Genomic DNA, 269,722 nt, shown 5'->3' with positions numbered 1-269,722 from the left:
TAATATGGCTGGGTGGAGAAAGGTATATAAGGCGAGGAGACAGGAACTATGGTCTCTTTTGACTGAAGCCCTTTTTGACTGGACCCCTTTTAGCTGAGGACTCAGAGACATTCAGTCAGAGGATTCGTGGAGTTGGTGAGGTAAGATGTGGCAGTGGCTTGTTCCTTTGTCTCTCTGATCTTCAGGCAAATTTTATATTGCCACACATATTCACACATGAACACACACACACACACACACACACACACACACACACACACACACACACAAAGAAAAACCAGGGCTGGAGAGTATGCCATGATGGCTCAAATCTATAATCCTAGCACTAGGAGAGTCTGAGGGTCCAGGCCAGGCTGGACTACAAAGTGAAATCTAACACACAAGAACAAAATGGACAGACAGACAGACAGACAGACAGACACACACACACACACACACACACCACAAGAAAATAAAAGAAAGTCAGGTCTGGATTTGCCCTGCCCAGTGTTGCTGTTGACAGGCATAGATGCTGGTCCCTCACCCTTGCTTGTCCCGTGGGGGTCTGAATCCCTTGCTACTCCAATCACTTGTATCTGTTCCCACAGGTGATAAGCACCTGGAGAACAGGGCAGTGAGAACACCTAACAGTGCATGTTTAATAGCAGATGCTGAATAAATAGTTATAGATTTTCATGTTTGAATAGATGAGAGTCAAATAGGATTTCATTTCTGTTGTTGGGATATTTTTTACTCTTTTTCTCTTGGGGGGGGCGCCACTCAGCTCCCAAATAAATCACACATGGAGGTTTATTCTTAATTATGAATGCTTGGCCTTAGCTTGGTTTATTTCTAGCCAGCTTTCCTTAACTTAAATGATCCCATCCACCTTTTGCCTCTGGGCTTTTTCCTTTTCTTACTTCTGTATCTCTTACTTTCACTCTTACTCCATGGATGGCTGTGTGACTGAGTGGCTGACCCCTAGCATCCTCTTCTCCTTGTTCTCTTGCTCCCTCTCTCCTAGATTTCTCTTCCCATTTATCCTCTGCCTGCAAGTCCCGCCTACCCTTTCTCCTTCCTTGCTATTGGCCATTCAGCTCTTTATTAGACTAATCAGGTGTTTTAGACAGGCACAGTAGCACAGCTTCACAGAGTTAAACAAATGCAACATAAAAGAATGCAACACATCTTTGCATCATTAAACAAATGTTCCACAGTATAAACAAATATAACACACCTTAAAATAATATTCCACAACATGTTTCAGGTTATAGAAAAATTACAGCACATACAGAGAGTTCCCATGTATTCCTCACCCAGTTTCCTTCATTGTCAGTATCTTACCTTATAGTGATACATTATCAAAATTAAGAAATTAGCATTGCAGCCGGGCGGTGGTGGCACACACCTTTAATCCCAGCACTTGGGAGGCAGAGGCAGGCAGATCTCTGTGAGTTCGAGGCCAGCCTGGTCTCCAAAGCGAGTTCCAGGAAAGGCGCAAAGCTACACAGAAAAACCCTGTCTCGAAAAACCAAAAAAAAAAAAAAAAAAAAAAAAAAAAAGGGCTGGAGAGATGGCTCAGTGGTTAAGAGCACTGACTGTTCTTCCAGAGGTCCTGAGTTCAACTGCCAGCAACCACATGGAGGCTCTCAACCATCTCTGGTGCTTATAATAAATAGCTAAATTAAAAAAAAAAAGAAATTAACATTACTACAGCTTTATAAATGATAATTTTTATAATCACTGTCCTCTTTTGTTCCAGGACCCAAGGCATCCCATCACATTGCCCCCCCCCCTTTTTTTTTTTTTGGTTTTTCAAGACAGGGTTTCTCTGTGTAGCTTTGCACCTTTCCTGGGACTCACTCTGTAGCCCAGGCTGGCCTCGAACTCACAGAGATCTGCCTGGCTCTGCCTCCCGAGTGCTGGGATTAAAGGCGTGCACCACTGCCGCTCGCGCCCCCCCCCTTTTCTTTTTAACTCAGTGTCTCACTAGCTAGCCTAAGCTGGTCCAGAATTCACAAATTCAAGGCAGGCTGGCCTTAGACTCATGGCAGTCCTCCTCCTGAAGCTCCTGAATGTGCCACCATGTTGCATTTCATCATTAAGCCTTCTCTCCAGTCTGCGAACTTTCTCAGTCTCCTTTGTCTTTTATGACCATGACACCCCTTGAGAAACACCAGCAAGGTATTCTGTGGCAGGACTCCCCGTCTGTGTTTGCCTTATGTCTTCCCATGACTGATGTGGGTTCACGAGTTTTCAGAAAGAATGACGCAGGGGAGAAAGTGTCCCTCTCACTAAATCCTGTCAGGCTTGATGAAAGACTGTGACGTCACCTATACTGCTAACCTTCATCACTTGGCTAAGGTGCTTGCCAGGTATCTGCATTTGCTCCTGTCCTTCTTTCCTCTCCCTCTGCTACCGATCCATTCGTAAAGAGCTACCGAGGCTAGCTCATATGCAAAGGAAAGAGCCTGAGAATTAAGCTTCACTTTATAGAGATGAGGACATCCACATAAGACTTTCCTGAAAGAAGAATAATCACCATTTTAACTATAGATTTGTAACTCAGTTTCTGTGTCTGAGGATCAACTTTAGAAGTAGAATGCTTGCTTAGCATGAATCAGGCCCTGGGTCCAAAATAAATAAAATTCCCATTAAGGGCTAATCGTCAGTCATTAACAAAAAACTTGCCTATATGTCTTCCAGAACTCAACATTAATTTGATAAGCTTTTCTGCCCACTCCCCACCACCCCTGTGGCACTCTAGCGGTGCAGTGCTGGCTTGGCTGCTGTCTCCAGCGGCCACCATGATCATCTACTGGGACCTTGTCAGCCACAACAAGCTATTCTCCAACATCCACAAGATCCGGGAGAGTGAGGATGGGCTGTGCCTGGAGGAGGGAGGGCAAGGTGGTTAATGGTACAGAGGGTAACATTGATGACTCGATCATTGATAGAAATCCTTCCACTAAAGGCAGAGGCTGAAAGTACCGGAAGCACAGTAGTCACTGGTGTGGATATTGTCATGAACCATCACTTAAAAGAAATCAGCTTCACAGAAGAGGCCTTCAGAAAGCGAATCAAAGATTGCATGAACTCTTTCAAAGGCAAACTTGAAGAAGAACACAGGAAGAGTAAAGTGTGTCATGACTGCACACATCCTTGCTAATTTCAAGGACTACCAGTTTTTTACTGGTGAAAACATGAATCCAGATGGCATGGTTGTTCTCCTGGACTACTGTGAAGATGGTGTGACTCCATTTATGTTTTCTTTAAAGAATGGCTTAGAGAGGGAAAAATGTTAACAAATTAGGTAATTACTTTGGCTCTACCAACTGTCACCATGACTGACTGCTGCTTGTCATCCATGTGACATCAGGACTTAGACAAATGGGACTGATGTCATCTTGAACTTTTATTTTGGCTGTGATGTATTTAGAGTGGAGGCATTGTTTTTAAAGAAAAAAAAAATGTCGTGTAGGTTGTTTTTAAATAAAGTACATTTAAGCTTAAAAAAAAGTAAAGTAAAATAAAATTAACTTTATGAACTGTTAGAATTACATTTAACAATTTACTAATTTAGAAAGAATGATGTCTAAGACTACAGGGTTTGTCTCTACTTGGCCAAATTTCCCTTTATATTTATTGGAATTGCAGTATGTTGATAAATTATTTCAAGGATCTGTATTGTAGCCAGATAACACAGTCCCTGAGTCTTGACAATGAGCAAAAGGGAGAGTAGGCTAAGATCTGGGCTGCCCCAGGGAGGACCTTATCAGAGATACAAAGCCTGAGGCTGTTACTGAATTTTGAAACATCAGAATAAAACAGCAAAAAGATTATGAAGCGCAGAAGGAGGTTTGGGAAAAATGCTGATAAAACCCAAACTCTCCTTGAGAGTAGAGAGGAGGCTTGAGTCAACTTTGTACTACCCACCACTGGCACGGGCTGGCATAGGCTGGCACAGGCTGGCACACACGAACACCAAATGAAAAAGCAGTAAATAGTGACCCAAATTCTTGTCCTAATTGACCACACCACAAGTTCTGGTGGGACACTCCTGTAATCCCAGAATTTGAGAGCTAGAGGCAGGAGGATTATAAATGCAAGGTCATTCTTGCCTATGTAGTAAGCCTGGGCTACAGGAGACCCTGTCTCAACAATCTTTGGCCACATTATAGCAAAGGTGTGTGACAGATCAGCTTCCGTGGGCGGGCGATTTCTTTTACTTGTTTATAATCTTTGAGGAACTTGTCATTAGTTTTTTTTTTTAATCAGTGTCAATCATATTTCACATTTAAGTTTAAATGACAACTGAATCATAAAAGTGACACCAGTGTGAGCACATGGAGAATATGCATAGTGGAGCTGGGAGATGGCTTAGTCTAGGTAGAAGGCGTACTGTACAAGTGTGAGGACTGACTTCAATCCCAGCATGTACACAAGAAGCCAGGGCTGTCTCTTTCCACCACGTGAGCTTTGGGGGTCAAGTTCAGCAAGTGCCTTGAGCTGCTGAGTCACCTCACCAGCCTTCAAGATTCATTTCTTGACCACTTAGAAGAAGCCACCATTCTGCCAAACAAGTGTTCAGCCACGTGGGCTTTCGTATCTTTTTCAGGTCCTTCAAGAACTTTAGTCTTTGCCACTAAGAGAGACTGTGACTCTCTTAGTCTGTAAAGCCTTAAATGACACAGCAGGCCTCGGGTGACTGTCACTTGTTTAGGGCGTTCTTTAATCCATTAGGTTTCCTAGGGCGATTGTTATGTGACCCCATGTGACAGACACTGAATTGGCTGTCCCCTTGAAGAAAGGACCCTGGAGAGCAGGTCAACTGACACCATCTGGCTGTTAACTCTTTCAGTTCCACCTCAGGTTCTCAGAGGAGGTTACGTTCTTCTCAGATGGCCTAGTCAATAACCAAGACTGTGACACAAAACCCCACCAATTTCTCCCAACGTGGCCCCTGTGATAGTCCATCCTTCCTCTAGAATACCCCACTGAACTGCCAAAGATGTCGACAAATCTGCATGGCAGTCTTCCAGGCTCTCCCCCCTCAATCCTGCCTCCACCCTCATCCTTCCTTGGTTGAGCACAAGGTGTTTAGCAAGAAATCTTTTATTTCCATAATTCCCTTCCCGGAAGACTCAGCAGCTATATTTGTTTTGTTAAAGCTAGAATATAGAGATTGAGGGGGAGAGTTATAAAACCAGGCTGTGGAAGATGTACCGTCTCTACAGGCCATGTTTGACTTTTAGGGCACTGGGATTTTCTTCTTTTTTTGGTTTTTGGTTTTTCCAGACAGGGTTTCTATGTGTAACAGATCTGGCTGTCCTGACTAGGTTGGCCTCAAACTCACAGAGATCCACCTGCCTCTGCCTCTGCCTCCTGAATGCTTGGATTAAAGGTGTGCACCACCACTGCGTCAGTAGATGTTTTTAAGTAGATTGCAAAGGGATAGAGAAAATAAAGAGAAATTTGGAAAGAGCACTCTGAATCTGGTGTGTGGGTAGGACTAGAGGTATGGAGAATTGAAGGCTGAAAGGCTATTAGGACACAGTCTAAGGAGATGATGCCTTGGACTAGAGGGAGACCAGAGCCAGTAAGTATTTGAGAGATATTTAAAAGGCACAATCTTGGGATGGGATGGAGAGATGTATCAGCGGTTAAGAGGGCTTTCTGTTTTTTTGCAGGGTTTCTCTGTGTAGCTTTGGTGCCTATCCTGGATCTCACTCTGTAGACCAGGCTGGCCTCAGACTCACAGAGATCCGTCTGCCTCTGCCTCCCGAGTGCTGGGATTAAAGGCGTGCGCCACCACTGGGGCTTTCTGTTCTTGCACAAGTGCAGAGTTAGTTATTCCCAGTCCTCCCATCAGGCAGCTCACAACCTGTAACTCCAGCTCCGGGGAATTGATGCCCCTTTTCCAGCCTCCAAGGTTGCCCACACATATACACACAAACACACACATACATATAAAAATAAATTGTGTAAATATTTTTTAAAATTTAGATTTTTTAAATCATTTTATGTGTATGAATGTTTTACCTGCATATATATATGTGTACCATATACTTAAAAAGAGAGATTTGGATCCTCTGGGCCTGGAGTTACAGAAGGTTGGGAATCAAACCTGAGTCCTCTGCAAGAAGACCAAAAGCTCTTAGCTGCTAAGCCGTCTCATCATCATAAATCTTTTCAGATGCTCACTTATTGTAAAAGGAAGAGTTGAGCTCACCTAGGAGAGGTAGCCTGTCAGTTCTGACAGGGGACAAGGGCAGCAAATGAGATGTAGGCCAGCAAAGATGGCATCACGGACCTGGAGAGTGTTCTCCATTCATCTGGTTGTTTCCAGTTTTTGAGACAAGTCTCACTATGTAGCCCAGGCAGACCATTATATAATAACATGTGGTTATTTATCTTCCTTAGGAGAGAGGTTGAAGGCATCCAAGGGAAATTCTGCTCTTCCCATTCTGGTGAGAGTGTCTACTCTCTGAATCCTTGGGAGAAGTGTAGTTCATCTCTCTCTTTGATGGGCCATAAGGGAATTTTATTCCAGGGTCACACTGAATCTTCAGTCAACAATTTACACCTTATTTCTATTTAAGCACATCTGATAACATGGCCCAAAGAGATTTTAGGGAAAGTAAACCCTTACCCTACAGCATACTGTCTGTTCCACAACAGCTAATTATACATCTGAAGTGTGGTTGGGCACAGTTGAGTCTTATTCTTCTTTCCATCACATTGAACTTTGGAACCTTTTCAAGTCTGTGACGTTTAGATGGGAACCATTGTGAAAAGCTAAAGTGAATGCTCTGTTTACTCATGGCTTTTATATAATTTATTCATGCTCTTTTATGCTAGCAAAATTATTCCCATGTTATTTTAGTATTTCTAATTAACCAAAGTGAACATCGTTGATGAGCAGCAGGGTTTCTCAGTTAAAGAATGCCTTTATGCTGAAGTCAGCACCACTCTGGCAGCAGAGGAAAGAGCCCCGACCTGATCTCCGGTGCTGATGGGCAACTTTACAGATGTTTACCTGCTCATAGCTCTGGCTTCCTCAAGAAAAGAGGTAGTCACCTTCCTAGGTCTGAATATGTCCTCAACCAACAAACTTTATATTTTAAATTTTGATTTTTGGGACTGGAAAGATGGCTCTGTGTTTAAGAGTGCTGACTGCTCTTGCAGAGGACCTGTGCTTGGTTCCCAGCAACTACATCAGATGGCTCACAACCACTTGCAAGTCCAGCTCCAGGGAACCTGACTCCTTCTTTGGGACTTTGTGGGCACCAGCACTGACATACACATGTAACCCCTGCACAGACACACATATATATCATGGTGATATTTCGTTTGTGCTCTAACAAATAAAGCTTGCCTGGAGATCAGAGTGTGGAGCTAGCCACTAGAGGCCAGGTCGTGGTGACGCACACCTTTAATCCCAGCACTTGGAATCTCATGCCTTTGATCCCAGTACTTGGGAGGCACATGCCTTTAATCCCAGCACTTGGGAGGAGGAAGTAGGAAGTGATATGGGTGGGCAGAGAGAGGAAGTGATAAGGAGGGGTGGAGACAGGAGGTCAGACCTTTCAGTCTGAGGATTCCGAGAGGTAAGAAGCCTTTCTAGTGACTGGGTGCTCTGCTTCTCTGATCTTTCAGCTTTCACCCTGATATCTGACTTAGGGTTTTTATTATTAAGACCAATTAGAAATCATGCTACATTAAAAAATAATTTAAAAAAGAATAAATATTAAAAAAGAAAAATGTTGTGTTGATTCTCATAGAACTGTCATTTAAAAAAAAAGCAGCTGTATTTGATGAAGCTGGCAGTGTATTCCAGTGATACAGTATAGACTTACCATGTATGAGGTCTGAGGCTCAAGCCCCCGCACCAATCCAATGATGACGACAACAGCCAGCTGCCCTTTGATACAGCTGTGAAGTAATTAGCTGGCTAGAGATTCTCCAGTAAGGAGTCCTGATGTCCTCACAGTCGTCACTCCTCTCCATTGGGTTGAAAGGACATCTATGTGGGTTACAGTGATCTGGCGCCCAACGTGGGGCGAGAGTTTCCACCTAAAAACTAAGGCCGGGCGTTGGTGGTGCACGCCTTTAATCCCAGCACTCGGGAGGCAGAGCCAGGCGGATCTCTGTGAGTTCGAGGCCAGCCTGGGCTACCAAGTGAGTCCCAGGAAAGGTGCAAAGCTACACAGAGAAACCCTGTCTCGAAAAAACCAAAAAAAAAAAAAAAAAAACTAAAAAAAAGATTCTAAAACGGAGCTAAAAACAGCTTCCTAATTGTCTCTCTCAAATGAGCGGCAGCTGCCGGCTTGAGCTACTGGTGGGTTCCTAGAGTGAGCGCTCGACCTGCAGTATGGCAGGAATGAGGCTTCTGCAAGTGGCACATTAAGCTGCGTGGTAGATTTAGCCTTTGCTAGTACAAAACAAAAAAAAAGCGGTTTCTGGGCTACACGCTGCTTGGATAAAAGCATAGACCCACGATAGCTCCCAGAGCTGGCGGTAAACATAGCCATGTTGGGAAGCTGAGGTGGGCGGAGCCAGCAGCCACAGCTGCTGCAGTTTAAGGCAATAGATTCACAATAAGACAGATTCAGATGTAATAGTTTACAATATGTGTAAAATATACGTAGGCTTGAAAGAGACAAAAAAGGTAATATATACAGTTATAAAAACAAATACATAGTTTTAAAAAATAAAGTCTTTAAAGAGACAGTAAAATTAATATAAAAAATAAGCCACGTAAAGATGAATATTACACAGAGAATCTGGATTGTGTTGTCTTTGGGATTTTTTTTTTTTTTTTTTGGTTTTTCGAGACAGGGTTTCTCTGTGTAGCTTTGCGCCTTTCCTGGGACTCACTTGGTAGCCCGGGCTGGCCTCGAACTCACAGAGATCCGCCTGGCTCTGCCTCCCGAGTGCTGGGATTAAAGGCGTGCGCCACCACCGCCTGGCGTCTTTGGGATTTTTAACTGCAGAAAAACATTTGATTATAAAAGCTGTTGAGTTAAACCAATATATATATTTTAAAGATATCTTGACTTCAAAATTTGGATATAAGGATATGTTGCTTTGGAAAGGAGACTCTGCTTTTGTTCCCACAGAAAGCCAGAGGCTATGGATTTGTTCCAGATTAAGGTACATCAGGTTTGACCAGCCAAGACCACCTGAAAGGTCTCTGATGACACCATGGCCCAGATGATCCAACATCCAGAATCCTTTCAAGGCAACTGGCTCAGACGATACAGCCTCACGGACTACTCCATGATCCTTAAATTTTCTTTGTGTCCCCATAAGATACAGCGCCCCACTCCAGCAGGAAGTAGTAAGAGAAGCTACGCCCAAATTCCCAAATTATATGTAATTTTACTTTGTTAAGGTTAAAACCTTCCTGTTTTGTTTTTTTTTTTATAAAAAAGGGGGAAGTGCTGTGGGATGTTCTGTATGGCAAATGTGTTGCTGATTGGTCAATAAATAAAACACTGATTGGCCATTGGCTAGGCAGGAAGTGTAGGCGGGACAAGGAGGAGAATAAAGCTGGGAAGTGGAAGGCTGAGTCAGAGAGACACTGCCAGCCGCCACGATGACAAACAGCATGTGAAGATGCCGGTAAGCTACGAGCCATGTGGCAAGGTATAGATTTATAGAAATGGATTAATTTAAGCTGTAAGAACAGTTAGCAAGGAGCCTGCCACGGCATACAGTTTGTAACCAATATAAGTCTCTGTGTTTCCTTGGTCGGGTCTGAGTGACTGTGGGACTGGCAGGTGAGAGAGATTTGTCCTGACTGTGGACCAGGCAGGAAAACTCTAGCTACAGTGTCCCTTAGTGTAGGATTAGCCAAAAAGAAGGTATGAGTACATTCAGTTCAGAATCTAGACACATTTTCCTTCCTTCCTTCCTTCCTTCCTTCCTTCCTTCCTTCCTTCCTTCTTTCCTTCCTTCCTTCCTTCTTTCCTTTTTCTCCTTTTTCCAAGACAGGGTCTCTCTGTGTAACAAGGCCTAGCTGTCCGGGAACTCTGCAGACAGGCTGACCTCAAACTCAGAGATCACCTGCTTCTGCCTCCCTAGTGCTGGTATAAAGGGTGTGTGCAACCACCACCTGGCTCTAGATGCACTTTTCATCTAAGTTAACATCCTTACACACACACGGCCTCATAGAGGCCAAGCTGACCTCAAACTCACCATGTGGCTAAGGATAACCTTGAACTCTTGTTTCTCCTGCCTCCCCATCCTGAGTGCTGGAATTACAGGCATGATCAACTTCACTTAGTTTCATGTGGTACTAGGCACTGAACGCAGGGCATCATACATATTTGGTGACTCATCTACTAACTGAGCTACATCCATAGCCCAACTTATATAACACTAATGAGTACTTTACAAATCTATTTTTCTTGATTCAGATTTATCATTTTAGCCCCCAAAGAACAAGTTTACTGTATATGCAAGAACATCCTAGAAGTGTTGCACAATTTATGTGATTTGATTAGATTTCCACTGTTTCTCCAGACTATTTGGATCCAAGGCACCCACTAATTATCACTAAGGGTAATTTCCAATAGTCTTCATCCTTAACTTAAAACCCACAACCCAAGATTTCACCTGTCATTAGTCCAAAATCAGAGTATTTTTCCTAAATGAGGTGTTTGAGACAAAGTATGATATGAGATTTTAGAATGGCATTCAAGTTAAAGCTTGTTTATTTTTAGAATTTTACTCTTAATATTTTTGGTATGTAAGCCGGGCACTGGTGGCACATGCCTTTAATCCCAGCACTCAGGAGGCAGAACAAGTGGATCTCTATGAGTTCGAGGCCAGCCTGGTCTACAGAGTGAGATCCAGGACAGTCAAGGCTACACAAGAGAAACCCTGTCTCAAAAAATAAGCAAAAAAAAAAAAAAAGAAAAAAGAAAGAAAGGAGGAGAGGGAGAATTGAAGAAAGAGAGAGAGAGAAATGAAGGAAGGGAAGAAAGGGAGAGAGAAAGAAAGAGGTTTGGAGGGGGTGTAGATGACTGTGGGTAACTGAAGCTGCAGAGACAAAATCATGGAAAAGAAGGGACAATGTGCAGCACCATCACCAGGTCTGACTAATACTCATTGTTAACAGAAACTGGGAACAGATGCCGGAGTAGATCCTAAGGCAGGCACAATATAACATGGAGGAATTCGTTGATTTGGATACATTTACTACACGTTCCAGTATTATGTGTTAACTTGTGTAGATTGAGATGGATCTGACCGCTTAATGGGCGGGTGCTGCACAGCTTTGGTCTGGAAACCTGACTCAGGCTAGGAGGGAAGGAAGGAAGAACACACATGCACAAATGTAGGTGCAGAAAAGCTGGGTCAGGTAGGCTGTGCACACTGATGGAGCCACACTAACTGCTATGACACTCCTGGAACCTCATCCGGTTTTTATGTAGAGCTCAGCAGCAGGGGTCGCTAGCCTCATACACAGCTGTTCTCCACCCCCAGGTTGTAGTTGGTCTTTCTGTTGGGCCACCAGCTCCCCAATAGTGACATGGAGACATATTATCAATTATGAAAGCTTGGCCTTTAGCTTGGGCTTGTTCCCAACTAACTCTTATAACTTAACCAGTTTCTATTAATCTATGTTCTACCTCGTGGCTTTTTTTTAAATATTTTTTTAAACTTTATTTTATGTGCATTGGTGTGAAGGTGTGAGATCTCCTAGAATTGGAATTACAGACAGTTGTGCGCTGCCATGTGGGTGCTGGGAATTGAACCCGGGTCCTCTGGAAGAGCAGCCAGTGCTCTTAACCGCTGGGCCATCTCTCCAGCCCACCTCGTGGCTTTTTACCTCTCTTTCATTTTGTATATCTGACTTCCTCTGTGTCTCACTGGCATCTCCTGCCTCACCTAATTCTTCTTCCCAGCATTCCTCTCTCTCTCCCTGGAAGTCTCACCTAGTCTCTCCTGCCTAGCTATTGGCCATTCAGCTCTTTATTAAACCAATCAGAAGCCTCCGCAGGCAGAGACACATCTTTACAGGGTACCAAAAGATTATCCCACAAGAGCAGGCCGTGACCCCTCGAATGACCCTTTCACAGGGGTCACCTAAGACCACTGGAAAACACAGATATTTACATTATGATTCCTAACAATAACAAGATTACAGTTATGAAGTAGCAAAATAATTTATGCTGGGAGGCGGTCACCATAACATGAGGACTGTATTGAAGACTTGCAGCATTAGGAAGGTTGAGGCACTGCTGTAGGAGATCTCTGTAGGTGAGCAGTCTCACTTACAGTCATCCTGAAGGAGGAAGCTGCAGCTGCTAATTTTTGTACACACTTGTGAATCATTTGTAACCACGCATACTTGGACCAGGGGAAGAAGGCTTTGCCAGCCCTGAGCTCACCGGGGGAAAGGTTTTGCCAATTTTCCATGGTTCTTTGACATGACCAGCTCATGCCAAACAATCCACGTTTACTCAGAAATTCAGTTGCTTAAGACCTCTTTTGCTCCCTACAGGCTGGTTGAAGATTTGATTTAGTACTGACATTTTTTCCCCTGTAGTATAGTTTTATTTTTTAATATATATATATATATATATATATATATATATATTTTTTTTTTTTTTTTTTTGGTTTTTTGAGACAGGGTTTCTCTGTGTAGCTTTGCGCCTTTCCTGGAACTCACTTGGTAGCCCAGGCTGGCCTCGAACTCACAGAGATCCGCCTGGCTCTGCCTCCCGAGTGCTGGGATTAAAGGCGTGCGACACCACCGCCCGGCCTTAATCTATATTTTTAAGCTAGCATACAAAGTAAATAATGTGCTTCACTACATATATGCAACTTTACTTCGTTCTTATCCATCCTTCTTCCCTATAGCCTTCCCATTTCCTACCAAGAAGTCCCTGCCTCTGCATTCATGTATTACATCACTGTTCTGGGTAGGGTGTTTTTTGTTTTTGTTTTTGTTTTTTGTTTTTTTTTTTTGTTGTTGTTGTTGTTTTGTCAAGTTTCTGAGAAGAGAAACTTCAATTGAGAAAATATCTCTGTCAGATTGCCTGTGGGCACGTCTGTGGGGCATTTTCTTGATTAATGATTGATGTGGGAGTGCCCAACCCACTGTGGGCAGTACCACCCCCACACTGGTGATCCTGGGTGCTGTGAGAAATCAGGCTGAGCAAGCCATGAGGAGTAAGCCAGTAAACATTGACCTTCACGGCCTCTGCTTCAACTGATGATTCCAGGTTCCTGCCTTGAATGCCTGCCATGACCTGCTTTAAAATGGATCATAACTGTAAGCTGAAATAAACTCTTTCTTCCCCAAATTGCTTTGGGTCATTGTGTTTTATCACAATAATTAGAAAGCAAACTAAGACAATCACTCTGCCTTTACTTCTGACATGTGTAAAGATGGGATGCCAACACTTGACAGGTTTGAAGTAAAAAGGGAACCTAATAAGTGAAGTTGGAGTGGGCTTGTTATATGCAAACTGTACCGTTTCTCCACTGTAACCCTGAGGCGGCCGGGGAGACATTACTGCCACTAAGGCACTGGGTACATTAGAGAGAGGTAAAATAGTAAGATATTGAAGAACGTGTTAGAGAGATCTGGGGTGGTTTTCCTCTGTGTGACAGGTGAGCAGGCAAATGCCACCTTTGAGCTGAATTCCCAGGTTTCACTAGAAACGATGTGACCCTGAGTAGTGATGTCAAGTGAACACACTTAACCATGGCAGACAAGGCAAGCAGACTTGTGATCAGTGGTAAGAGTGCTTTGGCCTTGCCTTGGTTCACTCGGACAGCTAGAAGAGGATCACTGTAGACAGAGTAACTGAAGCTGCAAGTGTTTTTCACATTTCTGGATGTTAGGGAGTCCAAAATCAAGATGCCAGCAGATTTGGTGTCCAGTCAGGTCCACTTTCTGGTTCATAGATGGCTGTCTTTTTTCTGTGTCCTAACGTGACAGAAAACCTGGAGAGCTTACCTCGGGTCTCCAGTGTAAGTGGACAAATCTCATTCGTGAGAATGTGATCCTTGGGACCTACTCTCCCAAAGGTCCTACCTCTTAATTTTTCTTACATTTATTTATTTGTGTCTGTGCACATGTTCACATGTGTGCGTCTGTCAGAGGACAACTTATAGGAGCCAGTTCTCTTCACCCATCATGTGAGCCCTGGGGATTGAACCCAGGTCATCAGACTTGGCAACAATGTCTTTATCCACTGAGCTATCTCAGTCTATACCTGCCCCCTAATACTATAACATTGTAGGTTAGGGCTTTAACATAAGAAATTTTCAGAGTATAAGAATAAGCATTCACATTTTAGCAAGTCTATAGGAAACTTTGGTTTTAGCTAATTGGCCATAATGTCCTTGGCATGAAGTCAATGAGCACTCTGTTCTTTTGGCCCCAAACCTGACTTGATTTACCATAATGGTGAGTTATGCACCCTCACTCAGTTTAGATTTAAGCCAGTTCATAAGCATGAGTCCCTTGGCTGAGTGGGAGGATTATTGTCGCTGAGGAGTGGTCCTACAGCTGTGCTGCAAGAATGTATCATTCATCTTCAACCAATAGTCTCTAAAAAGATCTTTAGCCACTCACTAGAGGCCTGTGTACTAGAAGAACGGCAACACCCACACCTGTAAGATATTTACAGACACTTCTCTGAATCAGTCCAGGGGTTCGAAAATGACACTGTGGTTCACAACCGGAGCTGTTGATGGTGTGTGAAAGGTGGACGTGAGACCAGTTGTTCCACAGATGCATTATATAGTCGTTTCCTTGGATCTTGAACTTGTAATCAGAACACCATGTTTGTGAGGATTATTGGGGCAGTAAGGTCTAATTGTATCAAAATATTAGCCCAGGAATAATACTGTATCCTTACAGACGTTTCAGGTGTTTATGCCACCATCAAAGACGTGAAACAAGCTGGGATGCTGGTATCTGTCCCTTCTATAATTTAACAGACCTGTTTGGTCCTTGAAGAAGTTGAGTGGTCTTGAAGAAGGACTGTAGATGGCGAGGTTAGAAGAAGAAACCTTCCTTTCCTTTTGTACCAGTTGTTGGAGGTTAACTTACAGTTCTTTCTTTAAAATCTTTGCAGTAGGAATTGAATTCATGTATTTGTTTAAGAGCAGGGTATCGAGAGGGATCCCGTTTGAATTTGAGGAGTAATTAGTAAAGCAAATGATGGCTATGATTACTATCTGGACTCTTCATCTCTTCATTTTATGGACAGGGTGAGAAGTTCATCTACATGTGGAAACACTCCCTTCATAGTCTGGAGGTTTGAACACGTGCATACAGAAGCCAAAGGGATGGACTCTACAGTTACTAACTTGAACTCCACACAGCCCGAGGTACCCTTCTGTGTTCTGGAGTTGGACACTGTCAGCATTTCTGTTTTGTCAGTTGGATTAATGTTTATTAGTCTTTTTAATAGAGCTCTAGAATGCTGAAAGGCAATACATCATTTCCTGGTTCCAGCGAGCTTTGAGTCCGGATACCCTCTGTAAGAGAACCTGAACTCGCTTTGCATTTGAGTTTTAGCATCTGAATCTACCTCTGTCAGCAGGACTGGTATGTCCCCAAGTAAACAGGGTTGTCGGGAGAGATCCAAGGGCTCTTGAGAGATGACTGTAAATGAAGAGTCTGAAACATGGGACTAGAAAATGAGACTTCCTGAGGACAGGTGACTGTTGAAGTTGCAGGCACGGGAGTGTTTCCTGACCACAGTTTGATCCAGCCTCCTCTAATCCCTCTGGAATGCCTGTGCATTCTAGAAAGGTTTGAATGGAAACGCACCATTCTAGGGGCCCCCGGCTGTGCTGAGCTGATCCTGGCAAGCAGAGTGGAGCTCCTATTGAGTGGGCAAAGGTGGGATGCTGGGTGTGAGGCACAGGCAGCGCTCTCTGGGAGTTTGGAGTCCAACAGGCTGTCGGCAGTTAGCTACCACAGGCTGAGAGGCAACAGCAGAGCTGGAGTGTTCTCTCCTAAGACTGGACACACCTTGCTGTGTTTTAGTTATGTGTGTTTGGGTGTCTCCCACCAGTTTTTTGTTTTTTTTTTTTTTTTACAGACAGGATCTCACTCTGTATAGCCCAGGTTACCACAAACTCACAAAATCCTTCCATCTCAGTCTCTCAAGCAGAAGGACTACAGGCACACACTACTGAACTCAGCTTCTCCCATTTAATCTTTAAGAAATGAAAACTACATTGTATGATGTACCACAATATTGAACTAAATCCCCCTACCCCCCGGAAAGCTGGGATCAAACCCAAGCCTTGCATGTGCCATGCACTCTCCTGGGCTCGCTTGTCCTTGTGTGTCCGCCTGGTTATCGATGACTAGTGGCTTCATTCTAGTTCTTTCCTGACCTCCCGACCCCCAGCTTCATAGGCTTGCTCTAGGTGATCCTGTCTTCTTCCACGAGACGCCCCCACCCCAATTCTTATCCCAGCCAAATTCTCCCAGTCCTAAACTGTTTTCTTAAGCTTCAGACCATTTGCACTTGGACATCTCACAAGGACTCTAAAAGCTGGTATGTCTGGAAAGGAACTGTCATTTCTACCTTTAAATCTTAGTTCTGGCAGGGCATGGTGCACACCTTTAATCCCGGCACCTGAGAGGCTGAGGCAGGTGGGTCTTTATGAGCTCAAGGTCATCCAGGACGATTCAGTGAGTCAAGCCAGCCAGAGCTACATAGTGAGAACCTGTCACACACAAACAAGATCTCCAACTTCCCAGGTTTCTGTTTGGGTTATTATTAAGTTCAACTTCTTCCACATAGTCCGAGTTAGAAATCCAGAAACTACTTTCTACTTCCTTTGTCTCTAGTTCACTTGACAGCTCCAGCGCTGCTCTCCACCTGGGAAACCTCTCTCCTCTTCCCCAGTGCTCAGCATCCGATCCAGGACCTCGTACACATGGGGCAAAGGCTCTACCCGTGAGCTACACCCAGGCCTAAATAGTTACTAAACCGGCTTCCGTGTTCTTCTGCAGAGATCCTCGGGACCATTCTCATTTCCACCACTCTCCTCCCCACCCCATTATTTATCCTGCTCCCACCTCTGCTTTAAAACACAGTCGTACCTGGTTAATCTCTGCGGGCTCCTCCGTGCTCACAGACTAGAATTTAAACTCACTGGAATGGCTTTCCAGGTCCTGACCTTTCATTCTCATCACTTCCAACTTCCGATGGTGCTTTCAAATCCACAGACTCCACCCACACTTCAGTTTTGGATTAAAAAGAAAAAAAAGATTTTAGTGGTGATTTCTTCCTCCATGCTTTTTCTGGAACTCCTATTATTCTGTTGATAGACTTTTCTGGGGGGAAGGGCAGTGAGGCAGGGTCTCACTATACAGCTATGAACTCGATATGTAGACCAGGATAGATCCCCATTCACAGAGCTCTGCCTGCTTCTGCTCTCAGAGTGCTGGGATTAAAGGCACGCATCACTATGCCCAGCTTTGATATGCTTTTCTGACTGACCATCTAACTTTCTCATCTTTTCTTTCCTATTTTCCCTTTTTCTAACTCACTTTGCACATCTTTAAGGAGATTCCCTTAGATTTAGAAATACTTTAATGTATTGATTTCTAATGTTCTTTCTTTTGTCCTTGGGATGCTCTTTCCTTGTTTTTTTTTTTTTTTTTTTTTTTTTTTTTTTTTTTTTTTGTTCTTGTTGTTTTTGTTTTCTTTTTTTTTGTTGTTGTTGGTTTTTCAAGACAGGATTTCTCTGTGTAGTTTTGGTGCCTGTCCTGGATCTCACTCTGTAGACCAGGCTGGCCTCGAACTCACAGAGATTCGCCTGGCTCTGCCTCCTGAGTGCTGGGATTAAAGGCGTGCGCCGCCGCCGCCGCCGCCGCCGCCGCCGCCGCCGCCGCCACCACCCAACTCTTCCCTTGTTTTTTTAAAAAACTAAATTGAATTAATTATTATTGCATATGCTGTGTGAGGGTGAGTGTCACGCATGGGCCACTGCACGTGTGTGGATGTTGCCATGCGTGGGCTGCTGCATGCGTGTAGAGGTTAGAGGTAACTTTTAGGAGTGGTTCATACCTTCACTGTGAAGTCTGGGGATCAAAGGCAGGTTGCCAGATTTGTGTAGTAAGTGCCAATACAAGAGCAGAGAGTCCCTTTGATGGTCTACAAAAATGCTGCATCTCATGTAGTAATAGGTAGAAGAACATGAAGATGGATCATAGGATTTGACAGTGGCTGACTATTGGTGAAATTATTAAGGCCACTCCACGTAGCTAAAAGGGAGGTTTATTTTGTGGGGTAACTTACAAGTGAAGGGATAGGTAACAGGATCTGGGAAAGGTGTAGCGCAGTCTGGCAGTGTTCTCTGGAGAACTCTGCTGGGTCTACCTCCAGTGTCCAGGGTCCAGAAACCAAGAGAGCCCACGCATCTGGATCTCGGCCCCGCCTTGTAGGCGTGACAGTTACCGAAGCCTCATGGGGGGTTGGAACTTCCAGATCAAAGCTGGAATGGCTACCCACTACAGCTGACTGAAGAGTCAAACAACACAGATCTCCACTTCCAAGTCCAGATCCTGTTTGAGCAATCCTGTGACCCTACACATATGGGGGAGACAGGGATATCTAGATATCCTTAAAGGTTTGTTTCCCTAATTTTCCATGAATATCTGAGCCCACGGAAGTGGCCCATGCCCCTCCCCCCTTAAGAGCTAAGATTCTCCTCATGTGAGAAAATGATACAGTGGTCATAAACTAAGCCCCTGCCACAGGAGCTGGCCTCACTTGTTCTCTTTGTTATTTGACCTATAACCTGGATTAAATTACATAGCTAGGGATACTTCTGTAGGATAAGAAAGGGTATAAGCTATTATAAATCCATTTGATTTGCTTGTGTGGCTCTTGCAGAATCTAGAGGAAATCTAAAAGAGGCCTGTAGATCACCACAAGCTCAGCCAAGGGGTAGCTCCAATTGTATTAGATGTGATATTGCTGCTAGATTAGATGCACGGTATGCAGCCATTGAGTTAACAAATGCAGTTCTCCTAGCCTGATCAAAAAGAGGAGCAAAAAAAAATTATGGGGGTGGGGGCTGGAGAGATGGCCTCACAGTTAAGCACTGGCTGCTCTTCCAGAGGACCCGGGTTTATCACCAAGCACTTACATGGCAGCTCACAACTGTCTGTAACTGCAGTTCTAGGGGATCCAATGCCCTTCACGGGCACCAGGCATGCAAATGGTGCAGACATAAATGCAACCAAACACCCATTCACAGAATATAAAACACGATTAAAATTAAAAATTAATTCCACATAGAACACAGCTATTGTGTTGGAGTTCTCCTGAGAAGACTCACAGTGTTAGCTGGCAATCTAGAGACCCAGGAAAACTAACTCCTGCTAGAGGCCCCGCAGTCTGGAGACCCAGGAAAAACTAATTTTCAGTTTTAATCTCAAACAAATTAAGTTCAAAGACAGCAAGCAGGAAAATCTTCCTTTTTGAGGGGAGGCTAGCCATTTTTGTTCTATTTAGGCTTTCAAGTGATTGAATAAGACATGCATGGGGCAGGGTGTGCAAGCCTTCTTAACTCATGGATGATAATCTCATCCCCAAATACCTTCAGAGAAACACCTGGAATAACGTTTGACAAGATATATGGGTACTCCATGACCTATTAAGATGACACATAAAATTAACTGGTTATTTACAATTTTACCTTAGAATTATGTTCAATTTCCTGCCTTCTCTCGTTACGCAGTATGACTTTGAGCATCTCAAAGACACTGACCATAGCTAGGCGGTGGTGGCACACGCCTTTAATCTAGCACTTGGGAAGCAGAGGCAGGTAGATCTCTGTGAATTTGAGGCTAGCCTGGTCTACAGAGTGAGTTCCAGGACAGGCTCCAAATCTACACAGAGAAACCCTGTCTCAAAAAAAAAAAAAAAATACTGACCATATCAAGCTGGTTGAACAAAAGAACAAAATGTTATTAAATACCAAGATGTTGGTAGCCTATCTAGGTAAGACATAAGCTTCACAAGATGGGAGATGATCTCCAAGCAAATTGAACACCTATCATGTTGGTAAAATGCATATGGACCCAGTTTTAGGGTGGGCCAGGATATCCTATCCAAAGTGGTAGATAAAATTGCTACTTCTCGGATCCCCTAACACCAAAAAGAAGTATGGACTTAATAGGCCTCTTCAAGGTATGAAGGCAGCAGGGCATCCCTCCACACCTGAGAATACTGTTCCATCCATATACTTAGGTGACAGAATGTTGCTGGCAAGTTCAATTGTCGGGTAAGCTGTGGATAAGCCACAGAAACAGTGCATCTCTTATCCACTTTGTAAAGGAGGAGTTCATAGAGAGAGATGAAAGTCTGTACAGATTCTTGTGCAGTGGTCCAGGCTCAGGGCATTTGATCAGGGACCTATGTTTTTATATTATACATTAATGACCACTAGAAAGCACCAATCACAGCTAGGCATGGTGGTGCACACTTTCAATCCCAGCACTTAGGAGGCAGAAACAGGTGAATTTCTGTGAGTTCAAGGCCAGCCTGGTCTACAGAGTGAGTTCCAGGAAAGCCAGGGCTGTTACACAGAGAAACTCTGTCTCAAAGAACCAAAAACCAAACCAAACCAAACCAAACCAAAACAACAACAACAAAAGCACCTATCATGGAACAGACACTGAGCAAACAGACAAAATGACTTGATGAGGCTGTGCTAATTAGCCTTTGTCTTTGGCTACCACGGAACTGGCACAACAGGTACATGAAATAACAACCATGCTAGTGTGTAAATGGAGTCTGGATAGAGACCCAACATAGAAACTTCCACTTACAGAGGCTGATCTTTATTTTTTAAATTACATTTAATTATTTATTTATATATTTAGTGTGTGTGTGTGTGTGTGTGTGTGTGTGTCTGTCTGTCTGTCTGTCTGTGTTGGGGGTATGGGCATGGACATAGAGGTTAGGGGACAACTTGTGGGAGTTGGTTGTCAGGCTTGGTGGCAAGTCCATTACTAACTGAGACATCTTGCCAGTCCTAGACATTTTTTTTTTCCGATTTGTGTGTGTTCATGCATGCCTGTACAACATGTGTGGAGGTCAGAGGACAGTTGCTGGTGTTGGTCCTCAGGGTCCTCAGGGCCAATACCTTTTGTTTGAGACAGAGTCTGTCTTAGATAGGTTTCTATTACTGTAAATAAAGATGAGGACCAAAAGCAACTTGGAGAGGAAAGAGTTTATTTGACTTACACTTTCACATCACAGCCCATCACTGAAGAAAATCAGGACAGGAACTCAAGGCAGGAATCTGGAGGCAGGAATTGAAGCAGAAGCCATGCAGGAATGCTGCTTATTGTCTTGCTCCCCATGACTTTCTCAACTCGCTTTCTTATACCACCCAGGACCGCTGGCCCAGGAGTGTACTGCCCACAGTGGGGTGGGCTTTTCTCTATCAATTAGAAATCAAGAAAACGCCCCACTGACTTGCTTATAGAGATAGTCTAAGGGAGGCATTTTTCTCAATTGAAGTTCCTCTTCCCAGATAACTCTAGCTTGTATCAAGTTGACAAAAAAACCAGCCAGGACAGGGTCTCTTATTGGCTCACAACTTTGCTAAGTAGCTCAGGCTAGCTGGCCTGTGAACTTCCAGGAATCTATCTGTCTCTGCCTCTCATTTCTGGAATTACATACATATCACATTGCACCTGGCTTTTTATGGAGCTGTGGGGACCTGAACCAATGTCCTCAGGATTGTAAAGCAAGCAGTTTCTCCCCAGCCACACGGAGGTTAATTGTGAATATTCAACTCTTGACAACCAAGGCAAACGACTAAGCTCTTAGTTACAGTGCTGATCTCTGACAGAGGATTGAGTAACCAAATAATTTCATTTAGAAGGGTCAGGGGCTTGTTTTCAAAAAAATTGATCTGCATCTGAAGCTTGCACTTCCTAGCTGCATGTATCAAATGTCACTGACACCTAGGATTGGTGCTTGGTCCACATGGAATAGCTGCCAACCAGGGAACCCATTTCAAAGCCAAAGGTGTGTTTATCTTCTAGGCCATCAGTAAAACCCAGAAGCTGTGAGCATCACAAAACACTGGAACTGCCTTCTCTAGGCACATTTGGAAGGCTTAGCTCAGACATAACATTCTGAAGAGATAGATGTTCTCTTGGAGATGATGAGTAAGAATTAAATCAGGGACATCTATGTAGTGCTGGGCCTCCAATAAAGGAAAATTAAGTCCAGAAGCCAGTGAGTAGAAGCAGGAGTGGTCTCATTTGTCATTCCCAGTGACCTTCTGGGAGACCGTGCTTGCTGTCCCAACTCTAGGCTTTGCAGGATTAAAGGTCTGGGATCATTAGACCGTAGGTTATAAGTGCTGGCAGGGAACCAGAGACTCTTTGTGCACAGGGACTAGAAGATGGTGTGAGTCACTGATCCTGAAGCAGAAGGACGTTCTCCTTGTGTGCAGTGGGGGCAGAGATGACTCCCTGAAGAACCCAAGAGTCCTGCCAGTGCCTTTTTCTCCTACTGTAGCTGTGAACAGACCGTGAGACATCATGACCTGAGAGGTGCGGCGGTTTAGGACTGGGAACTTTAAGGACATAGGGTTTGAGTCACACCGATAAGTTCTAAAACTTGGTGAAATGGGAGGTGACGGGGATGGGCTCTCAGCGTGGGTGGTGGAGGAAGAAGAAGATGAGGGCTAGCTGTGACCCCCGAGATCAATTGTAGTGACTGATGTCTAATTCATCTCCTTCTTCTGAGTCTTTTCCTCGGGAAAGAACCCCAGAAGAGCTGCTCCCTGATCCTGCGTGGGGAAGTAAATCTCTGCGCGTCTAGCAGTGGGCTGTGGCGGCCATGGATAGTCTCTCTCACGTCTCTGACGGTGGGAAGCGTGTTTCACTGACTGCTTTGCTGCTGTGCTCTGACTTTACGTGTGGGCTGCTCCCGTGTAATGGCTGAGGGAATAAAGGGTTCTGGGACAGACCCACTCTCGGGATTTTCCGGACTTCTCTTATGAGCAGATTCAGTGTCACCAAACTTTCTTACACCTGCATTGCCATCGAAGACCCATGCACACGCTCCTCCTTTCCTTTTTCTGTCATCTGTATTGAAATCTCAGGGCCTTCCCAGATTTCCCTGGTTCCTTACTTTCTTCCTTTATTTTCTATAAAATATAATCTCTAATAAATTTCTTACATATTTAAACCCATCTTGACTAATATATACCTTAAATGTTCACCAAAGGGAGTATATATAAGGGGTTACCACATAAGATAAAAACAGAACAGACTGTCATGAGTTATATAGATAACTCTCATGAATATGTGCTTAGTGAAAACAGAAAATATTCATACTACCTGATTACATATAAATGAGTAATGGGTACCTTTTGAGGTGTGGGTATTGACTGGAAAAGGACACAAGGGACCTTTCTGGAATGGCAGAACATTTTGCATTTTGATCCGTGTGGTAGTTTTATGGATGTACATATCCCAAAAAATCATCAAGCTTTGCACTTCAGATTTGTGCATTTTGATGGATGTGAATTCCACTTTAATAAAGTAAAGAAAAATAATAAAGAAGACTCATTGGTTCTGTGTAATTGGTTGCTAATAGGCATAGAGGACACCAGGTAGACCTGGGTCAGCTGTTCGACAGTGCTGTTAGAAATTAATTATTTCCCATAAGCTTTTTGGTGTGTCAGTCAACTCAAGCCTGGCTTATTTCACCACATGTCAATATGCTAAAAGAATTGTTTTCTCAAGTTCTCTCTCTCTCTCTCATTTTTTTATTTTTTGAGACAGGGTTTCTCTGTGTAGCCTTGGCTGTCCTGGAACTCACTCTGTAGACCAGGCTAGCCTCGAACTCACAGAGATCTGCCTGTCTCTGCTTCCTCAAGTGCTGGGATCAAAAGTGTGCACCACCATCGCCTGGCGCTCTCTCTCTCTCTCTCTCTCTCTCTCTCTCTCTCTCTCTCTCTCTCTCTCTCTCTCTCTCTCTCTCTCGATAGGGTCTCTTTGTGTAGCCCTGGCTGTTCCAGAACTCACTCTGTAGACTAGGCTGGCTTTGAACTCACAGAAATCAAATCCACCTGCCTCTGCCTTCTGAATGCTGGGATTAAAGGTATATGCCACCACCATCTGGACATCTGTTTAATTTTATAGCTACTTCATAACTGGAGTGGGGTGTGATGACTTTAAGGAAGGCAACTATTAAGTTTACTGTAAACATATGTAATTAAGGGCACGGGAGGCACTGAGCCCCGTGGCCCCAGGGCGGAGAAGGCACAGGAGAAGGCACAGGAGATGGCAAAGATGGCCAAGATGCTGGTGCAGCTGGTGCGGCGGATAGAGAAAAGTCATCATGAGCGCGGTTTCCAGCCAATGGATTCTGGTCGAGTGATGATGATTGGCTGACATGACACCCTGGAGAAGCTGAAACCAGAGCCTTTTGTGTGTCCCCCCCTCCCCCCGGTCGTGTCGTGTGTCCCCCGTGTCGTCCCCCACCCCCCACCCCCACCCCCACCCCTGGTCTTCACTCTGTTCTCACTACGTTTCTGGTACGGTCTGCGGCGACCTCGATAAGAGTTTTTGATTACTCAGTGGTTCTTTTTTCTGTTTGTTTGGGGGAAATAACTCTGATTTGGAAAATGCGCTCACATATGGGAATTAGGGTCTAGATTGTAAACCCTGTGGTAGTCGAATGACGTTCGCTCCTGGGCTTTGGTGGTTGTTCATGCATTTTGAGGTGCTTTGCTCTTTCTTTTTTTTTTTTTTTTGGTTTTTCGAGACAGGATTTCTCTGAGTAGCTTTGCGCCTTTCCTGGAACTCACTTGGTAGCCCAGGCTGGCCTCGAACTCACAGAGATCCGCCTGTCTCTGCCTCCCGAGTGCTGGGATTAAAGGCGTGCGCCACCACCGCCCGGCTGCTTTGCTCTTTCTTGGGTGGCCTGATAGCTCTCTGGAACTTTGGGTCCCTGTGACACTTTGAGACTCGGGTTGGAGCTCACTGGCTCTGGAAGTTCTGAAGGAGCTGCATTAATTCTAGAAGACCACTCCATGCAGCAATGGCAGAAGAAGGGACCAGACTTCATCTGGGTATGGGTCTTCCATGGCTAGGACGGATGACCTGGGAGAAGGGTCGGAGGATAGTATTGTTTCGATGGGGAGCTTTAATTTCTGTGTGAGACCAAAGGAGGAGAGATGTATTTTGTGCAAACTTAAATTTTATGTGCTCCACTATCTATTGTAACCTGTCTGGTGAGTTTGCACAGCCTAACTCATTTCTAGATGAAATGGAACCCAGAATGGGAGAGGAGGTCTTGTTAGTCTGTACAAGTTGGCATTTTAACCCCATATATTTGAGGAGATCCTGGGAATAAAATCCCTGCAAAGCCCTTTGTGGGCTGGGAAGGAAAACTTGGAACTGTCTGCAGTGGACCCTAAACTTGGAGAAGAGGCGCCTTCAAGGTTCATATGTAGTCAAGCTATAAGTGTATTGAGAAGCAGACCTGAGAAGCATTTGAGGTCAAAACCCCTACCATGTTTGAAAAACAAAATTTTACATGTTAATAAAAGTATTCATTTGCTTAATTAAAAAATATGTAATTAATACATCAATTCAATATCATTTTTAATCATGGTCTCCCTTTCCATTCCCTAAATATCTCTCCTCATCTCCACTTTATACAATGTTTAATATATAACCAAAGTTAGTATATATATGTGTGTGTGTGTGTGTGTGTGTGCACATATACACATACCAGAGTTAGTGTTATCAAAAGCGTAAGTGGGGGCTAAGGATATAACTCAGTTGGTAAAGGGCTTGCCACAATTACGAGGACCTGAGTTTGATATCCAACACTCATGTAAAAACTGGGCATGATAGCATGTACTTTGTAATCTCAGTGCTGGGAAGGGAGACCAGTGAATGTCTGGGACTTGCTGGTCAGCTAGCCAAGCCTAATCAGTGCAGCTCAAGTCCTTGTGAGAGACCGTGTCTCAAAAAACAAGATGGCAGGCAAACATTCTACTAACTGTGCTACATCCTCAGATTGTTGTTTGGCTAATTGACATAACATCAAATTATCCTCTAAATATTTTTTGTTTTGTTCTTTTCGAGACAGCATTTCTCTCTGTAGCCCTGGAACTCACTCTGGCCTTCAACTCAGAGATCTGCCTGCCTCTGCCTCCTGAGTGTTGGGATTAAAGGTGTGCGCCACCACCTGCTACCGCCCACGTGCCCTCTAGATATTTATGTTTATACCCATAGACAAATTCTATTCTTTTTAAATATTTATTTTTATTTGTAAGCATGTGTGTGTGTCCATGTGTGAGTCTGTGTATATTAGTGCAGATGCCGCTGGAGGCCAGAAGAGGTCATTGGATTCTCTGGTATTACAGTTGTGAGTCACCCAGCATGGGTGCTGGTAGCCAAACATGGGTGCTCTGCAAGAAAAGCCAATGCTCCTAACTGTTGAGCCAGCTCTCCAGCCTGACACTAAGTCTTTTTTTTTTTTTAAATTAATTTATTTATTTATTATGTATACAGTATGCCTGCAGACCAGAAGAGGGCACCAGATCTCATTACAGATGGTTGTGAGCCACCATGTGGGTGCCAGGAATTGAACTCAGAACCTTTGGAAGAGCAGCCAGTGCTCTTAACCTCTGAGCCATCTCTCCAGCCCCTGACACTAAGTCTTAATCAGAGAAGCTTCTTTCTTTAGTGAAGGGTTATGAATGCAGACTCATGGCCTCACAAGATGTTGAAGATGAATGACAGATGGTTGATTCACCCTAAACAAGACAAGCAGCCCATCTCCCCTACGGCTCAGGGAACTTGCAGAAGAAGGGCCAGGGAGAATGTAAAAGCAGAAAGATAAGGAGAAATGCTGAGAAATGCCATCTTCTGGACGGGCTACAGCCACTGTAGTCACAGACTCACAGCAGCCTTGAATGCCTGCATTGGGTTTGCACAAGAATGGGCCCATCAACAGTCCTGGTTGCTGGACTATTTGCTACTGATAGATTCAGGGAAAGGGGGAATCATTGCCGTTAGTCGTGTACTCACTGATGACCCCACAAGGTTCCAATGGATACTTTCAATGCAGTCTGATCCAGATGGTGCTGGCTAAACTAAATGGGCTACAAAACAAAATCAACAGTCATGAATCCTGGAAAAGGACTAGAAGGGAGAAGCAGGTGTTGATAGGGATGGGAGGGAGACAAAAGAGGGCAGGCAAGAGAGTAATCAGAATGATTGTATACAGGCTGGAGAGATGGCTCAATGGATAAAGAGTATGGACTGCCCTTCCAGAGGACTTGAGTTCGAGTCCCAGCACCCATGTCAGATGGCTCACAACTACCTGTAACTCCAAGTCCAGGGGTTTTGGACAACTCTGACCTCTGAAGGCACTGGCAGTCATGTGCACATATGCACACACAGGTAAGTAAATATAAAATAACTTTAAAAAGAATGATTATATATATATGAAAATTTCAAAGATCAAAATTAATTAAGAAAAAAATGGATAAAACCCAAGGTGGATGGTTCTTGAGGAAAGACACCTGAAACTGATTTCTGGCCTACACACACACACACACACACACACACACACACACACACACACAGGGGAAATCACAGTTGCCTGTCTTCTGCATTTTGAAATGGGAGCCAGAGTCTGTTATTAAATTAGTAATGAAGGAGTTGCATACAGCTTGTTTGCCTAAATCCTAATCTCTAAGCCCTACTCCATCCCTCACCCTCATCTTATCACTAATTTCCATACCAACCTGAGAGACTAATACTTTTTTATTTTAAAGTTTCATTTCTAAAGTTGGCTCATAATTTCCCAGACATTAAAGGAGCTATGTTAAGATTCCTGGTCATTTCTGTTTTCACTCTGGACATTGCAATGTTGTTAGAGAAGTATCTTTAGATCTCACGTTCTCTTTGAATGAGTTGATTTCTCATCAGAGGAGAGGGATCAAACAGATAAACACAGGCCCAAAGCCAGTGTTAGCCCAGATGGTCCTGGGTGAGAATTGTCAAAGGCACTGTTTATTCTGTGTCTACATGTCTTTGTGCTTCTCCAGGTTTATGCTCCGGGTGTAGCCTATAGCTCATTCTCTGCCTCCAAACTCTATTCTCTCGACTCTTCCTTTGTATTAACCAGTAGATATTTCTGACCGACAAACCTTCCCCAAACTCTGCCTTTTGATAGTTGTTCTCCTGTCCACAGTGTCTTTACCAGCTTATCTCTGCCAACCCAAAAGTGTTCAGACTCTTTAATTAGGCGTTTTAAGCTTTTTCACAATGTCTTCTACCTCCTTTGCAGTTTTTCTCATTAATTCTCACCTCAAACTTTGAGTTCTCGTCAATCTGGAATACTTGCTATTCCCAACATCATCTTGTGTATTCCCAACTGTCTCACATGACATGTTATTACCATCTGTATTTACGTGTTTGTTCAATGTCTGTTTCTGGAAGTAGACTGTGAGCTCCTTGCTGTCTGTGTGTTGGATTTTGTATTTTGATCACTAAAAAATGTCAATACCAACAAACTGGTATCATTTTCATTTTGGCCGTAGGATTGTCTTGAAAGGAGCTGGCAGAGGTTGACAGTGACCTCACATGGCTCCCAATAACACCACCCACCTGATACTCACCCCACACACCATGTACTGTACTGACAAGGCTTTACTGTGGGTTTCACTTTACCCCACTTGTATTTCTAATGTCTCTGTCACGTGTCAGCACTGTGTCTCCTTCTCCTTCTGTCTTCTTCTTCCTTTTGTTTTTGCCCCCCCCACCCCCACCCCGCTTCTCTTCAGTTTTTCCCACTTGAAGTAGACAATGGAATGATTCTCATACTTCACTGGAAATTCTCATCGCCATTCCTGCCTTTCCTTGTCAAATATAAATCTGTGCTCAGGAGAGATAATCTACTTGCCCACGGTACCAACAGGAAATTTCCCTGGATTCAGAATTTAACACCATGGATTTGAGTTCTGGTTCTGTTACTCATTTGCTTGTGGCCTTAAGACACAGCTTTTCTCAGTCATCCCTGATACAGTAAATGGGGATGAAAGTACCAACCAGACAGGGAGACACAACGGAGTCACAAAGCAGCATTTAGAAGCCAGTTGAATTAAAATGGTAGTACTTTTGACTGACACAATTCAGGGAATTCTCTTCAGCAGTGATACTTTTTTTCCCAAGCTAAAAGCCGCAAAAATACTGCACTGATTTATAGCCTCATCGTTACTGGATTTCCCCGCCTCTGTATCTTTCTGTAGCTTGTTCTGCATCTATTCCTAGTTCTAGAACAGCCTCAGTTAAGGTGCTTTCACTCCTAATACCTAGAAAAACAGCACTCATACACAGTGCTGGTGAGAGTAGGTTGTGGCAGGCAACATCCAATATGTCCCCTTTAATGTCCCTCTTCTGGTGCCGTCTTCTCTGACCTTGAAGTTGGGCTGGACTGATAGGCTAGATACAGTAGTGATTGCATGTGACCTCCGAGGCTAGGTCATAAAGGTAATTCGGCATCTACCTTGCTTCCAATTCTGTTTATGGGAAACCAGTCTATTGGAGAGAACTCCTGGATGTAAACCTCAATTTTCCAGTCACATGACTGCCCAGGTAAGTCTTCAAATGATTGTATCTTCAGCCAATATCTGATACCAGTTTCATGAGCTACTCCCAAATGTCTTCACTCACAAAAACTGTGAGAGGTATTAAATTACTGTTATTTGACACCTCTAAATTTGAGTAATTTGTTATTCATCAGTAGCTACAAATTGTCAGCATTCACTACAAGGGAAAGTATTTATACTCTATAATTAAATTCTACTCTAGTTACATTCTCAGGAAAGACTCTAGAATATATGATGTAAGAAAACCCAGAGAAGAATGTTCATTGAAATACTATTTGGAAAAAAGGAAGAATTAATGTCTACCAATAGTTAAATAAGTACACAAATAATAGCTAACATTTATTAAGTAAGCATGTAGTAGGTATTATTCTATACAATCCAGATATACTAATTATAAAATAACCTTATTAGATAAGTGCTCTTAACTTCACTTTACAAATTAGAAAGCTGATGCATTTATAGGGTTTAGGTCACTTCTTTCGGTATTTATAGCTAACAAGTAGGGGCATTATGCTTTAAAAATTGTGAGATACACATTTTTTTTTTTGAGATAAGATCTCCCTTGCACAGTTCAGGCTGGCCTTTTTATTTGCATTGGTGTTTTGCCTGCATATATGTCTGTGTTAAGAGTGTCAGATCTCGGAGTTACAGACAGTTGTTAGCTGCCATGTGGGTGCTGGGAATTGAACCCCGGGATCTCTGGAAGAGCAGTCAGTGTTCTGTTAACCACTGAGTCACCTCTCCAGCCCCGCAGCTTCCATTTTTAAGCATTAGAAACGGTTTCTGTCCTTACAAATCTAATAGTGGAGTCAAGATAGACATTAAAGGAATACACACACACACACACAATTCTGAAAAGAATGGGTGTTATGAAAGCCTATGACTGTGGTACGAGATTCAAGGAGAGGCATTTAAGTAGAGATTAATACTTCACAGTAATCCAAGTATACTTGCAGAAATAATGTCAACTCCTCACTTATGGAAGAAGCAATTGACCTCATTTTTAATTCTTACGAGTTATATGCAGACATTGCCACCAGTCTCTTTTACAAATCAATTGCATTGTTATTAGCACCACACAGCTGGCAAGAGCGATTCACGTCTAAGTCACAGCCTGTGTGTGTTATCGGCTTCTGTTCGAGGCCTTCCTCGCTTATTCTTTCTTTATACTTCACTCTCCAGCTGAACTCGGCTACGGATGTCTTCTAATACAGTTCTTGGAACTTTTTAAAAGTTGTAGTGATTAGTTTGTCAGCAAATTCTACAATTTGAGTAAAAGACAGTCACACCTCTATGTTGTTTCCGGAGAAGTTACAGTTGAAGTTGTCATTCTTGAGCACCCACTAATGTACCTGGGTGAGAAGACACCACAGTGAAGAAAATGAACATGACCTTCACTGTCATGGAGTCTACTCCTAGCTGGGCAGTTAGACATTAAATAACAAAAAAACGCATTAATTTTTAGGTAAGTAATTCAGGGGAACAGAAGGCAGACAAGAAAAACATGAAAATCCTAATTTAAATCAGGGGCAAGGATCAGAGAATTCTATCAAAAACTACACGAAAAGTCGTGTTCTTTCTTTCCATACTGCTAAACCCCTCAAAGAACCCCAGGAGGGTGCTGCTGCCTCAGCGGCGAGGTCCCGGCGCCCCATTGTTCCGACCGGCTGGTGGACTTAGCCCGTTTCTGAGTTGGCCGGGGGGCGCCGAAGCTATCCTAGATTGTGGCATGAGAAGAGTTTCCATCCCTCGAACTTTCTGATCCCACCCTCCCATCCCCCCAGGGTGTCCTCCTTCCTAGCATCTTTCTGCTCGGTTGGTGCTCCTTCTTCAGCCGCCTGTCAATTCTGGCTGCCGCAGGAGCCTGATCTGGAGTTGGTTCCTCTCCCCACTGCCCCGCAAAGCCTATTGCTTCCCGGCGACGGCTGGCGGCCGGGTCTTTCCACTTGGCCACGCGGCCCCTTCCTCTCTGGCCGGGCGGCAGGTGGGCTGGAGGCACCTGGTGCAGGGCGCTCCTCGTCCTTGGCGGCCCGCGGGCCCCGTGCGAGCGCTCGGCTTGTGTTCCGGGCTGGCTGCGCCCGGAGCGCGCGGGGCAGCTCCGTGCTCGCGCCCGCGTCTCCTCGCTCCCGCGGCGGCCCGGGCGGACGGCGGCGCGTCGCCTGGCGCTGGTCCTCAGGCCAACCAGCGGCGGCCCCGGCGGCGGCGCGAGCACGGGACCGGCCCCGGCTTCCCACTCGGGCCGGCGAGCTCGTGGGTTCGCTCGCCCCGCCCCCTCCCCACAGCGCCGCCGCTGGGCGCTTGCGCGGGGCGCGTGGCCGTGGCCGGGGTCTCCGCCGCAGCCCGAGCAGCAGCAGCAGCAGCAGCAGCAGCAGCAGCAGCAGCAGCCGCAGCAGCCGCCTCCGCCTCAGTCAGTCCCCAGCAATGGCGGAAGGAGGTGAGCGAGAGGAGCTGCTTTCGCCGCCGCCGATCTCTCCGGCCAAGCGCCTGTGCTCCTGGCCCAGCCCGCAAGCTCACCACCCCCGCGGGACTCCCGGGGCAGCGGGCGGAGGGGCGGGGGTCGGCGGCGGCGGCTGCCTGGCCCCCGGGGCCCGCCCCCACCTGCAGCCCGAGTCCTTGCTGGACTGCGCCGCCAAGACGGTGGCGGAAAAGTGGGCGTACGAGCGTGTGGAGGAGCGCTTCGAGCGGATCCCGGAGCCGGTGCAGCGCCGCATCGTCTACTGGTCCTTCCCGCGGAATGAGCGGGAGATCTGCATGTACTCCAGCTTCCAGTACCGGGGCGGCCCGGGCGCCGGCGCGGCTGCCGGCGCGGCGGGGTCTTCGCCGGTCGAGGAGGGGCCGCCGCCACCCCCGGGGGTCGCCACTCCGGCCGGCTCCGCCCCCGGGGCCGCCGGGCCAGGCGCGTCCCCCGGGCTGGGCACTGGGACCGGCGTGGCGAGCGCCGGCGGCGGCGGCGGCGGCGGCGAGGGGCTGCCGTTCCGCCGGGGCATCCGTCTGCTGGACAGCGGCTCCGTGGAGAACGTGCTGCAAGTCGGTAGGTGCTGCCCGGCCGGCCGGCCCCTCTCAGTCCCCTGCCTCTTCTGCAGGTGCCTCCCAAGCCCTGGATCGAAACCCCGGCTTTCTGCCCAACTCCTGTACCCCCGCCGAAGGATAAAAAAGTCAGATAAAAAACTTTTCCTAACGTTTCATTGAGGTCCACTTCTGTTCTTTCCCCTCACCGACTGCCCCATTTCTTTTTGTTTGAAGAGCGAATAGGGGTCTCTCAGTCGGTCTCTCTCTCTCTCTCTCTCTCTCTCTCTCTCTCTCTCTCTCTCTCCCCCCCCCCCCCATATCCTATTCCCCATACTAAAGGCATAAGGATGGGGAGATGGGTGCCCTTTTGGATGCAACAATTTTCGAAACGCGTTTTACTGATTTAAGTTTGGAGGAGAAGGGATTGTTAGCGAATCTGGAGCAATAGGTCTTAGAGGGAGTATTTGAGGGACAGGCTGTCACAGCCAATCTGTAGTTATAGCAGATTGAGTCCGGGTGTAATTAACTTTCACATCGGAAAAAGCAACAGAATACTGTGCATTTTAGACAATTTTAATTGTCCGTTTTAATATTTTTCCCCCTGAGCCAGTGATGCTTGGGAATCTAGGCTGCAGATTAACAATAACCGAAGATGGAAATGTGACAGCTTCTCTTCTCTACACCCCCATCCATGGGAAAGAAAAAAAAAAAAAAGCCACACAATCTGGAGTGGGGGCGGGGTCTGCCTTCCTTGTCAGACTGGGGTAAATCAAAAGCCAGTCACGTTGGATGTTTCAAATGCTTTTCATTTAACACGTCTTCGTATTCGCTTTTGTTTTATCTTTTTGTTTGTACAAAAATGGAAACTGGTTCTGTCTCATCTACTCTTTCTCTTGAGCCTCCAGTTAGTTTGTTAATCTTATTAAGTATTTAACTAAAGTGTGCCTGATTTGTGGAATGATCAGGGAGAAAGAAAAAAACGACATTGTTTAACATTGATTTGTTATACAGAATACTAAAACACTTTTTTGGGCCTATTTGGATTATTATAGCATTCTTGAAGTACATATCTTTGTGTATTTTATTGTACAGTATATGCTTATTTTTACTAAAGGCAATACTGATTTTTCTAAAGGAGTTGAAAGGAGGATGTTTCACAGGCTCAGGCACACATACATATACAAACCCAAACATCTAGTTCTTTTCTACCGAGGAAAACCAACTTATTTGGAATTATTTCCCTTTGAAAACTAGTACATCCCAGTGTTTTTATATAGGACAGTCTGCTTCCAGTTATTGAGAGTGAATAAATTCTGTTGAGAATGAATAAATTGAGAATGAATAAGTTTTTTATTCTTAATTCTTAAATAAGTAAAAAATGCATATGTATTATGTGCCAGAATATAGGGACACTGGATTGAGAAGTTGTGCTCATTTGAAAGATGTCAGTGCTTTGTGTATTTGTGTATATTTTAGAAAGAATGAGTTGGATAAATAGGTGATTATGGTATACAGCTTTAATATTGAAATGTTGAAAACATGAAAAAGAATATGGCTCATTTTATTAATCTCTAAATTTTAATCTTTCTGAGAGTTTAGAACAGTTAGCTTTTAAAGGTTCTTATTTAAAACATTTTAAAGTGATGAGTCAGTTTAAGTGGTTGTCTTAGGGATAGAAATGGATTTGAAAGAATTTCAAACTTGAAGGGAATAAATAAGGGAGAAGAGTTTTTTATCTCCCCCACCCCCACCTCCCCGTGCTGGGAATTGAACCCAGGGCCTCTGGCACTAGACAAACACTCTACCACTCAGCTGTAACTCTAGTCCCAAGAGGTACCTATTTTTACAGTGATTAGAATGTCAAGTTCCAAGTGAAATCAGATTTAGTGGATGATCCAGATCATATTTAAATCACATATTCTTCTTAAACCACATCTATGGTACTTATGGGGTAATGGACTTGTACATGATCATTTCAGGGACCCTGAGAAGGACACAAACATTGTCTGATTTATTTGGCTTTCCTAGATAATGAATTATACTGTATTGGAGAACCAGGTGCTTTGTGTTATTTATTTCTCTGACCTTAATTTGTACTAGAAAGTATGGAAGAAGATATCTCATTTCTTCATTATTTAAAGCATTTTGACATTAATCACCTTGTAATATATAAAACTAGAAACCCACCCCTCTTAATGTTTTGTGTGACTTAATCTAGTCGATCAGTTTTCTAAAAGCGTTGCAGAGATCAGTGAGTTATTTACATATAGTCTCATAGTAAATCATGTTCTTTAGTTTATAACCTCACTCCAAACTCAGTTTAATTCTTTTTTTTTAAAATGTATTTATTATGTATACAGAAGAGGGTGCCAGATCTCATTTCAGATGGTTGTGAGCCACTATGTGGGTGCTGGGAATTGAACTCAGGACCTCTGGAAGAACAGTCAGGCTCTTAACCTCTGAGCCATCTCTCCAGCCCCCCTCAGTTTAATTCTTACATCCCACTAAGAATTCTCTGTATTTCCTTAGTGTTTCCAAGTCATATTATGGTCTTGAAACTGGGGGTTAAAGGTAGAAAGGAAGAGAATTCTGGATAGTTCTATAATAACATCATTTTATTCTTTTAATTTTGTTTTAAAGACTTATTTTATTTATACATGTGAGCGCCTATATGTGTGCCTGATGCCCATGGATGCCAGAAGGGGGTGTTGGAATCCCTGGAACTGGAGTTACAGGCAGTTGTGAGCTGCCATGTGAGTGCTGGGAACCAAACCCAGACCCTCTGCTAGAGCAGCAAGTGCTCTTAACTGCTAAGCCATCTCTCCAGCCTTAAATTTTTGTTTTTTTTGAGTCAAGGTCTTACTCTGTAGACTAGGCTGGCCTCAAACTCAAGACAATCCCCCTGCCTCAGTACCCTTAGTGCTAAGATTACATATACGAGCCACCAAATTTTAATATCCTTTAAAAGATTCATAATAGAAAATTTAAAAAGATGTTTTTAATTTGTAATTACTTTAGTATGGGGGGGGGCGGGTGCGTGTGAGTGCCGGTACCTTCAGAGTATGGAGAGGGCAGGTCAGATCCTCTGGAGCTGGAGTTACAGTGGTTGTGAGCCACCCCATGTAGGTGCTGGGATCTGAACTCAGGACCTCTATAAGAGCAGTCATCAAGCATTCTTAACTGAGGAGCCATCTATCCAGCCCCTTATAATGTGTTTTTGTTTGTTTGAATTTTTCACAGCAGAGTATACTTGGGTAGAGATGAGAATCATGAGTTTGAGGCCAGTTTGGTTACATAGTAAGACCGTTTCACAAACAAATAAAAGCACAACACGCAAAAGTTTTTACAGAAAATAAAAGCAATCAAAACTTTTTTTTTTTTTTTTGTTTTTTTCGAGGCAGGGTTTCGCTGTGTAGCTTTGCGCCTTTCCTGGAACTCACTTGGTAGTCCAGGCTGGCCTCGAACTCACAGAGATCCGCCTGGCTCTGCCTCCCGAGTGCTGGGATTAAAGGCGTGCGCCACCACCGCCCGGCTGCAATCAAAACTTTTATAAAGACTATATAAGTTAAATTCCGTAACTTCAAAGTACTTTCCACATATAAGCGTAATTCTGTAACTTCTGATTACTTTCCACATTGAGTCATCAGTAGAGGTCAGTGTGCTTGGGTACTCTGTAGAAAACATCACATTTTGAATTAGAACTCAAACTTCCTACCTTGATGTCAACAAAAGGGAGAAATGTAGGTTTATTATGTTTAAAGATACATTTCTTTTACATAATAATACCGATTCAGAAATATTGTTCCTTTTTTAAAAAGGGAAAACAGCCAGGCAGTGGTGGCACACACCTTTAATCCCAGCACTCGGGAGGCAGAGCCAGGCGGATCTCTGTTAGTTCGAGGCCAGATCCATGACAGGCACCAAAACTACATAGAGAAATCCTGTCTCGAAACCCCCCCCAAAAAAGGGGGAGGGACTTAGTCTTTGCGTGTATTTCTCTTAAGTTTGAAGCCATGTTAATAAATTTGCAATCTGATCCCTTACTGTTATGAAGGTAATATAATTCAGATTTTAAAAATGTTTTATTTGGAGCCGGGCGGTGGTGGCGCATGCCTTTAATCCCAGCACTCGGGAGGCAGAGCCAGGCGGATCTCTGTGAGTTCGAGGCCAGCCTGGGCTACCAAGTGAGTCCCAGGAAAGGCGCAAAGCTACACAGAGAAACCCTGTCTCGAAAAACCAAAAAAAAAAAAAAATGTTTTATTTGTGTTTTATATGGATGCCAGTACTATCTTGTGTGGGATAGGTATAACTACAAAGCTAACAGTTGTAGTAGAAAAGGTCAATTTCAAGAAATTATCCACAATTTAAACATTAGGTAGTAAGTCTATAATTATGTATAGTTGTTTATCATCAATAAACATATCTATGAAATTTCCTGGAATTATAACAAGTATAATAATTGTTCTTTTTGTTGTTACTGTTTTTATTTGTTTTGTGATATCTAGAATGGAGCCCAGGCTAGGCAAACACTCTGCTACTGACTTATACCTGTAGCCCCAGTTAATGAATTTTTTTTTTTTTTTTTTTTTTTGGTTTTTCGAGACAGAGTTTCTCTGTGTAGCTTTGCGCCTCTCTGGAACTCATTTGGTAGCCCAGGCTGGCCTCGAACTCACAGAGATCCGCCTGGCTCTGCCTCTCCAGTGCTGGGATTAAAGGCGTGCGCCACCACCACCCGGCTCCCAGTTAATGAATGTTATATGAAATTAATTTCTATATACAATATCGGGGGACACAAAAGATACTTAAACCTACTAGAAAGCTTTATAGTATCCTCTGTAAATTCAAATAGAATGAGTAACAACAAAATTTCATAATGGAAATGGCTTAATTTATATGTAGGATATCACAAAAGGCAGCTGTATACCTTTAAGGGATATTTGGTAACATTAAATTTTCTTGTTGTTTAAGACAGAGTCTTATTATGTATGCCTGGCTATCCTGGAATTTGCTATTTTTGTAGACCAGGCTGGCTCTGAACTCACAGAGATCTGCCTGTCTCTGTTCTAGCAAGTACTGGGACCAAAGATGTACCCCACATACAGCTCATTAAAACAACAACAACAACAACAAAAACCTCAGTTACGTTTATTTGTTTGTGTGTGTGTATACATTTATGAAATGATGTGTGCAGAGATCAGAGGACAATTTGGGAATATGTTCTCTCACTTCACTTTGGTCCTGGGTATCAAAGTCAAGTCGTCACTGGCCATAGTGCTAACTGCCTTTATCTACTGAACCATCTCCACGGTCTGGGAACATTCTTTTTCTTTCTTTTTTTCTTTTTTTCTTTCTTTCTTTCTTTCTTTCTTTCTTTCTTTCTTTCTTTCTTTCTTTCTTTCTTTCTTTCTTTCTTCTTTTTTTTTTTTGGTTTTTCGAGACAGGGTTTCTCTGTGTAGCTTTGCGCCTTTCCTGGATCTTGCTCTGTATACCAGCTGGCCTTGAACTCACAGAGATCCGCCTGGCTCTGCCTCCCAGTGCTGGGATTAAAGGCGTGTGCCACTGCCGCCTGGCCTGGTAACATTTCTTTAGTGAAGAAATTTATCAAGTTTTAAATCTTTTTTTTTTTTTGTGTGTATGTATGTATGTATGCATTTCATAGTGAGTTCTCTCCTTCCTCCCTTATTATATACATGAAGTTTTAATTTTTTTTTAATTTGTGTGCTTCTGTTTGTGTGCAGGTATGTGTGCATGTTTATGTGGAAGCCAGAGGTCAGGATCGGGTATCATTCCAATACTTTCAAGAGCCTTTCACCTCTCCTCTCTTTAAAACAATATGTTTAATTATATGCATGTGTGTCTGTGCGCATGTCAATATGTGCATCTGAGTGTTGGTGCCCTTGGAGCCAGAGGTGCTGGATTCATTGAGTTACAGATGATTGTGAGCTACCTGATGTAGGTGCTGGGACTTGTGCAAGAGCAGTATGCACTCTTAACTTCTCTCTAGCCCCCACTTTGCTTTTTGAGACAAGCTCTTTTACTACAAACTGGGGCTCATGGCTTAGGCTAGGTTGACCTGACCAGCCAGCAAGACCCTGGAATTTGTTCATCACTGATTGCAAGTGCACCACCATGCCTGACTTTTTTTTTTTTTTAATTTTTTTTTTAAATTTATTTTGCAATACAATTCAGTTCTACATATCAGCCGCGGATTCCCTTGTTCTCCCCCCTCCCGTTCCCCTCACCTTCCCCCCGACCCCCCCCCCCACATTCCCATCTCCTCCAGGGCAAAGCCTTCCCCACAGACTGAGGTCAACCTGGTAGACTCAGTCCAGGTAGGTCTAGTCCCCTCCTCCCAGGCCGAGCCAAACAATCCTGCATAGGCCCCAGGTTTCAAACAGCCAACTCATGCAATGAGCACAAGATCTGGTCCCACTGCCTGGATGACTCCCAAACAGATCAAGCCAATCAACTGTCTCACCCATTCAGAGGGCCTGATCCAATTGGTGACCCCTCAGCCATTGGTTCATAGTTCATGTGTTTCCATTCATTTGGCTATTTGTCCCTGTGCTTTATCCAACCTTGGTCTCAACAATTCTCGCTCATATAAACCCTCCTCATTCTCGCTAATTGGACTCCCAGAGATCCACCCGGGGCCTAGTCATGGATCTCTGCATCCAGATCCCTCAGTAGTTGGATGAGGTTTCTAGCACAACAATTAGGGTGTTTGGCCATCCCATCACCAGAGTAGGTCAGTTCGGGCAGTCTCTCGACCATTGCCAGCAGTCTGTTGTGTGGGTATCTTTGTGGATTTCTGTGGGCCTCTCTAGCACTTTGCTTCTTCCTATTCTCATGTGGTCTTCATTTACCATGGTCTCCTATTCCTTGTTCTCCCTCTCTGTTGTTGATCCAGCTGGGATCTCCCGCTCCCCCAAGCTCTCTTTCCCTCAACCCTCGCCTTTCATTACCCCCACTCATGTCCAGGCTGTTCATGTAGATCTCATTCCATTTCTCTGTCATTGGGTGATCCCTGTGTCTTTCTTGGGGTCCTGTTTTCCAGGTAGCCTCCCTGGTGATGTGAGTAGCAGACAAGTCATCCTTGTTTCATGTCTAGTATCCTGCTATGAGTGAGTACATACCCTGTTTGTCTTTCTGAGTCTGGGTTACCTCACTCAGGATGATTTTTTCTAGATCCATCCATTTGTCTGCAAACCTCATAATGCCATTGTTTTTCTCTGCTGAGTAGTATTCCATTGTGTATATGTACCACATTTTGTTTATCCATTCTTCAGTTGAAGGGCATCTGGGTTGTTTCCATGTTCTGGCTATTACAAACAATGCTGATATGAACATAGCTGAACAAGTGCTCTTATGGTGTGGTTGAGCATTTCTTGGGTATATGCCCAAGAGTGGTATAACTGGATCTTGGGGGAGATTGATTCCCAATTTTCTAAGAAAGCGCCATATTGATTTCCAAAGTGGTTGTACAAGCTTGCATTCCCACCAGCAGTGGAGGAGAGTTCCCCTAGCTCCACATCCTCTCCAGCATAAGGTGTCTTCAGTGTTTTTGATCTTAGCCATTCTGACAGGCGTAAGGTGGTATCTCAGAGTTGTTTTGATTTGCATTTCCCTGATGATTAGGGATGTTGAGCAGTTCCTTAAATGTCTTTCAGCCATTTGAGTTTCCTCTGTTGAGAATTCTCTGTTTAGTTCTATAGCCCATTTCTTAATTGGACTGTTGGGCATTTTGATGTCTAATTTCTTGAATTCCTTATATATTCTGGATATCAGTCCTCTGTCAGATGTGGGGTTGGTGAAGATCTTTTCCCATTCTGTAGGCTGTCGCTTTGCCTTGTTGACCGTATCCTTTGCTCTACAAAAGCTTCTCAGTTTCAAGAGGTCCCATTGATTGATTGTTTCTCTCAGAGTCTGTGCTACTGGTGTTCTATTTAGGAAGTGATCTCCTATGCCAATGCGTTCAAGACTACTTCCTACTTTCTCTTCTAGCAGGTTCAGAGTAGCTGGATTTATGTTGAGGTCCTTGATCCACTTGGACTTAAGTTTTGTGCACGGTGATAGATATGGATCTATTTGCAGCCTTCTACATGTTGATATCCAGTTTTGCCAGCACCATTTGTTGAAGATGCTTTCTTTTTTCCATTGTGCACTTTTGGCTTCTTTGTCAAAAATTATATGTTCATAGGTGTGCGGATTAATGTCAGGGTCTTCAATTCGATTCCATTGGTCCATGCCTGACTTTTTTTTTTTTTTTTTTTTTTTTTTTTGGTTTTTCGAGACAGGGTTTCTCTGTGTAGCTTTGCGCCTTTCCTGGGACTCACTTGGTAGTCCAGGCTGGCCTCGAACTCACAGAGATCCGCCTGGCTCTGCCTCCCGAGTGCTGGGATTAAAGGCGTGCGCCACCACCGCCCGGCCATGCCTGACTTTTTATGTGGGTGCAGAAACTTGTGCTTGAAAGACAAGCACTTCATTGACTGAGCCGTCTTCCCGTCTTCCCAACTCCTGTACGCGCATGTTAGTGTTCAGCAAGTGTCGGTGGACTGAATGAAGGCTAAGAATGGACTGTTGCCAGTGCACCTGTAGGCCCAGCTACTCAGCGGGCTGAGCTAGGAGAAGAGCCTGAGTCCAGGAGTTTCTGAAAGCACAATGTAAAATTAACAAGACTTCTTTCTCAAAAGTACCAACTAATCAACCAGTCAGCCAACCAAGCAAGCAACCCATCAAATAAGCAAGCAAACAAAAAAATTACATGCGAACATCCAGAACAACAAAAATCTTGAAAGGAGAAGAGAGATAAGCTTGAATTTTTAGTGTGAGCATGTCATATAGAAAGTGATGGGAAAAACTCCAAACTTGCCAACGTAAGAAGTGGATGAGTATTACAGCATCATATGTGAAGTGGTGATTTTTCATTTTTTCTAAATATAAGAAATTATGTGAATTCTTATAAAGACGACCTTCTCAAGAGTAGAGTTTTAGATTTTAAAGATCATGGGAAAACTAAAGAGAGTAGATTTCATTTTAGAAGTTACCTCTAAGACTTTTTAGGGCAGGTACTGTGACTGAGTGCCTGAGTGCTTGCCTAGATTCGATCCCCAGTGCCACAGTTTTTAAATGTTTTTATTGTACATATGTATTTCACAATACAGTTTTACACAGAATGTTAGGAGCACTTTTCTTTGTATTTTACAGAAAGACTTGAAACATACAGACTTTCTTTAATTTATTAAAGTACATCCACAATTTAAAAAATAAATATTACTGAAATGTGAGTTTAAATTAGCCTAGTTTAAAGTTTATAGTGAAAAAGTCTGGAAATTGATTTATGATTTAATTGATTATATATGTGAACCAAGTAATTTGTCCTGCTTCAACAATGGTTATGAAGCTGGACATGGTGGCACATACCTGTAAGTGAGCACTCTAAAATAGTGATTCTTAATCTGTGGGTCATGACCCCTTTGGAGTTGTCCCATGACCTTTTCATGGGGGTTGCCTAAGACCACTGGAAAACACATATATCATGATTCATAACAGTAGCAAGATTACCGTTACGAAGTAGCAACAAAAATAATTTTATGGTTGGGGGTCACCCCACATGAAGGACTGTATTAAAGGGTTGCAGCATTAGGAAGGTTGAGAACCACTGTTCTAGAGTTTGAGGCAGGAGGATCAGGAGTTCAAAATCATCCTCAGCTACATGTTGAGTTTGAGGCTAGCCTGAGCTACATGAGAAATTATCTCAAAACAATAACCCCACCCCCACCCCAAAAAGTAAAAAAGAAAGAAAGAAAACCACATGGCTATGAAAAATCAATTAACTGATGGTATTCTGTTTTGGTTAGGGTTTTAAAATATGGGACTATATACTAAAAGGTCGGTGGTTCATACATAAAAGAGAAAATTTTCACCATTATGGGTTTGGCTTAGTGCTAGAAGGCTTGACAAACGTGTAAGGACTATGGTTCAAACCCAAGCATTTTTTAGGACATGATAATTCATTTTGGGTTTTTTTAAGATTTTTTTTTTAGTAATCTTATAGGCCAGGCTTAACTGAAAGTCCTTGAACTTGCTTGTGATCTTGCTAGCTCAGCCACCCAAGTGCTAGGTGTACACCAAGATACCTGGCTCTGGGTTACTTTTATATGAATTTTCTATTTTGTAATTTCTTTCTTTTTCTTTTTCTTTTTTCTTTTCTTTTTTTTTTTTAGCTGAGGATCGAACCCAGGGCCTTGCGCTTGCTAGGCAAGTGCTCTACCACTGAGCTAAATCCCCAACCCATACTTTGTAATTTATTTATGAACTCATTTCTTTCTTATAAAGGCAGTGTACTTCTTGTCCATTTTTTCTCCCCCTGAGACAAGGTTTCTTTGTGCAACAACCCTGACTGTCCTTGTATTCACTTTGTAGACCAGGCTGGCCTTTGAACTTACAGAGATCTGCCTGTCTTTGCCTCCCAAGTGCTGGGATTAAAGGCATGGACCACCACCACCCAGCCTACTTCTTGACCATTTTTAACCTGTCCTTGAGTTGGTATGGTAAAGAACTATAGTCATTTTGATATTAACATTTAGCATTTCTCCTGGCTAGATTTATTTTATTTTATTTTTTGTCAATTTGACACAAGCCAGCATCATCTGGGGAGAGGAACCCTCAACTGAGAAAATGCCTCCATCAGATTGGCCTGTAGGCAAGTCTGTGGGATATTTTGATTAATGATTGATTTGGGAGGGTCCAGCCCACTGTGGACACTGCCACCCCTGGACAGATGTTGCTGGGTTGTCTCAAAAAGCAGCCTGAGCAAGCCATGGCGAACAAGCCAGAAAGCAGCATCCCTTGGTCTCTGCTTCAGTTCCTGTCTTGAGTTCCTGTCCTAACTTCCTTTCATGATAGCCTACAACTGTAACAACCCTTGCTTCCCTGAGTTGCTTTGGTCATGGTCTTTATCACAGCAACAGAAACCAAACTAAGACAGTGTTTGTGATCATATGCAAAATTATTCTGATACTTTTCATGTGATATTATCCACTGGTTTTGATTTTCAGTATAACTTTCTCTCTCTTATTGAGATTAATGTAATTTACTCTAAATGGTGTTCAGGAAATATATAGTTGTGATTTTTCTTTGGGCCACAAACCAGCTTTCCAAATAAAGACACGGAGACTTTTTATTAATTATGAATGCTTGGCCTCAGTTTAGACTTGTTCCACTAGCTGTTTTAACTTAATTTAACCTGTTTCTATTCATTTACATTTTGCCTTGGGGCTTTTTACCTTTCTTTCACTCTGTATGTCCTATTTTCCTGCTTCCTCTGTGTCTGTCTGGCCCCTGGTGTTTCCCTGTTGTCTCCTTTTCTTTCTTCTTCGAGCCTGAATTCCTCCTCCTACTTACTCTCTCTGCCTGGAAGTTCCACCTACACCTCCTCCCTCACTATTGGTCGTTCAGCTTTTTATTAGACCAATCAGGTGCCTTAGGCAACACATCTTTACATAAACAAATGCAGCACATCTTTACATAGTTAAACAAATATTCCACAACATAGACAAATGTAACACATCTTTACATAGTTAAACAAATGTAACACATCTTTACATAAACAAATATTCTGCAACAGAAATATTTTTTAATTTATGTACTTATTTTTTTTTCTTTTTCTTTTTCTTTTTCTTTTTTTTTTTTTTTTTTTTGGTTTTTCGAGACAGGGTTTCTCTGTGTAGCTTTGTGCCTTTTTCCTGGAACTCACTCTGTAGACCAGGCTGGCCTCGAACTCACAGAGATCCGCCTGGCTCTGCCTCCCGAGTGCTGGGATTAAAGGCGTGCGCCACCACCGCCCGGCCCAATTTATGTACTTATTTTAAGGTGACTTCTCACTTTGTAGCCCAAGCTGGCTTAGACTTCATTGTAATTCTTCTGGTTCAACCTCTTGAGGTCTTAAGATTATAGGTGTGAGCCACTATACCTGGCTCACTATATATACTATAACAAATGTTTATTGAATGAAAGAACAGTCATGTGCCATTTTTTATATTTTGTAGTGTGGATATATCTCTTAATTAACTTATATGTGACTGAAGTCTGGAAGATATGCTGACATTTTATGACTTAATCTTTGGATATTTCTAATTTTTTTTTTTTTTTGGTTTTTCGAGACAGGGTTTCTCTGTGTAGCTTTGCGCCTTTCCTGGAACTCACTTGGTAGTCCAGGCTGGCCTCGAACTCACAGAGATCCGCCTGGCTCTGCCTCCCGAGTGCTGGGATTAAAGGCGTGCGCCACCACCGCCCGGCTGGATATTTCTAATTTTTAAAACATGTATTTTAAAAGTGGCAAAGCTGGTTATTAACAAGTTCTTGGTTATTTATTAAGTTAACACAGTTACTTATTTATGTAGAATCAATAAATAATTATTTACCAGCTTTTGATAGAATTGTTTCTAATAAACTTTGTATCTTCCTTTAGAGTCCAAACCAAGCTTGAAAATACCAAAACCTAAGGTCCTAAGGATTATATTGTTACCATTTTTATTTAGGCAAGTTATAAGTTGAATGGGTACTTGACTCTAAGAGTCTCTGAAACTTTTTTTTTTATTCTCTGTGTTTTTTGTTTGTTTGTTTTTTTTCTCCCTCCTTATAAGGGTTAGGTAAGTGTGGTCCTGGGGCTGTTTAAGCAGAGATAGAGTACCCTAGTGTTTTCTTGTTTCAAAGACAGTTATCTGGATACTTATTATCATTAGTTCTTAGAAAAATGGGAATTGAAATCCAAGGAAATACCTACTCTACACATATACTACTTTAGCTAAAAATAAAAAGACTGAAATACCAATGGGTATGGTGGTACAGACCTTTAGTATCAGCATTCAGGAGGCAGAAGCAGATGGATCTCTGTCTGGTCTACATAAGAAGTTCCAGGACAGCCAGGGCCACATAGTGAGACCCAGTTCCAAAAACAAAGAGACTAAAGGGACAGAAACACTGCTGTGCTGCTGGGGGACTACAAAATGATATAGTCACTTTGGGAAACAACTTCTTTCTTTTTTGTGGGAGGAAGTTCAAGACAGGGTTTCTCTGTATAGTTTGTTGCCTGTCCTGGATCTCGCTCTGTAGAACAGACTGGCCTCAAACTCACAGAGATCCGCCTTGCTCTGCCTCCCAAGTGCTGGGATTAAAGGCGTGTGCCACCACCTCCCATGAGACCTTGTCTCAAAAAAGAGGAAGCTCTGGTTGATAAATAGTTGAGAAACAGGAAGGAACAGTTATGTAGAGAACAATTAATGATGATATGTTGGGTTCCTGTTGAAGAGAAGATCTGACCATGCCTACCTTTTCATCCAGGTCAATATTCAGAAAGTGGATTTCTTGTTGAAATCCAGAATTTGTTGAGTGGAAAACATATCCACAACATTTGGATGGAACCAGGTTTTGATTGTTTGGTTGCTCAGACCCAGAAGGACTAGTTAATCCTTGAGGGAAACAACCTTGAACTTGTTTCTCATGCAGCTGCTTTTATTCTGCAAGCCACATGGTTAAAAGTGAAGGATGTCAGAGTTTGAGGTGTAGGTCAGTGGTGGAGGACTTGCCCTGGCATGTATGAGGCACCAGATTAATTAATAGTTACAACAAACAGTGTCAGAAGAATTCAGAGGGTATTTGTTTCCACAAAAAAGGGACAGATCTGCACAATGAGGAGTAAGTTCTAAGAGTTGTCTAGCTACAGAAACAAGATTCTGGATTAAAAGACTACTCTGTGATAGAGATTTAGTACAAGATCTTTATTGGATTAGGAAAAAAGAAAAAGAAGTTATGGGTTCTAATCTTGGTTTCATAGTAAAATCACATAAGTTTGGGGTTTTTTTTGTTTGTTTGTTTGGGTTTTTTTTGTTTGTTTGTTTTTGGTTTTTGGAGACAGGGTTTCTCTGTGTAGTTTTGGTGCTTTTCTTGGAATGAACTCTGTAGACCAGGCTGGCCTCGAACTCACAGAGATCTGCCTGGCTCTGCCTCCTAAGTGCTGGGATTAAAGTCATGCGCAGCCGCCGCCGCCGCCGCCGCCGCCGCCGCCGCCGCCGCCGCCGCCGCCGCCGCCGCCACCGCCACCACCACCTGGCTTGTAAAATAGTATTTAATGCAATGTTTTATTAAGGTAGATATAATTAAGGAGACTAAGTAGGAAGTAATTACCCTGCAAAATGAAAACAGTTGAATATATTTTATCTGTTTTAATATAATTCAACTATTTTAATATAATTCCAACTATAAGAAATTTTAAGGGACTGGAGAGATGGCTCAGCCATTAAGAGCACTGGCTGCTCTTCCAGAGGACCCAGGTTCAGTTCCCAGTACCCACATGGCAGCTCACAACTGTCTGTAACTCCAGTTCCAGACTTTCTGACACCCTCACACAGACATACATGCAGGCAAACACCAATGAACGTAAAATAAAAATTATAAAAAAAGAAAATTTAAAATTACAGCTAATGTTGCAATAAAGATTAAGAAATTTGTTTACTGTCACAAGCTTGATTAACCTTTTATGGAATTCCTTTTGTATGACATTCCATATGGCCTGCTAGTATCCTAGTTTATAGCTAGGTGATCCAAAGGGACAATATTGACAAGAAAGATGACAGAACTATTATCAGATATGAGTCATTTTTCTAAAAATAAGCATTGCAGATTTCTTTTTTATATAGTTTTATTATCATCGTGCAGTTTTTTAAAATTTTCTTTTAAAGATTATTACTGCTTTTAGGTACAAATACATGATAGATCAGGTAAGTAACATAGCCTTTTGTACATCCATTCACTATTTATACTCAGTAAGTAATGCTTTGTTTTATTTTGAAAACTTTGGCAATACATTTTCCTCATTTATTAATTGTTTTATTGAATAAAGCCTGTAGTATTAATCAATTTACTCATAGCCTGCCTGTTTTTATTTTGCTTAAATCTAATAACACCTGATAAACCAATCTGTCAAACATCACCAACATCATCGCTGTTATTCATATAAAAACCCTTTTCTATATTATGTCCCCCCCCAAAAAAAATGAAGAACTAATGTTCTGTTTTAAATAGAGCCTATTCAGCAAAGCTGGCCAGCCAGTAAGCTCCAGGGATTTGTCTGTATTCTCCTCAGCACTGGCTACAGGTTTGCAGGCCATATACTTGGCTTTTTTATGTGGGTTCTGGGAATTGAACTCAGATCTTGAAGATGGCATAGAAAACACTCTATTGACTAAGCCTTCACCCCAGTCCTCCAGATCTTTTGCTCAAATCACAAACTCTTTCCCATCCCATGTGTTTGTAAGATACTGTGATGTGTTTTTGTGTAATTCTGGCTCATTATTATGTTTGTTTCTCTACTGTAAATGGATAAAATAATACTATCTAGGGGTTGGAGAGTTGGTTCAGTATTTAAGAGCACTTGTTGGATGGAGTTCAGTTCCCAGCACCAATATCCAGTAGCTCAAAACCACCTGTAAATCCAGAGCCAGAGAATCAGACACCCTCTTTAGGCCTCTGTAGATACCTGCATACATGTGATATTCATTCATATGTTCACACACACACACACACACACACACACACACACACACGATAAAATGTTTTAAAACTGATGCTATTTCACAGATTGTTTTGATAATTGAATTCATTAATAGTAAAGCTGTTAGAATGAAGCCCAGCATAGAAACTGTGGAGTACTCATTATTACTATGGTAGCCCTTACATACATTGTTGCACATTCTTATTTGTTCCTTTCCCTTCACCCCATCTCGGAAGCTTTTATAGTATGCCAGGTGCTCTCATTCTCTAAATTAAAATTGATCTCTTAAAGGTTACCAGTGACCTCATGATGGCCAAATACAGCATCCTTTTCCAGCCCTCGTTTCTTTATGACTTCTGTAGAATTTTATATAGTCTGTTACTCCTTCCTTTTGAAATATTTGCTCAATAGGTATTTGTTGTGTAATAGTTCTTCAGAGATTGAAACATGCCATCCTGTAGGGAAGCTCTTTAAGAAGGAAGGTAAACAACTCAAAATCACTTCAGAAAGTCCCTGAAACTGACCAGATTCACTAGGCCCCACCTTGCCAGATTAAGGGAAAAAAAAAAAGCTGAGAGTCCTCAGATTAAGGAGACACTGAGCTGCAAAGAAAATTCGATCAAGCCAAGCTGCAGAAACTCTGAGACCAGACCAACTGTCTGGAAGGAGCAGAAACCAGCTGAGTTACCTGGAAGAGGTTTAGACCAACTGAGGCACTTGGAAAGGACGCTCTCCAACCTCCTGAGCCACCTGCAGGGTTTGCAGTGTGCTCCCAGTTCCCAGCTTTAGTGAGCTGTCACCCATGCTGGGGTGGGCTTTGGTGATGCAGCTGTCTTGTAAGTCATTTCTGCTCCTGTAAGCTCTCACTTATAGTCCTGTAAGTAACCCCAATAAAACTCATAGTTCACCAAGTTGGACTTTGGTGGTATCTGTACTTTGGTCTGTCATGGATTCACTATCTGGGGTGAGTGAGGGAGACCAGCTCCCACTTTTTCTCCCAGGGTACTCTTGAGGAGGGAGAAGTTAGAAATATTTAGATAGAAATATAGAGGAGAGAGAAACAGAAACACAGGATAGCCTCAGGAGGACCTGGATCAAAACCCACTGGACCCTTCTGTCTCTTATAAAGGGCTTTTAAAGGAATGCCAAGGGGTGGGGCAAAAGACCTTCCCCCAGCACAGCCAAGTGCAGACCATCCCAACCACCTGTTAACCACTCATGTGGTCAAGCCATGCCCTAATGCAGCCCTGCTGTGTAAGGCAAGCTCAGATCTCACTAGGAAACCTCTGTGGGCCCCCACAGGTGAGTAGATGCTTCCCCAGGAAAATTTTTGTCACACAACTGTATTCAAAACCAATACATCTAATGAGGGGTTAATGTCCAGAATATAAAGAATACTGGATCTCAACTCATATGGGAAAAAGGTTTGAAAAACATTTCCCTAAGAAAACATAAAAATAACTAATAAATATGAGAAAATTCACATCACTAATCATTAAGGAAATGGCAGTTAAGTTCATGATGAGATACCACCTCACACCCATCAGGGCAGATAAAATGATTCTCTCAGCTTTCTCTCTTCTGTGTGTGTTTGTCTAACTGACTGCCTCTTCCTTTTTTCTTTTTTTTCTTTTTGATGGTGCTGGAGATTGAATGCAGGACATTGTACATGCTAGCCAAGGTCTCTCTAGAGAAACTGAGCTGTTTCTCTAGCTCCTGGGGTTTTATTTATTATTAAACTCTACTCCCAAATACAAGCAAGGATATGGAGGAATCAGAAATCTTTGGAAGTTTAAAGTAGTATAGTTGCTCTGGAAAATAGTGGGATGTTTGCACCCAAAATACAACAGAGTTGTTCTATGACCCAGCAGTTCTAGTTCTGGGTATATAACCCAGAAAGCAGGGACTTGATCAGGTGATTTTGTAGCCATGTCTGTAACCCAGAAAGCAGAGACTTGGTCAGGTGATTATATAGCCATGTGTAGAGCAGTATTATTGATGATCGCTGTGCTGGCTCTTTTGCCATCTTATTATAAGCCAGAGTCATCTGGGAAGAAGGACCCTCATTTGAGAAATTATCTCCATCAGACTGACTTACAGGAAAGTCTGTGGAGGTATTTTCTTGATTAGTGATTGATGTGGGAGGGCCCAGCCCACTATAGGGTAGGTGGACTAGTAACGAATATCTAAATTGTTCCAGTATAATAAAAACGTGGGAGTCAGAAATTGAGATAAAGACCTGATAAATCCAAGAACATCGCTGAGTCGATTGACTGACCCACTCTCCACGTTTCCCCAACTACCAACCCTGAAAATCCCCTGGAAATCTTTTCTTCTCTCTAACTGTCCTCTCTAGCAAACCTCCTCAGTCCTCCAAGAACTCTATGGCTAATTCTGGTCAGCCAATTGTTGACTCCATCCTTTGAAGCAAGGTGGCTTTAGTGGCACAGAGGAATGGCTGTACAAACAAGTCTCCCACAACATGGACCTAGGTTGTGTAAGAAAGTAGATTAGTGATTTTCAGAGACTGGTTTAACAATGATTAGTAATGGATTACTAATGAATATAATGTTTATTTTTCTGTATCATAAAAGTGTTTCTTCTAGATCGTAAAATTAGATACTGGCAATAGCTGTACAAATCCACAAATTTATCAAATAGCACTGAACTACCTGCTTTAAATTGGTGAATCTTATGACATGAATTATACAGCTATAAAGCTGTTACCAGAAATGCAAGTATCCACCTCTCCTCAGAGAAAAACCTTCAAAGACATTCTGTTTCACTGGGAATGAGGTCTGAATTCCTAATCACTGTATCTAGAGACCTGTGTTTAGATCCTAATTCTATCACTTTTTAGCTGTGAAATTTTGGTCAAGTTCTTAGGCCAATTCAGTTTTCTTGTCTATAAATTAGGAACACAGTATCATGTTAAATGCGTTCACACATATAAGCAGCTCAGCATTTCTTACCTGTTGTAGGAGTACCATCAATGCAACTCTCTTTGCTCTCTCTCTCTCTCTCTCTCTCTCTCTCTCTCTCTCTCTCTCTCTCTCTCTCTCTCTCTCTCTCTCTCTCTCCCAGGCAGGGTTTCTCTGTGTTATCAGTCCTGGCTGTCCTAGAACTCACTCTGTAGACCAGGTTGGCCTCCGACTCAGAGATCTGCCTGCTTCTACCTCCCTAGTGCTGGGATTAATGGTGTTTGCCACCATTGCCTGGCTTTGCCTTGCTTCTTAAAAAAAAAAAAAAAAAGAATTTCAAATGTATATATCATATGCTTTGATCCATTCTCCCCACTTCTTCTCTCCCTCTGACTCCTCCCTCATCCCCACATTCCCTCCCAATTTCATGTGTTCTTTTTACAAGCCTAATGAGTTCATTTAGGGCTGCTGGTATGTGCATGGGTGTAGGGCTGTCTGCTGGAATATGGATAGCCTATCGGCCACATCCCTGAAGAAAGCTGACTCCTCTCAGCAACCATCACTTGCCAATAGCTTTTCAGCTAGGGGTGGAATTTCTTGACCACTCTCACACTCATTCTAGGATTTTGTCTGGCTTGATCTTGTGCATTTAGTAGTCACCCCCGTTGTGAGTTCATTTGTGCAACGACCTGTTGTGTCCAGAAAACACTACTTCACTGTAGTGAGCTGCCCTTTCTTCTGTGATCCCTGTGGTATCGATGTCTCCTTTAGGACTGAGCATTCCAGTCTCTCATCTCTGCACACTGACCAGTGTGGGTCTCTGTGTTAACCACCATCTACTGCAGAAAGAAGCTCGCCTCTCCTTCTCTTAAAATTCTTTCTGTTCTCAAAAAAAAAAAAAAATGTAAAAAAAAGAGCCGGGCGGTGGTGGCGCACGCCTTTAATCCCAGCACTCGGGAGGCAGAGCCAGGCGGATCTCTGTGAGTTCGAGGCCAGCCTGGGCTACAGAGCGAGATCCAGGAAAGGCGCAAAGCTACACGGAGAAACCCTGTCTCGAAAAACCAAAAAAAAAATAAAAATAAAAAATTCTTTCTGTTCTCAAAAATGCTATTTCCTTATTTATTTAGTTGAAATTAAAATTATTTTTAGCTTTTTGTGTTATTTAGCAATTATTTCTCAAATACAATGTGCTAAGTTTTAGTTTATCCCCTGGAGATACAGCAGTGAACAAAAAAGATGTTTTGTGCTTATCTCCCAGGGTGCACATTTCAGCAAGGTGATAAACAAACACTTTCTATCTTTAGCTGGTGTCATAATTGTTTGTTATAAATATTGTCCTTCCTTTTTGTCTGCAAACTCTCCCAGGACAAGGGTAACATCCTACAGTGTGTTCAGTAGTGTCCCTCATAGGCTTCATAATGTACTTTATTGTTTTCTTTTTGCATGCTAGGGCTTCTTGCTGGGGTCATCTGGGAAGAGGGAACCTCAATTGACAAAATACCTTCATCAGATTGGCCTATAGGCAGGCCTGTGGTGGCCTTTTCTTCATTAAAGATTGATGTGGAAGAGCCCAGCCCTCTAGAGCTTAGGTACCTCTGAGCAGATAGTCCTAGGGGATATAAGAAAGGCAGCTGAAGCCGGGTGGTGGTGGTGCACACCTTTAATCCCAGCAACTCAGGAGGCAGAGGCAGGTGGATCTCTGCATTCAAGGGCAGTTTGGTCTACAGAGCTAGTTCCAGGTCAGCCAGGGGTGTTACACAGAGAAATCCTGTCTTGAAAAACAAACAAACAAACAAACAAACAAAAAAAGCAGCTGACCATGAGCCTAGAGAGCAAGACATTAGGCAGCATTCCTCCATGGCCTCTGTTCTGCCTTGAGCTCCTGACCTGCCTTCCCTTTATGGATGGGCTGTAAGATGAAATAAACCTTTTGGTCATGGTGTTTATAACAGCAATAGAAAGCAAACTCTATATCTCCCCTCCCTAATAATGGAGTTTAAACAGGTTTTTGTTGAAATAAATTGGGAGCATTAATTCATTCATTTATATAACTTGCCTAATAGTGACTCCCAGACCTGGCAGCTTTCCAGAGCCACTTGAACTTTGTAAAGTTCCCATCCTGGAGCTCCACTCTCTTAAAGTCTTGGTAACTACGATTAGTGTGGTGCTTGTGCTTAAGTGCTTGGGAATCACTGCTCCACAGCACTTAGCATACTCACTTGGAAAGTGGTTAAGAAATCGGTAGGATAAATTTATACTCTAGATTGTTCCAAGCTAGATTTGGAATTTGTGGGTTAAGTTGGATTAAATGATCAGGCTGGGCTCTGGAAAGAGTGAAAAGGGACTGTTGGGATGGCTCAGCAGGTAAGGGTGCACTTGCCAACAAGTCTGACTGAGTTCCATCCAGGGATAAGTTTGCAGGTGGCTGAGCAAAGTGAGCCAGCAAAGGTCAGTAGAAGTGAGCCAGAGAGACTTGCCTGGCCGACTGATCTTTGGCCAGTGTGTGTGTCAGCTGGCTTGTTCCTCCTCTTCACAGCCCTCATTCTGCTGCCTTACCTTCCCAGGTGATAGCAGTTTCATATTGGTTCTGTCATCTCCTTTCAGAGAGCTCACCCTGGAATACGTTGGTACCCTCAGGTAGCTTATGGAGAAGGACACAGCTGTGAGCTCCCAGCAGACAACTAGCCTGGTAGTTAAAGGAATGGGCGTCTTGATCCTGAAAGAAGGATCTGGGTAATACATTCCCTGTGTCTCCTGAACTTCATTCATATGGGAAATTCACCCCATGTGGACATAGCTTCTCCGGGATTCTGCTTAGTCTGTTTTCTGGGGAAAGTTAAAAGAGTTAGATTAATGGGTAAGTTACTACAGCTGCTATCCTAAAACTGGTAGTGGACATTCTGAATTCTTGAACAGAATCTCTACAGGGCTGGGTAGTTTACCTGAGGGGTGAGAGTGGATGTCTTCACTAGGCATTTGAGCCTCCTTATCACATCCTTCCTCACAGGCCTCACTGCTCTTTTCTGTCAGGGGGTACTCGGAGATGTCTCAGTGACAACTGAGATGCTGAGTGTCACCTACTTCCTGATGGTGTTGTGTTGCTGAGTCTCATGAATTTTCTGTAAACATTAGCTTTTGTAAAGGTGACACATTCAATGCCTGTACAAGCAGATCTGTTCTATTGACATTAAAGATCAGATATAGTTCCCCTTACTCCACATCCTCTCCAACATAAGCTGTCTTCAGTGTTTTTGATCTTAGCCATTCTGAAGGGTGTAAGATGGTATCTCAGAGTCGTTTTGATTTGCATTTCCCTGATGATTAAGGATGTTGAGCAATTCCTTAAATGTCTTTCAGCCATTTGAGCTTATGAGAATTCTCTGTTTAGCTCTATAGCCCATTTTTCAATTGGACTGTTGGGTATTTTGATGTCTAATTTCTTGAGTTCTTTATATATTCTGGATATCAGCCCTCTGTCAGATGTGGGGTTGGTGAAGATCTTTTGCCATTCTGTAGGCTGTCGTTTTTTGGCCGAACACCCTGACTGTCATGATAGAACTCTCATCCAGTGTCTCATGGAAGCGGATGCAGAGATCCACGGCTGAGCCCCAGGTGGAGCTCCGGGAGTCCAATCGGTGAGAGAGAGGAGGGATTGTATGAGCGAGAGATGTTGAGACCATGGTTGGAGGAAGCACAGGGACAAGTAGCCAAACTAGTGGAAGTGCATGAACTGTGAACCAATGGCAGATGAACCCCCATGGAACTGGACCAGGCCCTCTGGATAAGTGAGACAGTTGATTAGCTTGAACTGTTTGGGAGGCCCCCAGGCAGTGGAGCCAGGACCTGTCCTTGGTGCATGGGCTGACTTTTTGGAGCCTGGGGCCTATGCTGAGACACTTTGCTCAGCCTTGGTGCAGGGAGGAGGGGACTGGACCTGTCTTGGCTAAGTCTGCCAGACTGGGCTGACTCCCCAGGGGGGACCTTGCCTTGGAGGAGGTGGGAATGGGGGCTGGATTGGGGGTGAGGGGTGAGGGGTGGGAGGAGGGAGGACGGGGGAATCTGTGGCTGATATGTGAAATTAAGTTAATTATAAAATAAAAATACTATAAAAAAGTAAGAAATGGGGATTATTGACAGCAGCTAGCAGTAAGTGTGGCACTGAAGTAAAATAAAGCTTGCAAGGGCAAAAAAAAAAAAGATCAGATATAGTATTGCTAGTCTTCTTTATACTTTTTATTTTGAGGCTCGGTGTTTGTAAGTTTCCAAGGCTGGCTTTAAATCTGTTGATCTTCCTGCCTCAGCCTCCAGAGTACCTGAGATTTCAGGCCTGTCCCATCAGGCTGGACCTGTTTTTTGTTTTTTTCTTTCATTTACTGTGAACAGTACTGCTGTGAAAATTTGTATATCAGCTTTGAATGGGCACATATTTTGTTTGTGCCATAGAATGCATTGAATTTAAGGGGCAGTTTGCTTGCATTGAATTGAAAATTGATTTTTAAAACTTTTATTATTGTGTGTGTGATGTATGTGTGGGAGTGAGTGTGTACCATGGCACATATGTGGAGGTCAGAGGACATCGGTTCTTGCATTCCACCTTTATATGGGTTCCAGGGATCAAACTCAGATTGTTGGGCTTGTGGGGCAAACGGTTTATCCACTGAGCCATATCACTGGCCTGGGAAATGATTTCTTAAAATCCAAAACAATTGTTATTGGGGCCTGGAGAGATAGATCAGCAGTTAAGAACACTTGCTAGTTTTCAGAGGACCCAAGTTTAGTTCCCAGCACTCATGTTGGATGGCTCACAAGGACCTGTAACCCCAGCTCTGGGGGATCCATCTAGCATCCAAGGGCACCCATACACACGTGCCATACATAATAGATACAATCACATAAATAAAAGTAAGATATTTCAAAAAATTGTAATTGGTTGTGTGTTTGTAGAGGAATATGAGTGTGATATGTGATGTGTATGTGTGCATGTGCAGAGGTTAAAGGACGTCTTTGTGGAATCAGTTCTCTCCTCCCACTTTTACACTAGTTCTGGTGTCAAACTCAGGTCTGCAGGCTTTCAGAGTCAGTGCCTTTACTGCTGAACCATCTCCTTCGCTCTTGGAAATTCTTTTTTTTTTTTTTCTCTTTTGGTTTTTCGAGACAGGGTTTCTTTGTGTAGCCGTAGCTGTCCTGGAACTTGCTCTGTAGACCAGACTGGCCTCAACTCACTGAGATCCACCAGTCTCTGCCTCCTGAGTGCTGTGATTAAAGGTATGTGTCACCACCGCCTGGAGGGAAGTTTATTTATTTATTTATTCATTGTTTGTTTGTTTGTTTATTTATTTATTTATTTATTTATTTATTTATTTATTTATTTATTTATTTATTTATTTATTTTCTGGAGCTGAGGACCAAACCCAGGGCCTTGTGCTTGCTAGGTAAGTGCTCTACCACTGAGCTAAAGCCCCAAACCCGGGAAATTATTTTTAATATGCTACTTTGCTATTCTAGAGAAGCAGGAGTTGAGAAGATGCAGTAAGGCGGGGAAGGAGGAAGAGACAGTGTGAGGGCCATGACAGCTGGTTAGCATTTGGTGTCAAGTAGTGACTGATTGCTCAATCTTCCTGAATTTTCTCATCGAAGGGTAGGGAGGTATCTTGTCTTTTGCCTGCCATTTAAGAAGAGTTCAGATGGAGAAGTATTTTGTTTTGCCAATAAGGCATCTTCCTCTCTAGTTTTAACCATTATTGATTTTACAGTTTGGGTTGTAAGGACCATAAGATTTGGAGGAATTGGTGCATTGCTGTTGCCCCTCCCCACTTCTGTGTGCACAGTGCAGTTGGTTTTCTAGTTCCCAGATGGAGAAAGGGGTGGTCATAGATCCTAATCTTGTCGTAACCTGTGGCAACTATTAATAGTTAGCAACACAAAGTAAGTTGTGTTGCTTATAAAACAAATGCTTAATACATTTATGAAAATGCTTTCCCTTGTCACTATCACATGATTTTTCCTTATTTTCTGTATCTTTATTTTTTATTTTCTGTTTAGTTTTGGGGAATATAAGGGATGCTTATTTAGTAGATTTCTCCCAAGAAAGTGACATTTAAGATGCCATGTGGCCTGGGTGTGGTGGCACATGCCTTTAATTCCAGCATCAGGGAAGTAGAAACAATTGGATCTCTGTGAGTTTGAGGCTAGCCTGGTCTACATAGTCAATTTCAGGAAAGGGCTACATAGAGAGACTCTGTTTCAAAAAAAAAAAAAAAGACATGTGAAGTATGTAAAACATAATAATCTCCATGGATGATTTTCAGTTTGACAGATGAGTTGTAATCATATCTTAGTTACTTTTCATAATTGGAATTATTGAAACCAAAAGTATTCACAGAAACTTAAAATTTGACTAAGTTATTTTATCAAAGTAATTCATAACTACTATTTATTATATGCTAAGAGAATTGTGTGTTAAGTAAAGATTTTTTTTTTTTTTTTTTGGTTTTTCGAGACAGGGTTTCTCTGTGTAGCTTTGCGCCTTATCCTGGAACTCGCTTTGGAGACCAGGCTGGCCTCGAACTCACAGAGATCCGCCTGGCTCTACCTCCCGAGTGCTGGGATTAAAGGCGTGCGTAAGTAAAGATTTTATGGTTATCTCACTTAATCTACATTAAATAATATCTGCATTTACAAATAAAAAATGAATTAGAGGCATTAACTAAATTAGCTAGTGTATTAGAGGGACATAATTTGTATCTAGAACCTGATACACACATACACACAGAGAAAAATATCGCAATAACCCATAAGAATAGAAATTAATAGGGTAGGGGCTGGAGAGATGGCTCAGTGGTTAAGAGCACTTGTTGCTCTTGCGAAGGCATCAGGTTCAGTCGGTTCTCAGCATTTATATATCCCATCTGTAACTCCTGTTCCAGGGAATCCAGTGCCCTCTTCTGACCTCCAAAGGCACCCAGCATGCATGTGGTACACGGACATACACTCAGACCATAAAATAAACCTAAAATTCTGCACTGTATTGCTCTTTTTGCAGTGGTTACTAAAACTTACTTTAACTTATTTTTAGTAAGTTATTAGTGTAACTTTTACCAACATGCTGAAGGTAATTTTATGTGAATCTTTTATACAAGAGGTAAATTTGACTAATTCTAGTATAGATGGGATTCAGTACAAATGTTTGTACAATAGCATGTCATTTAAATTTTCATATGCTATAGGACATGACTGTTAGCACAATATAATATAAATTCTATACCTTTTTTCCAGTTGTACCTCCAGATGAATTGCTTTTGATTTGACTATTTTTAGATTCAATCTTATTTTGCATGTTACTGTACTAGAATAAAAGAAAGACATGTTAATCTTTTCCCAGGAGCCTTGGGATTTTTTTATAGTCTCCTATTGCAATGATTTATAGCATTGTGAAAATTTAAATTTTTATAGAGTTTTACACTCTAAGAATTGCAGTTCAGCTATTTAAGGCAGCAACTGCCATATTATCATAGAACTAAAATTAAAAAGGAACATGACTAACACCTACTTGAGAACTTTTATGTACCAGATATGTCAAGCTCCATTGTCTTAAGTCATCATAACTCTATAATGATAAGCTTTATCTACTTTATGGATGAAAAAAAAACCTTCAAAAGTTAAATACCTTGTTCAAATTCTCACAGTTAGTTATAAGTAGAGCCAAGTATTAGCCAAAATCAAAAGCTATTTAATTTTGAAGGGAGGAGTTCAGTCAATAAATACTTGTCTCCTGAGAGGTATTTGTCATAAGTTTAGTTGACAAAAGATTGTTATCTAAGCTATATAGACAACTTAGTAATAAAAAAGACAACTCAATAAAATATGGGCAAAAAGGGAAATAGACCCATCACAAAATATTATATTCAAATGGCTAAAAAATATATAAAAAGCACTTGGCATAATTTGTCATTAGAGAGCCTCAGTGTAAATTAAATCTATCCTGATATTACTACATTTCAGTCAGAATAGCTGAAATTAAAAAATCAAAATTTTCAGATATATATTGTGATTAGGAATCAAAAATAGCACACAACCACGTTGGGAAATGGTCCAAACATACATTTATCTTACATTCTACTCCTGAAAATTCACCCAAATTAAGTGAAAGTGAATTTCATGAGAGCCAACAAAAATTTTCTTTCAAGTATGCTCATGGTAGCTTTAGTAATAATAGCTCCAAACTGGAGCAGCCTAGTTGTACTTGAGCAAGAGAATAGCTGAATGAACTGGTATGGTCAAACAGTGGAATACTACTTTTTGGAAATGGAAAGGAACTGTGGTTGATATATTGTGCACCCCAATAAACTTATCTGAGGGTAGGAGAACAGAATAGCCACTCTATTAAACATAGAGGTTAGGCAGTGGTAGGTAGTACATGCCTTTAATCTTAGTATTCCGGAGGCAGAGATCCATTAGGATCTCTGTGAGTTCAAGGCCACACTGGGAACAGCCAGGCATGGTGACACACACTTTTAATCCCAGCACTTGAGATCTCATGTCTTGCTTGGGAAAGACACATGCCTTTAATCCCAGGAAGTGATGGCAGGAAGCAGAAAGGTATATAAGGTGTGAGGACCAGGAACTAGAGTCTTTTAAGCTTTTAGGCTTTTAGCAGCAGTTCAGCTGAGATCCATTCGGATGAGGACTTAGAGGCTTCGAGTTTGAGGAAACAGGATTGGCTGAGAAATTGGTGAGGTGAGGTTAACTGTGGCTTGTTCTGCTTCTCTGATTTTTCAGAATTCACCCCAATATCTGGCTCCGGGTTTTTTATTAAGACTTTTTAAGATTCATGTTACAAGGAACAGATTACAGATACGTACAAAAATATGCATAGATCTAAAGTATGCTGACTGATGGGATAACAAAATGGCAGTAGATAAAGGTACCTGCTGCCAGACCTGATGACTGGAATTCAAGTTCTAAGACTATGGTAGTTTGAAGGTAATTGGCCCCCATAATCTCATAGGGAGTGGCACTGTTAGGAGGTGTGGCTTCATTGGAATGGTCTTGTTGGATGAAGTGTGTCACTAAGAGGGTGGGCTTTAAGGTTTCCTATGGTCAGGATACTGTCCAGTGAGTCAGTTGACTTTCTGTTGCCTGCAAGATGTAGGATTCGCAGCTGCTACTCCAGTATCATGTCTGCCTGCACTCAGCCATACCCCTCCATGATGATAATGGACTTAACCTCTGAAACTGTAAATCAGCCCCCTCAATTAAATGTTTTCCTTATAAGAGTTGCCGTAGTCACCGTGTCTCTTCACAGCAATAAAAACCCTAACTAAGACAGACTCAAATGATGGGAGGAGAGCTCTGACTTCCACAAGATGTTTTCTACCTCCATGCATGCATTGTGGTGTGTGTGCGCGCACACACACTAAAATGTAAAACAAAATTGAATGAAAAAACTTTACTCAAAATGCATATTTATAATTTCATTATTTGAGGTAGCAGAATAAGCAAATTTGTGGTTTTTTAAAAAAATTAGAATAATGATTGTCTCTGGAGGGGACTAATTAAGTAGAAAGGAATCTAGGGAACTTTCAGGTGGTGATGGTAAAGTTTTATATTTTGATTATTTATTTCACTTTTGTCGTTCATTGGGAATGTGTATAAGAACAACTGGTTTTATCTGGTGAAGTTTGTAACCTTGCTGAACATATTCATTATCTCTTAGTGAGTTTTGTGTGAATTCCTTAGGATTTTCTATATAAAAATAATTTGACCTATGAATAGTACCTGCATACCTGTTCTTTCTTTTATTAGCCTATTTATCTTTTCTTAATAATCTTTGTGTTCTGTTTCTACTCTAATCAGCCATGGTGTAATTAATTAACTTTCTTCTGGATTTGTTCACATACCTGTTGTTTCGAGCTCAATATCTCTAAGACTCAACTTACCTTTTTTTTTTAATCTAAAGTCTCTTCTATTGGATATGTCATCTCACTCAACTAATAGTTCAGATGGAAACAAGATTGTTTTTAAAAATCTATTAGTATAATTATTATTTGTATGGGTATTTTGCTTGTATGTATGTCTGTGTATCACATATATACCTGGTGCCCATGGAGGCCAGAAGAGGACATTGTATTCCTTGGAACTGGAGTTACCGACAGTTGTAAATTGCCATATGAGTGATGGGAATTGAACCCAGGTTTTCTGGAAGAGCAACCAGTGCTTTTAACTGTTGAACCATGTCTCCAGCCCCTAGGCTTTTTTTTTTTTGAGTTCTTTATTTTCCTTACTCATTATACCTAACCTGTCACTGAGTCCTGATGATACTGCTTCCTAATTATCTGAATTAGTCTGAAACCTTACCCCTCAACCCTTAGCCAAACTGTCATAATCTCCTGCCAGGATTACTGCATTTGTCTAAATAAAGGGGGTCTCTAGAAGCCATTCTTGACTTTCTCTTGTTTGTCTTATTTGGGTAGTGACATGTTCACATCTGTCTGAAAAGAGACAAATGTGAACATGTCACTACCCAAATACACTTTTCTAATAGTTTCCTCTTGAAGGTCAGCGTTACTCAAGCCTGATTGCTTTCAATCTCGCTTTGTATAAAAATTAAATCTAGTCTGCAAGGCACTGCAGGTTATAACCTCCATCTTCCCCAAACATGGTTACTCTGGGATGCTTTTGCTTCCTTGAATAAGCAAGGATCTTATACCAGTGTATACTCATAGTCTGATATCAGTAAATATTAGTTGAATAAATAAAAATTACATGGCAAGGTAGAGACAGATTTTTTTCATGATTTGATTTGGTGGTAGTTCCATGTGTGTATATCAAAACTGTCACATTTAACATAGAGAATGACGAGTTGTAACATCCTAGGGGCAATATATTGCCTGCCAGTTTTTTTCCCAATAAGGTTACTAAACCAGTGAACATGATACATTTCATTTCCTTAAAATCTTCCACCTTTCTTCCTTCACCTAATTCCTACTTATCCTTCAGTCTTTGCTTAATTGTATTTCCTCAGCGTCTAGCTTTGACTCTCCCTTTGTGTCTTGCTAGGTTAACTCTCCCTATTATATATCCTATACTTTCCTTGAAAGCATTTATCATTTATCATAATTATATATAACTGTAATTTTTGCTTGCTACGATCTCTTTCATTTTGCTAAGCCTTTCTTATTTATGGATATATTCTTTTAAGTATATTATAGGCATTTTAATATTTGCTGACAAGATAAACAAACTATGTATCATTTATTTATTCTGTAAATGTCTATTGGGCCATACCATGAGTCAGATACTGCTCTAGGTTTGGAGTTACAGCAGTGAATAGAACAGAATCACATGTCTGCCCTCATGGAATTTATATTTAAGAGTTGGGAAACAACTCGATCATGGGTGTTGATAAATGCTACAGAGAAAAATGAGAGGGGGGAGTAAGTAGTCTTGAGGCATGTGGAGCATTTGTCTCATTGCTCACAGACAAGTCTGGGTATTGTGGGGTAATCTGGGAATGCTGGGCTCCTTTAGAGGAACTGGGCATAAAAGACATTGAGGGACCTGAGCAGCTTGAGCAATTAGTGAAGCTGTGGGAGTTAGGATCTCACTGAATCCCTGGTTCCCTCTGATTATCCTACAGATGGTGATGTGGATGTTTGGACGATCTAATCCTAGGCTCATATAGAGCCCTGAATCTCTCCCTTAATTGTTGCTGATAGTGTTATTAAGTATTCATTATGGGCAAAATCCTATGGGACAAACAACAATCTCCCTGACTTCAGTAGTTGCCTGAGTTCTGTCTCAGGGAATGCACAGTCTTGTTGATTAAAATAAGCATTAAAAAAAATTGACATGAAAGAGGATATAATAGTAGGAATGTTAAAGTGCCAAGGGATGGAAGAAAGCAAGAATTGTAGAGGTGGAAAGGGTTATCTGAAAAGTGGTAGAAAAAAAGGGTAAGATTTCAGTCAGTCGAACAGTGGGACGTGCATTGTAACCAACAGTCATCACTCTGTGGATGCAGGTTCCTGCTCAAACTCAGTATGGCTGATGCCAGATTATCTCCACAAAGTCAGACATTTCTCCTAGTTTTCTTGGTTATAACCATTCTCCTTAATATTGTAGCCACTTTTACTTCTTTCTCCCTCTGAACTAGGAAGAGCCACTGCTGTCATTTCATAACTAATTGCTGTGAGCCAGATACTATACTGTATGTTTTACATATTTACCATGGTACTGGTGTGACATGCCTCACAACACTTGGAATGAAATGTAATCTCTTTCTTATTTCTTTAAATTAAAATCAACTCAAATCTCTATTCTGTGTTTAGTAGAGAGATCAAAATCATTTTTTCTCATGTACTATCTGAAACACAGGCATTTCCTCTCCCTGGTATTGTCTGAAAGCTATAGAGATTCAGTCATTCTGAACATTAGGTGTTATCTGATTCCCACTTCTCATCAAGGAAAGCCCTTAGTGAGGTAGTCGCTACTGTTTTACTTTGTTGCCAGGTGGTACAGACTGAAACATTTCAAGGATATGGTTGTTGGTTTCCACACAGCAGAATCTCAGTGTCCAACCTATTTATTTACTTACTTATTTTTTTTTTTTTTTTGGTTTTTTCGAGACAGGGTTTCTCTGTGTAGCTTTGCGCCTTTCCTGGAACTTGCTTTGGAGACCAGGCTGGCCTCGAACTCACAGAGATCCGCCTGCCTCTGCCTCCCGAGTGCTGGGATTAAAGGCGTGCGCCACCACCGCCCGACTTACTTATTTTTGAAATAGAGTCTTGCTGTGTAGCCCAGGATACCCTCAAATTATCAGTCCTCCTGTTTCCGCTTCCCAAGTGCTGGGATTACAGGCTTGTGCGACCATCCTCTGTTCTGTTCCTGGTCCAGGTTTCTATTTTGTTCAGTTTAGTTTGTTATTTTTGATTTTTTTGAGATAGGGTTTTGCTATGTAGTCCTGGCTGGCCCATTACTCACTAGGTAACCCAATCTAGCATTGAACCTTTTTTTTTTTTTTTTTGACAAGGACCAATAAGGCCATTTCATGTGAGTGACTCCATAGACTAGCCAGCTTCATCACTGCTTCAGTTGACCCATGACAGTTCCTTCAGGTACATAATACAGTTTACCCTTGAGAAAGGCTCTGCTTTTCTGGAGATGCTATGACTAGCTTAATGTGAGTTTCTGTTGTGGGATATTTGTACACTATGTGAAGATGTATTGCTGTGATTGATGTAATAAAAAGCTGAACAGCCAGTAGCTAGGCAGGAGGTATAGGCAGGACTTTGGGGCAGAGAGGGAACTCTGGGAAGAAAAAAGGGTGGAGTCGCCAGCCATGTAATAGTACTTCTATGTCAGGACCACCAGCCTGCAAATAATGACACAGAGACTTATTAATTAGGAAAGTTTGACCTTTAGCTTGGGCTTGTCTCAATTAGCTCTTATAACTTAAATTAACTCATTTATTTTAATCTACATTCTGCCATGTAGCATTACCTCTCTTCCATCTTGCACCTCCGTGTTTCCTCTCTGTGCTCTCTCTCTGTCCGGAAGTCCTGCCTATACCTCCTGCCTAACTATTGGCTGTTTAGCTTTTGATTACACCAATCACAGCAATACATCTTCACACAGTGTATAAATTTCCTATAACAGGTTTCTCTCTTTATCAAACCCAACCTCAGTGTCTTTCTATGAGAATCTCCCAAGAATTAACATTTTTCTCCTGCTGACCTTCTCTGATTTGCCTTGGTTTGCTGAAGCCAGTTAGTTCTTCTGATAATCCATAATGGCTGGATCTAGGGTGTACTATCGATTCTTGAATCCATAAGAATTTTGCTAAACCCTATTCACTAAACAGAACTAACCTCTTTCTTTATATTTATATAGATAGTAAAATGAAATGATCCCTTTCAGACAAAGGTCAGTTTCCCTCCATTCAAAAGAAGCTATCAGGCTGGGGAGATGGTTCAGCTGGTAGAGGCAGTGCCATACACGCTTGATCTGAGTTTTAGTCCCAGGAACTCATGGTGGAAGAAAACAAACTCCTTAAGACTGGCCTCTGACCTACATATGCACATGATGATGCACACATGCCCCTACTCACACAGTCATTTTTAATAAAATAAATTATTAGGAGCTGGAAAATAGAGGTTGGTCAATGAAGTGTTTCCTGCACATGAATGAAGGGACCGGGGAGGTGGCTCAGAGAGCAAAGCACATGCTGCACAAGTGAGGATGGGATTGGATGCCAAGAACCCACATAAAAGCCTGGAGCTTCTATGGCAGAATGGAGGCAGAGGAGAAGCTTCAGAAGCACGCAGGCCAGTTAACCTGGCACATGCAATGGGCAAAACAATAGACTGTGTTTCATCGAGGTGGCACCAATACCTGAGGTTGTCCTTTGGGCTCCACACATGCACCATGGCATGTGTGTGCCCAAACTTATACACACAAAGATTGAAAAGGAAACAAACTAGCAAGGGCAATTTGGGGTCGTTAGTGGGAATAGATGTAGTTTTTAAGAAACCACCAGAACTTTTTTCCAAGTTGTTTGTAACATTTCTAACAAGATAGTTTAGCTGTTCCACATCCTCTTGTCCTGTAATCTCTGTTTTTTTGTTTTGTTTTTTGAGACAGGGTTTCTCTGTGTAGTTTTGTTGCCTGTCCTTGATCTCGCTCTGTAGACCAGGCTGGCCTCAAACTGACAGAGATCCGCCTGCCTCTGCCTCCCGAGTGCTGGGACTAAAGGCGTGTACCACCACCGCCTGGCCTCTGTGTTATTCTTACAGCTTTGTCATGTGTTCAAAATTAGGTCTTTTATTATTTATTTATTTATTTATTTATTTATTTATTTATTTATTTATTTATTTTGAGACAGTGTTTCTCTGTGTAGCCTTGGCTGTCCTGGAACTTGCTCTGTAGACTAGGCTGGCCTCAGAGTTCAGAAATCCTCTTGCCTCTGCCTCCTGAGCACTGGGACTAAAGGTGTGCACCACCACTGCCCAGCTCAGTTTTCAAAACAAATTGAATTTATTTCAAAACAAATACAATGGTATTTATTTACATTTACTTTGTAGCAGTTCCATCCTAACAGATATGAATTTATCAAAGGCCACACAAATAATTGCCAGGATTATCCACTGAATGGTCTTTCCACTTCATCCAATGAGGTCTCACTGACTCCACCCTTCCATCCTACCAGAAGGCAATGCCATTAAGATGATTGTGTTCAGCCATGTGAATAAACAAGCCAAAAAACAGTCTCCAACATTTTTAAATTTCATGTTTCCAGTAGTCTTTCTCATATTTCATTTCAGCTACATGCTTTCTTGCCCACACCTTAAGTCTTAGAACACTCCCAACTGTCTAACTCTGAAATCATTAAGTCACAGGCCCTACTCTCTTTCCTTCTTGGATGTTCACTCACTTACCACATTATAGCTGGTTTCCACCTTGCTTAGTTCTTCAGTCCATTAGCCACTCCATTAACTCTCTGTTCTTTTTTTTTTTTTGGTTTTTCGAGACAGGGTTTCTCTGTGTAGCTTTGCGCCTTTTCCTGGAACTCACTTGGTAGCCCAGGCTGGCCTCGAACTCACAGAGATCCGCCTGGCTCTGCCTCCCGAGTGCTGGGATTAAAGGCATGCGCCACCACCACCCGGCGTTAACTCTCTGTTCTTATGATCACCTAGCCTATAGTAATCACTTAATGACAATTACCATCGTCATCTAGCTTAGATTCTATACTCTAGGATTTTGATTTGATTAGTCTTACCTAGAACCTATTATCCAACTATCTTTATTTGACACCACCTAGTTAAAAAGTTAAGTTAAAAAACTTAACCCTAGAATGATCCATAGTCTCTGTTTAACAGGCACCTTTAATCCTAGCACCTAGAGGGCAGAGGTAGGTGGATCTCCGTGAGTTCACGGCCAGTCTGTTCTACAAAGTGAGTTCCAGGCCATCCAGGGCTGCACATCTCAAAAAACAAAAGCAACAATCATAGGATTAGATCAACTGATGCACGTGAAAGTTTAGGTTCATCGATTTGATTTGGGCCCATAATGTTGGCAGTCTTTCGTTTTCTTCATCAGCCTCTCTTCATTCTACAACAGATCTTTCCTTCTGTTTTCAAACTCCTCTATCTACTTAGATAAGTAGAAATAGGCTTTTAAAATTGTTTCAGTAAGTGAGGACTGTTTTGCTGTAGCGGTTTTATTACTATAATTTATCACACCTACAATCACCCTTTTGATATTTAACCTTCTACTATGTCATGTATCACTTTTTTAGTGGTTTTGGTTTTGGTTTTTTGAGACAGGGTCTCATACAGCCTAAACTGGGCTTGAATACTCTGTATAGACTCTTGCTTGGTCCTTTTGCTTCTGCTTCTCAAGCACTAGGATTATAGGCATGTCAAACCACACCACTGTGATTAAGGATTGAACTAAGACATCATGCATGCTTGGCAAATACTCTGCCAACTGAACTACATCCCTAGACCTGGTTTGTCACTTCTCAATGATACCCTTTGACTCTCACCATTACCTTTGTATTATAATATTTTTATTATTTGGCTTCTACCATCACTCCTAGAACATGTAACATTTTCATCTTACCCTAAATCAAAAAGAAGAAGAAGCTTTTTCTTTGGTTTTTATTGGGGTGAAATTTCCATGACATAACTAACCTTTTTTTTTTTTTTTTGGTTTTTCGAGACAGGGTTTCTCTGTGTAGCTTTGCGCCTTTCCTGGAACTCACTTGGTAGCCCAGGCTGGCCTCGAACTCACAGAGATCCGCCTGGCTCTGCCTCCCGAGTGCTGGGATTAAAGGCGTGCACCACCACCGCCCGGCAACTAACCATTTTAAAATGTATGATGCAGTGACATTTAGTGCATTCATGGTATTATGGATACACTACCTCTCTCTAGTTTCAGAATTTTTTTGTATCACCCAGAATACTCTGCCCTTCTTAAGTAATTGTTCCCTGTTTCCCCTCACAACTTATATGATTTGTTTTTGTTTTGTTTTGTTTTTTCAAGACAGGGTTTCTCTGTATAGCCCTGGCTGTCCTAGAACTCACTTGGTAGACCAGGCTGGCCTCAAACTCAGAGATCTATCTGCCTGCCTCTGCCTCCCAGTGCTGGGATTAGTATACCCGGCCTTGATATCTTATATAAAAGAAAACCTACAATGTGGGACTTTTTATGTTGGCTACTTTCTCTTAATGCTTTCAAGGTTCATATGTCAGCACTCTCTCTTTTTGTGGCTGAATAATGTTCAAATTGTGGTTATACCAGATTTTTTTTCCTGGTGGTGTGAGGATCATTCCTAGGCCCTTGTGCACGCCATGCAAGCACTCTTCATAAACTCCGTCTCCAAACCTATTTGTGTTTATAACAACTTTCCTATGTAGTCTAAAAGTTGCTATGTCATTAGTTTTACTTTAACGCAATTTATAGGGGAAAATCAACACAGTGTTATTTGATAGTAAGACCAGCATGGGAGGCTAGCTGGACTTAAAAATGGTGAGAATATCTCAAAAAATAAACACACCAAAAATACTGTAGTCACAAAATAACTTATCCTAAAGTTGCATGCTATTTTTCAATATAAACAAATATTTAGCTCTATTTATTCTATGCCACCCTGTGGATTCCATAGATTGTGACTCTGTTACAAATAAATGAGTACAAATTTAATTCACATAAAACTGTTACATATTTTTCTTTCATTTTTAAATCCTTGGCTTAGCTTGGTTGCCATGATGCATTTTCCTAGGAGGGTTTTCCAAGCCTTGTCTCAGATTTTAAGTATAGATAGTGCTGTGTAACTTGTTTGCCAATATGTAAAATTACTGTTGCTTACAAATTATGAATTTAACAATGGTAATGTTTACATATGTCTTCTATGAACATGGTCATTCCATAACGATTTATGTTAACTATATTGCTGTAGTTGTCATTAAACCTGATAAAGCGGTATTTGTTTCTAGCTAGTACTTATAGATTATTTTACTGTATCTGTAACAAGTACATAGTTTGAAGAGGTGTTTTGTTGTTACTGGTATTTTGTTATTTTTTTCCTTTGTTTTGCTTTTTTTCTTTTCCCCTTAAGCAACTGTGATTTGTGCTGTGTTTGTATGAATTAAAGGAAGAAAGATACAGTATAAATATTGTGTGACAAGTACTATGAGAAAAAGTATTTAGTATTTGGTATATTATAAAAGGGTTCAGTGTCCATCCACCTTTAGGACATGAGAAGCCACTGAGTGTAGCTACTAAAGGGAGACTATGACTGTGTACCATTTTGCTCCTTTTAGAGAAACTTCATGATGCTCTAGAATATGCACTTACAAAGCTTTGGATCTCACAAAAGCCTGAATACATCTTTGATTGGTTATATATTAAGGGAAATAGCCCACAGCATGGTGCCAGACAAGTGTAGAGCCCAACCGATTTGATCCTTAAGCAGGGAGAAAAATTCTATTCATCATTAAGAGGTTAGATTGTAAAAATGTTGTAATTATTTCAGCCTAAATTGGTCACAGCTATTTTTTTTTTCAATAAAAGTTCTCTTGAAATTGTGAGGCAAGACGACAGTTTTCATTTTGATGACCTCTCTGCATTGTGTTTTTCTTCAAGTCCTCCACCCTACCCTGTAGCCTACTCTGTTTACTGTTCAAATCTGAATCATAATGTGCATCTGGCGGGATCCTGAGTCATGTGACTGCTGAAGAGTCTCTTGTCCTTTATTGCCACTCTTTGAATGTTTAATTTTGACATAGTATTTGGTTATATCCTGAGGAAACTTACTCCTCCTCTTGATGGCTTTGGGGTTTGTGCACATATAACATTATTCTCTCTCATTTTCTTCTATACACACGTTTTTTGTTTTGTTTTGTTTTAATTGCAAAATCAAACAAAGAATGCCAGCCACATTGGGCCTTGACAGAGATCCTTTTACTTGAAGGACCACTCATATAATGAATGATTTTTATTCAAGTGAATATTCATATATTTCTGACTCTAATCTGTATGAAATGACAGCCTGCACACCATTTTGTTTGATTACAATCCCTTCACCTTCATTATCTTTTGTCTGTTTAAGCTCCAGACTTGCCATATCCGTCGTGACCCTCCCCCACGTCTCCGTATTTTCCTTCATTGCAGTTTTTCTGGGGGCATTCACAGATTGGTTTGTTGTTGTTGTTTTCGTTGTTTTGTTTTTTGCTTTTTTTTTTTATTCATTAAAAAGGGAGTGTGTTGTCTGGGTAGAAAATGACATTTGCATGCTTGAGAGGGGACTACAGATTTTGTGAGGTTTGCCAACTGCCTGCTTTTGGAGGGTAAAGGGAGGATGAAAAAAGGGAAGCATGAGATTGGAGTTAAAGAAAAAAAGCAAGAAATACTGAGGTGATTTCCCCCATCCCATTTTTTTCTTTTTGTATTATATATGGCTAGTTTTTTCCTGGATTCATAAACCACTTGACTAACAATAGAACAAATTAGAGACCTTTCTTAGGACTGGTTTTGAATGCACAATTGAGTTCTGCAAAGCAGAAACCTTTCCTGTGAGGGTAAACAGTAATGTAAATTTACAAGCGAGAAGCTGGCAAGTTGCAGGGTCTGTCTGTCTGTCTGTCTCCTCTTCCCATAGTTAATTAGAAGAGGTTTTATAAGAAAATTGTTTCTTGAGTTAATATATTTCATCTAAGCTGCTCTCTTCATAAAAGTTTAGCCATGTTTTAAATTAGGATTTTTTTTTCACTTTAGTTTTAGATTTTAAATTTAAAAATTTAGATTTGGGGGCTACAGATGAGGTTCATTGGTAAGCATACTTTCCTACCATGTGTAAGGCCCTGAATTTGGTGTCCCCAACACTCTAAAATACTATGTTTGGGGACATTCTAGCTCTTTTTGAAGTTGATAATGTTCATCCTTCATTAAAGATGATACTTGTTATCTGGAAATTGTCATTTATGCCCACTGGAACCTGAAAGAACTGTAGAACATTTATAATAAAAGGCTGGATGAAGTGGCCCATGCCTCCTGGCACTTAAGAGGCTGAGGTAAGTGGAGGATCTCAAGTTCAAAGCCAGAGATGCTGTCTCAAAAAAACGAAAGAATATATTTTCCAGCAGTGAAAACATAGAATTCAACCAGGTTCATAGTAGACATGTAGGGAGAGGACTGAGGGTGATCATGCAGTGGGCTATGGAGTAGGCAGGGAAGTAGAAATTACTTTGGGATATAAAGGGTGTTTCCTAGGGAAGTTAATTTATCTCAGAGCTTGCCCACATTTTTGTTTGTTTGTTCGTGTGTGTGTGTGTGTGTGTGTGTGTGTGTGTGTGTGTGTGTGTGTCTGTAGTATGTGTATGCCTGTATGTGAGTATATGTGCATACATGTGAGTATAAGTTGTATGTGTGCATGCGTGTGTGTGTGTGTGTGTGTGTGTGTGTGTGTGTGTGTGTGTGTGTGTGTGTGTGTGTGTAGGTAGGTAGGCCAGTGGTCAACCTTGAGTATTTCAGATGTTCCTCAGAAGCCATCCACCTTGACAAAAACAAAAACAAAAACAAAACAAAAAAACAGGTTTCTCACTGTTGTGGAGGTTACTGAGTAGGCTGGGTAGACTGGGTAGCTGGCCATCGAGCTGCAGTTATCCCTCCTTTCTCTGAGTTCCTAGTGCTGGGATTACAAGGATGTGCCACAACATTCAACTTTTTTAAGTAGGTTCTAGAGATCAAATTTAAGTCCTTATGCTTGTGTGGAGCAGGTACTTTATCAATAGCCATTTCCCTGACCCTTGGCCAAAGGAGTTAAAAAGCCTTTTCTTGATCCAGCTTATTATATATTATAGCCATTAAGTAGACACTTTTCATTGAATTACTGTACATTCTTAGGTATTAGGATTATAAACATGAATTGGATAAAGCTTAATCAGTATGAGAATATGCAGTTTTGTGTGTTTGCATATATGTATGTGTGTATGATAGAAAGTTTGAGAATGAAGATACTTCTATTATTTATATGTACATTTATATATCTATATGTGTTATGCAATGTATGTGGTATATGTATATTGTGTACTGTATATTGAAAGGGACTTCCAAACAGCAGGGGCTTTCTTCCAGGCCCTGGATTAGACACAAACCACACCCAAACACCTGTTTTCACAGAGAGATCCTTTAATAAGCAGGGAAGAAAAATTAAAGTGGCTACTTTCTGACTCTGACAGAAAAACAGCAGAAAATGACCTTGCAGGTGTAATTTTAAGAGGAGAAGAAGGGGAGGTCTGTATTAGAACGGGCTAGGATGCAGTTGTAAAGGGGAAGGGAAAAGGAAAGGGGCAGGGATATTTGTTCCAGAGGGACAAAGGATTGCCTCTGGAGAGAGAGGAGACAGACTTGGCACAATGGCAAATGTTGGTTTACAAAGGTAAAGGGGGAAACCCATGTTGGGATGAGGTGTTTAATTTTAATTGGGCATGTTCATTAGGTGAGCCAAAGGGGGCTTCTGATTGCTTGGACTGGGTAGCCAGCCTCAGGAGGAAGAAGTGTTCCTTCATATATCCTCAATTATTTATTTATTTATTTATTCATTCATTCATTCATTCATTTTTTAAATTTACTTATTTATTTTGAGGCAGGGTCTCACTATGTAGCTCTGACTGTCCTGGAACTCACTATGTAGATCAAGCTAGCCATGAACTCACAAGAGATCTCCCTGCCTCTGCCTCCTGAGTGCTAGGATTAAAGGCTTGTGCCACCACACCCAGCTATGTATATTATCCCATATATGTTATCTATTGAAGATCAAAGAAATCCTTGATAACATGTATTTTTGCTATTTCTAGACTTTATGGTTACCCTCTTCCAGACATATATTAAACAAATAGTTATAGTATATGTTCAGAAGAATAGTTATATGCAGATCATTTGGGCTACATCATTACTTTTTCATTTTTACTAGATAATTCTATCAACATATAAACACAGCTTTATTTCTTGCCCTAAAAAACATCATCTCATGGATTTGGGTGTATTTCAGGTGAGAGTCTGGGTTCTTTCTTCTTGCATCAAACAAACAACAAAGAGTTCTCAACTCTGCTGTCATATTTCTTCTCTATCCTTTCCAGTAAAACTTAACAGTTGCCTATAGCTTGGCTCCAATTTTATCTCCTCCCATGTTCTCTTAAATATATTTCAAATTAAATTCTGTTAATATGTGTGCCCTCTTCCATTAGAGCCACCAGTGACCTATATTGCTCAATGCCATTTCTCAGTCCTTGCCTTCACTGTCAAGAGTGTTGGCTTAGCTGAGCGAACACTCTCAACCTTGAGTCATTGCCTCCATAAGGATCCTGGGATTCTTACACTTAGTTTTCTCCTACCTTTGCTCATTTTCTGCTTCTTTAACTTGTATTCTCCTTAACTTTAAGATATTTAATATCATCCAACAAACTTTACCTTTTTTCATGTATACTTCTGTGCATTTTAACAGAAGTATAAATTCTTGTAACCACTACTATTATCAGGATACAAAACTCTTCCATTACCCTGAATTTTTTCACTTTATCACTTTATGGTCATCTTTGTAATACTTGACAGCCAGTGATCTGTTCTCTATCACTGTAGTCTTGTCTTTAAGAATGGTATATGGTGATTTGGTGGTTCATACTGTACTCTGGCATTCAGGGGGCTGAGGTAGGTGGATTATGAATTCAAGGTCAGTCTGGGCTACATAGAGAGACCATATCTCAAAACAACAAAACCAAAAAGAACATTGAATATTTTGTAAGTGGGATTATAGAGTATGTAACCTTTCTAGATAGCTGCTTTTATTCAACATACAATGTTTTTGATATTATTATAATTTGTTGCATGTTTCTGTAGTTTTTTTTTCCTTCTTATTGCAGGGCGGTGGTGGCAGACTAAGAATAGCAGAAAATTTCCCCAGCACTTAGAAGGCAGAGACAGGCCTATCTCAGTGAGATTGAGGCCAGCCTGGTCTACAAAGTGAGTTCCAGGGCAGCCAGGGCTACACAGAGGAACCCTGTCTTGAAAACACACACACACACACACACACACACACAAAAATTGAAATATTTTGAAGACAAAGGTTATCAGTTTCTTCTATGGATCATGTTTTTGGTAACATGGCTTCAAACTCTGCCTAATCCCAAATCACGAAGATTTTTTTCTACTGTGTGATATCCTGAAGGTTTGTATTTTACCTGTAGATCTTGGTTCTTTTTATTTTTGTTTGTTTGTTGTTTTTTGCTCTGTTGGATCCCATTATGTAGCCCTGGCTCCCCTGGAACTCACTGCATACACCAGGCTGGCTTTACCTTCAAGCAGTCTCTTCCACTGGAGCCTCTCAGCTGCTGAGGTTGCAGTGTGTGCTGCCACACCAGGCGTAATTCGCTGTGAGTGAATTTTAGCATAAAATATGAATTTAGGATGAGGTTTGGTTTTTTTTGCTTATAACTGACTTATTACATGACTAGTGGCATATTTTGAATTATTTCTATATGTGAAAATTCAGTTGGACAGACCTGTGTCAAAGATGTCTAGACTATATTCTATTTTGCTGTTTATCCCTTCACTATTATACCATGTCTATTTAATTTAATTTAATTTGAGACAGTGTTTCACTGTGTAGCCCTGGCTTGCATGGAACTTTCTGTATAGACCAGGCTGTTATGGAATTCACAGAGATCTTGGCTATTTCTACCTCTGGAGTGCTGGGATTAAAGGTGTGTACCACCATGCCCAGCCACAGTGTCTTGATAACTATAGTTTTATTATCAGTGTGGGGCTGGGAGTGTAACTTAGTATTACAGTGTGTGCTTAGCATGTGCAAAGTCCTATTAGTAGTAATGTATTATTCATATATGTAGTAATAATAAATACCATGATTCCTATACCAGTTTTCTTCTCTGTCAGAAGTACCAGCTAAAACTTCTAGTATGATGCTGAACAGGAGTAGTAAGAATGTACATTCCTGAGGGCTGGAGAGAGGGCTCAGCAGTTAAGACCACTGGCTGCTCTGCTTTTCTAGAAGTCCTGAGTTAACTTACCAGCAACCACATGGTGGCTCACAATCATCTATAGTGGAATCCAGTGCTCTCTTCCAGTGTTCAGGTGAACATGCAAACAGAGCACTCATATACATGAAATACACAAACAAACCTTTAAAAGAATGTACATTCCCTCCTTGTTCCAGATCTTAGGTAGAAGATATCAGGTCTTTATTTAATATGAACTCCCTTTATAGGGTTGAGGAAATTTTCTGCTATTCTTAGTCTGCTAAATTCTTTTAAATCATAAATAGAGCTGTGTTATAGCACATACCTGTAATCTCAGCCCCTGGGAGGCTAAGGCAGGAGAATTGTGAGTTACAACAGCTGGGATTCAAAGTGAGATGATGATTCCAAGGATTAAAACAAAGAAATCATGAATGACTGTTGTATCTTGCCAAATGTAATTTCTGTGTCAATTAGTGTGATCACATTTTTTTCTTCTGTAGACCGTTAAAATATAAATTGATTTTCAGATATTGGCATAGGTTTTCTATCTATAGGAGAGAGTTCCTGTTCTGTAATATAATAAAATGATACATTGTTCTTTGTATTTATTTCTGAATTGAATATGCTAATATTTTGTTGAGATTTTTATGTTTGGGTACAGTTAAACAAACTCTAGTTTGTTTTTCCTCCCTATCATCCCTCTCCACTTTAGTGCCCTGGTAGTTATGTGGTCTCATAAAATGAGTTTAAAAGTATCCACTGCTGACATCCGGTTTGTCTGTTTACTTTGTAGTTAGTTTGTTGTTGTCTGTTTGTTTGAGTTTTGGAGGAATTGCTCATTTCCTCAGAGTTGTTGAACTTGTATATGGCATTATTCCTAATAATTCTTTATTATTCTTTTTAATGTCTGCATGGTATGTAGTGATAGTCCCACTTCTCTTCCTGAAATGGGCACTTTATGTTCTTCCCTTTTATTTCTTAGACTTGGTAGATGCTCTTCTCTTGTTGATCGTCCAGAGAACCAGCTTTGACTTGATTGTTTGCGCTGTTGTTTCTGTATTCGATTTTTAAAAGTAGTTTACTGAATTTCAAACAACGTGTTTTCATATAGAATTTCAAATATATTTTATTTTGGTGCACATGTCAAGAGTCTTGGAGGCTTGACTACCCTAGTCCACATACAAATGGACCTTGAGAGCCTGTTGGGCGGTTTTAGCAGGGAGCCAGCGCAGCTCCTCATCAGCTGCTGTAGGGAGGAAGAGGGAACCCACCAGCCAGCAGGTCTGCTGAATCAACCCTGGCGGCCGATGGTGCCGCCAGATCATCTCCAAATCATTAATTTTTTATTTCCTTTATTTTGCTTGATTTGTATTCACTTTGTGTTCCTTTTTCAAGTTACCTAGGATAGAAGCTTAGATCATTAAACTTGAGGTTCTTTAAAAATATACCGGCATTATATTTCTCTAAACACTGCATTAACATCATCTTACTCACTTTCATATTATTTTTCACCAAGTTGAAACATTTTCTAACTTTCCTTGACACTTTTAAAATCTTTTGATTGAGCCGGGTGTTGGTGGCGCACGCCTTTAATCCCAGCACTCGGGAGGCGGAGCCAGGCGGATCTCTGTGAGTTCGAGGCCAGCCTGGGCTACCAAGTGAGTTCCAGGACAGGCGCAAAGCTACACAGAGAAACCCTGTCTCGAAAAACCAAAAAAAAAAAAAAATCTTTTGATTGTTTAGAAATGTGTTGCTTAATCTCTAGGAGATTAGAGGTTTTCCTATATTTTCTGTTATTAATTTCTATTATAATCCAGTTATGACCTGAAAATGAGCAATTCAACCCAGGACATGCACTGTTTTTGTGACTGTTTCACAAAATAGTATATGTACTGTTTAGTGGTGTTCTGTAAATCCTGTTGGTTGATGGCATTGTTCTGTTGTGTATATCATTGAATATTCTCTATTGTATCTTTAGTGATAGAGGGGTGTTTAGTTCTCCAATTGTAATTGAAAGTATTTCTGGTTCTTTTTGTTTTCTTTACATAATTTGAAGCACTGTTGTTAGGTGAATACACACTTAGGATTTTTTTTTCTTGGTAAGTGGACCTTTTACCAGTGTATAATATTCTTTGTGTGTTTGTATGGGTGCTTAAACTAAATTCTACTTTGTTCCCATTACTGTACCCATGATGGCTTTATTTTTATTAATGTTTATATATTGTGTATATGTGCATGTGTTTCCATTCTTTTACTTTTAGCTTAATTTATGTCATTGGATTTAAAGTGGGGGTTTAAGCCGGGCATGGTGATGCATACCTTTAATCCTAACACTCATGTCTTTCTTCCTTCCTTTCTGGCTGGTGACTCCTCTGACTCCCCTCCTTCCCAGCATTCTCTCTGCCCCAAAACTCCTGCCTAGCCATTGGCCAGTCAGCTTTTTATTAACAGTGAGAGCAATACATACTTACAGTGTACAAAGATTGTTCCACAGCTGTAGAAGCTGGTTTTTTCCTGCTACCATGTGGGTCCTAGGGATCCAACTCAGGTCATTAGACTTAGCAACAGATACCTTTACCTGCTGAGCAGTCACCAGCCCAACAGAAGTAAGGGTTGTTTTGGTTTTTGTAGTCAGCTTGTTTTTCATAAATCTTATGGATCTTATTGATCGTTTTTGTTGTCACAGGTGGTAGGTAGTCTTACCTGGTTGACTTGAAACTCAGGTTGCAGCTAGGCTTCCACAGGTGTAGAGACCAATGCCAGTTCTCTTTTCTATGCCACCAGCAGTTAGTTCTTTACTATGCTGGGTCAGGGACTTGTTCCATGTGTTTAGCTTAAGCTGAACACAGTTCATGAACAGGTTTCTGGGGCTGTTTTCCTGAGTAGTCCTGTCTGTGGTTTCTCTAGTTCATTCTTGTTCTCTGGGGTTTCCTTTTCTAGTCTAGAGTACTAATTATTCCTTCCTGCTGTGTATCTTTGTATCTGAGTCCACATAATAGGAAAACAAAAAGACTGGGAAGCACATTACTCAACAGAGGAAGGTCTTTCAGATTTTGATTTCTGAGGACTCCTATTGTTGTAGATGTTGCTGCTGCTTTAAAAAAAAAAAAAACTTTCATTACTAAAGATTGCCTGCAAGTTGGGATGGGACAGAATAGGGGAAACAAAAGAACCAGAAGTGGAGTGGGGCATCTTTACAATCTCTCTGAGCATCCTGTTACTTTCCTGCAGCTCGAGAGGTTTCCAGGAGCTTGCCCAGTCCTCGCTGCTAGCTTTTGTTTTTATGTGTGCAATTCAGGCTGAAGATACTAGAGAGGAAAAAAGGGATAATAATTGACTGCTCCTTCAGTGTATTTGGAATTTTGGTCTCCTCCTTCTGTCTGCTTGATATTAATGACTTTTCAGAGTTCTCATACCCTTCTCCATGTACTCTCCAGATTTTAAAGTGTTTTCCCTAGGAGAGACACGGTGACGTATGCTTATTTTATCTTATGTAGCTTAGATCCTTCACCCTTTCATTTTTTTCTCATTGATTTTTGAAGTGACTTTTGTTGTTGTTGTTGGTTTTCAAGACAGGGTTTCTCTGAGTAGCCCTGGCTCTCCTGGAACTCACTCTATAGACCAGGCTGACTTCAAACTCAGAGATCCGCCTGCCTCTCCCTTCCAGGTGCTGGAATTAAAGGTGTGCGCCACCACTGCTCAGCTCTCTTACATATTTCTGTCTGTGAGAACTTTTGATTTTAGGCAATATAAAATAACTCTGAAAATATGGTACTTTTGTATATAGACATGGAATTCGCCAAGGAATTACTTTTAATGAGATAGGGGTTTTAGAAACTAAGATCTGGACTGGAGAGATGGCTCAGCTGCTAAAGGCTAGAATCCCAACCAAAAATATAAGAAACCAAGATCTACTACTTATAGCATGTGCTCGTTGCCATAATGTTGCCATTTAAAAAATTGCCGGGCGGTGGTGGCGCACGCCTTTAATCCCAGCACTCGGGAGGCAGAGCCAGGCGGATCGCTGTGAGTTCGAGGCCAGCCTGGGCTACCAAGTGAGTTCCAGGAAAGGCGCAAAGCTACACAGAGAAACCCTGTCTCGAAAAACCAAAAAAAAAAAATATATATATTTTTTTATTTTATGTGTGTGAGGTTTTTTTTACCTACATGTTTATATGTGCACTATGTATGTGCCCAATGCTTGAGGAGGTCAGAAGAAGGCTTCAAATCCCCTGGAAAGGGAATCACAGACAGTTATGATTCACCTTGTGGGTGCTGGAAACAGAACCCAGGTTCCATGCAAAAACAGCAAGTGCTCTTAACTGCTGAGCCCATGGTGCAGTTGTTTTTAAGCTTTCTCATTGAGGTAGGAAATATGTTTTCTTTCTTTTTTTGTTTTTTGTTTGTTTTTGTTTGTTTTTTCAAGAGGGTTTCTCTCTCTTTAAAAAAAGAAAAAAAAAAAAAGAAAAAGACTTTGTAGACCAGGCTGACTTTGAACTCACAAAGATTTCTGCCTCCTTAGTACTAGGGTTAAAGGTGTGCACCACCACACCAGGCTCAGGAAATATGACTTCAAAGTAATGAATTCCTATCAATATTTTCCAAGTTATATTTAATATTATAGATTTTTCCTATATTTTTCTAATTTTATACTTTACACATAGAATTTTGATTATTAATACTAGCATTTAATTAATTAGCAATATGCATAAATAATGTTTAATATAAGTAGTGCTTCCCACAGTAAAGCATGCTATGTGGTTCAAGGGTAGAGATCTTCATGTAGTTCTTCTTTTGTTTTAGTTATATTTTAATAAAGAAAAACAGAAGGAATTCATTTAATTTTTATGTTTATTTTATTTATCTCTGTGTGTCTGTGTGTGAACACACATGTGCTATGGCTCATGTGGAGGTCAGGAACACACAACAGTATGTGGGTTCTCTCTTTCCACTGTGTTATGTCCCAGGGGTCTAATTCAGGTTGTCAGGCTTAGTACAGTGCTCTTACCCAGTGAGCCATCTTGTCAGCCCAGCAGTTCTTTTTAACTTCCTTCTAGTAGTGAAAAGGGCTCATTACATCCCCACACCTGCACTGGCCATTTTCGGTTCTTGAGTTTGTTGTAGCGTTTTGCTGTTTTTGAGACAGGGTCTTCATCTGTTTCCCTGGTTAGCCTGGAAATCACTGTGTGAATCAGGCTGCCCTTGACCTTGCAGGGATCCTCTTGCCTTTACCTTGTGAATTCTGGGATTATAGACAGGAGCCACCACCCCTGGCCAATCTCTAGTCTTTGGATAATAGCTATTCTGTTGAAAATGAAGTGGTATCTCATTGAACTTTTTGTTTGTACTTTTCTTCTATATTTTATTTTTTCAGACAGGGTCTCATGTAACCCAGACTGTCCTCTCATACACTATGTAGTTGAGGCTATCCCTGAACTCTTAATCCTCTTGCCTGCATCTCCCAAGTGTTGAGATTACATGTATGTATGATCATGCCCATATTCATTTGTACTTCTCTGATGACGGTGATGAAGTACACCAAGAGTTTATCTTTCTTCCTTAATGTGTCATTACCTCACTGATTGTCTCAAAACATTGTTTGTATTTATAGTTCAAGACCCTTTACTAAAGAGATGTTAAACGTCTTCTCTTATGCTTGTTGATTATTTGTGTAGCTTTGGGAAATTGGCTATTTAAATTCTTTGGCGCACGCCTTTAATCCCAGCACTCGGGAGGCAGAGCCAGGTGGCATCACATGGTGATGTCAGGTAGGGATTCTTCCCACACACCTGCTTTTTTCCCATTTGAATCTCAGCATTTAGGAAAGGCAGGAAAATCACTGTTTCCAGAGAAGCCTGGGCTATAGAGTGATTCTGCTTCCATAATGTGAATAAATTGCTTTTACACTTAGGAAAGGGTCTTGAACTATAAATACAAATAATGTTTTGGGACAGTCAGTGTGTTAGTGCCACATTAAGGAAGAAAGATAAACTCTGGGTGTTGTTTATCCAGAAGAGTTTTGTCCTCTGCTGCTGTGGGATGTTCTGTATGGCAAATGTGTTGCTAATTAGTCAATAAATAAAACACTGATTGGCCATTGGCTAGGCAGGAAGTGTAGGTGGGACAAGGAGGAGAATAAAGCTGGGAAGTGGAAGGCTGAGTCAGAGAGACACTGCCAGCCGCCACAATGAGAAACAGCATGTGAAGATGCCAGTAAGCCACAAGCCATGTGGCAAGGTATAGATTAATGGAAATGAATTAATTTAAGCTATAAGAACAGTTAGCAAGAAGCCTGCCACGGCCATACAGTTTGTAACCAATGTAAGTCTCTGTGTTTACTTGGTCGGGTTTAAGTGACTGTGGGACTGGCAGGTGAGAGAGTTTGTCCTGACTGTGGGCCAGGCAGGAAAACTCCAGCTACAAATGGCGTCCAACGTGGTGGCAAGAGTTTCCACCTAAAACCTGAGAAAAAAGATTCTAAAACGGAGCTAAAAACAGTTCCTAATTGTCTCTCTCAAATGAGCGGCAGCTGCCAGTTTGAGCTACTTGTGGGTTCCTAGCGTGCATGCTTGACCTGCCGCTGTATGGCGGGAATGAGGCCTCTGCAAATGGCACATTAAGCTGCATGGTGGATTTAGCCTTTGCAGGTATAAAACAAAAAAAAGAGGTTTCTGGACTACACACTGCTTGGATAAAAGCATAGACCCATGATAGCTCCCAGAGCTGGTGGTAAACGTAACCATGTTGGGAAGCTGAGGTGGGCGGAGCCAGCAGCCACAGCTGCTGCAGTTTAAAGCCACAGATTCACAATAAGACAGATTCAGATGTAATAGTTTACAATGTGTGTAAAAGATACGTAGGCTTGAAAGAGAAAAAAAAGGTGATATATAAAGTTATATAAACAAATACATGGTTTTAAAAAAATGAAGTCTTTAAAGAGACAGTAAAGGTAGTATAAAAAATAAGCCACGTAAAAATGGATGTTACACAGAGAATCTGCATTGTGTTGTCTTTGGGATTTTTAACTGCAGAAAAACATTTGATTGTAAAAGCTGTTGAGTTATGCCAAAATGTATATTTTAAAGATACCATGACTTCAAAATTTAAATATAAGGATATGTTGTTTTGGAAAGGAGACTCTGCTTTTGTTCCCACAGAAAGCCAGAGGCTATGGATTTGTTCCAGATTAAGATACATCAGGTTTGACCAGCCAAGACCCCCTGAAAGGTCTCCGATGACACCATGGCCCAGATGATCCAACATCCAGAATGGTTTGAAGGCAACTGGCTCAGATGATACAGCCTCATGGACTACTCCATGATCCTAAAATTTTCTTTGTTTCCCCATAAGATACAGCGCCCCCCTCCAGCAGGAAGTAGTAAGAGAAGCTACGCCCAAATTCCCAAATTATATGTAATTTTATTTTGTTAAGGTTAAAACCTTCCTTTTTGAAAAAAAAAAATGGGGGAAGTGCTGTGGGATGTTCTGTATGGCAAATGTGTTGCTGATTAGTCAATAAATAAAACACTGATTGGCCATTGGCTAGGCAGGAAGTGTAGGTGGGACAAGGAGGAGAATAAAGCTGGGAAGTGGAAGGCTGAGTCAGAGAGACACTGCCAGCCGCCACAATGAGAAACAGCATGTGAAGATGCCAGTAAGCCACAAGCCATGTGGCAAGGTATAGATTAATGGAAATGAATTAATTTAAGCTATAAGAACAGTTAGCAAGAAGCCTGCCACGGCCATACAGTTTGTAACCAATGTAAGTCTCTGTGTTTACTTGGTCGGGTTTAAGTGGCTGTGGGACTGGCAGGTGAGAGAGTTTGTCCTGACTGTGGGCCAGGCAGGAAAACTCCAGCTACACTCTGCTGTTCTGATCTAAAAGAGTCTAGTCTAAACAGCCCTCAACAAAGACCGTCCTCTTGTGTATTGAGCAGGAGAGCAAATATTGTAAGGACAGAGAATAGTAAGACTGATTACAATGTTTTTCTTAGTGGTCACTTAATTCTGAATAGTTGAATATACTCTGTATAAGCAGAACGAGTACATAGTTATAAATGACCTCAAAACACATTATTGACTTGGTTACAGGCTGGTTTGTAAAGGGAAATTTTAAACAGCATTTCTTGGAAAAACCATTTCCACAGTCAGGATGTAATCTGGGGCTTTAGAATAAAACATAAAATTATGTTAAATAAAGCCTTTCAGCATCCCTGTATACTTCATCATAAGACTTCTGCTATTGTAATTTAGCTTTGGTTTTATGAGAAGTGGTTTTAGGGGGTTTTCTTTTGTTTGTTTGTTTTTTGGGCTTTTTTTTATTAAACATCCTGACTGAAGTTTCGCTCCCTCCTCTCTTCCCATCCCCGCCCCCACAATCCACTCCTTCTCTGTTTCTGTTCAGAAAGGATCATGCCTCTCATGAGTATCAACAAAGCATGGCATGTCAAGTTGAGGTAGGACTAAGCTCCTCCCCTTGTATTAAGGCTGGGCAAGGAAACACCATATGAGGAATAGGTTCCTGGAAGCTGTTTTTTAAAACAGGGTCTCAACTTTGTAACTCTGGGTGGCCTGTAACCCCCTATGTAGACCATGTTGACCTGGAACTCAGAGATCTTTCTACCTTTGTCTCCAGAGTGCTAGGATTAAAAGTGTTGGCCACTATGCCAGCTCCCCTGACCCCTATACAGTAATAAAAAGGGAGGCAGGATCTCTGTGAGTTCGAGGCCAGCCTGTTCTACAAAGTGAGTTCCAGGATAGCCGGGGATGTTACACAGAGAAACCCTGTCTTGAAAAACCAAAATAAATAAATAAATATAAAATAAAAATAAAAAAAGAGGTAAGAGAAAAAGTAAGTTCTGTTTGCTTGTTTGTTTGTTTGTTTTCAGTGCTGGAGAACACACCCAGGGCTAGGCAAGCATCTTGCTCAGTGACTCTTCTGTAGACTTCTCAAGAGGCTGTCTTTGTCTTGCTATCCCAGCTCAGGTTTGGCTTGCCTCTCAGCATCTTTCAGCATCTTGCTTTTTTCCCATTTGAACTCAATAGGAAAGGAAATGATTTTGCTTACATAATCATTCTTTTCCTAGGATTACCCTTTGCTGCTTTTTACAGCCTAGATAGAAATTTTGTCATGAATTCTTCTCAGCTACTTCCTGTTCTTTGAAGGCTGGCACTGTTATAAAAAAACTAATTGGCATTAGACACAAAAGATTATTCATTAACTTTTCTGTAAGGCCCACAGCTCCTTCCAAGTCTAATATTTTTAAAGGACTCGTCTCTTTCTTTCCTTCTGAACAGACATTTAGAATACATTTGAATAGAGGATCTGCATTTTTAGAACAATTGCTTTACATGCCATATTTAGTTTAGAAGTTATTTTTCCCAAAGAAATGATGTTATAAATGGTAGTTTTATTTCCCCAACTAACTCTAAAGTCGTTTAGACTTTCACCATAAGCAATTTAACTTTTTAACTTTTAACTTTTTAACTTTCACCATAAATAACTTAACTATAAGCAACATAACTATACTAACAGCATAGAATCAAACGTGTGAGGCAGAAGTAAATCCGGAGATAAAATTAAAACAGTGAAATGTGGGCTGGGGAGTGGCTCAGCAGGTGAAGGTGCCTGCTGCCGAGCCAGACAGCCTGAGTCTGATACTGAGTTCATGTGTCCAGCACTGAATAAACACTCATGGCAGAATATATTTGTAATCCTGTGCTAAGGACATAGAGGCAAGAGAATCAGAAGTTCAAGGTTGCCTTTGACTACATACTGAGTTGAAGGCCAGTCTGAAGTAATTGATCCTGTCTCAAAACAAACAAACAAAAAACAAGAAGAAGCCACAAACGAGGGATTGAGAAATAGCTCAGTTGATAAAGTGCTTGCCTGAGTTCAGTCTCCAGCACAGACATAAAAAGGCAGGTGTGGTGATGCAGGCTTATAATTCCAGTCCTGGGAGGGTGGAAAATCCTTGGAGTTCACTGGCGGGCCAGTCTAGCCTAATCTCCAGGAGCCGTAGGTCTCATTGAAAGACTCAGTCTCAAAAAACAAGATTGTGGCCTCTGAGGCGGCTCAGCAGATAAAGGTCCCCACCAAGCTTGTCAACCTGAGTTTGGTCCACATGGAGGAAGGAGAAGACTGCCTCTCAAGTCACCCTCTGCTTCATATTTGTTCATTTGTATTATATGAATATAGTGTGGCTCAATGTGATGGTTTGGTGTTCAGAATAAAATCATTACTGCAACTTTTACATACATTGGTCCTTCTACTTAGAATGTCAGAGTAATGCCTCAATATATATAAAAATTCAGTTCTCTGAAATTGTGTCAATCCCAGACTCCTTGGATACATCTGATTACTCTAATCTCTGTTTCCTTTATATGTCCCATGTAAGTTTCATATCACTTACTAGCTGTAATCTATACTACACTTGAATTTGTTCATCTATAAAATGATAATAGTATCTACTTGACAGGTTTTAGTTTGAGACAGGGTTTCTCTGTGTAGCTGTGGCTGTCTTGGAGCTCGCACTGTAGTCCAGGATGGCCTTGATTAAAGGTGTGTGCCACCACCGCCCTGCTACTTGACAGTTCTTTTTTTTTTTTTTGAGACAGGGTTTCTCTATATAGTTTTGGTGCCTGTCCTGGATCTCGCTCTGTAGATCAGGCTGGCCTAGAACTCACAGAGATCCGCCTGGCTCTGCCTCCCAAGTGCTGGGATTAAAGGCGTGTGCCACCACCGCCCAGACAACAGCTCTTAAGAAGAGAAATCGTAATAATTACTAGTTATTGTCATTAGGGAATTGTAGTTTTCATTTAAATTGTTCTCCCCCAGTGGACTGTGAGTTCATCAGATGACGAAGATTAGGAATGTTATACAATATTCATCTTTGTAAGCATTATATATGTTCCACTAAATTGTTGTTTTGAGATGGTAAATTCACTTACAGTTTTTAGAAGTAATTCAGGGACTGCGGTGGTGGCTCGGTTGGTAAAGTGCTTGTTTTGCAAGCATGAGGTCCCTACAGCCCATGTAAAAATGTAAAAGTGCAGAGTGTGTAATCCCGAAGCCGGGAGCAGATGAGACAGGCTGGTCTCTAGGGATGTCTGGCCAGTCAGTCTCCCCTAATTGTTGAACTCCAGGCCAAGGGGAGACACTGACTCAAATAAGGTGAGTGGCATTCCTGAGAATGATACCTGAGATTGTCCTCTGGCTTGCATACATACGTGCACCCACTCACACATGCACACACACACACATTTATGCATTAACAGAAGAAACTTTTAAAAGGATTAATATTATGAGATTTCTTTTTCTTCATTTCCTCAGTAGTAGCACACCTTAAAATTATAGGAGAATATCAGCCAGGATATTGATATTGATACAGTTAAAATGCAAGTAATTTCTATTACCAGAAGAACCTATCTCTTATAGCCATAGTCATGTTTTTCTCATATCTCTTTCTCCCACAATTCATATGAGACAAGACAAAGACAGATAAAGGGAACATGGGAAGAGAAAGGAGACCCTCACCCAGGAATCTGGTTGAAGCCTCTCAACCAGCTGAGAGGATAGAATTCTAGCACACTTACCATTTCTTCTAAAGGTTGCCTACATAGAGATAGTATTCTTTTTATATAAATGTTTCAAATAAGAATGTTAAAATAGTGATGAATCATACTTACGGCAGAGACATACATGACCTTTGAGCATGGGTTCTTCTCCTTTCCCGCCTGTCAACATGAGTTTTCTAGGAATCCCACAAGAACCTCTATGGACAGTAAAAGGTATGTCTTAACCCTTGTGCAACCCTGGTGACCCATGGTTTCCCCCATTCAGATAGCAACTATCTAAGGCACATCCAGAACTACCCTGCAATTTAAGTCCCTTAGTAATCATTTGAGATGTAACTTGAGAGCCAGCAAAAGCTTACATTTAGCTATTGCTAAGACACTTAAATGCAGCTTTCTCATGAGAAGCTCACACCCACATTAGGTGTGTCTTGTCCTTTTCCTGAGTGCTGCAAGCTTAAAACGATGTTAAAGCTTTCTTCTTGAGCCTTAAGATGTAGCTTGGTAATAAGATGCTTGAGTAGCAGACACAAGGCCCTGAGTTTGACACTCGCACACACCTGCAAACAGCAGCAAAAATCTCTTCTTAATTATAATTATTTTTCCTGTTGGATCATCCTAAAATTCTTTTCTGCTGCAAGTCAAGAATCCTGTCTACATCTGAGGAGAGGTCTCTGAAAAGACCTGGGCTGATATTGGGGACAGCACAAAACTGTATCCCTGACCCTCCTGTCCTATTACTGCTTACTCCTAATTCCTAGGAACCACTAATCTATTCTCTCCTATAATTTTGTGATTTCAGATGTTGTATAAATTGAATAATATATAACCTGTTTCCTGTAGTGCTATGATTGAAACCTCAGGCTTTGTGCAAATCAAATGTGCTTTTATGGTTTGAATATGAAGTATTTCACAAAAGGTTTATGTGTTGAATCTTGGTCCCCAGCTGGTAATGATGTTAATAGGTGATGGATCATGAGGGCACTAAGTTCCTCAGTGGGTTAATCTATTCATGAGTTCTTAATGAATGGACAATGTAAGAAGTTGATCACTGAGGGGTGTGGCTTTGAAGGATATATCTTATTGCTGCACCATGACCATCTTCTCTCTTATTCTCTGTAATCACAATAATGTGAGCAGCATTCTGAAACCATCCCTTTCCAGATTGTGTTCTGTCTCACTGCACACCCACCCAGAGCAACGGAGCCAGTGACCATCATGTCTGAAACCAGAAGCCTAAATAAATCCACCCTCCCTTATGTCTTTTCCTGGGGTATTTTATTATAGCAACACCTTTCTAACAGAAAACTGGCACTGAGAGAGGGAGTCATTGATGTCGCTCTTCCTTTCCACATGTCAGTGTAACTTAGTGACAAATTCTGATAGGAGCTCAGAAGACCAGAAAGTTGATAGAACACAGATATTAATGTCTAGGCTCTCAGTTTTCCAGATTGCAGTGGGTAATGACCATTGCATTGCATTCTGGCCAAGAATTTGTCTACATGCCTGAGAAGCTAAATTTAAAGGTAACAGATTAATACATCTGGTAGAAGAAATTTCAAGGTACCTGTGATGCCTGTTCTTGGTTGTCAGCTTGAGTATATCTGGAATGAACTATAATCCAGAAATGGAGGGCGTCCTTGTGATCTGGATCTTGAGGCTGGATGACACACACACCTTTAATCCAGATCTTGAGGTGGGAAGGCACACCTTTAATCTGGGCCACACTTTCTGCTGGAACCCTGTGTAAGGACAATGGAAGCAGGAAGGGGGTGTGTTCGTTCTTCACCTGCTTGCCTTGCCTTGTCAGCACATCTTTCATCCTTTCCTTCACTGGCACTGGAGCCTACTTAGGAATTCCAGCATATACAGAAGACCAGCTGGGACACCCAGCCCTGTGGGACTGAGCAACTGCTGGATTCATGTATCCATTCATAGCCAGCCATTGTTGGACTGCAGCCTGTAAGTCCTTCAGATAAATTCCCTTATACATGTGTGTGTGTGTGTGTGTGTGTGTGTGTGTGTGTGTGTGTGTGTGTGTGTGTGTGTGTAGAGTTTGAAAGAGACTGTGTTGTGGAATAGAATATTCGTTCAACTATGTAAAGATGTGTTGCATTTGTTTATGCTGTACTTATTTATGTTAAGGTGTGTTGCTTTTGTTTATGCTGCATTTATTTAACTATGTAAAGATATGTTGCTGTTTCACCTTGCCTGTGTAAGGCATCTGATTGGCCTAATAAAAAGCTGAATGGCCAATAGCTAGGCAGAGCAGGGATAGGTGGGACTGGTGGGCTGAGAGAAAAGGGAAGCCAACCAGCTAGCCAGGGGCCAGTCAGCCAGACATGGAGGAAGCAGGAAGGACAGTACATAGATGAGGTAAACAAGCCTCAGGGCAGCACACAGATGAATAGAAATGGGTTAATTTAAATTGTTTTAAAAATCTAGCTAAAAACAAGCCTAAGCATTCATAATTAATAAGTCTCCGTGTCATGATTTGGGGGCTGGCGGTCTAAGAAAGCCTGCTTCAAGACTGCTTTGAGAAGGGAACTCCAGAGAATTCTGCACATACAGGAATTCTTTGGAAAATATTTTTACAGGTTTGACTGTCCAAGCAGCTGTAGTCCAAGGTTCAACGTTCAGTTTTCTTGGACACTTTGTAATACTAGTTCTCTGGATATGGCCTTATACATTATTATTTAAGGATTTATTTTTTATTTTTTTAATTGTGTGTGTGCATGCATGCGTATGTGTGTGTTTTCAGGTACTCTCATAGTCTAAGGATTCCTAGGTGCTGGAATTACAGTTGTGAGCCATTAGGTTCTGGGAGCCACTCAGGTCCCCTGAAAGAGTAGTTTAAACTCGAAACTGCTGAATGATCTCTGTCCACCCTTGGTTGATATTTTCTAAAACTTCCAAGCAAAGTAAAATGTGGCAGAATGTAGTTCATTATATGGTATAAATAAATAGCTAAAATATTTAGTAAAGGGAGAAATGAGTATCATTTGAGATAACCAACTAAATGTAGAGCTAATCAAACTTTATCAGGAAGGATGAACTGAATTTGGATAGGAGGAAAGGATTGCCGTAGTATGACGAGGATGAGATGGAAATGAACTAGTCTGTGTTCATCTCCATTAGTCTCTTTGTTTTTTCTTTTGATTTTTCAAGACAGAGTTCCTTTGTGTAGCCCTGGCTGTCCTGGAACTCTCTCTGTAGACCAGGCAGCCTCGAATTCACAGAGATTCACTCGCTTCTGCCTCCCGAGTGCTGGGATTAAAAGTGTGCGACACTACTGCTCATCTCATCTCCATTATTCTTAACTGTTTAGGGACTTGTATGTGTGAGAGAGACACTGAGATCTGAATGTTCTTGAGCTTGGTAGGAAAGTGTTCTGTTTCATCCCCAGCCCCTTTCCTTGCCTCAATTGAAAAATGAAGTTGTCAAATGGATGGAACTGGAGAATATTGTGTTAAGCGAAATAAGTTAGACTCAAAAAGCAGATATCATGTATTCTTCTCATCTGCAGAATCTAGATTTAATTTTAAAAAATGCATAAGGGGCTGAGCAGTGGTGGCTCATGCCTTTAATCCCAGTATTTGGGAGGCAGAGGCAGGCAGAACTCTGTGAGTTCAAGGCCAGCCTGGTCTACAGAGTGAGTTCCAGGACAGCCAGGGCTGTTACACAGAGAAACCCTGTCTCAAAAAAAAATTTTTTTTTTCATGAGAGGCCAACAAGATTGTTCAGCTGGTAAAAGGTGCTTGCCACCAAGCTTGATGATCTGAGTTCAATCCCTGAGACATGGTGGAAAGAGACAGCTCAGTGGATAAAATTGCTTGTCACAATGGTTAGGGTTGTCAACTTCACAGAACTTAGAATCACCTGAGGTATGCCTCTGGGCATGCTGTGGGGAGGTATCTTGATTATATTGATTGAAGTGGGAAGATCTGCCCACTATGGGTAGCACCATTTCCTGGGCAGGTATCCTGGACTGTATAAAAGAAGGGAAACTGAGCAGGGGTATGCATGTGTTTACTGCTTTGTTCTTATAGCAGATATGACCAACTGCTTCAAGCTCCTGATGTCTTGACTTCCCTACCAAGACAGACTATGATCTGGAATTGTGAGCTACAATAAACACTTTCTCCCTTCAGCTGCTTTTGTTGGGGTATTTTATCATTTCACCTGGGGAAAAAACCAAGATACCTAATGACCAAAATTCAATCCCTGGATCCCACAGTGGAAGGAGAGCTAACTCTGAAAAGTCCCCTGACCTCCACATGAGCACCAGAGCATGCATGTCCTCAAATTCACATACACACCTCATACACATACATATAATAATAAATAAAATAAAGGGAACAGGCTCTGTCATCAAACCTGGGTTCAAATGTTGGCTGTCACTTAGTAACTGTCCCTTGGCCTTTGAGTGCTTTGGGTTCTTCATATGCAAATTACTGTGAGGATTGTATAAGCAAATAATGAACAAAACAGACTAGTGGGGGTGTAACGATTCTAGAGCTGTTGTTATTTTCTGAGATCCCGAGTCTCTACTTGATGTTACTTTTCGTTTTGTTTTCACTCTTCTTTTTCCTCTCTCTGTTTTTTTTTAGATTGGGGAATTTCTACTACTCTGTTGTAACAGCATCTTAAAGGGTCTTATTAATAAAAAGCACAGGAGCCAGATATTGGGGTGAATGATGAAAGATCAGAGAAACAGAACAAGCCACATCCAACCTCACTTTGCCAATTCCTCAGCTGATCCTGTTTCCTCAAACTCAAAGCCTCTGTGTCCTCATCCAAATGGATCTCAACTGAACTGCTGCGAAAAGCCTAAAAGCTTAACAAGACCTCTAGTTCCTGGTCCTCATGCCTTATATACCTTTCTGCTTCCTGCCATCACTTCTGAGCCATCTTTCCAGCCCCTGATTTCTTATCTCTGTCCCAGCTAGTATGGTGTTCAGTCTGTCCATTGAATTTTTTATTTCAGGGTTGTATTTTCAGTTCTCCAATTTCAACTTGGTTTTTTTACATCTTATATTTCTTTGTTGACAGTTTCTATTTTTTTTGTTTTGTTTTGTTTTGTTTTGTTTTTCGAGACAGGGTTTCTCTGTGTAGCTTTGCGCCTTTCCTGGAACTCTCTCTGTAGACCAGGTTGACCTCGAACTCACAGAGATCTGCCTGCCTCTGCCTCCCGAGTGCTGGGATTAAAGGCGTGCGCCACCACCACCACCACCACCACCACCACCCGGCGACAGTTTCTATTTTTTAAAAATGTGTTAAGTGCATTTGTAATTGCTTGTTGAAGTATTTTTAATATGGCTCCTTTTGTCAAGAGGTCAGCAAGATGGCTCAGCTGGTAAAGGCACCTGCTGCCACACCTGACAACCTGAACATCGTTCCCAGAACTCATATGGTGGGAAGAGAGACTTCCTCCCTAAGGTGTCCTCTGACCTGCGCCTGTGTGCAATAGCGTTCCTGAACCCTCCCATACACATATGCACACAAAATAAATAAAAGTGTAATCAAATTTTAAAAAGCTTTGTTAGGTCCTAATATCTGTCATTTTGGTGTTGATATCTACTGATTATATTTTGATTCAGGTTGAGATTTTCCTGGTTCTTGAAACAATTGATTTCCATTGACACCTGGACATTTGGAGCATTATAAAACCCTGGACTTCCCTTCATTATTTTTTAATGTGTGTTTGGATGTGTGTGGAGGGATGGCTGTGGCTGTGGTGTGGGAATCAAATGAACATACTAGATAATCACTCCTCCATTGAGCTGAGCGTCCAGGTTTTATATGGACCTCTGTTTTAATACAGCCTCTGACGCGGCATTGCAGAAGTAGCAGAGGAGCTCATTATTGCCAGTGGCTGTAGAAGTCCTGGTTCCCTGCTGCTGTCTCCATGTTGAATTAGAAGAGCCGAACTGCCTCATCAATGCTTGTTTCATGGCCTCTGCTGGTGCTGGACTTAGAATGGCAAAAGGCCTTATTACCATTGTGCAGTGAAAGTCCTGAGTCCCCAGGAAGCTTCATGTGACATGCACTCCGGTGTGGGGGATAAGGTTTCAGTGGTCTCAGTGCTGTTCATCTGGAGTAGAGTATATGGTTTTAAGTATCTTGTACTAATCTGTTCTTTCCCTCTTTCTTTCTTTTTTTTTTTTTTTGACTACAAAGAGCAAAATTTAAAAAAATTCAGTTTTTGTGGACATTTCTGGGTTGCCACTTTCTTTATCTCCAGTTCTGAGGTACGTGAAGGATAAAAAAGAAAACTCAGACATCTTACAATCCTGACCTTTCTTGGGTCTAGATCTAGTTAGCCTGACCTCTGGTTTCTACATTTCAGGGCCTTTTAATGTTTGTTTTATATGTGGTGTTCTAGGCTTTATATATATATACACACACTTCCTGAGAAGAGTAGGAAAAAGAATGTTTGCCCCATCTTCACAAAAGCAGAGGATATGAGTGCTGTTATATGAACTTTAACGACTGTCATTGATAACTTACTGTGTACTGGCCAGCAGGACGGCTCAGTGGGTAAAGACACTATGAGTTCAATGCCCTGAACTCAAATGGTGGAAGGAGAAAGCAACTTGCACAGATGGGCCTCTGACCTCTGCATATGTGCTGTGTTTTGCACAGCTTGCACTCATACACACAAAATAAATAAATAAATGTTTGAAAAATGAAACATAAGAGAAACATAAAGGGGGCAGAGGGAGAGAGAGAGATTTTGAAAAATTCAACTACAAAATTAAAAATACAGAGCTGGAGAGATGGCTCTTCAGTTAAGAGCATTGACTGCTCTTCCAGAAGGCTTAGGTTTGATTTCTAGCACCTATATGGCAGCTTATAACCATCTGGAACTCTGGTCTAAGGGGATCCAATGTTTCCTCTTCTGGCCTCCATTAGTACCAGGCACACACATGGCACTCAGATATATATACAGGCAAAACACTCATACACATAAAGTAATTTTTAATTAAAAATACATAAAAGCAGAAATGGATAATGTGGGAAAAGGAAGGGACGGGGCCTAAGAGGAGCAAAAAGGAGGAGCAAAAGAAGACAATGGGGGTGTGTGTGACTGTGATCAATGTATGAAAATGTCCAAATTACTAAAAATGGGTTTACTTTAAAAGGGAAAAAATGAAGTATTGTTATATGTTACAAAAAGGATGACCCTTGCTGGGCATAATGATGGTACATGCTTTTTTTGTTTTGTTTTGTTTTTCAAGACAGGGTTTCTCTGTGTAACAGCCCTGGCTGTCCTGGATCTCACGCTGTAGACCAGGCTGGGCTCAGACTCACAGAGATCCACCTGCCTCTGCTTCCCAAGTGCTGGGATTAAAGGTGTGCGCCACCACTGTCTGGCGATGGTGCACTCATTTAACCCCAGCACTCAAGAGGCCAAGGCAGAAGGCAGGTGGATCTCTGTGAGTTTGAGGCCAGCCTGGCTTACATAGCAACTTCCAGGCCAGCTAAGATTACATGGAGAGACCTTGTCTCAAAACATACAAAAGAACCAAAAGCCAAAAGGATGAATCTTGAAAGCATTATGCTAGATATACAAAAGGCCACATATTAAATGGTTCCATTTATATGAATTATTAAGAATAGACAAATCCATAGTAACAGAAAATAAATCTGAATAGTGAATTTCATATTATGTGAATTTATCTCAGTATCCTTTAAAAATGTAAATTATGAGACAGTTAATACATGTAACAAATCTTAGTCAGTTGACTCACTATATTTACAAGCTACAAAAGGAAACCCTGTGAAGTCGACTCAGAAAAGACTTTTGACAAAAATCTAACATTTATTCTTCATTTAAATCTTTTTCAATCTGAAAAAAAAAGCCAAAGCCCCAAATAACTAGAAATAGGACTTCTTCTCTTCCTATTAAAGAACATCTACAAAAAAAGCTATCGCTAAAATCATACATAATGATAAAACCCTGCATGTTTTCTGTAAGCATTACAGCCTAGATGGAAAGGCATCCTGGCAGCTAGGAGCCAAGGAATACCACAAAGTCACACCGCACAACAAACCTCACACAAGAGATTTATTGGGAGGGAAAAAACCAGGAGGGTGGCTGCCTCTGCTCCAGCAAGAATCAGCAGCAAACTGAACCGGATAGAGGGCTTATATAGAGCTTCTTGGGAAGGGGGTGGAACTTTTCAGGGTGAAGCTTTCCAGGATGGAAATGGTGGGATTTCATGTCCAAATATTGGGCTTTTTACTCTGTAGGATGGGGGCAGCGTTCAGCAGTTAGAGTATTCTGTGGGTAGAACCTGGCAGTTAGAGGTCCTTGCGGGAGGGGTCCGGCTACTGGTTTGTGGCTCAGGGGGCTTATATTTTCTCCTCAAAATCAAGAGTAAGGTGAGAGGGCTCAGAGAGTAAGCAAATGCCAAGCTTAACAACCAGAGTTTGACCCTGGGACCTACATGGCAGAAGGAGAGACCCAACTTTTGAAAGTTGTCCTCTGGGCACCAAATGCATAAACACAACATGTAACCCCCGCCACGCACATATCATATATATAACAAATATTTATGTAAAAATTAAGAATTTCCATTCTGTGTTTCTATTTAATATTATATGGATGTTCTAGCCAGTATTATAATAAGGCAAGTAGTGGGAAGGGGAGATGACTTTTAATTGGGAAAGAAAAAGTAAAACTATAATTTGTTAATGGCACAATCACCTATGTAAAATATCCAATGGGATCTAGAAAAGAGCTAATAGAACTAATAAATATGTTTACTAAGGTTGCAAGTTATTAAACCAATACATAAAATTCAATTATATTTGAATATACTAGCAAGGAATAATCAAATATTGGTATTTAGGGCCAGCAAGATGGCTTAGCAGGTAAAGGCACTTGTGGCTCAAGCCTGAATTCAATCCCACATAAAGGTGAAAGGAGAGAACCAACTCTACAAAGCTGTCTCTGACTTCCATATGCTCACCATGGCATGTTTACCTATGTGTGCATGTATGTATACCCATGTGTGCATGCAATAAAAATGTTTTAAATTCATTTTATAATCCAGTAACACTTACAAAAAACAAACAAGATTTATGAGCAAAAGAGCTCATAAATGTGAAAACTATAAGACAAGTTTAAATAAACAAAGACCTAAATATTAGAGATACACTATTTTCTTGAATCAAAGGACATTATTCAGTGGAATTTCAATTCTTCTGTGCTGTGGGATGGTCTGTATGTCAAATGTGTTGCTGATTGGTCAATGAATAAATCACTGATTGGCAGTGGCCAGGCAGGAAGTATAGGTGGGACTAACAGAGGAAAATTGAGAGAACAGGAAGCTGGAGAGAGAGACCCTGCCAGCCGCCATCAGGACAAGGAAGATGTAAAGTACCGGTAAGCCACAAGCCACGTGGCAAGGTATAGATTAATAGAAATGGATTAATTTAAGCTGTAAGAACAGTTAGCAAGAAGCCTGCCACGGTCATACAGTTTGAAACCAATATAAGTCTCTGTGTTTATTTGATCGGGTTTAAGCGGCTTGGGACTGGCGGGTGAAAGAGATTTGTCCTGACTGTGGGCCAGGCAGGAAAACTAGCAACAAATGGCGTCCAACGTGGTGGCAAGAGATTCCACCTAAAACCTGAAAAAAAAAAAGATTCTAAAACGGAGCTAAAAACAGCTTTCTAATTGTCTCTCTCAAATGAGCGGCAGCTGCTGGTTTGAGCTACTGGCGGGTTGCTGGCGTGCGCGCTCGACCTGCAGTATGGCGGGAATGAGGCCTCTGCAAGTGGCACATTAAGCTGCTTGATGGATTTAGCCTTTGCTAGTACAAAAAAAAAAAAAAGAGGTTTCTGGGCTACATGCTGCTTGGATAAAAGCATACACCCACGATAGCTCCCAGAGCTGGTGGTAAAGTACCACGCCATGTTGGGAAGCTGCAGTGGGCGGAGCCAGCAGCCACAGCTGCTGCAGCTTAAAGCAATAGATTCACAATAAGACAGATTCAGATGTAATAGTTTAAAATGTGTGTAAAATATACGTAGGCTTAAAAGAGAAAAAAAAAGGTGATATATACAGTATAGAAACAAATACATGGTTTTAAAAAATAAAGTCTTTAAAGAGACAGTAAAATTAATATAAAAAATAAGCCACGTAGAGATGACTATTACACAGAGAGTCTGGATTGTGTTGTCTTTGGGATTCTTAACTACAGAGAGATGTTTGATTGTAAAGGAAGCTGAGTTAAACCAGTACGTATATTTTAAAGATACTTTGACTTCAAAATTTGGATGTAAGGATATGTTGCTTTGGAAAAGAGTCTCTTTTGTTTCCACAGAAAGCAAGAGGCTATGGATTTGTGCCAGATTAAGACACATCAGGTTTGACCAGCCAAGACCACCTGAAAGGTCTCCGATGACACCATGGCCCAGATGATCCAACATCCAGAACCGTTTCAAGGCAACTGGCTCAGATGATACAGCCTCACGAACTACTCCATGATCCTAAAATTTTCTTTGTTTCCCCAGAAGATACAGCGCCCCCCTCCAGCAGGAAGTAGTAAGAGAAGCTACGCCCAAATTCCCAAATATACCAAGCTGACTTTGGAGATGTACAAAGGTTAAAACCTTCCTTTTTAAGAAAAGAAAAGGGGAGGTGCTGTGGGATGGTCTGTATGTCAAATGTGTTGCTGATTGGTCAATGAATAAATCACTGATTGGCAGTGGCCAGGCAGGAAGTATAGGTGGGACTAACAGAGGAAAATTGAGAGAACAGGAAGCTGGAGAGAGAGACCCTGCCAGCCGCCATCAGGACAAGGAAGATGTAAAGTACCGGTAAGCCACAAGCCACGTGGCAAGGTATAGATTAATAGAAATGGATTAATTTAAGCTGTAAGAACAGTTAGCAAGAAGCCTGCCACGGCCATACAGTTTGAAACCAATATAAGTCTCTGTGTTTATTTGATCGGGTTTAAGCGGCTTGGGACTGGCGGGTGAGAGAGATTTGTCCTGACTGTGGGCCAGGCAGGAAAACTCTAGCAACACTTCTGAGTTGATGTATAGATTCAGTATAACTCAGTCAGAAGCCAAGCAAGTTCCAGGATAAATTAATTTTAAATTCCTGTAGAGGGCTGGTGAGATGGCTCAGCCTGTAAAGGTGCTTGCCACCAAGCCCACCTTCTTGGTCATTCTTTGGAACCCACATGATGGAGGGAAAGAACTGACTCCCACCATGAGCCAAGGAAAAGGCCTTGGAAAATAGCCTCCAGAGGAATGTAACTTTGATGACACTGACTTGATGCCAGTGAGACCTGTTTCAGACTTCTGACTTCCAGACCTGTAAATTAATATTTGTATTGCTTTTAGTCACCAAGTTCTTAATAATTGCTACAGCAGTAATAGAAAACAAGCACAGTTACTATACTGCACTATATTTCTTGCTGCCAGGCTTTCTCACTGCTATTTCCTTTCTATATATAACTTTCCACTTCCTATCCTCATTTCCATAGTGCTTTACCTGGGCACTCTGTCTACTGTGTTTATCTCTCTCTATAACTTTTCTCATGTTGATGGCCAACATGTTTCCTACTCACCTTTCAAGAATGAACTGCTGGTAATGTAACTCAGTAGTAGAGCACTTGCCTAGCACACACAAGGCCCTAGGTATGATCTCCAGCACCACAAATTAACAGGTAAATATCACTACTGCCTGGAAGTCTTCCCAAAGCTCCCCTCACCCAAGCCTTGGTTGACAGCTCTGTTCTTGCCCTCCTAACACCTACCACTCCTCGTTTGTCATTAAGACTACTGTTCACTCTGAAAATAAGTGTATAAATACTCTATCCCTGGTGGACATCGACATATCTCAGTATCATTTTTCAAATGCTTACTAAATCTTAGGATTACTTCTGTTTTTAAAAACCTAGTTTGTTTTCTTTTCCCACTGTTTATGCATGAGGAAAAAGCTAATATTTTACCTGCATGATATTTTGGTGCAGAGACTGGTATCTGTTGTTGAGCTCCATGGACTCTGAACTTTTTACCTTTAGCTACCTCTCAGGTCAGAGTCTTTCCATTAACCTTAAGACTCTGCTTATCTTTGCCTCCAAAAACACCTGTTTTTTTTTTTTTTTTAAACTTACTACTACTGCTGCAGGGGTGCATGTACTACAGCCCGCGTGTGTAGGTGAGGAGAGGTTTCTGGAGTCAGTTCTCTCTTCCCACCTTTATGTAGGTTTCAGGGATTGGAATCAAGTTACTGGAGTTGTTTACCAAGTATCTTTATCCACTGAGCCATCTCACCAGCCCTCCTCAGTATTCTTAGTCTCAGGAACCTTCTTCCTGTTCTTGGAGATATTCTCAAGTCTAGACATAAATTAGATGGAGGAAACTTCAGCTAGACTTTTTACTTTTCCCACAGGTACTCCAATAAGTGAGTCTGAATCTACAACTCATTTCTATGAATTCTTTTTCCCCCAATGCCCATGTATTTTTGGAGCTCTAATCTGTCGTTCTGAAATCAGGTCAGAGCAAATTGCACTTTAGCTTAGTTCATGACTGTTTTAAACTTCCTTTAAAGAAAAGAAAAATTGAGCCAGCTAGATGGTTCAGTGGGTAAAGGTGCTTGCCACCAAGCTTGACAACTTGAGTTTTATCCCTGGGACCCATACAGTGGAAAGAGAAAGCAGAGGCCCACAAGTTGTTCTCTAGCCTCGACACGTGGCTGTAGCATGTACGTACATACATAACCTTCCCATGAGTAAGTGTTAGAAATGATTTAAAATAAAAGTGTCACTTGAACATGAGAACTATAAATGTGTGATTCACAGTGTAGGGGTGTAGCTTGAGTTTTCCTGCCTGGCCCACAGTCAGGACAAATCTCTCTCACCTGCCAGTCCCACAGCCGCTCAGACCCGACCAAGTAAACACAGAGACTTCTATTGGTTACAAACTGTATGGCCGTGGCAGGCTTCTTGTTAACTTTTCTTACAGCTTAAATTAATCCATTTCTAAAAATCTATACCTTGCCACATGGCTCGTGGCTTACAGGCATCTTCACATGCTGTTTGTGTCATGGCGGCTGGCAGTGTCTCTCTGACTCAGCCTTCCACTTCCCAGCTTTATTCTCCTCCTTGTCCCGCCTACACTTCCTGCCTAGCCAATGGCCAATCAGTGTTTTATTTATTGACCAATCAGCAACACATTTGCCATACAAAACATCCCACAGCATAGGGGCCAATGAGATGACTCAGTGGATAAAGGCACTTGTTTGATCTCTAGGACCCACATAGCAGAAGGAAAGAACTGACTCCCACAAGTAGTCTTCTGACCTTGACACACACTCCATGGCACCTGCTCATTACCCCCACCCACATTCACACAAAATAAATGTTTAAAAAGGTGTTTTAAAAAATTATATGAAAATGACCGGGCGGTGGTGGTGCACGCCTTTAATCCCAGCACTCGGGAGGCAGAGCCAGGCGGATCTCTGTGAGTTCAAGGCCAGCCTGGTCTACAGAGCGAGATTCAGGAAAGGCACAAAGCTACACAGAGAAACCCTGTCTCGAAAAAAAAAAAAAAATTATATGAAAATGAGAACCTATAAATGCATAATTCACTACCTAGATTTAGATTTCTAAAGATGTGTTACGGACTCTTTCTAAAGAAGCAGAGTGCACACACACAACCAAAAGGAGTGCACTGAGTAAGAGCCTCTGTGGCAGTGATCCTCAGCCTTCCTAGTGCTGCGACCTTCGGTACAGTGCCTCGTGTTGTGTGGTGTGGAATATTACTTTAACTAGGCCAAGATGTGTTACATTTGTTTATGCTGCATTTGTTTAATTATGGAAAGGTGTGTTGCTGTTTCACCTTGCCTGCCTAAGGCACCTGATTGGTCTAATAAAAATCCGAACAGGCAATAGCTAGGCAGAGGAGGGATAGGCGGGGCTGGCAGACATAGTGAGTATGAGGAGAGAGAACGAGAGAGAGAGAGAGAGAGAGAGAGAGAGAGAGATGCCCAGGGCCGGCCAGCCAGCCATGGAGTAGGACATACAGAATGAAAGAAAGGTAAAAAGCCCTGAGGCAAAGCATAGATGAAGAGAAACAGGTTAAGTTATAAGAGCCAGTGGGACAAGCATAAGATAAGGCCGAGCATTCATAACTAATAATAAGTCTCCATGTCATGATTTGTGAGCTGGTTGGTGGCCCCAAAGAAATCCCGATACAGTGGTGATCCTCAACCATAAAATTATTTTTGTTGCTACTTCATAACTGTAATTTTGCTACTGTTATGAATCATAATGTAAATATCTGATATGCAGGAGATCTCATATTTGACCCCTAGGTTGAGAACCACTGCTGTTGAGGTTAGAGCAGCAAGGCATTCCTGTAAGATAAATAAATAAATTAATTTTTTAAAAAGCCATGCGAGAGAAGGTAAGGAGTTGCTGGCCAGTTGATGGGATCGTGGAGTGCTATAATTTTGACTCAGAAGAATTGCTAACACTCGAGATTTTTCTTGTGAAGAACTGCTCATATCCAAATGATGTGAATGCATTTAGAACCCCTGTAAAAACTTAGAGAATGTCTTTTATCTGGGTGGTTTTTGTTTGGAATCAGGTTACTATACACAGTATAAAAAGTGATTTTGCTCCAGTTTCGAACAGAATGAAAAGGATTGTCCCAATTGAATTTGTGTTGACATTCTTGCTACCCCACAGGTCAATTTGTGAGATGGAACAAAAGAATAGAGAGCCAAAGGGTGCTATGAGGCTCTGACCAAAATGCTGTAAATGTTAGGAATGTTGTTCTTACCATGTATGAAATCCTTAAATAAAGAATGTTATGTGGGATTTGCATTCATCTCCATATTAAAAAGGCCATATTGGAAATGAAATGTCATGGAGTTTAGAAAAGATGAGGGTTAAGATCATCTGAAAATTATGCTTTTATTTCATAAGAACTTAATTAAAATTCATATGATGCTTATGCATAGGCATTTTTTAAAGATAATATGAGGCTAGAATCTGCATGAAACAAGGAGTCCTTGAAATGAGATGAAAATAAGGGGGGCAGCTATTGTCAGAACATTAAAATGATAACATTTTTAGTACACTGGTATGGCAGACACTGTCCTAAACACATACGCACATTATATATATTTCATTTAAATATAATTGTAGTATATTTTGGTGACTTAATTCAGTATACACAATCTCAAAGAAGTAACAAGAAATCTTTTCTAAAATCTTTTATTTATTTTTCAACAATTTCATAGATGTATACAATGTATCTTGATCATATCCACCCTGAAGCAACTCCTTTTCCCTACAGAAAATAGTTTCTGTGAGTTTTCTTTTGTTTGAGACAGAATTTCACAATAGAACCCAAACTGGTCTCTGACTCAGGATCCTCCTGCCATAGGCACAACATTGATTATAGGTGTGCACCAAACACTTAGCTTTTAAGTAAATATACTACTTTAAAAATAAATCTGAGGGCTGTAGAACTGGCCCAGTGGTTAAGGGCATGAACTGTTCTTGCAGAGGACTTGAGTTCAGTTCCCAGCACCTACATGATGGCTCACAGCCATCTATAACTCCAGTTCCAGGGGATCAGACACCCTCTCCTGAACACCATGGCACCAGCCACACACATACCTGAGACAAAACATTCCCAAATATGTAATAAATATGTATCAAAAAATAAATCTGGCCAGGAGGTGGTGGCACACACCTTTAATCCAAGCACTCAGGAGGCAGAGGCAGGCAGATATCTATGAGTTTAAGGCCATAGTGGTCTACAGAGTAAGTTCCAAGATAGCCAAGGCTACACAGAGAATTGCTGTCTCGAAAATAAATAAACAAATCTTAATACTATGTTGAAGACTCAAAAACAGACATTAGATCATTCAATATTGTGGTCAGTCAAAAATAGCTATGTATATTGTTTTCCTTTTGAAAAGCAGGTTTTTTTTTAATACCCTCTACCCTATTGATGCAGACTCCTGAATGGAGCATGATAGTTTATGAAATAAGATTACAATTATATGTTGCCTTTGTCTTTGTTTGAATTAAGAACCTAGGTAGGGACCTGAGCATGTAGTTCAGTTAGTAAAATGCTTACCTAGCATACACAAAACCCTGGATTCTATTTGAAGCACTGAATGGACAGAGCATGGTGGCACATACATGTAATCCCAGCACTTAGGAGGTAGAGGCAAGAGGATCAGAAGTTCAAGATCTTCCTCAGCTGCCTAGGGAGTTTGAGGCCAGCCTGGTGTGTGTACGTGTGTCTGTCTGCCTGTCTGTCTTGCATACACATACAAGTTCAAGATCTTCCTGAGTTATATAGGGAGTTTGAGGCCAGCCTGTCCTGGTATGTGTGTGTATGTATATGTGTGATATACATATATGCACACAGAACCCAAGTGGTAGTGTTGGACTATAATACCTATTTTGGCAAAGTATATACCTTGTACATGGGCGTGCTGGGTTTTTTCCTTTAATTGAAAATAGATTCTTTTTCTCACACAGTAGATCCTGATTATGGCTTCCCCTCCCTCTGCTCCTCTCAGTCCCCCACCTCCCCTCCTATCAGGATCCACTCCCTTTCTGTAGCTCATTAGAAAAGAACAGGCTTTTAAGAGGTAATAAGAAAATGCAAGAAAGTAAAATATAAGAAGATAAAATAACCCAGCACTCGGGAGGCAGAGCCAGGCGGATCCTATGTGTGTTCAAGGCCAGCCTAGTCTACAGAGTGAGATACAGGACAGGCACCAAAACTACACAGAGAAGCCCTGTCTCGAAAAAAACAAACAAACAAACAAAAAAAGGTAAAGTAAAAACTATCACATTGGAGTTGGACAAGGCAAACAGAAGGAAAAGGGCCCGAGAAAAGGCACAAGAATCAGAAACCCACTCATTCATACAGTCAGGAATCCCATGAGAAAAACTAAATTAGAAGACATTATATATATGCAGAGGATCTGGTGCAGATCCTGTGCACACTATTTTTTCAGAGAGCTATTTGAGGTGGCTGATAGTTTCTTTAAAATCTGTGCATCAAAGAGATTACTGATATATAGTTCCAAATTGCTTGGTTACCCACCAGTATACAAGATAACTTGCTCTTGCACCATAAAGTGGTTATCAGGAAAATAAAATTACTATATGATGTGTTTATGTTGTTTTTGTTTTGAGACAAGGTCTCATGAAGCCCAGGCTAGTTTCAAATGTACTATATAGCTGATGGTGACAATAACTTTGAACTTCTGATCCATTTGTCTCCATGTCCCAAGTACTGCAGGGATTACAGGTATGTGCCATCATGCCTGGTGAAATTACTGCTTTAAGGTGATTGTATTTTCTGTACGTTAGATATCTAAATGAATTTTCCAGAGAAATTTGTGTTTTCTTTTTAACATAAAATATTTCTAAATAATGTTTAAAAAAACTGAAACTTTAAAAACATAAACTTAATTCCCTTATAGGATTGCAAGTTAAAAAAAAAACAAAAAACAAAACAAAACTGGAAAACTGGGTGATGTAAGGTTATGTCTAGAAGTGAATGCCTGGACTTGGGAGGCTTTGTTCTTTAACTCTGGTTGCTAATACCGAGAGCAGAGCCTGCTGCCTTCTAAGGCTGATGCTGAGAAAGGGGCCATAGCTGTTCTTTAGAGGTTTATATAAGGAAACCTCTTGATTTGCCAGAGGAGTCTGGGAAGGGAGCAGATGGCAGCAAGAAGGGCCCTTCAGCTTACTCAGCTGCTCTGAGAAGCTTAGGGTGACCTCTCTAATACAAACAGACCAAGTAGCTTTCAGAGTAACGGGGCAGCATCATTTGTATTCCTGAATAACAATACTGCCCCTCATTTTATCTTCCACACCCTGATCCACTTTGTGGGCGCCATCTGCTTCCTGGGAATTTATATAGGCCCTGGCCCAGGCTAGATGAGATTGTTATTAAGAGGTGTTTTGGGGAAATGTGTTCTTTACAAAGCACTTTCACATGAATCTGATTAAGCATTATGTCTATTTGCATAATTAAGAAACTGAGGCAAAGAGGAATGGAGGGCTGTTGGAATCATAACTCAGGCATTGACTCCAGCTCTGTGTTTTACTGTTACTCTTTGGAGGTGCTCCAGTGCTCTTGTTTGGATGTTAGCGGCTAAGCTTGGGAGTGAAGTTTTCTAAGATGGAAACTAGTTATTTTGTAAATGTTATTCTTGGAGGGGGAAGGGGGTTTAAGAGTTCTCATGGCTACTGTGCTTCTAGGTCACAGATTAAAAAAGCAAGTAACTCTGCCTCCCCAGTACTGGGATTAAAGACATGTGCTACCATGCCCAGTTTAAGAATAGTTCTCAGAATGCAGAGGCAGGCAGATCTCTGAGTTCAAGGCCAGCCTGATCTACATATTGAGTTACACAACAGCCAAGGCTACATAGAGAAACCCTGCCTGGAAAAAACAAAACAAACAAACAAAAAAAGGAAAGAAAGAAAAGAAAAAGTGTTCTTGAGCCAGAAAGATGGCTCAGCCCGTAAAGGTGCCTGCCAAGTCTGAGAACCCGAGTCTGTATGCACCCACAGGCATATACACATATACACACATATATGCAATAAATAAATATAAGTAAGTAAACAAATAAAATGTTAAAAAAATATATAACCCTTTTAGTAAGTCCCAGCACTCCTTTTGCTGTTGGCTGAAACGGCATTAGTTTCCATGCGTTAGCACCTGCCTAGAGGCCTTGGGGAATCAAAAGAGCAGCGAGTAAAGTGGCTCTAATTGCCCAGGCTTTGCTGGGGCTTTTCTTACACTCAGAAACACAAAGGCCTTTGAATGGTGTCAGAGGGCTGTGCAGAGAAGTGTTCCTTTAGAACTCCACGCAGATGATTCGTGTGCCATGGTGAGACGCTGTCTTGTAGTTCATGAGCCCATCTTGCTCCTCCTGTGAGAGTGCTGCAGAGCACTTGATAGTTACGTTTGCATCGAGCAGTTGCCCAGGAAACCAGGCAGATGTCAGAGTTTACTGACTTGTCATTAACGGAGGACTCTTGTCTTTGTAGAATTATGCTTGCTAATTACTTTTATAAAGTTTTGGATGCATCCATCAGATCCAATAGTGTCATATTTACTTTATCATGGCTAACAGTACAGGTTGTGGAACTAGATTGCCTGTGCTCAAGAAGGTTGGATGATGTTGAATGGCTTCTTTATTTCTCTGCACTTCAGTTTTCTTACTGAAAGGAAAAAGAGCAGACATTACATTGTTCTGAGGACCTAACAAGTTAACATATAGAAAACAATTAAAATATACTGTCTAGCATGTAAGTACTAAGTGTTAGCTAATAAAATAGCTTGTTTTTACTAAAAAAAAAAAAAATTATTGAGCCAGGCATAGTATTGCACACCTTTAATGCCAGCACTTGAGAAGCAGAGACAGGCAGATCTCTTTGAATTTGAAGCCAACCTGGTCTACATAGTGAGTTCCAGGACAACCAGAGCTATATAATGAGACCCTGTCTTGATAGCTAGATGATTGATAGATAGATAGATAGATAGATAGATAGATAGATAGATAATTGTGGGAGGAGAGGGGAAGGAGAGAAGGAGAGAGAGAGAGAATATGTGGAAATGCACATGTCATAGCACCATGTGAGGGTCAGAATTATAGCCCTCAGGAGTTAGTTGGTTCTCTCTGTCCAGTATGGAATCTGGGGATTGAACTCTATCATCAGGCTTGCACAACAAGGGCTTTTTACCTGCTGAGCTATCTTGCCAGCCTTTGTGTTCTATATTTTTTTTTGTTTTTGTTTTTTCGAGACAGGGTTTCTCTGTGTAGCTTTGCGCCTTTCCTGGAACTCACTTGGTAGTCCAGGCTGGCCTCGAACTCACAGAGATCCGCCTGGCTCTGCCTCCTGAGTGCTGGGATTAAAGGCGTGCGCCACCACCGCCCGGCTGTGTTCTACATTTTTTAAAACAGTCAGATGTGGTGGTACATGCCTGAAATCTTAGCATTCAAGAGACTGAAACAGGAGGATTGGTCTGAATTCAAAGCCAGTCTCAAAAAATTAACTAATTAATTAAAGGTTATAAAAAACAGCAAAAGCTAACAGCTGTCCATTTAAGGTATGAATTATAGAAAAGAATATTGTTATATCAATATTATTAACTTCTATATAAATTGTTTTTAAAACGTTTTATTTGAGAATTATATAATTTCAAATATGTTCTAAAATATAGTCTCTAAATCATTACAGAAAAAAGCAAATTCAATAGGAATTTTAAATCACTAAATATGTTTTACTAATATATATATACAAAATACTAAGTAATAATTCTTAGCCTGGAATATACTCCATCTCTTTTTTTTTCTTTGCTAAAGGTTCAACCAGCACAGTGTATAGGCTGTGTACAATAGGCAAAGCTTTTATGTACATAAGAGTATGTTGGTAGCTGCCTCAATTTATAGCTATGGAAGTTTGTCCAGTGGGTTGTCAAATTTGAAGGGGCTTAAGGAAGATAGATTAGTCAGTAGGACTGTGGTTGTAACACCAGCAACACTGTCAATGTCTCCACTTTCTTTTTGGGGTTCTCTTTTTGGCTGCTGGCTGCAAAATCATGTAAATATCTGCTGAGACCACAGAAATGGGACTCCTCCTGTCCAGTTCCACAGTTTTGCAGGCCCTGTATATAGTTGCCATCTGGAAGTGAAATAAGCCCTCCATTCTAGTAAGATCCACTCTGCTTTCTAAAGATTTTAGTTTAAAACACTGACCAGTTTCTTTCATAGAAAGATGCTGTGGAACATAAGTCTTTAATGGCTTGAATTAAACCCCTCTTGTCCACAGGCAACATACAGACAAACAGAAGTTACAGTGGCATCAGCTCTTTCCCTCATAGATTTGCTTGAATAAAGTATTTGTTCCATCCACTGTAATTCAAGAAAGGTTGTAGCTTAAATTTTCCTGCCTGGCCCACAGTCAGGACAAATCTCTCTCACCTACCAGTCCCACAGCCACTCAGACCCGACCAAGTAAACACAGAGACTTATATTGCTTACAAACTGTATGGCCGTGGCAGGCTTCTTGCTAACTGTTCTTACAGCTTAAACTAATCCATTTCTATAAGTCTGTACCTTGCCACGTGACTCGTGGCTTACCGGCATCTTCATGCTGTTTCTCATCGTGGCGGCTGGCAGTGTCTCTCTGACTCAGCCTTCCACTTCCCAGCTTTATTCTCCTCCTTGTCCCGCCTACACTTCCTGCCTAGCCAATGGCCAATCAGTGTTTTATTTATTGACTAATTAGCAACACATTTGCCATACAGAACATCCCACAGCACTTCCCCTTTTTTTTTTTCAAAAAGGAAGGTTTTAACCTTAACAAAGTAAAATTACATATAATTTGGGAATTTGGGCGTAGCTTCTCTTACTACTTCCTGCTGGAGGGGGGCGCTGTATCTTATGGGGAAACAAAGAAAATTTTAGGATTATGGAATAGTCCATGAGGCTGTATCGTCTGAGCCAGTTGCCTTGAAACCATTCTAGATGTTGGATCATCTGGGCCATGGTGTCATCGGAGACTTTCAGGGGGTCTTGGCTGGTCAAACCTGATGTATCTTAATCTGGAACAAATCCATAGCCTCTGGCTTTCTGTGGGAACAAAAGCAGAGTCTCCTTTCCAAAGCAACGTATCCTTATATTCAAATTTTGAAGTCAAGGTACCTTTAAAATATACATTTTGGCATAACTCAACAGCTTTTACAATCAAATGTTTTTCTACAGTTAAAAGTCCCAAAGACAACACAATGCAGATTCTCTGTGTAATATCCATTTTTACGTGGCTTATTTTTATACTACCTTTACTGTCTCTTTAAAGACTTTATTTTTTAAAACTATGTATTTGTTTCTATAACTCTATATATCACCTTTTTTGTCTCTTTCAAGCCTACGTATCTTTTACACACATTGTAAACTATTACATCTGAATCTGTCTTATTGTGAATCTATTGCTTTAAGCTGCAGCAACTGTGGCTGCTGGCTCTGCCCACCTCAGCTTCCCAACATGGTACGCTTCCGGTGGTATGCTTTCCACCAGCTCTGGGAGCTATCGTGGGTCTATGCTTTTATCCAAGCAGCGTGTAATCCAGAAACCTCTTTTTTTGTTTTGTACCTGCAAAGGCTAAATCCACCATGCAGCTTAATGTGCCACTTGCAGAGGTCTCATTCCCGACAAACTGCAGGTCGAGCGCGCACACCAGAAACCCACAAGTAGCTCAAACCAGCAGCTGCCGCTCATTTGAGAGAGACAATTAGGAACTGTTTTTAGCTCCGTTTTAGAATCTTTTTTCTCAGGTTTTAGGTGGAAACTTTTGCCACCACGTTGGGCGCCATGTGTAGCTTAAATTTTTCTGCCTGGCCAACAGTCAGGACAAATCTCTCTCACCTGCCAGTCCCACAGCCACTCAGACCCGACCAAGTAAACACAGAGACTTATATTGCTTACAAACTGTATGGCCGTGGCAGGCTTCTTGCTAACTGTTCTTACAGCTTAAACTAATCCATTTCTATAAGTCTGTACCTTGCCATGTGACTCGTGGCTTACCGGCATCTTCATGCTGTTTCTCATCGTGTCTCTCTGACTCAGCCTTCCACTTCCCAGCTTTATTCTCCTCCTTGTCCCGCCTACACTTCCTGCCTAGCCAATGGCCAATCAGTGTTTTATTTATTGACTAATTAGCAACACATTTGCCATACAGAACATCCCACAGCAAAAGGTTGCTTCTGTCTGTCATGTGGTGATTTCCTTGAATGAGTTTGTCATTGCTTGTCTAGAGCTCCTTATTATTCTCTTATTCTGATGTTTAGAATTGCCAAACTCATCAAAACTTGCAGCTCCTGTACCCTTTCCAGTCATGACAGACAAACATCCATCACTCAGGATAGTCATGACAGACCATCACTCAGGAGAGTCTGAGAACCTCCAGCTGGAGATGAATCTTTTGTTGGCTTTTTCATTGCTGAAAATTCTCCGCTCACATCCTGCATTGATAACCTAGGCACCTACAACCAGGCCACATTCAAGACAGGATGTATCACTGGCTCTGAAAATTGCATCCTCATACTTCAGACACATGACTCTGGGGAGAGCATCCAAAAGGGCTGGTAGATGTCATCTCTGCAGCCAGTGCAGCTCCAGCAACAGCTGCCCTGAGTCAGGAAGGCTGTCAGTTAGCTTTGTATGTAAATTCTTGTTACTTTGTTCACCATCCCGGTAAAATTATTTAATTTACTGATATATTTTAATCACAAAATCAGGAATTTTATAAACATAACCCTCTATGAATTATAGATATGAATATGTAAAGATTAAATTTAGTGTTCACTTATTCATTCATCTATAAACACTTATTAAGCCTTTACAATATGCCAACTGGAAACATAAAGATGAAAACAAATTCTTGTTTACAAGGAGTTCACAATCTAAAGGGAGAACACAAACATGAAACTCTTAATTACACTGATAGTCATTTGCTCAAATAGATAAAACTAATGAAAATGAGAGCCCTGAAGAGCTATGTGTCCGAAGACATAGGAAAGACTCTTACAGTAAATATCATGTGAGTTGAGAATCCAGAATGAGGAGGGGGTGAGGTGAGAAGATCATGCTGGTGCAGGGAATCTCACATATAAAAGCATAAAGGCAAAGAAAATGGAGAAACCCTGCCACGGTAAAGAATCACTCAGGAAGTTTGTTGTGGTAGTGTGCTGAGCAAGTCTGAAGAGTCTGAAAGAGATCCCAGCACATGTTACACTGTCCTGTAATCAGTGGAGAGACATTAAAGGATATAAAACTGTCGTATTCAGTAAACATTATTTCTATAAATGTTCATTCTATGCTAGTTTCTATATTAGGTACCAGAAACACAAGATAGCGTGGAAGTTTCAATAAACGGGCAATAGGCTGGAAAGATGTCTCAGCAGGTATAGCACATGTCATGAAAGCTGAGGACCTGAGTTCAATGCCGAAAGCCCATAAGTGGAAGGAGAGAACTGACTCCAAAGAGCTCTACTCTGATCACCAGGACTATGATGTCTCCTCCAAACACACACACACACACACACACACACACACACACACACACACACACACACACAAAAAAAATTAAAAACAAAAGAAAATGCCCAGCATGTGTTCATGTTCAGAAAGTGTTACTGTTTAAAAATTCTTTATTGATCAATAAATGGTAGTGTGGTGGTATTGTGTTCCCCAAAATATTGTGCACCCTAATAAATTTTTCTGGGGTCAGAGAACAGACAGCCACTAGATACAGAGGCTAGAAAATGGTGGCACTCACACCTTTAATCCTAGCATTCCAGAGACAGAAATCCCTCTGGATCTCTGTGAGTTCAAGGTCACATTGGAAACAGCCAGGCATGGTGACACACGCCTTTAATCCCAAGAAGTGAGCCTTTAATCCCAGGAAGTGATGGCAGAAAGGCAAGATATATAAGGTGTGAAGACCAGGAACAAGAAGCATTTGGCTGGTTAAGCATTTTGACCTGGTTAAGCATTCAGGCTTTTGAGCAGCAATTCAGCTGAGACCCATTCTGGATGAGGACTGAGAAGCCTCCAGTCTGAGAAAACAAGACCAAGCTGAGGATCCAGCGAGGTGAGGTAGCTGTGGCTTGTTCTGTCTCTCTGATCTACCAGCATTGACCCCAATAACTGGCCTCAGGTTTGATTTTATTAATAAGAACTGTTAAGATTCCTGCTACATGGTAGGGTGCATTAAAGCTCTGGGTTCGGTCCCTAGCACTGGCAGTTAAAGAGGGGGTTACTAAACAATTGGCTGTATTTGGAAAGTACACTGATTTGAAAGGATCACTATAAATCTATTATTCCTCATTTTTAAAGCCCAAGATATTTCAGAAATTATGGTCATTTACGTTTTTGTTCTCATGGCTATAATCATGCAAATTATATAACTGTTATGGGCAATCAATGAAATGATTATTTCTTAGGTCTTTATTATTTGATTCTGGATAAAATCTTGTAAGCTAGAATATAAGCTCCACAGGCATAAATGCTAAAGCTTTTTCATTTAATGATTCAACAACTTGAGGTACCAAGAGGTTTAATGCAAAGTGATATTTGAGCTAAGCAGTATAGAATATAGGATTTTCCTTATTTGAAAAAAAGTAATTTCACATTTATACAATATAATCTATTATTATTATATTATGGTATATATTTATATGTCCAAATGGAAAAATTGTCTTTAGTACTTTCTATTTAATTCAAGGTTGAGTTCAGTCTATTTCGTGGACTCTCCAGCTTTTTTATTTTTTGAGGCAGGATTTCTTTGTGTAGCCTTAGCTGTCCTGGAATCAGGCTGGCCCCAAACTCAAGAGATGTACTTGCCTCAGCCTCCCAAGTGCTAGGATTAAAGGCATGCACCACTACCACCCAGCTTCTTCAGCTTTTTTAATGATGAGAACAATGTTGAGGGACTTTTTCAGACCATTTCTACTACTTCTTGTACTGTCATTATAATAGGCAGGAGAACCACACCTGTTGTAAGTCACAAGCCATGCATGGGTTTTTAACAAATCATGTTTGGTTCATATTTGAGCACAGCAAATTCTAGCAAGGACTTCTTCCAGACACTTGGTTGTTCATTCCCTGTGAGGGCATTTTGATGGTTTTTAGTTTTTGTTTTTTGAGACAAAGTCTTGCTATGTCTATGTAGCCCAAGTGAGCCCCAAACTCATGGTCTTCCTATTGTGACTGCAAGTGCTGCAGTCACAGGAATGTGCCACCACCGTGTGCAGTCACAGGAATGTGCCACCACCGTGTGCAGTCACAGGAATGTGCCACCACCGTGTGCAGTCACAGGAATGTGCCACCACCGTGTGCAGTCACAGGAATGTGCCGTCACCGTGTGCAGTCACAGGAATGTGCCGTCACTATGTGCAATTACAAGAATGCCCCACTACCATGTGCAGTCACAAGAATGTACCGTTACCGTGTGCAGTTACAGGAATGTGCCGTCACCGTGTGCAGTCACAGGAATGTGCCGTCACTATGTGCAATTACAAGAATGCCCCACTACCATGTGCAGTCACAAGAATGTACCGTTACCGTGTGCAGTCACAGGAATGTGCCACCACCGTGTGCAGTTACAGGAATGTGCTGTCACCATGGGTTTGTTGGTTTGCTGGTTCTTGTCCAAGTGATACTTGGTGTATGTTGAAGGTAAAGAAAGTGTAACATGCTTACAAGTTGGTATCCCTGCTCAGAGGCCATAGCATGAAGGTATCTTGAAAAGACCAATGATTTTCCTAGAAATTGAGATATCAGAGCCATCATGATACGTAATGTAGAAGGGACTATGGTATGATTTTATTCTTTTTTGTTGTTGTTTGTTTTTGTTTTTGTTTTTCAAGACAAGGTTTTTCTGTGTAGTTTTGGTGCCTGTCCTGGATCTCGCTCTGTAGAACAGGCTGGCCTCAAACTCACAGAGATCTGCCTGGCTCTGCCTTTCGAGTGCTGGGATTAAAGGCATGCGCGTGCGTGCGTGCGTGCGTGTGTGTGTGTGTGTGTGTGTGTGTGTGTGTGTGTGTGTGTGCGCGCGCGCGCGCGCGCGCGCGCCACTGCTACCCAGCTGATTTTATTTTTATATTTCTAAACAAGATAGAGCTGGCTAGAGAAGGAGTCTAAAATCACAGATTGAAATAGAAATTTGAAGTAAAACATTTCTTTTTTATAGCAAAACTTGCTTGTGATTTGGGGGAAAATATACTACTTATAAAACTAAACAGGAACTCCTTGAAAGTATTTGATGCTTTATTCAGGGTCCACTCAATACTAAAGTATTTGAGAGTTGTTTTTTTTTTCAATTGGTTGTGGGGGTTTGTTTTGTTTTGTTTGAGACAGGGTCTCTCCATGTAACCTGGCTGTCCTGAAACTCTCTATGTACACCAGGCTGACCTTGAACTCACAGAGATCTACCTATCTCTGCCTCCCTCCAAAAAATTGTTTTCGAACTTGTATATGGCGTGATAGAGATACAATAGGAGCAGCAGTCTATTTTTGTATTCTCTTAAAAACAAGTCTCTACATGCCCACCATTCCTGATTACTTTGCATTGAAAAGACAGGCCTGTTATAGGAAAGAATTAGGGATGTTGGCCTTTGTGGCCTCTGGAGCCCCTAGTGGGGTAAATGTTACATGTTGTTTTTAACTGCCTCTCCTCGATCTATCCATCATTCTTCAAGATCCATAACTGGTAAAAGACACTATTTTTAAAGCTTAGAGTTCTTGGGCATTGGAGTACTTAGTAAGTAGGGTGGTTTTATGATATACGTAGGGTTGTTTTGATTTAGTTTTGCCAGCATGTGCCATTGAGAATGTGAGTGAAGAATCGTCACAGGGATACCAGAAAACTTGGTGAAGTAGTTGGTTTCCCCAGGTTTTGGGGGCATTGTTTGCTGTTGTTTCTGTTACTTCTTTCATTAAGAGACTGCTGTGTTCCAACTGAAGAGACAGCTCGGTTGATAAAGGTCTTGGTGCACAAGCATGAGACTGAGAGTAGTGGGACATCCTGTGTCCCACCACCCAGGGAGGTGAAGGCAGCAGGGTCAGGATTCCAGGGGCGTCCTTGACTACATAGCAAGTTGGAGCTGTCCTAGGCTACACAACACCTTGTTTCAAAAAATAAATAAAGCATTCTTTCTGCATTAAACCGTTACTGGTGTTATGTGCCTTATAAATAGGGATGTAGTACCATATGGTATTCTTGCACCAAGTTCTCCTGTATCTTAGGTTTCTTGCTTTTTGGATGTTACCATATGGTACTATTTTGGAATTGTATGTTTTTAAGGATGAAATGTCCTTAATCATACTTATTCTTCCTTTTGTTCTTCCTCATGGAATTATTTTTCCATCTTATCTATAGCACTCACTTCCCTTTAGATTGTACTAGTGTTGTTTGTGGACTTGTCTTTATCATCACTTAGAGTTCAAAATCTACAAGAATTCTTTTAAGGGTTTCTTTATTAACCATTTGAGACTACAATGAAAACTATGAACTATCCTTTCAGAAAAAAAAAATGTACAAAAAGGATATTAAAAATTTTTTACATTAGTTCAAAAGATTCACTCCAACATAAAGGAATCTTGTTTTTCTGGATTGTGCATTCCTTCAGTGCAGTACTTGACTTCACTCACTGAGCTTGGGTTATCCAGGCAGATCTCACTCCCCGTATAAGAGATGCTCACTGAATTGTGAATTGACTAACCCCTTAAGTTTCCTGCTACTCCCTAAACAGGATGTTTTCCTTTGTTTTTTTAGGCTTCCATCTGAGCGGCACAGTAACTGAACCAGCCACTGCTTCTGAACCAGCAGTGACTTACAAAGTTGCAATCAGTTTTGATCGCTGCAAAATCACTTCCGTGACCTGTGGCTGTGGGAATAAGGACATATTCTACTGTGCTCATGTGGTAGCACTCTCACTCTACAGGATTCGTAAACCAGACCAAGTCAAATTGCGTCTTCCTATCTCAGAAACCCTTTTCCAGATGAATAGGGACCAGCTACAGAAGTTTATTCAATATTTAATCACAGCACACCACACCGAAGTTCTTCCTACTGCACAGAAGCTGGCAGACGAGATTCTATCTTCCAACTCAGAGATCAACCAAGTGAATGGTAATTATGTAACATTTTCTTGATTTAAAAAACATTACCTCCTTAGTGCATGAGCTGGCTGTTTGGAACCTGGGGCTTATTCAGGATCACTTCTCAGTGTGGGAGAAGGGGACTGGACCTGCCTGGACTGAATCTACCAGGTTGAGCTGAATCCCCAGGGGAGTCTGCCCTGGAGGAAATGGGAATGGGGGGGGGTGGGCTAGGGGGAAGGCAGGGGTGGGGCGGGAGGGGGGAGGACAGGGGAATCCATGGCTGATATGTAAAATTAAATTAAATTATAAAATAAAAAATTTTTAAAAATTACCTTTTTCACAACCACTGTTAAAAGCAACACTTTTCGTTGGGCATGGTGGTACACACCTTTAATCCCAGCACTTGGGAGGCAGAGGCAGGGGGGATCTCTGTGAGTTCAAGACCAGCCTGGTCTACGAAGTGAGTTCCAGGACAGCCAGGGCCACACAGAGAAATCCTGTCTGGGAAAAAACCAAAACCAACCAACCAAAGCAACCCTTTTTCCTCTACTTTGTTGGGTTTTGCCTTTTGTTTTTTCGAGACATGGTTTCTCTGTGGAGTTTTTTGGTGCCTGTCCTGGATCTCGCTCTGTAGACCAAGCTGGCCTTGAACTCAGAGATCCGCCTGGCTGTGCTTCCCAAGTGCTGGGATTAAAGGCATGTGCCACCACCACCTGGCCTAACTCTTAGTTTCTTAAAGCAATTCATTTCTACTCTATAGATGTTTGGCCTGAGGAGTTGGTAGCATTCTGCTTTTGACTTGGTTGGTAGTTACACAGTTTTAATCACTGTGTAATAATTCACCAATCTTTACTATAGATTGTATAATTTTCATAATTTACGTTGTATTAAATATTTAAGATCTGGGGATGTAGGTCAGTGTTAGAGTGCTGGCCTGGCATGTGCAAGGACCTGAGTCCAGTCCCTAAAGCTGGAATAAAAATAGAATTTAGTTAATTTTTAAAATAGAATTTATTTAATTAAAAAAAAACCTCGGGCTGGAGAGATGGCTCAGTGGTTAAGAGTATGGGCTGCTCTTCCAGAGGTCCTGAGTTCAATTAACTACAACCTCATGATGGCTCACAACCATCTACAGTGAGATCTGATGCCCTCTTCTTGTGTGCAGGCATACATGCAGATAGAGCACCCATATACATAAAAACAAACAAACACAAAAAGCAATATTGTATGTACACACACTTAAATATGTGCCTGTGTATACAGAACAAAAGACTGATAGTCATTGTAATATTAATAGTGATAGTCTATAACTGATAGAATTACAGGTGTTTATTTTTTATGCCTTGGTATAATTTCTATAGTAAGTATATACTACTTTTATAATTCAAAAAGATGTTTAAGAACAAAAGGACTTGGTACGGTGGCCTCACCTACAATCCCAGTGCTTGGGAAGTGGAAGCAAAAGGAGCAAGGAGTCAAGGTCATCCTCACTTCACAGCAAGTTCAAAGCTAACTTTAGCTACATGAGCCCCGACTCAAGGGACAGAGACAGAGACAGAGACAGACAGAAAGAAGGAAAGAAAGAAAATTGTTCCTCAGACCTAAAAGCTCCCTTAGGACATGTGTCCTTTAAAGCCTCATGAGAAAAAGCCAGTTCCCTAAATGCTTCAGAGTGGACTTGCCTAATGGTAATAGTAGACCATCAGAGGATCTTACATTAGAGATTGCGTGATATTTCTTATTTAACTAATTTTGCCCTTTAACTGTGGCTTGATTAGTAATTATTTATAAAAGATACCCCTTCTGTTTTATCTTCTCCTATCACCCCGAGGAAGAACCCAGACTATCTCACTAAAGTGTCATTTGCTTTGACATGTTACCAGTACCAGGTAAGTCACCTCATTCTCATTCTTTTTATGAGAAGGCTCAAATATCCAAACCAATAAACTAATATAAGGACATTTTAATTTAATGTAACTTAATTTTAAATCAGTCAGTTTGGACTGAGAGTTAGTGGACAGCTAATGACTCCAGGTCTTGCTTACCTAGTTGAAATGGTTCTGCTCACTTACTTTTAAATACTTGCCCTCCTCTATCTGACCTTTGAATGTGAGCATTTCTTACTTAATCTTTTTTTTCTCATTTTATGGGCTCTCTATAGACAATTTCAGCTACCCCCTCGGCTTCAGCTGTCATCTGTTTATCATGATTCACAGATTCATTTTTCCAGTCCAGCACTTGTGAGTTTTGTGTATGTCCACCTGACTTATATCACAGAGACATCCTAAGATCAGTGGATCCAAATGTGAATTTATAGTCTACATTCTCTTACCTTTTTAATTTTGGTTGATACCAGGGATTGGACTGAAGGCCTTCCATGTGTTAGGCAAGTGTTCTACCACTGAGCTGCATACTGGCTAGAGTTGACTTCCTCACACTTGCTCATTCTTCTGCTTAGTCACCATCTTAACGATTAGCACTATGCTCTAGACACTACAAACCTGTATTTATCTCTAACATCTTTTCTTTCTACATGTGTTCCACTGCAAAGTCTGTTCATCTTAAATATTTCATGATTTTAATTTCTATAGCACCATCACTCTAAATTAAACCATTATGATCTTTCACCTAGATAGCTACATTGTTCCCCTTTATCCTGTCCTCCGGAGGGCCAGCCCAAGTGATTTTTCTATAACTGCAGATATTGTCACACCATTTCTTTTTGTTTTGTTTTGTTTGTTTTTGAGATAGGATCTTACTATGTAGCTCTGGCTGTCCTCGAACTCACTATGTAGACCATGCTGCTGGTCTTGAACTCAGAGAGCTCTGCCTGCCTCTGCCTCCCAAATACTGGGTTTAAAGGCATATGCCACTACACCTGCCCACACCATTTCCTTCTTTTTTCGAGGGGGCGGGGGGTTGGGTTTTGGTTTTTCGAGACAGGGTTTCTCTGTGTAGCCCTAGCTGTCCTGGAACTCACTCTGTTGACCAGGCTGACCTCAAACGCACAGAGATCCTCCTGCCTCTGTCTCCCAAGTGCTGGGATTAAAGACCTGCATCACCACTGCCCGGCTCTATTTCTTATTTAAAATCCTTCATTTGTCTCTTACTGTTATTAGGAAAAAGTCCACATTTCTTTGGTCAACAAAACAGTGCATGAACTGGCTATTGCTTACATTTTTACATGAGATTCCCTTGAGAGAATGTCGTCTTCTCTTCTATTACAGTTGTATTCAGTTACAGTGTAGTTTATGACTTCATGCTTTCTTTGAACAAAAGTACACTCAGTATTTCCCTTACTCTGTGCCAGGCAGACTCCCATTCACTCCTCCAGGGTCTTTTTTTTTTTTAAGCCTTCGGTGGCCTATCTTTCCACATGAAACTGTGTGTGTGTAAAGAACTGGAGAAGTAGTTCTTGCTAGTATGTACAAGGCTCTGGGTTCAATCTCCAGCATAACAGGAAAAAAATGCATATGATTATTTGTTTATCCCCCTTCTCTCCAACTATTCCAAAGCCTCCAAGAGGACAGGAACTATATCAGTTTTGTTTATCACTAAATATTCAGTATTTGACACTAATTCTGCTACACATTAGGCTCTCGGTATATATTGCTTGCTCTGTTTTAGTTTGTTTTTCAACTAAGATCTCACTATATTGCTCACGCCAGCCAGAACTCTTCAACAAAGAGATCCTCCTTCCCTAGCCTCAAAAGTTGCTAGGATTAGAGGCACGTGTCACCGCACCTGGCTAAATGTTTAATAAATGAAACTGTTGTGGCTAAAGAGATGGCTCAGTGGTTAAGAGCACTTTCTGCACTTCCAAAGGACCCAGGTTCAATTTCCAGGACCCACATGGCAGCTCACAACCATCTATAATTGTAGTCCCATGGAATCTGATGCTTTCTTCTTATATGCAGACATACATATAGACAATACACCCATGTACATAAATAAATAAATAAATCTTTAAAAACAAATGAAACTGTCTTATTAAATATTTTGTGGTTCTGGGCATAATGCTAAACACCCAAGTAATTCCAGTACTTGGGAGGCCAAGGAAGGAGGATCCAGAGTTCAAAGCCAACCCTGTCAAAGAATTGAAGCCAGCCTTATCAACATAGGAGGACTACCTCTCTCTCTGTCTCTGTGTCTCTCTGTCTGTCTCTGTCTCTGTCTCTGTCTCTGTCTCTCTCTCTCTCTCTCTCTCTCTCTCTCTCTCTCTCTCTCACGTGGGGCCTCTTGGCTCTTTTTCAGATGACTGTATAGTCTTAACACTGATTTTCTATTGTATCTTACCTAAATGTTGCCTTACTCTTTTCCTTTCTTTCCTTTCCTTTTCTTTGTTATAACTACCCAGCAGCAAACTCGAAAACATTTTGGGTGAAATTTGACTTTTAAAAACTTTGAAGATTCTACAGTGACCTAATCCTATGCCAGCAGGATATTCTGTAGGACGCATACTAGGTATTTTTTAATGTGCCGGATTTCTTCCACAACTGCTATGACCGTGTGGATCCAGAGTGCTCTCTGCTTTTCTTCATACCTCCTCCAGTCCTGAGAGACGATATCGTTCCATACTTGCAGCCAGTTGATTAAGGCCAGCTTTCTTCCTAGGACAGGTTCCTAATTCTGCTTTTTCATCCCCTAATCAAATCACCTAGGATGATAATTGATCCAACTGCCTCTGCCTTCAGCTGCTAGACCACTGTTATTCTTTCCTCAGTCCTTAGGCCCAGAGTATCCAGAAACCCAGTCCTCGGTTTAACCTAATTTATCTCAGTTCCTTCTTCCTGAGCTACCGATTAGGTTCTAAAACATCCCAAAAGATGTCCAAAATAACTGTCTTAACAGTTACCAGCACTGTGCTCATAAAGGATTCATCTGAATTTGGCTAGGGATTGAAATGTGAGCAAGGAGCCAACAGACTTTCAGGAAAGAGGTCCATGTGAATAACTTCAGCTGTGTTTTAAGCAGTTTTGCTGAGGTAAGGCCAGATATGAAGGAAACATGAATATAAGTTTATAAAATCATGTCACCATGTCTACAGCTCTGCTATGCTTTAGGAAATAGTTTTATGGTGAAATACAATATAACACATATACATTTATTTGTTAAGATGTCTCATATAACCCAGGCTGTCCTTAAACTCACTATGTAATCAAAGATGGATTTGAATTCCTGATCCTCTGCTTCTACCTCCTGAGTGCTGAAGATTAGAGATTATGTACCACCCTGCCCAGCTAAAAAGAGTTTTATGTTCTAATAAAATATTTTTAGTTTTAAAAATAATATATGTATATTAATACAGATTTGAACTTCACAGAGGAGCAAAACAAAATAATAAATATCACTTTCCTGGGGGGGGGGAATGTTACGATTTTTATTCCTGTATTTTGAAGATACAGAGGAGAAATAAACTAAGTTTCCCCTACCATACAGCACAGAATGCCTCTGTGACCAACTGTGTGGGGATTTTTTTTCTCTGCACATCAGCCACCTAGTTCCACAACAGACACCAGCATGGCCTCTAATACAGTTCATTTCTGATACTGACTACCTGGAGGTGGTGAAAGGCCCACATGTTGAAGCACACGTGTGATGCACAGACATACATGCAAACAAAACATCCATACACATAAAATGAAAATCTTTTTTAAAAAAATAGTGGTATGCTATGAAATAAAGGACAGAGACCACATGTATATTTAACAAAAGCAGACGTGTGTCTCTCTTTCTCTCTCTCTCTCTCTCTTTTTTTTTTTTTTTTTGGCCTTTATTGCTTTTCTTTTTTCCTTTTTTGGTTTTTCAAGACAGGGTTTCACTGTGTAGTCCTAGCTGTCTTGGAACTTGCTCTATAGACCAGGCATCCAATCCACCTGTCTCTGCCTCCCAAGTTCTGGGACTAAAGGCATGTGCCACCACCACACCCCACCCCCTCACTCCCACAGCATTTGTGTATTTCATTCTAGGCTTTTCAGTAGTCATAGACCTTAGAAGGCTACAACTCTGACTTCTGTGAACCTGAAACTGGCACGTATCTTACATTTCTGAAGTCCCACAGTTGCCAAAGCACTATTACATCTATGCTCACAGTGTGCCTGCCACACGGCTGAGTGTGTGACATGGGAATCCAGAGCATTGATCACACCATTCCCGTTCCTCACAGGTGCCCCTGACCCCACAGCTGGGGCCAGCATTGATGATGAGAACTGTTGGCACTTGGATGAAGAGCAGGTGAAGGAACAAGTGAAGCTTTTCCTCTCCCAGGGCGGTTACTATGGCTCTGGAAAGCAGCTCAATTCAATGTTTTCCAAGGTAAGAAATTAAAAAAGGGGGTTCTTTCTTTTAAACGTTAAGTAAACCTGGCTCACCACACGTCTGCCTTCTGGTGTACCTAGCTGACCTCACCTGGCTGTACTGAGTGCTTAAAACCTAGTAGGAGAGGATAAGCAGAGTCTCATGATCAGGCTAGGTCATGGAGGCTACCGACCTCCCTCTGGTGGTCTGTTCTTTCTTCTGTACTCTAAATGAGCAAACACTGCTGGAGAACTTTAGCCAGGAACTGTCTTCTCTCTGCTGTGAACCCAGAACTGCCTGATGAAGCTTCAGAGACTAGAGTTTCAACACTGTTCGAGAAGAGACTATTTTGAAACTTGAGGCACTCATGCCAGGCAGGCTGGATTGGTTTTGGTTTTTTTTCTCTGTTTTCATTAGCACTTTTACTGGGATATAATATACATATATTATAGATATATATATATAATATATATATACACACACACACACTATATGGTTTACACATATAATCCTTGCAGTTGTGGCTGGAGATGCAGGTCAGTGGTAGAACACTTGCCCAGCATGTACAAGTTCAGTGGGTATTTATGGAGTGTTTTGTGTGTGTGTGGGGGGGGGGGTTGCTATATTCACAGATAGAATAGGGCCATCACTACAATTTATATTCTCATCACCCCGGGAAGAAACTTCATGCTTTTCACCTATTGGTTATAAGTGAGCTGCTTCAGAAACAAACCGAGATGTTTTTCCATGACATCAAACTTACGGAAAAATAATTCACAAGTGATGTCAGTTTTGTTGGTTTTGATTTACCAACTAGTCCTGATTTCACATTACAATTGCAGGGTTTAATTTAAAGTTTATTTTGAGGGATCTTATGATGTGAATGTAGTGCTCAAAGGATAACTATGTGGAATTAGTTCTGTTTCCCCCTTTCCTGGGCTCCAGAGATTGAACTCAGTCACCAGGCTTAAGGGCCAAGTATCTTTATGTGCTAAGCCATCTGGGTTGCCTCACAATTTATTTTATTCCAACCTTAATTACTAATATCAATCCTAAGATCATATACATCATCCCAGTTTTATACACATCACACACTATATCTATCATCGGTCTACTTATCTATCATCTACCTACCTATTATATCTGTATGTATGTGTGCTTGTGCTAGGAGAAGCAGATGCTTTTTTGGAGGGGGGCGGGCTACAAAAAGATTGCGCAACAGAGGTCAGTGAGGTCTCTGAAGTCAAGAGCAGACACATGCAGAGGGTCACTCAAGGGGTTAGATAAATATCAACCTAAGGGGATGGGAAGGTGGCTCATTGATAAGCTGCAGTCAAGCCCCTGCAATGCTGGTAAAATGGGAGGTGAGTCTTGTTGCTAGAGTTTTTTTTTTTTTTGCCTGGCCCACAGTCAGGACAAATCTCTCTCAACCGCCAGTCCCAAGCCGCTCAAACCCGATCAAGTAAACACAGAGACTTATATTGGTTACAAACTGTATGGCCGTGGCAGGCTTCTTGTTAACTGTTCTTACAGCTTAAATTAATCCATTTCTATTAATCTATACCTTGCCACGTGGCTTGTGGCTTACCGGTACTTTACATCTTCCTTGTCCTGATGGCGGCTGGCAGTGTCTCTGTGACTCAGCCTTTTACTTCCCAGCTCTATTTTCCTCCTTGTCCCGCCTACACTTCCTGCCTGGCCACGGGCCAATCAGTGATTTATTCATTGACCAATCAGCAACACATTTGACATACAGACCATCCCACAGCACTTCCTGTTTTCTTTTCTTAAAAAGGAAGGTTTTAACCTTTATACATCTCTAAAGTCAGTTTGGTATATTTGGGAATTTGGGCGTAGCTTCTCTTACTATTTTTTGTTGGAGGGGGGCGCTGTATCTTATGGGGACACAAAGAACATTTTAGGATTATGGAGTAGTCCATGAGGGTGTATTCATCTGAGCCAGTTGCCTTGAAACGGTTCTGGATGTTGGATCATCTGGGCCATGGTGTCATCAGAGACCTTTTAGGGGGTCTTGGTTGGTCAAACCTGATGTATCTTAATCTGGAATAAATCCATAGCCTCTGGCTTTCTGTGGGAACAAAAGCAGAATCTCCTTTCCAAAGCAACATATCCTTATATCCAAATTTTGAAGTCAAGGTACCTTTAAAATATACATTTTGGCATAACTCAACAGCTTTTACAATCAAATGTTTTTTTGTAGTTAAAAATCCCAAAGACAACACAATCCAGATTCTCTGTGTAATATTTATCTTTACGTGGCTTATTTTTTTATATTAATTTTACTGTCTCTTTAAAGACTTTATTTTTTAAAACTATGTATTTGTTTTTATACTGTATATATCACCTTTTTTTGTCTCTTTTAAGCCTACGTATATTTTACACACATTTTAAACTATTACATCTGAATCTGTCTTATTGTGAATCTGTTGCTTTAAGCTGCAGCAGCTGTGGCTGCTGGCTCTGCCCACCTCAGCTTTTCAACACGGTGGCGGTATGCTTACCGCCAGCTCTGGGAGCCATTGTGGGTCTACGCTTTTATCCAAGCAGCATGTAGCCCAGAAACCTCTTTTTTTGTTTTGTACTAGCAAAGGCTAAATCCCCAATGCAGCTTAATGTGCCACTTGTAGAGGCCTCATTCCCGCCATATGGTGGCAGGTCGAGCGCACACGCTAGGAACCCGCCAGTAGCTCAAACCGGCAGCTGCCGCTCATTTGAGAGAGACAATTAGGAGCTGTTTTTAGCTCCGTTTAAGAATCTTTTTTCTCAGGTTTTAGGTGGAAACTCTTGCCCCACGTTGGGCGCCATTTGTTGCTAGAGTTTTTTTTTTTTGCCTGGCCCACAGTCAGGACAAATCTCTCTCAACCGCCAGTCCCAAGCCGCTCAAACCCGATCAAGTAAACACAGAGACTTATATTGGTTACAAACTGTATGGCCGTGGCAGGCTTCTTGTTAACTGTTCTTACAGCTTAAATTAATCCATTTCTATTAATCTATACCTTGCCACGTGGCTTGTGGCTTGTGGCTTACCGGTACTTTACATCTTCCTTGTCCTGATGGCGGCTGGCAGTGTCTCTGTGACTCAGCCTTTTACTTCCCAGCTCTATTTTCCTCCTTGTCCCGCCTACACTTCCTGCCTGGCCACAGGCCAATCAGTGATTTATTCATTGACCAATCAGCAACACATTTGACATACAGACCATCCCACAGCAGAGTCTGGAGTTCATTGGCTAGTGGGCTTAGTCTACTTAGTCTCTCATTGGCCTGGAACTCTATCTCAAACGAAAGATGAAGTGCACCTGAGGAACAAAACCCAAGGTCATCCTCTAATTTACACACACACACACACACACACACACACACACACACACACACGTGGCATGTACACATACGTGAAGATAGTGACTTGAGGGTCCAGTCACAGAACTGTTCTGAGTTGCAGGGCAGGTTCCAAATACAGAGCTGCTTCAAGATGCGGAGCCAGATCGGAGAGCAGCAGTGTAGGCAGGCAGTGTCAAGCAGAGGGATCGTGCTGAGCTGAAGCCCTGGAGACAGTCAAGAGTTACTCACCTACTGATTGCTTAGTGTCAGTTGGTCTGCTGATGAGTTGATGGGTGTTCCATACCTCATTGTTAGGTGCCCCTTTTATTTACTTATTTTTTAATCATTTATTTCTTTTACATCCCAGCTGCAGCCTCCCCCCATCCTCCCTTCCCATCCCCAATCCCCTCCTCTTCCATCTCCATCCAGGAAAGGGCAGGTTTCCTATGACTATCAAAAAACATAGCACATCAAGTTTCAGTAAGACGAAGCACCTCCCCATGTTCTAAGGCTGGGCAAGGTGACCCAGTATGAGGAGTAGGCTCCCAAAAGCCAGTAGAAGAATTAGAGACAGCCCCTGTTCCCGCTGTTAGGAGTCCTGTAAGAGGACTAAGCTACACAACTGTATCATATATGCAAAGGGCCTAGGTCAGTCTCATGTAGACTCCCTGGTTGTTGGCTCAGTCTCTTCGAGCCCCTATGAGCCCAGGTTAGTTGATTGTGTGAGCCTTCCCATGTGACCCCTCTGGTTCCTACACTCCTTTCTCCTTCTCCTTCCCAGGATTCTCAAACTCTGCCTAATGTTTGGCTGTGAGTCCTGCCTCTGTCAGTTGCTGGATGATGCCTCTCTGATGACAGTTGGACCAGGCATCAATCTGGTCACAGTATGGCCAGTTCAGGCTACTTATCCACTATTGCTAAGAGTCTAAGCTGAGGTCCTCCCCATGGACTCCTTGGAGATTCCCCTGCACTAGGCTTCTGGCCAACCCCAAAATGCCCCATCCCCCTCAACAGTCCCCCTCCATGTCCTCCCCAGCCTGATCCCTCATGTTCCCATTCCCACCTGCCCTCAGTCCACTCATGAAATCTCTTCTCTTTCCCCTTCCCAGGAGATCTGTGTGTCCCACCTTTGAACTCTCCTTGTTACCTAGCCTCTCTGGGTCTGTGGATTGTAGCATAATTACCCTTTATTTTACAGCTAATAACCACATATGAGTGAGTACATACCATGTTTGTCTTTATCAGTCTGGGTTACCTTACTCAGGATGATTTTTTCTAGTTCGATCCATTTGCCTTCAAATTTTCCTGGTGTCCTTGTTTTTAACAGCTGAGTAATACTCCATTGTGTAAATGTGCCACATTTTCTTTATCCATCCCTTGGTAGAGGGGGTGTCCCCCCTTTTATATGACCCAGATAAGGAGATTGCATCATCTATTGGTCTGTGTTCAGTAAGTTCCAAGCCTGCTTTTCTTTTCTTTCTTTTTAATATGGTTTGTATGCAGTTCCTGTGTTCTTGATTTGGTTTGATAAGTTCATGGTCATAATACTTTTTTAGGAGTAAATTGTCTATCAGCGCATGCCCCTGGCTTGTACTGGGCAGATGATAGTTGTTTACCTGCATGAACAAGAAGTGGAGCTCCTCTGCATCAGCTTTAAACTCAGCAAAGACCAAACTGCTGTTTTACAAATGGAGTTAGTCAGGGCAAGGCACAGCCTAGAGGTAATGTTTGATTCAGTGCAGAGTAACTGGAGCAGCTCATCTCACACTAACACTCACTTACCCTCCACATCTACCTACCCACCCCCAGCTCTCAGTGACCTCGTCTACGTTCTGTGTGTATAATTTTCTCTATTCTGGACTTTCAAATAATAAAAATATACGTGGGGGTGACTTCTTTCACTTCTAAACCTGCTGTTTTAAAGGTTCATCTTTATGGTTAAGTAAGAGTCCATTTTATTTAGACACTTGAATTGCTTTCACCTTTTTGCTACTCTAAAAAAAAGGTTGCTGTTAGCATCCTTGTACAAGTCCTACATAAACAATTCTCCAAGGTTGCTGCCTCATTTTATAGTCCCACCAACAGTACATGGGTTCTGATTTCTTTACATCCAGGCCAATACTGTTATTGTCTTTTTATTCCAGCCATCCTAGTGTGTTTAAAGAGGCATCTCATTATATGTAACAGGCTTTCTTGATGCATGTAGGAATTTTGCTTACAGAGTTGAGAGGCTTTCTTTCTGTCTCTTAAGTACACAAGTACATCATCTTCTCAACCTGTTCTCCATCTTTCACCTCCTCCTTTTCTGTGCTCTGCAATTACCAATTACTTGCCCCTCCTTATATGGCAGGTTCGAGAGATGCTTCGGATGAGAGATTCCAACGGAGCCAGGATGCTGACACTTATAACGGAGCAATTTATGGCTGATCCCCGCCTCACACTCTGGAGGCAGCAAGGGACAAGCATGACCGACAGGTGCAGGCAGCTGTGGGATGAGCTGGGTAAGTCCTAGGCCTCGTCAGCCATAGGCCGGCGGCGTTGACAGCATTTGTCGCTGGTGTACGTGTGGGTCTTGCTTATTCTAGCTCTGAAGCATTTTAGGTTCAACAGAAGCGTCCTAATCTCGCTTTGTTGCTTCTACAGCACTGTGCTTGCCTGTTAAGACTCCAGTTCATGTTACCTCCACAGAAGCCAGAAGCCATTGCTGAAAGAAAACCTCTTCACTTGGCTTCAGTTGCACGGCAATGACCTAGCTCTCTAAATCCTTAGCTCAGGTTCTGGGGACATAGCTCAGCTAGCAGAATGCTTCCCTAGCACGTACCAAACCCAGAGTTCAGTCATCACTGCATCCAAGCAGGTGTGCCGGCACACACCTGTAATCTCAGCACTTGGAAGGTGGAGAAAGGAGAAACGGACGTTCAAGGTCATCCTGTTACTTAGTGAATTCCACTACCACCACAAAAACCCCTTAGCCTCACTTTTTTGTTGCTTGCCCCGAGGCTCCTCTCTGGTGTCACGCCTAGCCAGACCGCTCAGTGTGAGGAGATCTCCAGTGCTTAGGCTTCGGCCTCCTATGCTGCTCTTCTTTCTCTTTTTCTGTACTTGTTGAAGAGCTTCATGGCAAGCCAGGCATGGTGGCACCCCTTTAATCCCTGCACTCAAGAGGCAGAAGCAAGCTGGTCTCTGTAGTTTAAGGCCATCCTGGTCTACATAGAAAGTTCCAGGCTAGCCAGGACTGTATGGTCAGACCTTGTCTCAAAAAGTAAAAAATAAATAAGTATAAACATATAGAATTTAGATTTTTTTAAAATAAGAGTTGAACCAATGTAGACAAACTTTCATCTTCAGTTAGTATCTGAAACTGAGGCTAGGTAGTCTTTAAAACATATCTAGGGCTGGAGAGATGGCTCAGGGGTTAAGAGCACTCACTGGCTGTTCTTCCAGAGGTCCTGAATTCAACTCCCAGCAACCACATGGTGACTCACAACCTTCTGTAATGACATCTGGTGCCCTCTTCTGGCCTGCAGGGATACATGCACACAGAACACTGTATATGTGATAAATAAATCTAAAAAATTCTATTTGGAAAAAAACATCCTATTTTACTTTAAGAAGCTATGAAATCTGGGGCTGGAGACATATGGCTCAGTGGTTAAGAACATGTATTATTTTTGCAAGGACCCAAGTTCAATTTCCAGCACCCATGTTGGGCAACTCATAACTGCCTATAACTCCAGTTCCAAAGGGATCCCTCTTACCTCAGCCACAAGCACATATACATATACATGTATGCATAAATAATAATAAAAATATTTTTTTAGAAAAAGGCTGTGAAATTCCCATTCATGATTGAGTTAAGAAGCATTATATAACTGGATATGGTAGCTGTAATTCTAGCATTTTGGAAAGTAAGTCAGAGAAAGGAGGTGAGTTCAAGGCCAACTAACCTGAACAATTTAATTTAGCAAGACCCTATGGGGGGAAAACACTTCATTTCTGCTTCTTGCTAACTGGAGATTGAGAAAGTATCTGGCACAGCCACATACCCAATCCTGAAAAACCACCTGTTTTCCGTGGAAAGGAGAGTGACGTGTTCAAAGAAACAGTACCCATTTGTATGTGATGTTCTACCACAGTGACCAAAACACCTGAAAAAAGATCACAAATTTGATCAGCAGTTACAAAATCCAAGTCCAAAGTAAATCATTTTTCTTTGAGAAAAATAACTAAGATTTGTTCTGTAATAATAGATTAGACTAGGTCCTTCGCAAATTTTATTTCATGTAATTCTCCTACTATACTAATAAGATAGGTATTTTTAAGTTCTCTGTTTAATAATTGAGGGACTTAGAGGTCAAAAATCTAACTACCCAAAATATGAAACTTTTCTGAGCACCTCCCTTCCAACCTTGACCTTATCTTAAGTGTCTTTTGCTATTCACTATTATGCCATGAATATGCTCTGTGTGTGTGTGTGAGTGCACGTGTGTGCACATATGCACAAGTGTAGATGATATACATGCAGAGGTCAGAGAAAGACAACCTGCTGGTCCTTAAGCACCTTCCACTTATTAGAGGTAGGGTCTCTCATTGGTCTGGAACTTTGTCACACAGGCCAGTCTAGCTGAGCCTGCAGGCTTCCAGAGAGCCTCCTATCTCCACCTCGGATCTCACCATGGCAAAAGCCACCACATCCAGCTTTTATGTGGGCCCTGGAGATCTGAACTTGGATCCTTACACTTGGAAGGCAAGCACCTGAACCACTGATCTCCTCAGCCCTATGTCCTGAACATATCTAAATTTAACACATTGTATCACGTGGTATTATGCTCATTTATCCATCTCTCCTACCAGACAGCTCCTACAGACAGAAAAGAGGTCTTATTCACCTGTTGTTAAGTTACTTTCACATTGCTGTGGTCACACAATCATAAGGAAACTTAAGATTCGTTTGGCTTATGGTTTCTCAGGCTTTAGTCCCTCGGCCAATTCTGAAAATCTTAGCAATTATGCTCATATTTATATATAATGTCTCTCTATGTATGTATGTATGTATGTATGTATGTATGTATGTATGTATGTGTGTGTGTATGTGTGTATGTATGTATGTATGTATATTCCACATGTATGAAAGAGAAGGAAGCTGATGGGTTGTTTTTTGCTTTAGGGGCATTTGTTTTGTTTGGGTGCTGAGGCCTGAAGCACAGGCATACATGTTATTCCCAGATACTAAGACTGATACTGTGGACTGCTCTGTTTTTCAGGGGCTTTATGGGTGTGCATAATTTTAAATCCACACTGCAAACTGGAAGAAAAATCCTGTTGGCTACAGCAGCTGCAGAAGTGGAATGACCTGGATATCTGTCCTCTGGAAGATGGCAATTATGGGCATGAACTCCCCAACATTACCAATGCACTTTCCCAGAGTGCCAGCCACAGCCCAGGTGAGCCAAGTACCTTTCTGTTTAGAACTTCAGGAGGTGAGAGGACAAAACACCAGAACAATGGTAGGCAGGCAGCCTTCTTTTGTTTCTTTTTTTCCTGTCAAAATTACATCTTAAATAAGAAAAGCTTTTCTTTTAATTCACCTCAACATGCTAAATTTTAGGTAAGCATATGCGTTTGACATTGAGGATGCTGTCTTTTTCCACATCAAGGGAGTCTACAGTGCCCAGCATGAAGTCCTAGTGCTCTCTGCCCGATTCCTCTTAACCTTCAGATTCTCTGGGTTTGTGTAGCTAGAAAACCTGCTTTAAAGGAGAGACAGAAGCCTACCAAAACGTAAACAAAACCTAAGGCGAGGTGTTGTGTCTCAGTCCTGTATTCCCTGCATCCTGAAAGTAGAGGCAAGCAGACAGATCTTTTTGTATAGTATCCTTACCAAATCCTGGCTGCACTCACGAGGCAGAGGCAGGCTGATCTCTGAGTTTGAGGCCAGTCTGGTCTACAGAGTAAATCCAGGACAACCATTTGTTAGGGTCCTGAGAGGGACATGTGGACTCCTTGTAAGCACAGCCAAGGGGAGGTCCTAGAGCAGTTAGGTCATTTTAGATTTGATTCACTTAAGCAAGTGGCAATCATATTAGTATGTTCTAATTGACCAGGGCTAGTCAGGAGCTGATTAAGGCTACAGCTTTTTCATTTCTGGGCAGGCCTGGACAAGTCCCAGGCCTTGTCCTTATTTGGTTATTACCTTGCGCTTGCTGACTGTGGCTCAGACCTGGCCTGCATGTACTAGGCCTCCTAGTCCTTGCTGTTGGGGGTGTTGGAGACTGATTGTCCTTTGTGGCTCTTTCAGAAACTGCTTGTTCAGTCTCAGGAAACTGAAATTGAGGCCTAATCTCTTAGAGAAGACTCAGCAGCCTTTTATGGCATCTGCTCAGTCCTCTCACCAGGGATACTCAGAGAAACCCTGTCTCCAAAAAAACAAAACCAAAAAACCAAATATATCACTCCAAGTTATTGACAAGACTCCTACTCCACTGTAAGGCAAATCTAGTACAGTAATACCATACCCTTTGCCTTTTGAGCAGCTCACTGGTCTACAGATTCATCAACATTCATGTCATTCCTTCTAACTCAGGCCTTTTGATGTTGACCATTGTCCTTTAGTTCATCGAGTCTTTATTGGTAGGTCATTTTGTCAGACATTGATCATCCACGTGTTCTCTTTTTTTTTGAAGTAATAGCTATTGACATTTTCAGCCTCGAAGAAGAAATCACTTAAATAATTGTTTTTGTTTGGTCATCTTCTATTGTGCCATAATTAGTTGCCAGTATACTTAAGATAACTAAGTTAATGAGCCATGCAGAGACTATAATTTTGTCACTTCACTCAGCTATCCATTCTGGCACTCATCTGGCCTACACAACACAGGAAGTCATCACTTTAGTATAGACTTTAGATGGCATGGAGGATCAACTATGTATATAAACACACACCCCACTCTGGAATTTCTCATTTTGTATTGGTTCTTATTGTTACCTTATTCTTTTCCACACACAGCCCAATCTTTGTTGTTGCTGAATTGTTGCTATGTTTTGTTTGAGAAGTTCTCATTATAGGAGGCCTGGATAGACAACTCAGCACTGGCTCCTCTTCCCAGAGGTCCTAAGTTCAATTCCCAGCAACCACCTGGTGGCTCACAACTATCTATAATGGGATTTGATGCCCTCTGCAGATAGAGCACTCATATACATAAAATACAGAAATAAACTGGGCGGTGGTTTCGCACGCCTTTAATCCCAGCACTCGGGAGGCAGAGCCAGGCGGATCTCTGTGAGTTCGAGGCCAGCCTGGGCTACCAAGTGAGTTCCAGGAAAGGCGCAAAGCTACACAGAGAAACCCTGTCTCGAAAAACCAAAAAAAAAAAAAAAAAAAAAAAAAAAAAGAATTAAGAAAAGTAATTCAGAGCTGAGTATAGGGTACATGCTTATAATCTCAGCACTCAGGAGGTAGGAGCAGAGGATCATGAATTCGAGGCCAGGTTAGGCTACATAAGCTAAACCCTACCTCAAAATTATTTTTTTAAAGAGTTTTTTCTTTGTTTTTTTGAGACAAGGTTTCTCTATATAACAGTTCTGGCTGTCCTGGATCTCACCCTGTAGACCAGGCTGGCCTTGAAGTCACAGAGATCCGCCTGCTTCTACCTCCTGAGTGCTGGGACTAAAGGCATGCCACCACTGCCTGGCCAAAAAAAAAAAAAGTATTTTGTTGTTGTTGTTTGGCTTTTCGAGACAGGGTTTCTCTGTGTAGCTTTGGAGCCTGTCCTGGATCTCACTCTGTAAACCAGGCTGGCCTCGAACAAGTATTTTTTAAATTAAAAGAAAATTATTTGAAAGACTCATGTATTTACCATATATGCCAAAAATCATATATATTCACTTCTGCTCTCTGATTCTCCTTTGAGTACACCCTAGTCATGTTGTTTTTGGTATTTTACTCTTTTGGGGGACTGCCACCCAGCTCCCAAATAAATCACACACAGAGGCTTATTCTTAATTATAATGCCCAGCTTTAGCTTGGCTTGGTTTCTAGCCAGCTTTTTTTTTTAACTTAAATTGTCCCATCTACCTTTTGCCTCTGGACTTTTCCCGTTCGCGTACTTCTGTAAATCTCACTCTTACTCCATTGCTGGTTGTGTAGCTGGGTAGCTGGCCCCTGGAGCCCTCCTCCTTCTCTGGCTGCTAGATCCTTTTTCTTCTCCCTCTTTCCAGATTTCTCCCTCTGTATATACTCTCTGCCTGCCAACCCTACCTATCCTTTCTCCTGCCTTGCTATTGGCCAGTTCTTTGTTATTCCATCAGGTGTTTTACACAGGCACAGTAACACAGCTTCACAGAGTTAAACAAATGCAACATAATCAAAAGTAACAGACCTTAAAATAATTCCCCAACATAGTCAGGTCTTCAGCCCGACCTGTACTGAGACAGCTCTGTACTGGTCCCTAGTATCATCTACAGCCAGATTGGATGGTTGATTCTCAGTTGTAATCTTAATTGATGTTTGACCTTTTAGCAGTGTTCAACATTGATCATTTTCCGCTTGAAACATCCTTGTCTTCTGATTGCCAGTTACTCTCTGTGAGTTCTCATTACCACTTCCATTGCCCTCTTACTGTCTCTTCCCCGACTTTCCAACTTCAACATGCTTTAAGTGCCTACACTGTCGTTAGACCATCCTCCTCCTCTTCTGCCTTGGTGAGTGCACTATTTTAGTAAATATCTGTTCATTCCCAAGTGTGTGTCTCCTGCTCAGACTTTTCCTCTTAGCCCTAGTCTTGCATATTTATTTACTTTCGAGACTCCTGCTTGTATCTTACTCTCTTCTGCTTCCTTTCCTTTTTTCTTGTTGTTGTTGTTTTTGTTTTGTTTTGTTTTTGGTTTTTTAGATAGGCAGGTGCAGGCTGTCCTCAAGCTTGCTAATCCTGTCTCTGCCTCCCAAGTACTAGAATTACAGGTGTGTGCCGCCATTGCTCAGTTTGGACTCATTCTTGATTCTTCTTTCTCTCTCACCCGCATCTTACTTTTAGGTGTGGTGGTTTGAATAGATATGGCCCCCATCGATTCGTGTGATTGAATATTTGGCCCATAGAGAGTGGCACATTAGGAGGTGTGGCCTTGTTGGAGTGGGTGTGGCCTTGTTGGAGTGGGTGTGGCCTTGTTGGAGGAAGTGTGTCACTGTGGCTTTTAGGTCTCTTATGCTCAAACTATACCCAGGACATCTTCTCTCTCTGATGCCTGTGGATCAAGATGTAGAGCTCTTAGCTCTTTCTCCAACACCATGTCTGCCAGCACGCCACTATGTTCCTGTCGTGAGGCTAATGGACTAAACCTGTGAAACTGTAAGCCAAGTCCAGTTAAGTGTTTTCCTTTATAAGACTTGCCATGGAGCTGGGCAGTGGTGGCACACACCTTTAATCCTAGCACTCAGGAGGCAGAGGCGGGTGGATCTCTGTGAATTTGAGGCCAGCCTGGTCTACAGAGCGAGTTCCAGGACAGGCACCAAAATCACACAGAGAAACCCTGTCTCGGGGGTGGGGGTTGGGGGGTGGAAGACTTGCCAAGGTCATGGTGTCTCTTCACAGCAATAAAACCCTAACTAAGACAATGGGCAAGTCTTATTTGCCTTTATCTCAGAACATAACCAGTATCCAAGTACTTATCATCTCTACTGTGTATTACTGGACCTCCTACCATTACCTCTGATAAACTGTTACAAGTGGCTGCCTGACAGCTTGTTCATTCCATCCAACTAGTCTGGCCTCTTCGCTGTTTTCCAACGTTCCCCAAACACATTCCTACCTCAGGACTGAGTGCTTGCCAGTCTTCCCACCTGGAATGCTCTCTTAATTGTCACTCTGGCTTGCCTCTTAGTTCCTACAGATCCCCGCATTCAAATGCTCTCTCCTCCCCCCACCCCTCCCTCTCTGAGACAGAGTCTTACTGCATTCCTGGCTCAAGTGATCTCCTTCAGTGGCTGGGACTGTAGGCATATACCACCTCACAAAGCTGTTCAAAAATTATCTTTTGCGGGGCTTGTTTTAGTTTTGGGTTTTTATTTTCTTTTGTTTTCTGGGGGAGTTGTTTGTCTTTTTGAGACGAGGTCTTGCTGTATGCTTAGCTGGCCTGGAATTCACTATTGTAGTCCAGGCTGGTATGTGCTACCACACCAGCTTTTGTTTTGATTTTTAGGTGGGTTTGTATATCCCAGACTGACTTAGCATCTTTGTGCAGCCAAGAGTGGCCTTGAGTTTCTGACCCTCCTCTTCCACCTCCCAGTTGCTGAGGTTACAGGCATATACCACAATGCTAGTGTTTCATGTGGTGCTAGGCAAGCATTCCACCAACTGAGCTACGTCCCCAGCCTCTCAAATGTTGTTTTATTAGAGACCACTCTATATAAAACAGTAACCTTAACCTAATATCATCTTGCCTTTCTCCCTAACTCTGCTTTAGTTTTTTTCACAGTATTTATAAATGTATATGTCTGATATACTGTATATTTAACTCTCTCCCCATTTCAATGTAAAGGTTAATAGAAACAGATTTTACCAATCCTGCCTATAACAGTATCTGCTGTGTGTGAAGTATTAGATGATGTAATGAATTGCAAAGCAATGAGAGCTGTCCCCACTGTGTGCTGAGCAGACCAGAGCAAATACTCAGTCAGGGTGAAAGACTCTAGCCAATAGGAGACAGTGTACTCTTTCCTAATGCTTTCTCTTTTGTCCAGCACCTCAATTAGATGAGTCATGTGTGCTCTGAAACATTAGATTAAAGCAAACCTGTTAATTCAATAAATTTTATTATTAATAAATAATTTATTATTACAAATTAACTGCATTTGTATGTGTATGTGTGCATTTGTGCATGTGAGTGTAGTATCTGTGGAAGCAAGAGAGTATTAGGGCCCTGGAATTGGAGTTACAGACAGTTGTGAGCTGCCCAAGCTCTAAGTCCCCTAGACTGGATGTCTTAGCTGGTCTCCAGTCTTGGAGTCTGAAGAAGTAGGTTCTAATACCAATGAAGTTGTGCCTCGGCAGCAGGATAGATGAAGTTGCCATGGAGAGAAAGGACAAGTAGGCAGAATAGCAAGCTTTCTTCTCCTATGTCCTTTATGTGGGCTGCCACCAGAAAGTTTGGCCCAGAGTTAGAGTGGGTCTTCCCAACTCAGTAATCCAATCAAAAAACAATCCCTCACAGGTGTGTCCAACTGCTTGGGTTTTAGTTGATTTCAGAACTAGTCAAGTTGACAACCAAGGTGAGCCGTCACATCATTACACAAGCATCCAATTTAGGTTTCTCTGAAAGTGTCATGTAGTTCAATTCTTGACCCCAGATATTTTCAGCTGTCATTAATCAGGCAAAGTAGCAATTGAATTATAGCTTATGGGTTTTTTCTTAAAGCATATTGGATAATTTTATTATTTCATGTTTATTTGTGTTTTGATCTTTCATATTGTTCACTCATGTTCCATTTTTTTTTTTTAATTTAGTTTATGGGGCTGGAGAGATGGCTCAGCAAATAAGAGCACTTGCTGCTCTGACAGAGGACCTGGGTTCAGTTCCCAGCCCCCACACTAGGCGGCTCACAACTGCTTACGTCTCCAGTTTCAGGGAGTCTGATGTCCTTTGCTGATCTAAATGGGTGGTGCGCATACACTCAAGCACACACACACACACACACACACACACACACACTAAACAACAAAGAAACAAACGTCTTTATAAAATTGAGTTTGTAAAGTCAGGCATGCCTATAATCCCTGCACTTGGGAGGTAGAAGCAAGGGGCGATAGAGGCAGGAGGATCAAATTCATGGTCAACCTTGGCTACATAGCAAGTTTAAACCCTATCTCGGCCTTCCCACACATCCCCCAAAATAGTTGAGCTTGTGGAAGAGTTTACAGTCTATTTGAGAAGATACAACTAATCTTTGTGGGAGAATAGCAAAGACTGAAATGGCTGAGCAAAAATTCTAGGCAGTGAACATTTGAATTCCAGAATAAAGAGGCAGGCTGCCCCTCCCCCCCACACACACACACATACACACACACACACACACACACACACACACACACACACACACACACACGGGACTTTAACTCTTTGGGCCTCCGTTACTCATTTGCAGAGTGTGGGAACGACTGCACTATGAGCGTGGACAAGATGAAACAAGCAAAGTACAGAAGTTGTGTTGAGAACAGGTTAGCTTTGGGGCAGACTCAGTATTCTTAGAAGATAATATAAACTAGGAGAGATACAGACAGACAAACATATACAGCCACAGAGACTGTTAGATTTGAGCTTTCTTTGTAGTGTTGATTTCCCCGTATCCCTCTTCTGGAAGGGAGGTGGCATGGTCAGCTTTCAATCAGAAGGTTTTGTCAGCATCAGCTTTCCTTGTGGAGAACCAACCACACGCTGACAGCACAGTGACAAAGGTCCCCAAATGCAGACTGCTTTACATCTTTCTCAGTCTTTATCATTTTTATGTGTAAATTTTTATTTGTGTTTGATTTTTAGGGGACCTGAGGCAGGGGGTGTTGTTTGTTTGTTAAAAACAGAGTATTATATCACCCAAGCTAGCCTCGAACTTGTGAGCTTCCTGTGTTGAGCTCCTGAGTAGTTTTTTCAGCTTCTGATATGAATAGCACAGAAGCCCTTGGTATGATGAGGGCCATGCTACAAATGAAACAAGTTTGATTAGTTAGGGTATTCTCCAGGTGCCTCTTTCTTTCTGACTGCTGTGCAAAACAGGTTCTATCCTAACGGTAGAGTCGCAGAGCACATATGTCCCTTCAAGCTTCGTGTGGCTCTAGATCCCAGTAGAGGACTGTTCAAAGAGGAGGAAATCCATAGACCTCTGTATAAGGTTTTTTTGATAGAAGATGTAGATGTAAGGCTTATTTAAGGAGACAGCATGAGTACCCAGACAGAATGTCCAGACTGCTCTTCTGGCCAACCTCCCACCTAAAGAAGACCGGGTGTTAGAGCTTCAGATTATTCAGCCTTTCTTTTTCCTCCCCCAGACTCTTTATCCAGACCAAGACGAACAGTCTTCACTAGAGCTATTGAAGGCCGTGAGTTACACTGGCAGGACAGTCACCTACAGCGAATAATCAGCAGTGACATCTATGCAGCTCCTGCCTGCCAGCGGGAAAATGAGCGACTACTCTTCAATTCCAACGGCCAGCCACTGTGGCTTGGTAAGTCTAGCCCTCTTGTGCTCCAAGAGTTTCAGGGCCCAATCCTACCTGTACCAGGCCCACATGAGCCAGCATTATAGGTCCCAGCAACACTAGCTACAACTTAGAGTCTGTATAGCTCTTTTGGAGTGTTTGCTACCAACCTGGGTCATTTATTTGAAGCCAGCTTCATTTGTATGTGTGCTTAACTGAGGTATAGCAATCTCAGGTGGAAATTTGTATCCTTTCCCTAAGCTTTAGGAAGAAGATAAAGCAGTTGATACATATTGAAGAGTAATAACGAAGCCCCTAGACATCAGTTCACACACTTTCAGTCATCTGTTACTAAGCAACTTTATATTCTGCTCTGAACTCATATGTTTTGATTGAAAAGCACTACAGGAACTGAGGCGGTAGCTTGGTCAGTAAGCACCCGAGTTTGATCCCCAGGGCCCATGTAAAATAATCCAGGCATGATAGTGTGTTCTTACAATCCCAGGACTGGGGAGGCGGAGACAGCAGATCCTTGGAGCTTGCTAGCCAGCCTAGCCTAGTGTAAGTGGCTAGTTACAGGCCAGTGAGAGACCCTGTCTTTAAAAAAAAAAAAAAGAGCCAGCAAAACGGCTTTATGGGTAAAAATGTTTGCTGCACAAGCTGGATGACCTGAGTTTGACTGCTGGAACCTATAGTAGAAGGAGAGAACCCACTCCTAAAATTTGTCCTTTGATCTCCACATGCAGTCTGTGGCATACACATGCCTGCACTCACACTCATAGACACACAGTAATAATAAATAACATGTAAAAATTTTTAAGAGGTAGATAATATCTCAGGAGTAATGCCCAAGGTTGTCCTCTGGACTCCACACATATGAGCACACATGTGCATACACATGAGCACACACAAATAAAAATAACACTGTCTGAAACTAGCTACCCTGTGCTAGTAAGGAGGCTGCAGTCTGTGGTCATCACCAGGCTCTTGTCCTTTTCTCTGTCTCATCTTCCTAGCATCCTTCATAGCAAGATAGAAGTGCTTTGTCTAGTTTAAACTTCTGCAACAGTCTTCTGGCTTACAGTCAGTTTGTCCTTAACTTTATTAAAGAACACTCATTCTAAAATACAGCTTAGAAGCCTGGTGTGGTGATATATACCTTAACCTCAGAATCTGGGAGGCAGAGGCAGGTGGATCTCTGTGAGTTAAATACCAGTATGGTCTATGTAGCAAGTTCTAGACCAGCTACGGTCACACAGTGAGACTGTTTTCAAAAACTCAGGTAATTAACTAACTAAGTAAAGCAAGCAGGCTCAGGGGTTCATTATAGCACAGAAATAAATGAGGTACAGATGGGAATTGGGAACTACTTCAATGTCCAATTTGATTAACCAGTAGATGAACATAGTCAGTGTATGTATTTATCTTGAATGTTATACAAGCATATTTAATGTCATGGAAAAGTATTTACAATATACTATTAAGTTGCAAAACAATAATTATAACATCCCAAATTTGGTTTAAAAATTGAAAAATCTGGATAAATATACATGAAATTGTAAAGAGAAGTTATTTTTATTTTGTATTTTACTTATTTATATCTTTAAATCTTCTGCATTATTTTATATGTGTGTGTGTGTTTATGTTTATACATTCAGATGTGTGGATGTGCATGTAAATGACAGAAGTAGACAGCAGGTATCTTCCTTAACCTCTTTCTACCTTATATTTTGAGAGAGTCTGTCCCTAAACCTGCTCAGCTAGACTGTCTAGCCAACAAACCCAGTGATCTTCCTGCTTCCACTTCCCAGTCCCAGTTGTTTCTATAATTTTTAATTTTGCCTCTAGCAGAAATGGTAAAGTAAAATGAAAGGCTTGTTAAGATCATTCCCCTATTATAAGAAGTTAATAATGCTGGACATGATGGTGCATACGTTTAATCCCAGCACTTGGGAAGCAGAGGCGGGTAGATCTCTGAGTTTAAGGCCAGGATGGTCTACAGAGTGAGTTACAGTACAGCCAAGGCCACACAGAGAAACCTTGACTCAAGAAAGAAAAAGGAAAAGAAAAGAAAACAAAGAAGTTGATAGTTATTGGCATGGTGGCACACTCAGGAGGCAGAAGCCAGCAGATCTCTGTGTTCTACCTTTCTAGGCTATCTCTAGCCACGTATATAAATTTTATATTCTTGAAGATAAAGATACAGTCCCTGTTAAGCATTGTTAAGTTGAATCTGAGAAACTGGACTGAACACAGACTCCCTGTGTCTGTCAGACATGGACTTTTCCTGATTTGAACTCAAGCAAAATCTTTTCTTCCTGCCTGGTAGAGCATGTGCCTACAGCCTGTGCTTGAACTTTGAACTCAACCAAATCATTTTCTTCCTGCCTGGTAGAGCATGTGCCTACAGCCTGCGCTCGTGTTGATGCGCTGCGATCTCATGGGTATCCAAAAGAGGCTCTCAGACTCACGGTGGCCATCATTAATACTCTGAGGTTACAGCAGCAGCGGCAGCTAGAGATCTACAAACACCAGAAGAAAGGTATAGTGATTAGGAATCCTCTAACATCTTGGGGTCTGAGGTAATAAGGATCCTCAGGAGATAAGAAGACCCAGAACCTAATTTTCATTCAGGACCACAGGCTTGAGGAGTCTAAGTAATTCTACCTGCTGAGTGGGTATGCTATTCCTGTGAATCTCAGCTCTGTTGTTTGTAAAATAGGAACAATGATGTCTGCCTTTCACAGGGCAGGTGGAAGACCCGTTAAGACCCTGAGAAGATGCATTTGAAACTGTAAAGCTGTCTCCATATATGCACTGCCAGCACACAGTGTACATTAGAGCTGGCTGATGAGCTTGTGATCAGGCCAATCAAACAAAGACATGATAATAAGGGGAGCTTTTCTTTGACTTTCCCGTCAAGGCCTGAATGATACTGATTAGGAAACCAAATCAGAAGAAAAGTGCAATTCCCATCTCTATCTGTCTAAAACTTGGAACCTGCTTATTTCCAGAATTGTTGCAGAGAGGAACCACAACAATCACGAACCTGGAGGGCTGGGTGGGCCATCCCCTGGACCCCATTGGCTGCCTGTTTCTCACTTTGACCGAGGCCTGCCGCCTGAATGATGACAGCTACATGGAAATGTCAGGTACAGGAGTCAGCCTGAGACGGGCCAGGAGTGCCTACGGCAGCTTTCTCTCTGCTAAACTCTGTGGTCTGGCCATGCATGTCCTGATTTCCTGCTTTACCTTACTAGCTTCTTTGGGGAGTAAGAAGGGTTAGAGGAATTTCAGGAGTCAGAGGCTAAAAGTTCAGATCAGTCCTGAAATGGGATAGACCATCCAGCAAGAGTGTGTGTCTCAAGCTGTTCATGGCAGTACCCATCTATAGTCACAGCTACTCACGAGGCTAACACAGGAAGATCATTTGAGCCCAGAGTTTCAGAGGTAGCCTGGACCATCTCATTAAAAAAAAAAAAAAAAAAAAAAATCCCAGGTATAATGGATCAGACCACTGAAGCAAGAGGATTGCAACAGAAAAGGCCAGCCTGGACCACACAGTGTAAGACCCCACCTCAAAAAACAACCAAGTATCTATCTTTGAAATCATATAATACCGTTCGCAGGATCTTGTTCTAGTTTCCCCTTGGCGCCCCAATTCTTGTGATCTCTGTTGAGAGAATTAGATAGGACTGAGCGCAATGATGCATGCCTTTAATCCCAGCACTCAGGAAGCAAAGGCAGAAGGGTCTCTGAGTTTGAGGCTAAAGCTGTCTACACATAGCAAGTTCCAGGCCAGGCAAGGGTACCTAGTGAGACGTTGTCTCAAAAGCAAACAAATTAAAAAAAATTAGACAAGACACATAGAGCGTAGTGTGGAAGATCATTGGACTGTATCACAAGTAAAGAGGTACACTCTCAAAGGGAGGGTGGATAGTGGCTAACGGGGCCATTGTACAGCAGAACACCCTCAGAGAGTGACCAATGACTAAAGAGGCCTACAGTTTTAGGTAGGCTTTTTACCACTTCTAAAACTGCTGTAACAGACATCTTCTTGAGGGCACCTTCCTATCCCAGTGTTAAAGAAGGCAGTGATAACTCTTTAATCTTTGCCAGAAAGCCTACAGCTAAATAGTAATTTTTCTCCTGCAAAATAAAATGTCATTTCCCTACCCAGGGCCAGAGATAAGACTCAGATCACCCCCTCCTACCTCCGATTTCTTTATTTCTTTTTTAAAGAGGCATCAGATGCCTCTGAAGCTAGTGTACAAGCACTGGACAGGGTGCTAGGATCTGAAGCCACCTCCTCAGGAAGAGCAGTAAAAGCGCTTAACTGCTGGGCCATCTCTCCAGCCACAGATCCAGTTCTTTTGACTAGTGATCAAAATGCTGAAGCTTCACACCCTCATTTTATAGCTGCTGATTATGAAGGACTTGGTCCCCAGTGACCTTTAAGCTGCTAACATCTAACTAGCTACCTGGAAATACTCTCTGATTTTCTTTTAACACTCACCCTCATGGTAGCTTTGTACCAGTTTTCCAAATGTGGAGAAGAATAGCCTAACTCTATCACAATAGCTAGGCTAGATACGCAGTTGCTGCTTCTTTCCTTTGTGCTATCACTGTTTAATTTTTGCATTTACTTTAGTATTAGTCCACTGCATTACAGTGTCTACAAATATCTCTTACCACACTATCAGCTGCTTGCAAGGAGAAATTATGACTGATCTTCGTGTGACCCTAGCATTACCTGCTACTTACTTGTCTTCCAAAGCTACTTAATAGAAAAAGGGGGGAAAAGAAAATCAGGATCGTTTTTGTTTATTTGTTTTGTTTTTGAGATTATACTTATATCATTTCTCCCTTCTTGTTCTTCCCTCCAAACTCTCCCATATACTCCTTTTTATTCCCCCATGCTGGTTTTGAACTCATGCACTCAAGCCATCCTCTCACCACAGTATCCTGAGAAGCTAAAACTACAGGCATATGCCATCATACCCAACTAAGACGCTAGCTCTTAAACCAAGGCTTGCTTCCTGAAATCTGAGTGGAGCATATAAAATCATAATAAACAAGATTCAAGTGTTACCAAAGTAAAACAGACACAAAAATAATTACGAGATTATATAATGCACTGGCAAAAGATAAGACTTTATGGTTCTCTGACTGGCCTAGCCAATTTGTGTGCTGTGTAGGAATCTTTGTGATTCTTACAATCTTTTTCCAGTGTATTTTTCTTACTGCCTTGAGGTTCTGAATTAGCTTTGTGATAAATATTAAGCAACTGATATCCCAAAAGGGGACAGGTAGAGGCACAGAAGAACCATTAGACCTGTCCTAAGGACCTGGTATGCCTGTTGTCCTCAGATATGAATGAAAGCAGACTACCTGTGTACCAGCACGTACCTGTGGCTTCAGGCTGCCCAAACAGCAATGAGTCGTACCTGTCATTGGCCCTGGAAGTTGCTCTGATGGGCATGGGTCAACAGAGGGTAATGCCTGAAGGCCTCTATGCCCAGGACAAGGTGTGCCGTAATGAGGAGCAACTCCTAAGCCAACTCCAGGAACTGCAGCTGGATGATGAGCTAGTACAGACATTACGGAAACAGTGCATCTTGCTGCTGGAAGGTAAGAAGAAAGGGGCTACAGTAACAAAATCTTTGGCAGTGACCCTGGGCCCCCTTCTCTCACATAGCACAGTCATACAAATATTATGACATTAAAGAGTAATGAAGGTTCCTTTGTTTAGCAAACAAACTGATAGGTCCCTGAGCTCCTGAGTCTAAGCTGTACTAAGCATACAAAAATAAATAAATAAACTGGCTGCTATTGGCACACACCTTTAATCCCAGCACTCAGGAGGCAGAAGCAGGTGTATCTCTGAGTTTGAGGCCAGCCTGGTTTACAGAGCGAGTTCCAGGATAGCCAGGGCTACACAGAGAAACTCTGTCTTGAAAAACCAAAAATAAATAAACAAATAAATAATAGTTGGCTGGCTCATCTTCTTCCTTCAGGAGGCCCCTTCAGCGGTCTAGGAGAAGTTATCCACCGGGAGAGTGTTCCTATGCATACCTTTGCCAAGTATTTGTTCTCAGCTCTGCTGCCTCACGATCCAGACCTGTCCTATAAGTTAGCCTTACGAGCCATGAGGTGGGTAGCCCATGTCCAGTCTGTTTGTCTCCACCAAGGCAGACATCTTCAGTGCGCTCTCTCTTCGCTTATCCTACTCCTACTCCCCTTTCCTCTGTGTCTATTCCCCGACACCAAGCCTCCCTTACAGCAGCATAGCTATTTCCATAGGATTTAGGATCTGGGATTCTTTATTAATGGAATAGTTGCCCCCCCTCACCATGCTCATGATAGGTTGTCAGAACAGGCCCCTGAGGTATAATAGGTATGGTGCTTCCCCGTTTGGGAGCCACTTGGGCAACCTGAGAAGGGATTTATATCCTTCCATGACTATTCAGTCATGAGTCCAGGTACAGGTCTCCAGAGGAGTGTGAGAGAAGCAGAGATAAATATGTATATCCCAAGACCAGAAACAATGCTCTATGAGAATCTTGTTTTCAAGTTAGAATAGGGTCCTCGGTTTACGAGTATAGATCTCTGAAATGTAGCAGACCACACAGAGGAAGAACTTTAGTTAGGCCATAAGACTGAAAGAACTCCTTAGCTAAAAAGAAATTCTCTGGTATGTGTTTCTTTTTTTTTAATAGGTTTTTTATTTTAATTTTTATGTGCATTGAATCCCCTAGAATTAGAGTTACTTAGAGTTGTGAGCTGCCATATGGGTGCTGGGAATTGAACCTGGGTCCTTTGGAAGAGCAGCCAGTGTTCTTAACCACTACGCCATCTCTCCAGCCCCCTGGTATGTGTTACTTATGTTCTTCAAGATAATCCTATGCACTTTAAGTGCCAGTCAAATCTCTTACAGTGGGATCTATTCAGCTTGAGGTTTCCAAGTGCCCAGGCACCCATCTGATATATACTGTAGGTTTAAAACCCTTCAAAGCTCTCAGCCTGTCTTTCCCTGACTAATTCCTCCCCAGCAAAAAGCAAGCTTCCCTAAAGGGGCTCACAATGGCCAGAACCTAAATGAAGCTGATGGCGCTTCCTGGGTCTTCTAGGTTACCTGTTCTAGAAAACTCATCTTCTGCAGGCGACACTTCCCACTCTCATCACATGGTGTCTGTGGTGCCCAGCCGTTACCCTCGCTGGTTCACACTTGGACATTTGGAATCACAGCAGTGTGAACTGGCCTCTACCATGCTGACTGCTGCCAAAGGTAAGTACAGGGAGACATTAGACTCCAGCATCCCCATTGTGCCTACCCACTCAGTCTTCTGGAAAAGAGAAGCCATGTGTTCTGTGTCAACAAGAGCAATGAAGATCCTCGTGCTGACTACTTATTAGAAAGAACACCTGAGGGCTGGAAAGATGGCTCAGAGGTTAAGAGCGCTGACTGCTCTTCCAGAGGTCCTGAGTTCAATTCTCAGCAATCACACAGAGGCTCACAACCATCTGTAATGAGATCCAGTGCCCTCTTCTGGCCTGCATGGATACATGCAGGCAGAACACTCTATGTGTATATAAATAAATAAATCTTTAAAAAAAAAAAAAAAAAGAAAGAGCACCTCGGTTCAGACTAGAATTTTGCCCTCTCGAAACCCTGAATATATAGAATCAAATTATTTTTAAATTTTTAAAAAATTTTTTCATATTATGTGTCTGTGTACATGAGTGCCAGTGTCCAATGAGGTCAGAAGTTTCTGATCCCAGAGCTGGAGTTATAGGTGGTTGTAAGCCCCCTGACATAGGTATTTGGGAACCGAACCCGGGTCCCCTGCAAGAACAATATGCTATGCTCTCTTAACCAAAACCCATTTCTCCAGCACCATAATCAAATGATTTTTGTTTATTATTATTTTATTTGTTTCTTTTTTTCAAGACAGGGTTTCTCTGTGTAGCCCTGGCTGTCCTGGAACTCACTCTGTAGACCAGGCTGGTCTCAAACTCACAGATATCTACCTGTCTCTACTCCCCAAGTGCTAAGATTAAAGGTATGCACCACCATGCCTGGCTTCAGAATCAACTGATTTTTTAAAAAAATATTTATTTATTATTTATACAAAGTTCTGCCTGTATGTATGCCTACAGGCCAGAATAGGGCATCTGATCTCATTATAGATGGTTGTGAGCCACCATGTGGTTGTTCTGGAAGAACAGCCAGCATCCTTAATCTCTGAGCCATCTCTTCAGCTCCTCTGGGCTATCTCTCTAGCCCCTCAAATGGTTTTTAAGTTAATGTCTTTTTATTTTTTTCCGGTTTTTCAAGACAGGGTTTCTCTGTGTAATTTTAGTAGTTTTAGTGCCTGTCCTGGATCTCATGCTGTAGCCCAGGCTGGCCTTGAACTCACAGAGATCCTTCTGGCTCTGCCTCCGAGTGCTGGGATTAAAGGCATGTGTCACCACCACCCGGCCTTAAGTTAACTTCTAAATGTACTCTTCTATCTAATAAAGTCAGTTTATTTTTTCCAATGTCAGTTTCAAAATCTATAATATAAAATGGAGATCATTGTCGTGATCTCTCAGCTCCAGGACCATTGGAAGATGTAAGGAAGACTAAGATAGAACTATAAATCTCCACACAGAGTCAGATCCACTTGTTCTAAAGTTAGAGTCCAGAATGACTGATCCCCTGTGAGCTCATGTAGTCATGTTAGCTTTGCGGATTGGTCCCAAAGAGGAGTGAAGAGAGGCTCTAGACAAGGGGCTATGACAAAAAACCAGCTGCCATGGACCTGAAGGGTTTGTGCCAGGAAACTGGGCATTTATTTTAATATGAATTTTTTTAATATAAAATATCTTTGGTGGGAATGCCTTTGGAGGCCAGAATAGGCATCAGATCCCAGGAAGCTATCATTACAAGCTTTGCAAGGTGCCTAATGTGAGTGCTGGTGTGCAGACTTGGGTCCTCATGCTAGAGCAGCAAGTGCTCTTAACTGACAAGCTGTCTCTCCAGGCCCGTGAACTTCCCCTCTGTGGATGTTTTGGAAGAAAAACTCAGAGAAATGATCGACCTGCAGCATGGAAGTTTGTTTCTCCAGCCATCTAAAGTTGTGGCCAAATAAGATTTATTTTGTGACTATCAATTTAATATTGTGGTGGTAACTGCAGAACTCTGTCAGCAAGACAGGGAGAGCTGTCCCAGACTGGCACTGAAAGGGTTAATATCTGCAAGGTCAAAGTCCCTCAGATCAAGTACAGTCTTGATTGTATAATTATGTTTCCAACCCAGTGTGCATTTTTACATATATCACCTAGACACTAGGTGAATTACTCGAGTACTGTGTGATTGGAAGTGGGTATTACTTGGATTCTGCTCAATATCATTTTATTCTGGCTTTTTAAAAAACCTGATACTCATCTCAAGTACCTGCCATGGATGGATTTTGGGAGAACCTGGCAAACTCAAGTGTAGTTATGTGAAGTGAATATAGCAGGCTTTCTCTCCAGGAATTGAGTCCAAAATAGGTATAGATAATAAGAGAATCAGGAGGAAATGGATTCAGAGTGGTTGAAAATGCCCATGAGTTTACTAGCAACTGGGCTCTTGGATTAAAAATTACTGACCTCGTTGAATCTAGATGGGGAAAAATCTATCCAGAACTCCTCGGTGCCAGTAGTGGTAACGGGGATATATGGTACTGAAAATGAGTCTTTCTTCCGTGGTTGGAAGTTAACCAGCATTATCAACAACAACGACAGACTGAAGGATGATGGGGTTTCACTGCCTACGAAGAGTGCAGACCCTGTGTGAAGCAGCCACGGGAACCTTAAAAATATGACCGCTGTACTCTAGGCTGTGTAAAAATTTAAGACTGCAATGTGATTAACCCTGAGTCTTAATTTTCATCCATAGACATAGGTTACAGTTCTTTGTTTTTGTTTTTGTCTGAGCCCTGGCTCTCCTGGAACTTGCTCTGTAGACCAGGCTGGCCTGAAACTCACAGAGATCCTCTTGCCTCTACCTCCCAAGTGCTAGGATTAAGATGTGTACCACTACAACTGACATTCACAGTTCACTTCTTAATCTGTTACGTGAGCTCACAAAATCAAAGTATATATAGCCTTAGTTCGATGTTTTAAATAGCCCTTAAACAAGCAAAATTTACTGTAGAAATAGTAAATGAAAAACAAGCCATATACAGAGAAAGTACTAAAAAAAATACCTAATAAAGGACTTATATCTCATGCCCAGTGGTGGTACTTGCCTTTAATCCCAGCACTCTGGAGGTAGAGGCAGGTGGATCTCTGTGAGTTTAAGGCCAACCTGGTCTACAGAGTGAGTTCCAGAACAGCCAGGGCTACGCAGAGAAACTCTGTCTCAAAAAACCTAAAAGGAAAAAAAAAAAAGACTTATATCCCAAATATACAAAGAATTCTTTTTTGTTTGTTTATTTCTGTTTTTGTTTTTCAAGACAGAATTTCTCTGTGTAACAGCCATGGCTTTCCTGGAACTCACTCTATAGACCAGGCTGGCCTTGAACTCACAAAAATCCACCTGTCTCTGCCTCCCAAGTGTTGGGGGTTAAAGGTGTGCACCATCACCTTCTGGCACAGAGAATTCTTAAACTCATCAGGAAGCTGGTGATATAACCTAGTTGGTAGAGTACATGCCTAGCATGCTTGAAGCCCTGGGTTTGATCCCCAACACTGCATAAACCAGGTATAGCAGTGTACTTCTGTAATCATAGCACTCAAGAGGTGAAGGAAGGAGGATCAGGAGTTCAAGGTCAGACTCTGCTACATAAGTTCAAGACCAACCTAAAATATTCTGTCTCAAAAAAAAAATTGACAGTCCAATTTAAAAAACGGACTAAAACCAGGAGTAGTAGCACACACCTTTAATGCCAGCACTCAGGAAGCAGAGGCAGGTGGATCTCTTGAGTTTGAGCCAGCCTGGTCTACAGAGTGAGTTCTGCAACAGCCAGAACTACATAGTGAGACCCTGTCTCAAAAATAATATAAATAAAATAAATAAAAATTGACTAAAGATCTGAAAAGACATCTTGCCAAAGACAATCTATAGATAGCAAACTGGCATATGAAATGATATTCAAGGTCATGTATCATAGGAAAATGTAAATTTAGTCAATGAGATACCACTATACACTGTTAGAATGACTACAGACCAACATGTTGGCAACAGTGTGGAACAACAGAAACTCACTGCTTAGGGAATGTAAAATAGCACAGCCACTTTGGAAGAGATTTGGCAGGGTTTTGGTTTTTGGTTTTTTTGTTTTTTGTTTTTTTTAACAAAGCTAAATGTAGTCTTAACATATGTTCCAGCAGTCATGTTCTTAGTCAAAAACATATACATACCAAAACCTGCACAGGAACATTTATATATCTATTCATCCTTGCCCCCAAAGCAACCACAATGTTTTTCAGAAGGTTTGAAAACATAAACAAATTGTGATATATCCATACAATGGAATGTTATCTAGCAAGAAAACAAAATAAACCTCACATACAGGAACTTCAGTTGTATATTCCGTATTACAAGAAGTTCAATCTGAAAATGCTACATGCTGTGTGATTCTAACTGTATGACATTACAGTTACCAGGGTCCAAAACATATGGGGAAAAGGTTTGATGAGCATAGGAGTTTTTAGGGCAGTGAAAGTATCCAGTATGACATTGTCATTATGTACTCATGTGACCTGTGTAACACAGAGACAATGTACTTTAAAGTATAGACTTCAGTTACTATTTCAGTTGGGTCACCAAATACTATATGGGAGAAGTGATAGACTGGAGTGAAGACTCAGTAGAAGAGCAGTGGCTGCTCTTCCAGAGGACCTGGGTTCAATTCTCAGCACCCACATGGCAGCTCACAATTTCCTGTAACTCCAGTTGCAAGGAACTGGAGGCCCCCTTCTGACCTCTGTGGGTACCAGGAACACACACAGTACACAGATCTATATATGCAGGTAAAACACCAATATACACAAAATAAAATAACTTTTAGAAAAAAGATGGGCAAGGTGAATTCATATGGATGTCTAGGAACAGAAAGATCCACCAGAGTTTAGAAGAGGCACTTGACCAACTAGAAGAGATGGTAGCATTCAGAAGCACTGAGCAAATTACCATAATTGAACTAGTGTCTGTTGTGAACGACTTACTAGGGAAACTCTAGGAAAACTCTCAAATGAACCCTGCCCCTCCCTTTCCTATCACTATAGGGGATACTCTGAGGCTACGAACTATTCTAGAAGCAATACAGAAGCACATCCATTCTTCCTCCCTCATCTTCAAACTGGCTCAAGATGCGTTCAAGATTGCTACTCCCACGGACAGCAGCACAGACAGCACTCTGCTCAATGTGGCCCTGGAGCTGGGGTTACAGGTATGGGTATGAGACCACTGTGCCAGCTTTAGGTTTCCAAGGGGACTGAACATAGCCATGTCTGCTTCTTTCTGTCTTCCACAATACAAGTTCTAGGGTAGACAGAAGGTAAGGATTCTGTAAAATTGGCCTCCATTTTAAAGTTAAGGCCAGAAGTAAAATAGTTTTAGGCATATAAGGTCCCCATTTTCTCTACCTCTCCCTTCCTCCAAGTCAGTCAAGGTATGATAAGAGTCTTATCTGTTGTTAGTCATGAGAGAAGCCTCATGTCTAGTGAGTGGGGTGGGGAGAAAGTAAACCTATCCACACACAGAGAAAAGACCACTGTTAAAATTATGAAAAAATATTTGTTATTGGGCTGGGAATGTATCTCATTTGGTAGAGTGCTTACCTTCATGCAACAAGATCCTGGGTTCGACCCCTAATATTGCATAAACTAAGCATGGTGGGGTACATCTCTAAGGTCAGTAATAGGGAGGTAGAGACAGGTGATTAGAAGTTCAAGGTCATGTAGAGTAGAAGGCCAGCCTGGGCTACATGAGACCCTGTCTCAGGCAAACAAAAAATGTCCTTTGCATGAAAGAATGAAGTAGAAGGGAGGAGAGGCTCCCAGTTGTCAGGCTTGGCCCCCTGGAAATGCCTCTCGTGTCTAGGTGATGCGGATGACCTTGTCAACCCTTAACTGGAGGCGCCGAGAGATGGTTCGATGGTTGGTTACTTGTGCTACAGAAGTGGGTGAGTCTCCCACCTCCCTCTTCCTCCTGGGGAGTTTGTAGGCCCAACTTTTGGGACAGGAGAGTGAATCCTTAGAGCTGTCACATTTCTATTCCTGGCAGCCTGAGAAAGGATGTGCTGCTAGTGGAAGATGGTCTCAGTTCAGCCAGCCTGAGCCCTCATTGCTCGGACCATATCCTGATATCAGCAGCACTTTGACCCACTGTGATTAGAGAAATGTCTGAGAGTACATTTTCAGCCACCAGGCCCCATGTGCTCCCTTGGGAGGGAGGGAGCCCAGTGATTTGGTCCCAGGCTCTGTCTATGCTTCTGGAAAACCACAGAGAACTTGGAGGCTTGAGACCCATTCTAGAACCCAAAGCCCCAGCACAAGACTCTCCCCAGATGCCCTACTTTAGCTAGAACCCCAGGGAAGCCTAGGGCCCTGCCTTAAGGCAGGCAAACCTGGGACTCTGTAGCTTCATCTTTATGAAGAGCTAAGGGTACAGCAGAGACCTTCAGCTCTCTGGCCTAGGAAGAAAGGGATGGGAAGAGACCCCAGACAGGGTCTGGCCATCTGGGATGCTCCCCTTGCCCTGGTTTGCCTCAGATCCTCTCAAGGCTGCTGAGGAGGAGGGAGAACTCGTCTCTGCAGGGCCAAGTTCAGACCCCAAATGGTAATCTGGGCAGACTTGGATTGAGACCGAGTAGCCACTGCTGAGCTTAGGCTCTCCCTGACAGGTGTTCGGGCCCTGGTGAGCATCTTGCAGAGCTGGTACACACTCTTCACCCCCACCGAGGCTACAAGTATTGTGGCTGCCACAGCTGTATCCCACACCACTATCCTGCGCCTCAGTCTCGACTACCCACAGCGGGAGGAACTGGCTAGCTGTGCTCGCACACTGGCCCTGCAATGTGCTATGAAGGATCCGCAGAGCTGTGCCTTGTCAGCTCTTACACTCTGTGAGAAAGACCACATTGCCTTTGAGGCAGCCTACCAGATTGCCATTGATGCTGCTGCTGGTGGCATGACTCATTCACAGCTCTTCACTATTGCCCGCTACATGGAGCTCCGTGGCTACCCGCTGCGTGCCTTCAAGCTGGCCTCACTGGCCATGAGCCATCTTAACCTGGCCTACAACCAGGACACCCATCCAGCCATCAATGATGTGCTCTGGGCTTGTGCCCTTAGCCACTCACTGGGCAAGAATGAACTGGCAGCTCTCATCCCCCTGGTGGTGAAGAGTGTGCACTGTGCCACAGTGCTTTCCGATATCCTGCGTAGGTGCACAGTGACTGCACCAGGCTTGGCAGGTATCCCAGGCCGTCGCAGCTCTGGAAAGCTCATGTCAACGGACAAAGCTCCACTGCGCCAGCTACTGGATGCCACCATCAATGCCTATATCAACACCACACACTCCCGTCTGACACACATCAGTCCCCGCCATTACGGAGAGTTTATTGAGTTTCTGAGCAAGGCTCGAGAGACATTCCTACTGCCCCAGGATGGTCACTTGCAATTTGCCCAATTCATTGACAACCTCAAACAGATTTACAAAGGCAAGAAGAAGCTGATGCTGCTGGTTCGAGAGCGCTTTGGCTGAGGAAATGGATAGCTTGCTGCCAGGGCAGCCTGGGCTCCCAGATCAGGACATGGACTCTGAAACATCTGTCTACCCTGAGAGGACTCTGAGCACTTGTGGCTGAGCCAAAAGTACCACAGACCTAAGGATGGGGAGAGTCCAACTTTAACCAGTATTCCTGCCTTGGCAAGCTTGTCACGCCAGCCCCACTGTTCCTGGAGGAGCTGGGCCCTGCAGACCGATCAGATGTCCCCACAACATGTCACCTCACGCCCCTATATCCTGCGTGTCCTGGCCATTGGCCTCTCTCCCTTGGCAAACACAGAACACTGTTCCGTCTCAGGGATTGCTTAACCAGAGAAACAGAAGCATTTATGGTACTGTAAATACTATAGTATATGTGTTGTCAAGCATTGTAAAGCTGTAACTATTTATAATTCTGACTGATTTGATGAGCACTTAAAGTAGCTGTGGGTGGGAGGATAGGCTTGTTTTTCTGAGGAGACTCAACCATTTCTCAGGTTTCCCATACAGAGTATATGCTGTTGGCAGTGGATAAGTGGGGGCAGCAGGGAGGAAAATGGACAGTTAAAATCCAGGTCTTGTCTGTGCGGAAACTGTGGCCTGCAGATGGGACAACTAGACTAATGGTCATTGAGAGCAGAGGTCACGCCTGGGCTTAGACATTTGTCTCACAAAGCTGTGACAACAGTGAAGCTCCTGCTCTGCCTCACACACTCCAGGAGCCTGAGGAACACCTGAATAACAAGTGCAGGGAGAAGACCAAGGTCTAGGAAGCCACTGAGCTTATACGACACATCTGCTCTGGTCACCTTTCTGTTAGAGAATCTGTTTTCATCTCCAGTTTGTACGTGTGTATATCTGTATGGATAAGAACATGTGTCTGTGTACAAAGTTACACATGTGCATGCCTGTGTCAGTTCTGTGTGTGTAAATTATGTGACACGTGCTAGACTGTGGGTTTGTTTGCTGTTTCATTGTGTGTGTATGATAATGCATATCTAAGTGTTACGTGTACTCATGTCTACATGTTTAGTGTATATGTGTATCTAGGCACACACAGGTAGTACCTGTGTATAAAGATGTTTGTGTCTGACTGTATGCCTGCTGACCATGGTATGTCTTTATGTGAGTGGTCTCTACATGTCGTCTGCCAGTGTCTTCATGAGTGTGCCTTCTCTCTGCCAGTTTTCTCTTGCCCATTCCTTAGTCTGTTGCTAGCCGAACACTGTTACCCATCTCTGTGCCTCCTCTATTTACCTTCTTTCAGCAAACAAGTTTCTAAGCACTAGTGTCCCTCTGCATTAAGATTGGCCACTTTCACTCCACGGTTCTTTTCTTACACAAACGTGTTTTCTTCCTCTGACTCTCTACCTCAACCTTCCTCTGCCTGCTTTCATCGTGGTCCCACTGGTAGCTGATTTGGAGGCTGAGGCTGGTGTTCCTTTAGCGTTGCCCTTCCTGATGTCTAGTTCTAGTGGGTGACCCCCATCAGCCCATGTTGACCTCCACAGTGTATCACTTTCCTATACTTCATGACCCCTGTGCTTAGCCTGAAATTACAGGAGGTAGCAAGGGCATTCAGAAGAATCAGTTGGATACAGGTGTCTTGAGTGTTTACTGTTTTGTGTCTTAGTTCCCTAGTTGGGTGGGGTTTGATAGGGAAGGGGTGGTATAGCTAGAATATGAACTAAGGACCTTTCTGTCTGACTTTATTTTTCTTTGGAAAACTACTTGTCATCTTTTTTATTCCAAACTGACCAGTAAGTTGTATTTGCTGTTTGTGGCTACTAATGTGTTACTGTCCAGCCAAGGGCCCCTACACTGTCTCAGCCCAATGGGTTGGCAACAAAGGGAAAAGCCACTCCCATTTCTGTATCATGATTGCCCTTTTTTAGCAAGTATGTGAACTCAGTGCTTTTCTATGAATAAATCATGGATCACAGAAAAGATCATTTTTCTAAAAGCAGAAATTGTGTTCTATCAGTAAATGAGGCCCTTCTCTCCTTTGATGGGATAGGGATCTGGTTGGGCCTAGAGATGTACAATAATGGACAGATGAAAAAATTCATTACATCACACCCATCTCTATAGTTCTGACCTCAGAACCTTGTCCTAGGAACGAAACAGTCATGTCCTACTGTCAAATGATAAGCAGAATTCCAGAAATCCTGAGAAAATCCTGAGAAAATCAGTGAGCATGCTCAGAAAATAATGCACAGTAAGCTGAAGTGGCAGCGGATCCTTTGGCTTCAGAGGCCTTCATGCTTTGGTGATGGAGTAGCCTAAGGTGCCAGTCCTGAGCAACTTAGCTCTGGATCTTATACTCTCCCTACTGTGGTATCAAAACTGAAATCTCCTTAGCTCCTGTTTACCTAGATTCCATCTTCCTCTCCTGAACCCCAGAGTAGTTTAGCCACTTCTGTGCCCTTTTTGATCCGTCTTCTCCTTCCTTCAGAGACACAGAGCCCTGTGCCCTATGGACCCTGACCCTTTGTCTATAAATGCCAAAGCCCCAACTATCTGGAAAGGTATACCTAATATCATGTCACTCTCGGGCTTGGATGGCTGATGATAGCACAATGGTAGTGTGAGCCTGGTGTTAATGGTGTAGGGCATGTTTACTGATACCTGAGCCCTGAAACTTGTGGAAGAAGATGCAGAGGAGGCATAAGGAAAAGGAACAAAGGAGCCTGGCCTGGTATAGTACACACCTTTAGTCCCAGCACTTGAGAGACAGAGGTAGGTGGATCTCTGAGTTCCAAGGCCAACCTGGACTACATAGTTCCAAGCCTGTGTGTGTGTGTGTGTGTGTGTGTGTGTGTGTGTGTGTGTGTGTGTAAGAGGGAGAGGAAGTGGGGGGGGGGACAACAGGATAAAAACATAAACCTTTACAAACAAAGGAACATGTTACACTCCAACTCTGGAAGTTTATTCTTCTGGAAACAACCTGTGTTGGTGGTACTTGAGGGGAAGGCATATACTTAATTCTGTCGAAGCAGACGTGAATGTTTGTGTACAGCATCCACAAAGGCTCCTACATGTTCTGGGTCCATGTCTGGGTAAAGTCCATGCCCTAGGTTGGCAATATAGCGTTGTGGCCCAAATTCATCCAGCATGTGCTGCACTAGTCGACCAATCTCTTCCTAGAGGACCAAGATAGAGGAGAGGGAGAGCAGGTATAATAAAACCACACACACGTGATCACCCAACCTTTGCACAATGCATAGAGAAAACCTTGTACACACATGCTGGGCCCGGTTATTACCTCAGATGCATACAAGGCACAGGGATCCAGGTTCCCCTGCAAGGTCACCATCTTTCCCACGCGCTCCCTGTAAGCACATCACCACATTCTCATCACTTCTTTATTTGGGGACTGTACCCCCTCTACCTCAACCTCTAGTGCCTACTGCACCATCACTCACCGGGCTTTCTTTGGTGCCACTGTCCAGTCAAGCCCAACTACCTCATAGCCAGCCTGGGCCAGCTCTTCCAGAGCAAAATGTCCATCCTTAGCAAAGATGATCTGGAGAAAAAGCAGATCTCTGACTCAGCCTTGCTGTGCCCAGTAGCCTTTCTTGGCTGTTCTTCTGCTGCCCTCCAATGGTGACTTCAGTCCACACAGGACTTAGCCCTGAAAGTGCTACAGGCCTTCACTCAGCCTGTCCCAGTCCTCACCATGGGCACTGGCGCCAGACCTTCCTTCTGCAGCCCAGCCTTCACCCGCTTGGCCACATCCCGGATGTAGGGCAGGGCAAACTTGCCAAAGAGCTCCGAGCCAAGATGTCCTGCGTGGGACTCAAAGAGCTGCAATGCCTGTAGATAGGCGATAAGAAAAAGGAAGGCCTAACACACAAAGAAGTGCCTCAGGCCCACATACAGATTATGCCTTAATTCTCCTCAGGTGACTTTAAACCCTGACCTACTCCCTGAGGCTAGGAGCTCAATTCTATTAAAAAAGTTTTGCCTTGAAAAAAGAAGCCAGGAAGTGGTGGCCCATGCCTTTAATCCCAGCACTCAGGAAGCAAATGCAGGTAGATCAATGAGTTCAAGGCCAGCCTGGTCTACAGAGCGAGATCCAGGTTGAGACCCTGTCTCAAAAAAAACAAATAAGAAAGAAAACAGAGAGGCAGTGGTAGCACACACCTTTCATCCCAGCACTTAGGAGGCAAAGGCAAAAGCAGAAGCAGTTTTGCCTTCTCCAGATCCTAGCAGCAACTTCAATTTCCAAAAACTCAGACCTTTAAGCCCTGCTGACAGTTTCAGGAAGGGCTTAGAATCCAAGTGGTTTAACCTGTAAGTCACGGCTCCTTTAAGGCCAAATGACCCATTTCTTTCACAGGGGTCACATATCAGATATTTACATTATAGTTCATAACACTAGAAAACTTACAGCTATGAAGTAGCAACAAAAGAATTTTATGGTTGGGGGTCACCATAACATGAACTGTACTAAAGGATAAGCATTAGGAAGGTTGAAAACCACTTAGATACTCCAACCAGATCACTGGAGGAAAACTAAGATCCCTGCTTTCTCCACTTTAGAAAGCCACTGCTTTGGGTCCTGATGGACCAAACTGCAGCCTGTTTGTCTCTAAAGACTCACCTGAGCACCAGCAGCCACCTGTCCTATTAGATATGGGACCAGAGCATCCGTGAGTATGCCAAGCAGCTTGTGACTGGCCTGTGGTCTTTGGTAGAGCCATCGCTTGGCCTGAGCCATGGTGCTTGAACTGCCACCCTCAATCATATATGTCATCAGGGTCCACTGTGGAAGGATACAAAGATGTCACAGCATAGAATCCTTTGTCTATACCAGACCTGCCAGAACGACCTCTTCATGCTCCAGTTCATGCCCTGTGCAGAATTACCGGAGCACCAGCGAAGCCAATTAACGGCACACGTCCAGCCAGCTGTTGTCGAGTAAGAGTGATGGCTTGGAACACATAGTCCAACTCTGAGGCCACTGTTGCTGGATCCCGTAGACGCTCTAGGTCCCGCTCTTCTCTTAATGGCTCTGGGAATGTGGGTCCTTTGCCAGGTACCATGGTCACCTCCATGCCCAGTGCCTTAAGGGGAATAAAATACCTGGCTTCACAATCTGGAACCGCAGAGGGAAGGGTTCTATTCAACCCATGTGATAAGGAAAGGAAAGAATAAAACCCCTGGCAAACTCCATTTCTTAGTGTTTTCCTCTACCCAGTTATGTACTTGAAACCTGACAAGACAGAGGATTTCCAAGGAGTGTTTTCCTTTCCTTTTGGTTTTTTTTTTTTTTTTTTTTTTTTTTTGGTTTTTTTTAAGCCCACATTCCAGGATCAGGATTGAGTACCTGGGGTACAACAAGAATGTCAGAGAAGATGATGGCAGCATCCAGAGGGAATCTTCTTAGTGGCTGCAGGGAATAACAAATAGGTTAACAAGGAGACACACTGAGGGCACAAATCCCACGCTCGTTTGTGGGGCTCTCACCTGCAGAGTCAGTTCACAACAAGCCTCAGGAGAGCGACAGGTGCTGAAGAAGTCCTGGGTAGACCTAGTTTCCCTAAACTCTGCAAGAGGAGAGCAAGAACAGGACTCAACCCAGGAGGTCTTCTAAAGTTATCATTGGCCCCTGAACTTCACCTTCTAGAGTTTTATCTAGACCATAGCTTTCATAGCTTTGTCCCTGACCTGGTAAGTATCGGCCTGCTTGTCGCATGCACCAAACGGGAGTGTAGTCTGTTTCCTCTCCCCAAGCTGCTTTCAGGAACGTGTCATTCTTCAGCTCCGGAAAATTCTGGAGTCTGGCGATCGGGTGGAGAGGAGAGGTAGGAGTAAGTGTCATGCTAGACTGGGGTTTAGGAAGGCGTGTTCAGTCAAGCACCGCTATCTGCCGCCTCCAGGTCGCTTGCAAACCATGGCTCCCCACCCATTCCGCCTCCTCTCTATCAGGTGGCGCACAAGACGCTAGGAGGGGGGCCCCACTGGGGCCTCTCTCATACACGTTTGTCCAGCTTTCCCAAACTGAAGGGACTGGGGAGGTGGGGGGGTGGAATGAAAATCCAGTAAGGAGAGTTTGGGGGAAAGAAGTTAATCTCAGGGACCGGGCCGCGAGTGGTAGGGTGATCCCCGAAACGAGAGAGAGGATCAGAGTTGATGGTCCCAAGTGCTAGTCAGACGTTCTAAGTCACCTCCGAAAGTCTAGGGACGCAGTCCCGCGAGGTAGTCCCTGGAATGGAGATTAGGGAAGGAGGCAGGGAGCGGGGAAGGTTCTATTCCATGATTGGAAGATTTGGAATCACAGCGATTTGGGTTCGTACTGGGAGAGCTCCAGAAAAATAAGAGTTTAAGGACATATCCCTGAACTGGAAGACTCAGATCAGAAAGCAAGGTAGCCACAGCGCGTGCAGTTGTGTTGACTCACCTCAACCCGTTCGCCTCCATCGTAAACAGTAACTGAGCAGTCTCCGGTCACCGCTTTAATCTGAATCTCCGCCCACACAGCCCAGGCTCCGCCCCTTCCTGAAGAGAACCTGGGATGTCGCCATATTGAGAGCCACGTGACCGTTCCGTCACTGACAGCTGTGGGGCTGCCCTCCCTGCTGCCCGTAGGACCCCAACAATTTTTCACCGTAAAGTCTAGTGTTACGCCGCAGTAACAAACGACCCAAAGAAATGACTTCTCAATACGTCTTAAGGTGGCGTGAGAAAATTGTTCCCATCTGTGGCCTGGAAATCCCGAACTTAGCCCAAGTCTCGCTTTCACTCCCATCCATGAGTCTAACAATGTCTAACAATGTTTTCTGGCAAAGGAATGATGCAAAAGGCTGTACTAAAGGTGCTCTTAATTGCTGAGCCATCTCTCCAGCCCCCGGTAATCACTTTTAGGTGGACAACGAATATTAGTCTCCCGGGATTAGAAGCAACAAATAGCATCTATCCAGAATGATTGAACACTCCTATCAGTGACCGAGGAAGGGGTCATTCTACCAAACATTTAGTCACACCGCCCCTAGGATAGATAGTTCAACAAATTTAAAGATGTTTCTCAAGCAGGGCATGATGGCTCAGCCTTTAATCCCTGCTCTTGGGAGACAGAGGCGGATCTCTGTGAGTTCAAGGCCAGCCTGGTCTGCATAATGGGTTCCGGGGCAGTCAGGGCTACACAGAGAAATCCTGTCTAGAAAAACAGGGGGCTGGGGGAGGGGGAGAGGATGTAGTTGCAGTGATCGAGGGAAGACAGAATAGTGGCTTGAACAAGGGTAGCAGCACTAGCTTGAATAAAGCCAGTGAGAGGATCGCGAGGTCGAAACTAGCCTGTGCTGCATAATGAGACCCTACCTCAAGAGTCTACTTTTGAGTCTGGTTGGGTTAGCCGGGGACGGGGTCACAAAATAGGGAATATCGTTGAGTGTCAGAGCACACCTGACCATCCGGTGGCAATAGGCTGTGCACTTAATCCAAAACATACGGCCAAGTAGGGTGGAAGGCGGAGCAGGGCGTGGTGGGAAGCTGAGCTTGCGGTCTCCCTGCTGTTGCTGCGGGCCAAGGTTTCCCTGGACGAGTTTCACCTCCGCGGCTTCACCATGGCTGGCCCTGGCCCCGGAGCGGCGCTCGAGTCCCCCCGACAGCTCCTGGGCCGCGTGCGCTTCCTGGCCGAGGCGGCGCGGAGCCTCCGGGCCGGGCTGCCGCTGCCCGCGGCGCTGGCTTTCGTGCCGCGAGAGGTGCTCTACAAGCTCTACAAGGACCCGGCGGGACCGTCGCGCGTGCTGCTGCCTGTGTGGGAGGCAGAGGGCCTGGGGCTGCGTGTAGGTGCCGCGGGCCCTGGCCCCGGCACCGGCTCGGGACCGCTGCGCGCCGCCCGCGACAGCATTGAGCTCCGGCGTGGCGCCTGTGTGCGCACCACCGGCGAGGAGCTGTGCAATGGCCACGGCCTCTGGGTGAAGTTGACCAAGGTGCGCCCCGGTGGGCCGGGACCCAGCCAAAGACCCCCCTGGATCCGGCCAAAGCCGTGGTTGGTTGTTCCGCCCTCTTTTCCCATAGTGAGCTGGCATTGCTTTCGGTGCTCTTTGCCCTGGGCTGGACTGGGCGAGCCGCTGGGCTGCTCCCTGACATCTGTGCCCTGACGGCTGTCCCCATCTGGCATGTCCCTGCAGGAGCAGCTGGCCGAACACCTGAGTGACTGCGGACTGGACGAAGGCTGGCTTCTGGTATGTCGCCCGGCGGAGGGCGGGGCCCGCCTTGTACCCATCGACACTCCAGACCACCTGCAGCGGCAGCAGCAGCTCTTCGGTGTAGACTACCGGCCGGTGCTCAGGTCCTGCAAGTGAAAGAACGCGACTTGGTGTCCAGCAGGGCAAGGGGTTTGGAAGTGCGACCCAAATCCAGACCTTGGGTTGTGTGAGATTTTGGGTTGTGTGAGATTTTGGGGTGGCAAGAACAGGCAGAGATGAGACCTGGAAGGGGTGGCATAAGGTTTCTGGAGGCTTGGAGGTAGAACTCTAGAGAAGGCTCTAGACCTTGGAGGTGGTGTCCTGTTGCCCATACCTCCCTCCTCATTCACCCGACTCTGTGCCCACAGATGGGAACAGGTGGTGGACCTGACATACTCACATCGCCTAGGGTCCAGGCCTCAGCCAGCAGAGGCCTACACGGAAGCGATACAAAGACTACTGTGAGTTATCTGGAGTGGGGTGGAAGAGGAGGGAGCCGGGCCTGAACCCAGCCTAATCAGGGGTTTGGGGTTGCTTAGCTATGTGCCCCCAACATGGACATTTGAGTGCGACGAGGACCTGATCCACTTCTTATATGACCACCTGGGCAAAGAAGATGAGAACCTGGGTAGTGTGAAGCAGTATGTGGAAAGCATAGATGTTTCCTCCTACACGGTGGGTGCTGAGACTCCTCCTGTGGCTAGATGCAGTCACATTCCTCAATGCTAGGTCCAGAACTCACTCCCATTGCCAAACCGGGGCCAAACCATCGTCCCCACAAGCCACACTTTGTGCCTCTCCTCTTGGAACCCAGACACCCTTCCCTACCCCACACCCACCCCAACTCAAACACTTGCCCAGTGCAGATGTGACTCCACCTTTCTGCCCCTACCCTAGGAGGAGTTCAATGTGTCCTGCCTGACGGATAGCAATGCAGACACCTACTGGGAGAGCGATGGGTCCCAGTGCCAACACTGGGTACGGCTTACCATGAAGAAAGGCACAATTGTCAAGTGAGTGGGCTCTGGGCCGGACAGGGTGGGTGAGCCATGTGCTCTGGGTGCCTAGAGACTCACTCAGACACATACTCTGAACCTTCAGGAAGCTGCTACTCACAGTGGATACCACAGATGACAACTTCATGCCTAAGCGGGTAGTGGTCTATGGGGGTGAAGGGGACAACCTGAAGAAGCTGAGTGACGTGAACATTGACGAGTGAGCAAGCTGCCCCGGGGTGGGAAGTGGGGTATGATCTTAGCAATGGGTCCAAGCTCAGCTTGAATGGAACCCCAGAAGTTCCTGAGGGCCTAAGGCAGCAAGTATCTGAACTGCTTTATACCTGTCTCCTAGGACTCTGATTGGGGATGTCTGTGTCTTGGAGGACATGACTGTCCACCTTCCAATCATCGAGATCCGAATCGTTGAGTGTCGAGGTGGGGCTTAAGGCTATAAGGAATCCCAGGATGTGGTTGGGGGCAAGCTGACAGTATGGAGAGAAGGGAATTGGCTTGGAGTTAGGGTAAAGCTATGGGGCCAGAGATAGGTATAAGCCAACCTTAAAGCCATAGGGATAGTCAAGCTCATCTAGAAAAGGAACTTGTGTTAGGATCCACAGGCATCCCAACAGCATAGAGGCGGAATGAATATATAAATATCAGAACCGTGTGATAGAATCTAGAAGCCTCCAGTGGCTAACTGACAAAATGCCAACCTTTAAGGAGCCATTCCCGGGTCTGAGGGCCAAGAAAGCTGCAGTCACAGGAAATGACCATACTCTGACCCTTTCCCTCAGATGACGGGATTGATGTTCGTCTTCGAGGGGTCAAGATCAAGTCCTCTAGACAGCGGGAGCTAGGCTTGAATGCAGACCTGTTCCAGCCAGCCAGTCTGGTGCGATATCCACGCCTAGAAGGCACTGACCCAGAAGTACTATACCGAAGAGCTGTCCTTCTGCAGAGGTAGCTATGGTGCTGGCCCTGCATGCCTCTCTTTTCCCTAAGCCTTGGGAATCTACATGGAGGAGGCCCCAAAGTCTGGTAAAAATAAACTAGTCCGCTTTGAGGGCCAGAGCATCTCTTGATCATCGCTCTGTCCCTGTGGATTAGAGACTGGGGTCTTACATCCATGCTAAATTCTGTTTGTTTTGTTTTTGAGACAGGGTTTCTCTGTGTAGCCTTGGCCATCCTGGAACTCACTCTGTAGACCAGGCTGGCCTTGAACTCACAGAGATCTGCCTGCCTCTGCCTTCTAAGTACTGGGATTAAAGGGGTGCCCCACCACTGCACAGCATCCACGCTGAACTCTTTATCTTCACGCATTACCACAGATTCATCAAGATCCTGGACAGTGTCCTGCACCACCTGGTACCTGCATGGGACCACACACTGGGCACCTTCAGTGAGATTAAAGTGAGTCTGAACCCTGCAGTACTAACCTGGGCACTGGGTTCCTCCTTCCCGTTCATCTGGTTTTCACTCTTTAGCAGAAAGTTCCTGAAACCCCTAGGGCTATAGACCCTTTCTGCTTCTGGAAACCAAGAACAAAGCCAGACACAAGTGATGAAAAGTTAGGGTTTGGGGGGCTAGTTCCCGCACAGGTGTGTGAAGTAGGCAGTAGGAGGGAGAGGAGGAACCGCACAGGTGGGCAGCTATACGAAAGGTGCCCACTGGGGGCTGCGGCAGCGCCACAGGACTTAAAGAGAACATACAGCTCGGTGTGAGGGTGACGTGGATGAGACTGGAAAGGGGCTGACGGGAAGCATAGGCTGCGTCTCAGGAGCCTCGTGTACCAGGGTGTGAAGTAGGGACTTAGCTATGGTCAGTGGAACTATTAGAAAGCTTGTAAGAAGCCTGTGGTAGTGGCGCACGCCTTTAATCCCAGCACTCGGGAGGCAGAGGCAGGAGGATCTCTGTGAGTTTAAGGCCAATCTGGTCAATAGATCGAGTTTCAGGACAGCCAGGACTACACAGAGAAACCCTGTCCTGAAAAACAAACAAAAATAATAAAAATAAAAAAAGAAAGCAGCCGGGCGGTGGTGGCGCACGCCTTTAATCCCAGCACTCGGGAGGCAGAGCCAGGCGGATCTCTGTGAGTTCGAGGCCAGCCTGGGCTACCAAGTGAGTTCCAGGAAAAGGCGCAAAGCTACACAGAGAAACCCTGTCTCGAAAAACCAAAAAAAAAGAAAAAAAAGAAAAGAAAAAGAAAGCGAGAAACAAACAAACAAACCCGTAAGGTAATATTAGATTTGTGTTGTTGTTTTACAGAGTTCCCCTTTGTGCTTAGTTTAAGGAAGAAACTATAGGCAAGCACAGAATGAACGAGGCTTGACTGGGATGGTAAAATTGGGTCTAGCCATAGAGGAAAGTCCCAGGGCTAGACAAAAGCTGCCTGTCTACTGAGGCTGCCCTGGCCACCTTTCCTCACCAGCAAGTGAAACAGTTCCTACTGCTGTCACGCCAGCGGCCCAGCTTGGTAGCACAGTGCCTTCGTGATTCGGAAAGCAGCAAGCCCAGCTTCATGCCACGGCTGTACATCAACCGCCGCCTTGCCATGGAACACCGTGCCTGCCCTTCTCGGGACCCTGCCTGCAAGAATGCAGTCTTCACCCAGGTCTGGCCCACCGGGATCAGACTGAGGGAGGGTCAGTGAAGGGCCTAGGGCTTTAGTCCAAGAGGGACTTGAGCAAGGTCTTTGGGCAGGAGTAGGGACAGCTTTTTAACATAAACCTCCGTACGGCTCCCACTTACTCCCATTTCCTCATGTCCCCCAGGTTTATGAAGGCCTCAAGCCTTCTGACAAGTATGAAAAGCCCTTGGACTACAGGTATGGCGTGAGGGTTAGGGACTTGCCCAGGGTCTGTACATCCACACACTGCACCTCACACCTCTCACTATTCCCACTCTATAGTCTTTTCCTAGCTGGTATCTGGGCCAGTTAATGTGCCTGAGCTCAGCCCTAGCATAACAGAGATCCATCCATCCCTATTTCCAGGTGGCCCATGCGCTATGACCAGTGGTGGGAATGTAAATTCATCGCAGAAGGCATCATTGACCAAGGTGAGGCCATGACATGGGCTCCAATTGTTATCCTTTTAGAGTGTTAGCACCTTCTGGGATTACCAGCTAATAGACACAGGAAGCCTGCTTGTTACCCCCCCCCCCTTTTTTTTTTTTTTTTGGTTTTTCGAGACAGGGTTTCTCTGTGTAGCTTTGCGCCTTTCCTGGAACTCACTTGGTAGCCCAGGCTGGCCTTGAACTCACAGAGATCCGCCTGGCTCTGCCTCCCGAGTGCTGGGATTAAAGGCGTGCGCCACCACCGCCCGGCTTGTTACCCCTTTTGAAAGCCCAGCTGAAAGCTTCTGTCATTTCAGGTGGTGGCTTCCGTGACAGCCTGGCAGATATGTCAGAAGAGCTGTGCCCCAGCTCAGCGGACACCCCTGTGCCTCTGCCCTTCTTCGTGCGCACGGCGAACCAGGTGACTGTCTCCCCACCCACCACCAAATTTCCGCCACCTCTGCAAATCTCTTGAGAACCAGACAGAGCTGGAGGGGGCAGTGGAGGGACCGAATTACCTGGGCAGCCTCTGCACAAAGGAAAGGAGCATCCTTCTACATTAGGAGGGATGGTGGAGGGGGAGCAGTAGACTTCCGGTGAAGTCTTTAGGGTACCTGTGGTAGGAAAATAGGGTCTACCCCATGTCCTGCTGATAGCTCTGTCTCTGGGGCAGGGCAATGGCACTGGTGAGGCCCGGGACATGTATGTGCCTAATCCGTCTTGCCGAGACTTTGCCAAGTATGAGTGGATCGGACAGCTGATGGGGGCTGCCCTTCGGGGTAAGGAGTTCCTGGTGAGTAACACCATCACCACCTGTCAGCTAAGCCCAGACCTCGAAAGAAGGGCCTGCAAACCTGAGAGGCTCAGTGAGAAGACAAATGTGTTTGTCACGCAGGTATTGGCCCTGCCTGGGTTCGTGTGGAAGCAGCTGTCTGGTGAGGAGGTGAGCTGGAGCAAAGACTTCCCAGCTGTGGACTCCGTGCTGGTGAGCAGGACCTGGACCCGTGTTTCCTCTGCCCAGACCCACTGCTTCCAAGTACATGTGTTCCCTCTGTAGTCCCATCGACTCCCATGGATTCAGCTGCTGTCTTTGCTCTGATAACCCCTAAAATCCTTACCTCCAGCTCGCACTTCTCTCCTCAGCCTGGGGCCATATGTGCATCTACCTCAAGATGGCCCATCTGACTCTTGCATTCTGCACTCTTCACCTTATCCCCAGTCCACCACCTCTTGGGCTCCAGGCTCAGAATTGCACCCCCAACCCTTTTGCCCATGCCAAAGTCAGCAGGGTCTTTTTGTGTTTATTCTGATTTTTGCCTTTATTTTTTTTAGCATATTTGTGTGTTTGTGTGTGTGTGTGTGCGTGTGTGTGTGCGTGCGTGCGTGCGTGTGTGTGTGTGTGTGTGTGTGTGTGTGTGTGTGTGTATGTGTGTAGGTAGGTAGGTGGGTAGGTAGGTAGATAGGTAGGTAGGTAGGTGCACCATGGTACATATGTAGAGGTCAGAGGACAACTTTTGGGAATTGGATCTCTTTCCACCATGAGATCCTGGGAGTTGAACTCAGGTCATGAGACTTGTGGCAGGTGCTTTTATGCACGGAACCATCTTGCCGGCCCTGTGTTTTCCTCTTTGCAGTAGGGTCTCATGTAGTAGAGGATATGCAGTTGAGGAGGATGGCCTTGAACTTCTCATCTTCCTGCTCCACCTCCTAAATGCTGGATTGCAGGCATGTGCCAGCCACCATGCCTGGCTTAGGGTCACCCTAACTCTTCTCCCCACCACATCCTGTCCAGTCTCTCCCTGGATTTAGTGTGCTAATTCCCCCATCACTGCTGTCCCCGCGGTTCGGGCCACCTTTTCTTCTGTCCCAGCTGTGTATTGTGAAAGCTAATGCCCCGTCTCTGTTCTTGTCCATCTCATTCCACGCTGCCAGAGTCAGTCATTTCACTGTCCTCGGTTAAACCACGTGATGACCGCTTTGGGCTTAGGGCAGTAGGAACTCTGTAAAGACCTTACCTGACTCCTGTGTCTCAGCCACTGACTCACACTCAGGCTCTAAGCAAAACATTCTTGAGGCCTTTTGAGTTTTCAGCTTTGTCCGAGATGTTCTCTCTCCCGACTTCCCTTGCGGCCAAGCCAATTCCCAGCTGTCCTTTGGGTCAGGCCAGGTGCCATTTCCTGCAGGATGCCAACCCTAACCTCCAAGGCTGGCTGGGTATTGTCTCAACGCTTTCATGGCCCTTTACTGGTCTCTGCACTCTACATTACCCACAGGAAGACAGAGACTGTCTCCCCAGTGAGGAGCTGACACCCCTGCTTCTCTCTCCCCAACCCTCAGGTGAAGCTCCTGGAAGTGATGGAAGGGATGGACAAGGAGACATTTGAGTTCAAGTTCGGGAAGGAGCTAACATTCACCACCGTACTGAGTGATCAGCAGGTGGTGGAGCTGATTCCTGGGGGCACAGGCATCGTGGTGGGATACGAGGACCGCTCTCGCTTCATCCAGCTGGTGCAGAAGGCTCGACTGGAGGAAAGCAAGGAACAGGTAGCAAACCGGAGCTCTGGACCTTCCCAGCCCCTTCCCTGTACAGCCGGAGAGCCGGCCGGTAGGCCACCACTACCAGTCCCCATTCTAGCTCTCACCATAACTGTGCCCCTCATTCCTGCTGACCAGTGAGTAGAGATGTCCCCAGTGTGTGCTGAAAGGAGCGTCCTCTTTCCCAGCCGGACTTTTCCCTCCTCCCTAGGTGGCAGCCATGCAGGCAGGTCTGCTGAAGGTGGTACCACAGGCTGTGCTGGACCTGCTGACCTGGCAAGAGCTGGAAAAGAAGGTGTGTGGGGATCCGGAGGTCACTGTGGATGCTCTGCGCAAGCTCAGTGAGTTCTGGGGATGGGGCAGTGAAGCCGGAGGGCGATTCTTAAGGACTAGCAGAATGAGACCTAAGAATGGATTCTTGCCTTGGCCCCTGCAGCTCGGTTTGAGGACTTTGAACCATCTGACACGCGAGTGCAGTACTTCTGGGAGGCTCTGAACAATTTCACCAATGGTCAGTAGAGGGCAGCGTGCCACTTGCATTGCCTTGGGACCGCTTGTGGGCTGGAGGGGCGGATTGAAGTTGTAGAAGCTCCGGTCGCCATCAGTGCAAGCCTTAATTCTCTTCTCCTCCACCCAGAGGACCGGAGCCGCTTCCTGCGCTTTGTCACTGGCCGCAGCCGCCTCCCAGCTCGGATCTACATCTACCCAGACAAACTGGGGTGAGTGTGAGCACAGAGAAGGGCCTGAGGTGCCTTCCACATACACACATCCCGCTACAGCTCCTCCTAACCTTTTGCCTCTCCAAACTCCCAGCTATGAGACCACAGACGCTCTGCCTGAGTCTTCCACCTGCTCCAGCACGCTCTTCCTCCCGCACTATGCCAGGTGAGTTTTCCTAGGTTCATGTTCGGGGGGTGACGTCCTCGTGTGGAAGGGTGGCGGGCAGCAAAGTGCACCCCTGGGCGCAGCAGAGCTGCCTGCCTAACCACCTTCCTTCCCCTCCTTTAGTGCCAAGGTATGTGAGGAGAAGCTCCGCTATGCCGCCTACAACTGTGTGGCCATCGACACGGACATGAGCCCCTGGGAGGAGTGAGGCTGTGCCTAAGCCCTCACCCGGGCCAACCCAGTTTGAGTCTCAACAGAAGGGACGAACACCTCAGCACAGTGGGCCCTGCGCTGTGTGCAGCTGCCGTGGGAGCCACGAGTAGACACTAGTGGTCCAGCCCCCGCAGACCCACAAGCCCTCCTCCTCCTGGGGCTTGCTCTGTGAGAGGCATCTTCCACAAGCCCCGCCGCACAAGCTGCCAGGCCTGAGCTACTTGAAGGGGGCCTCTAGCTCCCCAACCCGAGGACTTTGACCCCATCTTTGGTCTCCCCCATTTCCCCCTCTTTTCTAGCTTCAGCCACGGCTCAAAATGTTTAAAAATTGATAGGATGGTACTTCAAGCAAGGAGCCAAGGACACAGAGTGGTCATCTTCCTTGGTCACGTATCCCCAAGAATGAGGCCCCAGTTGCATACCCCAGCCCTTGCATACTAGTCTTCTCCCTCCCATAGCAGAGGTGTGTGAGCTTTGTCCTTCCAGCGGCTTAGAATGTCCGTCCACTCGACGTTGAGTCTTTCCTCATCCCCTCTGCGTGATGCCAGCCCAACTCCTTGTCTGCTCCTTCAACCACCCCCCAGATCTCACACAGTCGTGGATCCTTTTACCGTACTCTAAAATATTTAAAGCCTAGACGTTAAACCTGCTCCGAGGGCTGTGTACACCCTGAGAGCCTCCATGACACTCCTTTAGAAGGTCTTGCACATGGGAAAATTGAATAAATTAATGCGTTCATTTCTTCAGGGTGTGCTTTTGTGATGTGATCCCTACTAAACTCATGGTGCTACTATGTCCTGGAAGGAACTCTGACACGCTTCTGGTAGCAGGGGACATGTGCCTAATGGTAGTGGTGGGGCTTCCCAGTGACACGTTACGTCTGGAGTGCAGGCTAGGAATGAAAGCCCAGAGCAGAGGACAGAAGGCCGGCACATCTCGAAGTGAACGTGGTGATTTAGAGCTTGGAAGCCCACCGCCAGAAGCAAGTGAGCAGGAAGATGGTACATGGAGGGTAGAGCTGGGACAGCTGACTTTGACAGACTTGGAGCCCCAGGTGCCTCATAACTAAGGCACCGAGACTCTTGCCCCAAGTACTTGCCTTGCACCCTCAAGCACAGTCCACTGGACAGTTGTCTTGGTGTCCTGGTACAATGTATGGCCATTAGTTGCCTATCAAAGCAGAGCATGTGTGACTGCCCAGACCTCTCTCCCACCCTGGAACTCACACCCCAACTGAGCCTCCTGGGCAGCCCTGTCCTGCCCATGCACTTTGGGTGGCCTACAGAAAACATGCATGAACACCCTCCTCCCTACCCCACTCCCCCACAGGGAGCCGAAGCAGCAGGAATCCCAGGAGCTGCACGTCCACTAAGCTCTGTTCTCAGCATCTCCCCCTGGCTCTGCTGGTGGAAGGCGTGCCTCCCCACTCTGTCTCCCCTGTAAGTGCTGTGGGGTGCAGTTGGTCTCTGCCCGGACAGCTGTCCTTAGTAGCTCTAACACTAGCAGCCTGCTTTGCTTTCATTTAGAAATAAAGCCTGTTCCTGCCAGTGGTGGTGCACGCCTTTAATCCCAGCACTCGGGAGGCAGAAGTAGGTGGATCTCTGTGAGTTCGAGGCCAGCCTAGTCTACAGAGTGAGTTCCAGGACAGCCAAGGCTCCACAGAGAAACCCTGTCTTGGGAAAAGATAAAAAAGAAAGAAATGGAGCATACAGCACAGGTGTCAGGCATCAAGTCTTAAGCGCCATGGCTAAATGGGTTGTTTTTGCACCACAGCACACTTAACGGGACACTGCTGCATCTTCCCAGTGTGTAACAGTGTGCAGCATGCATCCTCTCCGCGATGAATTACCATACTTCCTTCTAAGTATGGACCCACTGAAACATCTGTCTCTTTCTTTAAAAGCTTTATTTTACTGTTAAAATTGTGTGTACACATGTATGTTTGTATGGAGTGTGTGTACATGAATGTAGGCACCCAAGGAGGCCATGAGGACACTGGATCCCCTAGAGCTGAAGTTACAGGCATCTGTGAGCCGTCTGGTATAGGTGCTAGGTACTAACCTCAGGTCCTCTGGAAGATCAGTGAGTGCTCTTAACTCTCTGCAGCCCTGGAACATTGGATTCTTTATATGTTCCATCTAATTAAATATCTCTGAGAAACACTTCCTCCAACCCCCACTTTTGTTTTGTTTCTGAGACAGGGTCTTGCTGTGTAACCTTGGCTGGCCTGGTCTGAAACTCCTTATGTAGACCAGGCTGGCCATCAGCCTGCAGCAGTACGGCCTCTACCACCCACATGCCGAGAGTTCAGGCAGGCACCCGCCACCACACTCGGTCTAAAACCCTTTAATGTGAAGGGGTTTTGCCGTGGCCTGCTCTGGGACATCCTGTGTATTGCAACTGTTCTCCTCATGAAAGGAGGTAAGAGCGCCCTCATGAAGTTGCTGTGGCGACAAATGTGTGGTCTGTGACAACAGGGTCAGCACACACGGTCAGCAGTTTACAAACCGTCAGTTTTCATTCTCGCTTCTGGTGTTACCGTTTTCCTCTGTGCTGCACTTCCTTGGCCAGTTTGTTCTCTCTCTCTCTCTCTCTCTCTCTCTCTCTCTCTCTCTCTCTCTCTCTCTCTCTCTCTCTCTCTCTCTCTCTCGCCTTGTGCGCACACCTTTAATCCCAGCACTCAGGAAGCAGAGGCGGGCGAACCTCTTGAGTTCAAGGCCAGCGTGGTCTACAGAGTGAGTTCCAGGGCAGCCAGGGAAACACAGAGAAACCCTGTATCAGGAGAGAGAGAGAGAGAGAGAGAGAGAATCCAAAAACAGTCTTCACATTTCTCATTGCTTTTATGGAGGAGAGAATTTTTGGATGTCTGGAAACGTATTATTTTTAGTAATATAAACTGCTCCCTTTTTCTTCTAAATTTATTGGATAGGAAGTCATGGAGACTGAGCTGAAGGTGCTCGCCACCAAGCCCAAGGACCTAAGTTCAATCCCTAATGTCCATAATGTGGAAGGAGAGAACCAGTTCCTGCATGTTGCGCTTGCCCCCCCCCATGCGCACTGTGCACATGTATATACATACATCCACACAAATAAATACATGTTAAAAAACAGTTTTTTGGAAAAAGAACAGTTGAAGAGGGACTGGAGATGGAGTTTTGGGGAACAAGACTTGACAAACATAAGCAAGACCTAGAGAGATGTTGAAGTATAAAAGATTTCAATGAAACAAATCTCAAGTTTAAATATTCTCTGATGGACCAGGGATGTAGCTCAATGTAAAGTGCTTGACCAAGTGTGAGCCCTGGGTTTCCCCTGTACTGAGGTTGGGGAGAGGGCTTCTATAATCTTAAGTTCTGAGCTGGGAAGATAAATCTGTCAGTAAATTAGTGAGACCTGACCTCAGAGCCCATGTGAAAAAGCTGGATGTGGTGTTCACATTTGGTATCCCAGCACTGGCGAGGCGGAGACCAGATCTTGGAGGCTTGCTAGCCAGCCTCGCCTGATTGATGAGCTCCAGGCTAAATGAGGAACCCTGTCTCAAGGGAAAGAGCTCCTAAGGAACTACACCTAAGGTCTACCTCGTGAGTGCCACACGTGAATAACACAAACACCTCACAGCACCTCAGTGGTCAGTGTGGTCTTCTTGCCCAACTTATTCCCCCCAAAATGTCACCTTTTAATAAACTCACTTTAGTCATCATTGTTTAAACTCTTTATAATTTAGACTGCTGGCCTTGTTAGAATGTCAAGTCTACAGAGGCTGGATCCTTATCTTTTGTTCAGATATATCACAAGAGCCCTAAAATTGTCCTTGGGAAGGAGACTGATGTGGGGAATAATTCCAAGTAAGCATCAACTATAGACACTGAGTAACTAGTTGTTAAATGAATAAACAAAATATGACCTCAAAACCCTATTTCCAATTAAAAAGGGAGGAACCAAAAGTCTGAAAAGTTGTTTATGATAAAAGTGGCGAAACCACCAAATTAATCAAATTACTTCTTTAAAAACTGACCCATTGGGGCTGGAGAGATGGCTCAGCTGTTAAAGGCTAGGCTCACAACCAAAAATAAAAACCGACCCATCAGCTTAGAACACCAATGTCTTGACTTCAAAGTCACCGATGGTGGGAGTTCTCTGTGCTTGAAGAAGTCCTAATTTGTGGGGGTTGCTGCCAAGCATTCATTTTATAACAGTAAACAATTCGGCATCATTCTCTCTGTGACTTATCATTAGTCCCTTGGTGATCACTAAGCTTATGTGCAAAAATTGAGTTGGAAGTACTTTAGTTCTCGCAATTAGCAGCCAAAGTAGACTTTTTCTCATTTTTATCTTTCAGTGCTCTAACAATAACAATTCCCCACCACACTGACAAGCTCACAGCCAAATGGAATAGATGAGCATTATGATGTGGCCAGCAAATTCCCAAAGAGAGATCTCTAGCAGACTGTGGGAAGAGTATCTGTGAGCCAAGGCCCAACTTTGGAAGATTTCTTTTGTTTCTCACACTACAGAGGACTTGCCCTTCTGAGCCTACCTCATCCACCTTAAGAAATGAGATGTAATCACTTGTGAACAGAAAAGCATTATTAGGAACAACTCATTTCTAATAAGCATTTACAAAGTACCTCCTGTATACTTGATATATACTAATATGCACGAGCCTAGTCACTCGAGAATAGCATGAACCAAATTAGAAGGCATCTTCAGGAGAGGAGTTAGCAGTTAGGCTTTTGGCCTAGTTTCCCTATCACTAAATGGGATGTTAAAGGAAAATTCAAACTAATTAAATTATTCACTTAGCACATCTTAGGTCCTGGGAAGAAAGGAACAAATAAAATACAGCCTTTCGCCGGGAGGTGGTGGCGCACGCCTTTAATCCCAGCACTTGGGAGGCAGAGGCAGGCGGATCTTTGTGAGTTCGAGGCCAGCCTGGGCTACAGAGTGAGTTCCAGGAAAGGCACAAAGCTACACAGAGAAACCCTGTCTCAAAAAAAAAAAAAAAAAAAAAAAAAAAAAAAAAAAAAAAAAAAACCCCAAAAAAATATGTAGCCTTTCTCCTCAAAGAATTTGATTAAAAAAATACCTGAAAAGGCCTGGAGAGATGGCTCAGCAGTTAAGAGCACTGGCTGCTCTTCCAGAGGACTCAGGGTCAATTCCCAGCACCCAAATGGTGGCTCACAATCATCTGTAACTCCAGTTCCAGGGGACTCAATGCCCTCTTCTGGCCTTTATGGATACCAGGCATGCATGTGGTGCACAGACATACATGTAGGCAAAACACTCATACATGAAAAATGTTTTTTCCGAGACAGGGTTTCTCTGTGTAGTACTGAGTGTCTTGGAACTTGCTCTGTAGACCAGGCTGGCCTTGAACTCAGGGACCTGTCTGTGTCCGCCTCCTGGGTGCTGTGATCAAAGGCATGCTCCACCATGCCTGGCTATAAGAAATATTTAGAGAAGAAGAAGAAAGCTGTAGTATTTTGTGGTGAGTATCCTAAGTACTAGATGTCCTCGGAGCCTGGAGGAAGAAATTCACAATGCAACAGGGTTTTGTTGTATTCTGACAGGCTCTCACACTGTACACACTGTAGCCCAGGCTAGCCTGAAACTCATCATGTAACCCAGACTGGCCTAGTACTCATGGCCTTCCTGCCTCAGTCTCCTGAGTGCCGGGACTACAGGTATCAGCCACCACTCAGCAGCAATTTTAATACCTCCCAGGAAGCTTTTTAGGGATGAATTAGGACAAAAACCACTTTTGAAAGAATACCAAGACATCTTTTCCCTTTTTCATCATACTGATGTTTGCATTGATGGTGCAAAAATAATGGTGGGTGATTATTTAGCATGAATCAAAGCAGTGGCCCCAAACTATCCTATTGATCACCTAATTCCTCAAAGCCCAGAACTTGGCAGTAGAAATGAAATAAGGGGCTGGAGAGACGGCACAGTGGGTGAGGACACTTAATGTTCTTGCAGAGGACCTGGTTTTGGTTCCCAGCATCCATATGGTGGCTCACGACCATTTCTAACCCCAGTTCCAGGGGCTCCTATGACCTCTTCTGGTCTCCTCCAGCACCAGGCAAGCACTCGGTAAACATATATACATGCAGGCAAAACACTCATACACATAAAACTAAAATTTTTGTTTGTTTGTTTGTTTGTTTTTTGAGACAGGGTTTCTCCATTATCCCTGGCTGTCCTGTAAAACAAAAACAAAAAAACTGTATTTATTCTTCTAGTTTCTCCTCCCTCTACTCCCCTCAGTCCCTCCCATTCACCTCCGCTCTCCCCCAGATCCTCTTCCTCCTGTTTCCCTTCAGAAAAGAGCAGGCATCCCAGGGACATCACCAGAACATGACATAACGGGTTACAATAAGACTAGGTACAAACCCTCATATCAAGGCTGGATGAGGCAACCCAGCAGAAGGAAAAGGGTCCCAAGAGCAGGCAAGAGTCAGTGACATCCCCCACTCTCACTGTTGAGTCCCACAAGCACACCAAGCTACACAACCATAACACATATGCAGAGGACTTAGCTCAGACCCATACAGACTTCATGATTGTCACTTCAGCCTCTGGGAGCCCCTACGAGCTCTGCTTAGTTGATTCTGAGGGCCATGTTGTTGTGGTGTCCTCAACCCCTCTGGCTCCTACAACCCTTCTTCCCCCTCTTCTGTAGGGTTCCCCAAAACTAAAAATTTTCAAATAAATATTTTATATTAATTTGATAATTTTATTAAATCTGGGCCCTAAAGTACATGCCTTTTTACTATTCCATGTGGTGAAATAGGTGTGTGTGTGTGTGTGTGACTTCTGGGCATACAAAAAAACAGGATAGTTAGCTCCAAGAAAAGCACCTACATGATTGCTTAGGTTGCAGCTGAAATGACTGTTTTGCCCCCACAAGGTATTAGATTTACTTGAAATGAAAAAGTGACTAACAATTTACAAAAATAAAGCCAGTCACTTCCAGAAAAGCCACTATTAGGATTGTTGCCAGTGACAGTATTTGAGCCTCCTTCGAGAAAGAATTTCAAAAACCTTGCATCTCTCCTTGTAAACTTGCCAGCTTTCCAATAGTTAAGGATGGTTTTGATCAGACTGGTGGTAATGTTAACACATGTGATTTTTTTTTTTTTTTTTTGTTTTGTTTTGTTTTTCGAGACAGGGTTTCTCTGTGTAGCTTTGCGCCTTTCCTGGAACTCGCTTTGGAGACCAGGCTGGCCTCGAACTCACAGAGATCCGCCTGGCTCTGCCTCCCGAGTGCTGGGATTAAAGGCGTGCGCCACCACCGCCCGGCTAACACATGTGATTTTTAAATATTGTGAAAATAAGTCAGCTTTGGGAAAATCTGCATTACTCAGGGAACTAATATTTTTACAAACTGTTAGTCTATCAAGTTGGAAAATCATGTGGGTAAATGTCCACCCAACGTACAAGTGTTCAGAGGTCTGGTAACAAGACTGTAATCACAGCTAGGCAGGAGGTCACAAGTTGCAGACCACTCTGGGCAACTTAAATTCTATTTCAAAGTAAAACATAAAGGACGGCCAGGTGTGGTAGCTCACGCTTTTAATCCCAGCACTCTCAAGTAAATATATAAATAACTGCAAAGAAGGGGCTGGCAAGATGGCTCAGCAGGCAAAGGTACTTGGTTGCTGCCAAGCCTGGCAACCTGAACTTGAACCCTGGAACCCACACAATGGAAGGAGAGAACCCAGACTCTCCAGGTTGATCTCTGACCTCTTCCACACAAGTGTCATGGTGAGTGGCTGGGAATGTAGCTCAGTGGCAGTGTTCGGCTACCATGCATGAGGCCCTGGGTTTAAATCCCAGCACCACATTAAAGAAAAAATTAACTCTTTGGCCGGGCGGTGGTGGCAGCACTCCAGAGGCAGAGGCAGGCGGATCTCGGTGAGTTCGAGGCCAGTCTGGTCTGCAGCGTGAGTTCCAGGACAGCCAGGGATACAAAGAGAAACCCTGTCTCGAAAAACCAAAAACCAGACCAAAACAACAACAACAACAAAACCCAAAACCCACTGACCAGAATTTGTAGCATCTTGGGACGGGGATACAGAATGGCAACTCCCAAACGAAAGAGACTGGATGGGACACTCAATGAGCACTGGCCATTTATGAATGAACGAAGGGGCAGTAATACAGAGACCCCATACCATAGCTCGTGGGCGGCCGGGTCTCCAACAGGCTTGCTCCGGTCAAGAGCAGGAGCGTCTTCGCTCACCGCCATCTATCACTCGGCGTTCGTCCCTCCTTCCTGAGTCGGCCCAGCGCGTCACATCGACCTGCTCGGCCACCGCGCGCCTGCGCCATTGGCCTGTCAGGCAGAGGCGGCGTGGGGAGCGCTGGGAGCGGCCGCGGCGTGCGGGGAGCTGAGGTAAAGCCGGGGCTTGTACGGAGCCAGGCGGTGCACGAGCTGGCTGAGCAGGGTGAGCGGCGCGCGGGTGCTGGAGAGCCCGGTTCCGGTGAGGCAGGCGAGCTCGCCGCCTAGGGCCCGAGTGGGCAGACGGGGTACCGAGTCCCTGCTGGACCCGGCCAGGGAGCCATGTGTCCCGACTGGGAGACTAGAGAATCCAAGCCAACCACCTTGTGCAACAGATGGAAAAACTGAGTTTCGGGGCGGGAAGGTGCTGCTCGAAGTCACACTAAGTGAGCATCGGATCGCCTCGGTGCCGTGCTGACATCTTTCCCGTCTTGTTTATCCATCCCGCATTTGTTTGGGCTCAGGGCCGGGACTGCAGGGGATACTGTAAGGCCCCTACTCGCAGCGCTCAAAGGTTTGGCAGACAGACCAATTACGATGCAGCGGTCGATTTTACCATTTAGGACTGGAGAAGGCAGCTTGTGCGATGTGGAAGGCATGCTTGAGATGCTGTGAACGCCTCCTGTAAAACTTGGAGGCTGTTGAGACTTACCGTCTGGATATCCGGAGTCCTGACGGTAATATTGAGACTTTGGAGTCAACTTAGTATTATGATTAGTTAGGTTCACAGTTATTCTTGTTTCTTAGGCTGCGTTTTTTTAAACCCAGAGATTGAGAACTCTAGATTCTAGCCACCTGGGTTCTACATGCCTTTCTTGTTTTGTACACATTTGAGCTTCAACTCTAATGGACTGTTGTGAGGTCCACAGACGCTCATTCCACAAATAGTACCTGGCATTTGACTGGGAGTATCCTGTCAACACACAGTCCCCAACTTCCGGAACTCAGTCCCCAACTTCAAAGAACTCGCTCCCCCCCCCCCCTCCCCTGTGTAACAGCTCTGGCTGTCCTGGAACTCGCTGTGTAGACTAGGCTGGCCTCGAACTCACAGAAATCCACCTGCCTCTGCCTCCCAAGCGCTGGGACCAGAGGCGTGCACCACAGCCCGGCCAAGGAACTCACACTTAATAGGCATTTAAATGATGCCTGCAATGAAGCCTGTAAAGGCTGATGCAGTCTGTACATAGTATAGTGGGAACAACTAGGGAAAGAAGTCCCATCCCTGGGGTGGAAAGAGTTAGTTGTGGCTTCGTACAGGTCAATCTCTTGCCGAGTCTTACAGTTTTACTAGTTGATTACTAGGCCCAGGAGAAAGAAAGCCAACCGAGGGAGCAGGAGTAGCAGTGAGCCTGCAGTTCCGGCTGCTAAGGTGGTGAGACAGGAGGATCACTTGAACCAGGCACGCTTGATAATCAGGTAGCCGCACTAGATTCACAAGCATCAATGTGGTGACCTCTAGAGGAGTCTGGAACCACATGTTGAATGTCCTGATCTGTACTGGGGTCACATCTGGGAAAGGCCGTCACGCTCTAGCTGTGGCAGCATAGTACTACCTATCCATTTAAAAAGGGCCTATAGAGGGCTGGAGAGATGGCTCAGTGGTTAAAAGCACTCGCTGTTCTTCCAGAGTGACCCAGGTTCAATTCCCAGCACCCAGATGGTGACTCACAGCCATCTGTAACTCCAGTGCCAGGTTATCTGACTTCATATAGTCAGGCAAAACAAACATAATAAATCTTTTTTAAAAAGAGACTATATAGACCCAGAGTTATAGAACAGTGTGGTTCAGTTGGTATATTGGGTTTTCCATGATCTAGCCTCTGTCCCGCAATATGAAACATGTATATATAGTGCTTGTGATGGGATGGACATTACTTTGTATGCTTTATGTAGAATTTTTGTTTTTGTTTTTTTAATTCCTGTGCTGGGGATCTAACCTAACGCCTCATACATACTAGACAAGTGAGCCCTCATTTAATCTCAACAGCTTAGTGAAATCAAAATCATAATTACCTCCATTCTAAAACAGACAAACAAGGCCAAAGCGTAGACATTAGCTAGTTCACATATGCTAGAATTCACACTTAGTCTGGTTCCTGCATCTGTGGACCTTACACCCTGTTCTAAGAAGCAAGGAGACTGAGACTTTTGTTGAGCCCTTGGTCATATCACTTGTGAGAGGGAGAACTCAGACTCAGGCCTTTTGACTCCGGAGGGTCTGTTCCTCTTTTCATAATATCAAATGTGATGGGAGTTCTTTCGTGCCAAAGTTAAGTTCCAATCTGAGGCAGTGTTTCTTGAAATTGAAATGACTTTACTTTTAAGTTGCTCAAGAGCCTTTGCTTTGTGGCCTGGGCATACTGAATATTAAATTCTGTGGTTTAGATATTCATATGTGCACTCTCGGGCTAAATATTATTGTGATAAATATAAAACATTTGCCAATTTGATGTTAGATTTTTTTTTTCCTGAACATTGTATTTTGTACTTTTTTAAAAACTTAATTGATTCTTTGTGGATTTCACATCATGCATCCCGATCCCACTCATATCCCTGTGTATTTTATACTTTTAATAAAATGATTGCATAATTTGTAAGTCAAAAAACATCTCCAGGTGTTAATCAGTAGGGATTCATGACCTTTCAAGGTTAAATAGTTTATTTTCTTACCTTTTTTTTTTTTTTTTTTTGTCTTCAAAACACAGTTTTTCTGTATAGCCTTGTCTGTGCTGGAACTCGCTCTGTAGACCAGGCTGTCCTCGAATTCGGAGATCCACCTGCCTCTGCCTCTCAAGTGCTGGAATTAAAGGCGTGTGCCACCGCCACCCCACCCCCCACCCCACCCCACCCCGGCTTTATTTTCTTATCTTGACTTTGGAAAAGGGAATTAACAATTTGGATTGTTTCTCCAAGAATAAGCTCCATTGTCAGCCTTCGTTTGTGTTTAGGGAGTTCTCTCTGTAACTGAGTTTATGAGAAGACTAGAGTAGATGACTGAATTACTGGGAGAGTCTTCAGTCGGCTTTATATTTTCGGATGTCCAAATGTTTTCAAGGAATAGAAATCCACTTGGTAACTCTTAACTTCTTCAGAATCAGACCCATCTTTACTTTCCTGTAAAGCAGTGGTTCTCAACCTTCCTGAGGCTGGGACCTTTTTAATACAGTTTCTCATGCTGTGGTGACCCCCAACCATAAAATTATTTTTGTTGCTACTTCATAACTGTAACTGAGCTACTGTTATGAATCGTAATGTAAATATTTTTGGAGATAGAAGGTTGACAAGGGGTCAAGACCCATTGGTTGAGAAGTGATTTTGTAAAAACCTCCCTGTGTTTTGGAAGACTTAAGTATTCTCTTCACTCTGTTCACTGTATCTTGGAGACATCCCTTTCATTGTACTATGGCAATCTATTGTAATTTGCTGAATTTGTTGTCATCTTCTTTTGAGGGGTTATAATTTTTCATGTGGGGGATTATAATATAATTACATTGTTTTCCCATTTCCTTTATTCCCTCCAACTCAACCATTTTGCCTGTTTTGCTCTCTTTCAAACTCATGGCTTCTTTTTCTTTAATTTTGTTTTGTGTGTATGAGTATTAATATGTAAACACGACCTGCTCAATCCATATACCGTTACTTATGTGTCTTCAGGACTGATCAGTTGGTATTGGATAACCAGCTGGTGTGCACTGGTTCTTCTGTTCTCAGCATTCCTTAATTGCCTGTAGTGTTTGTTAGGGTTGAGGCCTTTTGGCTTTCCCTCTCAGATGTTAGTGTGTCTATTGGTGTCATCCTTGTCCGGGTCTTGTTTAGGCAGCCATGTTGATGACGCTGCATGGGTGTAGCGTCTCTGGTATATTTAGGAGACGTGATCCCACAGCAAACTTCCTGTCCCTGTCTTTTTGCCCCGTCTTCCTGTCTTCCTTAATGATCCCTGACCCTTAGCTGCCAGATTAGGTATTAGTTGGGACTGGGCTCCACAACTCTCTGTTTTGATCAGTTATAGTTTTCTGTACTGGTCTGAGTCTTTTGCGAAGGGAAGTTTCCTTGATGAGGGGTGAGAACTACAGTTCTCCAGCTAGACCCTGGGAGAAGCTTGTGTTTTTCAGACAAGTTCTCACTATATAGTTTTGGCTGTCCCTATGTTGACCAGGCTAGCCCTGAACTCATGGAGCTCTGCCTGCCTCTGACTCCTGAATGCTGAGATTAAAGGCATACATCACTACCACTGGCACTTGAACTTGTATTTTCTTAAACAACTCAAGGGCAAGGGCAGATGTTTATAATTTATATTACTCTACTCTAATATCACGTTGGTTAGAGAAGATGAGAAGGATGGCATTTGAACTGCAGCTAAGGAGTGTTTCATACTCTGGTAACGAAAGCAGGAAGTGATGCATCTGGTCTAAGTGGGAATTACTCATGTAAATAAAAACAGAACTAGTACTGTGTGCCATTTGATTTGTGTTCCATCTCTTCCCCCACCCTCCTGTGCTTGCAGTTTTGTAAAAATGGAGTTTCAAGCTGTAGTTATGGCCGTTGGTGGGGGATCTCGGATGACAGACTTGACTTCCAGCATCCCCAAGCCTCTGCTTCCAGTTGGAAACAAACCTTTAATTTGGTACCCACTGAACCTGCTTGAGCGTGTTGGATTTGAAGGTGAGCTGTGCCGACGATAGATGCAGTCATAAAACCTTGAGTGTGTTTGATCCCAATAATTTGTCCGCATTATGAGAGTGAAAGAGGAGAGATGATAGCAGACTAGGGCTTAAAGTTTGCTGGAGACTGGACGCTTAAGTTGGGGACCCAGGAGTACCCTTTTGCTATATGGGAGAGAATGAGGACATAGTGCTAAATATTGCTGTTAAAGAGGGGTTCTCCACGGTGATCCAACATGGGCCCTGTAAGGCTATCAGAAAGACAAGATTGGGAATCTAACTGCCTGGTTGTCAGTCTTTGCTGAGACTCTGTGATGTGCGAGGTAATATTTTAAGCATGAGATCAGAAGATTGAAAAGACAGCTCAGGCACTGACTTCTAGAACCTTCCTTAAAATTAGGTAGGAAAAGTTTTTGCTTCCTTCTCTCTTGGGTCAGATTAGATGATGCTATCAAATGAGAAACAGAATATGAGACAGGGAACAGGTCTGAACAGAGATAATGAGTAGATCTTTGGCCATATTGAGTTTGAGGTATCATTAAGTAGAATGAATCAGAATGCAACAAATCAGGGCCCAGACTGCTGCAAGAGGGTTCATTCAACCGTGAGAGTCAGACAGACCCACACACGCTTCTGTGCGGTAGGCTAGAGGATGCTGGTTTCAAGAGATTTATTTTAAAGATTTTCTTTTTTAATTTTAATTTAACTTTATTTTATGTGCATTTGTGTAAAGGTGTCAGACCCCCTGGAACTAGAGTTATAGACCATTGTGAGCTGCCATGTGGGTGCTGGGAATTGAACCCAGGTCCTCTGGAAGAGCAGCAAGTGCTCTTAACCTTTGAGCCATCTTTCCAGCCCCAAGAAAGAAAATCAGTTCAGTTCCCGTACCCACATGGCAGCTCAGACCTCACAGCCCACAGTGAATCGTCTGTAACTCTAGCTTCAGGGAATCTGGTATTCTGTTCTGGTCTCTGAGGGTACTTCATATGTATGCACACAGATACACACATAACACACATAAAAATAAACCCTTTCTATTATTTGTTTTAATTTTTTTTAGGTTTATTTATTTTATTTTATGAGTATGAATGTTTTTGCCTGCATGTATTTATGTGCACCGAGTGCATGCCTGGTGCCCACAGAGATCAGAAGAGGGTGTCAGATCCCTTAGAATTGGAGTTATGGGCTAGGTACGGGTGGCACACACCTTTAATCTCAGCACTTGGGAGGCAGAGGTGGGCAGAATCTCTGTGAAATTGAGGCCAGCCTGGTCCACAAATGGAGTTCCAGGATAGCCAAAGCTACACAGAGAAGCCCTGTCTCAAAAAGCCAAAAATAAATAAATAATAAAAATAATAAAAGGGCTGGGCGGTGGTAGCGCATGCCTTTAATCCCAGCACTCGGGAGGCAGAGCCAGGCGGATCTCTGTGAGTTCGAGGCCAGCCTGGGCTACCAAGTGAGTTCCAGGAGAGGCGCAAAGCTACACAGAGAAACCCTGTCTCGAAAAACCAAAAAAATAAATAAAAAAAAAAAATAATAATAATAATAAAAGGGAATTGGAATTATGGATGGTTGTGGGTGCTAGGAATTAAACCCTGGTTTTCTGAGAGCAACAAGTGCTCTTAACCACTGAGCCATCTCTCCAGCCCCTAAATCCCATCTTTCTTTTTGGGAAGTATAGGCATGGATGTGCAAATGTAGGTCAAAGCGCAACCTTCGAGAATTTCCAGCATGTGGGTACTTGAGGTTGAACTCAGAGTCGGGCTTGGCAGCAAGCACGAAGCCAGCTTACCAGCCCTATAGCCTTTTTTTTTGCTATTGTTTTAAGAGGCCCATCTTACAGATTTAGGAGTTTATTGGATACTCCAATACATTTTTAAATAGCTTATTATTGACCGGTGGTGATATAAGCTTATAGTCCTACCTACTAAGGAGGCCGAGGCTGTGTTCAATGACAGCCTGGAAAACCAAAAGGGTCCTTATCTCTAGAAAAATGGAATAAGATATCCTACTTTCCTTTAGTAACTTTGTAGGTTATTTATTTATTTATTTAATTTCAAGGCAGGGTTTATCTGTGTAGTTTTGGTGCGTGTCCTGGATCTCGCTCTGTAGACCAGGCTGGCCTCGAACTCACAGAGATCCGCCTGGTTCTGCCTCCCAAGTGCTGGGATTAAAGGTGTGCATGCCTGACAATTAAATAATTTTTGAGACAGGGTTTCAAACTTGTGTAGTAGAGGATGACCTCAGTCCTCCTACATGTACTTCCTGAGTTCTGGGATTATAGACATGTGCCACCAAACTAAATTTTATGCAGTTCTGGGGTAGAATACATGATTTCATGCATATAGAGACCAACCGAACTATATCCACAGCCCTAAATGTAGAGTTTTTGTGTACACTTATTTAGTATGTGTGTACCTAAGTATGTGTATGCATACATCCTGTGGCTCATGTGTGGAGGTCAGAGGACAATTTTTTGGAGTCAGTAGTTCTCTCCTTCCACTATATGGGCTCAGGTCACTGGGCTCAAGTAAGCGCTCTTTCATCTCACCAGCCCCTGCTTTTCTCTCTCTTTCTCTCTCTCTCTCTCTCTCTCTCTCTCTCTCTCTCTCTCTCTCTCTCAATACATATAATATGTGTGTATGTATATGTATACATATATATTATATATAAAATTAATATTTTATAACAACTAATGTGGGATCCTCAAGACTGCTAGGTAAACGATTTACCATTGAGCTATATCCCCCATCCCTCTTTAAGTTGCTAAAGCTATCCTTGAATTCATTTTGCAGTCAGACAGATCTTGAATTTATAATCTTCCTGCCTCAGCTTCCCAAATAGCTAGGTTTTCAGGCCCACACCACCACCTGGTAAAACTAAGGCTGACCTCAAAATCACTATGTATACCAGCTAGGTTCAAACTCATAATCTCCTGGAAGGTTTCTCCAGTCCTACCCAGCCCCGACGTCCTTCAGCCACTTATAAAATAATCATTCAGAGGCTTAATATTAATTACCAATTGGATAGTCTATGGCAGGCTTCTTGCTAGCTAGCTCTTATAACTTATCTTAACCCATAACTATTAATCTATGTATGTATTGCCATGTGTTCCATGGCTTTACCTGCGTCCCATTACATGTTGCTCCTTGGGTGGCTGGCTCACGTCATCCCCATTCTGCCTTTCTCTTTCCTGTCTCTCTCCTTGGATTTCCCACCTGCTTCTAAGCTGCCTTGACATAGGCCAAAACAGCTTTATTTATTAGCCAACGGGAGCAGCACATATTCACAGCATACAGAAAGACATCCCGCAGCAATCTCCTGCTTCAGCCTATAGAGAGCTAGGATTACAAATGTGCTCCACAATATCTACCAAACAGAGTTGACATCTGGTGTACTCTGCTTCAACCACACTTGATCTTAGCATCACTCAAAGATTGTTTTATCCTATTATTAATGGCAAGGAAGATTTTGTGACCTTTTTTCTGTATCTAGTTTATCTTTGGAATGTCAGCATCATTTGCTTGCTTGCTTTGTTCGTTTGGGAGCGATTTTTTTGGTTTTTGTTTTGTTTTGTTCTGTTTTGCTTTGTTTTGTTCTTTTGAGACAGGGTCTCTTTACATCACCCTGGCTGACCTGGAACTCACTATGTAACCTGGGCTAGTCTTTTTTTTTTTTTTTTTTTTTTTTTTTCCGGAGCTGAGGATCGAACCCAGGGCCTTAAGCTTACTAGGCAAGCACTCTACCACTGAGCTAAATCCCCAACCCCTTTGGGCTGGTCTTGAATTCACAGAGATCTGCTTGCCTCTCCCTCCTGAGTGCTGGGATTAAATTCATGCACCACCACAACTGGCCAGTTTTGTTTTTATATTATGTATATTGGTGTCTGTTTGCATATATGTGTATGCACTACATGCACACAATACCTACAAAAGACAGTGTTGGATACCCGGAAACTGTAGTTACAGGTGGTTGTGAGCCCTTATTTGGGTCCTGGGAACCAAACCCAATTCCTCTGTAAGAGTAGCAAATGCTCTTAATGGTGGAGCCATCTTTCCATCCCATATGTTCTTACTTTCCAAGTGAGATAGTTGTAAGAATTCATTGAAAGCATGCATCTAAAACAAGGTGAGGGCCAATGAGATAGATGACTTAGTAGGTAAAAGCTACCTAGCAACCTTAGTTCAATCTCGGGAACCCCAGGAAAACTAGATGAGAAGAGCACACCCCACAAAGTAGTCCTGATCTCCACAAGTGTGCTGTGGCAAGTGTGTCCACACACATGCACAAGCATGCACATGAGAGTGTGCACCAACACATTTTTTTAATGTAATGCTAAGAGGTGGAGGATAGGTTTGGGAGGAGTTGGTAAATATGATCAAAATATATGCATGTATGGAATTCTCAAATTAATAAAATAATTGCATTAAAAATTTAAATCAGCCAGGCGTAGTGGAGCATGCCTTTAGTCCTAGTTCTCCGGAGGCAGAGGCAGTTGGATCTCTGAATTCAAGGCCAGCCTCGTCTACAGAGGGAGTTTCAGGACAGCCAGGGCTGTTACATAGAGAAACTCTGTCTCAAAAAACAAACAAACAAACAAAATTTAAGACAGTGCTCGCTTCGGCAGCACATATACTAAAATTGGAACGCTAAGGAGAAGATTAGCATGGCCCCTGCATAAGGATGTCAGGCAAATTTGTGAAGCAGTCCACTTTTTTTTCTCCTTCCTGCCTTCCCGCACCCTGGATGAATGGGTTTTGTAATCAACTGTTACTTTGAATTTGTTGTTACTGTTTTCCTGTGAAGCAGAGGCTTTGGATGTGGGAGGTAAAGGCCGTAGTTGTTGCTCCAGTCCCTCCCTCCCTCGTCACTGCCTGGTTTTCCTGTGACTCAGGCAGGTTTGGGTCTTATGCCTTGCTGCAGAAAAGGAAAGAAGAGGAAGAAAAGGAGCCTCAAGAGATTGCACAGACCTGCTTGGGTTCTTCGGAGTTGTTTTCTTTCTTCCCCTTGAAGGGGAAGCAGCTGTTTTCACTGGTACATTTAAAGTTCTTCAACTGTAGGGTGCTGCGAGCTCTGGACAAGTGCCACTGCATCACAGAATGCTCAGAGGGGCTGAGCTTCTTCACCCTGAAGATGAAGTTCACTGTTGGCCACTGGTGTTTTAAGAATATTGGTGCTGCATGTAGGAACTGCATGATTAACCCATTCAGCCTGTGACTGGTGATGTTGTCCTGTCATTTTCAGAGACTAAATACGGAGTGGGAGGGCAGATGTAAAAAACTTGTACAATTTTAACATATTACAGTTAAATGCAAGCTGGTTTTCCATTTAAAAAAATAAAACACCTTGAAAAGGCTTAGTAATATTAGCAGTTGTTATTTTTGAATTTGAATTTGTGAGACAAGTTCTCATTTAGTCCATGCTGATCTTGAACTTGATGTGTAGATGAGGATGGCCTTGTTCCTGAACTTCCTCTCTCAACCTCTAGAGTACTGGATTGCAAGCATATGCTACCACAACAGAGCACATTTGACTGACAATTGAACTTGTCTCAGTGAATGACTTTCTGCATTTGTCTGTTATTTCTTTCATCCTATAGAAGTCATTGTGATTACAACCAAAGATGTCCAAAAGGCTCTCTGCACAGAATTCAAGACGAAAATGAAACTAGATATTGTGTGCATTCCTGATGAGGATGACATGGGAACTGCAGATTCTCTGCGCCGCATATATCCAAAACTTAAGGTGAAAAACTATTTCTTGCCCCTTGTTTTTATTGAAGATAATATATTGTTTGGCAGTGCTTTATAGTTTACAAAAAACTTTGTTTTTAGACAGGGTCTCACTAGATAGCACTGGCTGGCCTAGAACTTGCAATGTAGATCAGGCTGGCTGAAAACTCACAGAGATCTGCCTGCCTCTGTCTCCTGGGTACTTGGATTAAAGACATGCACCACCATACCTGGCCTTAGTCTTCAAGACTTAAAAAATATATTTTCTTTTTTGTTTGTTTTGAGACAGAGTTTCATGTAGCTGAGGATGACCTTAAACTCTTGATTCTCTTGCCTCTACTTCCCAAGTGCTGGGATTATAGGCTTGTACCAACAAAGCTAGTTTAATATATCTTTATATCACATTCATTGTTGCCCACTTACTCTTTAACTGCTCTTTGGTTTGATTACTAGTAAAGATTTAGAAATTTAGTCAACATAGTTTGCTTTCCAAGTAATAATATATCCATTTTTGAGACACAGTCTCACTTTGTAGTCAGCCTGGAATGGAATTCTCTGTGGTCCAGGCTTGCATTGACTTCGTGGTGATCCTGTCTCAGCTTCCCGAATTCAGGGATTGAAGGTATGCAAAAATAAAATCTTTGGCCAGGTGGTGGTGGCCCTTTGATGCAGAGCCATTTTAGTGGCAGAGGTGGATCTCTGAGTTAGAGTACAGCCTGGTCTACAGAGAGTTCTAGGATAGCTAGGGCTGTTACAAAGAGAAGCCCTGCCTCAAAATACAACAACAACAACAAAAAGAAAAGCAATTACTTTTTAAAATCAATTCCGTGTGTGTGTGTGTGTGTGTGTGTGTGTGTGTGTGTGTGTGTGTGTGTGTGTGTGTTATTGTGAATGTCCATGTGAAAGTCAAAGGAGAGCTCTCTGCTGTGGCTCCTCCAGTGCCGCCTTAATGAGGCAAGGCTCTCACTTCGGCTGCTGCGCTGCTTCCCTCAGCCTGACAGCCGGGGAGCATCGCTCAAGTGCTGGGATTTCTGGCTTGTGCCACTCCAGCTGTCTGGCTTCTTATGTGGGTTCCAGGGATCAAACCCCGGGTCAGGCTTGTGAGGCTAGCATGCTGACCCGAGTCGTCTCCCCAGCGCTGTTCTGCTTTGTTTTGAGGCTTCCTTCAAAGTTGCCATCCTGCTGCTGGAGGATGCACCCCGGATTGCCTCGCTTTCAGAGTCTGTCTTTCCAAGAGGAGCATTGTTCCCCATGTGATCATCCCTGGGGAACCATCAGTCTCCTCCTCTCTAGCTGTAACCTGAGCCTGTGCAGAACTGCTCTGGGCTTGGCTTTGCCGCCTGTCTGAGAATTTCCTCTTCTTTCCTGTGTTGCCTGCCCTTGGGCCTAGATTTCACTTTCCACCATTCTCGGTTTATTCCCTGATTTCTGAAGAACCCAGGCCTTATTGGCTTTTTAAAGAAAATACATGAAAGATTAATGTTTCGAGAATTTTCATGCTTGAAAAGTTTATTTCACCCTTATTCTTGAGTGATGACTTAGATTTTATAGAATTCTGAGTTGGTTATAATTTTTTAGAATTTTTTTCACACTAAGCACATGAAAACAGTACAAGAAAGGTTTCCTTGAGATCTTCTCCCCTTCCCACAGTCTTCCCTTTCTGTGGCCTCATTCATGCTTAGGCTTATTACTTCAAACTCTGCCTTGAAACAACTTCTAACCACATCTGTGACTCTGATCCTTAAAAACCCCAGTTAAGGTTTCAGCTAATTTTCCAGAATTTTTAGATGATCTAATCCACCAGTTTTCCAACACCAGAATCCTCCATAGTGAGTATTTTAAGTGCAGGTTCCTTTATCCCTACCCCCACCCCAGTCATACTCTGCGGTGCATGTACCTTCATCTCCATTTTACAGTTGGGGAAAGTGTGTCTTGGAAGCTCCAGTGCTGTTTGGAGTGTAGGGAGAGAGAGAGAGCATGCATTAGTGCCAGAGTCTTGGTTGATGCATTGAGTAACCAAAGCATTGAAACGATTCTGTCTTCTGGGTACAGCCAGGTGGCACATGACCCAGTGAAAATTGTGATTTTATTTGAGAGTACAGTAGTGGGGTGGGTTGGAATTCCTAAGAAGTCAGGCGTGCCCCAGACGCCCTCTAGAGGAGCTGTTGGAAGTGCGGCGAGAATCTGCTTGTTGTGTTAGGAAAGCTTTACTTCTAATTGGGTCTAGCACAAAGGGTGGGAGTTTGTGATTGTGGAGGTGTGAGGAAAATACCTGGGATTATTTTAAACCCTTGTTATGTAAAGATCTCCCCCAGTATACTCTTAAACGTCTGAAACTTTAACTTTTACACGTGTTTATATTTGTTGGGAATTTACCAAGAATACATATCAGTTAAATAACAATACATGCCCTGCCCCCAAGCCTAATTAAGGTTTGATTTTTCTGTTTGTTTTTGGTTTGGATTTTGGGTTTTTGTTTGTTCGTTTGTTTGTTTTGGGGTTTTTGAGACAGGGTTTCTCTGTATAGCCCTGGCTGTCCTGGAACTAACAACATAGACTCAGGCTGCCCTTGAACTCACAGAGTGCTGGGATTAAAGGTATGTGCCACCACTGCCCGGCTCTCTTTTTCTTTGAAGACATCGTTTTGCTGTCTCTCCTTGGCTGGCCTGTAACTCAATGTAGAGACCAAGGTGGCTTCAAATGTGTGGACATCCTCCTGCTGCTGACTCCCGCGTCCTGGGGTTTCAAGCATGGACCGCCACACCTGACAAGGTTTAATTTAAAAACAAAACTTTAAAAAAAGAAAAATAAACTATTTCAGGGAGAAAGATCCAGCAGGTGGAAAATGGGAGGGGGGATTGAAAGCAACCAAGGCCTGCATTGTGTTAGCAGCTAATTGTTTACACATAAGAAGCGGAAGGGGTGAGGGTTGAGAACAACAGAGACCTGTTCTTGTAGTAACCGCTAATTATTCACACGTCTCTACCTGGAACCTGCCTGAGCACTTCTCAGGATACTTAGATTTCATATAGTAAACAGTATATCTGAGAAAGTAAGTTTATTACTTTGGAAATTTAATACCCGTTCTTAGAGACTGCCCTGAAGTAGAATTAGTTTATTAGCCAATTATGGTCACAAGGATGTCAAGCTTATTTTCCATAGGGTTAACCAGAACATTTGTTCTGAAGATCTCAAGAGAGAGCGTTCATACCTAGATCTAGATCTCTAATCCACACAGCCACTTTGAAAGATAGACAACATGAGTTTGCTTTAGAAACTTGACCTTCTCTGTTTAGAGAGCTTAAATAACCTACTCCAAAGCACATACCTGCCTGGGTGCTTATCCAAAGCTAGACCCTGTCCTTGAGAGGTCTTTGCTTTTGCTTTTGCTTTTGAGTTTTGGCTTTTTGAGACAGAATCTTGTCATTAGCCTGGGCTAGCCCCTGACTCTCAGCCTTAGCCTTCTGAGTGCAGTACCATGCCTGACATTATCCCTGAGTTTTTTTTTGTTTTGTTTTTTGTTGTTGTTTTGTTACTGTTTTTTGTTCTTTATTTTTATTTATTTATTATGTATACAGTGTTCTGTCTGCATGTATGCCTGCTGGCCAGAAGAGGGCGCCAGATCTCATTACAGATGGCTGTGAGCCACCATGTGGTTGCTGGGAATTGAACTCAGGACCTTTGGAAGAGCAGCCAGTGCTCTTCACCACTGAGTCATCTCTCCAGCCCCCTGAGTTTTGTTATACACTTGTACCCATTGCTTCTACTCCCAAAGTGTAAATTTCATTTAAAAATTAGCAGTCTCAAGATGGCATACGCCTTTAATCCCAGCACTCAGGAGGCAGAGGCTGGCAGATCTTTGTGAGTTCAAGGCTAGCCTGGTCTACAGAGTGAGTTCCAGGACAGTCAGGGTTATTACACAGAGAGACCCTGTCTCAGAAAGAAAAAATTAGTAGTATCCGGTAGCACTCATGTAGAATCCTTGACCTGCAAGTGTACACCTCTTGTTTCTTCGTATCTTTGTCTTCAATGAAGGGAAGTCTGGTCCTTCATACTGACTTGCTGTGTAGCTGAGGGGGACCTTGAATTCCTGATTCTTCTGTTCCTACCTCCCAAGTGATGGAATACAGGCGTATGTCACCATACCCAGCTGGGATTCGAGTATTATAGGAAGACGATCCTGTGTCTAAGGGCATATAAACGAGAAGCCTGTCAAAGTCGGGGTGTAGTCTGTGCTCAGCATATAAAAACTGAGTGACTCCTTGGATAGTGAGCCAGATCTGCATTTGAGCCTTTTGCCTTTCTGAGGTCATTGGTGCTCTTCTTGCCCTTTAGAAACCAAGTTCAGTTATTCCTTAGATAAGTGTTCTAGGAGCAGGCTAGTGAGGAGTATTTGAGAGGCCTAAGTAGACCAAATCTATAGTAGAATAGCCTGTGTTTTAAGCATTTACCTTATGTTACAGGTCTCAGTGCTTCTCTTAATTTAAAAGTGGCAGTTGCTAATTCTCTGGTTAACCTCCACAGGAATTTTTCTGCAGCCGCGGGCAAACCTCCTTTGCTCTCTGCCTCAGTTTCACAAGCCAGAAAGCAGGAGTAATGATCCCAGCACACTAGTCGTTAGAGGTCTAGTTATTTCAACCCTTTGATGTAGAAGAAGGACTATTGTTACATGTTCTATGAAACAGCAAACATGCTACAACAAAGAACAAATTATGATGAAATCCCCTAGAGACAGCTTATTAGAAAAATTGAATAAACATTCTATTTTTAGATGTGTAAAAGCTAAAGGTAAGTTATTTTCAGTTGAGTGTTTGATGTCCTTATCAAGTTACAAATCTCTGTCAGTCTTTCCTGGAACCTTTCATTTTGCCCAAGGTTTTGTTTTTGTTAGATTTCTATCTGTTTGGAAAAAGTAAGTATAATTTGGTCAAGGGAGGATCTGAGAACTTGGTCCTGACTTGCCTAAAGACTTTTTGTAAGTGGTAAACTTTCTTCTGATGAATGCTTTGGTGGGCTGCAGTATATCCCTGAGGATTGCTTCTTTGCTACTACTCTTAGCACGTTGAAAATTCCAGGTGTTACAACAGAAACAGACTGAGGTTTTCAAAGCCTTTTTATTAGTGTTATTTTTTCCTTTTTCTTCTTCTCACTTTAAGAATGCGCAATAGAACTTTTCCCTCGCTTATACTAATCTCGTAAATCCACAGCTTGAAATGTTTCCATTCCATTGTCTCTCTCCTTGCTGCTGAATAGAAATCTGGTCTCTAGGGTGGGACAGCTACAGCCCTGTATTTCGTTTGATAAGCCAGCAAACTGTAAAACTGTTTTTCAGCTTGAGTGTTTTCTTTCCCTGTGGGGAGCCCTTTCATGAAGCAAAGGGCTGTAGGGTAGTGGGGACTGGTATACGCTAGGAATTTGATAGAGAGCACAGACCGTCATTACCAACTCCATCGGTGGGTAACAAGCTTCCTATTTGATTTTGACACCTGGAAGCTCCTGTTAAGATGGCTTATCCTACTCTGAATCGTGAGATGAAATTCAGATAACTAGTAGAATGGTCCAGTGCTGTTGGGTAAATTTAGTAAGCATCCTGTTACCATGACCAAGGAATTCCTCTGAAGGAGCCTTTACCTATTCAGACTCATAACTTACACTCATCTCTTCCGAGAAGCCTTCCCTGAATTCTTTTTTGTTTGTTTGTTTGTTTTTTGTTTTTTCGAAACAGGGTTTCTCTGTGTAGTTTTGGTGCTGTCCTGGAACTCACTCTGTAGACCAGGCTGGCCTCGAACTCACAGAGATCCGCCTGTCTCTGCCTCCCGAGTGCTGGGATTAAAGGCGTGCGCCACCACTGCCCGGCCAAGAAATGGGTGAGCTGAGAGTGGTGGCCCACACGGGTTTTTTTTTGTTTTTTTTTTTGTAAAAGAGATGAAAAGTGTCGTATCCTGGGGCTGGGTGTGGAGGTAGCTCAGCCAGTATAGTGCCTGCTGGGCAAGCATCAGAACCCAAGTTTGGATCCCTGGCTCCCGTGTAAGAAGCCAGGCACAGCAGAGTATAACTGCAACCCCAACACTGGCAGACAGAGACAGGTGGACCCTCATTGGCTGACTAACCTATCCACATCAATAGCACCAGGTTCAGCAAGGGATTGTATGTCAGGAAGACACCTGGCAGTGAGCCCTGACTTCTACCTGAGCTCACACCTATATACACATGCATATGCATATACCACACACACAGAGTGGGGTATCATTATCTCTGTCTGTCAGACTTTGTTTTTTGAAACAGAGTCTCTCTGTAGCCCTGGTATACCAGATCTCACTGTGTACAACAAGCTAACCTTGAACTCAGAGCTTCACCTGCCTCTGCCTCCCAAATGCTGAGATAAAAGATGTGCACCACCACACCCTTTTCTGTGTGTTAGAATTTGGACTAGAGCTGTCTCTGGGTCTGGTATAAAGAACACCTTAAATGAATAAATGTCAGATAGAGAAACCCTGTCTCAACACACACACACATATGTGTGTATGTGTATATGTATGCATGTATATGTGTATAAAAATAGAGAGAGATGTTATATGCTTGATATAAATATATATGTATATATTGGTTTGTTTGTTTTTCTTTTCTTTTTTTCTTTCTTTTTTTGTTTTTTTGAGACAAGGTTTCTCTGTGTAACTTCCCTGGCTGTCCTGGAACTCAATCTGTAGACCAGGCTAGCCTTGAACTCACAGAGATCCACTTGGTGTCTCTGCCTCCCAAGTGCTGGAATTAAAGGCCTGCCCCACCATGCCCATTTTGTTTGTTTGTTTGTTTGTCTGTTTTTATAAAAACAAAACAAATAGTATATCTGCCCTAAAAGAACAAGTTGAGCTATTAGTAGCAGGTAAAGTGCAGCCATTGGCTCCAAACTGGAATTTTTAGGAATGGATCCCTAATAATACTTGATTACTCAGGCTGTTGCCAACAAGGTGTTGAGAGACAGTTTTTAATGATCGAACTGGAGTAGTAATGTTCTTCTAAATGGATCTAAATGGATCTTTGTCCCTAATGATTTATTTGTGCCTCACCATGTATCCCATGTATGGATTTTGTTTTGTTTTTTTGTTTTTGAGGTTGGGTCTCCTTGTGAGATCCTGGCTGGCCTGGAACTCACGGAAATCCACCTGCCCTTGCCTCCCAAGTGTTGGGTTAAAGGTATATATCATCACACCAGCTATATATATCTTCTTCTTATCCCCTCTCTTCCCTCCCATTATGTTTTTTTGTCTTTTGTTTTTGTTTTTCAAGACAGGATTTCTCTGTGTAACAGCCCTGGCTGTTCTGGAACTCTCTTTGTAGACCAGGCTGGCCTTGAACTCACAGAGATCCACCTGCTTCTGCCTCCCCAGTGCTGGGATTAGAGGCATGTGACATCACTGCCCAGCTCCATTATGTATTTTTAACTAATTAATAATTTTTTATTTAGTGTGTGTGTGTGTGTGTGTGTGTGTGTGTGTGTGTGTGTGTGTATGTGTGTGCACCAGTGTTTACAAGTACCTTTGGACGACAGAAGAGGGCATCAGATCCCCTGGAGTTAGAGTTACAGGCCATTAATGAGCCACCTCAGGCCCTCTAAAGGACAAGTGCTCATAACCATGTCACCTTCCTAAGACCTTGAGATATGTCAATATGTTATTTGTTGAGTTCTTTCTGGGTGTTAGTATGGTGAGTTTTTTATTTTTAAAACTATCTATTTATTTATTTATGTGGAGGCTGTATATGAGGGGTTATATGCCTGTCAGGACATATGTGTGGAGGTCAGAGGACATCTCGGAGGAGTTAGTTCTCTCCTCCCCTCATGTGGGTCCCAAGAATCTTAGTTTATCAGGCTTGGTGGCAATACCCTTACCTTCTAAGCCATCTTGCTGACCCTGTTTCTGTTTAAGTACTGATAACTATAAACTTAGAACTAAGTTTCCATAAACTTAGAAACTGGTTTCTCTAGCTATTGATTCTAGTTTTGTGATCCAAATAAGTTGCAATAAAGTATTTCCAGTTTTTGTGATTGTTAAAATTTGCTTTATGGCCTAAAAAATGTAATCTCTTTTGGGGACCATTCCACAGGCTGCATGAAGAATATGTATTCTGCAGCTGTTAGATGAACTATTCTGTAGATATCTGTAAGTCCATTTGCTGGCTGATCCAGTTTAATTCTGAAGGGTTTTTTGTTGATTTTTTTCAATTTGGATGAGCTGTCTAGATGAATGTGGAGTGCTGAAGTTACCTGTTTGTCCTTTGTGTCCAGTAGTATTTATTTTATGAAATTGATTGTACCAGTGTATAATGTATATGTACTCATATTTGTAGTCATTAAAATCCTGATGGATTGTTTTCTTTATTAATATGCAGTGACCTTTTTGTACATGTGTGCTTATGTCTGTATGTATACACGTTTGTGTGTGTGTGGGGGCACAAGTATGTGCAGGTGTTTTGGTATTTATTTGCTTGCAGAGCTTATTCTGTGTTTTCCTGGCTAATTGGTTTTTTGGGTTTTTTGTTGTTGTTGTTGTTCTGGGCTTATTTGTTTTGTTTTGTTTTTTGACACAAGGTCTCGCTATTTAGATCAGGCTGGATTCAAACTCACAGAGATCTACCTGCCTCTACCTATCAAATGCTAGGATTAAAGACGTGTGCCTCCATGCCCAGCAGAGGATAAATTTACGACTATGCCCATTGAGCCTTCACTTGAAAGCGTTTATCTAACATATCAGTCTCCATCTCTGCCCTTCAGGACAGCTGTGTGAGATTTCTTTCCTTTCAGACATCTCTTTTTTAAAAAAACCTGTTTGGAGATAGCAGATTCTTCTGTATTGCTTTGGAGAACTGCCTCGTGACCTCGGTAGCCACTGCCCTGTGAGTGGTCAGTTCCTACAAAGGAGGCTCTCCTGTGTCAGAATGTATGCTGTCTCAAGACGTCTCAAATTGGGTAGATTAACCTGGAGTGACATTAAACAAGGAGCAGGGGGTACAGAAGAGCTAACATTTACTGTTGCTCGTCTCCCAAACTAGTTGAGAACTGGAGAAACAGTAACGCTTTTGGAACCTTGGGTTTGGTTATGGAAACTAACAGAGGATTATCTAAACCCAGCTTCATAAACTGAGTCATAACCTCCTATGAGGGTCACATAACTGAACACAGAGGTTATGAAGGAGTTGGCAGCAGTAAAGGACTTTAAATGTATAATGGTCAAAATTTCATTTCAAAGCAAATGAGTAGCAAATCCCGAGTTTCTGACGGTGCTTACTGTTGCACTGGCCAGTTTTACTTCAGCCTTGGTTCCGAACACCCATCATGCTCCCTTCACTGTGCGTGGTGTTGCGCCACACAAGACCAGTCTGTATTAGGAACTGCGGTGTTTTAGTTTTCCCTCCTGTAGAATCACAAAGGACTTCATTAATATTGTCCTACTGTCAGAGCCCGAAAGAAGGCGTTTATGACAAGCCCAACAACTGGGGTTTGACCCCTGGACCCACGTGGTAGGAGGAGAAGAAACAACCCCAAGTTGTCCTCTCACCCCCCTATGTACAACATGACATGTGCCCTACCCCACAATAAAATAAATAAGCGGGCGGTGGGGGCGCACGCCTTTAATCCCAGCGCAGGTGGATCTCTGTGAGTTCGAGGCCAGCCTGGTCTACAGAGCGAGATTCAGGAAAGGTGCAAAGCTACACAGAGAAACCCTGTCTCGAAAAACAAAAACAAAAACAAAAAATAAAATAATAAATAAATACAATTTGAAAACATCAGTCAACTCTGAAAAATGTTAAGGATGTTCTGAGTCCTAGAATGTCAGATATTCAGCCAGTGTTTAGTTGTTTACATGAAAATAAATATGCACATACATGTCATTAGTATGCAAATTTGCATAAACAAAAATAAATTTAGTAAGTGATAATAAATTCAATTTTCTATGTTTAAAGATTGCTATTTTATGGTACCTTTGAGCAAAGAATTAAATATGGGAAAATTGGGTCTGGAGAGATGACTCAGTAATCAAGAGCACATACTGCCCCTCCAGAGGACCTGATTCAATTCCCAGCACCCACCCGGCAGCTCAAAACCGTCTGTAACTCCAGTTCCAGGGATCTGATGCCCTCTTCTGCCCTCCACAGGCACCAGGCACACATGTATACACATGCAAGCAATCCATCATACACATAAAATAGCTTCTTAAATAAATAAATATGGGGAAATTAGAAGTCAAAAGACCAGAATGGCTGTTTAAAGAAGTTAGCTGAGATGTGTAGAGTCTGAGACTGTGCAAGTGTTTGTTAATCTAGGTGAATGATGTTTTTATAAGTGCTTTCATTAGGTAATTTTTATTTTAAAAATGTTTAAAGACTAGGAAAAGGTTTTAGGACCCGCGCTAAGGCTGTGCAGTAGAAATAAAGAGGAAAACCAGAAGATGTTGGCTGTGGAGTCTGGGTGGAAGAGGGAGAGTTTCAGTCTTGGATGCCAGCAAGGTTTCTGACTTCAGGCCTGGGTAGTGGTGGCAGTGTGACAGGAAGAGTATTTAGCTCCGAGTCTAAGGATTATCACTTTTTTTCTTTTCTCTCTCTCTCTCTTTTTTTTTTTTTTTTTTTTTGGGACAAGGTCTTACCATGTAACCCTTAGTGACCTCAAAATTCCAAAGATCAGCCTGCCTATGCCTCCAGGGTGTTGGGATAGAAGGCTTGTGCCACCACACCCAGCAATCATCCCTCCATGCACCTACCACCCCAGTCTCAGTGAAAATAAACTGGCAGTTGGCCCTTTGCTATTAGGAACTACAGACTGGGAATTTTTTTCCTAAGCATTTTCAACCAAAACTAAACCAGTGATGTCTCCATTACAGTTAATTGTGGTGCTTGTAAAAGCCTACAACTACCTTTGGAGATTGGATTAAGTTGGGCCACATAGGAAAATATAAATTGGCTGTTTCTAGTCACACCAAATAGCAGTTCACTAGTTCCAGGCGGGCAGGGATAGAGTAGGGAGTGGTGATTTGGATCCTAGCCATTGTTTGGGAAGTGTTGGGTGGGTAAAAGCATGGTATTTTACCAAACCCTGGCACTTTTTTCCAGGGGGACTATGTTTTTCTTTTTCCTTGATGTAGGAAATCATTTGCCAGATTGTATTATTTGTCACAATCTGCCATGGAACAGCTGCCAGGAACAAAGCTATTCCAGTAGTTCTCACTTCTCTGTCACCACCACACAGACAAGCATCCAGTTTTCTGTTTAACTTTCGAGTTTTTTCCCAGTTTTACTCAGTGGTTTTGGCTTGATTGAAAATGTTCTTGTAATGAGATATTTCTGGGCTTTGTTGTGGCACTGTAATTGAGTTTTCTGAGCTTAGTATGTTTGCTTTAGTCAACACTAACTGGCAGCAGTTTGTAGTTTGAATTCCTGGGTGTCTTGAATTCTTCCTAAATACTAAAGTGATGCTTTCTCTTGGAGACTATGTATGTTGGCATATGTCAACAAGGCACATGTTTATTGGAGACCATGTATGTTGGTAATGTCAACAAGGCACATGTTTATTATCCTTCCAAACTGTGCTTTTTACCCTCACTGTTACCCTGGCTTCTTTAGGTGCAGCCTTCCAATGAAGCATGAAGACTGGTGGACTAGAGTAGGTGGGTCTTTGGAGATGTTTCTGCATAAGAGGCTGTTAGTGTTAGACGAGGACTGATCCCTTGAAACACAAGGCAGTTGAAGGCTGGTGTGTTCAGATTAGTTGCATTCTGAATTACAGTTACTTCACAGTCCAAACAATCCGTGTTTATTCATGGCTTGTGGCCACACATAATCAGTAGTACTTCTGACTCATTAGTTTCCAATTTGTTTCTCTTTAGACTTTTTTTCTTCTAGGATTTCCAGCTTTTTGATGAGACAGCAAATCTCTCCTATGGACGCAATGGAACAGCTGCTAGCAGGGAGTGTTTGGTTTGCTGTGGATCTTACCTGGTCCATTCCCTGGGACAGTCATGAGGGGGCCTGTAAACAGGACTCCATCTGTGTCCTGGGCCTGCTTTTCAGCCTGAGAACAGATGGCAACCAGACAGCAGAGGGAGGAGGGTCAGTCCCTGTAATCCTTTGGGATTTTGTATTAATGGTGTGTGACAGAACTTCTCCTCGGGAGACACACACACATTACTCACCTCTGATAGCACATCCATGACAGACCAGGTACTGACACCACCAAGGTCCAACTTGGTTTTCTAATGAGTTTGATTTTTATCAACTCCTGATTTTACCTACAGGAGTATGGGGAAGGGGTTACTCACAGGAGCAGAAATGATTCAAAGATAGCTCTGTCACCAAGGCTCACACCAGCATGGGCGACAGCCAATGAAGGCTGGGAACCTGGAGCACGCTGCACAGCTTAAAGGCAGCTCAGCAGGTTGGAGAGTGTCCTTTCTAAGTGACTGGTCTAAACTTCCTCCGGGCAGCTGGTCTAATTTCAGAGTTTTCTTAGAGTCTTCCTTGTAGCTCAGCTTTTATTGTTTACTCTGGCAGGGAGGGGCCCAGTGAGTTGTTCTGTTTGGGGTTGGGGGGAGCACACGACACACAGACAAATCGAGGACACTGACAACTGTTACACAATTCAGTAGGGGAAAAGTCATCTAAAAGCAAAGAGAAATAAGCCTACAGGCCTGCTCACAATTATACAAGGCTTGCTTGTTTGGCATTCACAGTGATGACAGATTTCAACACTTTTGCAGATACTAAATAAGGTCAGCATTTATTTCCCAAGACAACTTTGTCACCACTTCAGGGACATCTGCATCAGAGTCGTTTTGTCTAGTTTAAGGTACACCTAATTCGATTAGTCATAAAACAGTCAACTTATAAAAACAAATATTAAGGCAAATATTAAGAAAAAAAAGATTTTCCCCTCCACGAGCTGTCTTCATTATGATGAAGTGGAGCAGCTTCTGTGCTGTTGTACTGAAAAATCATATACCAAAAAGTAAATTCTGCAGACTTTTTCCTCCTTGGCTTGTATGTTGAGATGCTGTCTTATTGCTCTTTTTTGGGGGAGGGTAGAGTGGGGGTGGGTGGCTCCTGATTCATCTGCCTCTGCCTCCTGAGTTCTTGAATTATAGGCATATGCTACTACACTCAACACAAAATTACTCTTTTTTCACAGCAAGGGAATACATAAACCAAAAATACTTCATTTTTGAGACATGGTCTCACTATACAGCCCAATTAACTTCTAACTTATAGCAGTCCTCCTGCTTCCAAGTGTTAGGATTGCAAGCATGTGCCACCATACCTTACTTAAAAATACTTTCGTTTATAATAATTTATTGATCTAGTTTTTCCTGTTGATCTACTTAGCTAAATCTTGGCTCTTGTAAGAGTGAGCACCATTTAAACAACAGGCACGGGGCTGGAGAGATGGCTCAGAGGTTAAGAGCACTGACTGCTCTTCCAGAGGTCCTGAGTTCAATTCCCAGCAACCACATGGTGGCTCACAACCATCTGTAACAAGATCTGGTGCCCTCTTCTGGCCTGCAGTCATACATGCTGTATACCTAATAAAATAAATCTTTGATAGATAAATAAATAAACAAATAAATAAGCCACAGGCACAGTGCACACACCTGTGATCTCAGCACTTAGGTGATGAAGACAGGAGGATCAGAGTTAAAGTTATCCTCAGCTTGGTCGAGAGACCCTGACTCAAAATAAGTAAACGTTGTCAAGTATTTGAAGAGTGTTATTTTCTCTTTTTTCCTTTTCTTGTAGTAGGTGGCCCAGGCTGCCCTCTGAGCTATGATCCTCATGTGCAGCCTTCTGAGCACTGGGATTATAAGCATGCACCGCCATGCCTGGCTGCTGCTACTTTTTTCATAACCTCCCTCTCCTGCGTGCTCCCCACCACACAACTGTATATGCATTCACTTTCTTTTTTTATATATTTTCTTTATTTTTTTAATTGTTATTTTATGAGCATTGGTGTTCCGTCTGCATATATGTCCTTGTGAGAGTATCGGGTCCCCTGAAACTGAGGTTACAGATAGCTGTGAGCTGCCATGTGGGTGCTGGGAATTAAACCAGGGTCCTCTGGAAGAGCAGTCAGTGCTCTTAACCACTGAGCCATCTCTCCAGCCCTGTGTTCACTTTCTTTTCCTTACTGCAAAAATGCTGTTTTTTCAGCTCTTGTGGTTTTTAGCCCCTTTACCATCTTGATAACCTTGCACTTAGCACATTTCCGTTTTTACTTTTTAGCTACTCTTAGAATATGATACTCTAGCTCTTGTGTGATACCCATAATATGCATTATAGGACAGATCTCTTTGACTTATTGTTTGCAGTACTGCTGTTGCTTCTAGGGTCCTGTGCACGCTACGCAAGCATTCTATCACTGAACTGTACTTCCGACTCTAAGATAGACTTAGTTTATTTCAGACACTGTGGACTAGACTATCCCTTAAGTGGGTCTTCAAACAAGTGAAGCTCCGTTTTTGCAGCACTCTTGAACAATAAAGATTCCTTAGGTACACAGATATTTCTACTTGTTAACTCTTAAACAGTTGCATAACAACTACAAATTCATTTCTTCATGTATAAAGTGCTACTAATAGTAGTTCATACTGGATAGGGTTGTTTTGAAAGCAGAAAAAATGTGTACAAATTCCTAGTCAATAGGAAGCATTCATAAACATTAGTTACCATTATTACTTTCTTTAAAATTTTATTACATCTTGTAGCTGTAGAGGTGTGCATGCTCGTATGAATTAGTTCATGTCAGAGGACATCTTGTAGGAGTTGATTCTCTACTCCTGCTTTCTGGGTTCCAGGGATAGAACTCAGGTTATCGGGGTTGGTAGCAAGGCACCTTTCCCCACTAAGCCATCTTTTGGTCCTGGTTTCTTTTTTGAGACAAGCTGGCCTCAAATTTGCCCTGACCTTTATCTTTCAAGCCTCCTCCTTCTGCTTCTTGATTGCTGACTTTACAGCCCGTGTGCCTCCACACCCAGGTTTATACAGTGCTGAAAACAGCCTGTGGCTTCGTGAGTCCTGAGTAAGCGCTGTGCGACTGAGCTACATCCCTAGCTACCAGCAGTAGTTTGCATTGTAATTCATTTGAATTATTGGGATGGCAATCAGAAATAACACCATTCTGAGGCAGGCAGTGGTGGTGCACGCCTTTAATCCCAGCATTCGGAGGCAGGGGCAGGTGGGTCTCTGTGAGTTCAAGGCCAGCCTGGTCTACAGAGTGGGATCCAGGACAGCCAGGGCTACACAGAGAAACCCTGTCTCAAAAAACAAAACAAAAAACAAAAAAAAGAAAGAAAAAAAAGAAATTCCACCATTATGAGAAAATACTTTCTTCAATGATTATTAGTTTATTCTTCAGCTGAGAAGCAAGAAATGTGATTTATTGTACAAGAGTTACACTTGGCCACAGTGAGAACAGAACTGTTAGTGCAGAATGCCACAGGTCCAGGGTAGAGGGCCAGCCGGACTGTCTTGGGTATAAAGTAGACAGTCAAGTCTCTGGTGGTCTCTGAGCCAGTGGTGATATTCCAGATCTCGGAGACTCATGACTGACAGCAGCACACAGTCCACGACTTGTCCCAGCATCCCGTCCTTTAGTCCCTCACTCTGCCCCTGCAGCCTTTGTGGGACACAAGCTAAACTTCTTGCACCTCTGCCTCATCTTTCCTCTCTTGACTTGAGCCTGGGCGTTCACTCTCGTGGTGCAGTTTCGAGGAAGGTGGTGCTAAGGCTGAGAGACTCTTTAGTGATTTATTCACTTATCATTTTTTGCTTAATTTGCTGGTAGAGGTGAATATAGAACTTTTCTTTTGGAGTAGGAGTTAGTTTCGAAACAGGATTTCTTTATAGCCCTGGCCAGCCTGGTCTACAGATTGAGTTCCTGTTCTACTCACTCTGTAGACCAGGCTGACTTTGAACTCTGAGATCCACCTGCCCCTGCCTCCTGAGTGCTGGGATTAAAGGCATCCACCATCACTGTCCAGCTGAATGTAGAACTTTACACACGTTCAGCACTTGCCATACCACTGAGCTACATCCCTAGGACCTCATTCACCAATTATTAAATGCCTAGTGTATACTAGTCACTGATTGCAGGAATGGGCCTCACTTTTCCTATCCATAAAAAGAGGCCTGTAAGGTCTGGAGAGATGGCTCAGCGGTTAAGAGCACTGGCAGCTCTTCCAGAGGTCCTGAGTTCATTTCCCAGCAACCACATGGTGGCTCACAACCATCTGTAATGAGATCTGGCGCCCTCTTCTGACCTGCAGGCAAACATGCTGTATACATAATAAATAAATCTTTAAAAAGAAAAAAAAAATGCTAACTTAAAAAAAAAGAGGCCTGTAATGGTATTTGCTCCGCCCATAACCTTGGGCTATACAGCCCAAAGGAGGTGGTGCTTCCTGCAATTGTATGTGACCTCTGAGAAAGAGCAAGGAGAAGGTTGAGACAAGTCTGCTCCTGGCAGCACTGATTTACTTCAGAGAGGAGGATGGGCATCAAAGACACTCATGGAGTTTATCTTCTTCTTGGCAAGAATAGCCATTTGGGCAAGAAACTGCTCTTGCCTGGACTGCTAATAATATGTTATATAAACTGGACATGCAGGACTCATGAAAATGACCACTGAGTTTGCCAAAACAAGGTAAAATGGTCCTTCAGGTTCCTCAGCTTTGCAGAGGAGACTGTCAGACATTCTACAGGACACAGGAAAAAGTGACTGAGAGACTAGGTCTATTGGCTGAAGATGGATGCCCCAATGTTACAGAGGAACTTTGGATGACTGTCCAGGCAGGCAGCTGTCTCTCATTTCCAGATTTTTGGAAGTTGCTTACAATGTTCTTCCTGTTTACTTAGGTAATATTATATCCTTCTGAGGTCTTTGATGTAGTTGAAGTCTAGATGGTTATAATTTTCCTTGGTTATGATAAATGATAAATTAGATATGAAACTTTAGACTCACAAATATAGGATAGATAATAAAATATTTTCTTTAATTTTGCCAAATACAAATAGACTAGATACTGTAGACCAGACTGGGTTCAAACTCACAGAGATCCACCTGCCGCAGCCACCCGAGTGCTAGGATTAAAGGTATGCGCCAGCACTGCCTGGCTTTGATAGCTGTTTTATTGTATGTAATATTACTATATTAAAGTTAAAACCTTCCTTTTTGATTAGAAAGAAAAGGGGAAGTGCTGTGGGATGTCTTTCTTTATTCTGTGAATATGTGTTACTCTGATTGGTTGATAAATAAAGCTGTTTGGCCTATGGCAAGGCAGCTTAGAGGCAGGCGGGAAATCCAAGAGAGAGACACAGGAAGGAGAGGCAGGGAGGAGATGCCATCCCGCCATCCAGGGAGCAGCATGTAATGGCACACAGATAAAGCCATGGGAAGTGTGGTGATACATAGATTAGTTATGGGTTAATTTAAGATATAAGAACTAGCTAGCAAGAGGCCTGCCATAGACTATATAATTTTTAAATAAGATAACCCTCTGTGTGTTTATTTGGGACCAAGCAGCTGTGGGATGCAGGTGGGAGAGATTCGTCCCAACTGCAGGGCCCAGGCAGGACCAGAGAAATCTTCCAACTACAGAGACCAATACTGTTAATAACAACAATACTGTTTATATGATGTTGCTACAAGATTAAATGGGTTCTTTGTATATGCTTCAAACTATATTGTAATTGTTCACTACCTAGAATGTGAATTAGCAAAGAATGAGATATTTAGGTTTATCTTTACTTTATGTGTCAGAGTGTTTTGCCTGCCTGGTGTGTGTGTGTGTGTGTGTGTGTGTGTGTGTGTGTGTGTGTGTGTGTGTGTGTGTGTGTGTGTGTGAAGTGAACTCCTGGTGTCTGTGGAGGTCAAAAGAGGTATCAGATCCTCTCTAATACAGCCATGTGGGTACTGGTAACCAAACTCAGGTCCTCTGCAAGAGTAGTAAGTGCTCTTAACTATTGAGCCATCTCTCTTGCCCCTGATGTTTTATAAAGATTATTTCTACCAGGCTGTGGTGGCACAAACCTTTAATTCTAGCCCTTGGGAAGTAGAGGCAGGTGGATCTCTGTGTGTTCTAGGTCAGCCAGGGCTACACAGAGAAACTTAAAAACTTAAAAAAAATTATTTCCAGTCGTGGAAATAGACAGTGTGATAGTTTTCATAGTTTTAAGACTGTCCTTAAAGATCTGGTGCCAGAAGTATCTCAGGACTGCCCATTAAGGTTCACAAGGGGGCAGCAGAGATTACAGATCCTGCCCCAGCACAATTCCATTAGGACAACCCCATTTATTTTACTTTTTTTTTCTGTTCAAACGAGATTTGAACATACTGTGTGGTTTGTATGTTTCTAAGTTGTGATATGCTTGTCTTTAATGATTTATGTGAGTCGTTATTTTTTGTGATGTTTACTTTCCTCTCTTCATTTGACAGACAGATGTGCTGGTCCTGAGCTGCGATCTGATAACAGATGTTGCCTTACATGAGGTTGTGGACCTGTTCAGAGCTTATGATGCATCACTTGCCATGTTAATGAGAAAAGGACAAGATAGCATAGAACCAGTTCCAGGTCAGAAGGGGAAAAAAAAAACAGGTAAGGTAGATGAGAGTCGATTTTATAATTATTATTGTCGTTCTTCCTTTCATATAAGAAACATTTATTGGGAACCCACTATGCACAGTAAATACTGTGCTGGGGGTTCATGACATAAAATCAAGATAGTCTCTGATGCTTAAATGTTTATACTATTAATTAAATTCTGTTACATCTTTTTGTATATGGGAAGGATTACATTCTGTTTAAGTCTCAGATAGTTGAATACATGGCACCTGTCTCTTGATATCTGTGAGGAACTGGCTCTAGGATGCAGGGATGAAAGCACACATACGTATCCACACACTATCACAGCTCTCTATACTCATCCCTGTATACAAAATGGTATAGTGTTTACTTATAACCTATGTACATTTTGAGTATACTTTTTTAAGAAAGGGTCTAACTGTAAAGTTCTACCTGTCTTGCTACATAGCCTATGAGTGGCCTAGAGCTTGCTGTGTAGACCAGGCTGGCCTGGAACTCACAGAGATCCACCTGCCTCTTGAGTGCTGGGATTAAAGGTGTGAGTCGCCTCGCCACGGTGTTTTTTATATCTTAGCCTTAGGAATTATCTGTTGATTTCCTACTCAGGAACTTAAAGATGTAGGTCTGTTTTACCATACCGTCTGCTCCTATTTTTAAACTCCATACAGCTTCCTAATGTGGCTATTGGAATCATATTATTAACTAGATATTTAATGGTTATATTACTATGATTATATGTAGTAGTCACAGCTGAGCCTTGTACATTTTTCTTTCTTGTTCTTATTTTCTTAAATACTGTTTTGTTGTATTGCGTGCTTGTTTTCTTTGTATTTATTGCTAATCCAACCCCAGCTCCAGCTATGTGAATGTCCTGAACTACATTTTAGCATATTGGGTAATCCTTCAGTTCAAATTATCTCCTTTTTCTTTTTGAGACAATCTCACTAAATGAGTCTCATTGTAGCCCTAGCTGGAACTCTCAATGCAGAACAGTCTGGACTCTTACAGAGATCCACCTATCTGTGCCTCCCAATGCTGCGATTAAAGGATGCACCATATTGAGCCCCCTTTTTCCACCAATGGTGCTAGGAATCAAACCCAGGGCCCGATTTATTAAATTCTCCCAAGTCTTTTTGTCACATCTTTTTTTGTTTTGTTTTGTTTGTTTTTCAAGACAGGGTTTCTCTATGTATCCCTGGCTGTTCTGGAACTCGCTCTGTAAACCAGGTTGCCCTCGAACTCACAGAGATCTGCTTGCCTCTCTCCCGAGTGCCGGAATCAAAGGTGTGTGTTACCACCTCCCAGTTTGGATATTTTCAGTATCTCTAAAAGGAATAAAAATCCTCAAAAGCCTGTCCACAGCTGTGTTAAATACAACACGTCCGCCTAAGGCTCCTAGGTGCGGCTCTTCCTTTTTGGGAGTTATTTGCCACTGCTGCAGCCCTGTTTTGAGTTCTTTCTTTCCTTCTTTCCTTCTTTTTTAATTATTTTGCGGGGCATAGTGGCTCACGCCTTTAGTCTCAGCACTCAGAGGGTGAAGCAGCAGATCTCTGAGTTCAAGGCCAGCTGGTCTATACAGAGAGACCTTGTTTCCAAAACAAAAGCAAAAACAAAAAAGGACACAAACTCTTTGAAATCCCTTATTTGGATTATTGGTGTCCATTGCCTGCAGAAAACTGTCCTAGCATCTCATCTTCCAGGATTTTACTCTAGTTTTCCCTTTCAGAGCTCTTCTTTTGTCTGTCTGTCTGTCTGTTTGCTTGTTGAGTACCAGCTTCTTGTCTTTTCTGAATCTCTCTCTCTCTCGTTTTTTTTTTTCCCCCGTTGGGTTGGTTTGGGTGTTTTGAATCCGGATGTTCTTATGTAGTATGGGCTTTGGCCTTAAACTCAAGGTCCTTCTGCCTTGGCCTCCCAGGTAGAAAGATTACAAAGGATGTGATGCCATGCCCATCTCTGAAGGGTCTTTTCCTCAGAAATGCCATGGCTTAATTTGATGCTATGGGCTAATCCACATACGTTTTGCCTGCATGTATGTCTGTGTACCATGTGTCCCCAAAGAGATAATGGGAGAGCTTCAGATCCCCTGGGACTGGAATTACAGATGGTGGTTAGCCTCAGTGTGGATGATGAGAATCGAACCAGAGTTCCTGCAAGAGCAGCCAGTGTTCTTAACCACTGAGCCATCTCTCCAGCTCTATACGGTCTTTATTCAGATGGCAACTGTTTAAGTTTGGAACAGAATAGGGCCTTCCTCGGCTGCTTTTGCGTTTGTGATCTCAGTTTCTCTGGTGGCCCACCTCTTTTCTTCGCTTCTGCTTTACTTCTGTCCAAGGCTTTGACTCTTTCTCTTTATTTTACTTTGCGTTTGTTTGTTTGTTTGATTGTTTATTGGGCAGGGTCTCTGTAGCTCTGGCTGTCCTGGAACTCACTCTGTAGACCAGGCTGGCCTCAAACTCACAGAGATCTGCCTGGCTCTGCTTTGCTTTTGTTCCTTACTTTACTTCTCTGTCATTGATGGCTGTAGTTTCTGCTCTTGTTCCCCCACCTCCTTTTGCTATGTTCTTCAGATTTAGCACTGCTCAGTATGTTTCCCTCCTTCTTGTAAGAAGCCTCAAGCAAAAGCATTGCTTCAGTATCAATATCATCTGCCATTTTCTCTGGATTCAGAGTCCAGGATGCTCTCCAATGCACCAGGCTTTCAGGTGCCTGGTACTAATATTCTGGAAGACACTGTTGGTCTGCTGTGACCCATAACTATCATTGTTAACTCAGAGCCCACCTGTAGCTAGAGTTTTCCTGCCTGGCCCACAGTCAGGACAAATCTCTCTCACCTGCCAGTCCCACAGCCCCTCAGACCCAACCAAGTAAACACAGAGACTTATATTGGTTACAAACTGTATGGCCGTGGCAGGCTTCTTGCTAACTGTTCTTACAGCTTAAATTAATCCATTTCTATAAATCTATACCTTGCCACATGGCTCGTGGCTTACCGGCATCTTCACATGCTGTTTATCATCGTGGCGGCTGGCAGTGTCTCTGACTCAGCCTTCCACTTCGCAGCTTTATTTTCCTCCTTGTCCCGCCTAACTTCCTGCCTAGCCAATGGCCAATCAGTGTTTTATTTATTGACCAATTAGCAACACATTTGCCATACAGAACATCCCACAGCACCCACCCTCCACTTCAGGACTGAGGAAGGTATCGAGGGGCTCAGCTGTGAGAGCTGGCTTTCTCCTTTAGTTTAGTTAGTCACCACGACTTGTTTGCCATCAGCAGGTTCTAACAGTGGAAACGGAAGCTACCAGGTGTGTGGAGCCGTAAACTTGGGACATGTCACTTCAGCTATCCTCCTTTGTCAAAGCTAGTTACCGCCTCAAGGTGGTGGCCCACCTTTAATGCCAGCCCTTGGGAGGCAGAAAAAAGCTAGTTGCTAAGCCAGCCAAGGATTGTAAAGTATTGGGAACTAACCATATCTCTGATGGTAGAAGCTGTACATTTGTGACCTTTCAAAATCTGCGGTACAGACTATTAGTCTGGGTTTAGTTTTGTTTTGGGTTTGGTTTTCAAGATAGGGTTTCTCTGTATAGCCTTGACTATCTAGAACTTCCTGTGTAGACCAGGCCAACCTCAAACTCAGAGATCCATCTGCCTCTGCCTCCCAAGTGCTGGGATTAAAGGTGTACACCCACCACCACCTGGCCAACCATTAGTCTGGGTTTTAAATATGGTTTTCTGTTGTTTGGGACAGTGTCTCACCATGTAGTCCTGGCTACCCTGGAACTTGCTGTGTAGGTTGGGCTGGCCTTGAACTTGCTGCAGCTCCCTAGTCTGTCTCTCCATACTGGCATTATTACCCGCCTTTGCCCATTGCTCCTGCCTATGTAGTTTTGATTTGTTCTTAATTTGTGTAGCATGTTTGTGTTTGTGTAATGAGTAAATATCCCTGTCATTTATCCTATCTCTATCTGGCTTTGGCATCAGGATCATGCTGATGTCATAAAATGAGTTAGAATTCTGAACTCCAAATGACCTTTTTTATAGAGTAGGAGTAGAGTACAGATTTACTGATGAGTAGTGATAAATGGAGACGTGAATAACTGTAGAAGATAGAAAAGTCAATCCGAAAAGTAAAAATCAAGTAGAAAAAAGTAGGAATATTTGAATATGACAATTTTTAAAAATGCAAGTTCATAATTTTATTTGCTCCCTTAACCTTGTTTGTGTAGTCTTTCTTCATCGGGTAAACATTCTGAAGTCACTAGTTCTTCCCCCAAGTGGAGTTCGCTGTGGTAAACAGGAGTATCTATAACCTCTATTCAGAGTTTACAGTTGCTATGGCAGCCACAAAGACACAATACAAGGAGGAAGGCCCAAGAAGGAAAGCCATGTGGCAACATAGCCAAAAATTGCCTGGCTGGAAATTATGGCTCCCAGGACAGTCAAGTGATTCAGGGTTTTTGTGAGTCTAAGAACTTGAGTATGTTAAACACTCCAAATTAGATCCAGAAATACCATCTCTCTATTCCTCTATTAAATTGATAGCTCATAATTAAACCTTTACAAATTTTATTATAGTCTCAAATTATCATGTGATAGGTGAATTGATATATTTTAGAGTTGTGTGTGACATTTGGGATTATTTTCAAAATTTAGCTTTTTTTTTTTTTTTTTTTTCCTGGAACTGAGGACCAAACCCAGGGCCTTGCACTTGCTAGGCAAGCGCTCTACCACTGAGCTAAATCCCCAACCCCTAAAATTTAGCTTCTATTGGCCATATTTGATTTTCCTTCTTTGGATTTCACTAATTTTGGTTTTAGGGAAAAAATTGTAATTTTTTCCTCATTTACATTCAAACACTGAGTATGATGAGATGACCAGCTACCGTGTGATTGATGGCCTTGAGTGCTTCAGTCACCAAGCTAAATGTCACACAGTTACACTGTTGGAGACATAGGGACAACAGTGAAGCATGCCAGGTATAGTAGTACTCAGCTATGCTCCCACCTCTCCAGAGGCTGAGGCAGGACAGTCATGAGTTCAAGTCCAGCCTGAGTTACATATTGAGACCTGTCTCAAAAGAAAGGTGGGAGGATGCAGACATATATGCTTATATGCGTGTGCCAGATAGCTTGTGCATGTGTACATGTGTAAAGGCCAGACAGAGGTTAACATTGGTGTCCTCCCCTCCTCACCCGCTCCCCCTTTTTTTTTTTTTTTTTTGGTTTTTCGAGACAGGGTTTCTCTGTGTAGCTTTGCGCCTTTCCTGGAACTCACTTTGTAGACCAGGCTGGCCTCGAACTCACAGAGATCCGCCTGCCTCAGCCTCCCGAGTACTGGGATTAAAGGCGTGCGCCACCACCGCCCAGCTCCCCTCCCCCTTTTTAAAGACATGATCTCTCACTGAATCTGGAACTTGCTATTTCAGCTAGATTGGGATCTGTTTGTCTTTGCCTCTACACCCCTTCCTGGGGTTAGAGGCACATGCTGCCACCCCCAGTTATTATGTGGATACTGAGGATTCAGACTCAGGTTCTCATGCTTGCTTAACAAGCACTTTATACATTGAGCACAGAGAATGTATTTTGGTTTTTTTGTAGGGGGGTCGCATTGGTTTGTTTGTTTTTTGTTTTTTCCTTGAGACAAAGTTTCTCTGTGTAGTTCAGGCTGGCCTGGAACTTGCTCTGGAGACCAGGCTGGCCTCTAACTTGGAGATCTGCCCACCTCTGCCTCCCAAGTGTTGGGAATACAGGCATGCACCACCACCGCCCTAACTTAAATTTTTGTTTGTTTGTTTTTTGTTTTCTTCAAGACAAGATCTCACTATGTAGCTCTGGCTGTCCAGGAACTCACTCTGTAGACCAGGCTAGCTTCGAACTCACAGAGATCCATCTGCCTCTGCTTCCCGATTGTTGGAATTAAAGGCAGGGCTGGAGAGATGGCTCAGAGGTTAAGAGCACTGCTTGTTCTTCCAAAGGTCCTGAGTTCAATTCCCAGCAACCACATGGTGGCTCACAACCATCTGTAATGAGATCTGGTGCCCTCTTCTGGCCTGCAGGGATACGTGCAGACAGAACACTGTATATATAATAAATAAATCTTAAAAAAAAATAATCTGTGGCATTGGAATGTAGAAAGTACTTGTCAGGTTAGTGTGAGTGGGTAATAGAGCTGACTGAAAAGACCATGAAAAAGCTCCTGGCTTGTTAAAAAAAAAAAAAAGGCTCTATGGAATTAAAGGCATGTGCCACTATACCTGACAACTTAAATTATTTTTATTTTTTGTTTTGTTGTTGTTGTTGTTGTTTTTTCAAAACAGGGCTTCTCTGTGTATCCCTGGCCATCCTGGAATTCAATCTGTAGAATAGGTTAGCCTCATTCACCTCTGCCTCTGCCTCCTGAGTGCTGGGAATAAAGACATGTGCTACTGCCACCGGAAAGCAATTTAAATATTTTCATAGCTTGGTCAATAATACTATTATAAATTCTTTACATATATTAACTCTTAATCTTCATAACAAACCTGTGTATTTAAAATACCATTGATCCCATTTAACTGAAGAATAAAGAGGTTAATTAATGTATTTATATGTAAGTAAGTAACCATGCTGAGATTTATACCCTAGTGGATAGCTTTAGAAGCTCACTTCTTATTCGTTATATTATGCTACTTCTGTGTATACCTGTTTCTAGATAAACACACTGGCAAGGTGGTGGTGTCGCGTGCCCATAATCCCAACACTCAGAGGCAGAGGCAGGGGGATATCTGTGGATCTGAGGCCACCTGGTCTAAAGATCAAATTCCAGGACAGTCAGGACTACACAGAAAAATTCCGTCTCAAAAAAAAAAAGATACACACACTGTGTAATTGCTAGTGTGAATATTTGTATGTTTGTGCATGTGTGTGTTAAATGTGTTCCTGTATGTGAATACACCTGTATTTGGTGGCCAGAGGTCAATGTTAAACCTCTTCCACAATCACTTTCCACGTTGTTTTTTTTTTTTTTTTTATACAATCTCTTGTTGAACCTGGAGCTCTCTGATTCAGCTAGAGTAGCTGGCCAACAAGCCCCAGGGATCCTCCTGTATCTGCCTCCCCAGCTCTGGAACTACAAGTGAATACCACCGTATCTAACTTCCACAAGGATGCTAGGGCTCACTCAGGTCCTCATGCTTGTGCAGCAAGAACTTTACTCTCTTAGCTGTCTCCCCAGCCAAGTAGCACATATTATTGTCTAACAACGAGCTAGATGTTACAGGAAATACAAAACAGTAATAAACCAACCTTTGAGGTATTTATATTGTGATTGGGGAAAAGAAATATACCATAGGAAGTAGCAATAAATTGGCAGCATATAATTGTCTACCATCGAACTCTCTATACTTAGTAAAATACGCATTTTTTGTCAGTGCCTTTACCATATATACAGTTGCATAGTAGGTATGTAGTTAATTTTGATTAACTATGGGTAATGTTAAATAGTAGTATTCCCACTTTCACAGTGAACAGACCTAGATTATTTGCAAAGAGAGAATTCCTTGCTACACTTTCTGTGATGTGTAGTAGATAAGTCACCTGCTGTTTTGATTGGACTGTGTCTTCACTGTCTCACTTCTTGTCCTCCCTTAGATGCTGGCACTCAAACCTGAGACCTCTTGCATGCTAGGCAAATGCTTCACCACTGAGTTACTCCAGCCTCTTTCATTTCTTAGGCTGGGCTTGACTTTGAAGTTGCACCACCACTCTTACCTCTTAACTTTTTTGGTGGGGGGTGGGGGTGAGGAGGGGTGGGAGGGTGGAGGTGGGTTGTTTTTTGGGTTTTTTTGTTTTTGTTTTTTGGTTTTTCGAGGCAGGGTCTCTCTGTGTAGCCCTAGCTGTCTTGAACTCACTCTGTAGACCAGGCTGGCCTTGAAATCACAGAGATCCACCTGCCTCGGCTGAGATTAAAGGTGTGAGCCACCACTGCCTGGCTTAACTTTATATTTTTTAAATAATTTCATGTTTATGGAGTGGTTTAAAATATAGCAGTTTACCAGAATGGCACAAAGAACTTTACCTAGATTTTCTGATTTTTTTTTTCATTTTTATTTATTTATTTATTTATTTTTCTATCATCAGCTTGATACAGTACAAATTCTTATCCTAATAGTGAAATGTTTCATTGAGGCTTGCCCAGTAATTGAGTAAAATCAAAACTTATTATAAGCCACAGTCATCCTAGGGTCCCCCCTGCTATATCGCCTCCCTGGTTCTGTGGGTTGCAGTCTGATAGTCCTTTGCTTTATATCTAGTGTCCACTTATGAGTGAGTACATACCATGTTTGTCCTTCTGGGTTTGGGTTACCTCACTCAGGATGATATTTTCTAGTTCTATCCATTTGCCTGCAAATTTCATGCTGTCATTGTTTTTCTCTGCTGAGTAGTACTCCATTGTGTATATATATCACATTTTCTTAATCCAGTCTTCAGTTGACAGGCATCTAGGTTGTTTCCATGTTCTGGCTAATACAAATAGTGCTGCTATAAACATAGTTGAGCATGTATCTTTGTGGTATGATTGAGCATTCCTTGGGTATATGCCCAAGAGTGGTATGGCTGGGTCTTGAGGTAGATCAATTCCCAATTTTCTGAGAAACCGCCATACTGATTTCCACAGTGGTTGTACAAGTTTGCACTCCCACCAACAGTGGAGGAGTGTTCCCTTTGCTCCGCATCCTCTCCAACATAGACTGTTATTAGTGTTTTTTATCATAGCCATTCTGACAGGTGTAAGGTGGTATCTCAGAGTTGTTTTGATGTGCATTTCTCTAATGATTAAAGATGTTAAGCATTTCTTTAAATGTCTTTCAGCCATTTGTGATTCTTCTTTTGAGAATTCTCTGTTTAGCTCTTTAGCCCATTTTTTAACTGGATTGCTCAGTATTTTGATGCCTAGTTTCTTGAGTTCTTTATATACTTTGGAGATCAGCCCTCTGTCAAATATGGGGTTGTTGAAGGTCTTTTCCTATTCTGTAGGCTGTCTTTTTTTTTGTCTTATTGACTGTGTCTTTTGCCCTACAAAAGCTTCTCAGTTTCAAGAGGTCCCATTTATTAATTGTTGTGCTCAGTGTCTGTGCTGCTGATGTTATATTTGGGAAGTGATCTCCTATGCCAATGCGTTCAAGAGTACTTCCTGCTTTCTCTTCTGTTAAGTTTAGTGTAATTGGATTTATGTTGAGGTCTTTGATCCACTTGGACTTAAGTTTTGTGCATGGTGACAAATATGAATCTATTTGTAATCTTCTGCATGTTGACATCCAGTTATGCCAGCACCCTTTGTTTCAGATGTTTCATTTTTTCCATGGTATAGTTTTGGCTTGTTGAAAATCATATGTCCATAGGTGTGTGGATTAATGTCAGGGTCTTCAATTCGATTCCTTTGGTCCACATGTCGGTTTTTATGCCAGTACCAAGCTGTTTTTATTACTATAGCTCTATAATAGAGCTTGAGGTCAGGGATGGTGATGCCTTCAGAGGTTGCTTTATTATACAGGATTCTTTTAGCTATCCTGGATCTTTTGTTTCTCCATATGAAGTTGAGTATTTTTCTTTCCAAGTCTGTGAAGAATTGTGTTGGTATTTTGATGGGGATTGCATTGAATCTGTAGATTGCTTTTGGTAAGATTGCCATTTTTACTATGTTAATCCTACCTATTCATGAGCATGGGAATCCTTCCATTTTCTGATATCTTCTTCAATTTCTTTCTTTAGAGACTTAAAGTTCTTATCAAACAGGTCCTTCATTTGTTTAGTTAGTGTTGTCCCAAGGTATTTTATATTATTTGTGGCTATTGTAAAGGGTGATATTTCTCTGACTTCTTTCTCAGCCCTTTTATCATTTGTGTATAGGAGGGCTACTGATTTTTTATAGTTGATCTTGTACCCTGCCACTTTAATAAAGGAGTTTATCAGCTGTAGGAGTTCCCTGGTAGAATTTTTAGGGTCATTTATGTATACTATCATATCATCTGCAAGTAGTGAAAGTTTGACTTCTTCCTTTCCAATTTTTATCCCTTTGATCTCCTTTTGATGTCTTATTGCTCTATCTAGAACTTCAAGTACTATATTGAATAAATATGGAGAGAGTGGACAGCCTTGTCTTGTTCCTGACTTTAGTGGAATCACTTTGAGTTTCTCTCCGTTTAATTTGATGGTGGCTGTTGGCTTGCTGTAAATTGCCTTTATTATGTTTAGGAATGTTCCTTGTATTCCTGATCTCTCTAAGACCTTTATCATGAAGGGGTGTTGGATTTTGTCAAAGGCTTTTTCAGCATCTAATGAGATGATCATGTGGTTTTTTTTTCTTTCAGTTTGTTTATATGGTATATTACATTGACAGATTTTCGTATGTTGAACCATCCTTGCATCCCTGGGATGAAACCTACTTGGTCATGGTGGATAATTTTTTTGATGTGTTCTTGGATTCGGTTTGCCAATATTTTGTTGAGTATTTTTGCATCGATGTTCATGAGGGAGATTGGTCTGTAATTATCTTTCTTTGTTGCATCTTTGTGTGGTTTGGGTATCAGGGTAATTGTAGCCTCATAAAAAGAGTTTGGCAGGGTTCCTTCTGTTTTTATGGTGTGGAACAATTTGAAGAGTATTGGAATTAGTTCTTCTTTGAAAATCTGGTAGAATTCTGCACTGAAACCAACTGGTCCTGGGCTTTTTTTTTTTTGGTTGGGAGACTTTTGATGACTGTTTCTATTTCCTTAGGGGTTATTGGTCTATTTAAATAGTTTATCTGGTCTTGATTTAACTTTGGTATGTGGTATCTATCCAGAAAATTGTCCATTTCTTCCAGATTTTCCATTTTTGTGGAGTACAGGTTTTTGAAGTATGACCTGATGATTCTCTGGATTTCCTCATCTGTTGTTATGTCTCCCAAATCATTTTGTTTATTTGGGTGCTCTCTCTTTGCCTTTTAGTTAATTTGGCTAGGGGTTTGTCTATCTTGTTGATTTTTTTCAAAGAATCAACTCTTTGTTTCATTGATTCTTTGTATTGTTCTCTTGGTTTCTATTTCATTGATTTCAGCCCTCAATTTCATTATTTCCTGGTGTCTATTTCTCCTGGGTGAGTTTGTTTCTTTTTGTTCTAGAGCTTTCAGTTGTGCTGTTAATTCATTGATATGAGATTTCTCCATCTTCTTTATGTGTGCATTTAGAGCTATGAATTTTCCTCTTAGCACTGATTTCATAGTGTCCCATAAGTTTGAGTATGTTGTACTTTCATTTTCATTGATTTCTAGGAAATCTTTAATTTCTTTATTTCTTCCTTGACCCATTGGTGTTTAAGGTGGGCACTATTCAGTTTCCATGAGATTATAGGCTTTCTATAATTTTTGTTGTTATTGAAGTCTAACTTTAAGGAAATGGTGGTCCGATAAGATACAGGAGGTTATTCCAATGTTTTTGTATCTGTTGAGATTTGCTTTGTGACCAAGCATGTGGTTAATTTTTGAGAAGGTTCCATAGGGTGCTGAGAAAAAGTTATATTCTTTTGTGTTAGGATGAAATGCTCTATAGATAGATATCTTTTAAGTACATTTGAGTCATAACATCTGTTAGGTCCTTTATTTCTTTGTTAAGTTTCAGTCTGGTAGATCTGTCTTTTGGTGAGAGTGTTGTGTTGAAATCTCCCACTACTAATGTGTGGGGTTTGATGTGCGATATAAGCTTTAGTAATGTTTCTTTTATAAATGTGGGTGCCTTTGTATTGGGGGCATAAATGTTCAGAATCAAGACTTCATCTTGGTGGATTTTTCCTGTGATAAATATGTAATGTCCATCCTGATCTCTTTCCAAATGATTTTAGTTTGAAGTCTATTTTATTAGATATTAGGATAACTACACCAGCTTGCTTCTTAGGTCCATTTGATTGGAAAGCCTTTTCCCAGCCCTTTACTCTGAGGTAGTGTCTGTCTTTGAAGTTAAGGTGTGTTTCTTGTATGCAGCAGAAGGATGGATCCTGTTTTCTTATCCATTCTGTTAGTCTGTGTCTTTTTATAGGTGAGTTGAGACCATTGATATTGATGGATATTAATGACCAGTGATTGTTAATTCCTGTTATTTTTTTGTGGTAGTGTTGCATTTTCTTTCTTTGGTATTTGTTGTTGTGGGATTATCTATTGCTTTTCATGGGTGTGTTTAGCTTCTTTAGGTTGGATTTTTCCTTCTAGTGCTTTCTGTAGGGCTGGATTTGTGGATAGGTATTGCTTAAATCTGGCTTTATCATGGAATATTTTTGTTTGGTCCATCTATGGTGATTGAGAGTTTTGCTGGGTATCGTAGTCTGTGTTGGCATCCATGTTCTCTTAGTGTCTATATAACATTTGTCCAGGACCTTCTAGCTTTCATAGTCTCTATTGGGAAGTCTGGTGTTATTCTGATGGGTCTGCTTTTATATGGTACTTGGTCTTTTTCCTTTGCGGCTCTTAATATTTTTTCTTTGTTCTGTATGTTTAGTGTTTTGATTATTATGTGGTGAGGGGACTTTTTTTTTTTTTTTGATCCAGCCTATTCGGTGTTCTGTAAGCTTCTTGTATCTTCATAGGTATTTCTTTAGTTAGGTTAGGAAAGTTTTCTTCTATGATTTTGTTGAATATATTTTCTGTGCCTTTGAGTTGGTATTCTTTTCCTTCTTCTATTCCTATTATTCTTAGGTTTGACCTTTTCATGGTGTCCCAAATTTCTTGGACGTTTTGTGTTACGACTTTTTTGTCTTTAGTATTTTCTTTGACTGACGAATCTATTTTCTCTCTTGTGTCTTCAATGTCAGAGATTCTCTGTTCCATCTCTTGCATTCGGTTGGTTATACTTGCTCCTGTAGTTCCTGTTCGTTTAGTCAGGATTTCTATTTCCAGCATTCCCTCAGTTTGTGTTTTCTTTATTGTCTCAGTTTCAATTTTCAATTCTTGAACTGTTTCCTTCATCTGTTTAATTACTTTTTCTTGGCTTTCTTTGATTTCTTCTAATTTTTTGTTTGTTTTGTCTTCCATTTCTTTAAGGGAATTTTTTATTTCCTCTTTAAGAGAGTTTTTCATTTCCTCTTTAAGGGCCTCTATCATCTTCTTAAAGTCATTTTTAGGATTGATTTCTTCTGCTTCTTCTGCCTTGGTATGTTCAGGTCTTGCAGGTGTAGAATCGCTAGGTTCTGATGTTTTCATATAGGTCTTTATGTTGTTGCCTGTATTTTTGCACTGGCGTCTACTCATCTCTTCCTCTGCTCGGTGTAGGCGGTGTCTGTGTCTGAAGGTCTCTCTTGTTCTAATTGTTTGTCTTGGTCCACTAGGAGTTCTTGGTTAAATCGGTGCTGTTAGGCTCTGTTTCTTCAGGAGCAGCTTAGTCCAGTCAGTGTTGGTGGGTTCTGTCTCAGGGAGCAGTTGTTCCCAGCTGGTGCAGGGTGTGCTTATGGTTCCAGTGGTTGTTAGGTTCGTAGGGGTTGGTTTTTTTTGTTTTGTTTTTGTTTTGTGGGGGGGAGCAGGGAAAGGTAGCTGTCTGGTCCCTGGGACTCTGATGGGTAGGGCCTAGGGGCTAGAGACCTGATCTGCCTGTCTGGAGATGGGGGCTTACCTGTTCCCAGTCAGTATAGGGTAGGCTTATGATCCTGGTGATCTGGTTCAGTGGTTGGGCGGCGCCTTCTTTTGTGTTGTCAGGTCACATTTTGCTCATTCGATGATCTTGTTTCCTCAGACCGCAGACTGTAGGATTCGGAATCCTCTCCTGGATGGATCTCTGCTGAGCAAGTTGTTTAGTAGGGTAATCTCACCAACACCTCCAAGTTGTTTGGTTTTGCAGGATTGGCAACTGGGCCCTGAGTTGGCCTCAGGCAGAGTGTTCGGATCTCATGGAGATGGCTCCTTCCCCGGGTGCTAGGATTAAAGACGTCCCTATTCCAAACTCTTAATCTCCTTGTTTTTCTGGTCTTTATTACAACCGCGTCTTTGCCACCGCTCTGCCTCTGAGGCCACCGCTCTGCCTGCCTCTGCAGCCACTGCCTCCACTCTACCTGATTTTCTGATTTTTAACATTTGCTCCATCCTTTTCTCTCTCTCTCTCTCTACAAATATATATAAAGCTGTATTATTTGGGAACTACTTGAAAATAGGATGCTGCTGAGTCTCCTCTGCTTTTAAATGTGTATTTGTGAGCCACCCCTCCCCCAGATAATAGTCCCTTAAAATTGGAAATTACACTGGTACAGTACTTTCTTTTTTTATTAAAGTTTACCAGTTTACCTAATAATATTCTTTAGAGCAATATAAATACATTTGACCCTTTGTGCTTTAAACTTTGTAGTATGTGGCAGGATGCTCATCTTGACTCCCCTCCTGCCACAGTCCTATTTGATTTAAGAGCAATGTGAGTAGGTCCCCTGCCCCCTGATTAGTCATACAAGCAGGACAACTGGCTTGATCTGATTTTCTTTCTTTTATACGATTCAGTGGAACAGCGTGACTTCGTTGGAGTAGACAGCACAGGAAAAAGGCTGCTCTTTATGGCTAATGAAGCAGACTTGGATGAAGAGCTGGTCATTAAGGGATCCATCCTGCAGAAGTAAGCCCCTGGGGATTGTCTTTTGGCAGTTCTCCTTTTCTGGAAACCACCCACCATGGGAAAGGAGGAATGAAAACTAGATTATACTGTGTGAAATTGAGAAAAGTATGTGAACACTTTCCCCGGAGACAGGACACCAGCTTTTTTCTTCACGGCATGCACTTAGCGTTCCCTCAGGCTTCTCTTACCAAGGTAGAGCCAAGTCCTGCATTGAAGTGGAGCAAAGAGTCTGGGGGTGGGGGGCAGGACTGACTTTCTGACAGAGTTAGAGAGCCTCCTTTGGAAAATGTGCTAGAAAGTGCATAACGTAATTTGCCATCAGTGGTGGTGATGTGACCTTGTTGTTAGGAAACAAAGCTCCAGAAGTTTTACATCTGGAAAATATGAAACTTATCTCACTAAACACAATTCCCTATTCTCTCCCTCCCTATAAGTCCCTGGAAATTACAATTCTACTTTGTTTATCAGTTAATTTGAGTAATTTATATACCTTCTATAAGTGAAATGCTTTGTGTGTGCGTGTGTGTGTGTGTGTGTTTGTGTGTGTGTGTGTGTGTGTGTGTGTTTGTGTGTGTGTGGTTGTGTGGTTGACATTTTATTTTGTATGATATCCTCCAAGTTCATTATGTTGTATCCTATGGACAGAATCCTGTCTTATTTATTATCTATGAAATATGTATTAAGAGCCATTCTTAAACTTTTTTAACAGTTAAATAGTCTATCAATTTAATAAAATATGCAGAACTCAATAATCGTATCACATCCTAGTATCTTGAATGTATTCCATCTACTCCTTTGTTTATTTATTTATTTATCTTGAGATTTACTTTTTTTTTATGTGTGTTGGTGTTTTGCCTGCATGTGTGTCTGTGCACCGTGTACATGCAGTGCCCTTGGAGACTGTAAACGGGCATCGGATCCCCTAGAACTAGAGATAATTACCAATGGTTGTGAGCCACCGTGTGGGTGCTAGGAATAGAACCTGGGTCCTCTGCAAGAGCAGCGATTATTCCTAACCACTGAGCTCTCTCACCAGCCCCTTCATCTCCTTACAGACCAGGATTACCCAACAAAAACTTCTTAGTTTTGTTACCTTAGTTTTTATCTCGCATTTTCCTCCCCAAAGGGTTTTTGCACATATGGTGACTGGTTCCTTTTGTTGGATTAATTTTTTTTTTTTTTGTAATGAAAAGCAAACTTAAGTTTAGTATCCAAAATCTGGCGATAGGACATGTTATCTTTATTATAATCCTGTATTTCTAATGTAAATTCTTTTTTATTTTATTACTATCATTTTGTGTGTGTTCATGTGGGTATGATGTGTGTGCTTTGGCACAAGTACCACGGCACACGTGTGGCGGTCAGAGGGCAGTTGGTTGTGTCAGTTCTCTCCACCTTTCTGTGGTCTGGGGATCGCACTCAGGTGGCCAGGCTTTCATAGCAAGTCCCTTCACCGCCGAGCCTCTCTCCACACTTTATGTGAATTCTGCATGTGTCACTTCCACGGCCTCCTTGTTCCTCTCTTGGCATGCTGTCTGAAGAGTAGCTGGTCAGTCTTCTAGACATAAAGAATGCCAGCTTTCCCCAGGCGTGATGCCAAACACTTTAATCCCGGCACTTGGGAGGCAGAGGCAGGCAGGTGGATCTGTCCAAGGCCAGCGTGGTTGTCTACATAGTGAGTTCCAGGTTTAATATAAAGGTATATATGTAAGTTGACTCCTCAAACTCCAGTAAATAACAATAAAGGGATTTTATTTTAGAAATGTATAAGTCCAGAAGGCTAAAGAAAATCAGTTTCTCTACGCCTCTGTTTGTCCAGATGGATGTAGTTTAGTTATTCTTTAAAGAATTCCTGTTTGGAGGCTGGAGAGATGGCTCAGAGGTTAAGAGCACTGGCTGCTCTTCCAAAGGTCCTGAGTTCAATTCCCAGCAACCACATGGTGGCTCACAACCATCTGTAATGAGATCTGGTGTCCCCTTCTGGCCTGCAGGGATACATGCAGGCAGAACACTATAATAAATAAATAAATCTTAAAAAAAAAAAATTCCTGTTTTATGGCTGGGCAGTGGTGGTACACACTTTTAGTCCCAGCACTTGGGAGGCAGAGGAAGGCGGAGTTTGAGGCCCAGCCTGGTCTACATAGTAAGTTCCAGGACAGCCAGGGCTGCATAGAGAAATCCTGTCTCAAAAAAAAAAAAAAAAAAAAAAAAAAAAAAAAAAAATTTGTTTTATTTCTGACAAACATATGTTTTTAATAGTTCAAAAGTGTAAAGTATTTGTGCCAAACACTTAATAAGAAAATCATGATGCTCTTCCCACCCTGTTATGTGGTTCACTTTTAAATTCTAGACAAAGGGTCAAGGGTGGTTTTTTTGTTTTTTCCTGGAAGGGTAATAAACATATAAAAACAAGCTTTTAAAGATATCTTTTAAAATGAAATAAAATGTTCACAAGTTTATCTTGGAAGGTTTAGGCATTTGCATCTGAGGAGACAAGGACATTTGTCAAGACTGCAAAAAACATGCCAAGTCTATTTTGGGACTAAAGATAATGAAAAATAGTTTAAATTTCAGTTGCTTTGTGTGTGGAGAGTCTTGAAATACTTATCTAAATTAGTATCCCAATTGATAGTTAACCAGCTCTAATTCCTAAAATACCTCTCTCATTTTATGACAAGGACAGGTGACATAGAAGGACTTCTTTCTAGGCCAGAATCTGACAGTTGTGGTAGCACCTTTAATCCCAGCACCCTGGAGGCAGAGGCAGGTGGATCTCTGAATTTGGGGGCCAGCCTGGTCTACACAGAGTTGCAGGACAGCCAGGGTTACATAGAGGAACCCTGTCTCAAGAAAAATAAAAAATAAAAATTTAAAAAAGAAGAAGCAGCAGCTAAAACCCAAAGCACTGGACTTTTATTCTTACTTTTGCATATTTTTTTTTCAGTCTGTAAAGAAACTTGACTAGGAAAACTCTTGTGTCTTTAAACATGACTATATGGACTATAGAGAGCAAGGGAAATCTTCCAGCCTTCTGCCTGTGTGGGAAACATCATCATGTTGCCAGTTCTGATCATGAGTCTTCAGCGGTACAAATGGTACAAATCAGTGTGTTCTTAGCTTCCTTTCTTTTCTTTCCTTTTTTTTTTTTTTTTTTTTTTTTTCTTTGTTTGGTTTGGTTTTTTGTTTTTCAAGTCAGGGTTTCTCTGTGCAGCCCTGGCTGTCCTGGAACTCGAACTTAGAGAGATCTGCCTGCCTTTGCCTCCCGAATGCTACACCTGTCTCTTAGCTTTGTTTTTAAGGTTCTGTTTTCTTGAATATGCTGAATCTGTTACCACCATTCTTCTGTTGTCCAGCTTCCAAAATTTGTAGTTCTCTCTTCTCTTGGTCTTTGTCCTTGTGAATTTATAGCTTTGAATTAAAAACAAGTAAAAACCTTTACTACCATTTTAATGAGTTTTCAGAATACACAGTGATTAATGTCTGTGTTTAATCTTCACTCAGGATTATTTTTCTTTTTATTTATTTATTTTGTCTCTTCCCTTCTCCATTCTCCCCTCTCCTTTTCTGTTCCCTTCGTCTCTTCTCTACACCTACCTTACCCTCCTCTTCCTTCTTCATCATCCAGTTCAGATCTTATGTGTTCAAGCTTCCCTCTCATATCCTTACTTATTCTTGTATTCTATCTACCTGTACAGCCTTCAATTTTCATGATATATATATATATATATATATATGAGAGCTCTATATTATCTATATTAACATTTCGTATTGTGTTGGGGAAGTGCACACTTGCCATGGTGTGTATATATATATATATATATATGTGTGTGTGTGTGTGTGTGTGTGTGTGTGTGTGTGTATATATGAGAGCTCTATATTATCTATATTAACACTTTGTATTGTGTTGGGGAAGTGCACACTTGCCATGATATGCATGTGAAGGTCAGAGGACAGCTTGTGGAGTCAGTTATGTCCTTCCACCATCTGAGTTCTAGGATTCAAACTCAGGTCATCAGGCTTGGCAGTAAGCTCCCTTGACCCCCTCCCCCCATCATCCCATTGCCCTGTAATAGTCTTTTTTGCCTTGTGGTGCTGGAGGATAAACTCAGGGTCTTGTGCATACTAGGCAAGCTCTCTACCACGGAGCTGTATCCCTAGCCCAGCCCTCAACCTTTAGTTACTTTATGCATCTATTTTGTCAACTAATACAAAGATATTTTATTAAATTTTTCAAGGGGCCTATTTTGTGTTGGTATGAATTGGCACCACTTTAAATTAATAGTTCTGGTCTTAATTGAACCCTCAAAACCATGGTGCAATCTTGCTGGTCTCAGACAAGCCTTCTATTCCTTGTAGCAACTATTTTCACCCATCAATCGCTAATAAAAGAAACTATAGCTGCTGCTCCTTCTCAGGGGAAATCCCAGCAGATGATGCTGACCTCCTGATTTCCCAGCATCTGCTCTGCCTACATGCTCCCTGTCACTCATATTCCCCTACAGTTCTGTTTCTGTAGTGTCTGTAGTTCAAGGACCGCTTCCCTTCACTTAGGCTTTTTTTTTTTTTTTTTTTTTCTTCAGACAGGGTTTCTCTGTGTAGCTTTGCGCCTTTCCTGGAACTCACTCGGTAGCCCAGGCTGGCCTCGAACTCACAGAGATCCACCTGGCTCTGCCTCCCAAGTGCTGGGATTGAAGGCGTGCGCCACCGCCGCCCGGCTTCACTTAGGCTTTTTATTCCATGCTCCTCTGCCACCAGTGAAACCTCGCTCCACTATCTCTAGGCTTTCCAGCCTTGTTCTGTTTGTCTTTCCTCCTTACAGCTATGCACTGTTTATAGGATAAAGCACAAATTCCTTAGGTATCAGTCATCTATCCATCCTTCTTCTAACAATTACCCATATCCAACACTACAGCCTTACCACACAACTATGGAGAGCTGCTCAGAATTTTCTGATTTCCACATTAGGTTTTTTATTCTAATGTTTATTTATTTTTTAGTGTATACGAATGTATGTCTGTGTGTGTGGCTTTGTGCACATGAATGCCGGAGGAGGTCAGAAGAGGGCATTGGATTCCCTGGAGCTGGAGTTACAGGCAGTTGTGAGTTGCCTGATGTGGGTTCTAGGAACTGAATTTGGGTCCTCTGGAAGAATAGTACATGCTCCTAACTGCTAAGAGAGAGACACAGACAGACAGACAGACAGACCCAGACAGACGGGGTCTTGCCATATAGGCCGAGCAGGCCTGAAGCTCATTGTGTAACCCAGGGTAGGTTAGGACTTGTGGCAATCCTCCTGTATCAGCTACCTGAGTGCTGGGTTTATAGACATGCCCTGTAGACCAGGCTAGCCATGAATTCACAGAGATCCATCTGCCTCTGCTTCCCAAGTGCTGGGATTAAAGGAGTGCGCCACCATGATTTCTGGCTCCTCTCACCATTCCTGGTAGGTGTCTGCTCTTCTTTCAAGACTCAGCTCAGCTGTCTCCTTTAGGAAGCATGTTGACTCTCCCTGCTGTTGAAAGGGCCGTGCTCCCTTTATACTGTACAGACTTTTGTGGCGACACCTGTAACATCCCTCGGCTCTGCATATGCTTCCTATGAGGGTGGTAATCATACTTTGTATAATAGAAGCCAAATAAATGTGTCAGAAGAAGACAGTAATGGGTCAGGGTGTCATCCTGTATCTGAACGTGAGCTGACAAGGTGTTTGTGTGGCAGAACTGAGACATCTTAGTCTGGTGTGTTACAGGAAAGTCTGGAATGGCTTTGTTTTCACTACAGTCTTTTGGTCAAAGCAGTCCCGTGTCAGATTCACAAAATGGGAAGTGGGACCTACATCCAGATAGACAGAGAGCCTCAGAGCTTCACAGTTGTTGTGAAGAAAGATACAGCAGCTAGGGGCATGTGTCTGTAATCCCAGCACTCTATAGGCTGAGGCAGGAAGATCATGACTTCTGGACCAACTTGGGCTCCATAGAAAGACCATATCTTTTTTTTTTTTTTTTTGAGACAGGGTTTCTCTGTGTAGCTTTGCGCCTTTCCTGGGACTCGATTTGGAGACCAGGCTGGCCTCGAACTCACAGAGATCCGCCTGCCTCTGCCTCCCGAGTGCTGGGATTAAAGGCGTGCGCCACCACCACATGGCTGCGCCACCACCGCCCGGCCCATATCTTTTTTTAAGAAAAAAGGGAGATAACTGTAGTCTTTGAAAAAAAAAAACTAAAATATTAAAAAATAAATAAAACAGGGACTAGAGAGATGGCTCAGAGGTTAAGGGCACTGGCTGTTCTTCCAAAGGTCCTGAGTTCAATTCCCAGCAACCACATGGTGGCTCACAACCATGTATAATGAGATCTGGTGCCCTCTTCTTTGAAAAGACAATTTGGATTATATGGAAAATTAGAGTTGAGTAAAGAAGATGCAGAGAGCAGGTGAAAGGGAAATCTGTGGTAATCCAGGTGGAAATGATGGTAATGTGGACTAGAGTGCTGACACTGGGGTAGGGCGTGGATAAGTTAGAGGAGGGCAGCAGGTAAAGCCTAAGGACCTTGAGACTAAGAAATAGAAAGGTGTCTAGAGTGTCTCACGCTGTGCTTTGGGCATTAAGATGAATGATGTGGTACTGGGGTGTGGCGGGAGATCCAAAGTTCAGTTGGGGGTTTACTGAATTTGAGGGAGTTTTAGATAGAGAACTGGGGCTCAGAGTTTTTTCAGTGTTTTGGTTTTGAGACAGTATACTCTGTAGAGTACAGTGAAATTTTGTAAACACTAATATACAGATATTACTGAGACATGGAAATGGATGAAATCTCTTTGGAAGAGACCGTAGGATGAGAAGAATACAGTAGACCCAGCCTTAAGTTAGCTAAGGGATTTTAAAAATTTATTATATTTATTAAATTTACATGAGTGTTTTGCTTGCATGTATGTATGTGCACCATGTGAGTGCTTGGTGGCCACAGAGGTCTGAAGAAAGGAGAGGATCCCAGGAATTAGAGTTAGAAATCAAGGTATCAAAATTGTCCTGAAAAAAAAAAAAGAAGCCGGGCGGTGGTGGCGCACACCTTTAATTCCAGCACTCGGGAGGCAGAGCCAGGCGGATCTCTGTGAGTTCGAGGCCAGCCTGGGCTACCAAGTGAGTTCCAGGAAAGGCGCAAAGCTACACAGAGAAACCCTGTCTCGAAAAACCAAAAAAAAAAAAAAAAAAAAAAAAAACTGTCCTGAAGTCCCTCAACATTTTATCTGTTGAGTCTTTATCTCTGGTTGGAATGTATGGGGTTTTGTTGTTGTTGTTGTTGTTGTTGTTTGTTTTTAGCTTTTTTTGAGACAGGGTTTCTCTGTGTAGCCCTGGCTATACTGGAACTCTGTAGACCAGGCTGTCCTCGAACTCACAGAGATCTACATGCCTCTGCCTCCCAAATGCTGGGATCAAAGGCTTGTGTCACTATCACCTGGTAGAATGTGTGTCCTTTTAAGTGCCTGCCTTTCTGGATAGCATGCTAATAATATGATAATAAGCCTGAAGCTGTCCTTCCTTAAAGAAGAAAAAAGACACAATGTGGGATAGAATATGTGTGCCATAATTTTCTTACAAAAGTCTATAATTATTATAAGTTTAGGGGGGAAATCTTGACAATTTCAGGAAAGCAGGAAAAATTTTAGAGTAAAAATGGCAATTGAAGCGGGGACTTTAGGGTTTGTATATATTGGGGAAAGGGGGAATACATGGTTAGAAGAAACACTCCAAAAATAACTGCATGACTAGAAGCACAGGAGGAAAAGAAAAGTTTACATAGGGTAGACTGAGTTACTTTCTCTGAGACATAGTACCAAAGTATTCGTGATAAGTAAAAGGAAACCGCCAGGCAGAGGTGACACAGGCCTTTAATTCCAGCACTCGGGAGGCAGAGCCAGGCGGATCTCTGTGAGGCCAGCCTGGTGTACAGAGCAAGATCCAGGACAGGCACCAAAAACTACACAGAGAAACCCTGTCTCAAAAAATAAAATAAAATAAAAGGGAGCCATTCGAGGTTTTTAATCAATAAAAGTGATTACTAATCAGGTGTTTCATTTAGTATTATACATTACACATGGTGGCTCATGTGTATTGCAGCACTTGGGAGGTGGAGGCAGGAGGATCAGGAGTTCAAGGCCACCCTCAGCTACTTAGTAAATTTGAGGCCAGCCTGGATTACATGGACCCTGTGTTACAGTAGACACACACACCTAATATAATTTTATGTCTGGCACTCAAGAGTAATTTACCCAACCATTAAACCAAAAGATGGGGAATATCTGAACAAAGTTGTCTTTGTTTTGTTGTTTGTTTGTTTGTTTGTTTTGAGACAGGGTCTCACTATGTAGACCAGGCCCACCTGGAACTCACAGACATAAATGTAGGCAAAATACCCATACACATAAAATAAAAATTTGTAACTTTTTTTGAACTAAAGTGAGTATAGATATGTTAGTGACAATTAGGATATTTATGCATAAAGGCTGGTAAGATGGCTTAGTAAGTATTTGCTACCAAATCTGATGACCTGCATTTAATCCCTATATCCATATGGTAGAAGAAGAACTGACCCACAAGTTGTCCTCTGACCTCTACACACATACCATAGCACTTTTGTACACACATACACACAAATAAATAAACACATGCATACATAATAAACAATTTTATAAATGAATATGTGGGGCGGAGTAATGGCTTAGCACTTAAGAACACTTGCTGCTCTTTGCAGAGGACCCAACTTCAATTCCCAGCACCCACATGGTGACTTAAAAGTGTCTGTAACTCCAGTTCCAGGGGATCCTACTCTTGTCTTCTGGCTTCTAAGGACACTGCACACACATAGAGCACAGATGTACATGTAGGCAAAATACACATACACATAAAGTAATAAAATGGAAAAAAAATTTTTTTTAAAGATTTATTTATTTATTATGTATACAGCATGTATGACTGCAGGCCAGAAGAGGGCACCAGATCTCATTACAGATGGTTGTGAGCCACCATGTGGTTGCTGGGAATTGAACTCAGGACCTCTGGAAGAGCAATCAGTGCTCTTAACTTCTGAGCCATCTCTCTAGCCAAAATGGAAAATTTTTTAAATAAATAAAAATTTGATTTTTTTTTTCCCAAGATAGAGTTTCTCTGTGCAACAGCTCTGGCAGTCCTGGAATTCACTTTGTAGACCAGACTGGCCTCGAACTCACAGAGATCCACCTGCTTCTGCCTCCAGAGTGCTGGGATTAAAGACAGGGGCCACCATCGCCCAATAAAAGTTTTTTAGAGATTACATGGGCTGCTAAGATGGCTCAGTGATTAGGAATACCAGTTGTCCTGGTAGGACCCAAATTCTGTTCCCAGCACTCACATGGTGGCTTACAGCTGTCTGTAATTCAAGTTTCAAGGGATCCTGTTCCCTTTTCTGTCCTCCAAGAGCACATGGTACACATACATACATGCAGGCAAAACATCATACACATTTAAAAAAAAAAAAAAAAAGGGCCGGGCGGTGGTGGCGCACGCCTTTAATCCCAGCACTCGGGAGGCAGAGCCAGGCGGATCTCTGTGAGTTCGAGGCCAGCCTGGGCTACCAAGTGAGTCCCAGGAAAGGCGCAAAGCTACACAGAGAAACCCTGTCTCGGAAAAAAAAAAAAAAAACTTTGGAAAAAAAAGGAATATATGCATATGACACATTGAAAATTCCTGTCATAAAACTTGAACACACCAGGCAGTGGTAGCACACACCTTTAATCCCAGTACTCGGGAGGTAGAGGCAGGTAGATCTCTGTGCATTCAAGGCCAGCCTGGGAAGGAAGGAAGGAAGGAAGGAGGGAGGGAGGGAGGGAGGGAGGGAGGGATGGATGGGAAAGAAAGAAAGATAGCTAAACTGTTCAACAAGCGTTGGCTCACTTTTTTCATCTAAAGAGTCAAAATCAGTTGTTATGTTGGGTTATGGTGTACACACAATAATTACTGAAAGCTGATGAGAATTCAGACCATACAAGAGACCTGTTATATTATGGTAGTTATAATGACAAAGATCATGTACTGCCTCCAAACTGACTAAACCGACTCAAAAAGAAATAGAAAATCATAATAAACCTTATAACAAGTTTTGAAATGAAATGATAACTAGAAATGTCTCATCAAGGACAGGAAGAGATGACTGAGTGGTTAAGACTGTAGACCGCTCTTACAGATGGCCTGAGTCTGTTCCCAGCACCAGGAACAGATGGCTCACTCCCTGCTACAACTCAGGCTCCAGGACTCCACATCCTCGTTTGGCCTCCTTGGACACCTGCATTCACTTGTACATACTCACATACTGGCACTCATGTGCATATGATTTAAAATAAAATCCTTAAGGAAGAAAAAAAAAATCTCTCATCAAAGAAGATGGCTTCTTCGGTGAATTCTACCCAACATTTAAAAAATAAGTGCGAGTCCCAGGAATAATGGTGCACACCCTAGCTCTTGGGAGATGTCAGGAGGACCAGAAGTTCAAGATCAGCCTCAACTACATAGCCTTGGGTACCCTGTCTCAAAAAGTGTGTGTGTGTGTGTGTGTGTGTGTGTGTGTGTGTGTGTGTGTGTGTGTACACATCTGAGTGTCCAAGTATGGTAGTGCATGCCTATAATGTCAATAATTGGGAAGCTGAGGCATAAGGATTGCTACAAAATCAAAGCCAATGTGAGTGACATAGTGAGATGCTATCTCAAAACAAAAACTAACAAAATTAATAAATAGAACAGTCATAACAATGTACTGTAATAAAAGTTATATAAGTAAATATTTCTTTCAAAAATATCCTATTATGCAGCCGGGTGGTGGCGCATGCCTTTAATCCCAGCACTTGGGAGGCAGAGCCAGGCAGATCTCTGTGAGTTCGAGGACAGCCTGGTCTACAAAGTGAGATCCAGGACAGACACCAAAACACCACAGAGAAACCCTGTCTCGAAAAAACGAAAAAAAAAAAAAATCCTATTATGCTTGTCATGGTAGCACATGCCTTTAATCCCAGAACTCAGGAGGCAGAGGCAGGTAGGTGGATTTCTATGAGTTCAAGGCCATCCTGGTCTATACAGTGAGTTCTAGGCCAACCAGGGCTACATAGTAAGACCTTTGTCTCAAAATAAACAAAATCCTGTTATAACTTCACTTTTTGTCTTTGTTTTTGTTTTTCGAGACAGGGTTTCTCTGTGTAGCCCTGGCTGTCCTAGAACTCACTCTGTAGACCAGGCTGGCCTGGAACTCAGTGATCTGCCTGCCTCTGCCTCCTGAATGCTGGGACTAAAGGCGTGTGCCACCACTGTCCGGCATAACTTCACTTTTTAAAACAAAAAAATTTGAAGGCAATGTTTCACTATGTAACCCTGGCTGCCCTACAACTTACTATGTAGACCAATCTGGCATTGGCTATACAGAGATCTATCTGCCACTGCCTCCGAGCGCTGGGACTGAGGGCATGCACCACCATGCTTGGAATAACTTAAAGGAAACACTTTATGGCTTCTCTTGGGCATATCCAAATTGCCAGCTTCACTGCCTTTGTACATTGGAGCCACTATAAAGTAAAGGCTGCTTGTCCTGTGTTGCTAGGACAGAGGATAACTAAGACGGCTAAAAAGTGACTACTGGACAGGTAGGTAGCACAAAGAATTTAGATTAAACCGAACAAAAGTGAATTTCTCAAGTGAGATGGGACCAGATTTCACCACGTGTGTTTCTAAAAGTATAATTTTTTGATTCCTGGAATTTTCCATTTCATATTATCAGACTGTAGGCAGCTACAATTGTGGAGGATGAAACTGCCAATGAGGGTATACTACTGTAATACCAGTCCTTCACAGTCCTTCCAAAAATAGAGGGCTCCAGGCATACACGTGGTACACTTACATACATGGAAGCAAAAAATCATACGAATAAGCCTAAAAAACCACATTTTTAGAACAAAAAACCTAGCACCCACCATGTTGGTCTCCCCAGGCTGGGATGTGAGCATCATGACTCTGACCCTTCCACCTTTCTGGAGCCCATTACCTGATGATAGACTAACATCCATATTACCTGATCATGAGCCTGTTTTCTCCTGTCCTTCCTACAGGTACCCTAGAATACATTTCCATACAGGCCTCGTGGATGCCCATCTCTACTGCTTGAAGAAATACGTTGTGGATTTCTTAATGGAAAATAGGTAAGAAAGAGGAAGGTGGTGATAAGCCTACAGATTTTGAGCACTCTCTCTCAAACTTTTGTTTTTTATTTTAAACCCACAGTTTTTAACAAGTATAGTTTTTGTTTGTTATTGGTTATATGTATGTGTGTGAGTATGTGTGCATGACTGCAGATGTTCACAGAGGCCAGAGGCATCAGATCCTCTGGAGGTGAAATCCCAGCATTGTGAGCTTAATAACATGGGTCCTAGGGACTGAATCAGGTCTGCTGCAAGAACAGTGTACTCTCCTAACCCGAGTCATGTCTCCAGCCCTTGTTTTGGTTTGGTTTGGTTTTTGATTTTTTGAGGCAGGTTTTCTCTGTGTAGCTCTGACTGTCCTGGAACTCACTCTGTAGACCAGGCTGGCCTCAAATTCAGAGATCAACTTGCTTCTGCTGCCCAAGTGCTGGGATAAAAGGTGTGTGCCAACTGCCCAACTTGCAGCCAGTGTTCTTAAAAAGAAGAGGGAATGCTTTCTTAGTACTATCAAATCGAATGGTGGCTTTTGGGTCCAGGCTGTACAGGCAGGTTTACCCCGAAGCTAGCCTTATCTTGGCTGCTGTCTGTTGTTTTTTGCACATCTGGCAAAGGTAATACAGTGGTGTGTGCTCTGAGGACAAGCCTGAAATGGGGATGACTGTGACTGCTGGCCAGGTCTGCCAAGTGAGACTTCCTCTGCAGTCTCCTCTAACAGAGTGATCCAGAACCTCCACCCAGACTGGCCCCATCACTCAGTCTGTTCCCTTCCCATCTGCCCACATCTCCACCCAGCCTGGTCCCATCACTCAGTCTGTTCCCTTCCCATCTGCCCACATCTCTCACAGTTGCTCGAGTCAGAGTGCACAGAGTAAAAATTAGAAGATTGTGATATAAAGTATATTGAGTCAGGTGTGGTGACTCAGGTCTGTAATTTCAGCACTTGGGAGGTGGAGGCAGAAGGATTGCAAATTTCAGGCCAGCCAACACTACAGGGCAGGTGACCTTGTCTCAAAATAACAACAACAAAAAACTAAAGTGAAAAAATATAACTATGGCACTAAAAACTGAACATGGAGTTATAAATCCTGAAACAAATAGACCATCCAGGTACAGTGGTACATCCCTGCAGTCTAAGGGTACTTTGGAATATTGTGTCCAGCTAGTTAGGTGTTAGCCTTTATTTTAGGCCTAATATCAAGATGTTATGTTCCGCCGGGCGGTGGTGGTGGTGGTGGTGCACACCTTTAATCCCAGCACTCAGGAGGCAGAGCCAGGTGGATCTCTGTGAGTTCGAGGCCAGCCTGCTCTACAGAGTGAGTTCCAGGAAAGACACAAAGCTACACAGAGAAACCCTGTCTCGAAAAACCAAAAAAGAAAAAAAGATGTTATGTTCCACATGGTTCACAATAGCCTTGCCTTGTACCAGTTCTTGGCACAGCTGTGAACAACCTCTGCGGCTAGGCCACCTACACTCTATGGGAATTGATCTGATGCTGAGCGTCAGCAGACGTGGCTGTGACCTGGCAGGAGAGCGTCATGTCTTTTCAGATCGCTTATTCCCTCCCGAGTGTCTGCTGATAGGACCATGTGCCAAGGCTTGCTTGCTTGACCATGCAGTGACAGTTCCGTTTGATCCATGAAGGCCCTAAAATTTTCCAGCTGTCTGTGCTTTGTTACTTCTTGAGAAGAACTGACTTGTTTTCCAGGGGAAGGGACCAGGACTATTTGCTCTCCACATTGTGTGGAGCATTGAAAACAGACACACACACACACACACACACACAAAAAAAAAAAAAAAAAAAAAAAAAAAAAAAAAAAAACCCAACTCTAAGAATGAATGTTGTTTCATTCTTGTATTCATATGGAAATTTTTAATCTCCATCAAAGGATCAAGAGAAAAAAATCCCATTGAAATTCAATACAGGGACTCTTAGCTTACACAGAAATGTTCAAAGATGTTTGATTTGATCTTTTAAAAATAACATAAGACCATGAACTATGTAGCTCCAGGGTTCATCATTTCCTTTACCTCCCTCAGCCTCTGCTTCTCTCTTGCCTTCTTCCTTACGGGGCATGTGTGTGGTCCTGTGTCAGCATGCTGAGTTTCTTTTAGTGGGGCCTCTGGTAAAGAACAGGGACTCATAGCAGCAGTGAGGGGTCTGGTGCTGTTCACTCTGTAACTCCTCCCTCAGACCTCATCTCAGAGTATTGTAACTCATTAGCACTTGTCTGTTTGACCTGCTTTTTCTCCCTTTCCCTTTCTTCTGCCCACTCTACGAATTCCTTTAGGCATTAGAAACAGTGTTTACCAAAGCCTAGCACAGCAACTGACATATAAAAGATGTGTGATAAATACTAAACAAATTAATTAGTGAAAACACACGCTAGTCTCCCATCCACCTCTTTTCATTCTCTTTGCTAAATAAAAGTCAAAAGCATATTGGATGGCAGCGGGTACTTGCCACCAACCCTGAGTTCAATCCCCAGAATCCACATGGCGGAAGGAAAGAGCCTGCTTCTAAAGGCTGTCCTCTAATTTCTACAGACAGTGTGGTATGTGTGTACACACTCACACATGCGGCCCAGGAAAGGGGGAGCACACACACACTGTAGATAAGCAAACAAATGATGTTTAAAAAAACATATTCACTGTACCAAAAATCACGTCCTTTTCTCCCCTGTTAAAGAGGGAGGAGGGAACAGGAGGAGAGGAAGGAGGAGAAACTGGTTGGTATGTAAAATAAATTAAAAAATTAATAATAAAAAAAAGATTCATTAGACCCAACAACCTATTGTCTTTTTTTTCCTTTTTATATCTATTTATTTACTTTTTTTGTTGTTTTTGTTTTTTGTTTTTCTATGTGTATTCTTGACTGTCCTGGAACTCACTCTGTAGACCAAGGTGGCCTTGAACTCACAGAGATGCGCCTGCCTCTGCCTCCCAAGTGCTGGGATTAAAGGTGTGAGCCACCACCACTCAACTTAAGTATTTCCTTATTGAGAGAGAGAAAGAGAGAGTGAGAGTGTGAGAGTGAGTGCCCTCTTTGGGGCATATATACCCTTATATGTATGTGGAAAAGTCTGAGGACTACTTGTAGGAGTTGACTGTCTGTACCGTGTGGACCCTGGGGATGGAATTCAAGTAAGCAGGTGAGCCGTCTCTGCAGCCCCTGACATCCTGTGGTGCCATCAAAAAGAAGCTGCTTCCTGGGAACCAAAAGGGGCAAATGAAGAAGCACTCCAAAGCTCTGGCCAGTCCCCCCTGCTCCTCTCTAGGAGTCATTCTATACATTTATTAACTCTGATCTTGCCCTCAGTCAGTCTAAGCTGATATAATTATATTAAAGTAGGTTGAAGTTAACTTTGTGGAAATTCTTTAACAACCGTTAGTAAGTACAACTTTACAATATTTGGAAACCTGCTCTTCTGAGTAGATGGAATATAAAGTTTCTTAGGAACTACTTAGTGATAAGAATGAATTCTAAATTTGCAGAGAGGCTAGGCTTGGTGGCCCATGCCTTTAATTCCTGCCATCCAGAAAGCTGAGGCAGGAGGATTGGCCACTAGTTCAAGACCAGCCTGGACTACAGTATCTAACCTTGTCTACAAACAAGGTCTACCTTCTCTCAAAAGTAAAAAGATCTAAGGTTATAATTCCATAGTTGAGTGCTTGCTTAGTGTATACAAGCCCTGGGTTCAACCCCCAGTATGAAATAAATAAGTATCAAACATAGTGGCTTATGCTCACAATCCCAGCACTAAGGAGACTGAGGTAAGGGAATCCTAAATTCTGTGCCAGCCTGGGCCACATGTAAGGCTTTTTCTAACAACAGTGTCTCCACAGAGCCAGCCATGACAGTAAAGCCTGTAATCCTAGCCCTTACAAGGTAGAAACAAGAGGATCAGGAATTCAAGGTTGTCCTTGGGTAGCCAGTAGAGGCTCAACTTGAGCTATTAAGACGCTGTCTCCGTATAACAAAAAAACTAAGAAAAATCATCTCCTCCCCTGGACATAGTACCACTCACCTGTAATTCCATTAGTCTGGAAGCTGAACCAGAAGGGTTGCTGAAGCTGGAAGCCAACCTGGGCTGTAGTCTTGGGTCTCCCGGTGCTACAGTCAAAACAGGAGGTTACTTTATTTCATTTTTGTTTGTTTTTAAAGCCTGACCCCATTCTGACCTTGAGTTCCTGAATACCTGTGTTAGTTGATGATAACCTTGACCCTCCTGCCTCTGCCTCCCAACTACTGGGATTATAGGCATACACTACCACCACCACCCGTTTATGAAGATCTAGAGACTAAACCCAGGGCCTGATGAATGCTAGGTGCAGTCTCTCAACTGAGCTACATCCTCCGCCTGTAAACTACATTTTTATAAACCAATGGTAAAAAGAAATTAACTACTTACCAGACCCATGACTCATTGCAATGAACACTTACAAGTAAAGATATGTGACTAAATGGTACACTGTGTGACTCACTGGGCCACACTACAGCTTCCATGTCAAGAATTTTTTTTTTTAAAGATTTATTTATTCATTATGTATACAGATTATGCCTGCATGTATGTCTGCAGACCAGAAGAGGGCATCAGATCTCATTACAGATGGTTGTGAGCCACCATGTGGGTGCTGGGAATTGAACTCAGGTCCTCTGGAAGAACAGCCAGTGCTCTTAACCTCTGAGCCATCTCTCCAGCCCCCAAGAATTGTTTTTATTTGGTGTTTGTTTGGTTGATTGGTTGGTTTGGTTTTGTTTGGTTTTGGTCTCTTTGGTTTTACTTTTAAATTTTGTTTTGTGGGGGAGGTTGCAAGGGCAGGGGGTGAAAAAAAGGGGTCAGGGAGATGAGTGGGGTCAGGGTGCACAGTGTGAATTCCACAGAGTCAATAAGAAGTTAAGTGGTGGGGGAGAAGGGGGGGGCACGAACTATTTAAAAGACACTATGGGGCTGGAGAGATGGCTCAGCAGTTAAGAGCACTGGCTGCTCTTCCAGAGGACCCAAGCTCAAATCCCAGCACCCACATGGCAGCTCACAACTGTCTATAACTACAGTTTCAGGGGATCTGTCACCCTCTTCTGACTTCCACAGGCAATGTACACATGGTGCACATACATGCAGGCAAGAATCCATACAACATAAAATCAAAGTCAATCTTTTAAAAAAAAAAAACTTTAAAGACACTATAATACAAAAAAAGTATATGAAATTCAGGGTTAATCTAGACCAGGGATGCAGTTTAGTGCTTGCCTAAGTGTGTAGATCCTAAATTCACTTTTCAACCATAAAAACAAACAAACAAAAACTAAAAGGAGAAAGGAGGGAGAGAGGGAGGGAGGGAGAGAGGGAGGGACACAAGCAATCAGGCCTTAGTGGTAATGCATACCTGTAATCTCATTTGGGAGACAGATGTAGAAGAATCCTAAGTTCAAGGACAGCCTGGGATAGTTTGAAGCAGGGCTATGCTACCTGAGACTGTGTCTCGGAAAAACAGAAAGAACCGTGTGGCAGTAGAATGGCTCAGCAATTAAGAGCACATGCTACCTTTGCAGAGGCCCAGGTCAGCTCACAATCATTTATAACCCCAGTTCCAGGGGAGCCAGTACCCTCTTCTGAACTCCTCCTACACCAGGCACACATGTAATATGCATATATGTGCAGGCAAAACACTCCTATACATGAAACAAACAAACAAAAAATTTAAGGCCAGGCATGGTGGTGCAGGCCTTTAATCTCAGCACTCAGGAAGCAGAAGCAGGCAGATCTCTCTGACTTCCCGGATAGCCAGAGCTACATAACGAGAGACCCTGTTGCAAGGAAGGAAGGAAGGAAGGAAGGAAGGGCTGTGTTCGTTGGCAAGATTGCTCAGTGGTTAACAGCATTTGCTACTCCTGAGGATCAGGGCTCAGTTCTCAGCACCCACAATGCAGCTCACAAACACCGGTGACTCCAGTTCCAAAGGATCCAATGCCCTCTTCTGGCCTCCACAGACATGTGCAGGCAAAACACCCATACTCATAAAATAAATTAAAATTTTAAAAAAATGTTTTAAGCTAGTTGCATTAATATGTCTGTCATCCCAGTGATGGGGGAGCAGACAGACGCCTTTCTGAAGCTCACTGGGCACCAAACCTAGCTAAATCAGTGAACTCCAGGTAGCAGAGACTCTTCCTCAAAAAGTGAGGTGGAAAGTGACAGAGGAAGACTGACATCAACCCCTGGCCTCTGTGTACATGCACATATGCACCCACAGACACATGTGCGCACACAAACATCATACATGCCCACAAAGAGAGTAGTCTGCTTTCTCATGGATGGTTACCAAGGAGGAATCAGAGCACTGTGTTAGTTACTGCATGCATACATGTGTGAAGATGTACATACATATACTTACCATGTAGCTGGAACTTTGTGGAAGACTATTTTCTGACTTGGCCAAGAAGAGGGATTCTTATATTTTTCCCATTCCCATCCCAACCTTTAAAGAAAATCCAGATCTTTGGCTTTTCCTTGAGTACAAATAGTTTCTGACCCAGAAGGATCCAGGGCGGTTTCTCATATTTGACCACTCTTTTTTTCTAGGTCAATCACTTCTATTCGAAGTGAACTGATTCCATACCTAGTAAGAAAACAGTTTTCCTCCGCTTCCTCGCAGCAGAGGCAGGAAGACAAAGAAGAGGAACTAAAGAAAAAGGAGCTGAAGTCTTTAGGTTGGTGATTGGTTTGGTGCGGTGAGATGGGCAGGGTTGGGAGAACCTTGGGAGAGAATAGCATCCCAAGGTGCTCACTTAAGACAGCCAGGACTTGTCTAGTTTAAAGGACAAAATAGGCTAGCTGGCCTTACTCTGGATACGCTTGATTGGACAGTTAGTTCCTGTACTCTTCAGGGGTAGGCTGATCAAGCATCCAGACCCATTATTTGGTCTATACCTGTTCCCTTAGACCATCGGTCTTAGGACTCTTCCTTAGCACCTCTCAGTTTCCTGGTTCTTCAGGTGTAGGCAGACCTACCACCTTCTGTCAGTGAGCAGAAGGTGATGAAGTATACAATTCCAACCAGAGGCCAACCAGACTGTTCTCTGTGTTACAGTGTCTGGAGATGAAATGTCTTGTTTGCCCTCAAATCCCTGTGTCCCTGCCCCAGTTCTAAACTCACACAGTGATGACAGTGTGGCCTGGTGGTTGCAGACTCAGCATCACAGCCCTGGTTCTGACATCTGTGAGCATCGGCTCTGTGATCTGAGACCGATTACTCAGTCTTCTTACCACAAAATGAAAGGCCTTTAAGATTTGTTACTCTGGGCAGTGGTGGCACACACCTTTGATCCCAGCACTCAGGAGGAAGAGGTAGGCGGATCTCTGTGAGTTCGAGGACAGCCAAGGCTACACAGAGAAACCCTGTCTCAGAAAAAGAAAGAAAGAAAGAAAGAAAGAAAGAAAGAAAGAAAGAAAGAAAGAAAGAGAAAACTAGAATAGTTGCTGTGACTCCAAATGCTGTAGTCACCTGCACATATGCTATGTGCTTTCATGTTTCATGATTTACAGAGGTCATCATTTTATTTTTCTTAATAGTGCTTGATTACTGTTTTTAGGCTTTTGCTTTGTTTGGGAATTTAATTTATTGTTGTTGTTTTGAAATGGGGTCTCATTATGTAGCCTTGACTGCCCTGAACTAATACAGGTGCACCTGCCTCTGGCTCCAGAGTGCTGGGATTAAAGATGGGCGTCACAATGCCAGCCAACCTTGTTTACAGGACCTCTTCTTAAACATTAGTATAGTGCTTATAATCTCTTATAATGCTTACAATATTTCAAGTGTATAAGAAGATCCATTGCCTGTTTTAGTTGACTTGGTCTTTTCAGTTGTGGTGAGATTCCTTAGGGTCCAAGCTTATTGATGAGTTTCAAGGGAAGAAAGAAGTATTAGCTATACCTTCTTCTAAAACTTGACTATGTCTCAGCCAGGAGGAAGAGGCAGGGGGATCTCTGTGAGTTCCAGGCCAGCCCGATCTACATAGCGAGTTTCAGGCTGTCAAGCACTACATACACCTGTCTAAAATCAAACATCCGACTCAATCTGTGTCCCCATGCCGTCTTTCTCTTTTTTGTTTACTCTGGATGTTTGCTCTGAAGATATTTACAGTTTTATAAAAAATGACAACACTCTGACTTTGGCTCCTTATGATGCCTGCTGGAACGCCTTTCGAGGAGACAAGTGGGAAGATTTTTCTAGATCACAGGTGCGCTGCTATGTCCACATCATGAAAGAGGGACTCTGCTCTCGAGTGAGCACACTGGGACTCTACATGGAAGCCAACAGGCAGGTGAGAAGATGGGCTCAAGGACTTCCTGCCCTAGAAACAGACCGAGCTTTTTGTCTTATGTCTTCATTAGGGACAAGGTAACATTCAATCTTCACTCCTGAAGCTTAGCAAGACTTGGAAAGACAGAGAAAAATCCGAAGACAGGAGCTCAGTGGGTCAAGGAAGGGCTAAGATCTCCAGGAAGATTAGCTTCTGAGCTGTGGATGCAGCAGCTCTCCTGTTTGGTTCAGGATGGACATTGGTATAATAACTACTTCCTAAGTAAGCAAACAAGGCCAAGCATGATGGTATACTCCTATAACCCCAGCTCTCCACCGGTGAGACATGCAGTGGAGGCTAGCCTGGGCTATGTAGCAAGTTCCAGACTAGCCATGGTGGCTGACACCTGTAATCCTAGCACTTGGGAGGCAGAAACAGGAGGATTTTGTGTTGAAAGCCTGCTTAGGTAGCATAGCAAGACCTGTGTCGGGAGAGAAAAAGAACAAAACAGATAAATACTGTGTAATCACATAGTTTAGTGTAATAAGACACAGACAGGGCTACACAGAGAAACCCTGTCTCAAAAACAACAACAAAAAGATTAGCTACGGCCATTGTTGGTGGTAGAACTTTGAGAAGTGTCACTGGGAGGTATAACTGAGGTAGGAGGTAGGATAAGATGTAGAGTGATATTTAAAAATATTGTTGAAAACTGAAATTTCTCTGGTTCTTCAATCTTCAAGACTCTTAGTAGGCAGGGTGGTAGTGTACAACTTTAATCCCAGCATTTGGGAGGCAGACATCTCTGAGTTGGAGGCCAGCATAATCTACATAGTGAGTTGCAGGACAGCTAAGGCTACATACAGAGACCCTGTCTCATATAATAACAAACAAAAGACTCATACTAGATGGTGGATGTAACCTCGGCTCCAGACCTTAAGCTGCCTTCAATGTAGATTGGTTATAAATCCAAGGGAACCCCAAACCAGAGCACTATGAGAAAACACAGTTTCCCACTCTTACTCAGGTCTGGAAGCAGGTTTATAAATAGGCTGAGGCTAGAAAGGCATCCTCTGGTGTGTGGCTAGCCTGTGCAGCAGATGGACACACAGGGCCTTGACTAGAGTGTTACAGGGGAAAACTCATGGCAGTGTAACCAGTGCTGACAAGACCTCTCCCAGCTAGCATGGCACCACATACAGTGGTTTGTACAACTGACCTGTGTTGTCTATGCTGGAAAATCACAGATACATATACTCTGTTCCTTCCAAGGAGGTTAGTAGCCAAATTGCCTTGTGCCATCAACCTTCTTTTCATTTCTCATCCTTAGGCAATATTAGTGTAAACTTCTTTTTCTCATTTCTTTGGAAGGACGTAGACTCTTTCTTTGGGTCAGTCCTGATTGTAGAGTTTATCTAATATTGCTCCTCTTCTCACATGGTACATGGTCACAGTAGTCCAGGAAGCAAGAAGAACCCAAAATTATTCAGAGCAGGATTCTTGGTATTCCATGTCCCATTTGACCTCCTTCCCCATGAAATGTTAGAAGAATATCTAGGCTTCTCTGTCCCCTTACCCGACACAGCTGGTTGAGAGTCCTGTCCCTGACTGGGCATTGAGTTCCACCTAAAGTGTTTTTAGGTGTCGTCACATCTTTACAGACCAAACTTCTTTCCTCAAGGTACCCAAATTGTTGTCTGAGCTTTGTCCAGAGGAGTCAATGATCCACCCATCGGCCCAGATTGCCAACAGACACCTGGTAAGTGCTGGGATAAGCAGGACACAGACGGGACCTTCTGAGGGGCACTGAGACTTGTTGAGAATTTAGATTGGAATCCTTCAGCTCTAGACACCATTGCACAGGGAAGTCCCATCTCCACCTTGGTAGTAGTAGAGTCTCACTCAAGAAAACTCCATCAGGCTTAGTAGGCAGGGTGGCGGTGGTAGGCAGGCTAGCTCAGGAGGTAAAGCTATGTGCTGCTAAGTGTGACAATCTGAGTTCAGTCCCTGGAACTCTCATGCTAGAAGGAGAGAAATGACTGACTCTTAATGAGTTGTTCTCTGACTTCCATGCACGTCTTAGCATGCACACATGTGTATACACACACACACACACACACACACACACACACACACACACAAATATAAAAGAAGAACACTTCCTAGCAGGTGTGGTGGCACATCTATAATCTCAGCACTGGAGCAGCTTAGGCGAGAAGATCACAAGTTCAAAGCCTACTGAGTCATAGAACATGCAGTGCTAGCCAGGGAAAGGGTAAGACCCTGTCTCTGGCTGGCTTGGAACCTGCTAGGTAGTGAAAAAGGGCTGGTGCTATAGTGAAGTGCTAGAGCACTTGCTCAGCATATATGAATCTCTGGATCCAATCTCCAGTATTGCACAAATAGGAAGAGTTCCTGAAGCCAGATGTAGTGGCACACACCTGTAACCTCTGCATTCAGGAGGCTGAAGCAAGAAGAACATGAGTTCTAAGCCAGCCTAAAGTAAATAGCAAGTTGGATATAATTTCAGGGTTTCATAGTAAGAATTTGTCTCCAAAAGCAATAAAAAGGATAAAGAGAGCCAGGTGGTAGTGGAGAACACCTTTAATCCAGCACTCAGGAGGCAGAGGCAGGCAGATCTCTGAGTTCAAGGCCAGCCTGGTCTATAGAGTGTGTTCTGGGACAACCAGGGCTACACCGAGAAACTGTCTTGAAAAACAAAAAAAAAAAAAGAGGGATAGGGGAGCTAGGCATGGTACCACATGCCTTAATCCTAGCCTGGTCTACATAGCATGTTCCAAGCCAGCAAGGGCTACATAGTGAAATCTTTCCTCACCCCCACCCCCCAAAAGAGGGAGGAAGAGAAGGAAGAAACTTCCTGGGGCCCAATATGGCATTAAATACCTATAATCCAAGCAGTGGAAGTCTGAGACAGGAGGATTGCAAGTTCCAAGCCAGCCTGGGCTACATCATAAGACCTGTCTCAGAATAAAAGGAGGACCAAGACTTCCAGATCAAGTGCTGACCCTATAAACAAGAGTCTAGATGGTGTTAGGCTTAGAACAGTAGCTTTCAGTCTGTTCCTCTTTTTAATTTCCAATTTGAGTACTTTATTCAAAAGAATGAATCTATCATGATAGTGTACATGTATAAACTTGTTTTTATTTATTTATTTTTGTTTTTATTTTTGTTTTTTTGAGCCAGGGTCTCACTATGTAGATCAAGCTGGCCTCTACCTCCCAAGTGCTGGGAGTGCACCACTGTGTCACTGTGCCTGGCTTAATTTGTAATTCAATACTGGGGAGACAATAGAGGCAGGGGATAAGAAATTGGAGGCTTCTTGGCAGTGGTGGTGCACTCCTTTAATGCCAGCACTTGGGAGGCAGAGGCAGGCGGATCTCTGTGAGTTCAAGGCCAGCCTGGTCTACAGAGTGAGTTCCAGGACATGCTCTAAAGCTACACAGAAAAACCCTGTCTTAAAAAAAAAACAAAAAACAGGGGCTGGAGAGATAACTCAGAGGTTAGGAGCATTGGCTGCTCTTCCAGAGAATCTGGGTTCAATTCCCAGCACCCACATTGCAGCTCACAGCTGTTTGTAACTCCAGTTCCAGGAGATCTGACACTCTCACACAGACATAGGGGTAGGCAAAACACCAGTGCACATAAAAAATAAAAACAAAAAGAAGTCAGAGGCCAACCTGAGCTGAGTATACAAATATGTGAGTGCACACATATGTCTGATTTGTTGGTTTTGTTTTGTTTTTCTTGGAAGAAGAGGGCCCATGCTTCAGTGTTAGTTGGAGCTGGTGTTGGAAAAGCTGTTTGACCTTTGGGTCTTGAGAAATACTACTAATCATCCCCCTGAGTTGTTTCTATGGAAAAATCCCATTAGATACCAACTCAAAAAGATGAAGGGTGATTTGTAGTTGGTTGAGATGAATGGACAAGGTTTCTATTTGCCTTGCAGGTTGGAGTTGACAGCCTCATCGGGCCAGATACACAAGTTGGAAATAAGTCATCTATTAAGCGCTCAGTCATTGGCTCATCCTGTATCATACAAGATAGAGTGACTGTTACCAATTGCCTTCTCATGAACTCTGTCATCGTGGAAGAAGGGTATGTCTCCCATTGCGCCTGCATGAGGCAAGGCTTCTGGTACCCCGGGAGCTTTGGTGGACTCACCCAACCCAGTTAAGGAAGGAAGGAAGAAGCTTAGCACCTTTGAAATCTGGTTTTGCTTCCATGACGTGAACTCTTTTTTTTTTTTTTTTTTTAAGATTTTTAAAGATTTATTTATTTATTATGTATACAGCATGTATGACCAGAAGAGGGAGCCAGATCTCATTAGGTGGTTGTGAGCCACCATGTGGTTGCTGGGAATTGAACTCAGGACCTCTGGAAGAGCAGTCAGTGCTCTTAACCTCTGAGCCATCTCTCCAGCCCGACGTGAACTCTTAAAACATCACTAGCACCCTCCCTCACATGGAGCAGTGTGCGCCTATGAAAAGCTGCTTCTCTTCTTTGGGGTCCTGTTTTATGAAGATGACCACAGTAGTGAGCCCTGTGCAGGGCTACAGTGACATTGTCCCAGTGCCTAAGTGTCACTTTCCCGTACCTTAATACCCCAAAGCTTCCTGGAGGCCGTGGCATAAGAGGAGTGGACATAAAAGCCATACATAAAAAGCAAGCCTCTCCCAGCCTGGGCTACCAAGTGAGTTCCAGGAAAGGCGCAAAGCTACACAGAGAAACCCTGTCTCGAAAAACCAAAAAAAAAAAAAAAAAAAAAAAGCAAGCCTCTCTACAAACTGTGCCTTTAACCCAGGCTGGCCTAGAACTTGCTATGTAGCCCAGTCTGGTCTTCTCCCCATAAGCATCCTGCTTCAGCCCCTGAATGCTGTGCTGGTAGGCATGCAGTACCATCCCCAGCTGAGAAATAATTTGTACTCTTAGACATGACCACCCTTTTGACATTGTGACACAACATTGTCATCTACAAAGTTCACACTCAAAAACTACACCACTGGGGCTTGGGAGATGGCTCAGTAACTATGCAAGTGTGAGGATCTGAGTCTGATTCCTCAACACCTACATAAAAGCCAGCTATGGCCACATGTGCCTTTAACACCAGCATTGGGAAGGGAAGACAGATGGATCCTGGGAACGCTATAGCCAGCCTGCCTAGCTGAAACAGCACTTCGGGTTCAGTGAAAGACCTAGTTTAAAGGGAATAAGGCTGAGCATGAAAGGACAGTACTGTCCCCATAATCTTTAACATTTCCACTGTGTTTAAAGTCCAAAGCTGGGGTCCGAAGGGATGACCCTGTGGTTAAGAGCACTTATTGCCCTTCCAGAGGACCCAAGTTTGGTTCTCAGCATCCACATCTAGCAGTTCACAACTGCCCATAACTCCAACATCAGAGGATCTAATGCCCTTCTCTGATCTCTGCAGGCACCTACATACATGTGTGCATGCTTACACAGACATCCATATGTATAAAAAATAAAAACCTAAAAGTAAGCCGGGCGGTGGTGGCGCACGGCTTTAATCCCAGCACTCGGGAGGCAGAGCCAGGCGGATCTCTGTGAGTTCGAGGCCAGCCTGGGCTACCAAGTGAGTTCCAGGAAAAGGCGCAAAGCTACACAGAGAAACCCTGTCTCGAAAAACCAAAAAAAAAAAAAAAACCTAAAAGTAAAAGTCCAAAATCTGGGACTAGGGATATAGATGATTGAGTGCTTGTCTAGCATATATGCACAAGGCCCCTGGTTTAATCCTAGCACCACACAAATTGGGTGTGAAGCAGAAAGATCAGGAATTCAAAGTCATCTTCAGCTATGTAGGGACTCAGGGCCAGCCTGGAATGCATGAGACTCTGCCTCAAAACAACAAGAGATAAACCTTTCGCTGAAACTGTATTTAAAGCAAATGAAAGTGTGGTTCCTCACCAATGTAGTAACATACTCCTATAATCCTAGGACTTTGAGAGCCAGAGGCAAGATGATTTCAAATTTGAGGCTAGCCTGGGTTATATATGACAAGTTTAAGCCTTTAACCCCAGTACTCAGGAGGCAGAGGCAGGCAGATCTCTGAGTTTCAGGACAGCCAAGGCTATACAGAGAAACCCTGTCTTTAAAAAAAAAACAAAAATCTGCTTTGCTAGGTGAGCATTGGTGGCACATACCTTTGATCCCAGAAGAGGCAGAGGCAGGTGGATCTCTGGGAGTTTAGGACCAGCCTAGTGTAGTCATGAGTTCTAGGCCAGCCAGGAGTCCGCACTGAGACTCTGTCCCTTATGCTTTTTTTTTTTTTTTTAGACAGGGTTTCTCCGTGTAGTCCTGGTCCTCCTGGAACTCACTCTGTAGATCAGGCTGGCCTGGAACTCACAGAGATTCGCCTGCATCTGTCCCCTGAGTCATGGGATGAAAGGTGTATGCCACCACCATAGGTTGCAAAAGCAAATTTAAAAAAAAAATTTTTTAAATCTCTGGACTGGCTCATCATAGTAGCAAATTCTCAGCATTCAAAAAGTGGAGACAGGAAGATCCATAGTTAGAAACCAGCCTGACTACACTGTGTCCAAAGAGTGAGATGGGGGGCGGGGAGCACAGCGATCCATTGGGCTGAACATGTGGGGTGGGGAGCTTGTTGAGTATTTGTTTATCTTGAATTGGGGCCAGCTGGCCTCGAATCGTAGGTTTAACTTTCCTTCGGTTGCCCAAATAGTCCTGTACCGCCACACCTAACTCTTAACAAAACCCTGGAGAAAACAGTTACTTTGACAGTTCAGACAGAGTGACTGATGGGTTTAGGAATGAACCTTAGTAAAGTGCTTGTCCTCGGAGCAGGAGGACATAAGTCTGATCCCCAGAGCCTAATGGCAGTTAAGAGCACTAGTTACTCTTCCAGAGGGCCCAGTTTGATCCTAGCATCCACATGACAGTAAGGCAGGCCGATCTCTGTGAGTCTGAGGCCAGCTGGTCTGCAAAGCAAGTTCCAGGCCAGCCAAGTTTACAAAGAGCCTGTCTCAAAAAAAAAAAAAAAAAAAGAATTGGAACAAGATGTTGCATGCCTGTAATCTCAGCACTTTGAAGGCTGAGGCAGGAGAATCATTAAGTTCAGAACTAGTCTAAGCTAAAAGGGAGATCATGTCTCAAAAAAAAATTAGGATTGGACCACACAGGACTCATGACCAGGAAGGCCATGAGAGATCACACAATTCTGCAAATTAGCATCTGATGATAAGATTAGATCTCTTTCGTCCCATACGAACTTTTCCCCATTACTTTGGGGTCACTTAGTTTTAATTACCTATGATAAACTAGAAAAGGGTAATTAAAATTCAGACACGAGTTTTGATTACCCTTCTGTTATTGTCTGGACTGAATCTCAGAGTGGTGCATGAGTTTATTTAGAAGGAACGTTCTCATACTCACGATGTGCTTATTTCTGCCAGCAGCTATGGGCTGCAAAGGTCTGGTGGACAGTGACTTGGCTGCCTGCCCAAGGTCCTCAGGGATTGAGACATGCTAATAGGACCACCTTGGGGAAGGTGTAGGCAAGACTGTTCTGAGAAAATTCCTGCTTATTCCTCTGTTTTCTGCCACTTTCTATGACAGCCGGTAGTCGGGAATCAAGTCTGGTGAGGGGCTGGGCAGATGGCACAGAGGGTAAAAGCTTGCTGTGCAAGCTTGAGGACCTGAGTTTAGATCCTCAGAACCCTGAGAATACGACATGATAGCCCATGTTTGTCTGTAACCCCAGTGCTCCTTCAGCAAGATTCAAAGCAGAGACAAAAATCCTCAGAGACTCATAAGCCAGCTAGCCTGGCATCGCAAAGAACCACAGGAGACCCTGTCTAAAAGAAGACAGATGGCAAGGCCTGACATCCATGCTGTCCACTGACCTCTACACAAACATGCCCACACTCATACACATAAATGTAACACAAATACATTGAAGGGAAAAAAGGTAGAGGGGACTGGATAAATGGCACACACACACACACACACACACACACACACACACACACACACACACACCAAACAAACAAAGTCTAGTCAAAACTTAATTGTCAGGGCCAGAGAGATGGCTCAGTGGTTAAGGACACTGGCTCTAGAGGTCCTGAGTTCAATTCCCAGCAGTCGTACGGTGGCTCACAACCATCTATAATAGGATCTGATGCCCTCTTTGGCATACAGGTGTACATGTAGATAGAGGCCTCATATATAAAATAACAAATCTCTAAAAAAAAACAAAAAAAAAGCCTTAATTGTCAAGGCTTTAGTTTGTTGTCTGTCTCTTTAGTTCCCCTCAACTACATCTGTATTGCCTCTTAATATGAGGTGGATGACATCAAAACAGTTTCTAATCCCGTCTTCAGTGTAAGCAAGCTGGAAGTCAGGATTTTACTGGGTTTTCTATGCTGTCTATGGTTAGCCAAGTTTAGCCCTCAAAGCCAAACAAGCTATTCCTGTTTCTCATTCTAATTATTCCCTTGAACATAGCCTTCACGATACACTCAGCTGACTGGCCTGCACACTGGATCCTTGTTTTTCTATCCTTGACCCCCATTCCACCTGCTTTTTTTGTGGTGATAGGGATTGAACCCAGGGCCTTACACGTGCTAGGCCAAGGGTTCTGCCACACAGCAGTATCCTTTCTTGTTTGTTTTGGAGCCTAGTCTGATGTAGCACAGGCTGAACTTGAACTTAATGTATAGCAGAAGATGACTTTGAACTCCTAATCATTCCACTTCTACCTCCCAAATTCTAGCATTACGAATATGTCCCATCATGCCCTACTTCTGCTTCCCAAATTCTAGCATTACGAGAGTATGTACCGTCATGCCCCAGTTCTTATTGTTTTGTTTTGGGTTATTTGTTTTGGTTTGGGGTGTGTGTGTGTGTGTGTGTGTGTGTTTACACTTGAATATAGGTATCCACCCAATTATATTCCCTGAAGCTGGAGTTACAGACTGTTGTGAGCCTCTTGGTGTGGTTCTGGGAATCAAACTGCAGTTCTCTAAAAGAGCAACATATGTACTTAGTTGCTGAGCCATCTCTAAACTGGTTTTTTGTTGTTGTTTAATGCTGTCCATAGCAAAAGTCCAGTAGAATGTCTGATTCCTCTGGGGCTGGAGTTACAGGTGGTTTTGAACCATCCAGTTTTGATGTTAGAAACCTAACTCAAGGGCTGGAGAGATGGCTCAGAGGTTAAGAGCACTGACTGCTCTTCCAGAGGTCCTCAGTTCAATTCCCAACAACCACATGGTGGCTCACAACCATCTGTAATGAGATCTGGTGCCCTCTTCTGGCCTGCAGGCACACATGCAGACAGAACTTTGTATGCATAATAAATAAATAAATCTTTTAAAAAAAAAAAAAGAAAGAAAGTTTAAAAAAAAAAAAAGAAACCTAACTCAAGTCCTCTGCAATAGTATGAGTTCTTAACCTCTGAGTCATCTCTCTAGCCCCTTATCTTCTCTTTTTACTTTTATTTAATTTTTTTTTCAAGACAGTGTTTCTCTGTGTACCCCTGGCTGTCCTGGAACTTGCCCTGTAGACCAGGCTGGCCTCAAATAGGAGATCCATCCACCTCTGCCTCCCGAGTGCTGGGATCAAAGGTGTGTGCTGCCACTGAACTTTACTTTTTATTTTACTTTTTTTTTTTTTTTTTTGAGACAGGGTTTCTCTGTGTAGCTTTGTACCTTTTCCTGGAACTCACTCTGTAGCCCAGGCTTGCCTCAAACTCACAAAGATCCACCTATCTCTGCCTCCCAAGTGCTGGGATTAAAGGCATGTGCCACCACCGCCCGGCTACTTTTTATTTTAAAATAGAGTCTGGCTAAGTTGCCCGAGCTGCCTTGACTGGCTCTGTAGCCCAGGGAGGCCTTAAATTTGATCTTTTAAAGAATTCTTCCTGCTTGAGCCTCCCAAGTAGCTGGGATTATAGGCCTGTACTACCAGGCCCAGCTTCCAGTCCCCCTATTCAGGACATTCTTAACTCTTTATATTACATTATTGGTTTGGTTATAGACAAGGTCTCCCTATATAGCCCAAGCTGACCTACAACTAATTCTATAGCTAAAGATAAACTCCTGACCCTTTTGCCTTCACCTCCCAAGTGCTAGGATTACAGTCATAAAATGCCATGCTCAGTTGAAAATGAACCTTGTTAAAATTAAGTGCATGATGCACAACCTGCCTGTTTCTATAATACCTCGGAAGCCTATGCTAATTTGACAAACAGCCCCTCTTGGCTCTTTCAAAACCACAGCAGTGCTGGGCATGAAGCTCAGTGGTGCAATACTTCCCCAGTGTATGCAAAAGCCTGCGTTCAGTCTCTAGCATCAGAAGTGAAAGAAGACCAGAAAGCCACCTTTCAAAAAGGAAGAAAGTGGAACACACCTTTAATCCTAGCACTTGGGAGACTGAGTTTGAGAACGCCTGGTCTACAGAGTGAGTTTCAAGACAGTATATAATGAAATGCTGTCTCAAGAAAAGAACCCTAGGCCGGGCGGTGGTGGCGCACGCCTTTAATCCCAGCACTCGGGAGGCAGAGGCAGGCGAATCTCTGTGAGTTCGAGGCCAGCCTGGTCTCCAAAGCGAGTTCCAGGAAAGGCGCAAAGCTACACAGAGAAACCCCGTCTCGAAAAACCAAAAAAAAAAAAAAAAAAAAGAACCCTAAATAGGCAAGAAAAAAAAATGTTTAAGGCCTATCTGAGATCCATGAATTTCTGTCTCCAAAAGAAAGAAAAGAAAATACTTGCTTTTTTTTTTTCTTTTTGTATGAGATTACAGGTATGTACCACCATACCTGATTTATGTGATGCCAGGAATCAAATCCAAAACATTGTACCAACTAACATCCCCTGCCCCATATCCAGGTTCCATGTCAGGCAGCTCACAACCACCTGTAACTCCACCTGCAGGGAATATGACACCCTCTTCTGGCCTCCTTAGCTACCTTCTCACTTGTGGGGCACATGCACACACACACACACACACACACACACACACACACACACAAATAAAAATAAGATGCATCTTTTAAAAAGCTGGTCACGGCAGTACACACTGAAAATTCTAGTCTGGGAAGATGGAGACAGGAAGGATCCCTAGGGCTTGCTGACTGGTTGGTTAGTTTAGCAAAGTTGGTAAGCTCCAGGTTCAAATAGAGATCCTGTCTCAAAAAATAAGATAAGGGCTGGTAAGATGGCTCAGCATGTGGAAGTGCTTGCTGCCAAGCCTGGCAACCTGAGTTTGATCCCTAGAAATGGCATGGTAAAAGCAGACCTACCTCTGACCTACACACCCACCATGGTACACACTAAATAGATAAATGTATAATAATAAAGTAGGGAGTAACTGAAGACACCTGAAGTCAACCACTGGTCTCCAAAAGTGCACAAAAGAGTGCTCACCTGTACACTCTTTCACACACACACATACACACACACACAGATGTATAAACATTGTGTATGCACACATGTACATACAAGAGTGTGTTTGTATGTGTATTCTTTTCCTCCCTAGAATAAACTAAAGGAAGTCTTGTGTATGTGTGTGTTGGTACTGTGAATTGAATTCAGAACTCTCTGAATTCTCAAGTTAGGCAAGCATTCTACTACTTTACTATTCTCTGGTCCTAGCCAGGATTGGTGGCACACACCAGTAAGCCCAGCGCTTGGGACCTCAAGACAAGGTTACCCTTGACTACATAGCAAATTTGAGGCCAACCTGTGCTACATGAGTCCTGGGTCTCCAAACACATACACACGCACACACACATACCCTATTTCCCAGCACTGAAGAAAGACTTAAAACCAGGAAAGGATGGAGAATTTAGAGGTACCTTTGTGTCACCAGTCAGGGCTTCTTCCTTCTGTGGTATGACACGATATGGTACAGAGTGGTGTACCTGGCCAAAGAAGCATAATCCTTTCCCAGGGTCTGCCTTTTTGTTTAAAATGTGAGCCCACCAAGAATAATTAAGGACCAAGTCTCCATTAATCTTAGCCGTCATTGAGTGGCTTCTCAGAGAGCATTGAAGAGAGAATTAACACAGCACAGTCCCTAGTGCCAGCTGAGAGCTAATATTAGGAGGCAGAAACTGGTTCTGGTGCTGGGCCCAGTTCTTTTCTTTTACCTTTTAGGTGCTCAGGCAGGAAAAATACAGTCTTGCTGAGAATTGGCAACCTAAGAAAGGTGGACATAGTCCTCCTACCTCTCCATCCCCTCTATCATGAGCAAATAAATACATATACTCCTAGTAAAATCCCTGATCTTTGGGCTGAAGGTGTATTTCAGTAGTAGAGATGAGTTGGAACATTCACGGGCTGCTTGTGGTAGTTCATGTCTATAATCCCAGCATTCTGGAGGCAGAGGAAGAGGACTGCCTCAAGTGTAAAGCCAGCCTGGGCTACACGGTGAGTCCAAGGCCAGCCTGAACTACAGTATGAGACCCTGTCTCAAAAAATAAGAAACTGCCAGGTAAGGTGGTACACACCTTAAGTCCCAGCACTTAGGAGGCAGAAGCAGGTGGATCTCTATGAGTTTGAGGCCAGAAAAAAAAAGAAAAGAAAAAGGAAAAGAATTATTAGATATATTAATACACCATACATAAAATATATAATGGGTACTAGGATGGAGCCCACTGGGTCACATCCCAGCCCTTGGTGGTTTGAGGTTTTGATTTTTTTGGTGGGTTTTTGTTTTAGTTTTTAGTTTTGTTTTGAGATAGGGCTTTACTGTGTAGTCCTAGCTGGCCTTGAACTTGCAGAAATCTGTTTACCTCTGTCTCCCCAGTACTGGGATAAAAGGCAGTTTGTGGTATCTGCAATGAAAGTGAAGAACAGTTGAGACAAACGGTCAGAAAAAAGCTTCCTACCCTTTGTTCATAGAGCCTGCGGCTTCCCATTGGTCAGCCTCCTTTTTCCAGTCATAATACAGGCTCTACACGGAAAACCAATGCATCTCACAAGTTACACATAGACTAGATAAGACTGTCGATAAAGCAGGCTCCTGAAGACCCTGCTTAGAACTGCTAAAGAAAAGGAAAAGCAGGCTGTGGAGCATTGTGGAAATCTGACCTCAGTCATTCCAGCCACTTCCTTCCGGTGATGCTTCCCACCCACATCCAGATTCCAGTATAGCCAGTCAGTAGTCTTTAATTATGGCCTTGTCAATGAAAGAAACGGCTCTCACTCAAAGGAATAAAGCTGTGGTTTATTTTGGAGCCAAATATGAGAGGCCATGGCCCTGGAACATAGATTTCGGTCTCCCCAAGTAAACATATTCCAATGAGGTTGCAATTCTGAACTTTCTATAGTAACAGAACAAAGAAAGGCATAAATCAGAACGCGTTTCCAATGTGTCAGTGGCTACACTGGGTAGATGGGTTACAGCAAGACCAGGAGAACTCTGCACTGGCTTTAGATGCTGCCTTAGCCCTTTGCTGGAAACTCAGGTTTGTTAAGTTAATGCATTCCAAAGGTTTTTATCTGTTAGTCACAGGATGTTAGGTTCAACACAGTGGTGGGCAAGAACTAAAGATAGCCCAAAATAACTTGTAATTAGGCTCCAGACCTGCAACATTCCAACCTCTCCACATCACTGAGGTTCTAATCAGTCAACCCCACAGCTATGTCCAGGAATCCTCATCCGCAGCTTCTTGTGTTCCACTGACTGTTTCTTGTCTGCCCACTGGCTCTTGCCTGCCCACTAACTATTGTCTGCCCACCACTTGCCTAGCTCCAGAGCATGCTTTTAGGATCTTAACCACTGATAGGAAAAATACATTGCTGCTACCTTCAGACATTAGACTTTGCTTTGGCTAAGTGGAAACTTGTTTTGTCTCTGGAACCCGTGTATATAAGGCATTCTGCACTTTCCATATTACCTACCCTCTGTAGGGAATTTCCCAAAGGATATGGAGCTATGGTAACTGCTGACTGTAATGCTTTGCAATTTGGACAAGTTGCAAAGTTCTGGATTGTACCTTGTAGAACACCCACTGAATGTATTCTGAGACTGCCAAAAAGCAAACTAATACTTGTCCCATTCATACCACCCACAGAGATGCTCAGCCTAGAATAGGCTTTAGCCTTCCCTAGGAATGGAGATAGCATAGATAGCCTGTTTCCTGTTTGACTCTGGGCTGCCATCTGAGCAGTAAAGCTCTGCATGCTGAGAGAGCACCTTGTGCTTTGGGTGCCCAGTTATGCTCAGCTGATTGTCTGTAGACAGTTCTGGATTTTGGTTCCAGGTCAAAATTCTAACACCTTCTATGAATGAGCTGCATCGCTAGACTTCTGAGCTGTACCAAGGACTGGCTATTGTGTAGCAGAATCCTGCCCAACATCCTGCCTATGGCATCAGCACTTCTTCATGGGTGTGGGCCATTCTCATTGAAAGTTCAACATCATATGAATAGTGCTGTTTAAATCATGTTGATACCTCCAGGCAATGGTGGCACACACCTTTAATCCCAGCACTCCGGAAACAGAGGCCAGATGATCTCTGTAAGTTTGAGGCCAACCTGGTCTACAAAGCAAGTTCCAGAACAGCCAAGGCTGTTACAAAGAGAAACCCTATCTCATAAAAAAAGAAAAGAATATGAGTTCTAGTATCAGGCAGAACTGGATTTGAATATGTTGTTTAGCAGTTACATGGTTTAGAATAAATGGTTTAAATTCCCTAAATCTGTTATTTCATCTATAAAATTTGGATGCTATTTTTATATCAGATAAAAATGGTATTCAGAAAATCACCTAGAAATGTTTTCTCTAATTAAATACATAAGGTTCTCATCCTAGACCTACTTAAAAAAAAAACTGATGGAGGCTAAGACAAAAGATGTTCTTGTTTTCTGTGTTGCCCATAATTTTGTTTTGTTTTTCAAGACAGAATTTCTCTGTGTAACACCCTTGGCTGTCCTGGAACTTGCTCTGTAGACCAGACTGACCTCAAACTCACAGAAATCCTCCTGTCTCTGCCTCTGGAGTGCTGGGATTAAAGGCATGTGCCACCACCATCCAGCAAAATATTTTCTTTATTATTGTGTGTGCTGTATGAATAGTGGGGATGGGGTTGGGGCGGAGGCATATGTATCATGACTTAGAGAAGTTAGAGGACAGCCTTCTGGAGCCAGCTCTCTCCTTTCACCTTTAAGTGGGTTCCGGGCATTGAACCCCCGTCCTCAGGTTTGCACAGCAAGGGCCTTTCCTCCCTGAACCATCTCGCTGGCCCTGCCCAGGGCAGAGTTGTGAAGACTCGTTGCTATAATATATGGTGTGTTTAGCGTAGTACCTGGCATATATCTGTAATGAGTGTTGGCGATAGTTTTCAAAAGGACCTTTTTCTGCCAGGTGTGGTGGGCACACCTTTAATACCAGCACTTAGTGGATCTCTGAGTTTGGGCCCACCTGGTCTACATAGTGAGTTCCAGGACAGCCAGGGCTATGTTGAGAGACCCTGTCTCAGATTTTTTTTTTAAATGTAAAGACCTTTTCCAGCTGGTGAGATGTCTCAGCAGGTAAAAACTCTTGCTGTGCAAGCCTGAGGGGCTGAGTTCAATCCCTGGACCCACAGTGAAAAACAAGAACCAACTCTCAAAACTTGCCATGGCACTATACATATACACATCACATGATAATAACAATTTCTTAAAGACTGTTCTCGCCCTCACAGTCTTCAGGAGACAGAGAGGTGGTTCTAAATTCAGTCAAACAGCAAGAGCTGCTGCTGCTTTTGAGAGTGTGTTTAGGGCCTACAGCATCCTTCTAGTGGAGTGGAGTAAAGGGCAACATCATTTGAACAAAGCAGTCTTTCTGAAATAGAACTTTTTGTTTGTTTGATTTGGGGGGAGGGTGGCAGTACTAAAGACTGAGCCCAGGGATTTCCATATGCTGAGCAAGTGCTCTATAAGTAATACTGCCCAAACTACCCCCCTTTTCTTTATTTTGATACAGAGTCCCACTGAGTTGTACAGACAGTGCTTGATCTCACTCTATACTGAAGAAGACCCTGAACTTGTAGTCTTCCTGGTTTAGCCTCCTGAGTAGCTGGGATAACAGGCCCAAGCCACTGTCCTTGGCTTGAGATAAGATGGTTTTTAAAATATCCATTTTTGTGCTAGGGATGTATTTCAGTGGCAGAGTGCTTGTCTACCATGTATGAGGCCCTGGGTTCAATTCCCAACACTGCCAACACACGCCTGTATATGAGAGAGAGAGAGAGCGAGACCAAGACAGCTCAGTAGGTAAGAGTTTCTGTTGTCAAGCCTGGTGACCTCGGTCCCTAGGACCTGCATGGCAGGAAAAAAAAAAAAAAACTGACTCAGCCTTTAATCCCAGCACTCAGGAGGCACAGCCAGGCGGATCTCTGTGAGTTCGAGGCCAGCCTGGTCTACAGAGCCAGATCTAGGACAGGCACCAAAACTACACAGAGAAACCCTGTCTCGAAAAAAGGAAAAAAAAAAAACCTGACTCCCTCAAGTTGTCCTCTTACCCCCATATAGCCCCTCCCAAACAAAATTTAAAAAATAAGAGTGCAGCTTGCCAGTGGTGGTGCATACCTTTAATCCCAGCACTTGGAAAAACAAAACAAAACAAATAATTAAAATGTATACACACACATCTTTCCCCTCCCATCTCTGAATGAATAATATTTTGTTTAACTAGAGTCTGTGGTAAGAGCTGTAGGAGACGATTTTTTCCATAGTTGATCATCTCCCTCCACCCCCAGGGTTTCTCTGTGTAGCCTTGGTTGCCCTGGAACTCTCTCTGTGGACCAGACTGGCCTTGAACTCACAGAGAGCCTCCTGCCTCTGTCTCCCGAGTGCTGGCATTAAAGGTATATGCCACTATGCCCAACCAGAAAAATCCTTAATTTCTGGGCCCCAATGACATTTGTCATGTGATCCTAGATAAGAAGACTTCATGGGTGAATCTACAGACCAGCCTCAGATTCCACCCCTCCACCAAGGAGAATTTGAGTGAAAATTATACCCCAAGATCCTGGGTACCTTGAGAATTAAAGTCAAGCTAGGAGCCTGGCATAGTAGCACACCACTTTAATCCCAGTACTTGATAAGCAGAGGCAGGTAGATCTCTGTGAGTTAGAAGCCAGCCTGGTCTGCATAGTGAGTTCCAGGACAGCCAGAGCTGCATAGTGAGACCCTGTCTCAAAACAAAACTTTTCGTATGTGTATGTGTGTCAAGATAGGTATGACAGCATACGCCTATAATCCCAGGATTTGGGTGTCTGGGGCAGAAAAATCATTAGTTCCAGGCCAACCTGAAATGCATAGCAAGACCTTGTCTCAAAATAAAAAGAACTTGGGCCTCAAGGTGGCTAGTGATTAAAGGCACATTCCACAAAACCTAACCAAAGTTTGATACCCAGAACACACATTGCAGAAAGAGAAAACCAGCTCTCAAAAGCTAGCCTCTGACCTCTATACACACTGTGACACATGTGTGCCCCCCCATTACATCTACCCACACATAAATAATAAATAATAAATTTTAGAAAGTAAAAAGAACTTGATTGCTGGGGTGTTTACATATACCCATAATCCCAGCACTTAGTAGGTAGAGGCAGGAGGATCAAGAGTTCAGTGTCATTCTTGGCTACATAGTGAGTTCAAGGCCAGCCTGGACTATGTGAGACACCGTCTCAAAAGGGGGTGCACATAGTTCAGTTGTAAAGGGTTTGTCCAACATGTACAAAGCCCTAGATTCAGTCCCCATCTTAAAAAGGAAGGAAGAAGATGGGGGAAAGTCAAATAAGGACTTGGAAAAGGGTAATTATGAATGTGGCCCACTCTGAAATTCTCTAATGCCATTCTGTGATCCAGTAATAACTTGAGACATGTAGTCACCCATAGGACTGACCAGCAGTTCTCAGCCAAGGGAAGAGCCTGAGCTTCCGGGCAGCGGTTGGTGATGAAGCCCTAGGTACTCTAATGTGACTACTGTGTTGGCTCCTGTGTTACAGAAGCAGCATCCAGGGCAGCGTCATCTGCAATAATGCGGTGATTGAGAAGGGCGCGGACATCAAGGACTGTTTGATTGGAAGTGGTCAGAGGATCGAAGCCAAAGGTAAACAACACCCCAAGTTAAGAGTCATGGAAGCCGTTTCTCACGTTAGCACAGAGGATGCTTAGTGGGCAAGATGTAAGAAATAGGTTCATATTTATACTTCAGATGAAAACATAAACTTACAGTCACCTTTGGAGAGTAGCTGATGTATTATCAAATTTTTAGAAATTTATTATGGAAAAGGAAGAACTGCCAAGGGCAGGAGGAACTCCAAGGGAGGAGACCTGACCCAGTTTGTAAGGAAGATGGTCTGCTAGAGTTCTGTCCTGGCAAAGGAGTAGCGGGGTATAACCATTCTCAACTGCTTAGAACTGTGGCTGTGAGCTGTGCTGTCAGCTCAGCTGTCTGTACAACCTGGAGAAAGACTGGTGGAAATCATAACATCTGGCCACTGTTACTCCCCTGTGCATGTCTAGGCACCTTGGTAGTGATTGTAGTTCACAAGACTCACAGCTAACTGAGACTGTTGGTGGCTTGTTCTCCTAGCAGCCTACATAGCAGCTTCTAGTACTATGAAAGCTAGCCAGCAGGGAGAAAGGTTCCTGGTCAGTAGCGACTTGATTTTTCCATGTCCTGTGACCAAAATTTGTGGTGTTTTCAGCCACAGGGTCTTACCATCAAGGTCTGGTGAGCAGCCAAGAGCAATAGCAAATAGCCTGTTTGAAAAGAGATTGACACATGCCTTCAATTCTATCACTCAGGCAGCAGGAGCAGGCAGATCTCTGTGAGTTTGAGGTCAGCCTGAGCCAAATAGTGAATGCTAAGCCACCCAGGGCTACATAGTGAAACCCTGTTTCCAAAGATAAAATAAAATAGAAGCCAGAGAAATGGCTCTACAACTTAATCCTTGTCTTCTCCCTCTCTCTCTCTCTCTCTCTCCCTCTCTCTCTCTCTCTCTCTCTCTCTCTCTCTCTCTCTCTCTCTTTGAGACAGGGTTTCTCTAAGTAGCCCTGGCCATCCTGGAACTTGCTCTGTAGACCGGGCTAGCCTTGAACTCATAAGTCCGCCTGCCTCTGCCCCTACCTGGAGTGCTAGAATTAAAGTCCTACACTACCACTGCCTGGCAACACTTGCCATTTTTGCTGAGGACCTATATTCAGTGCCAAGCACCCACATGGCAGCTCACAACTGCCCATAACTCTAGTTCCAGGAGATCTGATGCCTCTTCTGAATTCTGTGGTTACCAGGCACACATGTAGTGAACATACATACATTCAGGCATACACTCATATATTGGTGAAATTATTAAGGCAACTCCACGTAGTTAAAAGGGAGGTTTATTTTGTGGCATAACTTACAAGTGAAGGGATAGGTAACAGGGTCTGGGAAAGGTGTAGCGCAGTTCGGCGGTGTTCTCTGGAACACTCTGCTCGGTCTACCTTGAGTGTCCAGGGTCCAGGAACCAAGAGAGCCCGCGCATCCGGATCTCGGGTCTTCAGGGTCCTCTCTTGGCCCTGCCTTGTAGGCGTGACAGTTAGTGACAGTTGCCGAAGCCTCACTGGGGGTTGGAACTTCCAGGTCAAAGCTGGAATGGCTACCCACTACACTCATACCTCAGAAATTAATTTAATTTAATGAATAAAGTCTAGCCAAATGTGGTAGCGCACACACTTGGGAAGCGACTCCAGGGAGACTAGGAATGCAGAGCCGTTTTCCTCTACTAAGGTATTCTAGCTCAGCCTAAGCTTTGTGAGACACTGCCTCAAAATTAGACAATAAGGGATGGCTCTGCCGTTAAGAGCACTGGCTGCTCTTCCAGAGGTCCTGAGTTCAATTCCCAACAACCACATGGTGGCTCACAACCACCTGTAATGAGATCTGGTGCCCTCTTCTGGCCTGCAGGCATACATGCAGGCCAGAACACCGTGTGTATATAATAAATAAATAAATCTTAAAAAAAATAAAATAAAACAATAAATAAATTCCTAACTACCAATATAGCACTCGAAACCTGTTACTTAGAGGGGCTAGAGAGATGGCTTTAATGAATAAAGTACTCTGTGCAAGTATCAGAACCTGGGTTCAAATCCCCAGCACCCATATAAAATCCTGCACTGGGGACAGATGCTCACATTTGCTGGCTAGCCAGTCTAGCTCAGAGGGAAGCTGCAGGATCAGTGAGAGACAGTCTTGAAATATAAGGTGGGAGAGCCGGGCATGGGGCTCACTCCTTAACCCCAGCCCTTGGGAGACAGGTGGCCTGAGAAGCATAGTGAGACCCTGTCTCTAAAATAAACAACAATGATAATAAACATAAATAAAATAAACAACAGCACTAGGCCCCACACAGACTGTGCATCTGGCTTTGAGCTGCTCCCCTGGCCCAGGGGCCCTTGTTACATCTGACTCTTCACTCCAGCTAAGCACTCTCAGGCTTCTGACAAAGATCCTGGAAGCCAGGTTCAAGCTCCTGCTCAAGCAGTAGGTAGGCCACAGTCAACAGTGAAAACCAGAGAGACCGACTGCATGCTTCATCTGAGTTTCTTCTTACTGTCCGTGACAAGGTTTGAACCTCTTCTCTGTTGACCGTAGTGAAGAGTCACGAAGAGTCACGTAACCGTGAAAGCAGGCCTGGTAAAGTCAGGTCTTGACCTATGTTTGACATGCGTCAGGTCCTGGTTAGCAGGAGTCCTTCCTAATTTCAACAGGCAGTCTTTCATTTTTAACATGGTAATCCTTTCTATCACCTTGTTTTCCCTCAGTTATCATATTCCTGTATAGCCTGCCTTTTAGGATCTTTTTGTTTGTTTGTTTGTGTTCAGGTATGTGTGAGTAAAGGTGTGTGCCACAGATCACATGTGGAAGACAAAGGACAACTTTCAGGAGTTGTTATCTCCTACTGCCATGTTTCTGAGGCAGGGTCTCTTTTGTTTCTACCATACTGGGTACTCTGGGCTAGCTGGTCTGCAAGCTTCCAATTGATTAGCCTGTTTCTCCCTCCCATCTTGCTGTGGGAATGCTGAGATTACAGGCGAGAGCCACCACATCTGGCTTTTTACATGGGTTCCAGGGACCAAATTCAGGTCATCAGGCTTATGTGGGTCTTCAGCCTTGTCTAGCAAGTGCATTCTCTTGAGGTCTTGACCTGGTCCTGGCCCAGAACTTCCCTGTCCTCCATCTCATCATGTAAAGACTGCATCATCTCACAGCATCACAGGAAAAGGAGTGAACCCCATAGGGTAAGGTATTTTGAGAGAGACAATTCACATGTTGTTATAATTCATATTGTTTTGATTATGTTTTATTGTTAGTTGTTAGTCTCTGGATCTGATTTGTAAATTTTATTATAGGTATATATTTATAGAAAAACAGGCTGGAGAGTTGGCAACATTGGTTAATAACACTGGCTATCCTTCCAAAGGACTACGATTTGGTTCCCAGCATCCACATGGTAGTTCACAACTCTCTGTAACTCCAGTCCAGGGGATCTGATGCCTCTACTGACCTCTGTGGGCACCATGCATGCATGTGGTATACATACATATATACATGCAAGCAGGCAAAACATCCATACTCATAAAATAAGTAACAATTTTTAAAAGGTAGTATATGCCAGGCAGTGGTGGTGAGCACCTTTAATCCCAGCACTCAGGAAGCAGAGGTAGGTGGATCTCTGAGTTTGAGCCAGCCTGGTCTACAGAGTGAGTTCCAGGACAGCCAGGACTACACAGAGAAACTATCTCAAAAACAACAACAACAACAAAAGCATGTATATAGTGTTGCTTGGGGTAAATTCTAGTCCTCTTTCAATGGCGCTTTAACCACTCCATGATCTTGCTCTGTAAGTTTCCTCGAAGCCAGGTGTACAGAGTCAGTTCCATCCTTATGTAAGAAGGTGCTCTCCCAGGGGCTGGAAAAGTGGCTCAGCGGTTAAGGGCACTGACTGCTTTCCCAAATGACCTGGGTTCAAATCCCAGCACCCACATGGTAGCTAACAACTGTCTGTAACTCCAAGATCTGACACTCTCACACAGATTTACATGCAGGCAAAAACAATGCACATAAAATAAAAGTAAATAAATTTGAAAAAAAAATGGATTGGGGATTTAGCTCAGTGGTAGAGCACTTGCTAGGCAAGTGCAAGGCCCTGGGTTCGGTCCTCAGCTCTGGAAAAAAAAATTTTTTTTAAAAAAAAAAAAAGAAAGAAAAAAGAATAAGCTTTGGAAAAAAAAAAGAAGAAGAACATGCTCTCCCATAGGCCCTTTGGAAAGGAACATTGTCCTCTCTGGAAGCAGCTGGATTTGAAATGATATCTTTTGCTGCCAGTTCAATGAAAACCTTTTCTCTCTTTTTGTTTTCTGTAGCTAAACGAATGAACGAGGTGATTGTGGGAAATGACCAGCTCATGGAGATCTGAGTCCTGAACAAGACTGACCTCCTCCTTTTGGCCCCAAAACTACAGATGTTGGCTGGCCCACCTGTTTGACTCTGTATTTATTTTTCTTTTCTTTTTTTTTGTTTTTGTTTTTTTGGGTTTTTTTTGTTTTTTGAGACAGGGTTTCTCTGTGTCGTTTTAGTGCCTGACCTGGATCTCGCTCTGTAGACCAGGCTGGCCTCTAACTCACAGAGATCTGCCTGGCTCTGCCTCCTGAGTACTGGGGTTAAAGGCATGCGCCATCACCACCCGGCTTTGTATTTATTCAATAAAGAAGAATTTCCAGGCTGTAGGTGTAGCTCAGTGGTGAAGTGCTTGCCTCGCATGCACAAGGCCCTAGGTTCAAGCCCTCCAGTGAAAACAAAACAGAAAGACAGACTTCCAAAGGCAGGTTTGAAACAGTCCCAGGTTCCTGGCATCCGGGTTCCAGGTACAGTATAACAGTGTGTGTTTGTGGATTGCGTAGGAAGTCTTCTGAGAGCAACAGTGAAGCACACACCTTGGGCTAGGTTTTGTGTGTCAAGGGTCACAGACAGGAAGCAGCTGTCCAGTGGCCCCTCTAAAGATTATTTCTGACTGACCGACCAAGCCTGGTCTGTGAAGTATCTCTCTTCAGTCTGAGGCTGAGCATGGTAACACATATAACCTGTAACCCCAGCACTCAAGAGGTGGAGGCAGGAGATCAAGAGTTAAAAGCAATCCTCAGGTGACTTTTGAGGCCAGAACTAAAATAAGGCTAGCGGGCTGGAGAGATGGCTCAGTGGTTAAGAGCACTGGCTGCTCTTCCAGAGGTCCTGAGTTCAATTCCCAGCAACCACATGGTGGCTCACAACCATCTGTAATGAGATCTGGTGCCCTCTTCTGGCCTGCAAGGACACATGCAGGCAGAACACTGTATACATAATAAATAAACCTTTAAAATAAGGCTAGCAAGAAGGGTTAGCCAGTAAAGGCCTGTGGCTCTCAAGCCTGGTTAACCTGAAGTCAATCCCTGGAACCCACATAAAGGTGTACACACACACTCATGCACACGTGTGCGCGCGCGCACGCACACACGCACACACACACACACACACACATACACACACACACACACGCGCGCGCGCGCGCGCGTAAAATGTCTTTTGTTTCTTGTTTTTTTCTCAGACAGGGTTTCTCTGTGTAGCCCTGGCTGTCCTGGAACTCACTCTGTAGACCAGGCTGGCCTCAACTCACAGAGAGCCACCTGCCTCTGCCTCCCAAGTGCTGGGATTAAAGGCGTGCGCCACCACTCGGCCCAATAAATAGTTTTGTTTTTTTTTTTAAGTATCTTCAATCTAAAAGCACCACCTAAAAGTCCTGACTCTAATCAGGCTGTCTCGACACTACACCCAGCAGCTGGCAGTGCCACCCCTGAATAGTAGCCCAGGACTTACTATTTTGTGCTCTAGTAGCTACTGTACAGATATCTAGCACCTGCCACCACCCTGTTCCTCACCCAGCATTTCACTCTGAGTCTCTACCCCTTTTCTCCAACTCAACTCTTAACCCTTAGAGCAGTGGTTCTCAACTTTTCTAACTCTGCAACCCTTTAACACAGTTCTTTATGTTTTGGTGACCCCCAAACATAAAATTATTTCATTGCTACTTCATAACTGTAACTTAGCTACTGTTATGAACTGTAATGTAAATATCTGATATGAGACGCCTTTGCAACGGTCATTGGAACCACCCCATCCCAAGTGTTCGAGACCCAGAGGTGGAGAACCGCTCGCTGCCTTAGAGGCTTTTAAAGCAAGCTGAAGTAAGCCCATGGCTAGTGAACAGCCTTTCCCCACAGTTTTCATGGAGGCAAAAGCTATAATCTAAAACGGTGTTCTGAGCCAAGCCTACTCCATTTCTACCACACCCTTGGTGATGCCCACTTAGCCTGGCAAGGAAGAGCCAATAACTAGTGTTACAGTTTGAAAGTCGTCCTGACTTTTCTCCAGCTGCGTCCTTTTTGTCTTAATTATGTAGGCACCCATGCTTCGGATAATTGGAGAATGAGGTTTCTCTGTTCACAGCCCTCTGGAGCCCTATCCCGTCCAGTTTGCACTCCCGCTCCCGAACATAAGAACACTCTGCTCTTGTCTCTCCCTGCACTGCTTTTACAACCTCCAGGTGTTAGTGGAAGATAAAAGTGACTCCTGGGGTAAGATTTCACCTCCTAGAATTATCAAAGTAAAAGTTTCTCTTGATGTCCTCACTGTGGGTGGCAGTAATTATAATAAAGGATAGTTTGAAATACTGGTTTCTACATTGCTTCAAAAATTTCCAGGCTCTCAAGTTCACTTGAGTAACCTGCCTGATCCTATGTTGGTCTCATTGAACTTGAAAGATGAGCATGCCTACTCTGGGGAAGCCCCACCTCCAACCAGTCTTGGGAGCTCTGACTCTCCATCCCTCCCAGTGCTGAAGATAGGGCTCCTGGAGGATTGCCTTCATCAGACAGGAGCCCGGTGGTCCAGCAGAAGTTGTTGAACACATGGGCGTGAAAGAGAGAGAGGAAGAACTATGATAGTATCCAAAATGGTTCCTATGGAACTAGAATTAAACTTGTGGGTTCTTTGCCAGGTATGGTGGCATAATCCCATAATCCCAGCACTCAGGAGGAGGAGGTAGGAAGATCATGGTTATCCTCAGCTATGGGGAGTTTGAGGCCAGCCCGGGCTGCATGAAACCCTGTCCCAAAAAAAAACTTTTAATTAAAAAAAAGTCCAGCCATGGTGGTGCACACTTTTAATTCAGGCTGATCTCTGAGTTCAAAGCCAACCTGGTCTTCATAGTGAGGTCCAGTCTCAAAAAAACAATAAAATAGCAATTGATGATGATGATGATGATGATGACGAGGACGAGGACGATAACAAAGGTTGGTGTCAAGTGGTACTGGAAACAGTGTCCTGGGCTGAGTGGAAGAAGACTTGTGTGATGGTGTTTGGTTCTAGCCCAATCACTGCCTCTCCTGACCTGAGTTAGAGTGAGTGAATTTTTTTTTTTTTTTTGGACATTCAATTGTTTGCCCACTTTTTGAGAGTACTGGCTGTTCTTCCAAAGAACCCAGGTTCAACTCCAAGCATTTGCAAAGTGACTCACAACCGTCTGTAACTCCATTTCTAGAGGATCTGAAGCCTTGGGCACCAGATGTGCAAGTGATGAAAAGATAAATAAAGCTTCACACATTAAATATTTCAGCCGGGCGGCGGTGGTGCACGCCTTTAATCCCAGCACTCGGGAGGCAGAGCCAGGCGGATCTCTGTGAGTTCGAGGCCAGCCTGGTCTACAGAGCGAGATCCAGGTCAGGCAGGGCTACACAGAGAAACCCTGTCTCAAAAAAAAAAAAAAAGATTTTAACTTTTAACTTATTTCTATGTCTGAGTATGTGTGTGCATGTACCTGCAGAAACAGAAGAGGATATAGGATCCCCTGGACCTAGAGATACAAGAAGTGCTTATTCTGGGATCTTCTGGAAGAGCAGCAAGAGCACTCTTACCCACTGAGCCAGCTCCAGCTCCCAGATTGAGTGCTTTTGGGGGGGGGGGGGTGTTGTTTTTTGTTTTTGTTTTTGAAACAGGGTTTCTCTGTATTAACTCCCCTGGCTGTCCTGGGATTCACGTTGTACACCAGGCTGACCTCAAACTCACAAAGATCCACCTGCCTCTGTCTCCCAAGTGCTGGTATTAAAGGCGTGCGCCACCACTGCCCGGCAGATTGAGTGCTTTCTAAAGCCCCTTCCTGTCTTCAGGTTTAGTCCTTTTCTTAGAGCTGCTGGCCACAGAGTATAGGTGTCCAGACAGTCAGAAGTCTCAGACCGCAAAGGGGTAAAGCTAGGTAGATGAGGTGGAAATGTGAGATGACAGCAGAGAGGAGTTACCTAAACTGTTCCAGACCCCTCCTCTGCCTTCCCGGGACCCAGGGCTATCACCCTGCTCTGCACCAAGGATAGGAGCTGAGGAATATTCTCAAGTTTGAATCCCAGCTGAGAGCAGCTTCCATCTCAGGACACTGTTGCTATTGTCCTAGCAACTCCTAGATGCCCACAATGCTTTGCTGTTATTCTCTGTGCTCTGTCTACCAGTAGGCAGAAGCCATGTTTATTTCCCTTTGGTAGCTGCAGATGGGTTATGTCTGCTATGTAGCAAGCAACTGAATGTCTACTGGCCTGCCAGCCAGGAAGGGGTGCTGAGCCTGCCCTGCTTCTCCCAGTGATGTCTGAAAAGGAAATAAAGGAAGAGAGGGTGAAGGCAACTTTCAAGGAGGCCTCTGAGAAGGTGCTAACGTAAAAAATGTATCTGAAGCCAGGCTTAGTGGTGCACACCTTTAATCCCAGCATTAAGGTGGCAGAGGCAGGTAGATCTCTTCAAGGCCAGCCTAGTCTACATAGTTCCAGGACAGCCAGAGCTACATAGACTCTATAAGAGAGAGAGAGAGAGAGAGAGAGAGAGAGAGAGAGAGAGAGAGAGAGAGAGAGAGAGAGAGAGAGAGAGAGAGAGAGAGAGAGAGAGGAGGCACTTCTGCAAGCTTGCTATTCAGAAAACTTAGTTCAGGACTGCTCCTGCAGGAACCATCTCTCAACACTTTTTTCCTGCCTGCTGACAAGATTGCCCTGTAAGTTCCTTCCCAAGATGAAATGTACAGGGAGCACCTTTCTGTTTAACTTCAGCCATCCCTACCCTTAAGGAGATGCAGAAGCCAGACCTTTATAGTCCAGTGTGTGTTGGGTGCCTGTAGTCCCAGTACTTAAAAGCTGAAGTGGGAAGATCCCATGAACCCAGGAGTTCCAGATCAGCCTTGGGTAACTTAGGAAGACCCCTTCTCAGCAGAAACAAAAACAAAACAGTGGTTAACTGTGTCAGTGGGAAGGACCACCCAGGTAGAAGGTCTAGAAAGCTCTGTAATGGAGCTGACGCTGAGGAAAAGAGGGGCATTGTATTGAAGACCAGAATGACCTGGCCTAGACCTGAGGCACATGAAAAATGATGAGCTGCCTCTTTGGTACCAAAAGTCTCTTCCCCATGCTCAAGTTGAGGGCTGTTCTCTGGCACCAGACTTGGTAGCTGCTATTGACCTGAGCTGCCTAATGGGAAGATGCACACATAGCGGACTTGGCATCTAATTCTAATCGGCCACCTCTGTTTCCCTCTACATCATGGTCATTGCCTCTGCCTGGCCCAGATAACAGAAGCAAGCAAAAATTATGGTGAGAAGTCTGGAGAAATACATAAGAAGAACTGTCCTGAGTCATATTGATTTCCCCTGAAGCCACAGTGCTCACTTTCTCCCACACTGTGTGTGTGTGTGTGTGTGTGTGTGTGTTCCACCTTGAGGCACTGTTCTCAGTAATGTATATTACCTCATTTAATCCTGTGTTAGGGACTAGAGTTGTAGATCAGTTAAAAGAGCAAGCACTTACCTATCATGTAGGAAGCCCTAGGTTCAATCCCCAGTACTGCATAAACCACATGTAGTAGCATACTCTTGTAATCCCAACACTTGGGAGGTAGACCAGAAAGATCAAAAGTTTAAAAAAGAAAAGATTTAAAAGGAAAAATGCTGGACCAGTCTTTAATCCTAGCACTCAAGAAGCAAAGGCAGGTGCATCTCTGAGTTTGAGGCCAACGGAGTCTACATAATGAGTTCCAGGCCATCTAGGGCTACAGAGACCCTGTCTCAACCACAATAACAAAGATATCAGACCTTGAATTGTGTTTAGATTGCTCCCCTCCTCCCTTTCCCATCTACTTCCTGAGTACCCCTGAATATCTCAGGTCAGTAATTTCCTCTGTGATCTCTGGGCTTCCCTCAGGCTTAGAACCCTTAAAAAAAAAAAAAAAAAGAAGAAGAAGAAAAGAAAAGAAAAAAAGAAAGGCAGGTCTGTGGTGATGCTGCCTGCCTTTAATCCCAGAACTTGGGAGGCAGAGGTGGGTGGGTTTCTGTGAGTTTGAGGCCA

The 269,722-nt window shown here is 42.9% G+C and overlaps 4 protein-coding genes, 1 non-coding gene and 1 pseudogene across 10 annotated transcripts; 5 read left to right on the top strand and 1 right to left on the bottom strand.

The window, feature by feature from the left end:
- Nucleotides 1-2,786: 2,786 nt before the first annotated feature.
- Nucleotides 2,787-3,284, top strand: LOC128097920 (translationally-controlled tumor protein-like; annotated as a pseudogene).
- A 28,789-nt stretch (nucleotides 3,285-32,073) lies between these two features.
- On the top strand, nucleotides 32,074-154,959 carry Zswim5 (zinc finger SWIM-type containing 5). Its single transcript, XM_052717555.1, has 14 exons — nucleotides 32,074-32,683; nucleotides 115,098-115,454; nucleotides 121,593-121,741; nucleotides 127,413-127,563; nucleotides 130,327-130,506; nucleotides 138,097-138,273; nucleotides 140,642-140,788; nucleotides 141,261-141,398; nucleotides 143,617-143,877; nucleotides 144,264-144,399; nucleotides 145,377-145,534; nucleotides 150,505-150,668; nucleotides 151,322-151,403; nucleotides 152,124-154,959. Exons 1-14 carry the CDS (start codon nucleotides 32,074-32,076, stop codon nucleotides 152,984-152,986), a joined length of 3,573 nt encoding a protein of 1,190 aa, XP_052573515.1. The 3' UTR covers nucleotides 152,987-154,959.
- Nucleotides 154,960-155,896: 937 nt separating this feature from the next.
- Urod (uroporphyrinogen decarboxylase) lies at nucleotides 155,897-159,526 on the bottom strand. The gene is made up of 10 exons (XM_052717564.1): nucleotides 159,396-159,526; nucleotides 158,663-158,775; nucleotides 158,462-158,541; nucleotides 158,322-158,384; nucleotides 157,861-158,058; nucleotides 157,596-157,757; nucleotides 156,668-156,805; nucleotides 156,415-156,515; nucleotides 156,255-156,321; nucleotides 155,897-156,132 (listed from the first exon to the last, which is right to left on the bottom strand). The coding sequence occupies exons 1-10, from the start codon at nucleotides 159,413-159,415 to the stop codon at nucleotides 155,971-155,973; spliced, it is 1,104 nt and encodes a 367-aa protein (XP_052573524.1). The 5' UTR covers nucleotides 159,416-159,526; the 3' UTR covers nucleotides 155,897-155,970.
- Nucleotides 159,527-160,465: 939 nt separating this feature from the next.
- Hectd3 (HECT domain E3 ubiquitin protein ligase 3) lies at nucleotides 160,466-169,611 on the top strand. 2 transcript variants are annotated; one of them, XM_052717557.1, is made up of 21 exons: nucleotides 160,466-161,013; nucleotides 161,128-161,288; nucleotides 161,553-161,645; nucleotides 161,724-161,859; nucleotides 162,082-162,197; nucleotides 162,286-162,399; nucleotides 162,535-162,617; nucleotides 162,977-163,142; nucleotides 163,511-163,592; nucleotides 164,611-164,793; nucleotides 164,954-165,006; nucleotides 165,175-165,239; nucleotides 165,554-165,657; nucleotides 165,910-166,029; nucleotides 166,132-166,221; nucleotides 167,574-167,780; nucleotides 167,983-168,112; nucleotides 168,208-168,282; nucleotides 168,409-168,490; nucleotides 168,585-168,656; nucleotides 168,780-169,611. In XM_052717557.1, the coding sequence occupies exons 1-21, from the start codon at nucleotides 160,558-160,560 to the stop codon at nucleotides 168,862-168,864; spliced, it is 2,673 nt and encodes an 890-aa protein (XP_052573517.1). In that variant the 5' UTR covers nucleotides 160,466-160,557; the 3' UTR covers nucleotides 168,865-169,611. The 2 variants fall into 2 exon arrangements, with proteins under 2 accessions (XP_052573517.1, XP_052573518.1); XM_052717558.1 differs by having other exon boundaries at nucleotides 160,467-160,926.
- A 7,567-nt stretch (nucleotides 169,612-177,178) lies between these two features.
- On the top strand, nucleotides 177,179-264,046 carry Eif2b3 (eukaryotic translation initiation factor 2B subunit gamma). Of its 5 annotated transcripts, none has more exons than XM_052717560.1 (12): nucleotides 177,179-177,270; nucleotides 181,661-181,818; nucleotides 187,417-187,562; nucleotides 206,022-206,181; nucleotides 220,654-220,765; nucleotides 232,886-232,975; nucleotides 239,558-239,685; nucleotides 241,109-241,299; nucleotides 242,960-243,037; nucleotides 245,246-245,394; nucleotides 259,276-259,379; nucleotides 263,684-264,046. In XM_052717560.1, exons 2-12 carry the CDS (start codon nucleotides 181,671-181,673, stop codon nucleotides 263,734-263,736), a joined length of 1,359 nt encoding a protein of 452 aa, XP_052573520.1. In that variant the 5' UTR covers nucleotides 177,179-177,270; nucleotides 181,661-181,670; the 3' UTR covers nucleotides 263,737-264,046. The 5 variants fall into 5 exon arrangements, with proteins under 5 accessions (XP_052573520.1, XP_052573522.1, XP_052573519.1 ...); XM_052717559.1 differs by having other exon boundaries at nucleotides 177,209-177,322; XM_052717561.1 differs by lacking the exon at nucleotides 177,179-177,270 and adding an exon at nucleotides 177,555-177,833.
- LOC128097991 (U6 spliceosomal RNA) lies at nucleotides 186,429-186,535 on the top strand. Its single transcript, XR_008214043.1, has one exon. It is a non-coding gene; the product is annotated as a U6 spliceosomal RNA (small nuclear RNA).
- Nucleotides 264,047-269,722: the final 5,676 nt, after the last annotated feature.

This window comes from Peromyscus californicus, unplaced genomic scaffold (genome assembly GCF_007827085.1).
Source record: "Peromyscus californicus insignis strain IS unplaced genomic scaffold, ASM782708v3 Scaffold_5__1_contigs__length_169319896, whole genome shotgun sequence".
NCBI lineage: Eukaryota > Metazoa > Chordata > Mammalia > Rodentia > Cricetidae > Peromyscus > Peromyscus californicus.
The sequence above is the reverse complement of the archived record's forward strand: the minus strand, read 5'-3'. Positions and strand labels throughout refer to the sequence as shown.

Coding starts and splice junctions, on each gene's coding strand:
- Zswim5 (XM_052717555.1), top strand. CDS start 32,074: ATGGCGGAAGGAGGTGAGCGAGAGGAGCTGCTTTCGCCGCCGCCGATC. Junction 115,455..121,592: donor AGAGATCAACCAAGTGAATG/GTAATTATGTAA, acceptor CGTTCCTCACAG/GTGCCCCTGACCCCACAGCT. Junction 150,669..151,321: donor CCCTGGAGCTGGGGTTACAG/GTATGGGTATGA, acceptor TCTCGTGTCTAG/GTGATGCGGATGACCTTGTC.
- Eif2b3 (XM_052717560.1), top strand. CDS start 181,671: ATGGAGTTTCAAGCTGTAGTTATGGCCGTTGGTGGGGGATCTCGGATG. Junction 181,819..187,416: donor TGAGCGTGTTGGATTTGAAG/GTGAGCTGTGCC, acceptor TTCATCCTATAG/AAGTCATTGTGATTACAACC. Junction 259,380..263,683: donor TCAGAGGATCGAAGCCAAAG/GTAAACAACACC, acceptor TGTTTTCTGTAG/CTAAACGAATGAACGAGGTG.
- Hectd3 (XM_052717557.1), top strand. CDS start 160,558: ATGGCTGGCCCTGGCCCCGGAGCGGCGCTCGAGTCCCCCCGACAGCTC. Junction 161,289..161,552: donor GACTACCGGCCGGTGCTCAG/GTCCTGCAAGTG, acceptor CTGTGCCCACAG/ATGGGAACAGGTGGTGGACC. Junction 161,860..162,081: donor TAGATGTTTCCTCCTACACG/GTGGGTGCTGAG, acceptor CCCCTACCCTAG/GAGGAGTTCAATGTGTCCTG.
- Urod (XM_052717564.1), bottom strand. CDS start 159,415: ATGGAGGCGAACGGGTTGAG. Junction 158,776..159,395: donor ATGGAGGCGAACGGGTTGAG/GTGAGTCAACAC, acceptor CCCGATCGCCAG/ACTCCAGAATTTTCCGGAGC. Junction 158,542..158,662: donor AGCAGGCCGATACTTACCAG/GTCAGGGACAAA, acceptor CTCCTCTTGCAG/AGTTTAGGGAAACTAGGTCT.